Source organism: Elephas maximus, chromosome 13 (assembly GCF_024166365.1).
Source record: "Elephas maximus indicus isolate mEleMax1 chromosome 13, mEleMax1 primary haplotype, whole genome shotgun sequence".
Lineage (NCBI taxonomy): Eukaryota > Metazoa > Chordata > Mammalia > Proboscidea > Elephantidae > Elephas > Elephas maximus.
In genome coordinates this window covers 74735634-75023991 of record NC_064831.1, presented here as the reverse complement: position 1 = coordinate 75023991, position 288358 = coordinate 74735634, and the positions used below count along the sequence as shown (strand labels likewise).

The following is a 288358-nucleotide window of genomic DNA, read 5'->3' as shown; positions in this document are numbered from 1 at the left end:
TTACAGAAAGTCTGTTTCATTTTTAACATGTTGGAGTATAAAGCTTAATCCTTTGATGGGAAGAGGCTCTTTGTATTTTAGGGTATGGAGGTGGGAGACCGGGGTTTGATTCCCAGCCAAGGGAACTCATGTGCAGCCACCTCCTGTCTGTCAGTGGAGGCTTGCGTGTTGCTATGATGCTGAACAGGTTTCAGTGCAGCTTCCAACCAAGACAAACTAGGAAGAAAGGCCTGGTGATCCAGTTCCAAAATCAGCCCATGAAAACCCTATGGATCACAATACCCTGATCCTCCAGTGATCGTGGGGCTAGCATAGGACCTTCTGTTGTGCATGGGGTCGCCTTGAGTCAGGGACCAACTCAACGACAGCTAACAACGACAGCAATCCATTGATATGAAAAGGCTTTTTGTATTTTGGATGCCAATTGCTTTATTATGTATTTTGCCTATATTGTCCATCATTTGTCTTTTTGTTTTTTGGTCTCTAGCTGTATAATGCATTGCCATCCAGTCAATTCCGACTCATAGCAACCCTATAGGACAGAGTAGAGCTGCCTCATTGAGTTTCCAAGGAGCACCTGGTGAATTTGAACTGCCGACCTTTTGGTTAGCAGCCGTAGATCTTAACCACCACGCCACCAAGTTTTCCCTCTAGGTCTTTAGAAGTTTTAAATTTTTATGAGGTCAGACCTGTCAGTTTTTTTTTTTTAGGGCTTCTGGATTTTGTGTCTTACTCAGGAAGGTTTTTCTCACTCTGAGATTATGAAAATATTTCATCATATTTTCTTCTGTACTTAAATAATTCTGATTGGTAGCCGATGCCAAAGTGTACTCAGAAAGGTTGTACATTTACACCCCATCTGCAGTGTGCAGAGCCCTATATCTCCATCCTCACTAGCCCTGAGCATCACCAGTCTTTTAAATTTTTGTTAATGGTGAACAATATGTATGTCATTGTTGTTTTAATTAGTGCTTCTTTTATTACGGAAACCCTGGTTAAGTGGTATGGCTGATAACCAAAAGGTCAGCAGCTCAAATCCACCAAGAGTTCCTTGGAAACTCTATGGGGGCAGTTCTACTCTGTCCTGTAGGGTTGCTGTGAGATCCACTGGACCAGCAGTGGGTTCTTTTGAGTGAGCTTGAGCATCTTTTCGTATGGTTATTAGTTATTTGCATTTTTCTTAGTGAACTGCTTGTTCAAATCCTTGCCCTGTTTTTTTCTGGTGGGCTGTTGGTCTTTATCTTATCTCATTGTTTATGAAGGAAATGAGCCCTGTGGCTGTCACCTGTGTGTAAATAATTCCCTCCAGGGTGTCCTTATCTCTGCTGTCTGCTAGCAGGATCTTTTGCCAGCTGCTAGGCTCATTGAGATGGGAGGTGGGGCTGGGGGACAAGCACTGGCCACACCCCACCTGTTACCTGTCAGCTGCCCAGGGCCTGCTCCCTGGGCCCACTCCCCTCAACCTACAAATATCCGCTTCTGGGTACATTAAGGAAACCCTGGTGGCATAGTAGTTAAGAGCTACCACTGCTAATCAAAAGGTTGGCAGTTCGAATCCACTAGGCGCTCCTTGGAAACCATATGGGGCAGTTCTAGTCTGTCCAATAGGGTCGCTATGAGTTGGAATTGACTCAGTGGTAATGGGTTTGGGTACATTAATGTCTGGGTTTTCACCTTCAATTCAATCTCATCTGCCTTTTGCTTTCCAAGACCCTTTCCCTTATTCCTCATGATTTCTGATAATGAGATTTTTTTTTTTTTTTTACATTTCTAGCCCTATTATAGATTATTTAAAATATATATTTTTAGTCATGTGTAGGGATTTGGGTTGGGAGGGGAGTTGAAGTGAGTGGTCAAGTTGACATCTTGATTCAATCTCTCCACCATTGATAAAAAAATTAAAAAAAAAAAAAATCAACCACCAAAAAAAGAAAAAAAAAGGCCAGGCTTTGAATATCATCAGTAGTTAGTCCTGAGGCTCCTGAGAAGGAAAGCTGGTGCTTTGAGAAGGACCCAGGATGGCTGCTGGTGCAGTGGCCACACCAGCACCTGAGACAGGAGGGGTGGCGGCTCTGATGGGAGCTCCTGTGTGCTCAACTATGTGCAGTGCTCTGTTCAGAGTGGGTGCTCGGTCCTTCTCAGCAAACCCTTTGGAGGCATTTATGATGTCCCGCAATGAAGGACTCATTCAATAAAAAAGAATAATAGCAAAAACAATATTAATGTTTATGAGGTAGATATCAGTATCCCCATTTTATAAGGAAACTGGAGCACTGATACATGGCCAAGAAGGGTAGAGACAAGACTTGAACCCGAGTCTAACTTCAGAACCCATACACCTGGCCCCTGAGCAATACTGCCTCTATCTAGGTCAACATAGGTTGACCATGCATCCTTGTTTGCCCTGGGTGGCTCATGACAGTCCCTATTCATGCCTTATCCCATCTTCAACTGGAACAATTCAACTTCTCCTTCAAGGCTCAGCTCAAATGACACCTGTTGTCCTGGCACAACTATTAGGGGTGCCTCCTTTCACTCTTAAAAGTATTCTAGTTTGGGTGCTGTCTTAGTCTGGGTTCTCTAGAGGAGCATACATAAATACATACAGAGAAATTTACTTCAGGGAAACGGCTCATGCAATTGTGGGGACTGGCAAGTCCCAAATCTGTGGGTCAGGTGACAGGCTGAAGACCTCTGCTGGCTTACTTCTTTGTAGGGGATGAGGGACCCAAAATCTTCAGGCCAGGTGGCAGGCTGGAGGCCTTTGCTGGCTCAGGTGGTTGCAGGGGCTGGTGAACCTAATACTCGGAGGTCAGGCAGCAGGCTGAAGACTTTTGCAGGCTTATGTCCCAAGGACTGGAGGTCAGGCGATGAGAAGATTGCAGGGTAGAGAAAGAGAGTGAGCTTTGCCAGAACATCCATTTATAGACTGCAGGCAGGCCACACTCCCAAAGAAACTCCCCTTTCAACTGATTGGCTGCTCACATCAGATCACTAAATGGCAGGTGATTGCATAGTGCGTATCAAAACACTGAGATTCATAACCTAGCCAAGTTGACACATAATGTTAACCATCAGAGATGCTAAATGTTAAAGTACCTGGGCTAGGTGGAACCTAGATTATCAGCAAGATGCTAGTGGGCAGAGTTTGGAAAACTGAGTCTGCACCCCCTTCACTGCCCCAAAGTTCTGGATCCCAGGGCCCATTCTTCTGGTAGCTCTATATGAATGAGTGAGGTGGCCTTCGTTGCCCTGGGATACTTAGGCACTTTGCAAAGCAGCCCTTCCCAAGGCGCTCTGATAACATTTTGCACAAAGGTCTCAGTTCCCTCCCTGCTCCCGCCCCTTATACAAGCTTGCAAGGCCCTTTTTCCTGTTTGCCCGCACATGTGATCTTGGCCAGGAACGTGGCCACTCTGGTCCCTGATGCTCCCAGGTAAGGGCTGCCATGCTCTGAGTGTTGTCCCCAGGGGTGGGTGCTGAATCTCAGGGCTTTGAACCTTCCTGTCCAAGTTTTCTGGGGAACCCTGGAACAGAGGCCTTGGGCTCTCCATTCACATGGGGCTGTCTTGAGGAGGGTTCAGCGCAGATGGAAAGGACCCCAGTAGTTGGACTCTCCAGACAGTCAGAACAGAATCAGACATAGTCCCCGCCTCCAGCTGCCCCTAGACCAGTGAGAAAGCAGACCTACAAGATCAGCCCTGAGATAACAAAGTAAAGCTGTGGGAATAAAGTGCAACTCAGGAAACAAGAACAAAAATGGTGTATCAGTCAATGATGGCCACAAAAAGGCTGCATAACAAATGATCCCATCAGTCACTGCTTACAACCATAAGTGTTTACTTCTGGCTCATGTGTCTGCAGATTGGCTGGGGTAGCCTTGCTGGTTTCATCTGTGTCTGGTTCACTGGATCCCTAGGAATGGGTCTGCCCTTGTGTCTCATTCTTCTGGGACCAGTGGGCTCCCCAGGGGACGCTCTGCTCATGGTGATGGCAGAAGGGCAACAGGGTGTGCCCCATCACCAAGCCCATGTCAAGGCTTTGTTTCAGGTGACATCTCCAAACATCCCCTTGGCCAAAGCAAGAGCCCAACAGCCGAGGGGACTGGACTGACACTCCTCCTACAGAGGGAAGGGAAGGAAGTCACTTTGCCAATCGATTATCCTCACGGAAGGCTTCACAGAGGAGGTAGCATTTGAGCTAGGCCTTGAAGGGGAGGCTGGATTTTTCCAGGTGACGAGATAGGGCATTGCTGTCAAAGGTTTGAAATTGTGTGTGTGTGTGTGTGTGGCGGAGGAAGGAGGAGGTACAGACAGGGTAGTGACTGAGGTGTCACAGCCTGACCACAGCAGGTCCCTGAGCCAGAAGCCTGTGTGTCCTTTCTTTGAACATAGCATCTCCAGGCTCCTCACCCCCAGTCATTTTCTTTCCAAATTCTACAACTCCAACTATGTGTCACAAAATACAAGTTGGAGACTTTAGTCTTTAGCAAGGAATTATAGTGGAAAGTGCACCGCTCGTCTCTTTTATAGAAGTTTTACTGGGCACAAATCAGCCAGTTTCGTAGGCTCGTCCTCCAAACTTGGGGTTCAGGTCTCTGATCTTGCAGTCCAGCAGTTGCACCCTGGCAGCTGTGTCCAATACAACCCTTCTTGAAAAGACTCAGAGGTGACAAAGTCAAGGCAGCCGGGGGTGGGGGGGCGGGGTAGGGGGGTGGGCGGTGAATCAAAATAAAGCACCCAGGGATGGAAAATGTCTGTGAGCATGGTCTCCACACGCAGAGCTGAGGCTGAACAATTGTGGGAACAATGGTTACAGGACAGGATGCAGAGTGTGAACCCTGACAATGTCCCAATAAGAATTCACAAATTTGGGAGGAGGGGAAGGAGACAGGAAGTGGTAATGAGCTCATTTCCTCGTCCTTGTCAAGAGATGTCATCTACAGTTGAACCGTGTTTAAAGAATGAGTCCGACGGCTCACTATTTTTCTTTCCCTTAGAGAAGTAATTTGGAAGCATGGAAAAAGCGTAACTAGGAGCAGCTCAGCGATTTCTTCAGTTACATTTACGTTTCCTTTAGTTCCATTTAATTTAAATACTTTTTCTCAAGAGAGCGTGTATTGTATGAGCTCAGTTTTGTACAAATTTCTATCCAGCTCCATCCTCTTCTCTGAACCTGTGCGTGGAGAGATGTTTCAATTTTCCTCCAGGCGTCAACTCCAATTATTTCTTGGTGTGTTGGGTTTCCAGACCACTTTAAAATTTTCTTCCGTGTTATTGAATTTCTTATGATAAGCACACATGATTTTTATAAAAGTTTTTTTTTTTCTTTTTTTAACTAAAATGTATTTCCGAAGGAGGGAAAAATCCACTCTTCTGCCGGACACTCTTGTGGAGAGTGCAGCTATCTGGCCCCAGGGCAGCTGGCACCTGGGCAGAGGGGCAGAGACTTGGGCCTGTTCTACCAGGATCGTTCCCAGGACCCTCTCCCTGAGGGATGAGGGGTGGAGCTCACTCTATTGGTGGTTCAGCAGCTTAGGGGCTGGAGGGGAAGGCAGGAAAAGGATGAGTGCTGACCCAGACGCAGGAAAAGGATGAGTGCTGACCCAGACACCCAGGACCCCAGTGGGTGCAGTGATCTGCACTGGAGGGATCTGCATTAGAGGGACAGAAGGAGGGATGGTGCCCAGGGTACACTTTGAGCCTGGGAATCAGACGCTTGGCTGGTGGGGAGGCACCAAGGGGCCTTAAGTCAGGATGATCTGGGTTCAGGTTCTCAGGCTTTTGCAGCTTAGCTGTGTTCTTTGAGCCTTTCTGGGCCTGTTTTATCATTTGGAAAGCCCAGGAAGGCAACCTGCCTCACCTTAACTTTCAGGTTGGTGTGAGGAACATGCAATGTGTAGTGTCTGGTATTCCCTAGTTGAGTGGTCACTAAGGACACTCGTTACTACATTCTAGCATCATAGGATTAAATTCTAACCAGAACAGCCGTGAACCCAGTCTAGATGCTAAATGTGAGAGGGCCAAGAGGCTCAGTCTGGCAGTATCTGTGTCTAAAACCCACTCTTACGTTCCTTGCTCCATCTAGTGTCCATGTTGGGGCACAGCCATGTATAACAGGCTCATTGTAAAACCGTAGTTCCCATACTTGCATATGGTATAACACTCATTAAGCAAAAATGGACCTAGATAAGATCAACTTATTACATTTCTCATGGTACTAAGATCCAACATTTCAGAACAAGGGCAGTAGACCCTGACCAGACTGTAAATTCAGTATTTTTAAAGACTTATGCATCCTGCCATTGAAAGGTGACAGATTTATGCAGAAAATAAGTTAATTACATACAATAATTGACACTTATTGAGTGTTTACTATGTACTGGGGACAATTACTATGTGCTTCAATTCTATGAATTCATTTCGCCTTCCACAACACTATGAGATGGGGATGCTTGTGGTCCCACCTGATAGATGAGGGAACTGAGGTACAGAGAGATTAAGTAAATCTTGTCACTCCACTAATTGCTGAAGGAGGAAGAGGCTGCCCAGTGGGGCAGATGATGAAGAGGGAGCCAGATATCGCCTGGATGTTAGGAGGGAGGAGGCCTCTGCCGAGGTCAGGTGAGGGCCTTAAGGAGAACAGAGAAGGCCTGGAACATCCTAGGGAGGCAGGAGAGGGTTGGGGTTATTCATTTTCTCCGGCAGTGGAAAAGCAGAGGCTTATCTTGGGTTGTGGGGCTCAGAGCGTTGTGGAGGGCTGGGGGTTTGAGCTGAGGGCTGGAAGGTATCATGAGGTCACTAACCCAGTACAGTAGCCCAAGAAGGAAGGAAGTGTGGCCAGGAGAGATGGGATTTCTGAGTAAGATTTCACGAGTAGTCACCTTTCTGACAAGTGCTGGGTGTGGCTGAGGAAGTGGTTTCTGAAGGAGGTGGGAGGCTGTGCTGTTGGATAGGCTGTGTGAGTCCTGCTAGGGCCATGGGAGGAGGGGGTGTAGAAAACAGAGCCCAAGCGAAAGCCCTGAGGAAGGTGGGCAGAGGCCTGCAGGTCAGTACACGACAGTGGAGTAGCTGGGGGCTGGAAGTGGTATCAGTGGTCTAACTTCCTTTCCAAGAAGGGCTTAAAGTGAGGACAGGAGCAAGGGTCTGGAAGGGGTGCTGGCCACAGGATGCAGAACAGAGCCAGCTCCAGAAAGCCCCCTGTCCTTGGTACCTATAATTTCAAAGGAACTGTGTGCCCCTATTTCTTTCTGAACTTCTCTAAGGGGTGGAGTGTGTCATAAGAACTCCTTACCTGCCCAACACAGGGCCAGAAACCCAGAAGGGCAGGCAGAGCCATGCAGGAAGCAAGAGGAAGGCTTCCCCCAATTCAGCTCACCCATGGGGGCTGAAGAATACACCAGATGCAGATACAACCTTATTGTGCGGTTTTTAATTACGAAAGATGTAAAATGATGCATTATAAAACTTGGAAGCTACTTTATACAAATTCTGATCTTTAAATATTGTTTACAAGGGGACCTGGGAGTTAGGACACTGGCGGAAGTCTGATTAGTTGCTGCAATGGTCTCGTCCGCGAAGCCAGGGAAATGGACTTGGAACCATCAGTGTATAAATCAGAAGAGCCAACTAGAGGCAGAACCGGAAAGGTCTTCAAACATGTAGATGAACTTGAATACTCAACATTTCAGCTCAGGTGATATACAGTACTTAGAAGAAACGAAACAGGATAAAAGAGAACGCATGTCGATTTTGACATGATCAAGAAAATTTTCTAACACCGTATGTCCTAAACACCACACCCATACGAAAAGAAACAAGTGGAAAAACAGGTAAGTTTTTAGTTCCACACTGTAACTGCTAATAAATGAGAGTAGTACAACACTTGATTTCACGTGACAGGACTAAATATTGAAAAATGGTTTCTTTTGAAGTAGCTACTTCAAGCGCCGAGGCCCATGATGGTTTGCTTCTTCAGCTTCCTGCTGAGGGACAAGTGTGGCACCTGTCTGTGGGTGTGACCCGAACCATCTATGCAAAGTGGGTGGTATAATGCCCAAAACCTTCCAAGAAAAAAGATCTGACTGATGGACCTAAGGACTAAGCGCACTGTCATCGTTACACTCCCCCGAACACATTGCTTCTCCTGGGAGCCTGGCTGCTGTGAGTTTCCTGGAGTTTCCCTCGGGGCCACATGATCCTCGCTGTACGGAGTGAGGGTCTGCAGTTGTAAGGCAGGGCTGCTGTGCAGACAAAGAAAGCTGGGACCCGACACTAAGGCTGTGGCGCTCAAAGGTGATGGCACTGTGCAGAGGGCAGATCTGCTGGGACCTCCTTTTTCAAACCACAACACTTTTACAGTCTCAGCACCACCCCCACCCCACCTGAAAGGCCAGGTCAGGTTTCAGGGCCTTTGACACAGGACAGGCAGCAAGGGAGGCTTCTTTCACACACTGGTGTGCTGGTTACTGAATTACAAGGGAAGGCCCTTTTTTTTTTTTTTTTTTTAAAGTAACCCTGCCCTGAGAGCTGAGTATGAAGGGTTCACTGGAAATAAAGACTGGGAAGGGGAGGCCACAGCCTCTTCCTGAGCTGGAGCCCAGGCAAGGGGGAGTCTGGTTTGGTTTCCCGATCCAGTGGCCGGGACTTGGGCTAATGTGAACCAGGGATACCTGGGTTCCTAAGCAAGTTGGAGCAGCCCACCACCAGGGTTATTTTAAAGATCAGGTGGTCCTCTCTGAAGACAGGAGAGAAACAGGATGAGGTCTGGGGAGCTAACTAGCCGAGGGTGTCCTGAGACTCTTCTGGCCCTGAAGGACAGACGTGTTCAGTTCAGGCCCTTCTGGTGCAGCCTTGCTTCTTTGGGTGGGAGCAGCCCAGCCACCTTCGGTCACAGTCCTGGCATCTCCTGCCAGGGCAGTGCTGCCCAGACAGGCAAAGCTGGCATCTTTCATCTCTCCTTCAGGGTTCCTCCCCGACACACCCATCTTCCCAAGCCTTCTTCCCACCCCCATTGCCCAGACCTCTTCACTGTGGTGAGCTGTAGGCTTGTTTCCCTTTGTTCCCTTCAAACCCACCTGTCAGGTTTCCTGGTGGGACTGGTCTAGCCTATGTTAGCTGAGACAGTGTCCAGGGTAGGCAAGCAGTGGTGGAAATCTGGTAAAACTATTTTAGGATAAGGTATTAATGGCTAGGGGTGGTTTCATGAATTAGGCCTTCATTTTACTATTGACCATTTCTTAAACCTCAAAGAATGGATCTCGAGTTAAGCAATTTAGAGTGAAACATGGATCTGAGAGGGAAGATCTTTTGAGGTGGGGGCCTGGATCCCTCAGGTCCTAGCACCTGGGCAGCATCAGTGTGCCCAGCCATTCTGGAGGCACTCAAAGTTTCTACCTTGAGGAGAATGGGGTGCCCAGTCTAGCTGTGGATTTGGTCACCCAGTGTTTTGAAAGCATATTAAAGTGCATGCTTAAACATAGGCTCAAGTGTTAGAAAAGCTAGAGCTCTGAGAAGATTTGGCAGGAAATGGGGGTGTCTAAAGATTTGACTGCCTTACAGCAAGGCAGATTCACTCATTCATTCATTCACTCATTCATTCATGCATTCAATAGGCATCGATGCAGCACCTATTCCATGCCAGGCACTTGTTAGGTTCTATGGATTCGATGATGGTAAGGCACAGTCCTGCCCTCAAGGAGCTGACGGTCTAGTGGGTTACATTAACACTCCCAATCCACAGAGAAACAGCTCTGGGAGTGAATGGAAAGCTCAGGTGCTGGGTGGGTCTGATTCAACCCTGCAGCCTTTTTCCCTCCAGCTGGTCTGTAGGAAGGAGGCCAGAGCTTGTCCAGAGGATGTGTGTGTCTGTGAGACTCCTAAGCCTTATCTCTCTTTCTTCCCCAGCCACAAGGAAGAGTGCTTATCCATTGCTGGAGGACTTTTCAGTGACTGAATAGAATAGTTTTTCTTTTCCTCCTGTCCATAAGGAAAAGGTAAACAGAAGCAGCAGGAAAGAGATTACGAACTTGGAGAAAACAAATCAGCATTCGGTTTGCCTAATAGGGTCGCTATGAGTCTGAATCAACTCGACAGCAACAGGTTTTTCTTTTTTTAACTCAAGCCTATTCTAGGACTCATGGTAAAAATTCTTCTTCATATTGGAATTAAGGCATCTGAGCGAGCCATGGCTCCTCACTCTGCCCTAGAATGCCCCGGCTCCAGCCAGTAACGGTTGAGTCAGGGAAGGCATTGTGGGGCTGTGGTACCGTGTGTGATGCTGAGCCAAAGCCCTCAGGTCCAGGCCCCTCACCGGCTCCACCTCCAAGTCCTTCCTTCGGTTGAGATCAGTGGTTCTTAGCACTGCACAGTGCAGCCAAGTCCTCTGTTACATGATGTTTCCTACTTTTACACATCAACGGGCTAAAGGTGAAATGGTCACGGAGATGAACTGTCAGGTTCACCAGAAGCCCCCAAGCAGCCTGCACTGTGGGCCTGAGAAACAGCGCGTAGTCCTGGAGGTCTAGAATCAGTCATGGGAACTCATCTGGAAGCTTGGAGCACTGGAATTGGTTTGTTCCACGTCAAAAGCCCGAGATAACTACAGCCCAGGCGTATCGCTGGCTCCATTCTATTCTGTTCTATTTTGGCTGTTTTGGAAATAAATTCTCCTGTTCTGCTCCATTCTGTTCACAGTCGGTCAGCTCGAAACGTCTCTTCAACAGAGGGGTCCAGCAGGCCCATGCTGGAGTCACTTAGCATGTTGAGTCCGTCCAGGGTCAAGGGTTCAATTTGGAGCTCATCTTCCAACGGGAATGGATTGTCCACGTTCAGGCTGACCTCAGGCATGCCTGCCAGTGCATTGCTGAGGTCTTTGAATAGGCTGGTGCTTGAGTCTTCTGAAAGGAGGAGTGAGAGGGAAAACAATATGGATTAGGAAAACTGAGGGTCCCAGGCTACAGGAACCAGGGCAGACCCTCTGCTAAGAGAACACAACTGATGACAACCCCAAGAAATGCTATCCCTGTCCTCTTCCCTGACAGGACAGGGATCACCTGTGTACGGACCACTCCCCAGAGTCTACATGCTTTCTGTCCGTTCCACAACTCTTGATTTTTATAGGTTCCCTGTCTTTGAACAGTCGTCAATTGCCTAAAACTGAAAATTTCAGCAAAGGCTTTTATCATCAGGCCCTTTCCTCACCACCTCACTGTCTCTGGGGCTAGATAGCTGCATGTCAAAGGGTAAGGCTGAACCAGGGAATTTTCACTTTTGGCTTTATATAACATTACACTGTGCGAAGCTATTGTACAATAGCATTTATAAAAACACAGCAAAAATAAAAACAGTAAAGCAGCTGAGGGGTCTGTCATTGTTTGAATTGTATCCCCCCAAAACAGGTTTATCAGTTTGGCTATGCCATGAATCCCAGTATTGTGTGGTTGTTCATCATTTTGTCATCTGATGTGATTTCTCTATGTGTCGTAAATGCTATCACTATGATGTTAATGACATGGATTAGGAACAGTTATATTAATGAGATCTACAAGATTTGATAGTGTCTTAAGCCAATCTGTTTTGAGATATAAAAGAAGGGAGCAAAGAGACAGGGGGATCTCGTACTGCCAATAAAGCAGCACCAGAAGCAGAGTCCGCCCTTTGAAACCGGGGTCCCTATGCCCGAGAACCTCATTGACCAGGGGAAGATTGACGACAAGGACCTTCCTCCAGAGCCAAGAGAGACAGAAAGCCTTCCACTGGAACTGATGCTAGGAATTTGGACTTGTAGCCTCCTAGACTGTGAGAGACTAAAGTTCTTTTTGTTAAAGCCATCCACTTGTGATATTTCTGTTATTAGCACCACTAGATGACTAAGACAGGGGCCAAGGCACAATAGTTGGTCTCTATATGCCTTTTTTTTTTTTTTTTTTTTATATATGCCTAGAGCAACAGAGGAAAGAGTCAGGAATAGGAGGAGGAAATGGAATGTGTGGCTAACTGCCTCCTCTGCCATAAGACCAGAAGAACTGGATGGTACCCGGCTACCATTACTGAACATTTTGATCAAAGATTCTATAGAAGAATTCTGCTCAAAAGGGGGAAAATATGGAATGGAATTTCAAATTTTCATGGACTTCAGACTTCCTGGTACCATGGAAGCTAGACGAACCCCTGAAACTATTGCCCTGAGATAAGCTTTAAACCTTAAACCAAAAATATCCCCTGAAGTCTTCTTAAAACCAAACATTAGCATAACTAGTGAAAAATGACTGCCTTGAACATTATGCTCTTTTAAGAACTATCTATATGGGATCAAAGTGACAACAGCAATTCGAAAGATTAGGTAGGAACCTCAGGGGGCAGTGAGTTTATGTTAATGGAGAGGAACAACTCAGAAAAGGAGGCTGAGAATGGTTGCACAACTCAGAGAATGTAATCAATGTCAATGAATTGTACATGTAGAAACAGTTGAATTGGTGTATGTTTTACTGTGTATACCCACAATGACAACAAAAAAAGAAAATTAAAAAAAAAAAAAAAAGAAGAAGAAGAAGCTGAGGGCCCCCACTCACCTGTCAGGATGGTGTTTGGGAAGCTCCCGCAGTTGGGATACAGGTTTGGTCTTAAGTGAAGTGAGTCTTGCAGTTCTCGGTGACCTTGTTGCAACAGGGGCACCTGGAAACATCAAAGGTCACTGGGTGAGGAACCAACTCTGCTTCTGAGAAGTGAGTGATTTGAGTCATGCAATGTGCTCCCAGAACAAAAGCAAGACACTAGAAATGTCTTCTACCCTCTTCTTTCCAGGACCCACAGTGCTCTGCTGTCATGATAATGTATGCAGGATCTTCTCCTCAGCAGGCAGGTGCTGGGTGGGGAGGGGTTCCTCAAGTCCACAGTGCAGGTGGCTTGTGCAGCTCACACCACTGCCTGGCCTAGTGAGCCATTCTGGGAGGAGCCAGCGGCTTCAATGGGCCCTCTATGGGTCTCACACACCCTTCCTCCTTATCCACACAGAGCATTTTTGGAATCTACCATCTGTGGAAACCCTTGAAAGGCTTTATCTGTAACCAAGGAAGTGATGGGCTCTTCTTCTGTTTGGCTTCTAGAAAAACAAGAAAGTGGAACCCCTTCCTCCTTGCACTCAGGGGGAGGAACCTCAGATTCTGTCACTGGGCGGTCCCCTCTTGAGGACACGGCCTCTATGATGGTCAGTTAGAACTGCAGCCTACTATAGGTGCCCTTCCTGAAATTAAGTTTCCAAACATTTGAAAAATGTCTGAGAAGAAGGAGTTTCCATCATTCTCCGGGGAGACACTGACTCTCACCTAGGCTAAAATGGCCCTTCCAGAAAATGAGAAGGCAAAGACTATTGGTTCTGGGTCATGAGGTTTCACTTAGGAAATCTCTGCCTTTATTAGTATTATTAGGTTCTGGGAAGTGTACAACCCTCCCTTCTCTCCTTTATTCATCTTGCAGTCCAATCCATACTTACTGAACACTACAAAACACTATAAAATCTAGGGATACTGAAATGGTTAGTGACAGGGAAAAACTCAGAAGCAAAAGAAAATGGCTAAGTGAGAATATCTTATAGAGTGACCTCCCCCACATTACACCCCCTCAGGAGCCAGCTCTCCTAGGAGGCCCCACACCATGGTGGGTGCACCTACTTGGCCTGCAGGCAAAACCCCATGCTACTTTCTAACTCAGCTACTGGGATAAGACACTGTCCCTCCCTGTGCCTCAGTTTCCTCAACATGAGGTGATGGATTAATTGATGGCTATGGTCCTTTCCAGTACTGATGATTCTACAACTCTATGACTGGAGTGTCAGCAACAAGTCTCCTACCACTTGTTCAAACAGTTCCTGGGCTGAGGCTTGACAAGAAATAAGGCAGCCAGCACCTGCCTTTAGGGATAGGGAAGATTCCAGGCATTCCCTGCCACAGAACACACCTGAAATCAGGGAACTGAAGCATCGAGTCTATTTATTTGTGGACTCTACCCAGTGAACAGCCTAAATGGTGCTGCTTATGCACCAAAGAAGAAGAAGGCATAAGGCCAAGACACACTTCTGTGCCCTGAGACCACATACCTGCTGAGGAAAAGCCAGGCCTGTCCTCATGGACTGCTGGTCAAAGCCCACATCTGAGAAGAAGTTGGTCAAAGACGAGCCCTTCAGGGAATAAGGAGGTGACCATTTAGCTTGGGACTCAGCAAAATAAGGGCACCTCCTCACCAATGCTCCTGCTAGAGCTTACCTGGGGCGCAAGGAGCTGGAAGTCTGACTGGGGCAGTGCTGAGGCTGCCTGGGGCAGCTGAGCAGGGGGGTCCTGGGCTCGGGGCTGCTGGAGGAGAGGCTGGGGGAGGTCCTGGGTCGTGGGGTAAGGGGGCGGTGGGGATAATTGGGCTTGAGCGTCTGTGGGCAGGAAGGAAAGCGGGCTTCGATCTGAGGGCACCATCTGTAAGCAAATGAACAAAGGCACTAATTAGCTTATCTTCTGAGTTTCCAGGGACAAGTCCTTTAGGATTAGGAAATATCAAAAGTGAGGGAAAAGTCCATGTTTTTTACACTGTGCTATTTTATGCTGTGCCCTGAGAAGCCTATTTCTGCTCCTTCAAAGTATATCTCATATCCTGAAGTTCACCCTTCAGCCAAAGATTAGACAGGTCTATAAAATAAACAATAACACATGTGAGGAACATGCCTCTAAGTTCAGTCATGTATATGAGACCAAAAGGGCAACACCTGTCCAAAAGCAATGATGAGAAGGCAGGAAAGGCCAGGAATAATGGATGGATGGAAACGGGGAATTGGGGTATTGAAGGGGAGAGTGTTGACACATGGCGGGGATTGCAACCAATGTCAGAAAACAATTGGTGTATAAAGTGTTGAATGAGAAACTAATTTGCTCTGTGAAGTTTCAACTAAAGCACAATAAAAGAAAAAAAAAAAGTGTATCTGAAATCTCACTTCCCCACAAAGCATTTTCCATTCAAGGACAATTTCTGTTGTCTTAAAAAACAAAACAAAAAACAACCAATTTAGCCAGTTTCCTCTGTGAAAATCATGTTTGTTTTCTTTTAAAACCATAACTTCTGGTTAAAGATGGCAGACTGAAAAGGGTATTTAGCCCTGCTCTTTCCCGAAACCCTGCTAAAACACTAAGAACAGACATTAAAGAACAATAAACATTAATAAACAACACTAAAATAATACACAGCACTAAAATCATAATAAACAACATGACGACAAAGATAGTAGGAGAAAATGGCAACACAATTTGGAAAATGAAAAGTAGATGGACAAATGGTAACTGGCTTAGCAGAGCCAAGAGAGCTGAATACTAAACTGGCAGTGGGGAAAACCAAGGGGTAATCTGATTTACATTACAGGATCCCTCAGGTCTCTGGAACTGGGGACAGCAGGGAGCAGGGCATGATGATAGAGCAAAAGTCAGGAGGATCTCCTGAAAGTTTATTTAAGCAGTTAGGTCTCGCTTCCCAGGTGCTGCTGTGCAACTGCCCCTCCCTCCCCAACACCTGGCCAGAAACTGGAAAGTTATACTCTGAGGAGAGTAAAACTAAAACTAAAAACAGGGAACACCAGACCAGACCCCTGAGGGCGAGGGCACTCTACAGAATCTATAAGAAAGCTCACTTAGCAAATCTTGAGGTTCCCCTTCCCTCCTTTTTTCCCAACTCAGCTCCCAGAATGCTGGTACCCAGGCACATACCCAGGCACAAGATTGGAATAGTGTCTTTTGGGAAATCTGACCCATCTGAGAGAAAGCCCTAAAATTTGTGATAGCAGAGGTTTCCTTGCTGGGTCACTCTTCAGTGAAAATCACCCTCGACAAGCCCACCCATATATGCAAAGCTTCCAATCAGCTTTTTAGTATCTTATTTTTAAGGATGAGCAGAGTGCCAAGGATCAGCAGACTGTGAGGAAAGCATCTGGCAAGAAAGTCAGAGATTGAAGCAGACATATGGAGAAAGGGAACTTGGAGAAATCTATACAGGAAGAAGTAGTCGTCAAAAAAGCAAAACCAAAACTATCATTATAATATTTAGGTTATTTTTTAAAATTCTTATCTGTTAGAGATACATATTTAAATATTTGCAATATGCATCTCTATATTTTTTAAAAGTATGGATATAGATTAAATGAGATTATAAAAATATCAATAATTATTGAGGCTGGATGATGGGTATAGGATGATTCATTCTACTCTTTTTCTAGTTTTATACAATTTGAAAATTTCTATTATGAAAAATAAAAATTACTACTAAAAATCTCAGAGAGGTAAAGGATGACACTGCATCCACGAAACAAGTGTGATGCTATAAAAAAGGAACATTAAGAGAACAAAAAAGAACTCTTAGAAATCTAAAAGCACAAGAGTAGAAACAAAAACAAAAACAAAAAACTCAGTAGACAAGCTGGAAGATAAAGTTGAGAAATTCTTCCAGAAAGTAGAGCAAAAAGACAGATGGAAAGGAGGAGTGAAAAAAAGAAAGGAAGTTAGAGGATCAGTCCAGGACATGTAATATCCACACAACAGGAGTTCCAAAAAGAAAGAGCAGAAAAATTGAAGAGAAGAAATCACTGAAGAAATAAAGAAAATTTCCCAGAACTGAAGGATATGTGTTTTCAGACTAAGGAACCCACCAAATATCCAGGTCAATAGAAGAAAACTGATTCATACATACCAAGCCATATTATCCTGAAGTTTCAGAACACTGGAGACCAAAAGAAGATTCTATAAGCTTCCAGAAGAAAAAAGGATACTTCATACAAAGTATCAAGAATCAGTATGGCACTGGATTTCTCAGTAGCAACTCTAGAAACTAAAAGCCAATGGATCGATACCTTCAAAATTCCAAGGGAAAATTATTTTAAACTTAGAATTCTATACCCTGTCATATTATCGATTAAATGGAGAGCTGAATAAAGACCCACTACCCATCAGTCAGTTTGTCATACTGTGGTGGCTTGTGTGTTGCTGTGATGCTGGAAACTATGCCACCAGTATTTCAAATACCAACAGGGTCATCATGGTGGGCAAGTTTCAATGCAGCTTCCAGACTAAGACAGACTGGGAAGAAAGGCCTGGAGAGCTACTTCCAAAAATTAGCCAAGGAAAACCTTATGTATCACAACAGAACACTGTCTGACTTGCTTGCTGTTGATATGTCATCAGGAGGGATCAATCACTAGAGGAGAACATCATATCTGATGAAGTAGGGTGCCAATGAAGGTGAGGGAGAGCCTCAGTGAGATGGATTGGCAAGTAACTGCAATGAGGGACTCAAACATGCCAGCAATCGTAAGGATGACATAGCTCTAGGCAATGAGTTATTCTGTTGTACATAAGGTTGCCATGAGTTGGAGGCAAATTGATGGCATCCATCCATCCATCCATCCATCCATCCACCCATCCACCCACCCACCCATCCATCCATCTTTCTAGACATTTTTCAGTCATACAGGATCACATGTACTCTTTCTTGTAAAGCGACTGAGGACTTGTAATTAAATGTTTTGATGGAAGATCTACCCAACTCTCTTCAAGGGTTTGGGGTTGAATTAGTAATATACACATAGAAAACCAGGCTAACCAAAACAGCAAGATATTTTTAACTCCCAGGAGAAAAAAAGAGAAGTTCATTTTGTTATTTCATGTGGTTCAACTTTGAGTACATTATTGTTACTATGGAAACAGTCAACATTGAGTATCACTCTAATCAAAAAGATGGACAGAGAAGGAAGTATGTGTGTGTGATGGGACTCAGGGAAAAGGTGAAAGAGAATTAAATCTTAGCCTTCCACAGTAAGATGTCATTAGATAATGCCTAACACTGAAAAATCCAGAACCGCCAAAATAAGCTTGAAATAACATGAAGGTTATACCGAAGGGATGAGCTAAGATGGTTGAAAGCAGCCATCCCTAAGCAGTGAGAAATATAGTTAGTGAGGCAAGGGAAGACAGCTGTTATTTCATAACAAGTTTTTTAGAAAAACTATATGAGCCTTTAAACTATGTGCATGTGTAACATTTTTTTAAAAATTAAATACTGTATTAAAAAAATTATAAAAATGAAAACATCTAAAAGAGAGGATATAGTCCCTTTAAAATGAAGCTAGAAGGCAAGAATAACAGTTTTTATATCCTGTAAAACAATCTTGCAAAATAAAATTAAAGGCAAAATAAAATAAAATAAAAGGCAATCCAATAAAGTAAAAAGAACCATGAAAAAACAAATTATGAAATGCCTTCTCACACTCCCCCTGAAGAGATGACTCATATAACTAAGGTCTTGAGCTAGTAAGAGGTAAAGAGTGACTAATAACTAGGTCTCCTAACTCCTTCCGTTGTGCTCTGTCAACTCCACCTTGCTAAGTCATTACTCATTTATGGAGAAGTGTTGAGTAGTTAATGATGTTATAATCCATCTCAGGAGTGACCAATAGGTTAAAAATATATCCACTGATGATTACGGTAAGGAGAACCACCCAAAGAGTTTAAAGTTTAAAAAAAAAAAAGTCTACAAGTCAAAATATGAAGTTTCAACCCCTGCATTTCTGTAACAGGCCTGTGACTCCAAAATGTGCCTCTTCCTAAATGGACTTTTTTTTTTTTGGTACGGTCCTTTCCTTTTTTAAAAAATTTTTTTATTGTGCTTTAAGTGAAAGTTTATAATTCACATCAGTTTCTCATACAAAAACTCATACACACATTGTTATGTGACCCTAGCTGCTCTCCCTATAACGTGACAGCACATTCCTCCTTTCCACCCTGTATTTCCCGTGTCCATTCTACCAACTCATCTGCCTCTGCCTTCTCATCTCACCTCTGGACAGGAGCTGTCCACCTAGTCTCATATGTCTACTTGAGCTAAGAAACACACTCCTCACCAGTATCCTTTTATGTCTTATAGTCCAGTCTAATATGAGTCGGAATCAACTCAACAGCACTGGGTTTGGTTTTTGGTTTTTAATCTTTGAAGAGTTGGCTTCGGGAATGGTTTCAGTTTTGGGCCAACAGAGAGACTGGGGGCCATGTAAATGGACTTTTATAGAGACACAATCCTTATTAATACCTAATATTTGATGGTCAATAAAGGTACTGTTTCTAAGGAAGAGGGTTAATCAATTTCAAAACTTCAGGAAGATATTAAATGTCTTCCTTAGCTTTCTCCTGTGGCTTAAAGTACTGATAAAGCCAATTACTGATTTTCCATTCCGATTTTAAAATCTTCACCTGGTTTCCCTTAGCCGTCTTGGACGTATCTGGATTGGTTCCTCTATACCCTACCCTTTTCCCCACCCCAAGTTCATGAGGTACAGTGACTGCAAACTGTTCAATATTTGTTTAAGAGTAACCAACACAGCAAATCTGCTATTAGGAAATCATTAATGCATTCTGAACTATTCACACTTCCGTTTTCCCTGATTCCACATGTGAGAACCAACTGCATTTGAGACCTCATGGGTGCTTAAGTGCAATGGACCTAATCCAGAATAACCCAGAGAGAAGGAAAGCAATTCCTCTAAGCTTCAGTCTGTTTAACCGTAGTTTAGTTGTTTACCTGGGAGGCAGGATATGGGTTCAGTGGGCTGGTTGAAGAGAGCTGTCTGTTGAAACCTTGATGTGCTTCATGGCCAGGTGAAAGCGTGAGAGGGCTGACGGGAGGCTGCCTCCTCCGAGAGGGGCCACTTGGGTCTGTGGTGGAAAGAGATGGGTTGCTACGGGAAAAAGAACGGAACGAAGGGTGAAGAGCAGAGGCTTTGGGGGCAGAGGTCTGCAGGTGGCTATTTAGGGAGGAGGTAGGCACTGTTAGATTGAGCGTGGCTTGGATGGAGGGGTTACTCCGAGAACTCTGGAGACCTAGAAGACAACAAATTCACAAGACATTTGTCATAATTTCAGAACAAATCTTTTGTTTTCCAAAGATTAGAGAAAACTTCTTACTATCCATATTAGAGCGCTATCCTACATGTAAAGGGGCTCCAGGGCAACTCTCCTACAGAAAATGTATCAGGTGGGCCAATAGCAAGGAAAAGGTGCACCCATACTAAGAGAGATGGTGCCATAGAGATAAGAATCATTTTCTCCCAAGAGGAATGCCATCATGTAAACAACCACTGGGAGAGCAGGACTGGGTAACAGGGACACTGTGTGCTCAGCTCTACTCCAGGGAAAGGACCCCAGGGCTGTACACAATTCTGTTTGGAGCTACGGAACACCTCTGTCCCAAGCGCACTGCCCAGTCCTCTGCTGCCTTTGGAGAACAACCTTTCACTGAGAGCTGTGGCTTTCAGGAAGCTGCCTCAATGGACCCTTTGCACACTATGGAGCCATAGGAAGGGACATGCCCTGTATCTCCTGCCCCAGTGTTCCCCTCTCTTTGTTTTCCTGGCTGCTGGGAAATTCTTCATCACAGTCTATTCTAACTCGAGGAAAAGGGGGTTTTTGCTGCTGTTTTGTTTAATTTGGGGCAGGGGGTGAATTTTAGCATGAGCCTCCGTGGCGAAAGTTGCTAGTGCGCCAGCTCCCTGAGCTAAGGACCATGCCCCAGGCCAGTGGCATCCCTGGCACCTGGCAGAGGGCCTGGCACAGAGCAGCTGCTGCTGCTGTGCATTTTATGGGCAATGCCTGTGTTTAAAGTTCAGCCCACCATTCTTGTACCAGCAGGTGAAATGAACAGAACTGTGCGTTGTTTTATGTCAATAAGAACTAAAGTGTTCAATCATTAACTAGAGCCAAAAACATCTGAGGCTTAAACCACATTTTTAAGTATGAAAAATGTTAAAGTTATGGTAAATGAAGTCATGACAAAATTCATTTTCGTGGGCAAAATTATTTTTAAAATGTAGAAAAAGATGTCTATGATAAAACCCTATGCAGGTATCCTGTCACTCAACATGGAAACGCCAGAGCTTTGAGTGATTCAAATGAGAATTCTAGCTAAAGATCTGAATTTACATTAAAAAATTTTATTCATAAAGAAAGCTCACATATCTAAAAAAAAAAAAAGGGTGAAACCTTGAGTCCCACGAATTTTAAGGCATACATAGAAGCTATAAACACTTGACAATTGTTCTGACATATTCTAGATAAAATAATGCTTTGGGGGAAAATAACTGCCAGTGACCAAACGCAGGGTTTTCAGCTGAAATGGACTGTCAAAGGCTGTTCTAGAAAATGCCAGCTTCTCCAAGACCTAATGTAGCTGCTTTACTTCTGTGACATGTCCATGTTCATAGAGAATTCACTCTAGAAGGTGGATTGCCCAGGTTCTGAATCTAGAAACTCTAAAGGCTTTGAGAGCTTCTACTTTGAAGCCACCCCAGTAAGCTCAGGGCTGAGTGGTGTCTGCGCCACCAAGAGCATTCTGGGCCACAGAGCACATTCTCTGCAACACACTGGATCCAGACAGCATCATCTTGCCTGATCACTCATTTTGTCATTAGACTTGGCCACACATGACTTGATTGCTAAAAACCAAAACCCACATTCAGTAGATGAAGACTTGCTACTGTTACGAATAATACAATGACAAACAAAACAAAAACAAAGGTGGTCCCTGAAATCAACTGCTCAAACCAAGACCTGTGCTGCACAATGGCAGCTTCACTGCAACTCTCAGAAAATCTTCCAGTGACCCCCCTCCCCCCACTACAGTGACCACTCTCATTTGGGGGGTGAGTTCTGATGCTCATGGACAAATCTCACTGTTTCATATCACATTTCACAGAACTGAGTGGAAACCAGCAAGCCATCCTCCACTATCACTGAGAATCCCTTCCAAAGGCAACATTTCACACCACAATGCTTCACAGGAACCTGTGATAGCCAGGGGCTGTGCCACCCCACTGGGAGTGAATGCAATTAAAGGCTGCCCCAGACACTGACCAGAGCATGGGTCAGGGTTCAAGCAGATGTAGTCATCTTTCAACATGGGGTCTGAGCTGTAGGCAATCAAACCCATCTAGTAACACCCAAATCACATTATGGGTAGCATTTCAATATAGCTACATGCCACGTTTTAAAGTACTTCTGAAAGTTTGAACCCATAATTTTGAACTGTAATAGATCACTACTTAACACATATATAGGTAGTCTCTGACTTACGATGTATTTGAGTTACAACGAACCGTGCTTAGAGCTGTTCTTTTCTTTTTTTCTTATTATTAGTAATATACACTACATACAAGGTTGCCATGCGTAATTTGCTATCATTTTCAGATGTAATATTTCCAACTCCCAAAGACAAATAAAGATTGGATTTATAAAGATACTGATAATAAAAGGCAATCATAACGAAAAATTTAAAAAATGAGGTATTTGACTTACATCAGAACAATCTTAACGATAGTCATCAAAACAGAACCCCATTGTAAGCTGGGGACTACCTGTATATTAAGTATAAATATTTTCCTTGTATCTACTGTAAATTTTCTAAAATTTGCACTATTCTCTTTTGAAATCCAATAGATAATTGGAAGGATCTAGAGAGAGCTCTATAGAAGCCCTGGTGGCAAAGTGGTTAAGCAGTAGTAGTGCAGTGGTTAATCGAAAGGTTGGGAGTTTGAACCCACCAGCTGCTCCATGAAAGAAAGATGTGGCAGTCTGTTTCTATAAGGCTTGTTGTTAGGTGTTGTTGAGTCGGTTCTAACTCAGCAACCCTATGTACAACAAAACAAAGCACTGCCCAGTCCTGCACCATCCTCACAATCGTTGTTATGCTTGAGCCCATTGTTGCAGCCACTGTGTCATGACATATTATGGAGGGTCTTCCTCTTTTTCACTGACCCTCTACTTTACCAAGCATGATGTCCTTCTCCAGGGACTGGTCCCTCCTGAAAACATGTCCAAACTAAATGAGACGAAGTCTTGCCATCCTTGCTTCTAAGGAGTATTCCAAGACAGATTTTTCTTTCTTCTGGCAGTCTATGGTATATTCAATATTCTTTGCCAGCACCATAATTAAAGGCATCAATTCTTCTTCCATCTTCCTTATTCATTGTCCAGTTTCACATGCATAGGAAGTGACTGAAAACACCATGGCTTGGGTCAGGCACACCTTAGCCCTGAAAATGACATCTTTGTTTTTTAACACTTTAAAGAGGTCTTTTACAGCAGATCTGCCCAATGCAATACGTCATTTGATTTCTTGACTGCTGTTTCGATGAGTGTTGCTTGTGGATCCAGGTAAAATGAAATCCTTGATGACTTTGATCTTTTCTCAGCTTATCATGGTGTTGCTTACTGGTCCAATTGTGAGGATTTTTGTTTTCTTTATGTTGAGGTGTAATCCATACAGAAGGCTATGGTCTTTGATTTTCATCAGTAAGTCCTTCAAGTCCTCTTCACTTTCAGCAAGCAAGGTTGTGTCATCTGCATATGGAAGGCTGTTAATGGGTCTTCCTCCAATCCTGAAGGCATGTTCTTCTTCATACAGTCCAGTTTCTCATACTATTTGCTCAGCATACAGACTGAATAAATATGGTGAAAAGATACAGCCCTGAAGCAAACCTTTCTTAACTTTAAACCATGCAGTATCCCCTTGTTCTGTTTGAATGACTGCCTCTTGGTCTAAGTACAGGTTCTTCATAAGCTCAATTAAATGTTCTGGAATTTCCATTCTTCGCAGCATTATCCATAATATGTCATGATCCACACAGTCAAATGCCTTTGCGTAGTCAATAAAACACATGTAAACATCTTTCTGGTATTCTCTACTTTCAGCCAAGATCTACCTGAGATCAACAGTGATATCCCTGTTCCATGCCCTCTTCTGAATCTGGCTTGAATTTCTGGCAGTTTCCTGTCGATGTACAACCACTTTTGAATGATCTTCAGCAATATTTTACTTGTGTGTGATATTAATTATATGTTCAATCATTTCCACATTCTGTTGGATCACCTTTCTTTGGAACGGGTACAAACATGGATCTCTTCCAGTTAGTTGGCCAGGGAGCTAGGTGCCTTCCAAATTTCTTGGCATAGATGCATGAGTGCTTCCCGTGCTGCATCCATTTGCTGAAACATCTCAGTTAGTATTCTGTCAGCTCCTGGACCCTTGTTTTTCACCAATGCCTTCAGTGCAGCTTGGACCTCTTCCTTCAGTACTATTGGTTCTTGATCACATGCTACTGCTGAAATGGCTCAATGTTGACCAATTCTTTTTTTTTTTTTTGAACATCTTGTTAATTTGTGTTGGTAAAATAAGTCGTACATGATAGCATATCAATTTTTTTAAAATAATTTTTATTGAGCTTTAAGTGAACGTTTACAAATCAAGTCAGTCTGTCACATATAAGCTTATATACACCTTACTCCATACTCCCACTTGCTCTCCCCCTAATGAGTCAGCCCGCTCCCTCCTTCCAGTCTCTCCTTTCGTGACAATTTTTCCAGTTTCTAACCTTTTCTACCCTCCTATCTCCCCTCCAGACAGGAGATGCCAACACAGTCTCAAGTGTCCACCTGATACAAGTAGCTCACTCTTCGTCAGCATCTCTCTCCAACCCATTGTCCAGTCCCTTCCATGTCTGATGAGTTGTCTTCGGGAATGGTTCCTGTCCTGGGCCACAGAAGGTTTGGAGACCATGACCGCCGAGATTCCTCTAGTCTCAATTAGACCATTAAGTCTGGTCTTATTTATTTATTTATTTAAAGTCTGGTCTTTTTATGAGAATTTGACCAATTCTTTTTGGCACAGTGACTCTGTGTGTTCCTTTCATCTTATTTTGACCCTTCCTGTGTTGCTTAATAAAGATTACAGCCTTGGAAACCCTATGGGGCAGCTCTACTCTGTCCTAAGGGGTCGGTATGAGTCAGAATCAACTTGACGGCAAGAGTTTTGTTTTGTTTTTTAGAGAAAGCTCTAATTGTAAAATAGCCACATATGCTGTTAAGTCACTAACATTGTTCAGCTGACACAGAATGAACCCTTACTTCCTAAGTCCTAAATCTGATTCCCCAAGCCCCCTGGACACATGGGCTGTAGAAGAGAATAAAGAGCGAGGTTCAGCAGAGCTGCTTCGGAGCTCATCAGATCCACAGAAATAGAACCACGAAAGCAAATGTCATCTCCAGCTCAGGTGCAGTCACTTTCACTCAGTGATCCACTGAATAGGCCACATGGCTGGGGACTACCTATGATTAAGCCACTGGGGGACATGGCCAAGGTCCTTACCGAGCAGAGCATACGTACCAGAGGAGTTTATCTCCAAGTGAGTCATAGCAGCTGGGAGGTTGCCCACACTATTCCCCATACTCATACTCCCAAAGAGGTGGTTGCCAGTGTCCAGGGAGGCTGGCAGGGGCGCTGAGTAACGGAGGTTGGTTAGATCTGGCAATGACCCCCCAGTGTTCAGGGTTCCCAGAAAGGATGAGAGGCCTATGTTTTGACCGTTATGTGGAAAGGCACTGAAAAAAGAAAGATAAGAATGACTTTCTAAAATGTATTTGGTTGTTGGGAAATACGACATGTAATACATTGTTTAAAAAAACCCAAAACAGTGAGTATCTAAGATCTAAGTTCTAGTGTAGGCTCTGCCTCTCCCTTGCTCTGAGAACTTGTGTCCTTGACTTAACTCCTCTGAAGTACAATTTCCTTACCTGTTCACTTGGGCTAATGACGTTATCTATGCCCATTTTACAGGAATGTTTTCAAGACCAGGTTAGATCATGGATGCAAAAGTACTTTGAAAATTATAAAGCACTATATAAAATGTGGAAGGAGCCCTAGTGGCACAGTAGTTAAAGCACTCAGCTGCTAATCAAAGGTCGGTGGTTTGAACCCACCAGCTGCTCCTCAGGAGAAATATGTGGGCATTCTGCTTCTGTAAAGATGATAGCCTTGGAAACCCTATGGGGCAGTTCTATTTTGCCCTATAGGGTTGCTATGAGTAGGCAATGGGTTTGGGTTTTTTTTAATATAAAATGTAAGCCACTGCTTTATATTTACAAGTTTCTTTTTGCTGGATTTCTAAATTATCTTTTTCTCCTCACATCCTCCTCCCCCCCCCCCAAAAAAAAGTATCTCGTGGCAACAACTCTTCCAAGATGTATTTTTTCAATTATAGTCTTCACAAACTTTCAAGTGAGAAAAATGCTGCCATTCATTTATCACATTCTGCTGGCTGCTCACCGCATGCCCGGCACTAGGCTAAGAGCTGGAGGGATGGTGATGAATGAACAAGGTGTGTATACCCACGGCCAGGCCCACTCTGTCATTTGCAGGCCTGGGGCAAGAGTACAAATGGAGGCCCACAAACCATCTGTTGAAATTTTTTAAAGTTATAAATCGAATGTATCAACTCTTAAATGACATATGTTCTAGTTTTCAATCTTGACAAATTATACCTTTACAGGAGCCTGGAAAGCCCAGATTCAAATTGAGAATTCTCAGACTCCTTGGGGTTCTGTGGCAGAATGTACAGGCAAGGCAGCCCCAGTCCCAGTCCACCCCCTTCTCTTTCCATCCGAAGCTCTGTTCTGCTCTGCGGTGCATGCATGTGGTGATCCCAGCCTACATGGCCAAGCTCTGTCACAGCCCCACACGCCCCCAGGCCACCCATCAGACCGATGGTGTGTATATTGGTGGTGTGTCTCCTTTGGCCACTAGTCCAGTTCTGAGGGGGTAGTTTCTGGAGTTTACAGAAAAGCGGAAGAAACAGCCTGGTAAAGCAAGCAGCTGCAATATGGTCGGATGCACGCTGCACCAGGCCTGAGAACAGTGGGTATAACCAGTAGGTACCAGTGACACTGGGGTCACAAAAGTAGGAGTTGTCAGTGTTGGGATGGGCTGGGGAGGGGAAGACTTTACTAAGGACATGACACAGTGTTCGTGGAACTGCAAGTAGTTTGGCAAGACTGAGGTGTCAGGTGTAGGGGCCACGTTAGGGCAAGTGAGGTAGCAAAAGATGAGGTGGGTAAGGCAGGTGAGACAGAAAACAAGAGGGTGAGACAACACACTGCTCTAGAGTCTGGACTTGAGACTGTGGGAATCAGGGAGCCAGGTGTAAGTTAGAGGATGACGTTTTAGAAATTCCACTGTCGGAGCAGTGCGGAGGATGTCTTAAGGGAGCAAGAAGTAGAGGCAGAGAGAAGCAATTAGAAGGCTACTGCCGTGGTCCTGGTCTGAACAAGGAAACAAGCAGCGAGGCTGAAAGAGGAGAATGGTTGGAGGCTGGTGCCATCCACCAGGACCCGGGTAAGGCAGTTTCAGTGCAGGACGCAATTCAGTAACAGCACTTACCAGACAAGGTAAAGAGGAAGAGCCATAAACAGAACAACCTGCAACATCATACAACTTAATAGTGCAATGACAGAGCCTGGCAGTAGAAGCTGTGGAGGGAAATGGCTAGAAACTGGGAGGAGGCTTCCCAAGGAAGTGACATCTGAGCTGGGCGTGCAGGTTAAAGAACTCCAGTGATACGCAGGAAAATCACTTCAGGCGGAGCTCACAGCATGGGCAAAAGTAGAGAGGCATGTGCTCTAGAAACTGTGAGGACTTAAAACCCCACAGGAGGGCCAAGTTTAGGAGATGGGTGGGTACTGATGGGAGATGAGACTGGAGAAGCAGGCAGAGAGCACATAAGGCTCAGAACGATGCACTGAGGAAAAGAAACCAGTGGAAGGCTTACAGCAGGGAAAAGACATACTCAGCTGTTCTTAGGACAGCAGGGCTAAGACTTGGGGTGGGGGGTGGGGCTTGGGCTGCAAGATAGAAAAGCCTAGAGGCAGAGAGGTGAGTTACGATGTTGCTGAATAGTTCAATGTAATAACGAGGGCAGACAGGTGGAAAGTTAAGCGAGTATTTAAGAATGTCTCTTGGTTTTCTGGCATGGGGACTCACAGAGCAACCCACAAAGATAGAGGACACTGGAGGTAGACTGGGGACAAGGGATAAATGGGAAAGATAATGAATTCTATTTTAGACACTGAGTTTTGTAATACAGAAAGACATGTAGTACAGGTGTCTCAGTTGGATTTGGAGGTAATGACATTCTTGAGGGCAGGGCCACCAAACAGTGGGGGTAGAAGCCAGGTCACAGTGGAAAGAAGAGTGCACAAGCAGTAAGGAAGACTCAAGAGTAAATATTCTTTCAAGAAGTGTGGCTGAAAATTCTAGAAATGAGAGGGAACGAAGTAACTAAAAGAGAATGCAGAGTGAAGGAGAGAATTTTTTAGGGTGGAATACTTCAGCATATTTAAACACAGAGAGAAAATCTAGTAGAGAGGGAGAGGCTGAAAATACAGGTGAGGGGAGGATAAGCAGTAGGGAGGACTCAGAAAGGCCAGTGGGGACAAAGGCCAGAAAATGAGTACGCAATCAGTCTTGAATAGGAGAGTCAACTGTGTGTTTATCTGAGAAAATGAGGAAAGGATGGAGAGGGGAATGAGAGGCAGGAGGAAGCAAGCATTCATCCTGATGACCTCTCTTTTCTTGGTTAACATACGGCTCGGATACCTGGAGGTTTGCAAGGAAATGGGGAAGTAGGAAAGGCCCTCAGTTTGGTGGGTGAGGAAGATGGATAATTGTGGTTAAAGAAAAACTGAATGGGATATCTTCTCTTTCAGATGGCTGGGTGTATGGAACTGGTGATAGGGTTAAAACTCAAGGATTAGAAAAATAAATTTGAGAACCCAGAGCTGCTTGCGGTGAGAGCAGAAGGGCTCTCTGACCGACAGAAGAAAGGCCAGAGGGTGTGGAGGTGGTACCGAAGGAGAGGGAGAGAGGGAGGGGAGATGGCAGTAAACAAGGTCCAGTGCACAGATCAGGATCCAGAAAAAAAAAAAAAGTAGCCAATGTGAACAAGGTCATTAGTACAATGAAAATAACAATTTCTCTCCAGGTGAGAGAAATAAAAGTGGCACTTCCCAAATATAGTTACTACCTACTGGCATCATACATTGGATGTGCTGTAAGGTAGGTAATGTTCTCCCCAGTTCCTGTCTTACTCAGAGTGAAATCCAAGCTCCTCACCAGGGCTGTGAGGCTGGTGTGACCGGGCCCCAGCCACCTCTCTGACTGCCTGTCTGGTTGCTTTCGCCCTTGTTCACTCGACCAGCCCATTGCTCTCCAGGCATATTGCTGCCTCAGGATCTTTGCCCTTGCCTGGAACCCTTCTCCTTCTCACTTCATTCTGGCTTCTGGTTGCATATCACCTTATCAGAAAGGCCTTCCCAGTGCCCGCTCATTGCCTATGTCCTTACTTTGCTTTCATTTTCTTCTTTGCACTTACCAGCACATGGCATGTGTCATATTTATTTGCTCACTTGTTTTTTTGCCGCTCTCTCCTCACTAAAGCATCAGCTCCTGAAGCCAAAATTGGTTCTTGAAGAAAATCCTGGTCCTCTCTGGGCTTGTCCTGCACCAGCAGGTGGGATGATCATCTCCCCAGGCGTGTATTCTGGCAGGCTCTACGACTTTCTAATCTCAGCTCAGTGGAGTGTTAACTGCATGATTTACATTTAACCCAAAAAGAATGTCTGTACCCTAGGTACTCATAGGGAGTGCCCTGCTGTTAATTATTTACTGAATGCTTTGTGGAGGGAAGTAATATTTAAGGATTGCCTAAGAAAGGCCTGGTGATCTGCTTCTGTAAAGATTACAGCCAAGAAAACCTTAAGGAGCACAGTTCTACTCTGTGACACACGGGGTCACTGTGAGTCAGAATCTATGGCAACAGGTTTGGCTTTGGCTAAAGGATACTTAGTTCACCACAGAGCCTCTAAAATGGGTCCCTGTACTAAACCAGATCACCCAAGGAGCCCGTTTTCAAACCACGTTTCTTTGGTCCCTGGAAGCCTGTTTCCGGATTTGCTTTGATTCAAAGCTGAGGGACTACACTGAGGGACACTCAGTGATGAACAGCCTCGAGAAGGTTACTTGGCGTCCTATCAGGACACTGCCCGTTGAGTCCCAAGGGGGCTTCTCTGTGACAACCCGTGGGAGAGAGCTAGCTGTGCCTCTCCCCATAAAAACTGTTCTCACTGATGGCATCCCTCTTGGGGCTGCCTGTTGAAGTTTGAGCTCCGTCATCTCTTTCATGTCCTTATTTTCCCTTAGTCCCAACATCCTCACTAACTTAGTTCTTAATCTTTTGTACTGTATGTATTTTTATAAGCTGTCTAAAATCTCTTAACAAGTAAAATTAAGTATTACTAAATAGACTAATTAATTAATGGTTTTGTAGAAACTCTCTTAACTTACTTCTAGTAACCAGGTGGCCAGATTCACTGATGCTGTCCTTCTCTGGCAAACATACCAACCAGTGCCCACGGCCTGCCAAACATGCAGGCTGGTGGGCTTGTCTCTAGGACACCTCCATGCTTCTGCTTCTAAACCAGTCGAGTTGTACGTTTACCAAAAGCCAGTTGTGTTATTCTGAAACATATTTATGGCAGCTTTCTTTGTTATTGCAGCTATGTAATTTAATTACTTTAAATCACCGAAATATGAGTACAAAAAGAAAGCTGTTGTTTTCTTGAAAATTACGTTGACTTTCAAAGTATAAATAATAGGGTAACTTTCTTAGAGTTCTATGACAAAGTAGCAAGGCTCTCCTCTAGGGAAAGCCTTCAGGACAGTCTCTGAGACAGGAACAGAGAGATGTTACTTACTTGCCACCTCCAACATCACAGGACCGAGTGCGCCCTGGCAGGGACTGTATCTGGGAAGAGACATAGAAAGCTGGCCTTATACACTGTGAAACCAAATGAAAGTTTTTAAAAAGTGTCTTGGGGCTCCAGTCAGCATGAGTGAGGGCCAGCACATATAAACGGCATCCTGACATGATAGCCATTTAAGTTTTGATTAGACATTTAAAACTCTTAAACTTCCAGGCATGAGGGAGGTATATTAACTCATTTTCTTAATACAATGCTTTATTCATTTATCTTCTACATGAATATTATTTCCTTCCAAAAAGTCAATGTTTTACATATTTGAGCTTTCAAACAAACATTTCTTTCCCAACTGGGAAGACAAGGAAAGTGAGAAGAAGCCTAACCCAAAGGTGGCCTGAGAAGAAAGGGAAATAGAGAAACAAAACAGGGTGACGAAAGAGGAAAAGAATAGCAGAGAAAAGAAAGGCTTCAATTAGAATAAAAGCTCCAGGAGAGCAGGAATTTTTATTTTGTTTACTACAGTATCCTGCACCTAGAACCATTTGGCAACAGGTGCTCAATAAATATTTTTAATTAATGAACTATCGGTCTAACTCCTCTGCTAGAAATTACTAACGGAGCACTACAAATCTGAAGAACCAAGGAAGATGAGCACCTCTCCCAGGAAGACCGTCCCTGGTACTACAGGGGAAGAGCAGGGGCCACCACCCTCTCTGATGGAGAAGACGCAGTGTCATCTAAGAAAGCCCCTAAAACCACCAGTGCCCCCATAACCAAAAAGCAGCAGCGGCATGGCTGCTTCTCCTATACTACCCAAATCTTTGAATTTTAAATCATACCTTTTTTCCTCCAAAGATTAAACCTCAACTACATATTCCTTCTACAACAAAAACTTTATAAGACCACCCTCATGCTAATGATGACTTTGGTAGATTTGGCAGAAGAAAATGGGACCAAAGGGATGCAAACCAAGCAGGACGGTGAAGTACAGATACAATGCAAGCCACTGCAAGGGAGCTTCATTAAGGGCTGGAACTGGCTGTTTTCCTTCAAAGTCAACAGGTTTCAGTGTGGGAAGAAAGGCCAAGTCAAGTGCTGTGGTACCTCTCTCTCTTCTACATTGGGTAGAGTTTATAGAGAGGGCCAAGGCGGAAGCTGGCTAATACAATTTTAGATATAAATACTCCAGATGATTTTTAGTGGCCACAAGCTCTGGCATGACTGTCACAACTGTCCCATCCTAGCCCCACACAAGATGGCCTTGTTACCCAAGGATAACAGTTCCAGAAGACTCATTCAAATGCCCTTGATTAAGGAACAGGGTATCTTGGGAATTAGCAATTCTGGACAGAAACTGGCGGCTGGTAGAAGGTATTGGCTACAAAACAGGAAAATCTGCCTATGGCCTATAAGCAGGTTTCAGAGTGTTTAATAATATGGATAAGATATGGGGAACTAGTAGGTTTTTCTGAATGGGTAAACTCACATGAGGATTAGGAAGTCAAGAGAACACTTTACTACTGATTCACACAACTGCTGATAATTTTTTTTTGAAACATCTGTCCCTGCTATATTCTTCCCATCTCTGCCCCTGGACAAGTCCTCTCTGCCTTTTTGTTCAATTCCTCTTGTTTTCTCCTCTGCAGGATTTACAATGACCTCTGAAGTGCAAACATTCAGTGACAACACACTTGGCTGAGAACTGCTCACCCACCTCCTTGGTCTCCCACAGCTGTTTTGGCAGCGGCTTGGGAACATTTGACAGAGTCTCTTCTTTCAATGGGCCAGAGAAAGATACCACTAAAGGGGGGGAAAAGCACATTCATTGCATTAGACGGCAGCCATTCCATCTCTGGCCAAACAAATTATCTTTGTAAAAACTGATTTATTTAACAAATATTTATTGACTGTCTACCAGGGAAGGCATTTTGAACATCACCGTGGGGGCTGCAGACATAAGTGAGACATGGATTTAGCCCTTAAGGAATTTGCAATCTAGTCTGGAGATAAGGGAGCCATATAAATAATCATGACAGAAAAAAGAAACCAGTGGAAGCCCAAGAGAGCTAAGGATACAGCGCTGTTGAAAGGCAGAGGAGGAGATGAAGGAAGGCCTCTGGAGCTTTGCACCAAGAACAGCCCTTCAAAGACACAGGAAAAGGGCATTCCAAGAAAGGGAAAAATAAGAAAAAAAGCCAAGAGAGGGAAGGCAAATGGTAGACAAATGCAGAGTAGCTCCTTCAACTGGAAAGTAGAATAAGTTACAGGGAGTGGTAGGAAAGTTGAGTGGTGGAAGGTGGAGGCCAGATCAGGGAGGGCCCTGCAAACTTAGCAAATGAGAATGGAGAATGGAGGAAGAGGGATGAGGAGCGGCCCACAATAATCTAGGAAAGAGGAAATGAGAAACATCAACAAACAGAGAAGAGAGTACTATCTGGCGATGACCCGATGATCCGAGAGTGGAGGATAGAGGAATCGAATATAACTGAGAGGATTTGAGCCTGAGCAGCTGAAGGGGCAGCTATTGGCTCTTCAGTGCTATAGAACAATCTAGCTCTGTGCAAGGGAACCATTCAGGGCTTTCTGCTTTAACATTAGATACGCCAGGTAGAACAGAGTGCTCAGCCATATAACAAGTGAAAACTTTTTTTCTCAGACAGAGACCAGGAGACAAGGGCCAATCCTCAGGAATGCAGAGATGTGACATCAGGAGAGGAGCCCATGTCAGAGACACTAGTCAGAGGTCAGAACAACGAACGATGTTAGAGTTTAGTGGTCACAAGCTCTAGTATGAGTATCATAACTGCCCCATTCTAGCCCCATACAGGATGGCTTTGTTACCCAAGGCTAACAGACTTCAGAAAGAAATCACTTAAAATGGGGCCAACATTTCTGAGAAGGTTTTAAAAAAACAAAAACAAAAGCTCTAAAATGGATTTTATGTTACTTATATTTTTTATATTTAATATAACATAGGATATAATCGCAATGGTGGACTCTTACAATGAGTCAAGTATTGATGTGGCATACAATTTTCCTGACAAAACTGTAAATGATCCTCCCAGCATCACTGTAACAATGGTCACTTCTGCTAAAATATTCCAAGCTTTATCAGTTTTCATAGGACTTCTTTTAATCTTGCTATTCATATTACTCTTTTGAAGAGCTTTTTTTGCCAACATTCTTGTTGATTTTATTTTCTTCAAAAGCTACCTGGTCTAATTATTAATATAAATTGCTTCAAGAATTTAAGCTCCATGAAGCTTGTTTTACTCATTGCTGGGGAGTCCCTGGGTGGTGCAAAAGGTTAATGCTCCACTGCTAACCAAAAGGATGGAGGTCTGAATCCACCTAGAAGTGCCGCAGAAGAAAGGTCTGGGGATACGCCTCTGAAAAGTCAGCCATTGACAACCTTATGGTTCTATGCTGATAACACATGGAGTCGCCATGAGTTGGAGGTGACTTGACGGCAACCAGGAAAGAGGAGTGCTTACAACAGTCAACCACTGGCCCTAAGAAAGGCTCTCAACAATTTGGAGGAGAGAAGTAAGAGTCTTTGAGAGCCTTGGTAAATTAATACAATGGGAGACTCAAAAATAAAAAAATTGCCCTGAAAGGTATGGTTGGATGCTAGGAAGAGTTTCAAGGGGTGAGTGAGGAGGCTTCCCAACTCAAGGCTACTTCTCATATGAGATTGGTTACATGAATACAGTTGGGGCAGACTCCAATGCCTTAAAGGTGATTGTTTTCTGGAGACATTAATTGTTTTCAGTCTCTTTTCAAATCCAAGAGTTGTTGGGAATTCTTCAAAGAACTTATTGGGGGAATGCAAACAACCTTGAAACCATTTCTTTTATTTCTGTACTACTGGATTAGATGTTTATTGATATTTTAACTTTTTACAGTTTCATTCATGGCCTAAAATGGCTTGCCCAGAAAAGGAATAGGTAGGACAATGATAGAGAATTATGTCTCTAATGCAGGATGCTTCTCATGTATTATATTCCCCATGAGTCCTTATATGTAACATATGAACCTAATTTAGTTGTCCATTTATTTTCAGATTATGAAAAATTGTATTTCAGATTATAAAAATTTAGGAAAAAGAACATAGTGCCTGGTACTGAATGAATAAATGAACTGTGTCAGATCCTCATTTGTCAATGGCTTTGAGTGTCACTTCAGCTAATCTCCAATGTTACTTTACTGGCTTTATGAAACTCAGCATCTTTTGTAAGATTTGCAACTTCATTTTACAATCAATTTGGATTTTCCTTGCATTGTTTATTTCTAACATCTGTGAGTTTTTGATTCGAAGACTTTCTAGATGGGCAGAGACAGACATTAGAGCTAAGGAGGAAGGATGTTTGAAAAACTAATTGTTTAAGAGACTCAGTTCATTAATATTTTCATGTGATTACAATTTTTGCTGTGGGACTGTGGGGGACATGGATAACAACGAGCCTTTGTAAACTAATTACAGATTTTATTTCTTGTGGCTTTGATCATGGCTGGCCTTAATTTCACAGAATACCTCAGAAAAGTAAGCCAGTTGGCAGTTGTCAGCATTTTGAGACGTCCTGAAAACATAAGTCTTAGTTTAAGATGTTGAAAGAAAGGTTAAGTTGAAAGCTTGGTATCCCGCTGGAACACAGGCAGATAAAACCAATCATACCTTCCCCATGTCCGTCATTCTCGCCATCACAGAAACCTAGCGGGGAAGAAAAGAAACGCTTTTATGTGGTGCTTTGATTTTATTTATTCATGAATTAGTAACTCTTTCTGATCTGAAACAGAATTTTGAACATTCTAAACCAATTTTGGTGCATTGATGTTCACTCAAGGTGCATTAGTATTCATATTAATTAAAATAGATATGGCTACTTAGAGTCCTTTAAAACTGTCTCAGTCTGAAATTTTCTTAGTGCCTATGTCCTGAGGGAAGAATGATTTTTACAATGCCGGGGAATCTCTATTCCAATCATAAAGTAAAGAAGTACAGATTCAAACTCTTTTCCCAAATGTTTCATCATAGGAGGAAGGGCAGATAACTCAAAAAACCTACAATACTGCTTCAGACTTACCATGAGTGTCTATGGGAACAAAGTGGAGGTTCCATGCTATATGCTGTTTTCTATACAGTAAACAGTCAAGCTATTTTAAGAAGAAAATATATCTGAAGTCTAAATCAATTTAAAGGGTAGATGTGACAGCTATTCACAAAGTTTAAAAAATGTGACTTGGAATAAGTTCTGACTGAATAAAGTATTTTAATCCATAAAATATACTACAGATGACAAAGTATAGTATTGTCTATGGCTCTAAGCTAAAGCCAAAGAATTGTACCAAGAATGTAATATATTATCATTCCCCTTGGAGAAAATACACCAAATGACTTTTTAGTATAGAATCAGGACAAATTTTTAAGTTCTAAATCTCTAAACATAGCTTACTTAAAGTTAGATAAGTTTCTGGATAAGCTTAATTTATAGATTGACCTGATTAGTCTGTAAAACTTAAACTGAGTGTCTAATAATCATCCATTCGACATCTATTTATTAAGTTTCTGCACTAAGTGCTAAGTACAGCTGGGTGATACAGTGTAAGTAAGAAGGTAGAACATGGAACCAAACTCCCTAACACAGGCAGAACATATAAAATTTTACTGGTGCCTAGGGGCAGGGCAATACTGGGAGTTCCCAGGAACACTAAGACAAATTAAGCACACTCATGAATACAGAATTTCCCTCAGCTCCATGTAAACAGAATTTAAGTTAGCGGTTCTCAAACTTTATTTTAGTGCACATAAAGGCCACTTGGGCAAAGCTTGTAAAATTCAGATTCTTGGGCCTAACCCTCAAAGATTTTGATTCAGAAGGTGTGAGAATGGGTCCAGCAACCTACATTTTAAATAATTACCTCAGCAAATTCTACAGCAAATAGTTCTTGGCCCACTCATTAAGAGACTTGGACTAGGTTTAGCTTAATCCAACTTCTGTTAGTATTAAAAAAATTAAAAAAAATTTTTTTTTTTTTAATATTAACAGTAGTAGTAGCTGGGTGCAAATCATTTGCACCACCCGGGGAATTGATCAGCGACTTAATCCATCTAAATAAAGGCCATGCTAACAGGAAAACATTAGGAAATGAGGTGCAGAGAGGCGAGGCGAGGCTCTCCATAGAGCACTACCAGAGGGAGATGAGATAAGCTTCTGACTCATGCTGTGGCTTCCCCAGGACTTTCGTACTGGGAAAGGGCAGGGAATTGGACCATTTTGATCACAAAAGAGTGGTTATCCTTATGACAAATAAAAAACTAAGTTTTATACAGCAGTCTGGTATAGCATATTGAAGTATTTTTTCATTATCAAGGCACTAGTCACTCTCGCTTTAATGAGTAAGGTCAGTTTTCAGGCCTGTAAGGCTGACCTGTTCCTAAAACACAGGGACTCAGCTGACGGCTGCCAGGTGAAGCTGCCTGAGTAACTAGCAGACACCCCATATGCTAACCATTACTGCAACGTTCTCTATCCAATTGGAACAGAAGGAAGGCTTCACGGAAGAGATGGCATCTGAGTTAGGCACTGAAGGATAACAATGAAGATGATAATAATAAGATAGCCAGCATTACTGTTTGATTTTACTAGTGCCAACCACTGTGCTTTACACAGATGATCTCATTTAATCCTCACAGTTTAACTCTGAAGCAGGAGTTATTTTCATCCCCAACATCACGTTGCTAGTAAGCTCCGGGAGTACAACTCTAGCCTGCATGCCTTCAGAGCCCATGCCCCTAACCAACTTGCCCCTAACCTCCTGGAGGGTCTTAGACACTTGGAAGGGAGGGTGAAGGAGATGCCCTGGTGCAAAGATGGGAGGAGAAGGAGGAGGAAGGTGTGTGCACCAGGGGCAGGGAACATTGCCCCAGGTGGGTGAGGGAGGAAGGGGAGATAAGGCTGGGCTGGAGGATTCTGCCTGTAATTTGGCATGATGTAGAAGAATGGAAGGTTTTGGCTAGAGAAGTAACATGATTAGAGCTAAGCTTTAGAGAGACCATTCTTGCAGCAGAGAGTGAGATAGAGTGAAAGGAGAAAACCAGACCTGGTGAAAAACCAATACATCAGTGTAGGTGAAAAGGGAAGAAGTACGGTATCAACACTGGGTGGAAAAGAAGGGGCAGATCGGAGGCACCCTCCAGGGATGAACGGACAGGACAGTGAATGTGAGGAGTGAGGGGACATGAGTAATTAAATACAACTCCCAGGTTTGGAGTCTGGGTGACCATGAGGATGCTGGTGGCAATAACTGGTATGTCAGCACTGAGGTAACATATCACCAAAATATCCAAGGCTGGATTTTCACTACTGGATAAAAAATATTATAGGATATAATTATAAATAAAGGGCTAAAAATAAAAAAGGAATGAGTTATGACTGGTTATCTGTAAACAAACCCCACCAGAGATCAGTCCCTGCATCTGTATTCCAAGAAACCTCAGAGCCACTGAACCACCGGGGCTGACCTGTCCTAATAAGCATAACTGAGGCCATGCTCCCTCTGTGTGCTCCCAGGCCTGATGGATCCAAAATAACTCCTAGCACCATCTTGATTTGCTGAGTAGAGGGGAAGGCAAGTGGTAGAGCGCTTAACCAGAGTGTGTCCTAGAAGAAGCCTCTGATTTTCAGCCTCCTCATTCTGGGCCCTTCTGCCATTTGGGTGACACTCCTTTTGCTCCCCTTTAGACATGAAGGGTTGTGCCCCCACCGCTCTCTCCCTCCTATCAGTGCAATCAAGTGTCATTTAACAGGCTTACTGCTTTCAGGGTTATTTGCAGTTATCCTCCTTAACTGTGTAAGTGAATGAGTACTGCCTGTTAAAAGGTCACTGAGGTCAAAGGCATGTTCTGTTCCCAGAGGAGGAGCTGAGGACTGTGGTCTCCATAGATAGCAACACTCAGCATCTATAGCTCTGGGTGCCCATATGCATGTGTGTGAAACGATAATTAAACTGTACATGCTTCCAAGGAAATGATCAACATTACTCTTTCTAGATTCTGGATAATTAAAACGTGGTAAAAATCTTGCTTGTTGTATAAAAGTTTATTTCTGTCATTTACAGCAACTGCTTACCATTTATACCTAATTGTCATGCAACCCAATAACCATTATGAAAATTACAAAACATGTACCAGACTAATGGCATTATTTTCTTGGGACACAAAGCTCTACCCATGAATGTATCATAGTTCATTGCTCGTGTAGTTAAGCTATGAACAAATGCTCCACAAGCATCTGCTTACAACCAAAGGGGGGAAAAAATAGCAGGGACATTAATCGACGCTACATCACTATGCTCAGGAAAGATTCCCAGGGAAAGAACAGTTATTACTGTTTCTACTACAGAGCCTAATTCTGGGCTTCAATTACATTTTCCCATCACTTTTTTAATCTTTACTTTATTTGGTTGGTCCTATAATAAGAAACAACTTTTTGTAAAGCTGGTTAGATATTTTTAAAATCCAAAAGGAAAGAAAATGAAAAACTTTAATGAGGTACAGGAGGAAAATACATGAAACTATTTAAAATAGCTCCCACCAACAAATTCTCCAGAAATAATTCCCATCCTTGGAGACTTGAATAATATTTTAAACACAACTGGCTTTCCCCTGTAAACACGTCCATATTTGGATGCGTTTCTGAGTTCTGCTATACTTGCGATGCCCCTGTGCAGAAGCCAGGCCCACAGCTCACCCATTCAAGCTGGAGGTCATCCCACCTTCCATTGTTGTCAGATATCGTGGCCCAACAATTTTTAACTGCTGATTTACAGAGGAGAGACCACCCCGATTCTCGCCCAGGAGTCCTGTTCTAGCTACTTTTTCTTACTGCTCAGTGTACCTGGTCAACACTTACATTCTTCAGCCTTTCTTATTCATCCTCACTTATACCTTCTGACATTTCTCACCTCTTTCCTCCGAGTCCACTCACTCTTAGCATGCTGTTGTTAGTTGCCATCTAGTGGACTCTGAATCATGCTTCCAATTCAGTTAATCACTTTCTTTTCTCTTTGCATCCAAGCCTCAAAAACTCCTTACTTAAATTACCTATGATTCCTTTGTTTTCTCTACGCTGTTGACCCTTTCTAGAAACATCTAAACTTTACACAGAAGGCAATGCAAAGGAAGGAAAGGCAGAGGCAGAAATGCAGCTCTTCATTTGGGGCTCTGGGGTCAAATGTATCAATCTGGTTTCCTTCCAGTCCAGGGAGACTAAGATTTTGCTGTACTCATGGGCGCCCCCACTGATTACAGTCTCTGCTTTTCTTAGGCTTTGGTTATTATTCCCTTATCTACCTATCCTAAAGCTAAACGATTCCATCTTCCCATATATCTCAGTGCTCTTCTCTAAGCAGTGAACAGTTGGTCAACATCAAATTCCAACATAACCAAGCCAACTACACTGTCATATTCCCATGTGTGGAAACACGGCTAGACGTCCCTGAACAATTCTGAAAGCTCATATTTTACAAGCAAGCGATCGTTTAGGAAATGTAGTCATCTCTGAATTGCACCAAGGGAACAAATATAGTCAATGATTATTACTAAATCCCTACTCTAAGCAAGGAAATAAAACCATGAACATTCTCCTTGGAACACAGACTATTTAAGCTTTAAATAGTCTAAAAATAAAGAAAACCAAAGAGCTGGTATTATCTCAGCCCAAGATTTATTTATTACCCTATTTCAAGACCAAACACATAGCCCTAAAAGTTTGTGGACAAGGGTCAGTCTGCATATGAAATGGATAATTCAAGACCACTGTTTCTTCCAGATTATAACTCTGAAAGGCAGTCTTGGGATTTGTCTTGAATGATTTGGCCTCATTTCAGGTACAGTTAGATGTCAGCACCTACAGTATGTTTTAGCAAGTGCTGTGTACACATGAGCCAATGTTTAATTTCACTACACTTCTCCATCACGGAGGGCTCCTCTGTGCCAGACACTATGTTAGATGCTGGAGATAATGAGACTGTTAAGATGCTCTCTGCAAGAAACCTACAGCCAAACAGAAGGAGAGAAGCATGTCCATGTAAAAGGGCAGCCAAGTGGCACAGGTGCTAAGATAGCCGTCTGCAGGCGGGAGCTTGGGGCTAGAAGAAGGACATGGGTAGTTTGGTCTGGCAGACGGATGAAGGTCAAGGATGGCTCCACAGAAATAGTGACACAAACTGAGGCTTACAGATTGAGGTGATGCTGCTCAGGTAGGCCTGGAGAGAGTTAGGAGAGGAAGAGATGGGAATGGGATGAAACATTAGTACAACCCAAAGTGGATCACGTGGCTGACTTGGAGAGTGAGGCTGGTGAGTGGAGAAAGCAGAGAGAGGGGTGGGCAGGGCCAAACACTGGAGCTCCATGTCATTCCAAACTGAAGGATTTGGACTTTCTCCTTGAGGAGAGGGGGCAACGCTGAGGGTTGTAAGCAGGAGAGTAATATGGTCAGGTGTGGGTTCACTCGAGAAGCAGAATGGCGTGAATATGCAATTTCCCCACTGCTAGTCATCTGGTTACTCCTGGCCTCTCTCAACCCTTTTACTCACTCTGCTCCAAGCGATCAGTAAAAGGGGGAAGAACAACAGAGCAGGCGATGCTCAACTCTAGTTCAGCTCCCTCTTCTGCTCAGGCCCGTGCCTACCCTCAGAGGCTACACCTTCTCCTCTGCTCTTCACTGCCCTCCAACCTTAGCTGAGTATCCTTCCATGGGGAAGGCCCACCCTGGGCCAGTGCTGCTGACCACTGGAGGAGTCTGCCTCATTCTGGGGTTCAGTCATAATCAGCCCACAGCCCCACAGAGAGAAGTCACTTCCTTTAACTTGGTCTTGTCACTAATAAAGGTAGTATCTAGTCCCATCTGTCACTTTTTATTTCTATTTGATCAGATCCTGGTTAGGAAAAGGGGACCCTCAGAGAACCCAACATATAATTGGGTTGGAGGGATGTAAGACTGGAAATAAGGAGACCCAGTAGGAAGCTATTATAAGAGTCCGTGTAAAAGACGATGAGGGCCTACAAAAGGAACATGTGGTGGGGAGGAGAGGAAGCTTGAGGGCCAGCGATGCCTACAAGGTAGACTTTACAGTGGAAGAAGCAGGACGGAGTACCCAACACCATGAGCTCCATTCTAATTTCATCATGAATACCAAACATTTCCCCTGCCATGAACTTTTTCTCTGAAGACTACCAAATCAGGGAAATGCATATACCATTCAAGCCTTCCTCTCCCCCAGTTCCTGTCGGACAGGTTGAGATAGCACAGACACTGTTAGCAGTGGGCCTATGTGTCTTACCCATGTATGGGGCAGGCCAGGCTGATTGGCTCCCTCCTCCATAGGGGTCCTGGGGCTTGGTGCTCAGAGCACTTGTGTGAAGAGCAGAATCAGAATTGGTCCTAAGGAGGGGAGGAGAGAGGCTGGCTGAATATCCATATTTCCTTAGTGAAAATGACATATTCTTTGCTGAACATTAGCAACAGAAGAGAAGGCAAGAAAAACCAATTTACAATCATCCACAAAATGAGAGGTTTAGACCTACCTGAAGTCCCTTACATGAATAACGGCCTTTGAGGATCACCTACCCCCAACAGCCTTTAATTTGTACTCATATGGCCTTATGCTTTGTGGCTAATGGCATAATGATCTACTTGGACAAGGCAGGCCTCAGAGTCATGGCTGCCCTCTAAGACCTTCCTATTCTTTCTTGCCACTCAGAAGATCACTGTGACCAGTATCATTTTCTGCAGCTGTACTAGACTTTCTTCATCTGAGAAAAACTGTTCTTATGTGAAGGATCACCTATACAATGGTTCTCAAACCATTTCAGAGGGAATGCAAGGTCAAAAGCATTTTCAACATAATACTAAGATGTTACTTGTCCTTTTACTCTCATTCTCTCATGCGTGTACAGTGGAGTTTTCTAGCAGCTGTAAAATGTGTGCTGTCACTACAAACTGAATACATAAGCAGAGAATCCAGCTGCCTTAGAGAAATTTGTAAAATATACAGTGCTACTCTTCTCAGTAAAAAATTTTTTTAATAACACTGTTTCTTAAAAAAAATTACTGATGTTAACATGTAATAGGTTTATTATTATTTTTAAATGTATTAGTATTTTTTAATTCTCTCCATTTAATTTCTAATATCTATGGATAAATAATGATAGATATACTCACATAAACAAAAGGTCTTTGAGGACCTCAATGGTTTTTAAGAGTGTAAAGGGGTCCTAAGACAAAAAGTTTGGGAACTGCTTGGACTGGAGGGATATAAGACTGAGAATAGGAGGCTAGTTGGGAAGTTATTATAACTTCCTATATTATAATAGGGTCCCTGATGGCACAGTGGTTAAGCGTTTGGCTGCTAACAAAAAGGCTGGCAGTTCAAATCCACCAGCTGCTCCTTGGAAACCCTATGGGGCAGTTCTACTCTGTCCTATAGGGTCACTATGAGTCGGAATCAATTTGTGGGTTTGGGTTTTTTTATAATAGCAAATTTCTGAAATTCTTCCAGACAGCTCCAATTTATACATAACGGTGACTCCAAGGAATGATTATTTACTTAGTCAAGGGTCAAACTTTCTGCCACAAACAGCACTTGTGAGCTACTTGATAAGTTCAAATCGGCCTAAAATGCCTCTTTGTGATCCATTCCAGGTGCCAGCCTCGTGTGACACTAAGCCATGAAGCTTGACTCCATCATGGCTGTGTTGTGTTCAGACAGACAGAAGTAGCAGTTCAGACCCCTGGGGTGTAACAGAAAGATTACGGGCTCTGGGGTGGGAGAGACCCGGTTTAGATTCCTTCTCCTTTACTGCTTCAAAAAGACTCAAGGGTCTAGCAATCAAACAGAGAGAGACAACTGGGAAAACCTAATTATAGACTGGGTATTAGATAATATTAAGGAATTATTGTAAATTTTGTTAAGTATAACATGGTAGTTTTTTTTTGTTTTTAAGGTTCTTATCAGCCTTATATTATTGAAATATTTACATAGGTGAAATACTACATCCAATCAGTTTTAGGGTGGGGGTGGGCAGTGGGATGTTGATAAGGACTGAGCTGAGGGATGGACACAAGAGGCCTCATTATAACTCTTCTCTCGATTTTATGTTTGAAATTTTCTACTATAAAAAGTCTTTTTTTTTTTAAATGACAGTTTTTTATGTTAGGTAAGTGGCCTTGGGCAAGTCACTTAACCTCTCAGAACAGAATATAATACCCATCTTTGTAAGGTGTTAGGATTGAAAAAAAGGACCCAGGTAAAACACATAACACTAGAGTCAGGTCCCAAGTGATCATAATAATAGCTAACAATTGAACACATACATTTCCCATGTATTACCTTATTTAATAATCCTCATAACCATCCCATGATATAGGTACTATTATCTCCATTTTTCAGAGAAGTAAACTGAGGCATACAGAAGTTAAATAACTTGCTCAAGGTCACAGAGTAAGAGGCAAACCTTGGTAGTTCTACTCCAGATCTCACGTTCTTACACTGTTATAACCCAGAACCAACCCTATGCTGCCCCCTTAAACATTAAGTAAATGCTAAGGGATTTTTTTTTTTTAACATTTCATATAAACACAACTGACATAAACATACTCTGACTATCAGATGATAGTATGTAAAGAACATTAGGTCAATCAAATTGACTGCCCTTCTCCTTTAGTATCTACTTGAACCAGGAAACAGCCCACATACCTGTTAAGTGCAGATGTTAGCCTGAACCCAGGATGCTTTTCTTCTTTCCAAGGAGGCTGCTGCCTTTAAAAACCAGCACAACATGAAAGAAAAAGAATTCAATCTACAGGGAGCAAAGGAGAGCATCACCAGACCTGGGTTTGAGAATTGGCTCTTCTACTCATTCACTCAGCTGTACAACTTGAGGAAAGTCACTGAAAAATGCTCCAGGCCTTGCTCGTTTTGCTCATCCCTGTTAAAAGGTCAGGCTGAATGATCTCCCAGTTCCTACCATCTCTGATTTCCATGATAAAAACTACTGCAAATCCATGAGTCTAGGATGAGCTTGATGAGCATTTTGTTGTTGCTGTGTGCTGTGGATTCCGACTCATAGCAACGCTGTATGACAGAGTAGAACTGCCCTATAGGGTTTCCCAGGCTGTAGTCTTTACAGGAGCAGACTACCAGGTCTTTTCTCTTGTGGAGCCCCTGGTGGGTCTTTTGGTTAGCAGCCAAGTGTTTAACCACTGGACCACCAGGGCTCCTTTTGTTTAGTGTATGAGGAGTTTTTTTTTTCTTTTAAAAAAAGGCGAACAAGGACCTTTGAAAGCCTTTTAAAGAGTTCAAATCTACGACTGACTCCTCTCCAGGGGATGTGGGGCCTCACTCCAGACAACTACCCCTCATCACACACTCTCAGCGTGATGTGAGTAGGGAGCGCCTAGGCAAAATCAATCCTGGATGCAAAAATTTACATTCCCATATAGATGGCCACAAAGAGGAATTTGACCGTTACCCAGTTTATGAAAATATTAGTTTGATTAATGCTGGTGCTTTGGAAAGCACAAATGAGGAGAGTATCTGTTTGGGGATGCTCTTTTCTGTATTAAAATAAAATATTGTATCTATTTTACCATCCTGCATCCCACATTAGTTCTTGCAGGGAGTTAAACACCTTCTTGAGGTAGAGGCCAGATGTCATACATCTTTATATCCTTTCCTAGGTTCAGAATATATTACCCATAGTAGGTATTTGCCTGGAGAATGGATAGGGAGTAGACCTCAATCCAGAGAGCTAAATTTTTTCAGTGTCTACATTTCAAATGCCTCCTAAATCTGACTTACCAACCACCAAACTTGTTGTTGTCAAGTCGATTCCGACTCGCAGCAACCCTATAGGACTGAGTGTAACTGCCCCATAGGATTTCCAAGGCTGTAATCTTTAGGGAAGATTGCCACATCTTTCTCCCAACGAGCAGCTGGTGGGTTCAAACTGCCGACCTTTCAGTGAGCAGCCAAGCGTTTAACCACTGTGCCACCATAGCTCCTTAAATCTGACTTAGTGATCTGAAAATGATACCACTCAGTGGTGCAGCAGTCTGATTAACTAATTTTATATTCTGTCTTTGTCTATATTGGGTAAAAAAATATTCAAAGAGACCCTTAAATCAAATCCACTGCACAAATAACTGTTCTAGTGGAGTCTTTTGTTCCTTTCAGTAGCTAATATACCCTGAGAAAAATCTTTTTATTTTTCCATGTCTCAAACACAAAAATATCAAACCAGAATATTCTGTTGGCAAATATATTCCAAATATGTTTCTATTTGGTTTCAACTTTGAAGATCTAGATTTATTTAAATAACTTTTCATCTCAGACTTTCATATAAGCCTATACATGGAAAGACTGATGTTTTATAAGAGGAAAAAAAAAAACCCTCTATGCTTTGTATTAGAAATTTGTAAAACAACATTCATGATGGATAAAATGGAGTGAAATCATCCAATAGTAATACATGCCCATACTGTTTAAATTGTGGCTCGCTTACCTTGGCCAACTCTCATCCAGAGGCTGTGAGGAATAATTGGCTCCAAAAGTACTACCATCAAGGTAGAATTTTTAATAAAGGAAAAATAAAATTAATGGAAAGCTGAAACAGAATGAAGACGTTAGAATCATGGAGAGTTAAACCACTGAGTTTTTGACTCTTATCTTTACCTCTACGGGCGGCAGCTCTTCCTCTGTGCTTTCTCTTATCAACTTCCTCTAGGACGGTCTATCCTTCTATCTTCTAGCCAGTCTCATCTTTGCATGATTCACATGGGGTGCTACTTTTTTTTTCTTTGCCTGCCCAGCATCTTTTGCGTTGGCTCCCACTCTGCCCCAAAACTGGCAAAGCTGTCATTCTGTCCCACACGATAGACCCAGGCTCAGAATTTCCCATCATTGTACCTCATCTCCCTGGAAACAGGGAGGGTTCATAACCCATGCAGGACTAAGAAGAGTACTATGGAGAGAGAAAAAATGGGCTACCCCCAATTGAGGTGGTAAGCCCGAGGATCATGTGAGCCTGGGGTTCTCCTCTTTGAGGAAGCCTGTTTAAGCATGAAATCAACACAAAGGAAATTTATCATAGACATATTGAGTCTCAATGACATTGTATGAATCCCTGGGTCTAGCCCTTGGGCTTCCAGGGACATAAGCTAATATATTTCTTTACTTGAAGTTAAGGAGAGTTATTGTCACTTACAACCAAAAGAGTGCTACATTAGATTTGTGGAAAACGGTTAACTTCCTGGTGTTAACAGGGCTCTGTTTTATAAATTCTGTACCCTTCACTGGCTCTAGCCTGCCTTAGAACATCTTCCAGACGCATGGAGATACAAATGGGATGCTGCACTTTACACACCAGGTGTAGCAGAGCTGTTTTGGTTTAGTTTTTAGGGTAGTTTTCTTAAAACACTTTTTATCATGTTATTCTCCTGTTCAAAAATCTTCAATGATTTTCTTCAGCCCAAAAGGCAAAGTCAAACGTTTTCTGGCATTGCATTTAAGAGGCTCTGCAATTTGCCTTTCTGTTCTTCTCTCCACTCTAGCTGACTGGGTTCCACAAAAACATATTGTATTTTCCTGTCTCCCTGCCTTTGCTAATGCCATTTTCCTTCCCTGGAGGTCTTGTTCCCCCCTCTCCACCTATGTGGAGCATGGCTTACTTCAAGGCCCAGCTCATCTCCTTATCACCCTCCCTCAAATCAACTGCATTCTTTTTTGCTTCGTCTTTACCAATCAGCTGAAATAAAAAATCTGGCAATTACCAATAATACTTTTGATCCAAAACCTTAATTTCTTAAGGGATGAATAATAAGATACAAGATATACATTAGGACATCAGAAATTTGAAAAATGGATATCAAAGCACCTACTGTGCGCCAAGCTCATGCTGAGTAGGTTCACATTCTCATTTAATCCTAACAATTCTGGGAGGTAGATGGTACCATTTTCATTTTTACAGCTGAAGAAACTGAAGCTTAATTCTAGAAGAAGAGCTGAGAAATCCAAGATCAGACAGCTCGGGTAGCAAAGCAGGAGTCAGACCCACAGCTCACTGACTGCAATGACTGTTAAGTATCCACTATACTGCCTCTGAGGAACCAGCGAAGGAATGCCAAGTGCACTAGAAAATATAAGCTACGTATCTGAGAGTTTTCTGGGAAGGAGGACGGAGGCTATAAAAGAAGGCATCATCTGCTTGGGCTCAGGAGGAAACGGAAGCTGTGGTGGAGCGGGGTCCTCTCACCCAGGCCTGGGCTGGGCTCTCAGATGAACACAAAACCTGGAACCTGTAAAACGTGGGTACTAACGAGTTCTTAACGATTTAGTGTAAAACGTTTCCTTTGTCAGGAGAAGCATTAAGATGACAAATTTAATTTCTATTTATTAATTTTCTTTACCATGTTTAATTTTATTTCTTAGTCCAAACCTGTGTCAATACAATAAAATAGAAATATTCTCAAAAGACAGATATTTCTTAAACATTAACTCTTAGACGAAATGTATGTGAAATACAGATTAGGATACACCACACAGTAGGAGACGGAAGAGGAAAAGATGATAAAGAAAAAAGAAGAACCTCTGAGAGCTGAAGAGTAGCAGTATTTCCATTGGCAAAGACACTAGGGAGGAGGCTTTGAGCCTTGCCACCTGCGGTTATCTACCTTTCTCTTTTCTGTGAGGCCTGATGAACCTCCATCCAGAAAAGTTTCATTCCGTGAAGCAGCAGTTTACTACTTTTCTCAGCACACTGCCATCTTTGCATAAACATCCTTAAGTCCAATTATATAGGGCTGGTAAAATAAATTAGAACGCAGTGGTGTAAAATGAACAATGATCAGATATTTTAATGCTGAGGTATAAGCTAGCATTTTAACCTTTCTGATGTATATTAATCATATGAAAATGTAATAAATTTCTGCAAATTTTAATATGATTAGGCTGGGGCATCAAACATGAAAAGATGTGACCTCTGAGCTCTACATAAGGTCACCGTGAGTGGGAGCGGACTAAACAGCAACTAATAACAACATCTAATTTAATGGCTATTTTAAAACCCAAGAACAACAGGCAACAAGAGAACCATGATTGTTTTAAGGTTACTGTTAAACTCAACAGAAGAAAAATCTTGGATTTTTTGTTGTTCTTTTGAAGACTTCAGACAACTTCATTTGGGTAGCTTTAATTACTTCTTAACACTAATATGTTCTAAAGAACCACCTAAAGAGCAGGGAACACCTTTATTTGTAAACTTGGTTTTACCAATTTCATTCAACAGGCATTTTTGGAGTGCCTGCCGGGTGGCATCCTACAAACATAAAAGAAGTCCACGCTACAGGGTTTCTAGCAAGCCAGGCCAGATCCTCTTCCGTTAACTCCTTTAGTCAGTTTGAAGCCCTGGTGGCACAGTGTTTAAGAGCTTGGCTGCTAACCAAAAGGTCAGCAGTTCAAACCCACCAGCCACTCCTTGGAAACCCTATGTGGTGGTTCTGCTATGTTCTATAACGTTGCTATGAATCGGAATTGACTCAATGGCAATGGGTTTTAGTCAGTTAAGCTTAGGTTTTTGCTCAAGGAACATTCCCACGCTAGAACAGAAGAGAGAATGACAAAGATAAATGAAGTGGTTGCTGCAACGATAGAAATAAAAATTAAAGTTTAAAAAATACACCTCTCCTCCTAACCTTGTGCACTCCCTTTCAGGCGCCTTTGCTAGCTCTTTCTCCTTTCCCTTCAAATCCTGTGGCCTCATAGCCTCTCAGCCCTCAGCTGCTCATTGCAGAGAGGTGATTCTCAAAGGGACAGGAGACAGAAGAGACGCAGAATCACCGGGGACCAGGAAGACAGGGTACAGGGCAGGAGGACAAGACTCTGTCATGGACACTTTGGGAAGGTTCCCCAGGGCACTTTAAGCCCCAGTGTGATCTTGAAGGTTGAGAACCCCTGACCTCCATGCTCTCATTGAGCAACTTTACCCATGCCTATGGCTCCAACTACCACCCACAGTCCAGTAACTCACAAATCCATACCTCCAGCTCCCAACAGTTCTTATGCCAGTCCACATTTCCAACAACCTACTCCACTTACCAAGTAATATCCCCCAAACCAAACCAAACCCACTGCCATCAAGTTGATTCCAACTCACAGAGCCCTATAGGACAGAGTAGAACTGCCCCATAGGATTTCCAAGGCTGCAATCTTTACAGAAGCAGACTGCCACATCTTTCTCCACAGAGCAGCTAGTTGAGTTCCAATGGCCAACCTTTTTGGTTAGCAGCTGAATGATTAACCATTGTGCCACCAGGGCTCCTTAAATAATACTCCAAACAGACCCCAAATGAAACCCACTGCCATCAAGTCCATTCCAACTCATAGCAACCCTATAGGACAGAGTAGAACTGCTACATAGAGTTCCAAAGAGCACCTGATGGATTTGAACTGCCAACCTTTGGGTTAGCAGCCATAGCCTACAGACACCTAAAATTCCACCTAAAATCCAAGTAAGTACACATACTACCTGGCCACCTGCTCATCTTCTTGGAGGCCACATGACACCATGCACCTCAGCACTCAAGTTAGAAATCTCAGTCATCCCAGGTTGGCCCCTTTCTTCCCAGCCCCCTGCAGTTCTGCAGAAGAAAATCCTTCTCTTCTCCTCATGCTCCTGGCTCAGTCCATTGACAAGGAGGCTCCTATTCCTTCTCAACTCGGGAAGTATTAGAGGATACAGTTCTCACTCACTCTTCCCCTAGAGGAAGGGGAGTACCTCTTCTGTTGATAAGAGAGGCCATCTGTTGGCCTATTTACCAGTGGGTGGGGTTACTGAGCCATAGAAGCTAAAAACAAGTTCCACCCTGCCTCCTTCTGTGCTGCCTGATTTGTAGCTGGGTGAGCAGCACTGGGGTTCTTCTTTTGGCTTCCTGTACCCATGTGGTAAGCGCACCTGGGGCAGGGCTCAGGAACTGCCTTCTAGAGGCAGTCTAGACATGGCCATTTTCTCTCCTACTGTTTGGAACTCCGTGTTCTGCCAGGGACAGAGTTTGCAGGGCACAGGGCAGGCCTGTGACCTTCCATTGTTGGCAGGCAAGTGGACTCTGAATCCACCTACCAAGACAAGTAACGAGATCAGATTTAATATATAAAACTGGTCACAATTTGGTCCGTTTCTAATTTCTCAGCTACATCTTAACCGTCAAGTCTACTTTCTCCTGTTCCTTTACCTCCAACTATGTCCTGCTAGAATACATCTTAAAGTCAAATTTTAAGGGAGGTGGGATCTTTCTGAATCCTTGCATAGATGAGGACATCTTCTTGTTTGCCTCAGCACACAAGTGGCAAATAGGTTGCATGTTGTATGTTGAAGTCATAATATTTTTCCTTTGAAACTCCCAAGATCAGTATTTCCTAGTCCTTCAAGGTGGTAATGGATGTTAGGTAAAAATTTGGCTTTGTGATCAAATAAGTTTTGGAAACCCTGGGTTGTGGATAAGAAGTTGTTGTTGTTGTTGTTTACCTCCAGGACATCTCAGAGCCCCAGTATATACTGTGAAGCTCCAAGAAGGGGACAGAAACTGCAGTGCTTCTCAAATTTAATAGGCCATGGGATCATTTTCAGCAAAGCATTTCAAGGAAACAGTATCCTGTAAACCAATATCCTAAAATTTTCATTTCATTGTGATACAAAAGATCAAAGCAAGGCATGTTTCAATAGCTTTGGAGGGTCTTAAAGGATCTCTTCCTAACTGGTCACCCTAGTTTCCTAGATGCAGTATTCCCAAACCTTGTTGGGAATACAAATCGGAAATTTTCTATACTTCTTTTTCTCTTTCTAAAACCACATCTCTTTTAGAGGAAGATTCCTCTATGATTCCTCACTGGGTCCCCTTCTTTTTCAATGTCTTACCCATAGGTCTTGGAAAATACTGCATTTGCTGTAAATTTATGCTAATAGTTCAGAAATTCAACAAGATGATGTTTGGGATACAACATATTTTCTGCCCTCCAGGAGTGAGAAGGGCCACAGAAGACAAAGGCAGTTGTAGAAGGGAGCGTTGTTTCTTCTAGCACAAGAGCTTCTTCTCTGAGTTCTTAACCTCAGGCCACAAGCCAGGAACAAGCCCTGGCAGTGCCTCTCCTCTGCCTGGAGTGGGGGACCAGGCCAGGGCCTAGCTGAGGCACTGCCTTGGTCTTTGCATGTGGCCGCCACCCACACCAAGAGCAAAGCTCACGTACCAGCCTTCTCTGCAGTCATGGCCGCCTACCGCAAAAGGCGTTGCCCTGTGCCAGAGCTCTGCTTGTAGTGGCTGCCCACTCTGGGAGGAAGCCGGAATATTTGCTCAACAATGTTCATTTTATTTGAGCTCACCACACCATAGGACTGAACCCTTGTCTATGATAGTTTTCCCAAGACTAACACCCAAGCCAAGAAATAGCTGGAATAAGAGGATTCTGAATACCACTTTTCCTTTTTTGTTCTAACAAAGATTCAAATCAGTTTTAATACTTTCAAATAATGGAACTTCATTAAGAGGGTAACAGACGAGTATGAAAGGCAAGAATTTAAAGCTAAGTGTTTCACCACCAACAGAATGCAGGCTGCAAAAGGAAAGATGGAATCACAGCCCTCTTCCGAGTTCTCCTAAATATATTAATACCTTTAATATAAAATCATCCCACTTTTATATTTTGCACTAGCTCATGGCCCCTCGGTTCCTCAAAAGAGATTTTAGCTAACAAACTTGCTGCTTCATGAACAGACTAGCTTAAGAACTTTCTTTGCATTGGCAGATGTCCAGGTCCTAGAGCCCCAATTAGGAGCTTAGGAGGAGACCAGAGAGATATCTCATGATCAGCAAATCACACTCATACTTTCTGATGAACAACTTTAGCTATATATTAATTGGGTTTCTGCTTCTCCTCCCCTTCTGAACTGATCTGTTTTGCTGTTGCTCTCACAAGCTGACCCTATGTAGGGTCAATTATACCCTATGATATTGTTAGGGACTGAATTGTGTCCCCAAAAAATATGTTGTAAATACTAACCCCTGTACCTGTGGATGTAATCCCATTTGGAGAATAGGGTTTTCTTTGTTATGTTAACTAGGCCATCAGTATAGGGTGTGTTTTAAGCTAGATCACTTTTGAGATATAAAAGAGCAGGTTAGGCACAGAAACAAGCAAGCACAAATGGGGTGGAAGAGAGATATCACATGGACATCTCCAAGGAATGCCAAGAAGAACCCTAGAGAAGCTGAGACAAGGATTTTCCCCCAGAACAGAGAAAACCTTCCTCTAGAGCCAGCTCCCTGAATTCAGACTTCTAACCTCCTAAACCATGAGAAAATAAATTTTTGTTCTTTAAAGCCACCCACTTGTGGTATTTCTGTTATAGCAGCACTAGATAACTAAGACAGATATATCACCTGAAAAGAGATAAGAGTCTACTGAACATGCGACGTAGACTCTCCCTCTGTGACATGCTGCTTCCTCTGCCTGGAACATTCCCTCCCTAACGTTTTACTCTCTATACAGCACTACGGCCATGGGAAATGTCTCCCCTAACTTTTTAACCTGTTTGCTGTCTGTCATCTCCCACAGGACTGTAAAATTCCAAGAAGGCAAAGACTATGTCTGTCTTATTCACCACTGAGTAGCTGGCACAGAAAACGGACTCAAAAATATCTCTTAAATACAGAATTTCAAATTCTCATGGAATCCAGACCTTCTGGAGCTATTGAGGCTAGATGAACCCTTGAAACTATTACCCTGAGGAAATCTTTAAACTTTGAGCTGAAACTATTCCCTGAAGTCATCTTTGAACCAAATAATAGTTTAGCCTAATTAGAAAGCATGTCTGCATTAAGCATTATATTCTTTTAAAGATAATGTTTATATGTGATCAAAATGACAACAGCAACTCGAAAGGCCAGATGAGAAGTTTAGGGTGGCAGTGAGTTTGTGTTAATGATGGTGAATTAGTTTGGAAAAGGTTGTCGACAAAGATGACACAACTTGAAGAATGTAATCAATGTCACTGAATTATACATGTGGAAATTGTTGACGTGGTGTATGTTTTGTTGTGTATATTCTCACACACACAAAATAATAATAAAGAAAAAAAATCTGTTGAATAAATGAACAAGTTATTGCCTTACTTCTTACTTATCCTTCAAGAGTAAGTAGATTTTGCTCCAAGAAGCCATTTCTGATATCCCCACCAAGACGGGTTCAGGCTGCCCCGTCCATGAGCTTACACAGCCACATCCCACTGTGCTGTGACCACTCGTTTGCTGAGTTGCCGCCTCCACTAGACTATAAGCAACTCGAGGACAGGGACTATACTATGTTCACTGGTGTATCTACAATGTCTAAAACAAATTCTTTTCCAACGAACTTTGTCCTCTTTTCTTCAAGTCCCTCCTTTTCTAAACTGTATTCCTTTGGTTAATAAAGCCATGTGTATATATATGCATTTAGACTATATTAGAATATATTACATATAACACGTAACATCATATTTATAAACAGAGCATCTCAGGAGAAAGAAGGAATTAGAAAAAAGACAAATTGTTAAATAAAGCAAAGAAACACTTTTAAGTCTTCTGCTGGAAAATTCCAAGCAATGCAGACAATGGTTTGATGTACTTCTCCACCCCACAGTTTCCCTTTTCCTTTTGCATCCGTGTAAAAATTATCACACATTCCAGTAAGGACTTCTCAAAATCACTTATCATCTTCACCTTCCCTGATAATGGCCACATAATTAATATACAAAACTGAAGTTAGGGTAGCTCTGTGGGAGGTTGGGGGAGAAAAGAGGGGAGAAATAAACATTCCCTGAGGTCACCATCTCTGCCTCCAAAGAGAAGATTATAAAATATAAGATGCTTTAGGGCAAGAAAATTAGTGATTTTCTTTGTGCTCCCATTCTCCGTCCCCTCACACAGGGTCTCCCCTTCTCCAGTCCCTGACACAGGGTGCCCCCCTCTAGCCCCTCACAGGGGGGTCTCTCTTTGCACATGGTCTGAATCACCACTGACTGAACATGTGTGGGGTGGGGAAGGAGGATAGGTTTGAGAGTCAGCATGACCTGGGCTGAATCTGGGCTCCTCCATCCTTAGCATTGGAATTTTGGGCAAGTTAGTCTGACGCTCAGTTTCCTCAATGGAAAATGGGGCTTAAAAAACTAAACTCAGTGCATGCTGAGGACTAAATGGCATGAATGACCCAGCACAGAGCCTGGCATGGGTAGGTGCTTAGAAACATGAGTATCCTCCCCCACTTCCTGGTTGCTGGGCTTCTGAAGCCAACTCTAACCTCACTGCCAGGAATTCAGATCTCTGCATCAAGACTCACCCTGCCTTTCTTCTTCCTCTACTCCTGAGTCTTGGCACTGGGAAGAGTGAAGCGAGAGCACAGGACCTGCTGGTCCACTTCTTGTATGTCCTCTCCCGCAAATTCCAGCTCAGTTCTGCAGCCCCAAAGCCCTCGGCTCAATGCTGGTCAGGCAGAAGCCCCTACCCCCTAGTAAGTCCTGGGTAAATAAAACTGGGATATGAATTCACAACCTCCTTTTCTTTATTTCTACTTAACAGTATAGAGTTCAGTGTGAGTGAACATCACTGTATAAGAATTTTCCTAAATATCAAGGTCATGTTTCAGTTACCATGCATTTGAGTTTGAATAGAAAAGTATGTGAAATTTCTTCTGTAAGTTCTAACAGCAGATCAAGAGAAATACAAATAAATCAAATATCTGTATCTGTCGTAGTTAGAAAGTTTAATCTCCCTAAGCTGATTCAAGGTCAGGTTTAACGCTGACTTGGCTGATTTCTGAAGACAATGCCAAGAACGCCATGCAATGGGCTGCATTACATGTCGTTTACGTTCAGTTATTTCATTAAACCCAACTTCATCGATGCTTTCATAAACACCTACAATGATCCTTCCAAATTTTGGCTGCAGAGATGTTTCTAGTTTCCACCTCATTTACTTTTATTGCTTCCTATTCATCAGATAAAATGAAGATTTTGAGGCCAAAGGGGAATTCCAGAGAAGGGAAGTCCTGAAAAGCTTTCAAACATTTCAAAACGAACTCTCCTCTCAGACTGGGAAAAAGGATATCTGTCGTCCCGGCTTGTCCCCAGACCTTCGATGAAGGGGGTGGAAGCGGTTCCTGCTGTGCCTCTCCACCAGCCCGTGATGTCGGGTTCCCCGAACATTATCAGCTTGATGAAATGACGGCTGCAGAGAGAAAGGAAGAAGAGTTGGCCTGGGACCATTCACCATCTTGGAAATTGCCACCCACTCTCAAGAACAATTGATAATAACTAATGAAAAGGCTGATTATATAATTCTACTATTATGTATGAGCTCGTCTTGCGTTGGGGTAAAGAAACTAATGTTGAGCATGGAGCTAGTTCTATACAATCACAGAATTTAGTGTGTTAAAAATAGTTTTAAGAATGCTATCATAAATGGTGTCGAAATGAGGAGATGGGGAATCAGGGGACTATGGATTCATATACCACGCCCCAGAAGCTAGGAAGTGCGTTTGGAATGCAAAAGACAGAAAGAAACTGACAAGGCATGGGACACATACAGACGGCAGACTATTTGCTCTGCACACTGTCTTTTTAAATTTTTTGATTGAATTGACAGTATTTAAAAAGTCAGATTTGAGGCTTCTAATGAAAAATCAGAACACCTTGGCCATAGTCGCCCCACATTTCCACACAGCAACAACAGGCTGAAGCTGAGAGTGTTAGTATCTCTAAATAGGAGGTCCACTCTCGTGTTTTTAATCCTTACACCTGGACCACTTCATGGACTCATGAAGTGAGACGTGAGTTTGCAACCTTCGACTTAAGGAAAAAAGGAGAAAAAGGAATAATACCTACAAGTGGAAAATATGCAACTCATTATCCTTAAAACAGCACAAATGAAAGTATGAACAGATTCTGGATAAATTTATGGTCAATAAATCCAAAATTCTTTGTTAAGAGACGCTTAGGGTATATTCTTAACATTTTTTAGATAGGCATCATATAAAAGGCAACATTTTTGTTTGTCAAAGACCAAATCCTAGGCTGCGCCATTAAGTGTCACATGAGGGGCCCATGTGGATGCAACATATGCAATAGATGTGTTTGTGAAATATATGAAAACAGATTTTTTGTTTGTTTAGATAAATTGAATCATATAGAAGATAGCTAGCTTACTATGAAAGGAATCCTATGATGGAATATGTTTTTATAGGGGAAATTCCTTTAGCTTAGAACTGAACCCTAATTTTTCTTTGTTAAATATACAGATTTTCACATACTGCATTTACGAATTACTCATGTTTCTCCTGAATGGACTGATAAAAAAAAATGTCTAGGCTAATTTCGCTTAATGATCCCAATCTATTTAACAATTCAAATGTATTAACTCCTAAAAAAGTAGTTCTCTGTGAGGAACAAACTCCTGGGCCTGAAAGAAAAATATTCATTGTTATAGGTAAGCTGGATGTTGATCTCAGATAATATAGCATACTATTCTAGGCATACAACAAATTGAAATACCTTTGTTAATCTAGAAGATGCATCCCTGCAACATATTTTATTATCAGAAACCTATCTACTATCCAAAACAGAAATAAGAGACAGATGGCTTCATTCCAGGATAATAGAAAAGGGAGGAATCTCTGTTAATATAATTATATATTCACTGCCAAAAAAAAACTCAGTTGCCGTCGAGTTGACTTCGACTCATGGCAACCCCAACTCATGGTAACGCCAACGCGTGGTGCCTCCGTGTGTGCCCCATGAGTAGGACTGTGTTCCATTAGGTTTTCAATGACTGAGTTTTTGGAAGTAGATTGCCAGGCCTTTCTTCTGAGGCACCTCTGAGTGGACCTGAACCTTCAACCTTTCGGTGAGCAGCTGAGCATATTAACTGTTTGCAACACCCACATTCACTACAGTAGAGTTAAAGGTACTTGAAAACATGAAATTTTCATCCAGTCTTACAGCACAGCTAATGCCAAACTGGGATCCCAGAGGCCAGTCTGAGGGTCTTTAGAAGGAATTCCAAAAAGCAGAAAACCCTTGAAATGTCTTTTAGGCCTCCAATTATACATATGTTGAGTCCTTACACTTCCCTCCTTTGCATTAACCCCTGCTGGCCAATGATCCTATATTACCACTTGTACTATGTTTTTTAGGGGATAGTCTCTGTTTAAATATGATATTTTCTTCTCCTCCTCACTATGGCCCAACCTCAACTCTCTGTCCCCGTTACATGTCATCTTAATCCAAACTATATTTAGCTATTACCTTCTCAGTTCACATGGGTCTGTCTTGCTTATCAAATGAAATTAGAACAGTTGCTCAATTCAGAAGCTGGGTTTTGAAAGAAGTTTAAGAGCAAAGAGGCCTGTCAAACACTATGGTACTTAATTCTTGACTTAAGTCTCTGGGTCCCAAAAAGTACTGGTGGCAAATGGACACATGATTCTCCTGTTCCCACCAATTCAAATCTCTTACGTGCTAAGAGCTAAAATTCTATTATTTAAAAATGTATTTATTAAGTTAGCTTTAAAACTTAAAAAGAAATAAAACTCTGCCACCCAGAAGACCAAGTGCATCATTTTTTTTTCTTCAAGTTTTATCCATATGTAGTTTTTACATGGTTGTACCCCAAGTACATATATTTTTGTGATCTATTCTCCGTACTTAACATTCCTTCTAAACAATTTTCTATATGCTACATAATCCTCGTATTTATCAATTCGGTAAGTATACATATTTCATTTCCAATGTTCATAAGGCCGCCATTCCATGTTGAATTTCAAAGAACATATGACTTGGAGTCAGAGTCACAGTTCAAGCCCAGGATCCTCCACTTATTAACAAGTTACTTCATCTTCCTGGGGCTCGATTTCTTTATCTGTGAAGTGGAAATGATGATGATGACAATGTTCTCATAGGCTTGGTGAAAAAATGAAATTGGATTACGTACATGAAAGCTGCCCTGTCCCAGGGATATCTGAGTCTTAAAAGGAGGATGTGTGTGCAGGTCTGCACTTGCAGAGTCCTTTGCGGCCAGAACGAACAGCATCATTGTTAGGGGCTTCCCCAGACTCTGAGCCTCCGGAAGCCTCCCCCAAGGGACCAAGATCTCAGTTTGGCACCCATATGCTGGCCATGCCACCTCAACTCTGAAAACTACAGCCTTTCAGATAAACGACTCAAAGAATGTTGGCTGGGCCATGTGATTTGCTTTGTCCAGTGGCTTATGAGCAGACATGATGAACATCTTGTCCTAGCAGGAACTCACATTATTTTGCTTCTGCCATGAGAATACTATGTCCCAAATAGGGAATGCTCCTTCAGCCTAGGTCACAGAAGGAGAAGATAAATGGAGGAGAGCCACTGCAGATACCCTGCGGCCACCAATATACGAGTAAAAACTAGATGCTTGCTGAAAGTCTCAGAGCTTTTGGATTGGTTCTGACTGCAGCAAAGCTGACTAATATAGTAGTGATGGTAGAGAGAGAATGCATTAACACGGAGAATTCCATTTTTTTCTTGAAGAGCAGCAAGGAGGCATAAAATTAAAAGAAACTACAAATTGGCACCTACAAATTTTGAGGAGGGCCTCAAACTTAGGTAGGCTCTGTGAGGCACCACTCTAGTTTCAGAAAAGCATGGGACCCAGACACCAAATGGAGAAAGGAGGGCTTCTGTGCCTCTACATACCAAAGCTCCTCCCCATAGATGTCTGGACCCAGTGCTGGATTAGCCAAGGGTAGACTATGCACAGGCTCAGGATACCAGTCAGGCAGGGGCAACACAAGTGAGGAAAACTATTTGAAGGAATTTCCAATGAGGTTCAAAGCATTCATTATGGGAAATATCAGAATTTAGGTGGGTTTCCTTACCTTTACTTTCCTTCATTTTTTGTAGCTTTGTAGTTTTGATTCTGAAATACATATGGCAATGGAGACCTACAATCTCTTCAGGGCCTGGGGCCTGTATAGGTCTTAATGTGGCGCCTGGGCACTGGAAAGCAGACAGGATATGCTGCATTGGGAATATGGGACTATTAGTGGCTCAGTGAGGTAACACAGAGATGCCAGTGTCAACAGCCTGGGAGTGAGGTTTAACATGAGGAGGCTCAAACAGCAACAGTAGTGAAGGGGCGGGCTACCAAAATCTGTTTCACTTGTAACTTAATTGTAAGGCTCACTAACTAGTAACCCAAGGCAGGGCAAAGGTGGGTTCTGGGCACCTTTTACTAATAGCTATGACATAAATCATCAAATGTGAAGGATAGTGAAGTGAAAATGGAGCACACTCCAAACGCCAAGGTTCCATGGCTGTCAACAATGAAGGGCAATGAGGCAAGGGTGAGAGAGCTGGGGGTGATGCTCCATTGGCAAGTAGACAGCTACAGCTATTATTTAGTTCCTGTGGTTGGGCTTGGGGAGGAGGGATATGTGGATACGTGGTTCAAGGTACTCCTGGGAATTGGATATCCACTTGCAGAGAGCCCCAGTCATAGGTTCCCCTTACTCTGCAGGCTTGCAGGCTCCTGACTGTTTCTGAAAGTATCTCTATGTGGATGGCAAATTGGCCCAGATTTGCAGGTACTGAGTGACTAATAGGGTGGTGATAACATGACAAATGATGATGGCAGAACTCTTTCTGAGATGAAGCAGGACATGGTGATCTTCCAAAAGAAGCAGAGCTGTGGATTTCCAGGAAGAAATGTAGAGCTAATGGTAGACAATGCCATACTCTCCGAGTGCCCTGCAGGGGTGGAGATCTCAGGTAGGCATCTTTATGTGTGGGTACCCAACTGCTGCCCTTGTCACGTCATCTTTGGCAGCTGCAGCCTGGGATAAATGGCTGAAAACCTGCAGTTGGAAATGTTACCTTTCCTAGGAGCAAAATTACTTCCTCTAATCTAGGCACCATTGATCTATCGATGTGGCCTATATTTGCATTAACTCTTTTAATAGGTATACCACACTGCTGGCATATCATCAAGCCTGTGGTTAATTAAAAGCCCCAGATCTTTCTCACATGACTAGTAAACCACAAGCAGGTTCCTACTAAGCCTAAGCTTAGTCACGAAGTGAGCTGAAGTCTGAAAGCTGGACAGCTGTCTGTTGTCACCTGGAGAAGATTATCATCATCAAAGGCATACATGCTACACTATATTCTTTATGTGTGAACAACCAAGCCACGCTCTTCTTCTGCAGCAAAATAGAGAAATAAATTCTAGTTTAGGGTTGTGTTTCTATACAGAGTTATTAAATGCAGGAGAAATATAATTTTCAAATACCTCCAAGTGAAATATGGATTTCTAAATACTAATAGAATGACCAAACACATCCTTGCATGTAAGGAGTCCTACTGAGTTTTTAAAAAATATATGAGAACTTTGTGGAAGACCAGGATTAAGCATTAAGTGGTTCCTTTATACAGTCTTGATCCAGAACACCTTTTGCTGCTGCTTCCATAACTTCAGCATCTTTACAAAGGGATGCCCAATCAACATTCTCAAACAACAGAAGTAATTCTACATAGCTTTCAATAGCGTCATTTGTAGACATTATAATCACTAGAGATCAAAGGAATAAAACGATGATGAGACTCCTGGAAGAACAACAAATACTTTTATGGAATACTACTGTCAATCCTGGAAATATGTACCGGCAGGAAGCTTTCAGAAGCATTACAATGGAACTGCACTAGCATATGATGTCACTATTATTTTATGACATGAGAACAGTGTGTTAGTCTGAACCAGAAGTCATTTATGTGGCAACTTTGACCATCTCAGTGGCAAATAAGAAAAGCCTCTAAACAGTAAAAACAGAACCCCAGAAGAAAGCACTTAGAAGGGGGGCCCCTCAAGCTACCAGTTACACTTAACCTAAGCCTAATAAAATGAGCCATTTCATTTTCCAGCCCGCAGTAGGTGAGAATAAAGTGGGAAGGGCAAAGGAAGGAAAGCCGGAGGGCACTGCTGGCTTGTCAGAGTGAGGTACGCAAATAAAGTAAGAACTGTTGATCAAAACAGGACCCAGGGATCCTTCTATAGATGAGAAACCGAGATCCAGAGAGGTTAAGTGACTTCTCAAAGTCACACAGTTAGTTTGTAAGAGCCTCGAAGCTTGAATTCAGGATTCTGAGCCTCGTTCAGCATTCTCTTCACATTGCCGTTTTGCCTCCTTTGCTAAATAAAACAACAACAATAAAAAGTTGTCACTGGGTTATCACTGACTTATGGTGACCCCATGTGTGTCAGAGGAAACCCTGGTGGTGGTGTAGTGGTTAAGAGCTACAGCTGCTAACCAAAAGGTTGGTAGCTCGAATCCACCAGATGCTCCACATGGAAACCCTATGGGGCACTTCCACTCTGTCCTGTAGGGTCGCTATGAGTCACACTCAACTCGACAGCAATGGATGCATATCAGAATAGAACTGTGCTCTATAGAGCTTTCAATCACTGATTTTTCAGAAGCAGATTGCCAGGCCTTTCTTCCGAGGTGCCTCTAGGTGGACTTGAATTGCCAACCTTTCAGTTAGTTGCTAAGCATGTTAACTGTCTGTACTACTTTTGCTAAGTAACTTATGTAAAATCAATTATTTTTGTGATTTTAGGTGGGTTTTTAATGACATATACAGAAGAAAGCAAAAAAAGATTTTACTAAGATATTTTCCAGATAGAATTGTATTGTATTATTCCAAGTCTACTGAAGATCTAAGATACAGTTAAAGGGCAATAGCCCTGCTAAGATATCTGACCACATTGTAATGTATAAACAGCATACCTAAGATCACATATTGGATTCAGCAGTCTCATTTGGGGTAGGCATCAAACTTGATAGTCAATCCTCATTATTTGCAGAATCTGTATTTGTGAATTTACCTAAACCAACAAAACCTGTTGCCAGCGAGTCAATTCTGACTCATAGTGACCCTATGGGACAAAGCAGGGTTTCCAAGGAGCAGCTGGTGGATTCAAACTGCCGAACTTTTGGTTAGCAGCCGAGCTCTTAACCACTGCTCCACCAGGGCTCCATGAATTTACACTCAGTAAAAATTTATTTGTAACCCCCAGGTCCATACTTGCACACTTTCATGGTTATTCACAGACGTGCACAGAGCACTGAAATGTTTGAGCCATCCAGCATGCATGTCCCCAGCTGAGGTCAAGCAAAGCAGTGCTTCTTTCATCTCTCACACAGTAAACAAATGTCCTTTTCAGTCTATTTCCTGCCACATTTTTTGTATTTTTGTGCTTTTTGTTGATAATTTTGCACTTAAAATGACCCTGAAGCATAGTGCTAAAGTGCTGCCTAGTGTCCCTAAGCGCAAGAAGACTGTGATGTGTCTTACGGAGAAAATACATGTGTTAAATGGGCTTTGTTCAGGCAGGAGTTATAGTGTCATCTGCCTTGAGTTCAACTTTAATGAATCAACAATACATATAAACAAGGTGTCTTCAAACAGAAATACACATAAAATAAGGTTATGTACTGGTTGGTTGATGAAAATTGTATGACCAGGACTTGCAGGAACCTAACCCTCTATTTCCCCTGGGAGCAATGGCCAGTATTCACTAATTCAGAGTTCAAAGCAACTTCATAGAACATAACTACTGCAAGTAAGGAGAGCTGACTGTATTTTATAATTGGTTAGCTAAAACCCCCCAGGCTATTTATTGACCAAGCCATACTTCCTCCTATGGAATTAAAAAGCTACCTCAATCATCGAAAATTCCTATACATACTTGGGTTCACATCTGCTTCCCACCTTCCCAGTAAAGGGAGGATAGGAGAATGGTTGGAAGTTTAGTTGGTAGAGAAAGTACTCAATACAGTGAGTTAGAAGAGCTGGGGGGTGCAAATGGTTTGTGATTGGTTGCCGACCTAAAGGTTGATGGTTCAAACCCACCCCCCCAGCTCCACAGAAGAAAAGCCTGGCAAACTGCTTCTGTAAAGATTACAGCCAAAAAAACCCTATCTTCAACACATGGGGTCGCCATGAGTCAGGGGCCGACCCGATGGCAGCTAACAACAAGGGCAAGCTAGTGCTTGGCCCTAAGCTCACCCTTATGCTCATTTTGCTCTACAGGACCTCTGGCTTGCCTATAGTGGTGCTTAGTTCTTCAGTTTACTCCTTTACTTCTTGGTAAATGCGTAAAAAACTGGCTCCTAGTACTACTCGACGGCAACGGGTTAATACTAAGTAGAAGCCCTGGTGGTACAGTGGTTAAGCATCCAGCTGCTAACCAAAAGGTCGGCAGTTTGAATCCACCAGCTGCTCCTTGGATGCTCTATGGGGCATTTCTACTCTGTCCTATAGAGTTGCTATGAGTCAACTCAGTGGCAACGGGTTTGGTTTTTGATTTAATAATGAGTAGATCTTTCTTGGGGAAGAGTGAAGACTGAATAAGCTTAGGAAGTAAGGCAGGTTTTTAGAGCTTGCAGGGCTTTTTATGTATATTCAAGTTCTAGCTAATGAAAGTTGTTACAGGCCCCTCTTTTAAAAGGAGCAAGTCTAACAAAGGAACAACTGTTCCTCTCTTGAAAACCCAGTTGGAGATCACTCCAGCCACAGCCAGCATCTCCTTTCATTCTCACGATGAGGGAAGGGAGTCGGTGGAGACATCCACAACAAAGAGAGTGCTATTAATTCACCGCCTTGGGGTTAAATGGATCATCTAAATTTTACTTTATAAACTGAGCAGAATAAAAAGGGTTTCAAGCTTAAACCACCAAAGCCACTGCCATTAAGTTGATTCTGACTTATACCACCCTATAGGTCAGAGTAGGACTTCCCCATAGGGTTTCCCAGGCTGTAAATCCTCAAGGAAGCACACTGCCTAGCCGGTGGGTTAGAACCGCTGACCTTTCGGTTAGCAGCTGAGCCCTTAACCACTGCACCACCACAATGCCTTTAGTTTGATTAGGGACTCTATTATATCACCATAAAAAACAAACAAACAAAAAACTTAAGAGCAGCTCAGAATACTTTACAAATCTTCAGGGTCAGATCTGATGGCTTCCTGTAAGCCCTCCCTACCTGCAGCTCCCCAGCCTCTTTCTTCTCCCTCTGGGGTGTCAGTCAGTACCGGGCAGTAGCTAGTGTTGTGTATGCCAGAGAGTAGGGTCTTTAGTTCCCAAACCTCCAGTAAGGCTCCTAACTGTTCTGGAAGCAATGGAATGTTTTTCTCCCAGCAGTCTGCCAATATCATACTATCTTCGGGGCTGTCCCTGCAGGGGTCATTTGACCTTCAAGCCTGGAATCACCTGGACAGGGTAGTTCTGGACATGGGGGCTATGTCTTTTTTGGCCAACTAAATCTGGGATCCAATCTTCCCCAAGGGACCAAATGAGTCCTGCTCTGAGGTATGAAAAGAAGCTACGAAGGGCAGAAAAGGCCAGAGAAGGTGCTGGCACCCAATCTCCCAATTTGGGACCTGGTCTGTCACCATCCGTGCCACTTGTGTTGCCACTTCCTAGTCCTTATTTTTAAATGAAAGATAAAAGGGATACAAAGTTATTAAGATAAACGATCAGAAAATGACAGAGAAAATAGTTGTTTTTAAAGGCAGCTAAGGTTAAAGCCCAAGAAATCAACCCTTCAAAATGATCACAGAAGGCCTCACGTACACACGTCTCACCTGGAGTGGTAGGTGGAACTTTCTCCTGACCTGGCAGGCTACACACAGTGGGATCTCTGACCCTGCCCCCAGCATTTTCCCTCTGCGCCCGCAAACAGTGTCTGTAACATAGTGGGTTCTAGTGAATGCCTGGTGAGTTATGATACTTCTAAATAATTGGGCTCCAAAGTGAACTACGAGTACCACAGGGGATATACAGAATGTGAACAAGGTCTGGGAAAAGCTTGAGACTTCTGTTTCCATTTAGTTTTCTATTTTTGACATAAATAACAGTAGAGTGGGATATGTATGTAATTTATAAACAAACAAATAATATTCACATTGGGGACATAAAACTCTTTTTTACTATTAGGATGTACCATCAAAAAGTTTAAATGGCAAAATGATGATAATTATTGAAACTGGGGATGGGTATATTCTCTACTTTTGTGCATATCTAAAATTTTCTATAATAAAAAGAATTTCAGCTTCAAGTCCTCAGTAATGGACACGGCCACTGGAAGTGTTAATGTGGACTCCAAGCCTCTAAAAGCATAGTACTGTCTTTCCAGGAAACGCCACCCAAACCCCCACAGAAGGAGAAGTTTAAATTGCCTGTTCCCAACCCCACCTCTCTACCTGGCATGATATGTCTGGTAGTGAAGGATGCCTGAGGTTGAGTGTAGTTACCTTTTAACTTTTATGTCAATATGATAATGACTAGAGAAATCGGTTCTAGGTAAATTGGGTTTTCCCATTTATTTCCCCCAGGAGAAGCTGATTTGCTTTTTAGGGGAATGGCAGTGTGATGGAAGGGAAGAACTGGTTTTGGCATACTAAGGCTTGAGTGGTGACAGGCCAGGGCAGGGCAGAATGAGCCTGGCCAAGAGGCTGGTTAAACAGGAAGGCAACTGGCAAACACAGCAAGTCCAAAGGTATCAGTGGAGGCCAGAAGGGTCAGGTAGGGACTTCAGGTCAAGTTGAAGCTCCTGACCCCTAGCTTCATTCCATTGCCTTATGAAATGATGAAATGCATATGAGAGCCAGTCCCCTGCTGGCACTGACTGCCTCCTCCCCTCTCCTTTCGGCCTGAATCACACCAGGTACACCACTGTGATTAAACATGGTGAGATGCTTCCCTGAATTTAGGAGAGATCTGTAATTCAGAAATAAACAAACAAGAAAGGTAAGAGAGGAGAGAGGAAATAAGACTGGAGAAATGTTGAAAAATATTAAAACCGGTACTAAGTATAGAGGAATCTTTTCCCTTCTACTTTTGGGTATATTTAAAATTTTCCAAATAAAAAGTTAAAAAAATTTTTTGGTACTTAAGTTTTCATTTATTACATTTTAAGCATTTGTTCATGCTATTACATTAACCTCTGCAACTATCAAATTTCAGTCACAGTCCAGTTCTCCACACAGTGGAAGGATCACAGTCCCCCCCTATGGTGGGGCATTTTAGTTGCTGTTTCCCGATTATAAAGGAAAGAGTTCTATAGGTTGATAACATCTGAGAGAATTTGTTCATAGCACAAAAAGCTTCATTCAGAAAGATGCCCATGTTTCTCTTCGTTATTTCCTTCTTGTGATTCAGTGTGTTTAATCTGACTACAGGAGGAGAAAAAAAATCTCAATTAGGTATTCCAAAAACCCACTGCCGTTGAGTTGATGCCGACTCATAACAACCCTATAGGACAGAGTAGAACTGCCCCATAGAGTTTCCAAGGAGGGCCTGGTGGTTTCAAACTGCCAGCCTCTTGGTAAGCAGCCCTAGGACTTAACCACTACACCACCAGGGTTTCCCAATTAGGTACTAAACTGCCTTTAATATCTTCCATTATTTGTCACATCTGATGGTCTCCAAAAAAAAAGAAGGAGTACCCCATTTTTACGGGTCTATTGGAGCTCTGATGGCACAGTTTTAGAGCTTGGCTGCTCCTTGGAAACCCTATGGGGCAGTTCTCCTCTGTCCTACAGGGCCACTGTGAGTCGGAATTGACTCGGTGGCAACGGATTTGGTTGGTTTGTTTTAGGCTGCCACTCTAGCTGCCAAGGAGAAACAAGAGCCAACACCGATTTGCTATCAAAGCAGACAGGATGCTGCAATTCAGGGTGTCATCCAGAACGTTGGTGTCAAGTGGATGATGGGTTCTCAGGGCACAGAGTCAATATTCGAGACTATGAATCAAATCTGAGCTGCCAGAGATTCCTAACAACATTAAAAGTTTAAAATTTTTTATTGAAATTGTGACACTAATAAATTAAGAATGCCCTTTCAGTTTTGACCCAATTACCTCCAAAAAAAAAAAAAACCTTGCTGACAGTCAATTCCGATTCATAGCAACCCTATGGGACAGAGAACTGCCCCATAGGGTTTCCAAGGCTGTAATCTTTACGGAAGCAGGCTATCACATCTTTCTCCCACAGAGCGGCTGGTAGGTTCGAACCACTGACTTCTCAGTTAGCAACTGGGTGCTTAACTACTGCACCACCAGGGCTCCTTATTACCTCATAAACATGAAAAAAAAAAGAGATGAGAGCTAAGTTTTCTACCGTATAGCTGACAAAAAATATTACTGAAATACTTTTTTTCACACTGTCAATGGCTTCAAAGGACAAAATAAGCGTATAGTTTCACAAAGGAAGAAGGAAAGTCTCATAAAAGAGAATATATTTGGAATGAAGAAAATAATTTGGAATATCAAGTTAGATATAACAGCACAAGATAATTCTAAATAAAGCGTATTGAGTTTTAAAAAAAAAAATTTCCTGTTTTTGATTTAAAAGAACTTAGGGTACTTTTCCTCTTTTGGCTATTTGCTCATGAAGAGGCACACACAGTGTCCTATTCTGCTGAGAATCACACAGTCACAAGCATTAGGAATGACCTCACAGGTCAGCCAATCCAACTGCACAGCAACCTCACCAATGGCCAGCCACCCTCTACAAGACCCTTCCAAGATGAGGAATGGACTACTTTCCCAAGCAGGCCACTTCTTTTTCATGTAGCCGTTCTTCTGAAATGTTTCCCTAAGGCAAAGATATAGTTTCCTTAAAACATTCACCATCTCTTGCAGGGATCTGCCCAGATGAGAGGTTTCCAAAAATTTCACCACTGTAAGATCATTCTTCTCCACAAAGGTCAAAGAGCTCAAGCTACCAAAGGTGAAAGAATAGGTCTGTAGAACCAGATTCTCCACTGAATTTTGAGTTAAAAATGCAGAGTCTGGTTGCTTGATTCGGGACTCTGAGTTACTTTGATTTGGCATTCCTTTTGTCAATCAAATAGGTGGAACTCCTAACGGGGAAGTCTTTCCTTCTAGTCTGCAAGTTCCCACCTCTGCCATTCAGACTGGTGAGCAGGTGAGAGCGCCCTATTCTGAGCCAGACCTCTCTTTGGATGGGCTAATGTTATACAGGCCTGGAGCAGCACCGACAGCTTTGGCTTGTTGTTCCCACTGCTCACTCCAGGGTCTCTCCCTTGAGGAAAGTGGACCTTTCTCCAGCATCTCTGCTGGGACTGGATGGGGATCGATGTTGGCTCTGCCCCTGTAGGATTAGCTGGCTACACTTCAGGGAGGAGGGAGATCTCATTTTGATCCTGGATCCCAGCCCCATTGGGCCTTAGGAGTTACTGGGCCACCAGGAATAAAGCTAATGATTTGATCCTCCACTGGTTCTCATGTCTGTTTCCTACCAGTAAGAACCCAGAGGGGGTTAACCAGCTTCCTCAATCTCCACTAGATTGATACAGCTCAGCTGAGGATTTTAATCCGTGAAATTTGGTCTTAGATTAGGCATCATTTACACAGTCCTAACTGAATGGATTCATTGGTCTGATCCACAAGGGATCATGGGGATGTGGAGGGACCAGGCAGCATTTCCTTCCATTGTGTGTGGCGTCACCATGAGTCAGACAGCAACTCGACAGCAGCTCAAACAACAACAACTAAATATAATCCTTGATTTATAGGATTTATTTTACCTGGTACCCTAAAAAATGGTAAGGAGAAATGACCATTAGTGAATTTAGTTATTTTTGTGGGATTTCAAGGTTTTGAGGTGACTTTTTAATTTCATCTGATGCTCCACAGTACAAAACTAAAACCAAACCCACTCCCATCAAGTTGATTCAGACTCATAGTGACCCTACAGGACCCTATAGGACCGAGTAGAACTACCCCTTACGGAAGCAGACTGCTGTGTCTTTCTCCTGTGGGGCGGGTGGCTGGTAGGTTCAAACCACTGACCTTTTGGTTAGCAGCAGGGCACTTAACTACTGCACCACCAGGGCTCCTTTGATGTGCAATTAGCATGGAAGATAAAACTAGAGATTCAGGGATATGTAACTAGCATGGAAGATAAAACTAGAGATTAAGAGTACCACATGTTTAATCAATGTAATAATTCAGATATTTGCTGTAAAACACAATGAAACTTACTGAGAAATGCTAAAGATTTTTTTGGGTCCATCATTTTCTGTGTATTTTGCTTCTGTTGGTTCTTGGGAAGGGGTCTCGGGTTTTGCAAAAGGCTTCTGGGAATAGTTTATAATGGTAATGCGGAGACTGAAAGTCACAGGATTAGCTGTCACTGGGATGTGCCATAGTCAAGGAGGGGGAACCTTGGTACAAGGCTCTTATCTGTGTCAGAATAATGACTGTCCCCTTTTCCTTTCCTTTCCATAGACCAGTCTTGTATCCCACTGGGTGAAGCTGTAGCTAATAGCTCCAGGACATTCCAGGACACAGTCCTCTTCCCTGACCGAAGATGCAGTACTGTCCACTCTCCTAGGGTTGCTGATCCCCAGTGGGGAAGAGTGGAGCAAAGGCAAAGATCCACACATCACAGGCACAAAGCAAAAGTTTCCACCTTTGTGGTTCTTAGATCAGAAGATCAGATGGATCACAGATAACTTAGAGCCGTTAGTAACTAAGACAACCCAGATCTTGCTGGAACCACTGCTTTTTAGAGATAATCAACATAGATCAAATTATTTCAATAAGTAATACATTTACATTGTTAACAGCTAAAAACATAAAGATGGATAGTGATGCAGCGCCCTCCAATTCTGTTTTTCTTTTACCAGTTCCCATCTCCCAATGGGTAACTAGATTATTAGTTTCTTGTGAATCCATCCAAATACTGCTTATGCATGTACAGCAAATATGACTATATATCTGCTGCCCCCTTTTTAACAATTGGTAGCATACTAACACACTGTCCTGTTCCTTGTTTTTTAAACTTAATCTCTAATTGAATTTCTAAACCTGACTCCAATTTCTTAGAGATTCTTTCTCTAAATTCTCAAAATCTAAAAATAGCCAAAAAAAGTATTGAAAACAAAATTCCAAAGTCCAAACTGTCAGGGAACACACACCAACACTGTAATTGGATTACTCTCTTCCATATTGTTCATGTTGGACAATGCCTATAAGCCTTCTCAGTACTACCTGGACCTCAAAGACCTCCTCCTCTCTATTGGCTCCTGCACATCTGCCTTTGAACTCGGCCAATTCTCTCCCATGTGACATATGATGGGGAGGGATGGGTGGAGAGAGGTAGAAAGAAAAAGTAGAAATACAACTTGAGACATCATTTTTCTCCTCACCCCGTCTCTCCTTTTCTTCTCACAGCTTCAACTCCACTTGGGCAATGTCTACTCACTCTCAACTCCCTGCCCCTCTACACCACTGAAATTTCTCTTGCCAAGATAACCACGGCCTCTCCTTATTACAAATGGACTTTTTCAGCTCTTAAATTACATGCCTCAGAAGCATTTGAAGTTTTTGATACCTTACTCACTCTTGAAAAGCTTTCTTCCGGCTCCTGGCTTCTGTGACACCATACCCTCCTGGTTTTCTTCCTACCTCTCTGGTTGCTTCTTTCCAGGCTCCTTTGCAGATTCCTGAACTTCCTGGCCATCCTTTAAATGCTAGGGCTTGTCAGGGCTCTGCCATACAGCTCTCTATCTTGAGCTCAGATCTCTCTCCAAAGCTTCAGACTTGTACAGTCAACCGCCTACTGGACAACTCTGCAAGAGGTTGCCTGTGGGCATTTCAAGCTCAGTATGTTTAGAAGTGAATTTGTCATCTTATCTCCTGTGTCCTCAGTCTTTAGGAATGGCACCACCCAACTGCCTAACCCAAAAAGTTTAGGGTCATCCTTGATGCCTCCTCCCCCTCGCACCCCATTCGTTACTGGTCATTTTGACCACCTAAGCACCTCTCATACCTGCTAGTATTCTCAGTTCTCCATCTAGCCACTCTCCCCTGGTTTACTGCAACAACCTTCAGTTGACCTTTTTGCCTCTAATTTTGTTTCCTCTGATCTATTTTCCACATTGCAGTCAGAGCAGTCTTCCTAAAACACACATTTGATCACATCACTCAGCCACATAAACCTATTAACAACAGGATTTTTTTTTTAAGATCCTAACAAGCAGATCTGGAGGTTTATCTGCAAAAACAAACATGCAAAAGTCACCTGGAAAATCACTGAAATACAGTCACAAGATTTAGCCCTACTAGATTTTAGAAATGTACTATAAAGCTACAATAATTAATTAAAATAGTGTGATACAGATGCATGAATAGACATACAAACCAATAAAAGGGAATAAAAAGTCCCAAAGTCAAGCAAATACATGTACGATTTAGTAGATGATAAAGATGACATTTTACATTAGTGGGAAAAATATTATTATTCAGTAAACACTGTTGGGACAACTGGCTGGCTAACAGAAAAAAAAGTGTTAAGTCTGTACACCTTACATCAGTATTAACTCTTTTTTTTTTTTTTTAATATTTTATTGTGTTTAGGGGAAAGTTTACAGAGCAAATTAGTTTCCACTCAACAAAGTGTACCCAAAGTGTCCCATGAGATTGGTTGCAGTCCCCACACTGTGTCAACATTCTCCCCATTTCCCCCCGGGTTCCCCGTTTCCTTTCAAATGGTTTTCCTACCCCTTCCTCTCTGCTCATTTTTACTTTTGGGCAAATGCTGCCCTTTTGCAGCATTAACTCTTGATGGATCACAGATTTTAAATTTAAAATGATGTCGTAAGTATTACAATAAACAAAGAGAAGAAGTTTTTCTAAGTATGACACAAAACCTAGAAGCCATAAAAAACTGAATTTTGATACATAAAGTTTTTACACGTCTTCATGGAAAACAAATGCCATCATAGAAAAGTAAAGAGAATGGCAAACTGGGAAAAATATTTGTAACTCATACCAAAGAAAAATGGCTCCTTTTTCTAATATATAAAGAGCTTCCAAAAATCAATAAGAAAAAGATTAACCACACAAAAGAAGTAAGGACAAAGGCTATAAACAGATTGTTCACAGTAAAGATAGCACAAATGGCTCATAAACATAGGGAAAAGTACACCTCACTCATAACAAGAGAAATGCAAAATAAAACTACACAGAGATATCATTTTTCATCTATTAAGATTGACAAAGATTAAGAAGTTTGATGAAACATTGGGCTGGGGAGGATGTGGGTAAACAGGCACTCTCATACATGACAGGTAAAGATACAAATTGGTATAACTTCTACAGAAGGCAAACTGACAATATCCATCAAAATTATAAATGTACATACTCTTTGCCCTAGCAATTCTACTTCTAGAATTTATTCTGCCAATATACCTGTAGGTTTTGAAATTATATGTGGATAAGGTTGTCCACCTTAGGCACATATAATTTGTATTAGTTTGTATTTGCAGCATAGTTTCTATTTTAAAAGTGTGTAAATAAATGCTCATTGATAGAAAACTGGTTAAATAATTATGGTAAATCTATAGTATCCAATACAGCTCTGTGCACTTATTAAAAAAAAAAAAAAAAGTATAAGGGTGCTCTTTGCTAAGTGAAATAGCAGGGTACAGATATGTGTTTGGTTTGCTACTTTTCATGTAGAAGGGTGAGATGAGGACAGTGGACTAACACATTTTACACACATTGTAAAATACCTCTGAAGGAATAAACAAACATGACAACATTGGTTATCTGTGGAGAATGAACCGAGCAGCTAGGGCAAAGAGGTGGAAGGGATACTTTTCATTGCACACTCTCTTTTGCGTATCTTCAAATTTGAACCAGTGAATATACACACACACATATGCATACACACATAATTAAAAAATAAAGAAAATTAAAGTAAAAAACATTATAAAGCTACTGTAACTAAACTGGTAACAGAAGAATATACAATCATATCAACGGAACAAAACAGAAAATACAGAAATAGCCATACAAAGAAATACATATTCAAGAACTGAGACAACAGGTTGACTATAGAGGAAAAAAGTGAGATCTCCATCACAATTCTCACATCAAAATCAATTTCAACTTAATAATAAAAGTGTTAGAATAAAATATGGGTTAAAATGGGTAAATGTTTAAGAAATCTTGGCATGATGAAGGCCATCCTAAACATACCACAAATTGTAACATGAAAACCACAAAAAGATGAAATTTGCCTCATGAAAATTAAAGCAGAAAATTCTCAAAAAATAAAATTACTAAATGGAGAAAATATTTGGAACATATATGGCAGATTGTGGTGGACAGACTCTAACATATCCAACGATTCCTGCACGTCATGGTGTTCATGGCTTTGTGTAACCCCTCAACTTGAGTGTGGGCAGGGCCTGTGACAGTCACTGCTGTGATTAAGTTACGTTATAAGACAACAGTGATGGGATGTCATTCCCATGATTATGTTCTGATATTTATTAAACTCTTACTAGCAGAGGCACTAGAGAGACCCCCCCCCCTCCCCGCCAACAGGCTATGAAGAAGTAAGCTCCCATGAGTGTAAGCTAGAAACAACCCTGTCAAGGAACTTCAGGTGGCCTCTAGGAGCTGAAGGTGGCCTCCAGCAAGAAACCGATGCCTCAGTCCTGCAAGAGCCTGGAAATAAATCCTGCCGACAATCTGAGGGACCACGAAAGCACACCCCCAGTCGAGCCTGTGATGAGACCACAGTCCTAGCTGCCAGGTCGACTGCAACCTGGTGATACTCTGAAGTAGAGAATCCAGTTAAGCCGTGCCCAGACTTCCCACCTACAGAAATTGTGAGATAACAAACTGTGTGTTTTAGAACAGTGCCAGGCATGTAGAGGTCACTCAATATTTATTTGTTAAATGAATGAATTTCACTCATAATTAAATAAATTCCAATTAAAACAACAAGATGCCATTTTTTACTCATTAGAAACAGACACTCATAATGCTGGTGGAAGTAGAAATTGGTACTACTCTTCAGGGAATAATTAGGTAACACCTACCTTAATTTTATTTTTATTTTTTAATTTTTATTGTGCTTTAAGTGAAAGTTTACAAATTAAGTCAGTCTCTCATACAAAATTTTATATACCCCTTGCTATATACTCTGCCTTCATTTTAAATGCACAAACACTTTTACTTAGGTATTTTACTTCCAGGAATGTATCCTACAGATACCTTTACATAAATACCCAAAGATAAACATAACGAGGATGTTCACTGCAGTTTTGCTTTGTAATAATGAAAAACTAGCCATACTCTACATGTCCCTCAGTAAGAGACTGGTCAAATAAATGATGGCACAGCTACACAAAGGTATGTAGCTTATATACTTTATGTATGGATATGAAAAGATGTTCAAAATGTATCAAGCTTTGTTTTATTTTTAAGGTGGAAGCTATAAAGTATGGTATGATCCCATCTACATATAAATAAAGTATGTATATACCCATTTATTCTTGAATATACATAGAAATTCAAGAATATACATAGAAAACTTCTGAAAGGGTGCAAAAGAAACTTTGGGCATTGGGATTGGGAGAGAGTGTGAAGAAGAGAAGAAGTGACTTACTTACACTCCCATATTCTTTGAAGGAGTCCATGGGTGGCGGAAATGGTTAAGCGCTTGGCTACTAACTGAAAGGCTGGTGGTCAGAATTCACCTAGAGGCGCCTTGGATGGGTCGAAAGGCTTGGCAACCTACTTCCAAGAGATCACAGCCATTGGAAACTCTAAGGAGTATGGCTCTACTTTGACACACATGGGGCAGCCATGAGTCAGAACCGACTCGATGGGAACTGGTTTTTGGTTTGTCTTAATGTTTGCAATGAACAAGTATTACTTTTATATAAAGATTAATTTGAAAGAATAAATAGTAAGCAGTAGGCAAGCAAACATATAAATATTCTTCCAATAGCTTCCCAGTGACATTAGGACAAAACCCAAACTCCTTAATCAGAAAGTAAAGTCCTTTATGATCTGGTTCCTGCTTCACCCTCCAGCCTCATCTCTCACCACTCCCCACCTCAGACTCAGTCTACATTTCAGTCTCACCAAACTTTCAGTTCCTCAAACCGGACACGCTTTCGCTTGCCTCCAAGCTTTGCCAAATGCTGCTTCTTTTGTTTGGAACACTCCTCACCCCAGCCTTCAGTTACATAGTTATATACCCCTTAAGGCCCCCTCTTCCTCAAGAGATTCCCCTGAAGCCACCGCCCACCCCCATCTGGGTGAGGCCCCACTCCTACTTGCTCCAGCCACTCTCTGGGCTCTTCTGTCTTGGATTGACCAAACAGTCTCACAAGGACTTGTAAAATCTCATCCTCCTCCCCTACGCAACCGAAATTCTGCCAAGCAGTGCCTACGCTTGTCTGAGCCATTGCTGTATCATCTAGCATCATGTCTGGCACATAGACAGCGTTCAGTAAGTATTTACTAAAGTGAACTTTTACTACAAAGGAAATATAACCACACTTTTGGGTATAGATAATTTAGCAGCATAGAGAAGCAGCTGGAATTATAATCCTACCATCTAAACACAACCACTATTTTCATTCAGTTTTTCTGTTCCCTGTGCATGTTTTTTCATAGCTGTATTCCCAAATTGGACATTTTGACAAGACCTTTCTGACACAGTCATTTGGGATAGGGAACATTTTGCTGCACTCTGTCAAAACATGAGGCTTTTATAAGCCAAAGTACAACACCATTGTTTTTATAATCAAGTAATGTGCACAACAGACCACAGACATCCCAGACCCCTTCTCATCTCTAACCCACCTCTCATTTCTGGAAGGTTTCACTTCGTACTTCATTAATTACTAGACGGCTTGAATTCTTATGAGGACGCATTGGTATTATAATCAGGGAAGCCATGATTTACAGCCTGCTGGGTAGCTTCTAAAGAACTATTATTCCTTCCCCAAAACCACCGTTTTAAGGGAGTCTTAGAATGTTAATATAACGTGTGTGTTATTGAAGAAACTATCAGGAATTTAATTGAGGATGTCCCTAACAGTTGTGAAATCAAGAGTAAGAGATCATACTGAAGCCCACGCATCCTCCCTACGTCCTCACTGAGGGTCCACAAAGAAATGTCTGAGAATTTAAGAAGAAACCCATATAAGATACAAGTGTATCATAGCTTGGAGCATCTCTGAGTCCTACCCTGTCCTATACTACCCCTCTCCCCTTAACACACCCCCTCTCCAAACATTAGAGGTTGGCAACAGGGGTGAGACTTGGGCATAGGATTAGGTTCTGTTTTGCTTATTACTTGATTAATTTTTTTTAGCCATGTTAAAAAAAAATTGTACCATTCATATACTTATAATCATTACCATATACAATTTTGTACCTCCCTTAAAATTTTTTGCTTAACATAATAATTCAAGTATTTTTCCATGTAGCTGCAGAATCTTTACAATCATAATTTTAAACTTCACTGAGCAGATGTATCATATTTTACATAAATCAATTATTCACTATGATAAATAATACTGCAACACTATCAAGCCTAAATTTTTTTTTTTTCCATACCTCGGATTACTTTCGTAGGCTACAGTACCAAAAGCAGAATTCATCAAAGAGTATAAATATTCTTAATGCTCTCATACATATTCCCAAGCCGTTTTCAAAAAGACATATGTCAATTTATAACGTCTAATAACATATGTGGAGGAGCCCTGGTAGCACAGTGGTTAAAGCATTAGGCTGCTAACCAAAAGGTCGACGGTTTGAACCCACCAGCTGCTCCACAGTAGAAAGCTATGGCAGTCTGCTTCCGTAAAGATTTCAGCCTTGGAAACCCTATGTGAGCAGCTCTACTCTGTCCTACAGGGTTCCTACGAATCGAAATCGACTCAGTGGCAATGGGTTTGGTTTTTGGTTAATATATGCAAGAACAGATTTTATTACCTCTTCATCAACACTGAGTACCAACTTATTTTTTTTTTCCTATTTTAAAGGGCAAAAAGACTAAATTATTTCTTTGATAAATAACCTTTACTGGCATTTACAATGTTCCAGACTCAGTGCCAGATGCTTCACACACATCATCACATTTAATCCTCACAACAACCCTATAAAGTAGGTACTATTATTCTCCCCATTTTATAGATAAGGAAACTGAGGCTTAGAAAGCTTAAGTTCTTGAACTCCAAGCTCACACAGGGTGGACACAGGATTTGAGCCCAAGCTGGCTAACTCCTAAGTCCACACTCTAACCACCCTGCCAGTGGTATCCTACTATTGTTTTAATCTACACGCCACTGCCTATAGTGACAACAAACATTCTCTCAAGTGTTTCTTTGCTGGTTGAGTTTCCTATTTCCTGATTTTTCTATTCATGGCAAATATGAACAAGTCCAAAGGGTCAGAGGTAACTTGAAAGTTGGAGTTTCAGAGCCAAGGTTTTGGCAATGGGCAAAGACAGGGTTTGAAATAAGAGCAGATCAGACACAAGATAAGAACTCTACAGTAGCTGCAGAGGCTAGTCTTGTGGCCTTTGTGGCCTGCCTTTACGACTGGGATGTTGAGTTCCATGGATTTAAAGGACCAGATGTAGGACAGAAAGAATCAACGAGGTAGGTCAAGCTCCTGGCCAACCAAAGAGCTTTAGAAGTTCCTGAAGAACTACCTTCACTTCATTCTTAATCCTTGGCTGTGTGTGAAGAAGAGACAGCAGCTAATGATGTCATACGGTTAACAAATGAAGAAATCAGGAAATGTTTTTTTTTTTTCCTTCAAGAAATACTCTGGTTGAATTTCCTCAACAGGTTTCAACTTCTGCATTCAGAGAAAATAGTTCTGTTTTATTAATCCATCAAAAGAACAAAAAACTGCCAGAAACAAGACTCAGTAGTTAAAACCTAAACTCTAAAATTAAAGAGCCCTGAATTCAAATCTGGCTCTGCCATGTATGAGAAGCTGCTTAATCCTTCTTAGTCCCTGTTGTCCTCTCTGTAAATAGGGACAGTAACAGTACCTATCTCACGGGGTCACTGGGAAGATTAAATAAGTATGTAAAGCACTTAGCAACAGTGCCTGACACGTAGTAAAAATTGAGTACATTTTAGCCAGTTGTAGTAGTAGCAGGAATGCTAATGGTAATAATCTCATTTAAAAAAAAAGAAAGAATTTCCTATTGTATTACATTAAAAAAAAAAGCAGAAATGATAAGGAGTGGTTGAAAAACTCCAGACTAAGTAAACAGAACTCAATTTTAGCGCCAGCCACTGAATGGGTAACATTAAGCTAATCACCTAATTTCTCTTACTCTCAGTTTTCTGACCTGTAAAATGGAATTGTTGCATCAAAAGAGCTACAAGGTCCATTTTAGTTCTAAGACTTCTGATTCATCTACCAGGACAAAAGGTCAATATGGAAAAATGCCTGTGCCAATTAGAAAAAAAGTCATCCATTATTGGCAGAAGCCCAGCTGAGGCTATGCTTTGTTTCCCATGTTTCCCTTTTAATACTTTCTCTGCTTTGTTTTGAGTTACCTTTAACTTATAAACTGCTTCACAGCTTTTTAATGAGAGTGTGTGTATCCTAAATTAACCTCCAAAATTACTTAGAGGCAGAACAGGCATAGACTGGTAGGAAGTGTCTCTTGAGCAATTTCATGAATGACAAGATGGCGGGTGAGAGATAGTAAGAAGAGATAAGCACAGACTCTAATTCAAGAGCAGGTCCCTGAGTACTTTCAGGCCGCAAACATCCTGGGAACTCAGTCATCCCTAGTCAGCAACCACAGAAATGATGAGTCACAATCTGTGTGGCATATCTGCTCTTGATCTGCCCAGTCCTCACTGGCCTTCTGATCTTTTGGACCCTGGCTTGCCTTCCTGGTCTTGCCTGCTCCTTCCTTTGTTCACTGACACCCATCCTTCATCATGGTTTTAGCTTCCCAGTTCTGGCTTTCCTGACCAAGTTCCAGAGTAAAAATCTCAATTCAGAAAAGAGTTAAGACTAACCCAAGGACAGGTTTCTTAGTCAAGGGAAAGAAAGTTTGGTTTGGACTGAAAGTAGGATTGAAACTAGCAAAAAGACTTCTCAGGTGGCTGAGGGAGCAAATAAACAGAACACAGTCTAAAAGCAGAAACCAAGCAAAAGCCACATCGATACTGAACTGGATATCTGATGGCCCCAGGGGACTAGAAAGAGACATCTATCCAGACGGAGAAAAAGAAAGAAAAAAACCCTTTTCCCTACCTACAAACAAATCTAGTTTGTGTGCCTTAGTTGTTTAACATGCAAACCTAAGAGCAAAGGCCTAAGGGAGAGAAACCTGGGTTTGAATTCTGATTCTGCCACTCCCCGCTTGTGTGACCTTGGGCAAGTTACTATTTCAGCATTAGTGAAAGGGGGACAATCGTGGGCTGATGTGAGCATCGAATGATACATGGTACACAAAGCACAACTCAGGAGCTCATTAGCTGTTTGTACTCTTCACCATTGTTCAAGATTTAATGCCTTTGGGAAGTGTTTTCTCTTACACTCAAGAAAACTAGCATAAAAGGTGGTTACTGTGATGGCTGCCTCCAAATAGCTTACAGGAGAAAATGGGGGGAGGAGAGCTTTCTGAAGTCACATCCCCAGGGGTAAAGGCAGAAAAGAACCAAGACGTTAGTCAACTGTTGCCGAGGCAGCCAATTTCTACACCCAGGAGTTCCCTGAGGCACAGACTATTGCCTTTGAACTGGGGGCCACTACAGTGTCTGGCTTCAAGGCCTGTATAGAATCTTCCACAGATGTTATTCTGACTCTTGGAAAACGTCCAAAGTAACAATGAACAACTAAAGCGTCATTCTAAAGCTTAAAGTATAAAAACTAGCTGTTTCATAACCCAGGGACCAATTACGACTCCTGACTATTACGAAATTTTATAGAGAATTGGAACAGTACTTTCGGAGGTTCTACTGCCAAAAAACTGTGGGGATTTCAAGTTTCGTTAGAGATAATCACTGCTTTAAATGTAGACTCTTCTCCTTCTCTTTTGTGACTTGGCAGAGGGTGAATTCAAGAAGAGAGGTAAGAAGATTGTTTCATATTATTGTGGTTTGAATTTAACATAGAATCAAGATGACAGGGAATCTGGAGATCTGGGGTCTGTTCTGGTCCTATCTCTGCAAGCACCCAGGCATGTCTCTTCCCTCTGGGTATTCCTTTCCTCTCCTGGAAGTGGACTCGGTCAGGACACTGCTATACTGCCTGGCTGACCTCAGGACAGCCCAATTAAGACTTTCAGCAAAATACATCTTTACCTAATCAGCTAGGGGTTAGTAGGATGCAATTAGCTTGTATGGAATTCAAGAAGCTTTACATCAACATCAAAAGCTCAGTTCTCTAGTCTCAGACAGGTACCTGCAATGACAGAGGAGGAAAATGGTACTAACAACTTATTTAAGGCAAATTAGAAGGCTGGTATGCCCAGCTTCCAGTGCGTCATTCAAGAGGAGTTTGTACCAGAAACTTGCAACATTTATTGAGCAATAACTGTGTGTGGTGCATTGTTCTAAGCGACTTACATGTACTGTGTTAACTAACCTAAAAAAAATCCTCATAGCAGCTCCATATTAGGTACTACTAGTAGCCACGTCTTACAGATGAGTGAACTGAAATTAAGGACCTTGTCTAAATCCCAGTGCTAGTCAGTGGTGAAACTGGTAATCAGATTCAGTAAACCATGTCTTACAGATGAATGAACGGAGCGACAGAGAGTTTAAGGATCTTGTCTAAGTTCCAGTACTAGTTAGTGGTGAAACTGGTAATCAGATCTACACTCTGACTCCAGGGACTACACTCTTAACCACCATGTTAAGAAACCAAAATGAAGCATGAAAATTTTGTTTACTGTGATGCAACGGATGGCAGGTTGTAGAGATTTAAGGAAGAGACTTACTGATGCTGCTTTATCAAAACAAGGACTTTTGTGGTATTAGAGGTGTCTGAGGGACCTATTATGTAGAACCCCCAAGCAGCTTTTAAGATAGTTCTTGTGTGAGACACCTCCACAAACTGAACCTGAAACTGGACAGTCAAGAGAGGAGCATTAGCGAACCATTCAAGGGAGTTTCATTATTCAGACTAAAAGTAGACCTGTAATTCACACAGGTGGTGTCTTGATGCTGCTTTCATTCCCCACTGCTGTAACACACAGATTTCTGAGGACCTGCAGAGCTGGTGGCCTGATATGAGGTCACACAATCTCAGGAGGGAGCCTCCCAGATTTTGACCATATGAATGCTGGGTCTAGCTTCCGTGGCTGCCTTTGGAGTTCACCCCACAGGGGATGTCTGAAATATTCATCATCTGCCTGATCCACGCCTCAGAGCTGCAGGGAGGGTGGAATATGCTGAAAGCAAACTCTGCCCACAGAGGACGACGTATGCTTGCCTGATCATTTGGAGCCAAGCCTATGAATTCCAGAACTCTTTTGAAATTTATGATTATGTAGCTAAAATCTGGGAAATGTTTGGGTCTACTTGCCTCTGAGGAAACACATTCCCTTTCAAGAATCTCCTGAAACCAAAGCTGAAAGCCACCATCAGTGACATAAGCTGGAAGTCAGAATTTAGATTCGTTTTAATGGAATGAATAGCCCACAAAGTTCTGGCGCTCAACAAATATTTATTGACTGAATGAATCGGTATCCTCATTAACATGATCAACTGCTAACACTGGACCTCTAACTAGATGAATAAAAGATTCCAAAAACATCATCAAAAGACAAATGATAATATGGAAAAAGCCATCTGTAGCACACAGGAAAACATGCACCTCTAAGATTCAATGAATTCCTACAACTTGACAAGATAAGACAAAAACAAAACCAAAAAAAATGGGTAAAGAATAAAGGATATGAACAGGAAATTCCCAGAAGAGGAAACCTGAATAGCCAATAAATACATGAAAAAACTTTCAACCTCACCAGCAATAAGGAAAATGCATATGAAAATAACATATTCATGATCTCACGTAATTCCTCCAACAAGCCTGAGAGATAGAAATCATTGCCCCTATTTTATAACTGAGGTAACTAAAGCTTGGAGAGGTTTTAACTCAACCAATAATTGGCAGAGGTGGGGCTTAAATGCAGATTTGTCTGATAACAAAATCTGTATTCTTTTTCACATGACACCTTATGTTTGAATATTTGTAGACACAATTGTGTGGTGCCTCAGATCCTTTTGGACAAGTCACTTAACCTCTTTAATTAGACTCAGTTTTCTCATCTGCAAAATAGGAATCACAGAAGTACCATCACATAAGGTTATTGTGAGAAATGGGTAAAATAATGCACATAAAATGCTTGTAACAGTGCTGACCCATGATAAGTACTCGACTATCAGATTCATTCATACAACAAATATTTACTGAACCCCTACCTTGGCTAGTTGCTGTTCTCGACTTTGGAAACACAGCAGTGAACCAAAGCACCCTTGCTCTCATGGGGTTATACTTTAATGGAACAAACAGAACACAAGTAAGATAAGGAAGTAAAAACATATAGTATGTTCGACAGCGTTAAGTGCTAAGGAGAAAAATAAAGCAGAAAAGTAGGAGGATGGATAGAGAAGTAATCTGAGAGGGGGAAGGCCTCATGGATAGGCGACATTTGAATAAAGAGCTAGGGAAGTAAGGGAGTAAGGCACTGATATACTCGGGGAAGAACGTTCCTGGCAGAGGGATGCCAAGGAAGGTTTAAGAAACAGAGAGAAGGCCAGTGTGGCTGGAGTAGAGTGAGGGAGGGAAGAGCAGAGAGGTAATGGGCGGCCCATTTGGGGCACTGAGTGCACCTGGCTTTACAGAATGAGATGAGAAGCCATAGAGGATTTTGAAAGGGGAAGTGATATAACCTGGTTCATCTTTTTAAAAGGATCCCTCGATGGCAGTGTTGAGAATACACTGAAAGAGGAAAGGCCAGAAGCTAGGAGACCAGTCAGAGGACCACTGCAAGAATCCCGGCTTAGACCAGGGTAGTCAGATTCTGGATATATTTTAAAAGAAAAGCTAAAGAATTTGCTGAATGATTAGATGTGGGGGGTGAGAGAACGGGAGGAGTTAAGGATGACTCCAAGGTTTTGGTCTGAGCAACTGGAAGAACGGAGTTGCCACTTACTGAGATAAGTGTCCAGAACAGAGGCTTCCTGACTGCAGGCACTGAGAACAATGAGAAATTTAGGGAACTCGAAATCTAAATCAGAAAAGCAAGTGGCTGACATCAGGAAAATGCATTGGTCATTGTATTTCAGGGCAGGACTTCAGTTGTGGGGAGGGAGGCTGATAAAAACAAGGCGTAGTCCCAGATGCAGAGGCCCTGGGATATGAAGAAGGTTGCCATGGGATCCTGGCACCCAGGAACCATACCAGGGTCCAGTTATCAGAGCTGAGGCACACCGCCAGCAATGGTGGCTTGAAGCCAAATCACAGAGTGTGAGATGGCCTCAGTCCTCTGCCTCAGACCAGGCTGGGTCTCAGAGACTGGCGAGAGGTGGGCTAGTCAGCAATTCAGGCAGCCCCAGGAGCCAGAAACCAGACAAATCTGATTCCATCTGCACCAAAGCCGTATCATCAGGACGACAGTGGCATATTACTGATAGGTTCTAAGGCTGCAATAGGCTTCGGAGGGCCTCAAGGCTAGGTCACCACGTGAAAGGTCCAGGCACGTATGAGCCCCTTCAAGATGGGGCACCATTTTATATGTGTCTAAGACCTTTGGGTAGAGTCCCTGGGTGGCGCAAATGCTTAAGCACTCAACTACTAACCAAGAGGTTGGCAATTTGAACCTACCTAGAGGCATCTCTGGAGAAAGGCCTGATGATCTAGTTTCAAAAGGTCACAGCTTTGAAAACTCTGTGCAGTTCTACCCTGCACACTTGGTGGCACCATGAGTCAGAATCGACTGACAGCAACAGGTTTTTTTTTTTTTTTTTGAGACTTCTGGGAAAACAGCAGGTCCTGGGAAAGGGATGTTGAGGGTGGTAGTTGCCAGAGGAAATAAAAGCAAGGAACAGTATGGGCACCAGAGGGGAGGCAACAGTAGCTACCACCACCACCCCACCCCACTTCAGCAGAGGGAAAGAAAGCAACATCAAGAGGAATAGTTCTAACAGAGGGGAGAGGAGGTGCTGCCCTTAGAATATGATATTGGGGCTGGTAGTTCTACTTAAAAGTACAAGGTTAAGCAGAGATACCAAAGTAAACTTGTGACTGGTCTAAGCAATGTTAAGTGTGTTCTTAAACTCTCAGGCACTGATTAAATTGTTTTCCACACACTTTCTTTTCTAGTTGGAGTATAAGATATTCCATCAAAGTACAAAGAATTTCCTTTAAAAACTGATACAGGTAAGGGGCAAAACATCTGTTAACAGCTCATTGTTGGATGATTTCATTAATGTATTTATCTCCATATTTTATTACTTTTGTATTTTATTTTATTTTATTTACATAATGTAAATATCTCCATATTTATAAGGATATATAATCATTTCATGGTTTATTAAAGAGAGACTAATTCCTTCAGTTGACACTAAAAAAAATATTCAAATCATTTTCTAGAAATGACAGGTTAACACATACCAAAAACAAAAAACCAAGCCCACTGCCGTCAAGTTGATTCCGACTCACAGTGACCCTATACTATAGAAGAGAGTAGAACTGCCCCATAGGTTTCCAAGGCTATAAATCTTTAGGGAAACAGACCACATCTTTCTCCTATGGAGCACCTGATGGGTCCGAACCTCCAAACTTTTGGTTTGCAGCTGCGCATTTTAACCACTGCAACACCAGGGCTCCCTGATTAACACATACTACCAAACACTTAGAAAGTAGTAAACCTTTGCAAAGGAGCCCTGGTGGTGTAGTGGTTAAACACTTGGCTGCTAACTGAAAGCTTGGTGGTTTGAGCCCACCAGCCACCCTTAGGAGAAAGGTGTTGCAGTCCGCTTCCGTAAAGATTTCAGCCTTAGAAACCCTATGGAGTAGTTCTAGTCTGTCCTATAGGGTCATTACGAGTCGGAATCAACTTGACAGCAATAGGTTTGGTATTTTTTTTGTTTGTTTGCTTTAGACCTTTGCAAATCAGCAATACTGTTAATATGGATATATTTGTAAAAATTCTCGGGTTTTTTTCTTCTGAGAATCAGACTCTCTGTGCATAGTTGCACACCATAAATTAACTGCTTTTTCCATTTTCATGAAAGTTCTCTATAGTCAAAGAAATAAAGTTTTAAAAATCAGTAGGTATATAAGAGGTATATATAGAGAATCACAAAGCCCCAATAGGACATTTGCTAGGTAGCCTTGGTCATTCACTGGCCAAGGGACTCAACCTTGCATGTTAGCCTCTAGGTCTGTGTGATTAAATTTTGTGCTTCAGTAAATATGCAAACTACTTTCTGTACATCGACAGGAAATGGCGAGAAATATAAGCCAAATTCAGAAAAGAATGTAGAACAAGGGATATCATTGCAGATGTCAAACCAATCTTAGCTGAAAGCAGAGAAAACTGGAAAGACGTTTACCTGTGTTTTATTGCCTACACAAAGGCACTCAACTGTGCGGATCACAACAAATTATGGATAACATTGTGAAGAATGGGAATTCCAGAACACTTAATTGTACTCATGCAGAACCAGTAGGTAGACCAAGAGGCAGTTGTTTGAACAGAACAAGGGGATACTGCGTGGTCTAAAATCAAGAAAGGTATGCATCTGGGTTGTATCGTTTCACCGTATTTATTCAATCTGTATGCTGAGCAAATAATCCGAGAAGCTGGACTATGTGAAGGAGAACGTGGCATCAGGATTAGAGGAAAACAGTAACAGCCTGCAATATGCAGATGACACAACCTTGTTTGCTGAAAGTGAAGAGTACTTGAAGCACTTGTTGATGAAGATCAAAGACTACAGCCTTCAGTATGGATTACACATCAACATAAAGAAAACAAAAATCCTCACAACTGGACCAATAAGCAACATCATGATAAATGGAGAAAAGACTGACGTTGTCAAGGATTTCATTTCCCTTGGATCCACAATCAACACCCATGGAAGCAGCAGTCAAGAAATCAAAGGACACAATGCATTGGGCAAATCTACTGCAAAAGACCTCTTTAAAGTGTTAAAAAGCAAACATGTCACTTTGAGAACTAAGGTGCACCTGACCGGAGCCATGGTGTTTACAATCGCCTCAAATGCATGTGAAAGCTAGACAACGAATAAGGAAAACCAAAGAAGCATTGATGCTTTTGAATTACGATGTTGGTAAAGAATATTGGAATATGGACTGCCAGAAGAACGAACAAGTCTGTCTTGGAAGAAATACAGCCAGAATGCTCCTTGGAAACAAGGATGGCGAGACTTCATCTCACATACTTCGGACATGTTTTCGGGAGGGACCAGTCCCTGGAGAAGGACATCATGCTTGGTAAAGTAGAGGGTCAGTGAAAAAGAGAAAGACCCTTGATGAGATGGATTGACACAGTGGCTGTAACAACGGACTCAAGCATAACAGCAATTGTGAGGGTGGTGCAGGACTGGGCAGTGTTTTGTTTTGTTGTACGTAGGATCGCTATCAATCAGAACTGACTCGATGGCACCTATCAACAACGACGACTTTCTGTCATGAACTTTGGAGCCATTCTTTAGTCAAAACATGGAATGTTAAATTGGCAAAGGCTAAGGATCTCCTGTAGTCAAGACAATTAATATCCAAATCAGTGTTAAAATTTTCTTAGGTTAAATATCTTTGTCAAAAAGCAATGAAGTCCTATGTATTAGTTCCTTTGCAAATATTTCTACCCTTTGAATAATTCTAATTGTAGAAATCTAGGTTCGGAAACACAGATAACTCATACACAAAGGTGTTTGTTACTATATTATTTGTAATAAAGAAAAATTGGGTTCAACCAAAATGTCCAACAATAGGGAAGTGGTTGTGCATTATAAGAATATTTAATGAAATACTATTTAGCTATTAAAATTATACTTATAAAGCAACTCAGCTTCTAAAATTATACTTATAAAGTAAAAATATGGGGAAATAATTATAATGGCTTACATGGAAAAAATAAACAGGATATAAATGTGGAGAATACTCCTCCCCTGGATAAAAGATGAAAAATAACTAAAATGAAACATTAAACAGGCAATTTCTAGGTGATGAAATACAGCTAATTTTTTTCTGTTCCTTTTTAACTCTTACATATTTTCCAAATTTTATACAATGAGCATGTATTACTTTTATTAAAAAAAGAATTAAGAATCAAGCTATAAACAGATGCAATATATTACTTTTCCTGAATGTAAACTTTAAAAATGGAAACTAAAAAAGAAAAAGAATACTAAAGTCAATCTTTTCCTACTACAGGTACTGGTACTCACCCTATCATACTTGATTGATTATAAGCTTCTTAAATGGGCCTCTCTCAACTATATTTATAAACCAAATAATACCTTACTCGTAACAGGTGCTCAATAAATATTTAGTGAATAAATTCAGGGCAAGTTACAGTAGCTGTTTAATGTAATAGAAAAGTGATTTTAACAAATGCTTTCCTGATATCTATCTGTGTTTGGTCAGGATAAGAATGGCTGGGCCCTGGGCACTATGGAGCTTTGGTCTGGCAATCAGTAGGAAGAGAGGTTTGCCACATGGCAGAGTGTGAATAGTACCCTCTGTAGCAGAAACGACAGCACCCTGAGGCCGGCAATTCTCAAACTGGTTTCCTGCTCCCTAGCAAAACCCTGGACTTTCACACGTGGGACCTGTGTTCCAACAGGTGTACCGGGGGATGCCCATCCTGGGAGCACAGGACTGTCTCCTCCAGGTACGCTTCTACTTCTCAAAACGCAAGTGGAGAGTAATAGTGTTATGGTGGGGATAAACTTGATTTCACTATTATTTTTTAAAAAACAATTCTCAAGCATTGGCACCTTATTAATAAGAATAAATTACTTGTGACATAACTCACAGCCAAGATCAACACTCCAATGTGGGCAAGATCTTCTGAGAGCTGCTATAGTAATAACAACACAGCAACAAGTATTTGCTGTACCAGACACTGTGCTCAGCGCTTCACATGTATTATCCCATTTCATCTTCACAATAACTCTGTGAAGTAAGTATTATTGTTACTGTTAGATGTCATCAAGTCACTTCCCACTCATAGCAACCCTATGTACAACAGAACAAAACACTACCTGGTCCTGTGTCATCCTCACAATCGTTGCTATGTTTAAGCCCACTGTTGTAGCCACTGTGTCAATCCATCTCATCAAGGGTCTTCCTCTTTTTCACTGACCCTCTACTAAGCATGATGTCCTTCTCCAGGGACCAGTCCCTCCTGAAAACATGTCCAAAGTACATGAGATAAAGTGTCACCATCCTCACTTCCAAGGAGCACTTTGGCTGTATTTCTTCCAAGACAGACTTGTTCGTTCTTCTGGCAGTCCATATTCCAATATTCTTCACCAACATCATAATTCAAAGCCATCAATACTTCTTTGGTCTTCTTTATTCATTGTCCAGCTTTTGCATGCATATGAGGTGACTGTAAACACCACGGCTCAGGTCAGGTGCACCTTAGTTCTCAAAGTGACATCTTTGCTTTTTAATGCTTTAAAGAGGTCTTTTGCAGTAGATTTGCCCAGTGCAATGTGCCCTTTGCTTTCCTGACTGCAGCTTCCATGGGCATTGATTGTGGATCCAAGTCAAACGAAATCCTTGATAACTTCAACCTTTTCTCTATCCATCATAATGTTGCTTACTGGCCCAGTTGTGAGGATTTTTTATATATATATATATATATATATATATATATATATATATATATATATATATATATATTGAGGTATAATCCCTACTAACGGCTGTGGTCTTTGATCTTCATCAGTAAGTGCTTCAAGTCCTCTTCCTTTCAGCAAGCAAGGCTGTGTCATCTGTATATCGCAGGTTGTTAATAAGTTTTCCTCCAATCCTGGTGCCACATTCTTCTTCATATAGTCCAGCTTCTCAGATTATTTGCTGAGCATACAAGGTACAATTTTCTATTAACACCTCTATTTTACAAATGCAGAAACAGTCTTAGATAGGACACCCAGCTGGTAAGCAGCAGAGACAGAACTCAAACCCAGGCTGACACCAAAGACTGTGCTTAGTGGTGGTGGTGGTGGTAAAAGTAATAATAGTGATGGTAGCGGGGGTAGTAGTAACAATAATAAGAGCAAACACCTATAAAGTGCTTATCCTGGACACTATTCTAAAGGTACGATATACAATAACTCATTTATTCCTCCCAACAAAACCCTGATATTGGCATTACTAATATCCTCATTTTACAGGTAAAGAAACTGAGGTGCAGAGATGTTAAGTCATTTGCCCAAAGTCACACAGCTAGAAAGTGGCAGAGGCTAGATTTGAATTCAGAGTCTGAGCTTTTAGCCAGCATACTACGTAGCCTCTGTACTGCCCTAAAACTTTAAAGTTAAATTGTATGTTTTCACCTTAGTCCTTGTGGTATTTCTTTTTCAATAGTCCACTGGTTTTATCCAATGGATAGACTTCTCAGGAGAAGTTCCCATCTCTTCCAACTTTTCTGGCATAAGTGTTCTAAATTAATGGAATCCAGTTCAGTCTTTAAAGAACTTCTGTGGAGTTATATTTTAGAGACCTCAACTATCCATGCTATCCCAGACTCTCCACTGCATGAACAACTGGGAGCACGTGAAAGGCAGAATGAAAGTGGCAATATTCCAGTTCTCTTGCTCAAGTTCTCATGGATACAGATGTTCCTAATTCAGTGTGTGGGCCCAGTCTTTCCTTACCCTTTCTATAATTTCAAACAAAGATCTTTACTCCTGACTACTAGAATTCACAAGTTGTCTACTACCTTCTCTCATTCTATAAGTCTTCTTTTGAACATGTATAGTCAGATAAAAAAGAAAGGCAAAAAGTATTATCGAATCTGTATTTAAAAACATGACAACCATATTCTTGGTCACAATTCCTATTTGGGGACAGATGCACATTCCAAAGCTATTAAGTAACTCCCTAACTTTCCGTGCTTCTCACTATTTCCTTAGGCAGAAGAACATGCTGCTGGAAGTCAAAATCAAAGGGACACCAGCAAGCAAACCAAACACAGAGATGGTAAGAAAACCCAGTTGCACAGTGTGTATGTAGTTTGGGAGTTATGGATTCCTAAACAGAATTCAGGGAGCAAGAAACTCTCATTCTCCGAGCAAGAAGCTAAGACACAATGTAAAAATGATGGTATTAGTAATCAGTGAAAATCTTTCCTGGAAATAACTCATGCTAAAATAATTTGTAAATGTGGTCTCCTAAATATCATGCAGAAACTGAAGGCCACTGCCCTATCTCATTATATCTAATAGTATTTGGAGAAAACGGTATTGTTTCAGGGCTGGCAGAGAGCATACTGTACCCAAGAACAAGGCTGCCTAAGGTTTATGGCCTTGGGAACAAAATTCCCTCTTACTTTTAAGTTATGAGTAGATGACTCTGCCACAAAAGCCACAGGCTATGACGAATGAGCACACATAAACAGAATTTAGTTAGTGGCTTGGGAAGGAATCAGTTATCTTTACACCATACTTCCCTTAACTCACTCCAGCTCCCAAATCCCTTGGTCAACACTCCATTCTCCCATTCTCTCCATGACTCCCTTTCTCTCAGTTTAACCTATGGGTGATTATTATCATCCCTATTTAACATACAAAAAACTGGCTTAGAGAGGTTCAGCAATTCCCAAGGTCACAGAACAAAAGAGTGGCAGAGCCAGGACTCAAACTTGGGTCTATGTGACTCCCGGCCCAGACTCTTCCTCCTACCATAACCTCACCCTGGGCAGTATTTAGAGGAAGAGAGACTTAGGGCAAGTTCACCCAGCTAGTCACTGCCAAAACTCCAGGACCCAAAAAACAAGATGAGCAGTGGGTCAGGAAATAGGCGGGAGCTGGGAGCTGAAGACAGAACAATGGGAATAATTCCTAAAGACTGTTAGGTGGCACAAGAAGCTACTGTGAGGTTGCCATGGAGATTCTCTGATCTGTTACTCAAGACATAGCCATCCTGGAATAGTTCCTAAGATTCCAAGGCCATTTGTGGCTTGAGGCAGAGCAGGTCTTCTTCAGTGAGGGGCAGGGGTTGGATGCAGGCTGCCCAGGCCTCAGATTCTGGACATGAAGCTGATAATGTTAAACAAGGATTAACTGGGCCACGATCTTCTTGCCATGTAGGCGATGACTTATTCATTTCTACATCTCCTGTGCCTACCACAGCATCTGCCACCATAGTAGATACTCAAAAAATATTTGCTGAATTAACTAGTTTATTTATTAATCAATTAATGAGAAGGGAAGAAACGCAGCAAACCTCTCGTGAGTGAGGAAGGACGCAGGAGAACATAAAGCCCTCAGAGTCCATCAGCTGGTTTAGATGGCTACCTAATTTGTGCATGTGCCCTAATTCAAGGACGAGGCCTGCCACACAGCTTTGCAGAGTGACTGCCACCTTTTGCTGTCTGAAATTCCACTGACTAGAGATTTGATTTAGCAAGTATCCTCTTTTAAAACCTATGTAACCCCAGAATAGTTAAATAGAGGCTAAAAGTTTTCGATATGAAATTTAATCAGGTCGCTTTCCTTATAACTCAAATAAGCACTTAGCTGAGAGGTAGAAGTTTGATTGGCTGATGAAGGAAAGGAGGGAAGGAAAGGGCATCTGAAAACCCTGGGCTTTGAGGGGAAGCTGAGGACTTAATGTAGCGCCGTGATGGGGCGCTTGAGTGTAGCATTGTAGTGCGGACTGTCTGGGACAGGGCTGTCCAATATGGCAGCCCCCAGACACACCCTAACATTATTTGTACTAATAACTGACGTTTGCTTAGTATTTTGCAGCTTCCAAAGATCTTCTGCATTTACTAGGTCTTATAACAACCCTATCAAATAATCGGAAACCCCAGTTGCATAGTAGTTAAGTGCTACCTACAGCTGCTAACCAAAACGTCGCAGTTTGAATTCACCAGGTGTTCCTTGGAAACTCTACGGGGCAGTTCTACCCTGTCCTATAGGGTTGCTATCAGTCGGAATCAACTCAAGGCAACGGATTTGGTCGGTTTTGGTTTATCAAGTAATTACTGCTATTACCATTTACAGATGAAGTTCAGAGTTCTGAGGTTTGCCTAAGGAGGCTCAATGGGAAAGTGGTCTGTAGCCACTCAGGTGGTTTAACTCCAAAGCTGCCCACAAGGCATGTAGAAACCTCAGCTCTTGTTTTTGGAAAAAGGACATACAAGATGGAAGGGTGCCTTATTCATCTCATCATTCTGCCCTACACAATCTCTGAGAATACTCAATGAGAATCAGTCTCTCTAGGTTCATTACATACACTTTTCACCTACTTGGAATTTAGCTCCTTGACAGTAGGCGTCTTTCCTGTACTGGGGGGCAGGCAGGTCTCAGTCCAACGAAACCTGCTTCTGCTTCCCGATCCCCCTCTCTGGCCCTCACATGAAGAGGACAGGGACCTGGGGTAGCTCTGAGGAGTGAGCGACAGTGGGAAGTGAAAGTGCTTTATATTCTGCATGGTGGTACCTAGGTGCTTATGATATCGCTTTAAGATTCTGAAGTGTGGTTCTCGAGATTCAGCCCACAAACAGACGTACATGACTGTATTTTCTGCTTGAGGACAGAAAGGATCTCAAAGGCTGCTAAAAGGCTGCTTGAGGATTAAGGGAGCAATAGCAAGCCTATCGAACCTTGTGCCAAGTTACTCAAACATTCTACAATCTTCCTAGCAATATGTATATTTAACAGATTCAGAAAACCAGGTAGAGGGTTATAAGAGAAATGATTTATTGATACTTAATACACTTACAAATGTAAACCATCTTAGACCAAGAGTTTTTAACATGAGATCAAATACATGCAAAAATGGGCACAATGTGTTTGAAATTTTTCCTAATAAAAAACATTCTTTTAAAGAAGTGAATGAGTGTGTGTGTACATATTTTTCTCGACAGGGATTCATAGCTTCCATCAGATTTTCAAAGCGAAGGCCATCAATCATCTATCTTTTTATTATCGCTCATTTTTTATACAGTTATAAATTTCTTAAGTAAACAAATACTTTATATACTGATATATACATACATATATACACTTAACTAAGCTTAACCTGTTGCAACTGAGTTGATGCTGACTCACGGCAACCCTGCAGGACAGAAGGAAATGCCCCATAGGGTTTCCAAGGATCAGCTGGTGGATTCCAACAGTTGACCTTTTGGTTAGCAACTGTAGCTTGCCATAGCTTTTGACCACTGTGCCACCAGGGCTCCCACATATATACAAAATGTGATTTTTGTCCCCCTTTTAGGTATTCTAAATGGCCAATGATCGTATCTAATAGTTTTTGAAAAGGATTAAAAATTGTTTTTCAAGTGGTTGGATTTTTTTTATTTAAATTGATAGATGATCACAATTTTATCACATTATATTTAGGTTTAATTTCTCCCTTTTTAATTTACTGAGAATTTCTTTGGCCTAGTATATGATTGGAGCCGTGGTGGCATAGGGGTTAAGAGCTCCTTGGAAACCTTATGGGGCAGTTCTACTCTTTCCTATAGGGTTGCTATGAGTTGGAACTGACTCAACGGCAGCAGGTTTTAGCTTAGTATATGATTAGTACACTATATACACATACACACTATAGATACAAAAGATTTGATATATGTGTGTGTATATATATATCAACAATAACGAAGCAATTAAATAAACTGCAAAATACCCATGTGATAGAATATCATGTAGTCACTAGAAATGCTTTTGAAGACTACTTAAAAAAGATACAAAACTATACATGCAGTATAATGTTGGTTTTGTTAAAAATATTGTTTTATGTATTTTTGTATAATAAGCATGCGTCGCTTTTATAATCAGGAAAAAAAATTTTCTACAAATAGTTAAAAAGGTATTTTACATTTGTTGAGAATAAATTTTGGTACATAGTAATTCTAATTTGTTACTGGCATCACTCTCCCTTATCTGTATTTGGAATATTGGATCAGTTACCACCGTGAACTAAAAATCTCCTATGGTTGTGCTATTGTCACATTCTCCTCATTTTCCGATGAGTGTTTGCTTTTTTGCAATTTGTTGCCATGTTGTTTTATCACAAAGATGTCAAAGTATGCTACGGCAATTATCAAATACATCTACCAACCCCAAACAGCTTTTGTGAAGGTTAAATAATCTAGGTAGAGAATTTAACATGGTGTCTTGCACACAGCAAGCACTCAGTGTGGGCTATCATTAGCTGTAGTATTTTGAGATTAATATTGCTACTTACATTTTGTTTGAATTTACCTGATGTATCTTTTGCTGACCATTTTGCTTTGTTTTGTTTTAAGAACCTTATGAAAATTTGAAAGGAAAGACAACAAAGGAAAGCACTGACATTGAGGTAGGAATCAAAGACTTGGTTTTACGTTCTGATTCTCTTAAATACTTGCTATGCAAAGTCTGGCCTCATACCTACTCATACTAGTAGCGGGACTCAGAAAATCACCCTTGTGGATCTAGTGCTATAAGCCTTCGCTACCTTGAGACAAAACTTTCTCCCTTTGGTCACCAGACTGGCCCCTACATTAGTTAAAATTTTTAGACCCTCAGGTATAAACAAGATGATGTAATTTTATTAAAATGCAGTAGTCAGAAATGCAAAAAGTGTGATTAGTTTTTAGAGACATAATGTGAAAGGACTAGGTGGGTTATATGAATGCTATGAAAGGCTACAACAAAACCCAGATAGCCCTAAACAGAGAGAAACTCTCTGCCTGACAATCAGGCCACACCGCCAGTTGGTGCTCAGCTGTTACGCAGGCTGGAACATGCTAGCACAAGAGTTATCCTCAGAGGAGAGGATAATGTCCACTTCCTCCTCTCTGCCTTCACTGCACATGTGCCAGGCCCTGCCTAAAGATATGAGGGCTCTAACCCTAACCAAGGAGCCCTGGTGGCACAGTGGTTACAGCCCTCAGTTGCTAACCGAAAGGTAGGCAGTTCGAACCCACCAGCCCCTCAGCAGAAGAAAGATGTGGCAGTCTGCTTCTGTAAAGATTTATAGCCTTGGAAACCCTATGGGGAAGTTCTGTTCTGTTCCATAGGGTCTCTATGAGTCAGAATTGACTCAATGCCAGTGAGTTTCGTTTGGATTTTTAACCCTAACCACCCCTTGACTAATGATCCACTCCCTACTAAGGATTATCAGAAGGCAGCCTGAAAACCTTGCTTTTGTTTACTCATCTGATAAGTTTGTGTTCTCTGTACAAGGGCCCATTAGGTTAAAGGAAAAGAATGTGCTTTTAAATCCTCCGTTAGAATAGAAAATTGGTCTTTAACCGTATTAAAACGTACTATGCTTTACCACCAATGTTATGGTAAGGATCAAGTAAAATAAAAGATGTGAAAGCATTTTGTAAATTCCAAACCAATTTGTAAACACAAAAGGAAGATTGTGTATAAACAAGTAATTATAAGCAACTTGAGTAATAATCTGTGCTTCTGTACCACACACATGCACGGGTTGAAATACTCAATGTTATTCGCTTGTCAACTCTCCCCAGGCTGATCTACAGATTCAGTGCAATCCCAGTAGGCTTTTTTTTTGTGGAAATGGACACAAACTGGAACTAGAATAAGCAAAACAGCTTTGCAAAAGAATAAAATTGGAGGACTCTTCCTACCTGATTCCAAGCCTTCCTATAAAGGTACAGTAATAAAGACAGTGTGGTATTGGCAAAATGACAAACACATGGACCAGTGGAACAGAAAAGTCAGTCCAGAAACAGACCCACATACATAGTAAAACCTGCGAAAGCCGGAAACTGTGTAAGGCAGGAACCTGTCAGAGAAGGAAAACCCAAATATTTTCCACTAAAACAAGCAATAGAAAAGTGGTAATGCTGCACCCTGTCAAAGGCAGAAAACTTGAGAGACCCAGAAAAACAAGGCAGTCCCATCAAGTTCCAGCTCTCACAGGTTTCAGTGTATATGGTCAGTTTATTTTCAACAAAGGTGCCAAGGCAATTCAATTGGGAAAGTCTTTTCAGCAAGTGGTGCTGAGGCAACTAGGCATCTATCTGCAAAAAAAAAAAAAAGTAAGCCTTTGCACAAGTAAAAAAATTAATTCAAACTTACCTAAGAACAAAACCTACAAAACTATAAAATTTCTACAAGGGTGTATAGAAGAAAAATCTTTGATACATTGAGTGAGGCAAGAGTTAGTTCTTAGGTGAGACACAAAAAGCACAAATTATAAAATAAAAAATTGATAAATTGAACTTCATCAAAATTAAAAATCTCTGCTCTTCAAAAGACTGTTAATAAAAAGACAAGTCACAGACCAGGAAAAAAACACCTGCAAAGTACATATCTAATAAAGATCTGGTATCTAAAATATATAAAGAACTCTCACAACTCAGAAAATGAAACTTTAAAACTGGGCAAAAGTCTGAACAGGTGCTTCACCAAAGAAGATACAATGTTAGCAAATAAACATAAAAGAGATGTTGAACATTGTTAGTCATTAGGAAAATGCAAATTAAAACTACAGTGAGATACCACTACACCCGCACTAGAATGATCGAAATTTTTACAACTGAAATACCAAGTGGTAGTGAGAATGCAGAACCACTTGAACTCTTGTACCTTGTTGCCAGGAATGTGAAATAGTACAGCCACATTGGAAAACAATTTGGCGGTTTCCTATAAAGTTAAACATATACTTATTACATGATTCAGCAATTCTGCTTCTAGGTGTTTACATAAAAGCTGCATACGAGTGTTTTTAATGGCTTTATTCATAACTGCCAAAAACTGGAAACAACCCAAATGTCCATCAGTTGATGAACGGATAAATAAATTTTAGCATATAATACAATGAAATGCTACTCAGCAACAAAAAAGAATGAGCTACTGATATTTGCAACGTTGTGGGTTGAATTGTGTTCCCCAAAAAGATATGTTCAGATCCCAACCCTAGGCACCTGTGAATGTGACCTTATTTGGAAACAGGGTCTTTGCAGATGTAATCAAGTTAAGGTGAGGTCACAGTGTTAGGGTAGGCCCTAAATCTAACAACTGGTGTCTTTATGAGAGAACAGGGAGGGAGTTTTAGACACACAGACACGCAGGGAAGAAGGCAACATGACAAGGGAGGGAAAGACTGGAGTGATGCAGCCAAGGAATGCCAAGAATTGCTGGCAACCACTAGAAGCTAGGAGGAGGCAAGGAAGGATTCTTCCCCAGAGCTTTCAGAGGGAGCATGGCTCTGCTGACACCTGGACTTTGGACTTCCAGCCTCCAGAACTGTGAGAGAACAAATTTCTGTTGTTTTAAGCCGCCTAGTTTTTGGTGCTTTGTAATGGTGGTCCTAGGAGGCCAAGACATGCAACAACATGGCTGAGTCTCAAATGCATGATGCTGAATGAAAGCAGGACCCAAAAGACTACATACTATATGATCCCACTGACAGGACACTCTGGAGAAGGCAAAACTCAGATTAGTGGCTTCCAGAGGCTGGAGACTGATTACAGAGGGAATAGGAAAGCTTTTGAGGTGACAGAGCTGTTTGATATCTTGACTGTGGTGGTGATTTTAGTCCACAGATCTGTATATCTAAAAAAAGGTGAATTGTACTGTATGTAAATTACACCTCAATAAAATTCACTTAAAAAAATAACCTGTGCTTTTGGGCTTCTCTTTTTTTTCTTCAGTTTGTTAAGAATCCTGGGAAGAGGCTCCTGCTTGCCTAATCAGGGACAATGTGAGCAACAAAATAATAATTGATGGTTACGGATTATAAGTCGCTGAATGAAATGGGAAACCATAAAACCATACATGCAGAAATAAATGAATAAATGCATAAATTGAAGCGTGATGAAGAACCAAATTAAAGTACCTCCTCATAAAATACTTAGTCGTTATAAAGGGGAAAAGAGTAACTTCAGAGTGGAAAAGCCTGGCAGACACCATCTTAATTGAGTGACCAAAGTGAACATCATCAATAACAGGAGAAATCAAAATCACGCATATAATAGGATACAGTGACAGCATGGCTTCTGTCCTATTCCTGCCAAAGATGTATAATCTGAGTCTAATCACTACGACACATCAGGTGAGCCCCTACTGAGCTTGTCTACAAAATAACTGGTAATCTTCAAAACTAGCAAGGTTGTGAAAGTAAAAAATACTTTTTGATGTTTTAAAAAGACTGAAAAAGACTGTTCTAGACTGAAGGAGGCTTAAGAGAATGACAACTAAATAAATGTGATTCTGAACTGGATCCTTTTGCTATACAATTTTGGGACACTTGGTAAAACTAAATGGGGTCTGAAGACTGGATGGTGATAATGTATCACTGTTAATTTCCTGATCTTGATGGCTGTATCTTGGTTATATAGGACAGTGCCTTTGCTTATAGGAAGAACACCAAAAAAAAAAAAAACCCAAACCCATTGCCATCGAGTTAATTCTGACTCATAGCGACCCCATAGGGCAGAGTAGAACTGTCCCAGAGAGCTTCCAAAGAGCCCCTGGTGGATTCAAACTGCCAACCTTTTGGTTAGCAACAGTAGCACTTAAATCACCATACCACCAGGGTTTCCACAGGAAGTACACAGCAAAATAGTTTGGGGTAATAGGACATCCAGAAAAAAAAAATAGGACATCAGGCAAGCAATTTATTCTAAAGGAAATAAAAGCTATTTGTACTGTACTTTCAACTTTTCTGTAAGTTTATGATTGTTCCAAAGTAAAAACTATTATTAAAAACATATATATATATATAGTCCTCCCCCCCCCAAAAAAAAAAAAATCCTGGGAAGGGTAAGGATTGTCATCTTATCCCATTCCCCAATGACAGACTTTAGTCAATAAACTATCACATTAAAAAGAAACAAACTATCACATTTACTTGCCAAGAGGGAAGCTTTACCACAATCTGGCAACAGGAAATGGGAGGGGCATCATAATAAACTCTGTATTCCTCTAAAGATGACAGACAGCAAAGTGCGACAAAATCAGGATTTCAAACACAGCAAACCTTGACACCACTCTATTTTCTGAAGCATAAAACAGAGATCTTCTTTATTTGGATAACAAATGATCCAAACGGCCAAAGTGTTAGATAGCTTATAAAGACAGGCCTTTAATATAGACAGTATCATGGTGCCATTCCTATGTCTTTACATTAAGGACAACATTGCAGTGTAATAGGGTACGAACAGGTTGATACTGTACTTTTTCTAATCACCATTATATTTAAGCTTTTTTTTTTTATGAGCACTCTCAAATGGCACTCTCCAATTAAAATAATACTCTTGCTTTGTTTGACATCATCAAACAAATGAACCCAGTTTTCGCTACAAAAAAAAGACGACAGTACTTTTAAAATGGAGAAGCATTCAAATGAGTCATGTTACACTTCAAGTTTCTATCTCGACTTTAACACTAAATCTTAAATTAGAATGACAAGCTCCTATGACAAGCTCCTAATTTTTCAGAGACTAGGCTCCCTGAGAAGGTCTAATTCAGATCATAACAATTATACCATATACCATTATCTGAGACACCAGTTCCACACTACTTTGAGCAAGGGTTTTCGCTGATATGAACAATTCAAGCACCTCTGGCACTCTACTAACCTGAATGCCACCAAAAACCAGTTCTGTACACCTTAGGCCTGAGCTGTCCAATACGGTGGCCACTAGCCACATGAGGCTACTGACTGCTTGAAACGTGGCAGGTCCAAATTGAGATGTGCTTTAAGTATAAAATACACACTGGATTTCAAAGACTTACTACCAAAAAAAAAGGGGGGGGGGGGGTAATGAAATAGCTCATTAATTTTTTGTATTCATTTCATGTTGAAATAATAATATTTTAGATATATATTGGGTTAAATAAAGTGCATTATTAAAATTAATTCCACCTGTTGCTTTTTACTTTGTTTAAAGTGGCTACTAGAAAACTTTTAATTACATCAGTGGCTCACATTATATTTCTACTGGGCAGTGCTTCCTTAGATCATTTCTGAAAATAACATTATCTTATGTCACAGAAACTATGAAAGCAAATATTGACAGCCAATTAATCTGAGATCTAATCTATAAAAGTCAATTTCTTTTTGCTATCTGGGTTTTATGCATGCCTATCTTTGTACATGCCGTTCAGCTTGAAGAAAGTGATTATCTGGGGGTACCTGAAACTCTGATGCACTGCTACGCAGCTGGTTCACATTTGGCAAGGATCCTCCGTGGTACTGGGTAAGGCGCAGTTGCTGAAGCTTCTGAAATTGAACCTGGAAGCAAAGCCATTTCAAAAATGTTAAGAGATGTCACCAGAGATCTGAAGGAAGCATCAAAGTATAGTATTTTGTGCTGAAAATGGTTCAAGAATGAAAGCCTTGGTTTCAATTTCTTTTCTACTTAAATGATCACAATCTTCAGGTTTCCGGTGCTTTCTGGGTTTTGACAACTCTATTTTTGGAAAGAATTTACCCGTGTTCCAAATGTCCCATGTGATGACAGCAAGGTACACTTGCAAGCTTTTCACTGTGGATGTGTAGGCAAGCAGACACATCTTTAACAGCAATAAAAGAATTGCTTAAAGAAAAACTAAGCTACTACCTATAACCCTAATACATTTACTGTTCCTTTCTCCATTTACATTTCTGTATAACAACTGTATTGTTGTGATCATAACATAGATACAATCTTGCATGCTTACATCACAAGTCTTTTCCATGTTGTTACACAATCATTTCTAATGGCTACATTTCTTCCTCTAAATTATTTGCTTAGAACACACTCCAAAGAGTGATTACTAAGTCACTGGATATGGCCTTTGGATGGCTCTCGGTATACACTGCCAGAACACTTTCCTAAAGGTTTATCGATTTATATATCAGAAAAGTTTCACCAAAAACTCACTAATACCGAATATTATCATTAATTGGGGTAAGAAAGGAGGCCAGATTAACAGGTATAAAATCCATTCCACTGTTTTAATATGCCTTTCTTCTGCAATTTCTTCCTTGCTTCATTTTTAAAAGGCAGTAAAATAGTTACAGTTCTTGTAAACCTCAAAGTGGTCTGATCTGATCTTTAAGAGTTATTTCTAAAATAATAAATTGGTTTGTGGTTATATAACCCTTGGCACTTATAATTCACACAGGGAAGAAGGAAGCTCTCGATGGGTGCCCTGAGGCACACTGGTGTCCTTTTATTACTCTCCAACTATCATTGTCTAATAATACAAAAAATGACCAGATTTGAGCCTCTGGCATGGGCCAGGTGCTGTTCTAAGATGCTTTGCATACTTTATCCCTAACCCTCTCCACAACCATGCAAGGGAGACTACGGTATTCTGCTTCTACAGACCTGGAGACTCAGACTCAAGGAAGTTCAGTGTCTTGTCCAAGATCATAGCTGGAGCCTGAGCCACGGCTGTCAGGCTCAGAGCTCATACTCCAACTCTGCCGTGCTCTTTTCCTTTGCTGATTCTCCCTCAGTGATTACACTATTACAGGCTCAGAGAAAGTGAACTTTGGTTGGCCAATAGCACTGTTGAGCCTGTGAAACTCTGATTTTGTTCTATATTTACTTTTTATTCTGAAAAATTTTAAATACGTACAAAAGAGAGACTAGCATAATAAAATCCCACCTACCCATCATTCACCTTCAACAATTACCAATGTATGCTCAATCTTATTTTACCTTTTAACCCCCTCCACTATCCCATACAGTCTGCTCAGTGAAATCCCAGACATGATATTTCATATTTCAATATATGCATCTCCAAAAGATAAAGACTTGTATCTGGAAGTTTTAAAGAAATAAAAAATCTTTTGACTGCTTTAACTTTCTTATACCCATGGTGTTTGATTTCTCAAACATACTGCACTGGGATATGGTTATAATGTATTAATCAAAACCCAGATCTGAGAGTCAAATATGAGAAGGCGGGCATGGTGAGCTTTTTCCATTCATGAGCTGAGTTACAAAAATAGTCTCCAGTTTTCCATCTTAACATTCTAAAAGCAATTCACAGAAGCATTTGATTCTTTATCTCTGAAATTCTCTAAACAAAATTATTGGCCACCTTGATCTAAAACCTTTTATTCCTTTTCCTATCAATCCACCCATTTATTCACTTACACAAAAACTTTTAACTCTGTGTCAAGTACTGCACCAGGCACTAGCTTACTAAGATGAACGTGTGCCAAACTTCCTGCCTTCAGAAAAATCTCACAAGCTCTTACCCATAAGCCTTGATATGTCAACCAAGCTAAATTCTAAATCTAGCTAGAGACCTGCCTTCAACAGAGTTGAAAGTCCTCACAGTCCTCCATATCTGCTTTCCCTCCCAAAGTCCTTTCTACCAGAGCTTTCAGAGACTAATTGTGCTGTCATAAAAAGAGCACTGGATTTGGAATCAGAAGACCTGGCTTTGCAACCTGGGGCTCCTATGTGGTTGAGCAAAGTATTCTGATGTCCACTTCACAAAGACGATGTAAGGATTAAAAGAGATAACAGACATGACAGTGGTGTACAAAATGTAAAGGACTTGAAAATTTCTCAAAATATTATTGTTGAGATTCTCAGTTACTTTTTAAAACCTTGGGTTATTTTCATCTTTTCCTCTTTTGAAATTCGGAATGATTTGCTAGACAGCACCTTAGAGACTGCCTTCAACACCTTCAAGTTTAGAGTTGATAAAAATGAACACCAAAGACTGATTAGCCAAAGGAAGAGGTCACAAACTGGCAGCCCACAGGCCACATTTAACCTAGAGTATTCTGTCTGACCCGCATGATGTTAAATCACTTGATGTTTTAAATTCTAATTTTCAAACTGAGAGACTGCATAAAATTTGGATTCCCAACTTCTCTTGATTTAAAGATCAAGCAACATTGAACCCATATTCTTGCATGGCAACAATGGATAGGGCTGAGAAGTGGCTACACCTCCTTAGACAGGGCTTAGGCTCTTCTGTTTACCCAAGTCCTCACCATATCCTATCACTCCCCGACTACTGCTCAGAATCAGCTACCATTTATCATCTCACTCCTGGCCCCCCAACTCATTTTTTTTACCTGCTTGACCCTGTAATTTCAGTTAGCAACCTTTGGCCTATGGTCACACACTTTAGTGGAATTTCCTTCAATGCTCACGTGAAATGAGAGCCAAGTCTCACTAATTCCTTTTTTTTATTATTATTAACTTTTATTAAGCTTCAAGTGAACGTTTACAAATCCAATCACTCTGTCACATATAAGTTTACATACATCTTACTCCATACTCCCATCTGCTCTTACCCTATTGAGTCAGCCCTTTCAGTCTCTCCTTTCGTGACAATTTTGCCAGCTTCCCTCTCTCTCTATCCTCCCATGCCCCCTCCAGACGAGAGCTGCCAACACACTCTCAAGTGTCCACCTGATATAATTAGCTCACTCTTCATCAGCATCTCTCTCCCACCCGATGACCAGTCCCTTTCATGTCTGATGAGTTGTCTTCGGGGATGGTTCCCGTCCTGTGCCGACAGAAGGTCTGGGGAGCATGGCCGCCGGGATTCCTCTAGTCTCAGTCAGACCATTAAGTATGGTCTTTTTATGAGAATTTGGGGTCTGCATCCCACTGATCTCCTGTTCCCTCAGGAGTTCTCTGTTGTGCTCCCTGTCAGGGCAGTCATCGATTGTGGCCGGGCACCAACTAGTTCTTCTGGTCTCAGGATGATGTAGGTCTCTGGTTCATGTGGCCCTTTCTGTCTCTTGGGCTCTTAGTTGTTGTGTGACCTTGGTGTTCTTCACTTTCCTTTGATCCAGGTGGGTTGAGACCAATTGATGCATCTTAGATGGCCGCTTGTTAGCATTTAAGACCCCAGACGCCACATTTCAAAGTGGGATGCAGAATGTTTTCATAATAGAATTATTTTGCCCATTGACTTAGAAGTCCCCTCAAACCATGTTCCCCAGACCCCCGCCCCTGCTCCGCTGACCTTTGAAGCATTCATTTTATCCCGGAAACTTCTTTGCTTTCAGTCCAGTCCAATTGAGCTGACCTTCCATGTATTGAGTGTTGTCTTTCCCTTCACCCAAAGCAGTTCTTATCTACTGATTAATCAATAAAAAACCCTCTCCCTCCCTCCCTCCCCCCTTCGTAACCACAAAAGTATGTGTTCTTCTCAGTTTTTACTATTTCTCAAGATCTTATAATAGTGGTCTTATACAATATTTGTCCTTTTGCCTCTGACTCATTTCGCTCAGCATAATGCCTTCCAGGTTCCTCCATGTTATGAAATGTCTCACAGATTCGTCACTGTTCTTTATCGATGCGTAGTATTCCATTGTGTGAATATACCACAATTTATTTACCCATTCATCCGTTGATGGACACCTTGGTTGCTTCCAGCTTTTTGCTATTGTAAACAGAGCTGCAGTAAACATGGGTGTGCATATATCTGTTTGTGTGAAGGCTCTTGTATCTCTAGGGTATATTCCGAGGAGTGGGATTTCTGGGTTGTATGGTAGTTCTATTTCTAACTGTTTAAGATAACGCCAGATAGATTTCCAAAAGTGGTTGTACCATTTTACATTCCCACCAGCAGTGTATAAGAGTTCCAATCTCTCCGCAGCCTCTCCAACATTTATTATTTTGTGTTTTTTGGATTAATGCCAGCCTTGTTGGTGTGAGATGGAATCTCATCGTAGTTTTAATTTGCATTTCTCTAATGGCTAATGATCGAGAGCATTTTCTCACGTATCTGTTGGCTGCCTGAATATCTTCTTTAGTGAAATGTGTGTTCATATCCTTTGCCCACTTCTTGATTGGGTTGTTTGTCTTTTTGTGGTTGAGTTTTGACAGAACCATGTAGATTTTAGAGATCAGGCGCTGGTCTGAGATGTCATAGCTGAAAATTCTTTCCCAGTCTGTAGGTGGTCTTTTTACTCTTTTGATGAAGTCTTTAGATGAGCATAGATGTTTGATTTTTAGGAGCTCCCAGTTATCGGGTTTCTCTTCATCATTTTTGGTAATGTTTTGTATTCTGTTTATGCCTTGTATCACTAATTCCTTTTTATAAAAAAGTCTCTCAAGATTCAACACAACCCCAATCAAAATCCCAGCAGGCTTTTAAAATAAAAATTGACAAGATAGTCCTAAAACTCATATATATGGGCAAATGACCCAGAATAGGCAAAGCAATTTTAAAAAAAAGAGCAAAGTTGGACTTAAATGTTACCTGATTTGGTGACTTACCATGAAGCCTGAGTAATCAAGACAGTATTGGCAAAAAGAGAGACATATAGATTAATAGGACAGAAGAAAGAGTCCAAAAATAGACACACACATATACGGTCACTTGATTTTTGACAAAGGTGCAACAGCAATACAATAGGAAAAGGAAAGTCTTTTCACAAATGTTACTGGTACTATTGGATATCCATATGGAAAATAAAAAGTGATTGAGTATATAGACACTTAATGTTAACAGCCAGATTCAAGCCCCAGCTCTGCCACTTACCAGCCATTCCTTCAAAATTACGAACACACTAGATACCTCAGGGGGTCACTGAGAGGACTACAGGAGATAATGCATACAAAGGGCTTTGCACAGTGCCTGGTGAAGAGACAGCCCTCAATACTTAGCCCCAACCTAATCTTTCTCATCTTCTCTCTCTATTCCTTTGTCAAAGGCCTTACTACTCCATAACGTTATCTATTGCTTGTTTGTTTCAATATGGAAATAGTGGTTCTTTCCAAATATTCAAGACAAATTAATGCTCCAGGCTGCTGTGAAAAGTTTATCCCATGGTTTCTCAATTCCACAAGTTGTCCTTCATAGCTGAACTTCTTGAACTTGCTCCATTTCCTCCCATTCACTCCTCAATGCTTTGCAACCTACCTTCTACCCAGCACCTTCTGAATGCAACTACTTCACTATGGTTACTGATTCCCTCCACGTGACTAGACAAAAGGACATGGTCTTATGCTAGACCAAGCCAGCAGCACCAGATTCAGCTGGTCAATATTCCCTCCTCTTCACAATAACTCTCTGGGCTTTTCTCCTAACTTTCTGATTATTCTTTAGTCCTCTTTGTTGGCTTCTCCTCCTCTACTTCCCCTTTAATTGATGGAGCAACCTGGGCTTATCCTAGGCCCTCTTCACTTTTCATTCTATAACAGTGGTAATAAACTCAAATGCCTACAGGTGCCAAGTAGGGAAGACAAGTGAAATGAGGTGGACTCACTGTGAAGACCACAGGGAGGGGGGATGGTGGGGATTGTGGCATATTGAAGAGTACATACATGCCCTATCTAATGGGACCAGTCACTAACTACTTACCTCCAGGCAATTGCTGCCATGCAGAAATGTGGGGTCACTGCTGCCAGGTGATCTCACTTCTCAAAAGAAATGAAAGTCTAGATTTCAATGTTAAATTCAAATATTCATTCAGCCCTCAGTGTTTTTAAAACACATTTTGGGCCCAAAGAAAACATTTCAGAGGGCCAATATCTGTTCTATAAATTCTTCCTAGGCAGCTGAATCTTCTCTGATGGGTATACAACAAAGATTCTCAAATTCATATCACTAGCCCAGCCTTCCCTCCAGAGCTCCAAGACCATATAAACAACTGCTGCTGGACCATCTTTAATTAAATGCCTCACAGGCATCTCAACATCGCCTCACTGACAAACCCTGCTCCTCCTGCCAGTGTTCCCTCCCTTGATTGAGGATATTCCTGAAGTGGCTTTAGCCTAAAAGCTGGAGGTCATCCTCGAGCCATCCCTTTCATCCATTCACAAATCTGGTCCTTTCTATCTCCTAATGACCAATTTGTTTACCTCTCTGCCTCCTCATTGCTACCATGCTAGTCAGTGCCATCATCACCTTTCCTAGGTTACTATCACAGCCTCAGAACTGTTTCTCTGCTGCTCCTCCTCTATCCTAGCGACCAATGTGGAAGAAGAATCTTTTAAAATGCAAACCTCTCCTGGTTCAACCCTACAATGACTTTCCATTGTCCTTAGGATCAAGTCCCAAGTCTTGTCTCCACAATGTGACCACTGTGAACCTCTCCAGCTTCATCTCAAATCACCTTCCTTGTCCCCTTGCTGAACTCTGTTCTCTGTGCCTGAAACATTCTCCTTCCCTCAACATGCAAACATGTACCATCAAATAACCTCCCCAGTCCCACTCATCCTTTAGGTGCCTGAAGAAGTGAAGACTCCCTACCACAGACTCCTAGAGAGCCATCTACTTCCCCTTCTGTAACGTTCATCAAAATAGCATCCTCCTACTTGTTAAGTGAATGTCTTCCCCATTAAATCCCAAAACCCATGAGAAAAATATGTCTTGTTTGCTCACTACTGTATACCCAACGTCCATCCCAACTCTAGCATACACCATTGTTGTTGTTGGGTGCTGTCAAGTTGATTCCGACTCATAGCGACCCTATCACAACAGAATGAAACACTGCCTCGTCCTGTGCCATCCTCACAATCGTTGTTATGCTTGAGCCCACTGTTGCAGCCACCGTGTCAATCCATCTCATTGAGGGTCTTCCTCTTTTCACTGATCCTCTACCGTAGGGACTCAATAAATTTTGGTGAGTAAATTAAGATCCTTGAAGAAAGGCACCATGTCTTTACCCCCAACCCCTACAAATACACCATTAGCTACATAGTGGCCACCCAAATACTACGAAGTGAATATAGCCTCTTCCCAGGCATACCTGCCTCTACTTCCTTCCCTCTCCTTACTACCCCAGGCACCACCACTGAGCTAATCCTCCTAGTACTCCCTTCTCAAAAATTTCTCACTGCTTCTTGATAAGGCTGAACCCTCCATAAAAACTCTCCATAATCTAATTCACTCCACCCACTACACAAATATTTAACTCCAAATCTGAAGGACTGGCTGTGAGTACGTAGAGAAGGACTTGAGTCCAACACAGGTTCAGAGGGGAAGAGTGCAAGGATTGCTTAGTGATATGTGTCCCATCAATTAGCCAGTCTGCAATGGGAAGGCAATGCAGCTGCCATCCAGTTACCAATAACGAACAAGATGACTTCTTCTCTAACTGGGATCATTGGACCCTTGGAAATTCAGACATATGCTTGGGGATCTAAGAGTTCTCTCTGAGAAGTGTTTCAACTTTGTGGTTTCATTACGATAAAATTTTAACTAAGCAAATATTTCAAAACAAATTCAATGTTACCACCTATGTTTGTGTTTATGAACACAGTGGAGCCAAATAATATTATTTTACTTGCACCTGGCTGAGAGGAAAAGAACACTGGCAGGCCTAACATCTAAATAATGCCCTATACCAGGTGAAGGGCAAAGTGACATCATAATTTTGTAGTGATAGGATCAAGAGAAAAGTAGCCAAATTCAATTTTCACATGGTGAAAGTCTTGCTAAATTCAAGAGAACCTGTGCTACAACAGTTAAGTTAGCACCGTATTCACAATGAGAGCCTCAATTCAATTCAGCACCATTGCATCTACCACATTAAATTAATGTTGTTAATTTGAATTTACTGCATTTGTAATTTTGCTTGTATTTACTTTGTGCATGTTTTGGTTTATGGTTTTATCACAGCTATAAGCAAAGAACACCATGTGTTTATGTTTGAACATATCTGGGTAACATCAACTTATGTGAGCCTTGAGTATCTCTAACAAAAAACTTGCCATTAAAAGAGTCTACATTACTAATGGTCTCACTTGTCAGGATGTCTTAAGAGAGATTTATGAGTTGGGTGACAACTCTAGGTAAACAGATATGCATAGTGCATTATTTGTACGATGTATGTATTTAAACAGCACATGACAGCGCAGGCCCTAGAATTAATCCTCAGCTTTCACCCGGTCATTCTCTTCAATGTGCTCTGGGCTTGTCACGCTCGTCCCTCAATCTAACGAAGATCACAAGTATCAATGCCTGTGGACTCCAAGCAGGAAATAAAGGAGTGAAGCTGGTCAGGGCATGAGAAAAAAATTTTCTTGAAATTCCTCAGCCTTCTCTACATACTTTCTCTCAGTTTTGATAGAAATGTAACTTCAAGGAATATTTCCTTTTCCCTTATTCTTTTTCCTTAACGTCACTAAAATAAAATACCATCATGAATGTGATAAATGGCAACTGACGCCCAACCTCAGGGTGGGGGGTGACAGGGAGTGGTGTGGACTGCAGTAAACTAGGAAGCTCATGGTCCATTTGAGCGGAAACCACCACCCAGCTCCAACGGATGGTGTCTTACGAATTCAAGATTGTTACCCAGTCTCCCAATTTTAAACAAACAGACAAATAAGGAAATTAAGACTTTATGTGGAAATCTCCCAATTTAAAAATTCTGGCAACAGATTCAAAAAATTTTCCCAAACACTGTCCTGGCCAAAATAATACGTCTGCAGCTCAGTGAGCCCAGGACCAAGAGTTTGCAACTTTGCTCCCAGCTCTCCTTCAAGCCAGCCCTCCAGCGCACCCCCTCCCCGCCCCCAGTGTCTGCATAGCCTCCCCCATCCGCCTGATGGTCCTTCAAGGTCTGCCTTCACGATCTTCAAGGCCTGCCCGGCTCACGCTGACCCCCCTTCTCCGCAAGCCTGCGCGGACACTCCTGCTGGCGCTCCATCCTCCACTACTTAACTGTTACCTAACCTCGCTCAGCGTGTGTCTCCTCCGAGCTCGCGCCTTGCTCGTTCCTGCGGGACCCTCCACAGTCCCCGGCAACGCTGAGCATCGCCTCAGTTCTCCTTAAATGTTCGGGAGTGAGCGAAGTAGGCTGGACCTGATAAAGCACCTCGAGGAGCGAGAAGTAGGGAAGCCTCCTACTCAACCACGTCATGGTACCGAGACCCCGAGCCCCGCCGGGGACGCGCGCTGAGCTCTCCCGACGGAGCGGGGGCCCCTCGCGCCCCCGCGGCCTCCACGCCGCCCAGGCCAGTCGCTGGGGGTGGGTGTTCGCAGCCATGAGGAGCGGCGCTGCCCCAGCCGACGCGCAGCTGTTTGGCCTCCGAGCTGCTGGTGATTTCCTCTCGGGGCACCCGGTCATCCTCCCCTCCAGGCCTCCCTCACACCGCCGCCCGCCTTCCCGGCTCGGCCCCCGCCCAGCTCCCCGCATCGCCGACCCGCAAACGGCAGCGGGAGGCGGAGCGCAGAGACGCGCCGAGGCCGCGGCCACGCCGGCCCCGCTCTCGGGCGCCGGTTCCCGGGCGCGGCCCCGCCATCGCCTCGGCCCCGCCGCCTCCCGGCCGCCCCGCCCCGCCCCCGCCCGCCCGCCCGCCCCGCGCCGGCCGGGCCCTCACCCGCGACAGGGTGAGATCGGTCATGAGCTGCTCGAAGGCCCGCGTCTCCTCGGCCTGCCGCTGGGTGTGCAGCGCGATCTTCTCACTGAACTTCCGCGGGTTGGCGCCGCCCGAGCCCGGCGAGGCGGCCATGGCGCGGGCCCGGCGCTGGCGGACGCGGTAGGCGGCAGGCGTGGGGTCGGCGTCCCGCCCGCGCGTCGGCCCCCAGGCCGCCAAAGCCGCCGCCCGAAGCCGTCCCCCGGCGCGACCCGGCAGAGGAGCCGCCGCGGCCCCGGAGCCAGCGAGCGGCAGGGAGCGCGCCGAGCCCCGCCCCCGCGCGCCCGGCGCCGCCCTCGGCGTGACTGGCCCGGCCTCCCGCCGCCTCCCGCCCCAGCCGGGCTCTCGCCGCCTCCCGCCCCGAGCCGGCCGGCCGCCCGCCGCCCCCGCCCGGCCTCCCGCCCCGACCCCGCCGCCCGGCCCCGGCCCGCCCAGCCGTCCCGGCTCTAATCGCCGACTGAGGGGCTTACCCCGCTCTCTGGAGCGTGGCTCACGACCCCGCAGCCGGCAAAGGGGACACGTGAGCAAAGCTAAACAGATGCTGCGTGTGGGCGAAGCTGGATTGGTTTTACTGAAACCCCCCAATGTAGCGATGGCCTGGCCTTTGGCTTGACGTGACCCTTGGGGAGCAGAGTTCTGCCCATCTCCCCCTCCCCGCTCCTCAGTTGTGACGATTAACTTCTGGGGATGAGAATTAGGCGGCCTAACCTTGGCGGGTGGACTACAGCAGCCTGAATCCTAACATCTGCCACCACCAGTCCACTCCCCCAGTCCACCTATTCCCGGGGCCTTCCCTCACCCGAGTTAGTTCCCTGACAAAGAGTAACAACGTGTGGATCTTAATTTTTAAAACTAAAAATTTACCGTCCCGCCCTGGCGCAGCCTCTTCGCTCCGCAGCCCCAGCCCCTTTCCAGGTCTCCCTCTGGTCTCTCCAAACTCCAGCTTCCCCCAGGTGCCACGCTCACCGTTTTAAAGCCAGCCCTCAGCCTCAACAGTTTCCCTTCTTTTGCTGTCCAGAAGCAACTCTCAGCATAAATGTTGATGGGCCTAAAGATGTTCTGGATAGTTCCAAGTGTATGTGTTTTGTAAATTAGGAAATATTAAAGACATACAGAAAATAATATTAAAAACACGCCCCTCAGTATCAAGATTAAACACAGAACATTTTACTCCATTTACTTGTGATTTATTAAAGAGAGCTATAATTAGCCATAACTAAAGCCCCACCCCTTATTTTTCCCTCTTTCTCCCTGGAGATAGTTAACTGTGCTCAAGTTGGTGTATATCATTCCTGTTCATGTTTTTATACTTTCATTACATACCAAAAAAAAAAAAAAAAAAAACCAAACCCAGTGCCATTGAGTCGATTTCGACTCATAGTGACCCTGTAGGACAGAGTAGAACCGCCCCATAGAGTTTCCAAGGAGCGCCTGGCAGATTCGAACTGCCCACCCTTTGGTTAGCAGCCCTAGCACTTAACCACTACACCACCAGGGTTTCCAACTTACATAGGATGTGTTTATCCAGAAACTACATAGGGAATACCAAATTTTGTGTTTTTAAATTTTACAAAAAGGACATCATACCGAAGAATCTTTTTTGCAACATTTTCATTCACTGTTAGGTTTTTGGAAGCCCTGGAGGCCCAGTGGGTAAGAGCTATCGCTGCTAACCAAAAGGTGGTCTGTTAGAATCCACCAGCCTCCTTGGAAACGCTCTGGGACAGTTCTATTCTGAGGCAGAATCGACTTGATGGCAGTGGGTTTGGTTTTGGTATTATGTTTTTGAGGTTTATTCGTGTTGATTCATCTGTTTTAACTACTGTATAGTAATTTGCAATGTTTTGGGGTTTGTATTTGGCGTGTCACTTACATATAGCATATAGCTGCTTTTGTTAATTGTATTTATGACATGCAGTATTTGGATTTATTTCTTTCATTTTATTTTATGCTGTTTACCATGCTTTTTCTGTACATTTCCTACTTGTCTTGGTTCAGTTTCAAGGAATAAAATCCATTCTAGATAGTTTAAGACAAGGGGTTTATGACAGGGTATGACATGGCTTAAGGATTTGTTTAGAAGGCTGAAGAAGCAGACTCCAGGTTGAGCGTTCAGGAATGACTTTGAGAGCCATGTTACAGAACGGAGACGCCAAAGGAGCCACTGCCTTTTCTAAAATCAGCAAACCACTTACTGAATTGGAAAGTTGCTGCTATACTTGCCAGCTTCTGAACTACACAGCTGTTGTCATGATAAAGAAGCCGCAGCAGAAATATCAAACATCTGCACCATAGTACTCACAAGCAGAAACAGCACACACATAATCTCTGTTTCATTTCCACCATCCAAATCTCATAGGAAAGAAAACTTGATTGGAAGAACCAAAATCATATTCAGAAGCCTAGCTGCAAAGATGTCTGGGAAATGTAGTTTTAGCCTTCTGATTTTTGCAACATGTTTGTTGATTCTGACTCATGGTGATCCCATGGGTGCCAGAGTAGAACTGTGCTCCATAGGGTTTTCAAGGCTGTGAGCTTTTGAAAGTGGATTGCCAGGTGTGTCTTCTGAGGGGCCTCTGGGTGGGTTTGAACTGCCAAGCTTTTGGCTAGTAGTCGAGGGCTTAACCTTTTGTGTCACCCAGGGACTCCTCTGCATCTACGGAAAGCACAATGAAAGGACATTCATGTGGGTGTTGAGCTAAATCCACCATATCTACCCACCAATTCAGTTATCTGTTGCACCTGCATTCTATTGGATTGAATATTTTTTATTTCCTTTTTTTTTTTCTTAACTGATATGGAAGGTGTTCATTCTATCTCTTTTCTTTTCATGGCTAACTTAATTATTTTAAATGTGTGTGTGTGTGTATATACATATATGGAAACTGTGGTGACGTAGTGAGTGGTTAAGAGTTCAGCTGCTGACTAAAAGGTCAGCAGTTAGAATCTACCAGGCGCTCGTCGGAAACCTTATGAGGCAGTTCTACTCTGTCTTATGGGTGTCTTTGAGTCAGAATCGACTCGATGGCAACAGGTTTGGTTTTTTTGGTTTATTTTTTTATATATATATATATCTCCCTCCCCCACCCCCCCGGAATGCCAAATGATAGACACATTTGAAAAGTTTCAAAATTGTTTACCTGTTTAAAATACACTTATCATAAAAAAAAAAACACTTATCATATGACCCAGTAAATGCATTTTTTTTTTAATTGTGCTTTAGGTTAAAGTTTACAGAGCAAATTAGTTTCTCATTAAACGTATTGTTTGATGACATTGATTGCCAACCCTGTGACAGGTCAACACGTTCCCCCTTCTCGACCTCAGGCTCCCCATTTCCATTTGGCCAGTTTTCCCGTCCCCACCTGCCTTGTCATTCTTGCTCCTGGGCTGGTGCGCCCATTTAGTCTCTTACACATTGTTTGTTTTATAGGCCTGTCTAATCTTTGGCTAAAGGGTGAACCTCAAGACCAACTTCAGTACTGAGTTAAAAGGGTGTCCGGGGGTTATATTTTTTAATCATATTAATATATGTGAATTATTTAAGAAGCTAAACAGTTTTATAAGGCTTACCATTTTAAAATCTAGTCATTTCCAATTTCCACTATAAATAAGTTTATCCTGCTGTTTTGTGATTTTTTTTTTTTTCACTTTAGATGTTAAGTGTTGATTTCCTATTATGGAAGAGGAAGAATTGGCTATTTTTTACTCCAATAAAAACAATTTTCACTTGCCTCCATTCTTTCAATGTAGTTATATAATAATTTTCAGTTGTCAATATTGAGTGTTTCTATAGTGTACTATAGTTCCATTTTTGTACAAATTTTTCATTTTTCTTGGAGTTAAAATTTACATCATTTTTTTGTTTGCTTGCTTAGTTTTCTTTCTACAGATTCTTTGCCACACTCTGATAGAATGCATTACAGAATCTATCCATGATCAGTTGGAGGGGGGAATCTTCTTTCCTGGAACGCTTTGCCTTCTTGTTTGAACCCAGAGTGGTTGCTCTCCAGGTCTATTGTGCTATACTGCTGAGTTTCCCCTCACCATGATCCTGAGAAGAACTTTCATCCATTACATTCTGACCCCTGCATACCAGGTTGTCTCCCATCTTCCTGTACATCTTTATTTTGGTAGAGTACATTCTCCAATAGTTTCTTCAGGAGAAGGGCACGTAAAAGGTAAAATCTTTGAGAGAGTGTGTGTGTGAAGATGTCTTTATTTTATTTTACCCTTATACTTGATTGATAGTTTGGCCAAGAATAGTAAGCTTCATTGGCAATCCTTTCACTTAGAACTTTGAAGGCATTGCTTCCTTATTTCTCCCTTCTAGTGTTGCTCTTGGGAAGGCTACTCACATTCTTTCACATTCATTCCTTTCCTTTGTAGGTGACTTGTTCTTTTTTTTTTTTGAGGGTGATTGTTTATTTTTGTTTTTCTCTCCTATGAAGGCTTGGAGCCCTGGTGGTGCAGTGGTTAAGCCTTGGGCTGCTAACCAAAAAGGTTGGCAGTTCGAGTCCACCAGCTGCTTCTGGGAAATCAGTGGGGCAATTCTACTCTGTCCTATAGGGTTGCTAGGAGTCGGAATCAATTCGACGGCAATGGGTTTTCAGGTTTTTCATGAAGGCTTAGTGTTCTGATATTTTATGATGATGTGCCTTGGTGTGGGTCTTTCTTCCCCGTCCCCCCTTTGTTGTGCTGGGCAGTGGGTATGTGTATGGCATCTGGAAACTCATGTTTTTCATTTTTGGGAAATTGTCTTTTATCTTTTTGACAATTTTCTTCTCTTTCTTACTGAAACTTCTGTTAGTAAGTTAATGGGCCTCCTAGATTACTCTTCCAATTTTCTTATCTTTCTTTTTTTCTATTTCTTTGTCTTTTTAAATATTGTTCCATTTCCTGATACATTTTTTCAACTTTATCTTCCAATCCTTCTTTTGAACTTTTATTTCTGCTATGATATTTTTTATTTCTAAGAGCACTTTCCTGTTCTCTGTTTCTTCTTAAAATAGTATCCTGTGTTCATTTCACAGGTATACTTTATCTCTCTGAGGATATTAATTATAGATTGTTTCTGTTTTTGTATATTCTTCTACTCCTTGCATCGTATCTGTATTGTCTAAATTCTTTTTTTTTGTTGTTTATATGGGCCTCTATCTAGAGGCTTTCAAACATCTGGTGATCCTTGACTCGCCATACATAATTAAGACAGAGACACTAAATCTTTATAGATTTCTTGTTTCTGGGGGAAAAAACATATTTAAAAATCTATCTGTATGTATTTTGTAGCAAAGAGTGCTATTGTCTACCAATATTCATTCTCCTGTTTTTCCTTTATTAAAAGAAACCCTGAGCCCAACTGAAGCTGACTACAGACTACATTTCCCATTCTCTCTTGCAAATAGGTATGGCCATATGACTATGTTCCACCTAACAGGATATGAACAGAGGTGATATAGGCAATTTTGGGATCATACCCTTAGCCAAAAAGTAGAATGACCTTCTCTTCCTTCTTGTCTCCTTTTCACTAGCTGGAATGTGGATGCAGTGACGAAATCTGGAGCAGCCATCTTAGATCATTAGATGAAAACCACGCATGAAGGACGGCAGAACAATGCTAGCAAAGGGGCCTGGGTCCTAAGCCCTGTGAAACCACAATATTAGCTCAGCACTGCTACCTGAGAGAGAGATAACCATCAATTTTGTTATTACTGCTGTCATGGATTGAATTGTGTCTCCACAAAATGTGTGTCAACTTGACTAGGCCATGATTCCCAGTATTGTATGGTTCTCTACCATTTTGTGATCTGATGTGATTATCCTATGTGTTGTAAATCCTCATCTCTACGATGTTAATGAGAGAGGATTAGATGCAGTTATGTTAATGAGGCAGGACACAATCTACAGGATTAGGTTGTATCTTGAGTCAGTCTCTTTTGAGATGTAAAAGAGAGAATCCAGCAAAGAAGAGAGGGACTTTATACCATCAAGAAAGAAGAGCTAGGACAAGAATGTGTCCTTTGGACCCAGGGTTCCTGTGCTGAGAAACTCCTAGACCCAAGGGAAAAATGATGATAAGGACCTTCCCCCAGAACCAACAGAGAGAGAAAGCCTTCTCTACGAGCTAGCACCCTGAATTGGGACTTCTAGTCTCCTAGACTCTGAAAGAATGAATTTCTGTTTGTTAAAGCCATCCACTTGTGGTATTTCTTTTATAGCAGCTCTGGGTAAGTAAGACAATGGCTTTTATTACAGGAACTGAATCAGGAGCTGTTATATTTACACAGCTAAAATGTTATCAGAATATTAACATAGGTTAACAATAGTTGCCTTTGGGGGTGTGGGGATTACTGTGAAACTTTTATCTTTTACTTGTATATTTGTAATTTAATTGCATTTTTTAAATAATTATGTATCAGTGCTTAAAATCAGCGTACAGTCGGAAAAAAAGAATACTGTTTAGTTTTAAACAACTGACTGGAAGCTCTGTGTGCGGGGCTTGATAACTGGTGGGCCTCACTTTAGGGTGATTGAATGAAGACTCAGCTTTTTCAGTGCACGTCCTCCAAATGTCAGTATCTCTAGGGTTTTGTTTGTTTGTTTTACTCTTGGGCAGATGAACTTTTCCTGCCTGAAGATTCCATCTACTGTTCAGGACTGTAAGTCCGGCCACTGGCATTCTGGGAGTCAAGTGTAGACTTTCTCTTAATCCTTGTTTTCAGATAGTGCCTCACTCCTCATCCTAAGTCCAGAACACCTCTGATGCAATTTCTCCAGAATTAACATCCTGTCCACAGTCAGGGAGGAAAGGGGTAGCCACCTAGCTACTCCTCATACAGACTTTCTACCAATCTTTGTGTTTTCAACCCTGTCCCTTCCCTTCTCTCTTCTGGTGCCTCTGGTCCTCTGTCTACAGTTCTTTGGTATAAATCAGCTTGGTTATTATAGTTTCTTCCTTCCCCCTTCCCCACCCCCCACCCCCCCCCACCCCACCCCACCCCACCCCCGCTTCTCAGGCACTTTGATATCAGCTTTCCATTTTGTCTTAGTCATCTAGTGCTGCTCTAACAGAAATACCACAAGTGGATGGCTTTAACAAAGATAAATTTATTTTCTCACAGTCTAGTAGGCTGTAAGTCCAAATTCAAGGCATCAGCTTCAGGGGAAGGCTTTCTCTCTCTGTCGGTTCTGGAGGAAGGTTTTGTCATCAATCTTCCAGTGGTCTTGGAGGCTTTCCTCGCAGGAACCTTGGGTCCAAAGGACATGCTTTACTCCTGGCACTGCTTTCTTGGTGGTATAAGGTCCCCCATCCCTCTGCTTGTTTCTTTCTTATGTATCTCAAAAGAGATTGGCTTAAGACATTATCTAATCTTGTAGATTTCATCAATATAACTGCTACTAATCCTTTTTTTTAATCCATCTCATTACATCATAGTGATAGGATTTACAACAGATAGGGAAATCACATCACATGACAAAATGGTAGGCAATTATACGATATTGGGAATCATGACCTAGCCAAGTTGGCAGATATTCTGGGGGGACACAGTTCAATCCATGACATATTTTCTGCTATGTTGATTACCATTGGTCCATGTGTACTGGGCCATGGCTAGGCCTGACACTGGAAAGCCTTTACCTGGACAAAAGTTGAAAGCTGAGACAGGAGAAGGGAGGTTGTATAACTTAGATGCACCAAGAATTTCAAGACCCAGATACCAAGACCCAGGTGATCTGGCTTGCACAGTAGTGAACTTATTTTCCTACATGCTACCATAATATACCATCACGTGTCTGTCAGTTTGTTGTATTGTGGTGGCTTGCATGTTGCTGTGATACTGGAAGCTTTGCCACCGATACTTCAAATACTAGTAGGGTCACCCCTGGTAGACAGGTTTCAGCTGAGCTTCCAGACTAAGATAGACTAGGAGGAATGACCTAGAAGTCTACTTTTGAAAAAACTGGTTAGTGAAAACCTTATGAATAGCAGCAGAACATTGTCTAATACAGTGCCAGAAGATGAGCCTCTCAGGTTGGAAGGCACTCAAAATATGACTGGGAAGAACTGCCTCCTCAAAGTAGAGTTGACCTTCGTGATGTGAATGGAGTCAACTCTTGGGACCTTCATCTGCTTATGTGGCATGACTCAAAATGAGAAAAAACAGCTGCAAACATCCATTAATAATTGGATGTGGAATGTAGGAAGTATGAATCTAGGAAAATTGGAAGTCTTTAGAAATGAGATGGAACACATAAACATCGATATCCTAGGCATCAGTGAGCTGAAGTGGATTGGTATTGGCAATTTTTAATCAATCATATGGTCTACTATGCCAGGAATAACAAATTGAAGAGGAATAGTATCACGTTCATCGTCAAAAAGAACATTTCAGGATGTATCCTGAAGTACAACGCTGTCAGTGATAGGATAATATCCATATGTCTACGAGGAAGACCAGTTAATACCAGTTATGCACTAACCGCTAAGGTGAAAGATGAAGAAATTGAAGATTTTTACCAATTTCTGCAGTCTGAAATTGATCCAGCATGCAGTCAAGGTGCATTGATAATTACTGGTTATTGGAAAGCAAAAGTTGGAAACAAAGAAGGATTGGTAGTTGGAAAATATGGCCTTGGTGATAGAAATGACGCTGGAGATTGCATGATAGAATTTTGCAATACCAATGACTTCTTCTTTACAAATACCTTTTTTCAACAATGTCAATGGCAACTATACACGTGAACCTCACCAGATGGAATACACAGGAATCAAATCGATTATATCTGTGGAAACGGATGATGGAAAAGCTCAATATCATCAGTCAGAACAAGGCCAGGGGCCAACTGTGAAACAGACCATCAGTTGTTCATATGCAAGTTTGAGTTGAAGTTGAAGAAAATTAGAACAAGCCCACAAGAACCAAAACCCAACCTTGACTATATCCCACCTGAATTTAGAGACCATCTCAAGAATAGATTGGATGCACTGAGCACTAATGACTGAAGACCAGATGAGTTGTGGAATGACATCAAGGACATCATACATGAAAAAAGAAAGAAGTCATTAAAAAGACAGGGAAGAAAGAAAAGACCAAAATGGTTGTCAGAAGACACTGAAAGTTGCTCTTGAACATAGAGTAGTTAAAGCGAAAGTAAAAAAAACTAAGTAAAAGGGCGGCTCGAGAAGATAAAGTAAAGTATTACGATGACATATACAAAGACCTGGAGATACAAAGCCAAAAAGGAAAGAATACACTCAGCATTTCTCAAGCTCAAAGAACTGAAGAAAAAACTCAGGCCTGGAGTTGCAATACTGAAGGGAAAATATTAAATGACGCAGAAAGCATCAGAAAAAGATGGAAGGAAAACACAGAGTCACTGTACTGAAAAGAACTGGTCGATGTTCAACCATTTCAGGAGGTAGCATATGATCAAGAACCGATGGTACTGAAGGAAGAGGCCCAAGCTGCACTGAAGACATTGGCAAAAAACAAGGCTCTGGGAATTGGTGGAATACCAATGAGATGTTTCAACAAACGGATGCACTCATCTATGCCAAGAAATTTGGAAGACAGCTACCTAGCCAGCCAAATGAAAAAGATCCATATTATACCCATTCCAAAGAAAGGAATGTAGAATTTATCGAACAATACCATTAATATCACACACAAGTAAAATTTTGTTAAAGTTCATTCAAAACCATTTACAGCAGTACATTGGTCAACAGGAAGGTACGAGAAATTCAAGCCAGATTCAGAAGATGATATGGAACCAGGGATATCACAGCTGATGTTAGACAGGTCCTGGCTGAACGCAGAGAAAACCAGAAAGGTGTTTACTTGTGTTTTATTGACTATGCAAAGGCATTATGGATAATATTGTGAAGAATGGGAATTCTAGAACACTTAATTATGCTCATAAGGAACCTGTGCTTAGACCAAGAGGCAGTCGTTCGAGCGGAACAAGGGGATACTGTGTGGTTTAAAGTCAGGAAATGTGTGAGTCAGGGTTGTATCCTTTTACCATACCTACTCAATCTGTATGCTGAGCAAATAATCTGAGAAGCTGGACTATATGAAGAAGAACAGGGCATCAGGATCGGAGGAAGACCCATTAACAACCTGCCATATGCAGATGACACAACTTTGCTTGCTGAAAGTGAAGAGGACTCGAAGCACTTACTGATGAAGATCAAAGACCACAGCCTTCGGTAGTATGGATTACACCTCAACATAAAGAAAACAAAAATTCTCACAACTGGACTGGTAAGCAACATCATAATAAATGAAGAAAAGATTGAAGTTGTTAAGGATTTCATTTTACTTGGATCCACAGTCAGCGCCCAAGGAAACAGCAGTGGAGAAATCAAAAGATGCATTGCGTTGGGCAAATCTTCTGCAAAAGATCTCTTAGTGTTATAAAGCAAAGATGTCACTTCAAGAATTAAGGTGCCCTGACCCAAGCCATGGCATTTTCAGTCACCTCATATGCATGCGAAAGCTGGACAATGAATAAGGAAGACCAAAGAATTGATGCTTTTGAATTAAGGTTTTGGTGAAGAATAGTGAATATACCATGGACTGCCAGAAGAACAAACAAATCTGTCATGGAAGAAATACAGCCAGAATGAGTATTAGAAGCAAGGATGGCAAGACTTCATCTCACATACCTTGGACATGTTATCAGGAGGGACCAGACCCTGGAGAAGGACATCATGCTCGGTAAAATAGAGGGTCAATGAAAAAGAGGAAGACCCTCAATGAGATGGATTGACACAGTGGCTGCTTCAGCAGGCTCAAGCACAGCGATTGTGAGGATGGCGCAGGACTGGGCAGTGTTTCGTTGTGTTATTACATAGGGTCGCTGTGAGTTGGAATCGACTGTATGGCCCCTAACAACAACGACATCTATAACCTAAGTTGTTTCCAGATGTTGATGTGGCCCTTCTGGCAGAGGGTAGAATTAAAGACCTGGGAGCATTTTTTTGGATTGCCTCAGGCCTGCTGACCGTAGCCACCTCTGTCTTGGGCATATGAGGAATAGAACGGAAGCACTGTGAACTCAGTCAGATGTATCCTTTGTCTAAATCAGAATTTGGCAAACTTTTTCTGGAACGGGCCAGATAATAAACATTGTAGATTTTGTGGGCCATATGGTCTCATCTCCTTGTAACTGCTCATCTCTGCCATTGTAACAAGAAAGCATCCATATACAACATGTAAACAAATGGGTGTGGCTGTGTTTCAATAAAATTTTATTTGCTAAAGGAGACAGTATTCTGTCAGTTCCTGGAGCCGTGTTTTTTGCCAGTGTCTTCAGTGCAGCTTGGACTTCTTCCTTCTGTACCATTGGCTTTTGATCATATGCTACCTCCTGAAATGGTTGAATGTCAACCAATTTTTTTGGTACAGTGACTTCCATCTTCTCTTTATGCTTCCTGCATTGTTCAGTTTTTCCCATAGAAACCTTCAATATTGCACCTTGAGGCTTGAATTTTTTCTTCAATTCTTTCAGCTTGAGAAATGCAGAGTTTGTACTTCCCTTTTGGTTTTCTATCTCCAGGTCTTTGCACATTTCATTATAATACTTTGCCTTCTCGAGGTGCCCTTTGAAATCTTCTGTTCAGCTCTTTTACGTATTGCGTTGGGCAAATCTGCTGCTGCAAAGGACTCTTTAAAGTGTTAAAAAGCAAAAATGTCACCTTGAGGACTAAGGTGAGCCTGACAGAAGCCATGATATTTTCAGTTGCCTCATATCCGTGCAAAAGCTGGACAATGAATAAGGAAGACCAAAGAAGAATTGATGCCTTTGAATTATAATGTTGGGAAAGAATATTGAATATACCATATTTGTCTTAGAGGAAGTACAGCCAGAATGCTCCTTAGAAGTGAGGATAGTGAGACTTTGTCTTGCTTAATTGGACATACGATCAGGAGGGACCAGTCCCTGGAGAAGGACATCAGGCTTGGGAAAGTAGAGGGTCAGTAAAAAAGAGGAAGACCCTCGACAAGATAGATTGACACAGTGGCTGCAACAGTGGGCTTAAACAGCAATGATTGTGAGGTTGTGCGTGGGGTCGCTATGAGTCAGAATCGACTTGACAGCACCAAACAACAACAACAAATGAGACAGCGAACTGGATTTGGCCCATGGAACATATAGTTTGCTGACTCTTAGCCTAAGTTTTTCTCATATTGTTTTCACGATTGATAAAGCTTGTAAGAGAACTGCTTAGTATCTATGAGTGTCAGTTATTTTCAAATTGAACTCATGACTTTGAAGATATTTTTTCTCATCTGGCTTCTTTTGTTGCTGTTAGTTTAATTGTTGCTCCTTTATAGATAATCTGTCTCTTCTCTTTGGTTACTTTGCAGTTTCATTACGATGTGCCCTCAACTTTGTGGCATCTACATTCAAGGCGGCAAGATAAAGGAAGGTGTGAAGAAGAAAGGGAAAAAGACACAAGCACACTGTCTTTTAAGGAAGGCTCTCTGAAGTTGCCACACAGATTTCCCTTACGTCCCAATCACCAAATTGGTCACATGGCTAACTCCATCTGTGAGGGAGGCCTCCAACTTTCTGGTTTCTTCAGTGGAAGACTGGAGGGAGTGTTTGCCATACTAAGAAGTTGATTGCTTTCTATTTGGAAACTACGGACCATATTCATTCTTTGACAAATTCTATGACTCCATTTTTAGGAAAACTTCTGGTTTTCAGACAACATGTCCAGCTGCAGGTAGCCACTTTCTCCTTTATATTTTGAATACAGATGTGATGCCTGGAGCTGCAAGAGCCATCTCATAACCATGAAAAGAGGAAGCATAAAAACCAATTCAGTATTCAGGAAGGTAGGAAACAACTGTGATCAGTGTGATCATTGTTGAGTAGCTAAACCAACACTTGCAGCTGTTTTCCTCTGGACTTATTATGTGAACTAAAGATAATCCTATTTGTTTAAAATGCCAGAAGTCAGTTTTCTGTTTCTTACAGCCACAGTTATTCCTGATGCACTTAGGTAAAGATCTTTCTCATTTCTTTTAACTTTTTCTTTTTACACAAGTTCCGACTTACAGAAAAGTTGCAATGGTATAAAGAATTCCCCAAATGTCAACATTTTACTACATTTACTTTTTGTTTCTTTCTCTATATCTATGTTCATTTCTTCTAAACCATTTAAGTTGATGTGATGCCACTTTACCCCTAAATATTTCAGGTTTATTTCATAAAAACAAGGATATTTTCTTTCATAATTACACTATAATTATTAAAATCAGGAAATTAACATTGTTATAATATTATTATCTAAACTACTAGTGTTGTTAGTTGCTTTCAGGTCGGTTCTGACCCAGGTCCACCTCATGTGTTACAGAGTAGAACCGCTCCATAGGGTTTTCCTAGCTACAATCTTAACAAAAGCAGATCCCTAGGCCTTTTCTCCTACGGTGCCGTTGAGTGAGTTTGAACCACCAACATTTAGGTTAGCAGTCAGACGCGAACTGTTTGCAGCACCGAGGGGCCTTATCTAAAGGTATTCTTCAGAAGTTTTCCAGCTCTCTCAATAATATTTTCCGTGTTAAAAGAAAATCCAAGATCAGTCATTATATTCAGTTGTCGTGTCTCTTTTGCTGATGTTGTTGTTAGTTGCCGTCCAGTCTGTTCCAACTTATGGTGACCCCATGTGTGCAGAGTAGAACTTTGCTCCATAGGGTTTTCAATGCTGTGAACTTTTAGAAGTAGATCACCTTTTTAATCTGAATAGTGGCTCAGTCTTTGTCTTTCATGACTTTGAAAATGTTTGAAGTGACAGGCCAGTTATTTTGTAGAATGTTCCTTGATTGGGGTTTGTCTCATGTTTCCTCATGAGTAGTTTCAGATTATGCATTTTTGGTAGGAATAGCCAAAAGTGATATTGTGTTCTTCTCAGTTTTTCTTACCAGAAGGTTCAGGATGTTAGTCTTTTCTATTATTTGGTTAAGATGATGTCTGCCAGGTTTCTCCAATATAAAGTTTCAATTTTTTTCCCTTTGTAATCAGTAAGAATCTTGAAGGGAGATACTTCAAGACTATATAAATATCCTGTTACTCAATAAACTTGCAACCACTAGTGTTAGCATCCATTGATGCTTCTTGCCCTTTACACATTTATTTTATATCATAATGAGTTCATGGGGATTCTTGTTTCATCCAGTGGGCTACAATCCATTACTGTCGTTATTTGGGTGCTTAAATTATCCTAGATTTGACCTTAAAATGGCTCCCATGTCCTTTTGACATGCCCAATCCATTTATTAGTATTTCTTCCTTTCTGGGCACAAGATATTCCCGGCTTATCTTTTACTTTTTCTGCCCAGCCTGGAATCAGCCATTTCTCCACGGAGCCCTGGTTCCTTTGAGTGGAGAAAGGGATCTGGGTATTAGTTCTCTTTATTTCTGGGTACTAGTTCCTTATTTTGTAGTTGACTTTTTATGAGAGGAGTTATGTTTTCATTTCTATCATATCGTTCTTTCTATCAGGTGCATATTCAACCCTTACCTCCAGATTTTACATTCACCACCCAGATCTCTGTGCCACTATACCTATAGAAATTGGGAATGTGTTTCTCCAGAGAGAAAGGCCAGTGGCTATGAGCATGTACAATAAGTTTATCAAGTATATATTCTTACATATTTATATAAAAATAATTGTCTAGATAAGTAGAGGGGGAATTTAGACAGAACAACTATCTGCAATGTAAGACCAAAAGTTTTTAACAGATAATTTTACCATACTAGAATTGTAGAATGAAGTCCAATTTTTTTGGCAAATATAAGATACAAATGCACATTGTTTGGCTTTTTGTTTCCTAAGTAATATTTAAGGATCCCTGGTGGTGCAGTGGTTAAGTGCTTGGCTGCTAGCCGAAAGGTTGGCAGTTCAAACCTACCAGATCCTCCGAGGAAGAAAGATGTGGCAGTCTGTTTCCATGAAGATTATAGCCTTGGAAACCCTAGCGGGCAGTTCTACTCAGTCCTATAGGAACTTTAAGTGAAAGCTTATAAATCAAGTCAGTCTCTCACACAAAAATTTAAATATACCTTGCTACATACTCCCAATTGCTCTCCCCCTAATGAGACAGCCCACTCCCTCCCTCCACTCTCTTTTTGTGTCCATTTCGCCAGCTTCTAACCCCCTCTACCCTCTCATCTCCCCTCCAGGCAGGAGATGCCAACATTGTCTCAAGTGTCCACCTGATCCAAGAAGCACACTCCTCACCAGCATCCCTCTCTAACTCATTGTCCAGTCCAATCCTTGTCTGAAGAGTTGGCTTTGGGAATGGTTTCTGTCCTGGGCCAACAGAAGGTCTGGGGGGTCATGACCACTAGGGTCCTTCTAGTCTTAGCCAGACCATTAAGTCTGGTCTTTTTACGAGAATTTGGGGCCTGCATCCCACTGCTCTCTTGCTCCCTCAGGGGTTCTCTGTTGTGTTCCCTGTCAGGGCAGTCATGGGTTGTAGCCAGGCACCATCTAAGTCCTCTGGTCTCAGGCTGATGTAGTCTCTGGTTTATGTGGCCCTTTCTGTTTCTTGGGCTCATAATTACCTTGTGTCCCTGGTGTTCTTCATTCTCCTTTGATCCAGGTGGGTTGAGACCAATTGATGCATCTTAGATGGCCGCTTGCTAGCGTTTAAGACCCCAGACACCACTCTTCAAAGTGGGATGCAGAATGTTTTCTTAATATATTTTATTATGCCAATTAACTTATATGTCCCCTGAAACCATGGTCCCCAAACCCCCACCTCTGCTACACTGGCCTTTGAAGCATTCAGTTTATTCAATATTTACCATTTATTAAAAGCTTAAAGTCAGGTTCTGTTCTAGCATCCTCCTTCTCCAGCGTTTCACAGAGTGTGTTCCATGGAACATGAGTTTCCATAGATGGCTAACAGGAGCTTCCTGAAAAGTAAAAGGGGTGGGATTGCATGACCAAATAAATTTAGGAAAAGCTAGTTTACACGAAATTGAACAGGTTTCTTGACTAGAGGACTGCTCAGTTTTTTAATATGCTGATGTGTGTTGTGACTCCCACAAAATGATGGAGTACAGTATCTCCCAAACTTTATATATCATAGAGTACTTCCTGAGGAGCACTTGCTGGCCCAGTGTTCCACAGCATTCTACTGTTCTTCCCCCAACATTCAGTAAATCAATTCTACTGCTTAAATAGCCCTAGAATCCACCCACTTCTTTTCTTCCTGCCAACCATTATCCAATTCAGGCCACCAAATCTCTCACTAATTAAGACCTTAATCGGTCCACTTGTGTATCAGCCAGGGTCCCAGCAGGAAACAGATGGTACACTCAAACCAAGTAATTTGAAGAGAAGTTAATAAAGAGACAGGGCAGGGTTTAGGGATAACTGATGGGGCTAGTTACTGCAGGAATCATTAGCACTCTAGGCCTGAAGGGGCATGGGAGGGATCAATTATTCAAACTGGGAGGGTGTGGTCTAGACAGCATGGTTATACAGGCAGAATTGTCTGATAGGAGCTCTGGGCTTTGGTAAGGAGAGGGAGCCGCTCTCAGTGACCTGGAGGAATAAACCTTAACCTCACTTTTTTCCGGACCTCCAGTCCCCTAGTATTGGTTTTCTTTGAGGAAACCCAACCAGAAGCTGGAGGGAGACAATGATGCAGTTTATGTGGCAGCTTGTCAGAGCAGAGCTGGGTGAAGAGTGGATCTGGAGGGAGACATCCAGCACAACGTATCTTGAGTCTTGGCCCCACCTCATTCCTCCTCTGCATTGGAACAAGTGCTTTTTCTAAAGCCCAAATCTGATCATTCACATGCTTCTACTCAAAATCCATCAATGTTCCCCATTGTTCTTAGAATAAAATCAGTCCTTTAGTACTAGTTCATGAGAACTGATTGGTAACTTCCCTTCCCAACTCTACATTCAGTCACTAGTTAGGTCAAGTCAGTAGCTCGAAATCAGCTGTGGGGAGTATTTACATCAGAGTTGGCATATGCAACTAATTAGGGCATTTTTTTTTCTTCCAGAGAGCTATATATGTGTGTATATATATATATATAGGATTGCTCTGAGTCGGAATTGACTTGATGGCAGTGGTTTTTTTTTTTTTTTTTTTTGTATAAAGATAAAATGCATTTTATAAAAATTTTTTTTTATTTTGTTATAGATTCAGGAAGCATTAAAAAAATATATATCTCCTAGATCTTTTCACTGAAAAATCTTAGAAACAATAACCAACCTATTGGCAATAAGCACCCTTAGCACACAGACTGTATTTTCTAAATACCGTTTCTCACTACAAGTGAGAAGTGGCTCATTGCAAGGTGTGGGGTGAGGAATGTAACAAAATAAGGCTGAAACATTTTATGCCAGAAAGCAAGGAAGCTATCAAAGACAACTGAGGTCCTATCAAAGGGACTCAGGAGCCACCGTGAAAGTACTATTACTGGCCAAAGAGGAGAAAATTTGAGCATTTAAAAAAATCACTGTGGACTGAAACACATCAAATATATTAAAAATCTAGGAGTTCATAATGACTTTAAAAAAAAAATCATTGTCATCTTAGAAGATGCTGGGCACGCTAGGGAGCCAGCTCATTCTGAAACTGGTAAATAAGGGGAGAATATCAGGCATTCATCATCTTTTCCTGTATGAATGTTCAAGATAACCAAAGAGTTTATAAGACGAAATTTGTTTTTGAATTCTAAACAATAAATGAAAAAGAATTATCACTAGTTTGCAACTTCTAATAGGAAACCTAGGTAGTTGTCATCAATGACTCCTGCATCCATGTGATATGTGATGAGAAGCTGATAGATAACTTTATAATGAATGGGTCAAGCTGGCAACATCCGAACCCACTGATCAGTCTTCACAGAAAGAGAAACCCCTGGTGTGATGCAATAGAAAGTAATGCCTCCCTTCTGAGATACGCTTGCCAAAAAACGGAAACTGAATCTCAGCCTCAAGGATGCAATAAGAAACCTAGATTGTAGAAATTCTCCTGCAACAACATCAAATAAATGGCAAGGAAAACAAATCAAAACCAAGAGCAGGGGGAGGAGGAATTTGTCTTTATTTATTGTGCTTTAAGTGAAAGTTTACAAATCAAGTCAGTCTCTCATACAAAAACTTATACACACCTTGCTATGTACTCCTAGCTGCTCTCCCCCTAATGAGACAGCACACTCCTTCTCTCCACCCTGTATTTCCCACGTCCATTCAACCAGCTTGTCCCCCTCTGCCTTCTCTTCTCACCTCCATTCAGGAGTTGCCCACATAGTCTCATGTGTCTACTTGAGCCAAGAAGCTCACTCCTCACCAGTGTCATTTTCTGTCTTATAGTCAAGTCTAATCCCTGCCTGGAGAGTTGGCTTCGGGAATGTTTACAGTCTTGGGCTAACAGAGGGTCCAGGGACCATAACCTCCAGGGTCCCTCTTGTCTCAGACCATTGAGTCTAGTCCTTTTACGAGAATTTGAGATCTGCATGCCACTGTTCTGCTCCATCCATCAGGGATTCTCTGTTGTGCTCCGTCAGGGCAGTCATCGGTGGTAGCCGGGCACCATCTAGTTCTTCTGGTCTCAGGCTGATGTAGTCTCTGGTTTATGTGCCCTTTCTGTCTCTCGAGCTCATCTTTACCATATATCTTTGGTGTTCTTCACCCCGGAGGAGGAATTTATAGATTAAGAGATTTAAGAGACCTATCAATTAAATGTAATATGTGGACCTTGTTTGGCACCAGATTTAAACAAACTATTTAAAAAATTAGAAGGTGGTTGTAGAAATGTTTGGTATTCCGAAATTATTTTCTACATGCAATAATGGTATGGGAGCTCTTTTTTAAGTCTTTATCTGAAAAGCATGGTTCCTCATTCTGGACACTATTAACATTTTAAGCTGGATAATTCTTTGTTGTGGGAGGCTGTTCTGTGCATTGTAAGGTGTTTAGCAGCATCCTTGGCCTCTATCCACTAGATGCACACCCGCTTCCCAGTAGTGACAATAAAAAATATCTCCAGATATTGCCAAATGTCCCCAGGGGGAGGGGGAACTACTTATTTCCTGTTGAGACCACTACGTTAAAGATACATACGGAAGTAATTATGGTTGAAATACTATATCTGAGATTTGTGTCAAAAGAACCCAAGGGGGGGTGTGGGTGGAGGTATCAAACAAGTTTGACCTTATATGTATAGTCATTGAGGCTGGCCAAATAGGAGTTCATTATACTGTTCCCTCTGTATGTCAAAAATTTTCATAATAAAGAACTTTTCAAAATTGTAATGCCAAAGAAGTATTGAAAGTAATATTTCTATTTTTCCAAAGCATTCTTGGCATATTGGATTAACCAAGTTGTCTGTGAGTCAAAGGGTTACAAGTATAATTGATCTACTTCTTAGGTCCTGAGGAAGTGGATCATTTAATGACTGGATAGCAAGTTATTTTACAAAATCAGGTGATTTCCATGTTTTTGCTTTCAGTAAAATTGAAGGAGGACCTAATCATGTTATACTTTATTATAAATCATTGAGATATTTTGGATATAGCTAAGGAGTCCTAGGAAATGGGTGACATTGCTATAACAAAACATCTTCCATTTCCATATACTTATTATGACAGCAGTGTTTCTCAGAGCTTACATCTATGAAAATGAAAAATAAGAGAACTGGTGTTGAGCCCTCTTTATTCTATCAAGTAGTAGTATTCATCCATACATTCTGTTAACCTTCATTTAAAATTAAAAATCCTTCATTTATCTTGTTAAGAAATGCATTTCAAATTTTACTTTTAGAATTGTCATGACAGTATATTGTTACTTTGATCAGACATGCAGTAATAACTGTAATAATAAAAAAAAATTCTGGATTAACAGCCTTATGGTCACAGGAAAAACACCAAACCACAGCTATTGAGTCAATTCCGATTCATAGCTACCCCATAGGGTTTCTGAGGCTGTAAGCCTCTGTGGGAGCAGACTGCCACATCTTTCTCCCATGGAGCTGCTGGTGGTTTCAAACCACTGACCTTTTGGTTAGCAGTTGACCACTTAAACCACTGCGCCACGAGGGCTACATATATATATATATCGGGAATTGATAGCAATGGGTTTGTTTATATTTATATATACACACACTTATTTTTGTTAGATAATTATGACAGGCTGACCAAAAATAAGACTTATGCTTTAAAATATTACATTAGGGTAAAATTCCATGAGGGAAGTGGAATAGAAATACTAAAGAGAAAAAATATGTAAAATTTCCAGTTGACAGAGTTTTCTTTATGTACCTTTTAAAATGGATAATAGAGGGTTCCACTGGATACCTTTATAAAACCAAAAACCAAACCCATTGCCATTGAGTCGATTCCGACACACAGCGACCCTATAGGGCAGAGCAGAACTGCCCCATAGTTTCCAAGGAGCGCCTGGTGGATTCGAACGGCTGACTTTTTAGGTTAGCAGCCGTAGCACTTAACTGCTATGCTACCAGGGTTTCCATTTGGATACCTTTATAAGTGACATAATTATCTTGAAATCACAATATGTTGGTAGTTAGACACTTTACAACTTAGACATAAAAAATTTTAGATGTCAAATTTAAAATGTGTGAAAGGATGCATAATTTCCCCCAACTCCTTTCAAGGGTGTGTAAAGAGCCCCAGGATGGATTTCTGTAGGATGGCAGTGCCCTGGCAGGCCCTGTTGTCTACTAGTACCATCTTACCTTCCTATTCCAATTTTCCCTTTGCCTTGTCTTCCTTATTTAACATTATTACACTTTGATAAGCATCTTTCTAATTCTCTTGATTTCTTTGCAAGACAATGTAGAGCATTAATAAAATATATTTTAGCTTTGAAGAACAAACTTACCAGATAGTATCATCTCCACTTCTGAAGGAGAAAACTGAGGCTCAGAGAGGCACCTTTCACAAGGCCCCACTGCCTGGGCCAGGTTTGACCCCAAAGCCGTTGTTCTTATCACATCACTCCTCTGCACAAGTTTCTGGGGACATCCTCAGCTGCTCACACAAACATTGCCTCCAGTTTTTTACTTCTGTTTACTGTGGAGTTATTTTGTTTTCTTCCTTATTTCATGCTGTCACTAATTTTCCAGTAGAGACCGGCCACAGTTTACAAACACAACAGGATGCTTACATACATGTTTGTATTTTTCAGTAAAGCTGCCCTCTGATAAGGAAGCCACTTTTCTTTTGTTGTTGTTTACCTTGTCCATATCTAAATTCCTCTAGTTTCTTCTGGCAACTTGCATGTAACATAAAACATAAACCCACTAAGGGGCAGACTGTGACTGTATGTACATTCTGCTCAGCACCTGGTGTGCTGCTGCTCATAAAATACTGTGAACTGCTGGCACAATTTCAAACTTTCAGCCATTGGCTACTCAGAATTGAGTGACATTATGTCTTGCCTTCCCTCCTTCCCCCCTTCTTTTTTAGTTGAGACTACTTTAAATACATTAAATTAAAAAAAAGCTAAACTCACATCTTAAAAATTGCTTTGAGATACACAGTGATTTGATAGTTGATCTGTGTTTGCTCTGTCAAAAGGCTATAAAGGAAGGGACTGTTTTCTGTTACGGTTTTTAATTATTAAATCTCACTCTAGTCAACAGTCTGTTTAGCAGGAACTGTTAACAATGAAACTGAGAAAAACGCAAACATGAACAAATGACCTTTTATTTCTTAGGGATACAAAGGCAATTGTGTGCAGCAACCATCTGATGGGCAGTCCAAATTCTTGGGAGGAAGTAAATTCATGATAAATGTCATGATGGCTGGTCGAAGAGAAGGTCAAAGAAGGAGAGATGAGACAGAAGAATGATATGGCTAATAAATAAAAATAATACAAGCTAACTGGTTTCAATGCCACGACTTGAGAGTTTGTCAGGGCAATATCTATGCTATTAAAACCACAACTCTATATATTTATCATAAAAATTCTTGAAGTGCATTTTGCGCTATTTTGCATTAGAAGTTGTGCGAAGGAAACTTTAATCCTTACAAATAACTGACACATTTATTTATGAAGGAGTTGTAAACTCTGCTCATTATCATCTGTCTTGGATGTGGCCTTGAGGCCTGACAAGCATTTGGGAAGGGTATTTGCTTTTAGGGAGAAAGGAATGACACTTTGGTTGCTCCCACTTTTTGAGGTGATGCTAACTGTAATAGCATTTTTTTTTTCATCTGAGAAAAATGTTTACTAAAAATTGTCTTCCAAAATACAGCATAAAGCCAGGTCAGGGTAGTGGGACATTCTGACATGGCACCCCATGCTCACCTCTTCCTCATCTTCTGGGGCTCTCCTGAGTGTCTCAGGTGCCACCATGTGGACGGCCTGGAGTGGGGAAAGTGCCCCCCATCTGCACGCACAGGCCTGATGCAGTGAACAGTCCATTGAGAAAAACACTTCTCCACTATTCACACTTGTAATAGGGACACACCACTTAATTTGCTATTAATTAAAACAAGTTATTGGTTTTAAATATGTATCTGTGAATTTAAAAAAGTTTATTATGTTATGCTTACACTTTATGATAATAAGAGATTTTATACTGAACCAAAACATCAAAGAAAGTGGAGGCTCAGTAGCATGATTTCAATGTTTTCCTGGATAAACAAAATTTTTTTAAAAGTACATGACTTTTCATCTAAGAACAAAAGCTTCTTAATTCAATGTTTAGTATTGAATTTTTTTTTCCAACGAAACCCAGAAAACTGGGGATTATAACATAAAGGTACAAGGTGGGCAGCGAGGGAAAAGAGGAGAAAGAGATGAGAAAAAAAAGACTTGACTATCAGGTGTAACATGGGTTGGCTGGCTTTGTTTCAGACTACTCAATGCAGGATTAGCTCTGCAACTCTGCAGATAAATCCTAGTGTTTTAGCTATAAGAAAGTTCAGATATACAAATAAGCCAATTTATAAAAAATCCTTTTCTTACAGTGTTCTAAAGGCTTTTGAAGCATTATATAAATCTTTAAATTCCTATCACCCACATTTTAAGAAATAAATCTACAATTTAATAAGGTACTCTTAAGATAAAATCATTTAAGACAGTTACATTCTATGCTAGATCTAATCCATTCCATTGCAGTAGGGATGGAGTGGACTGTCTCCCTGAACCCAGTCAGTCTCTGTGCACCAACATAAACAAGCAGGTCACCAAGACGGGTACCTCAGATCATTCTGAATTGACCCAAACAGCTGAATGTTATCAGTGGGATTCTCCCCTCCACTGGCCAGGGAGTTACACTAACAGAATTGCCCAAAATTGATGGTAACATTTAAAAACTGTATCTCCTTTTTTCTAGAAATGCTTCCTCTGGATACAGAACAGTGACTTCTGTTAGCTCCTGCCCAAAAAGATAAAGAGAATGGAAGAGAACCAATGATCCCGCTATCCTTCAACTGTGCTGATGGGATAGAATTTCACAACCTACTAACTGTAGCTAATCTGACATTTTAATTGCATCTTATATGTCTGCATGTTACTGGTGCTAACAGATTCCACTTCTAAATAACAAGAATTCAAATCCCTCCATCCTTATTGCTAATTAAAACAAACACCAAAGCTCACGATACAGTAATGCAACCTCTAAGACAGTAACAATATAGACAGAAAGGTTTTCTAGGGGTTTCCACTTTTTTCTTAAGGGAGAGAAGAAAACGGAGGAACCAGAAGGGTCTAGGTAGGCCTGAGATACAATTTCACTATAGTAAAAAAAGGGCAGCAAACGCCCATCAGAGCAGGAGGAGTTAAAATGTGGCATTGGGAATGGATCAGATTGACGCATGGTCCTCGGCTGGGTCTTTGCTTCCAATGGGTAAAGAAGGATCCTAGAAGAGCCTAGAAGCGTAGAGGCACTTCCTCCCTTCATCTTTCCAGGCTGGCAGCAAACGATCAATTACTTCCCGTAGAACTTTTTGTTGAGAAGGAAGATCAGGAGGTTGACATTTACTTTAGCTCTATCGAATAATTTCATGACTGCGACTCCTTCATATTGTAGCTGCAGCAGGTCCTGTTTGAAAAAACATTTTGACAGTTAATCAAGTCTGTGGAACAAGAAAGAAAGGACACAAGGTAGGGAAGGATCCAGGAGGAATAAGGCACGCCTTGTATGTCAGAAGGTCCCTGGGTGGTCCAAACAGTGTGCACCTGGCTACTAACTGAAAGGTTGGTGACTCAAACCCACCCAGTAGTGCCATCAAAGAAAGGCCTGATGATCTGCTTCTATAAAGATTATAGTTAAGAAAACCCTATGGAGCTCAGTTCTACTCTGCAACACATGAGGTCTCTATGAGTGGGAATTGACTTGACAGCAATGGGTGTGGGTTTTTTGCAGGGTATGCGAGATGTGAAACGGGGTGAGGAAAAAAGAGAGCTTGAAGAATAGGGTACATTGGTCACTTGAGTTTTCTGGTTAATTTGAAGTTAAGAAGTCATGTTGTTTATATTAAAATGTACCAAACATGGAAAGAAAAAGAAGGATGTTGTTATACACATCCAAGCTTTGTATTTCAGAAGTTACAATAATATTTTCCCATTTTACCTAAGTAATGGATCACCAGTTTTCACTAGTCTGGAGAAGGTGAAGGCATTTCAATCCATGATGAAATATATTAATGACTGAAAATAAGATAAAGCCAGTAATCTTATCTCAACAGTATCACCTAGATTCCTAATTTCTATTTCATATGAGGAAGCTTTTATATTCTGAAGTAAAAAAGAGAGGACTACACTTCTTTTGGTGCCTTCTATGTGCTTGACAGACCGCTGGTGGTGCAGTGGTTAAGAGCCTGGCTGCTAACCAAAAGGTCGGCAGTTTGAATCTACCAGCCACTCCTTGGAAACCCTAGGAGGCAGTTCTATTTTGTCCTATACGGTCACTATGAGTCGGAATCGACTCAGTGGCAATGGGTTTAGTTCTTTTAATGTGCTTGACATTGTGTGAGCACATTATAAAGTATCCTTTTAAGTCCTTACAAAAATCCTGTAAGGTATGACTGTCCTATTTTAAGATGAGGCTATGGAGGCTCAGAGCTGTTGGCTGACTCACCCAAGGACACAGAGCTGGGTGTGGTGAATCCAGATCTGACTCAAAGCCACCACTTTTCCCACTACCTTCCACTGCCCAGAGCAAGTTCAGAAAATCTGAGTGGTCTCACGCTACACTTTAGAAGAGTGATAGTGAGAAAGCAGGAATCAAAAGGCTTCAAGCGTTCCTAAAAAGTTCAATCAGTTAATCTTTTGGAAAAATCATCGCAGCTCTATGAGGGTGGGAACCCTGGTGTTTCACCTGTGCCTAATACCTCACACCTGGCAGTCTCTCCATATTTCATGAGTTGGTGTGTGAAAGAATACCTTAGGCAGGCTGGTTAGCCTGTAAGAATTTGGTGAAACTGAGAGATTCATAGATCTTTATTGTATAAGTACTTTAGCTAGCTATGTACATCACAAAATCATTTCTTATTTATTCAGCTAACACTAGTCACTGAGAAGGAAACAAGGATGACTAAAAAATACTAAGGAGTTCACAGTTTTGGCAGGTGGGGAAGGGGAGAAGTCAAGATAGAATTTCACTATAATGTGAGGCCTGCTGTAAACAGAAGACAGCTCCAAAGGTTACAGAAGCAAAGGGGGAACCACCAACTGTGGCTTAGCTGGTAAGGGCGGCTGTAGAGGTGGTAACACACATGCAAAGGAATCTGGGTGGCACGAGAGGTCTGCAACTGACTCCTAACCCAAAGGTTGGCAGTTTGAACCCACCCAGCAACTCCACAGAAGAAAGGCCTGGCAAACTGCTTCTGTAAAGATAACAGCCAAGAAAGCCCTATGGAACAGTTCAACTCCATAACACATGGGGTTGTCGTGAGTCAGGGGCCGACTCGACAGAAGCTAACAACTAGAGACACGCAAGTACTCAATAAATGACAGAATAATAAAGAGGTGGGGGAGGAGGAAGCACACGCAATTCAGAGGGAACAGCATGTGCAAAAGCCCAAATCCATGTTCAGAGAAATGAACATACTATGAAATGCTATATACCCAAAGCTCAAGGGGTCTAGACGTTACCCAGGGATCCTCTCAATGTCCTGAAATATTTAAATGTGCAAAAATCAGAGATATTTCAAAATAAAAACAACAGATAATTATAATTATTTATGCTACAAAATGATTCACTGCAGAGTTCTTTTTTAATTGAAAGTGGGTTTCAGTTTACAAAGATGTAATTGATACCTTGTCAGGAACACATCTAACCTTGAAGTACTTACCTCAAATCAAAATGAGGAAAAAACAGAATTTTAAGCTACTTAAGTACAATAAGCATTTTGTACTTAAGCATTTTAAGTCCGATGTATCAGCTCAACTTAGTGGCAACACTAAGTGGAAACTTCAGCTACATGCTTTCAGAAGATTACCCAGAACCCAGCGCTGTTGAGTACACACCTGCAGAAGTTCTCCAGAGTACACAGAGCAAATCAGACACACCAAAACCCTCAGCTTCTTTTCCCCCCAGTGTGGAGCCTAAATGTGAGCAGCTTTCCCAAATGGGTCTCCTTTTTAGCTATTTCTCCTACCTATACGTACGCACACACAGTAAAACCTGTGAAAACCAGAACCTCTGTAAGGCAGACATCTGTCAGAGAAGGAAAACGCAAATATTTGCCACTGACAGCGATATAAAAGTGGTAAGCTAAACCCTGTCAAAGGTGGAAAACTTGTGAGACCCTGAAAAACAAGGCAATCCCACCGAGTTCCAGCTCTCACAGGTTTCCCTATGTGTTTATGTACATGTGCATACACACACATACACACACACGGAGAGAGCAAGCATGCATGGCCTTGAATTTCACCTGGTGCACACTCACCTGATAATGTAACATAAAAGTCTCCATTTGAACTCCCATGAATTTGGCTTTTACTTCAAAGTCTCCAACTTCTTCTGTTGGACTGATTTCAAAGATAACATTTTTAAACCTGTTGAAACATAACACATAATCATAAAGGCATGGTTTTTATGTTCTCAAATAAAAATAGTCTGTGATATGGGGACAGGAGAGAAACAAATTTTCAAGGATGAAAAGGGGTAGAAAATATAGGTCCATAGTAACTTCTGCAGGTGAAGCAGTGTGGGATTGCTATTCCTAAGTACCATCTGCTTTGGAACTTGGACAGAAGAACGACCACCTCTCCCTGTAGTGCCTGCATTCAACTAAAAAGGAACCATTGAGAAATGCCACAAAGGGCTTCTGAAGGGATGATGTCAGAGGAATCTGGTTGGCCTTCCAAGTGACTACTGCTGGAACCTAATGAAAAAAAATGAGAATCAGGGGAAAGTGGGCTGGATAGAGAGGCTACAGAGAGAGAGAAAGTGAATGTTTGCAAGCATGCATGTTTGAGGATTGGGAGAAGTGAACAAAATATATAAAACACACACAAAAAAGAGAGAAAGAAACAATAAGGTCCCTAATTGAAAAATGAACAGAAGACAAAATGGACAAGTGAAAACAGAGACAATAAATTATGTCCAAAAACACACACACACCCAAAATCCAACCATATATATACCTCAACCAGAATTCAAAGAAACACAAGTTTTAAAAGTGACATACTATTTTTTTAACAATGGAAATAAAAAACATCAAAAATTATTTTTTCTTATTCTACTTTAGATGAAGGTTTACAGAGCAAACTAGTTTCTCATTAAACAATTAATACACATATTGTTTTGTGACATTGGCAGCCAACCCGATGACATCAATATTCCCCTTCTCGACCTTGAGCTCCCCATTACCAGCTTTCCTGTCCCCTCCTGCCTTCTAGTCCTTACCCCTGGGTTGGTGTGCCCATTTAGTCTCATTTTGTTTTATGAGCCTAATCTTTGGCTGAAGGGTGAACCTCAGGAGTGACTTCATTACTGAGTTATATAAGGGTGTACAGGGGCCATACTCTCAGGGTTTCTCTAGTTTGTCAGACCACTAAGTCTGGTCTCTTTTTTTGTGTGTGTGGGAGTTAAATTTTTGTTCTACGTTTTTCTCCAGCTCAGTCTGGGACCCTCTACTGTGATCCCTGTCAGAGCAGTCAGTGGTGGTAGCCAGACACCATCTTGTTGTGCTGGACTCAGTCTGGTGGGGGCTGTGGTACTTGTGATCCATTAGTCCTTTGGACTAATCTTTTCCTTGTGTCTTTGGTTTTCTTCATTCTCCCTTGCTCCAGATGAGGTGATAGCCGTGGAGTAGCTTAGATGGCCACTCACAAGCTTTTAAGACCCCAGTTGCTACTCACCAAAGTAGAACGTAGAACATTTTCTTTATAGACTGTTACGCCAGTTGAGCTAGATAGTGCCTGAGACCATGGCCCCACGGTCCTCAGCCCAGTAATTTGGTCCCTCAGGGGAGTATGAGTATGTCTATAGAGCTTCCATGACCTTGCCTTGTACAACTTGTGCTGGCTTCCCCAGTATTGTGTATTGTCCTACTCTTTACTAAAGTTACCACTTCTCTATAGTCTATTTAGTGTTTTTCCTCCCACTCCTCCCCTCCCTCGTAACCATCAAAGATTTCTTTTTGTGTGCAAAACTTTTCATGAGTTTTCATAGTAGTGGTCTCATATATCTGTCCTTTTGTGATTGACTTATTTCACTCAGCATAATGCCCTTCAGATTCATCCATGTTATGAGATGCTTCGCAGATTCATCATTGTTTTTTATTGTTGCATAGTATTCCACTGTGTGTATGACCATAGTTTGTTTATCCACTCTTCTGTTGATGGGCACCTAGGTTGTTTCCATCTTTTTGCTATTGTGAATAATGCTGCAGTGAACATGGGTGTGCATACGTCTATTTGTATGACAGCTCTTATTTCTCTAGAATATATTCCTAGGAGTGATTTTGCTGGATCATATGGTATTTCTATTTCTAGCTTTTTTTTATTATCTTTTTTTTTATTGTGCTTTAAGTGAAAGTTTACAGTTCAAGTTTCTCATACAAAAATTTATACACGTATTGTTACGTGACTCTAGTTGCTTTCCCTATAATGTGACAGTGCACTCTTCCTCTCCACCATGTATTTCCCGTGTCCATTCAACCAGCTCCTGTCCCTTTCTGCCTTCTCATCTCACCTCTGGACAGGAGCTGCCCATTTAGTCTCATGTATCTACTTGAGCTAATATGCACACTCTTCACAAGTATCATTTAATGTCTCATAGTCCAGTCTAATCTTTGTCTGAAGAGTTGGCTTTGGGAATGGTTTTAATTTTGGGCTAACAGAGAGTCTGGGGGCCATGTCTCCTGGGGTCCCTCCAGTCCTAGTCAGACCATTAAGTCTGGTCTTTTTACTAGAATTTAAGTTCTGCATCCCACTTTTCTCCTGCTCCATCAGGGACTCTCTGTTGTGTTCCCTGTCAGAGCAGACATTGGTGGTAGCCAGGCACCATCTAGTTCTGTTGGTCTCAGGCTGATGAGGTCTCTGGTTTATGTGGCCTATTCTGTCTCTTGGGCTCATATTTTCCTTGTGTCTTTGGTGTTCTTCATTCTCTGTTGCTCCAGGTGGGTTGGGACCAATTGATGTATCTTAGATGCCGCTTGCTAGCTTTTAAGACCCCATATGCCACTCACCAAAGTGGGATGCAGAACACTTTCTTAATAAACTTTGTTATGCCAGTTGACCTAGATGTCCCCTGAAACCATGGTCCCCAGACCTCTGCCCCTGCTGCCCTGTGTCTCAAAGTGTTTGGTTGTATTCAGGGAACTTTTTAGCTTTTGGTTTAGTCCAGTTGTGCTGACTTCCCCTGTATTGTGTGTTATTCTTCCCTTCACCTAAGATAATTCTTGTTTACTCTCTAGTTAGTATATTTCTAGCTTTTTAAGGAAGTGCCATATCATCTTGCAAAATGTTTGTACCATTTTGCATTTTGACCAGCAGTACGTAAGAATTCCAATTTCCCTGCAGCCTCTCCAACATTTGTTATTTTGTTTTTTTCATTTGTGCCAGTAATGTCAGGGTGAGATGGTATCTCATTGTGGTTTTGATTTACATTTCCCTAATGGCTAGTAATCTCAAGCATTTCCCACGTATCTGTTAGCCGACTGAACGTCTTCTTTGGTGTCCTGTAGATTTTTGAGATTAGACCTTTGTCAGATTTGTCATAGTCAAAATTTTTCTTCCCAGTCTGTAAGCTCTTTTTTTACTCTTTTGGTGAGTGTGTTTAATTTTTAGAAGATCCCAGTTATCCACCTTCTGGTGTTTGAGTATTGTTAGTTATGGTTTGTATCCTGCTAATGCCATGATTTAGGGCCTCTAGCCCCTATTTTTTCTATGATCTTTATAGTTTTTGTTTTTTTATTTAGGTCTCTGATCCATTTTGAATTAGTTTTTGTGTATGGTGTGAGGTCTGGGTCTTGTTTCATTTTTTTGCAGATGCACATCCAGTTTTGCTAGTACCATTTGTTAAAAAAACTGTCTTTTCCCCGTTTGATGGACTTTGGGCCTTTGTCCACAATCAGGTGACTGTAGGTGGATGGATTTACATCTGGGTTCCCAATTCTGTTCCTTTGGGTAATTTGTCATTTTACCAGTACCAGGCTGTTTTGACTAATGTAGCTACATCGCAGGTTCTGAGGTCAGGTAGTGCAGGTCCTCCTACTTTATTTTCCTTCAATAGTAATTTACTTATCCAGGGCCTCTTCCTTTTCCACATAAAGTTAATGATTAGTTTTTTCCATCACTTTAAAGAATGCTGTTGGTATCTGGATCAAATTGCACTGTATTTGTAGATTGTTGCATCGTATTTGTAAGTTGTTTTGGGTAGAACTGACATTTTCACAATGTTGAGTCTACCTATCCATGAGCACGGTATGTTTTTCCATTTATGTAGGTCTCTTTCTTTAGGTTTCCTGCAAGTAGTGTTTTATAGTTTTCATTGTCTTTTACATCCCTGGTTAGATTTATTCCTAAGTATTTTATTATTTTAGGGGCTATTATAAATGGTATTGTTTTCTTGATTTCCTTTTCGTAGTTCTCTTTTCTGGTGTATAAGAATTCATCTTATTTTTATACGTTTATTTTGTATCCTGCTACTGTGCTGAACCTATTAGTTCCAGCAGATTTCTTGTGGAGTCTTTTGAGTATTCTACGTATAGTATCATATCATCCATAAATAAGGAAAGATTTACTTCTTCCTTACCAATTTGGATGCCCTTTATTTCTTTTTCTTGCCTTACTGCTCTAGCTAGGACTTCCAGCACAATGTTAAATACGAGTGGTGATAAAGGGCATCCTTGTCTTGTTCCTGTTCTCAAGGGGAATGTTTTTAGCCTCTCTCCATTAAGAACGATGTTGTTGGCTGTTGGTTTTGTATAGATGCCCTTTATTATGCTGAGGAATTTCCCTTCTATACCTATTTTATTGAGAGTTTTTATCATAAATGGGTGTTGGACTTTGTCAAATGCCTTTTCTGCATCAATTGAGAAGATCATGTGGTTCTTTTATTTATGTGGTGGATTATGTTGATCGATTTTCTAATATTGACCCATCCTTGCATACCTGGTATGAATCCTGCTTGGTCACGGTGTATTATTTTTTGGTATGACACTGAAGCTACTGGCTAAAATTTTGTTGAGAATTTTTCCATCTATATTCATGAGAGATATTAGTTTGTAATTTTCTTTTTTAGTGGCATCTTTGCTTGGTTTTGGTATCAGGGTTATGCTGGCTTAATAGAATGAATTTGGAAGTATCCCTTCCTTTTCTATGTTCTGAAATAGTTCCAGCAGTACTGGTCAAAGCTCTTCTCGGAATGTTTGGTAGAATTCTCCAGTAAAGCCATCTGGGTTAGGCTTTTTTTGTTGGGAGCTTTTTAAATTACCTTTTCAATCTCTTATTATGGGTTTGTTCAGACTTTCAACTTCAGTTTGTGTTAGTTTGGGAAAAATTAATATTCAGCGATGGCAAGGAAATAGTGAGATTGCTCTTGTTGTTGTTGTTAGATGCTGTTGAGTCAGTTCAGTCAGGCCACTCATAATGACCCTACGTACAACAGAACAAAACAATGCCCAGTCCTGCAACAGCCTGACAATCATTGCTGTGTTTGAGCCCACTGTTGCAGCTACTGGGTCAATCCATCTCGTTGAGGGTCTTCCTCTTTTTCACTGACCCTTTACCTTACCAAACATGATGTCATTTTCCAGGGACTGGTCCCTCCTGATAACATGTCCAAAGTACATGAGACAAAGTCGCACCATCCTCACTTCCAAGGAGCAAGGTTGTGTCATCTGCATATCAAAAGTTGTTAATGAGCCTTACTCCAATCCTGATGACCCATTCTTCTTCATGTAGTCCAGCTTCTCAGATTATTTGTTCAACATACAGATTGAATAAATATAGTGAAACAATACATACCAATGCACACCTTTCCTGTTTCAAACCACAAAGTATTCCCCAGCTCTGTTCGAATGACTGCCTCTTGGGCAAAGCACAGGTTCTGCGTGAGCACAATTACATGTTCTAGAATTCCCATGCTTGGTAATGTTATCCATAATTTGTTAGGATCCACACAGTTGAATGCCTTTGCATAGTCAATAAAACAGATAAACATCTTTCTGGTATTCTCTGTTTTCATCCAAGATCCATCTAACATCAGCAATGATATCCCTTGTTCCATGTCCTCTTCTGACTCCGGCTTGAATTTCTGGTAGTTCCCTATCAATGTACTGCTGCAACCGTTATTGAATGATCTTCAGCAAAATTCTACTCGCATGTGATAACAATGGTATTGTTTGACAATTTCCACCATGGATGACTGTGCTGGTATTTGAACTACTAGTGGAATTGCTTACAGTGTTATAGCAACATGCAAGCCACCACAGTATGACAGACTGACAGATGTGTGGGAGACAGTGAGGCTAGCAGGTATTATACACATGCAGACGCTACTGGAACATGTTTTGGCAATATGTATATATGAGTATAAAAGCTTTTTTAAACTTTTATACTTTTATCATTAAAAAAAATCAAGGATAAGATCAAAGATTTATATGTAAAAATGTGTCATCATATATTAGTATAATAATATAAAAAGTAAAATCCACTTAAATGTTTACAACAGGTAAATAGTTAAATAAACTTTCACTACAATATGGAATATAATGTAGTCATTAAAAAGAATGCTTTCAAAGAATGAAAAAAGCTTACAATATGTTTTAAGAAAAAAGTTGTACATATGTCTATATATAGTACAATCCCAATTTATGTTAAAAAATAGTAAATAGGCAGACAAGTGGGCAAGTGAGTGGGGTGGCGATCTTTATATGAATAAAGACAGAGAGGAAAATACACAAAAACAATTTCACTGCTTATCAATGTCTTATGGGATTATAGGTGCTTTTTTGCCTTTATGCTTAAATATATTTCAAAGTTCAATAATAAATATTATTTTAGAATCAGAAAAATATAAAAGTTTCTTCTTAAAGATTTTCTTTTTTTAACAGACGTGAGAAGAGAAGCTCGGCTGCCTGAGGTCACAAGGCTGACTGAGCAGGAGCCCAGTGAGTGCTGGCTAATGACAGCTGGGCCCAGGACCTGCGGGAGGACAGTAGGGTCAGACCCACGGACCATGTGCCAAGCAAGCTGGCTCCTCCCAGAACAGATAAATAAGGGCAACTCCCTGGTTCCTAGACTGAAGTGGAATAAAGTAAACATCCTGTTATTGTTACTCTTATTTATTCTTGGTTCATGCAGAGAAGAAATGGAAGGAACGACTTCCAGCTTTAAAGAGCAAATATTCAGATGGGACCCACACAAGCAGGTGTGGACACACCCTGAGACAAATTTTCCACAAACAAGGAAACGCAAGAAATACTTTTCATAAAAGTATTTTATGAAATTAGCTTTGAGTATGAGCCCTAAATCTGTACATAAAAATATAAAAGGAAAATGCAGACAATACAATGAAGGTGTGACAAATGAAGAAATTAAAAAAAAAAAAATCAAATTTATAAAACAGAAAATACTCACTGATTCTCTTGCAGGTCCTCAATTTCCAGAAGAACTCCCTTTTCATGGAGTCTTGCTGCTGTATATTTCAGGGAAATCTTTTTGCTTTTCTTTCCTTTCATTTCCCTTGGCTTTTTGGAAACCCTGTGAAAATCACATCGTATCACTTACTATAACTATCTACTCTGAATCTTTGTTAGCTCGGATACGAGGTCAGGAAACAAGCTTCCCATATACAACCATAAGTAATAAGCCAATCCCAAAACAAAAGTTAGGATTCACCTAAGCAGTATCTCTGCAAAACAGTGGAAACATTACCAAATTGCCTTTAAGTGATATTTAAGAATACTCCATGAATTTGACAGTGTCTTAATCCTATGACCCCGTCAGAACCTAAGCACATAGCAAGTAAGTGTGAGGACTTCTAATGCCAGCCTGAGAGAATTCTACTGAAACCAAGGGGTAAAGGAGACACTCTAATCCCCTCAACAGTGAAGGGAAAAAATAAAAAAAACTTAAATAATTTTTAAAAGAATTTAATCTAGCTTAGAAATTACAGAGGAATGGGAGCAAGGAAAAAGAAACAGATGTTAGGAGGTGTTACACACTGAATTGTGTCCCCTAAAAATATATGTTGTAAATTCTAACCTCTATGCCTGTGGTTATAATCCCATTTGGGAATGGGCTGTCTTTATTATGTTAATGAGAGGGATTAGTACACAGTATGTCTTAAATCAATCTCTTTTGAGATATAAAAGAGATTAAACAAGCAAGAGAAAGTAGAGATGGGGGAAGAGCGATGCCAAGCCACATGAAGATCGCCCAAGAGCAGAAGCTCAAAAGAGACCAAGGACCTTTCTCTAGAGCCAACAGAGACAGAAAGGCCTCCCCTAGAGCTGACACCCTGGATTTGAAGGTCTAGCCTCCTAAATTGAGAATATGAATTTCTGTTTGTTAAAGCCACCTAACTGTGGTATTTCTGTTATAGCAACATTAGATAACTAAGACAGGAGGCTACTGAGATAATCAAGGCAAGAAGTGGTAAGAAAAGGAAGGAATAAAAAGAAAATAGATGAATTAGAACCAGTGATTTAGGACTTCCAAGGGGAGGGTCTCAAGAAACGGGGCACTAATGCTCATCACTGCTGGTAGGGGTACAAATGGGAGTCCCTATGGAAGGCAACTGAAAATATCTATCAAAATTACAAATGCAAAAAACTTTTGACCCAACAATTCCACTTCTAGGAATTTATCTTTAAAAATATGTGCACATGTACAAAAGGTTATTTGTTACAGATTTTAATAATAACAAACACTTGTAAACAACTTAGAAGTCCATCAGTGGAGAACGGATTATATAAACTGTTTATCTATCTACACAATGCAATACTATGCAGCCATTTAACAAAATGAGGACCTAGCTCTGTCTGTTTAGAAGGTTGAGAAGTAATGATGACTGTATAGCAGTAAGCACAGCTATTGCCTAGATCTTGGTTTCTAAATACCATCCCTCACTAAAAGGAACCAGGGAGCCTTGGAGAAACAGTGAATTCCAGGAATGTATAAACTGAAACATCTTATACCAGTAAGGAAATTCTCAAAGAATGACGGGGACATGTCAAAAGGACACAGGAGCCAACTCTGGGAGCTGGGTTAGGAGGAGCTGCTTTCCATCTCTTCACATCAACCATGCCTCACTCCCTTCTTCCAGGGAGGGAGGGAGAGTGAGAGAGAGAGTGTGTGCATGAGAGAATGAGTGAGCCAGAGAGAGAGGAAGCAGATGTGGCAAAATATCAGAAATTGGTGAATCTAGATGAAGGGCATATGGGTGTTTGTTTTATTCATTCAACCTTTCCTGAGATTTGAAAATTTTGTAAATTAAAAGTTAGGAGTAAAAAATAAAATAACCCTACAATAGAACCTACACTTATCGTTTTTCACCTCTTGTGGGTTTTCAGTTTCCATCTCTGGGAAGTGGACATGCTGGCTGGCCTGTGGCCCGAGCCAGGGAGGCTGTAACAGACTTCCCTCAGTACCCAGAAAAAAGTCAGAGTCTAGGTCCTGTCCTCAGAAGGTATAGAGAAGGGCCTGGGAATCTAAATTTTGTATAATATTCCTTAAGCGACTTTAAGGCACATCCAGTTTTAGGACCACAACACAATCTCCTTCCAGAGTTCTATCATTTCTAGTGTCCTGACAGATACTTTGGAATAAGGGATGCTTAGAAATAAGCATCCTTGAAATCCTCCACACGCTGTTTATACCACACACAAACAAATGGAACTAGGCAATTATAAAAACTATTAGAAGCAAAATGAGAGACTAATGCAATAAACAGATCCAGTGTTTTTGAGGTAAAAATTCCCAATATCACTTCAGTTACAGCTACCTTTTTCCCCCTCCCAAATTCTTTCTTTAAAAAAATACTCACTTGCCCTTGCTGGCTAAGTTATCCAGGCAGGTTTTGATATAGCTCTTATAGTAATCCACCTGCTCCCCATAGAAGGTGGCCTTGGAGTTCAAGGCAGCATAAGTTTGTTGCAATTTCACCAGTTCAGCCTTTCTCCTCTGTCGGTATCTCCGCTGATTCCGAATATCCTGAGACATAATTATTAAAATTAGGAAAATAATGATAGCTATCATGTGCTTTTTGACTCATTAGCATTTAACATTAGAACCCAGCAATGCTTCACTTGAACATGACTACACATTCATTATAGGTAACAATTTATGTTCAGAAATTAATAAATTCAAATCTCATCCTTTTTTTTTTTTTTGCCACTTGTGTCTTCTAGAGGTAGGGAAATGTGTTACAAGACTGCCACATTCTTAGAACTTACTTGCAAAGCTACTTTAAAAAAACCAAACCAAACCCATTGCCGTTCAGTTGATTCTGACTCATAGCGACCCTACAGGACAGAGTAGAACTGCCCCATACAGTTTCCAAGGAGCACTTGGTGGATTTGAACTGCCGACATTTTGGTTAACAGCCGGAGCACTTTCCAAGCTAGTTTAGAGCTCTTATATTTCATCAGGAGAAACAGGAAAAGTGAATTCTCCTGCATCAAAGATCAAGCGCGCAGATGTACGAGGCATTATCTTAGTGCAGCAGTAGAGAACGCCTAAATGACCAGCCCTACCACACCAGGGCACCAGGGCGCCTCACTTGTGAAGACTCAACATATATCAAGGCTTTGGTGATCAACTTGATGTGAACTAAATTTCACAGTAATCATTAAATGACCTGGAAGAATAAGGGTGAAGATAAATTTAAAGACAGGAAGATTTAATTAGGGCCTTCTCCCTATTAACCTAGGGGGTAGGATAAGCCATTTCAGGGTGGGCAAGGTCCTCATGATAGAAGAGTCAGGAACCGTTCCCCAGGAGAAAAGACTAAGCCTCCCATGAACTGAAGGTATGTTGTTATCTGAACAGTTACTGTCACCTGTACAAGCCTCTAAAACAGATTTTAACCAAGCCAGGCCAGCACTGTCCCCCCAAATGAGTACCCTGGCAATGTCATTGATCAGTTCCTGGTATCTGTTCTTTGGGTCCACGGTCCCAAGCTCTGTTAGCTTCTTTAAGCCTGACTGGATCTTCTCCTTCTTCTCCTGAAGAGTGAGGTTGCTGTCTTCTTTTACAAATTGTGACTTTTTCATCTTGTCTGGAGTCTTGGCATCACGAATAGCACGTCTCTGCATTGCCCTCTGATGTTCTGCTTCCTACAAATGAGAAAAAGAAGCTCCTGACAAGTCCACCATACTAGTCCTAAACCTATACAGCATATCTACACCTGAATTTACTCTCAAACTTGTAGCTTGTAGTTCAAATTTGTAATTTCTCCCAAACTGGGGCAATCCTCTTTCTCAATATTCCCTTTTCTTTTAATGTCAAGATGACTCTGCTAGCATATGTAAAGAGCATAAGCTTTGGAGTCAGAAAAAACTGGATCCAAGTTAGTTCTAACACTACAAGCTGATGATCTTGAGCAAGTTATTTATCCTCTAAGGCGCTTAAGTTCCTCATCAGTAAAATGAGGATGCAAATACCTCATGAGGATACAACAAGGATTACGTGAAATAACACAGGTGAGGGCACCAAACATACATATAGTAGTTGCTCAATAAAGACTGGTTCTTCTTTCCCTACTTCAAACTTCCCGTCTAGGTTAAGTAAGTTGTAGTTGGTGATGCCTCTTCTATTGCCTCTCAATCACATCTAATCAGTAATCAATCAAGGCATCTAAAAGCTGAGAATTCATTTGAAACTGGTTTTCAAACAGCCCTCTGCACAGCCTTAGAGCTTTCCAGAGGACCAGAGTCCTAAAGGGCTGGGTTTCAGGTACCTGGTGCTTCCAGAGTAGCTCCGATTTCACCTGCTTCATATGTTGGCCTTCCAAGCAAGTTGTCATTTAATGAAAAGGATTTCCCACGCTCAAAACTTGAAAACAAATGATTTGATCTAATTTTCCCGTTTTATAAACGAGAAATAGGGTCTTATACATGAATTGACTCATCCATCCTTTCCCACTGCCATGCCACCCACCCCCACCTAGCCAGGTCTGGGACCTTACCACACATCTAGATGACTCACCTACACCATCCACCCTAACAGCACTGCTGAATTAACAAAGGCGTACAGAGGCTCTTTACTCCTTATCTCTTGGGTTCCAAACTGCTGTCTAGCTTTTAGATATTAAATAATCTGGTTTCATCTTTTACTTCTCGCTACTCACCTCCACCTATACCTTCACTCTGGACAGGTAGGTCTGGTCACATCATGCTCTTCCCCTTCTTTGTACCTTTGTTCACATGTACCCTCCTGCCTAGAATGCCCTCTCTGGCCTTATATGCCCACCAAATCCTATCCATCCTTTAGCTAAGCCTGGATCAAGTTCTACTTCCTTTATAATTCCTTCCTGATGACATTGCTCCTCACTGGTCTTTTTCCTGAACGTCTATTGTTTTTTTGTTTTTTAATGGTGTAGGTCAAAGTTTACAGAGCAATTTAGTTTCTCATTCAAAAATTTATACACAAATTGTTCTGTGGACATTGGTTGCAATCTCGCATTGTGTCAGCAATCTCCCCCTTTCACTGAACTTGTATTGTTTTTAACGTCAGTGCCACAGTTAATTTTTAATGGTCTTCTAATTGTTTCAGGCTTATGTGTCATATCTCCCCAAGCAGATCATGAGTTCACTGAGTTTAGGAACCACATTCTGTACTTTTTTTCTAACCATCAAGGCACTTAACAAAATTCTAACTACGTAATATTTAATAAATACCAGATGGACTCACCAATTTTGCCCACACACTTCATTGTATGTGTATGCACGTTCTCCCTCTCTCTCACACACACACTGCATGTAAGTACCAATGAGCTGAATTAGAAATCAACTACTTTCTGAGACAAGCCCTAGCCACCACCATACTCCAGTTGTAGCCACACCCACCCCTAGCTTACCACCTCTTGTTAGCTGTGTCCCCCCTCTTCAAGCCTGGCATGCGCCTCTCATGGAAGTGCCTATCCCCCTTACTAAGGTATACGTTAAACTCTAAATTTTACCTGTTCACTGGTGGCTGGTGTTTCTAGGATTTCAGTCAAGGTCTCTCCCGGCTGGAACCGGATGACATCCACAATTAAACGTTTTGTGCTGAAAACGAGAGGGAGAAAGTATTTAAACACTTCCGGTTGTTCTACTTCTCAAATGGACGTACACAGCGGCAGTACAACCACCACTTCACAGAGGTTCCGCTGGGCAGTTGCTTAGGTACTCAAGCCAAGATACTCAAGGCCCCAGGCTTACGTATGCAGCTTACAACAGAATGGGTACCAAGGTTAGGTTTCCAAGGTTTACGCTTCATTTTAGCATCTTATGAACAAAACAAGGCAGACAAGTCCTGCACCAAGAATAGTATACGAAGTGGCCAGAATTATGACAGGCTCGAAAGGCCAAGGCGACGACTTCAGCTATGACCAAGCGATGGGCTTGTTCACCAAGCCAAGGGATCCTCTGATTATTTACGTCACTCTTCCTACTTTGAACACTCACTTCAGCAAGATGGTCCGAGCATCCATTTCTGCATTCTCATCTCCAGGCACATCAAACTTGTTGGTCAGTGTGAGAGAGACTTCGGTCTTAGCCAGTGCCTCCTTATTTGGGTCATTTATATTGCCAGAGCTTTCCCCTGAAGTTTTGGGAAAGTAGAAAAAGTCAGTATAATAAAGAAAGGAGATACTGGAGAAAAAAGAATACAAATAAAAAATGATACAAATCTAGGATACTTGAATAAACCAACACATACACCATAGCAAGGACAGCATTTACTGAGAAATAATAAGGACTGTAAACATTACACCAACGAGAAAGGCAAAGGATCTAAAATGGAATAATTTCCTATGTTTGACAAATCATTCTAACACTGTAATATTACAATTCTCTCTTAAAATACTGTGTTCATTTCCTTTATAGGACTTACCATAATTTCTAATTATACGATTATTTGTGAATATTCATCTAAAATTGTATCTTCCACTGGACTTAAGCTCCTCATAGACAGGACTCACATCTGTGCTGTTCCCCAGTGTGTACCCAGCACTTCGTATAGTGTGGAAGCAGAGAAGGTGACGATTGCAACACTCCTCTGTTGTGCTCCTCTCCCCCAGCTTTAGAGCTGCTAAGCCCACTCCTCCGTTGTGCCCCCCTCCCCCAGCATTAGAGCCGCTAAGCCAATGTTACCTATCAAGGACTCAATGGTGGGCACCTCCCCAAGGTCATCCAGCAGCTCATGGATCGGATCATTGTGCTCTGGAGCAATGGCGTCCTGGTGATCTAGCAGGAGCTGAATCAAGAAGCCAATCATCAATTCCATTACACACTCAACCTTCTAGCCCCCACCCTGGCCCGTGATGCCTGACAGTGATCTGCACAAGAGGTTACATAACAAAGCTCTTACATTCAAAGAACTGACAATCCAATCCTTTGCAAACTAACCTAAGTAAAGGATTATAAATATATAAAGCACTGCCACAATGGTCTCTATCGGATGACGTAAGTTATGAGAGTGGAAAGGAAACACACTCTCTTAACCTCAAGGTCATAAGGAAATTTATATATATAAATTTCTTACATACAAACGTATCCTATTTAAGAAAGAACAATGAAACCCACAGACTTCAATATCAAAAGTTGTCCATTACACTACTCTCAGTTCAAGTAACTGCCATTCAAACTTTCGTTTAATGCCTTCAGTGTATATCTTTTAACTCAGAGAAAAGTACGCCGGATCAATGTTACCACCTTTGGGGCACGCAACAAAGCCTTCAGGATGCTATTATCTCAGGCAATGCCCTAAGAAATGATAATACCTGAAATTTCATTTATATTTTACATATGTCCTTTCCTGTTTTTCATGCCCCCAAAGGGGAAAGGAATGAATTAAAAGGATTTAAGGAAAAAGAAACACCCAAGGGAACAATCACTCTAAGGCAACACAGAGGAAGAAGCTGGTACTATAGACCATGTATTTAAAAAAAAAAAGAAAAAAGGCAGAGGGCTGGGGTAAAAAGAAGGAACAGTAAAAACAGTGTGTTATCAAGCCACTAGATCAGTGCTTGCAATGTAGATTCTAGATTTTGATTCAGTAGGCCTGTGGTGGTTCTAGGAAACTTCGTTTTAATAATCAGCTCAGATGATTCTGATGTAGGTGGCCTGGGGATCACTTTGGGAAAAACTTAGCAGTAAATACTGTTAAAAATAATAAGCAAAGGAAGAGACATAACATGGCAGATATAGTGTCAGTAAGATCAAAGGAAGGTAAGATACCTGGCTTCCAGAAATGGTAAGCAGTAGCCAAGGAAGGCAACTAAGGGCAGAGCAATGCATTAAGTAGTTAAAGAAAAATACTTACAGTGTGGGTGTTAATGATTTCACCAATGGAAATGTAGATAACTGGTTTGGTGAGGGTCACTAAATCAGAGTACTCATCCACATTAAATTTATCCTGAAGCTCTGGGACATCACAAGCAGTTTGGAAAAATCGTCTGAAAATAAGCACAGGGTTCACCCCCAACAAATGATACATACAAGAGAAGTTGGTTAGAAGACATGCCACAAACCTCTCAAGCAATGAGTTCATGTAAAAACCTACTCAAGCCCGTTAATTCTAGTGAAACTGCTTCATGTTCACTATGCTTGACAGCCTTGGGCTCGCTCCACCTATTTTTTAGTTCTACCCACAAGAGCTATTCAACTGTAATTTAAAACAGTTCCCAGACACCTGTACAGTAAGGAGAATCAACTTTTTATCTCTAAGACAATTGTCTGAGGTACTGAACCGACTGTTAATTTATAAACATGAAAAGCACTCTTCAATTCTCTGACTACAAAATATGAAATGCCTAACACATAACCATAGATTCTATGGCAAGTAATGTATATATAATGTGAATACATTTAATAGCTCAAAAATCTTCAAAAGGAATTCATCACCTCCTGGAGCTGAGTACATCGAACACATATCTTACAACACGGCAGTCCAGGAAAAGCTACGTGTGGTATTTAATCTTTTATCTTTCCACCATCTGTCTTTTCCCTCAGAGATAGAAACAAATCCACAGAATCTTTCAGGTACCTTATACCCTTCCCCTTACCTGAATTTCTGGTAGGACTGGGAAAGATACTCATTAATGATGCTTAAGTGAGCATTATCTCCCAGAAACATCTTATTGGAAGCTGCATGCTGGAGCATCTTTGCAATGGAGCCAAGATTTCGGCGTTGGTCTGTGGTAAGCTGGCCTCCAGCTGACAGGTCAATGATGTCAAAGGCATCAGGGGCAACAATGGCTGGATTCATGTATCGATAGTAAAGCAAGTTACCAATAATCTGGGAACAAATGAAGCAGAAAGATGGTGTCAAAAACCACACTCACTACCAAGTAAGCCACAGATGACTTTGTTAGCAAAGAAAAACAGAAAATTCAGCTCTGTGAGAAAAAAAAAACCTACACACACACACACACGCCACAAAGTTTCTCTCAAGGGCTGGAACTAAAATCATCAAACATCCCTTTGTTAGAGGCAGAAAAAAAGAACAGAATTGAAAGTCACTAGCAATAACTTAATGAAAGAGCAGATCCAGAAGGTGTTTTAGGGCATCTTTTGTTCGTGTATCACGGCAGCAAAATAACACTGCTGTCATCCACATGCAATTTTTCTTTTCCTGTAGGTGGGCTTTCATTGTAAGAGGCTGACGAATACAGCTGAAGTAAGTCCTTAAACGTGACCTAATGAGCATAACGTAATCTGCCCAACCCCTACCATCCTCATGCCGCAGATGTCAAAGGCCAGATTTATGCCTCTGAAATTAAAGTCACTCAACACACATCGTTTTCACAGAAGAATTTATGGACAGTCACAGCATTTCCCCTAAGGATTCATTCAGAAAAAAAAAATTAATTCACCTGAACAGAAAGTCTAGAATCGAGGCCTCACTGTAGGAAAGCACAGAACTAGGAGAGAGAAGAAAAAAGCATTCAGATTAAAAAAAAAAAAAAAAAAAGGGAGGAGCACAGCAAAGTTAAGAAAGAGTTGCCAGAACAGCCTTAGCAGAAACAATTGTGTTTCCTGCTAATCATCTGGCCACCAGCAGAGGGAGCAATTCTTCAGTGAAAAGATAGGAAAAAACCATCTTCTTGTTTGATGCCACTCAAACTACATACTCAGAGAGACATCATTTACTATTTACAATTGCTTTCAAAAGCTCACAATCAATGGCTACCTCCTGCCAGAATCTATGCTTAGGTACTTACTAATAATGGTCTACAAGTCAAGCCTATGTTGTATTTTTTTCTTCAGCCCTAGATTCCTAACTTTCTCCTCAAAGGGTTGATTACTTGAAGGGCAGGTACCTGCTTTCAGATTCTTACCTTCAGCAGCTCATCCTCACCAGCATCAGGGAATTTTTCATGTAATGAGTCCTTCAGCACTTTGGCAATGAAGCGCATCCCATAACTGTGGAATGGACAACACTTAGTGAGAAGGGCTAGGGAGCAGAAGGGCACTGATGGCAGGCTCTATTTAGGGTCAGGAGGACTAAGCACTCACGGGATTTTGTCCACAGAGCTGATGATGGCGGAGAGGAACTTGTCGGTCACGGCCCGCATATTCCTGATGGAAGTGTCTAGCCGTGTCCTGACCTCCTCATGAGCCAGAGCCTGCTCAGGAGTCACATCATAGGGCAGTTTGCTGGGAAAGCAGAAATTATTCCCAACTATGTTAGACCAATGGCCAGGAACAGCTTAAGGCAGAGACATCTCTTTCAAAAACAGAAAAACTTAGAGAGAGAGCCATTAACTTGCTCATGACCACAGAGCTCATAAATGGAGAGGCCAGAATTTGAACTCAGGTTTTCAGCTGTGTATTGAACTAGATGCCAGGCACTATGATTGACACCTGGATATAACACATGGTATCTTGAGAAGCTTACAGTCTGGTAGGAGAGACATACAAACATACCTATCAACATATTGTGCTATAAATAAGTTGATCCGTTTCCTAAGAAGTCACAGGGAAGGGGATTCTACCCAGACTAGAGGAATCAAGGAAGGTTTCCAGAAGGAAGGGAAACCTGAACTTAGGAAAAAGGGAGAGGAAGGATCTTCTAGGCATGAAGAAGATCAAATGCAAAGAAAGGGAAATGAGAGGAGAGATGAGGCTGGAAACGTAAACAGGGCCAGGCCATGGAGAGCTCTGTAAACAATGCCAAGACACCTGGACTTTCCTAGAGGCTGGGATAGGATCATTAAAGGATTAGCGTTTTGAGGAAGACTGCTCTGGCCCACCACAGGGAATGCGCTAAAGGCGCACAGTTACAGACGAAAGAGATAAGAGGTTAGTGCCGCAGCCCGATTAAGAAATGATGAGGACGTGAACAAGGATGCAGTGGTGGAGACCAAGAAGAGGAGACATATCTGCTAGATATTAAGGAGATGCAATCAATGGGACTTGGTGACCCTTTAGATATTGGTGAGGAGGGTGACAGTTACATATAGGAAATGAAGGCATAAGGGCTGACAGGATCACTCAAGGGGAGGGCACTGAGCTAGTCAGGGGGTCCAAAGAGCACAAGAAAATCTCAAGGGGAAAGCAGAGAAGAGGCCCTAGGTGAAGTCTGAAAGAAAGGGCCAGCCACATGGCCCTGGGGATGGAGGAAATGACAGGCACTTGACTGATCTAAGGAGTTGTGCTAGGTGGACAAGAAAGTTGAAGAAACTTGCAAGGTAAGAGTAGATGTGCTAGAATATGGGGAATTAGAGTTAATGGGGAAGGAAATGAGGATAGATGGGAGCTGAAAGACAAACATGAAACATAGGGGTCAAGGTTTTGGTACTTGCTGCTACATCAAAAAGTAGCAATGAGGAAAGGGAATGAGTATACTAAAAACAGTGGTTATAGTCAGAGAACAGAATATTAAATGTCTAAGATTTTCAAGGTGAACACTCCCAAGAGGTGACAAAGTCCCAGTTTGCTATGTGATTGGTGGCTGAAGTAGGATAAAGGAAAGCTCTTGGGAATTCACAAGCCAAGGATAATCAAGTTTTACATGTTGGAAGGGTTCCCACACCACAAGATTACATCTCACTTTATCAGTAACAACATAATGTGTTACAACGAATTTCCACCTTATGAAAAGCAAAATAAGACACCAGTTTCTTACAGGTTCCCACAAGAAAAAAATTCTGAAATGCCCAGTGGAATTTTGATCTAAAAATTACTGACTCATGGATCATATAATAAGACACAGAGAGGGCACAGTTACAGATACTACTTAGACATAACCAAACACCTTGCAAGATTTGTCTTCTGGATTTGAAGGTTTAGGACCATAATTCCATGGGACAATTCAGTCAATTGACATAATATAGTTCATAAAGTTTATGTCCAACATCCTACTCTGATGAGGAGTGTCTGGGGTCTTAAAAGCTTGCAAGTGACCATGTAGGTGCAACTATTGGTCTCTACTTGTTCAGAACAAAAGAGATGGAAGGAAACCTAAGGTACAGAGAAGAAACCAGTCTACAGGACTACCTACATGAATCACAGCCTGAGACTAGAAGAACTAGATAATGTCCAGCTACCACTACCGATCATTCTGATCAGGGCCACTATTGTGGACGCTGCACACGTCTCTTGACGCTTCCAGAAGTGAATTTCAGTCTCATTCACTCATCTACCCATATTACAGGTAAATCATATGCTATTTCTTTCTTCTGTTCATTTTCTTTAATCTCCTGCTTATGTATATAAAAATAGTTTGAAAATGTTACTTTTCATCATAATTGTATAATAAAGGTATAAGCCATGGTCAACAAGTCACAGATCAAGTTTGATATAGTCCCCTGGTAACTGAAAAATAATCAAAACTGTGCTTTTCTTTCTTTAAGTTGATAATCATAGCACATTAGCTCACTAGTTGTATGCGAAAATCTTATCAGATCCTCTTAAGTGAACCATTAGGTTATGTTGGGGCTGCTTATTTCATAGTTTAATTCTGTTTTCTTAGTGTCAATTCAAAGAAGCCCTGGTGGTGGAGTGGTTAAGCACTTGGCTGCTAACCAAAAGGTCAGCAGTTCGAACCCATCAGCCGCTCCAAAGGAGAAAGATGTGGCAGTTTGTTTCTGTAAAGATTACAGCCTTGGCAACCCTACGGGGCAGTTCTACTCTGTCCTATAGGGTGGCTAAGAGTCGAATCAACTCAATGGCAATGGAATAATGTGGTAGTGTCAACTAACATCAGCAACATGTAAAAAAAAAAATTTTTAGCATAGTGTGCTTACGGAAATAATGTGTATGTGAGGGGTTGTGCAGCTAGCAAAAAGCCATTTAAGGTGCGCATTATTTGAGAAAAAATATACTACTGAAAAAGGAACATCCAGAACAGAAATGACAATGCTCATGCATTGTGAAGAACGTAACCAGTCACTCAACAATCTGTGCAGGAATTGCTGAACGGGAACCTAATCTGTTGTGTAAACTTTCGTTGAAAACACAATAAAATATTATCTTAAAAAAAATTCTTCAAACTTTGCTCAACTTGTAATTATACTGTTATTTTTATGTACCTATTGTTGTCTCTCCCAGCCAATAAACTATGAGCACAGGGCAAGGACCGTGTCTGGGTCATTCGTCATTATGTTCCAGCACCTAGCACAGTACCTGGCACATAATAAGTACTCAACAAATATTCACTGAATAAGTGAATACATTACTAGGTTAACATTTAAAAAACAGTTTTCTAAGGAAAAACTATTTGAACCATTACTAGTGTATAAATCAAAGATGAACTGCATAAAAAAAAGAAAATAATAAAAACACAAAAGAAAAAGGTGTTATGTTTTCATACCTTGCCTCTCCTGTCTGAGATTCCATCTGATTAACCCAAGATTTGTAAATATCCACAGGATCAGTTTTGATGTTGAGAGACTTGTCATCCATAATCTCCTTCACGACCGGGGCCAAGATCTGTCTCAGGGCATTCTGGCCCCGGGCACCACGGTTGAAACTTACAACCATCTTAATAACTGTAGGATTTCCTGTCACAATTTCTTGAATCTGATCTACTTTTGACCTATAAAACATCAGATACAAATTCAATTTAAACTAATCTTAGAATTTATCAACCCAAAGATTGTTCCTACTTAAAGATCTTGTCTCCTAAAAACATATATAAGTGGAAGGAGGTGGGGTGTGTGTGCTTTCTCTAAGAACACTTTTAACACTCATCTGAACACAGGACCTTCCTGCTGCTGCAAACTTAATCGCAGGAGTCACTATTAGGTCCTTTGTGAGATAAAAATCTGGTTCCTGTGTTTGGGCTGGCTTTTTAAAACTTGTAATACAGCATGTCCCTAAAATTAAATTAGCAAACTCCTTATTCTACCTTCTCCCTGGAAGCAGCAACACTTTCTATCAGTAATAATTAAAGAGGCTGCTTCTTTAGAGTAAGTATTTCACACAAACCACAGTATGAACTGAGATTATGAGAAGGTACAGGCAGGCCGGAACCTCAAACTCTGAGCACCTATAACAGTGTTAAGGACTGACAATACTCAATGAGACCCCACGCCCTACGGAAACGTTCATACTTAATTTCCTCCTGGAGCGCTGTCTTAAAGAGCCGTAGGAGCAGGTACTCCTCTCGCTGGTTGGACGCATAGTTGTAAAGTGTGAAGATGACAGAGTCCATGAACTTGGTGGACTTGTTCTGGGGCATCTGAAAAATCAGCTTGGCCAGATAGGTGGGGTTGGTCTGAAATGAAACCACAGGATAAGAAATTTCTAGGTAATATAAAGGCTGGTAAAACTATTCAAGTTTCTTAAATTTGGAGGACTAAAAAAATACATAAGAAAAATAAGATAGTCCTTCACGCATCCCTCAGTGGAAATCAGAAATTACTTCCAAATTACTTCCAAATCTATAGCTAAATTTTACTGTATTAATTCCAGGAGCCACTCACCTGCAATAAATAAAACAGATGCTGATAAGCTTCCAATTTCTCTCTCTTCTCCTTGCTCAAAGCCTTGAGACCTCCCTTCTGTTTATTTAGCATCATCATGTCAGACAACTGTTCCTTATTTTTCTTGGTAAGTTTTTTACTGTGGGAAACCACATCCTATAAATGAACACCAGTATATAAATTACAAACCCTTCAAGTGAAACTCTGGGCATTGTAGAAAGGTCCTTAATCACTTGTAAACTCGCACGAAGGTCTACTGCACTCTGGCAAATCCCTACTAAATAATTTAAAATCACTCTATTGTACCCTAACTTTAGGGCACCAATCAAATCCACTCCTACGTTCATCTTCTTATAAAGAAAGAACCTGAGTCATAAAAGCATCCACTGACCCAGGAAATCAACTTCTAGGAATCTAACTTAAAAGTCTTAAGTACAATAAAAGCTAAATATACACTGCGACATTAATTGCAATGTTACTTGAAATAAGGAAAACCTGGAAAACCACCTAAATGACAAGTAGTAGGAAAAAAGAGGTAAATCATAGTATACCTTCTAATGGATTACGCTGCCATTAAAAATAACATTTATGACTATTTGATTAAAGCATCTTCTCTCCCAACATTAAAATACAGAATGCAAAATGACTGTGGGGTGATGGAATTAGGGCAGAATTTTTATCTTCTTTTCTCATTTCAAAATTTTGTCTATTATATATCGTTTTATTTTTTACATAAATTTTAAAAATATACAGCATTAGCTAAGAAGAAATTCTGCCTCCAGCTTCCCAGAGAGTCAGCAAGTGTAAGGTAGAGTAACAAAGCAGGATGAGGTGCTCTGAGGCCTCACCTGGGCTGGACCATACCTGCAGTGTAATCTTATTTTTCACTAGCAGTCCAATTTTGATATCCATGAGATTGAGGTCATTCTCCAGCTGCTGGTTAGAACGAATGAGGGTGATAACCTCTTCCCGCATCTTCATAAGGTCAAGTTCCTCTTGAAAATCCTGGTCACTTTGATCCAGCAGGTGGACAAATTTTCGGACCACAATCATAGGAGGATCCTCAGCATTGACTGACAGAAAGAAAGTATGCGTCAGACAAAGAACGGAGTTACCAAGAAAGTCTGAAGTCTCAGAAAATACCAGCATTAACTTGAATGTGTAGCTCTATTCACACATAAGGTATTCGTCTCTTTTGAGATGAGCCAAGACAAGCACCAAGTGCAGTCTTCTTGATCATGCTATCGGCTACGACAAAGGCTAATATGGCAAGTAACAAGACATCTAGCCACAGGTGAGCAAAGGGCTTAAATCACAAGTAACACCCCACACCCCAAGCCTCGCCTTCAGGACAACAAAAGAGATCCGTGAGAATACCAGAACCTGGTGGATCTCCACCAGTGCCTCAACTCTTCACTGCTGAGCCAAAGTTACTCACTGAGAGTCTTGTAGTCATCACGAGCTTTGTTTGCCCGAATGAAAGCCTGGATTTTGATAATGTCATTTATCTAAGGAACAAAGAAAAAGAAGGAATTCTTTTAATCATTTGTCCATCAAAAATACAGCAAAGTTCATTCCAACAGCCCTAAAATCCCCAGGTGCTTACATGATCTCGGAAATATTGTAGACGATCTCTGTAGCGCTTTCTAGCTTGATGCATCCTGGCCAGTGACTGAATCTGTGGAAAAGGGATCCTGGAAATTAGAAGAGTCCTTCAACTCAACACACATCATACTTGCGCCCCACACTAAGAAACCCAGCTCAGGCTACCATACCTTTACAACTTCATCTTTATGGGAGCGCAGGTAAGCTAAACGATCTTGATATGCCTTCTTCTGCTTGTATCCCCTCCATTGAGACTGAAATCATCAAACGTTGCAGATGACGGGTTATTCCCCAACGATCAGAGAAAGTTTAAAAAATTTCATCTTGATATATTATGCTAGCATGATTCATGAAGAAGCTTTTAAAAAGACCACTGCCAACAGTGACAGAGGAATTGTGGGTGGGCTGTGCCTCCACCAGGAGAATATAAGCTAAAGTCTACTTCCCTGCTGTTGGCACAGCACCTCACACCTTTAAAAGGTTCTCTTATTTGCTCTTTACAACAGTCAAATGAGGAAGATAAGATAAATGCTAGTATCTCCATTTTACAGATGAGGAAACAGACTTAGAGAAGTTTGCCACTATCTGACAGCATGGGGCCATCATTCCCAACTCAGAAGTCTTTCTATGACACCATGTTACCCTGTCATTGAAGCAAATCCAACACTGTTTTCCCTCCAGGTTCAAATCTTACACACAGAAATAGTCTTCGAAACTAATGAAGTCTCCAAGAACAGCCACTGACAGTTTACTATGAAATACCACTAAACACGCTATCATTACAATAGTAGAAAAGAGGAGGTACTTGTCAAAAGAAGGATGAGACAAAGAGATCCGAAGTCAAAAAACACACTCAGACAGTAGATTTTAAGAGCTGACTGTTTATTACCCCTGTTCTAGAAGCCCACTTGCTGTCTGAATAACTGGCTCTGAAATACCTGAATGCAGGTGATGGCAGGGATTTGCTTCTTCAGGAAATTCATCCTGGATCGGAATTCCTGTCGAACTAAGTATCCACGGCAGCAAGCCTGCAGCTTGGTGATCAAACCTTCGTTGGCCAGCCAAAGCTGTTCACGGTTATACGCAGCAGTCACTCCAGAGATGGAACTCTGAACAAAGCATGTGGGGACGTTAGAAGACATACACAGGTGCAAACAGACACACATTTTAACCCTTGCTGCTTTCTATGTCTATACTAGATCTTTAGCTAAGCAGTGAGAATTAAGTCTTTAGGTCTGTTTTCCAGGGCCAGGCTGTTCTTTTCACATAAAAAAAAAAAAAAAAAGAACATTCATTAATAAAAACTTGATCTTCTTTTATCTCATATGTTATCTCACTTACTGACCCGCCTATTCAAAACTGAGTATGCCACGAACTGTGCTAGGTGATACGGGGTTACTGTGGACAAGAATCACCAAGGGATGTGTAGAAGCAAGTACCAGGGAGCCCCTAGAATGCACAGCATAGGACACCTGCAGGGGAGTGGCCAGAAGCAAGGCTTGAAAGCTACATCTCCAGGCAGACTGCAAATGGTCTTCAAATGTAGCCTTAAGGGCTACTATAGGCACTGGAGAACCAGCAAACTTCTATGCAGAGGAACAAAACAATCAGGTTGATTTTTAGAAAAATAGTACTGTTAGCAGAGTAGCTGACAGACTAACGTGAGAAGGGACTTGAAGCAAGTGGGTGAATAAGAATGTTATCATAATCCAAGTAAAAGATGACCTCGGCTTGAATGAGGGCGGCGGGGTGAGAATGGTTAGGTGAGAACATCTGGTTACTTCCCCAATATTTATGTTCCCCTTTTCCTTGTTATCAGAGCCTTGATTTTTTTCTGGACAATACTGTGCCCAGTTAAAAGACACCATTAGCTAGGGATAGCTCATGCGATGTGAGCAGAAGCAGTTTGGTAAGACCTACAGGAAAGTTCCTTAAGAAAGAGATAGATAGTTGGCACTGTGCCTTTTTTACTTTTCCTTCCTTTCTTCCTACTTCCTGCCTAGGCCGCTAACTCGATGGTTAGGCCTCCAAGTTGTTATTTAGGCTCACAAGATGACCTTAGGAATGGAAGCCACATGCTAAGAATAGCAGAGTAAAAAGACAGAAGGACCTTGGGACGAACAATATTATGGAGCCACCACACCTTCCTTGGATCACTGCTACAGAATTAGTTTACATGAGAAAAAAAGAAATACAGCCTTATATTTTAGTCTCTATTTTTTCTATCAGAGAGTCTGGGGTGCCTGCAGAACTTCTAGACTGTACATGGACAGGCAAGCCTGGTGGTCAGGAGAAAGGCTAGAGTATGGAGGTACAGGCTTGGGAGTCACAAGCACAAAGTTGACAGCTAGAACCAAAGGCTAGAATAAGATCATTCAAATGAACGTGCAGAGGAAAAGAGGGTCAACAATGGAATCCTGAAACAGTTCAGGCAGAGGTAGAGAAAAGCAGTTGGAAGAGAGATTAGGAAGAGACACTCAGAGAAGTAAGAGAACCAGAGAGAGCTGCACTAGAGAAGTCAAAAGAGTTGAGGGCTTAAGAAAGGTACTTCAGAGAGGTCAGATACGATGAGGCCTCCTAACTGAATCTGGCCATTAAAAGGGTATTGATAAAGTCTAAAATAAGAGTTTTACTAAAGGGAAAGCTGGACAGGAAATCATACTGTATGCTACTGTGAGCTAAGAAGTGAATGGTAGTGGAGAAATGAGATAGGGAGGGGCAAATTAATCTTTCAAGACATTTAGCAAGGACAAAGAAAGAAGATGAACTTGTATGCAAGGCCAAATTAGGGAAATTCTATGGGTTAAAAAAAAAAAAAAAAACTTCGAAAAGATGAGAGAGACATGATTATACATATAGGCTGCTATCTACAAGCAGAGTCCTTGGACCGGCAGCATCAGCATCACCTGGGGGCTTGTCAGGACTGTAGACTCTCAAGCCCTACTGCAGACCCACTGAATCAAAGTCTTCATTTTAATAAGACCCCCAGGTAATTCACATACACATTAAATTCTGAAAGTCACTAATCTAGGTCATATAGTACAAAAATCAAAAAAATGAGGAGAAGACAAGGTCTGCAAGGAACTGGGAGAGCATGGAACCAAGAGATAAGGTAAATCTCTTTCACCTTCGCTTTGCAAGCTTTGGACAGGAGGTATTTCCTCTGGGAAAGAAAATGATGAAGGATTTGGTGAAAATTCAGATAAATTGAAAGAGCAGAGAGTGGGAGGATACACACTTGATTGCCACTCTTTTTAATTAGGTAGGAGGCTGAACGGTGCTAAAGGCAAGGTAACATTGCTTAAAATCTACTTAGGTCCACATGTAAAACAAGTATGAGTGTTTCTGTAGAGCTTAGTAAGATACTCGAAGGTGTACATGACTCAAACTCTTTTTGAGTTGCAGCCTGGCTTCCTTACCTAGCATGTTAGGCCCTTCATGATTTGACCTGAGACTATCTTATTTGCCTCCTCTTCTGCCACACCCTCCACATTACAGTCAACAGGACCACTTGTCTTTCCTTAAATGGTTCCTGTTCTTTCCATCCTGTGAGCCTGTCCCCATACTGCCCTTTCTATCTAGAACAGACATTCCTCTTTTTCCCATCTGCTAAAATCATCATTATCTACGCTATCTTCCTCCAGGACAAAAATTGGTGGTGGTGTTGCCAGTTGCCACAGAGTTGATTCCGACTCATGATGATCCCATGTGTAGAGATTAGATCCGTGCTCCACAGGGTTTTCAGGGCTGTGACCTTTTGGAAGCAGATCACCAGGCCTGTCTTCCTAGGCACCTCTGAGTGCATTCAAACCACCAACCTTTCGGCTAGGAGTCAAGTACTTAACCGTCTGCACTGCCCAGGGACTCCAAAGGACAAAATTTATTGCTCCCTTAACCTTTCCTATGGAAACCCTGGTGGCACAGTGGTTAAGTGCTACGGCTGCTAACCAAAAGGTCAGCAGTTCAAATCTGCCAGGTGCTCCTTGGAAACTGTACAGGGCAGTTCTACTCTGTCCTATAAGGTCGCTATGAGCTGGAACTGACTCGACGGCAGTGGGTTTGGTTTGGTTTTGGTAACATTTCCTTTATTTTACTGCTATTAGAGCATCTAGTTTTCTCTTGCCCTATATCACAGTATTCAGTTCTATTTCTGTTGCTTTTGCCACATCATTATGAACAACTGCAAGGTAGAGACTCTATGACACATCTTTATACCCTCAATGCCCAACACAGAGTTCAATGAGTCTGGTTAAATTTAATCATCTGCGAAATCATTAGCAATGAAGTTAAAACACTGGCAAGGTGAGAGACTACAACTTTCCCTAAGTAGGAAACTTTAAACACAAAACAGATATTCATCTCTCTGATAGTTAAATTCTGAATAAATGGCTATTTCACTTCGTATGTATGTGTATATTTCACTTGTTCCTCACAGATTTAGGGAATACTGCCCAATGGAAGTAGATGATCTTTTAAAAGTCCTTTACTGTTCTTTCTCTCTAGAATTCTTTGTTGTCTATTAATTATGCATCTAATCGTGACCTAAAACAGCTTACTCAACATCTGCCCTCAATATATTTTCCTCTCCTTCAATGTTCATTAGACAATTCCATTTTAATGAACATGAGCTCAGCACCAGTAATGTTAGGGTTGCTCAACAGCCCATCGATGACAACAGAAGTGCCTGTTACGTACAAGCACTGCAAAGAAAGTTAGTGGCTCACCTTCAAATCTAACAGGGGGCATAAGACAAGTACATACGTGACTCAGATTCAAATGTGAACAGATTATGTCCTGAACCGAGTTCAAAGTTCTATGGGGGCTTCAAAGGAAGATGGAGGGGGGAAGTAAAACAAAGGAAAGGTTCACAGAGGAAATGACACTTGAGATGTATGTGCCCAAAAGAATAGAACTTTGACACATGTACATGGCAGGTTGGGACAGCTCATGACACAAGGAACTTTGTTTTGTTCATGGCTATATCTCCATTGCTTACGAGAGTGCCTGCTACATTTAAGGAAGTGCTCAATAAGTAACAGTGGAGTGAAAGCATAAATTCCAGTAAGAATGAACAGCATAAGCAAAGATGGAGGAGGGAAAAAAGCACTTTAAAAGCTGCTACAAATATGTTAACTTTATTTGAAAATGCAGGTTACAGTCTAACACAGTACAGTCTGACTGCAATTTGTGAAAGAGTCATAAAAGAGACTAAAAATGTAAACTGGGAGATGAACAGTAGTTCCATTTAACGGGGAATCGGAGCAACTTTTCATTCTTCTTTTCCGGATCATCCAAATTTTCTTTAATAAGTACACAAATAAAGTGACTTAATTCTACAACTCAAACATTGCTCTCCCCCTCCCCACATATTCCAAAATAGTTCATTTTAGTTCATTTCATTACACAGTCTAAATTTTAGCCTAGGTCTTGTGACCAAATGCCCTGTTCCTCCTAGTATGAGCTCTAAAACATTTTTCTCTCTCAGCTTCTTCTTACGTGAGGAAAGGTGGCCTACCTGGATCTCCTCCCGAGAAAGATGCGTGGAATTTTGCACGAAGTCTGGGGGTTCATCCCATCCTCCTTCCTGGGTCTCCAGATTGTGGTAATAGTGATAGCCACCTTTCACCCAGTGCTTCACCCACTTGCTGTTATTATCTCCTAGTAAAAAAAAGAAAATAAAGGAAAGATAAAAGAAACCCAGAGCCATAGTCCCCACATTTACCTAATACTACAGAGTTATTACAGTCAAGTTTAATAACCTCAATGAAGAACCTCCAAAAGCCTATTCCTTGGATCTGTGCAAGTAAAGGGCATGCTAAGTTTCCCTTTAGCTATGGCTCTGCAATATCTAATTCAGCTAATCTATATCTAGTAATAAAAATACCTATGAAGTCTAACTGTGGAATTAACCATGACTTTGTTCCTTCCTAAGCCTATGTCTAAGAACTTACATGCTAGAAAACTGCTCTGATAAAAGATCTTGTGACCATTCAGCCTCCATTTAATAATAATAATACAATGAGATGAGAACTCTTATTTTTATTCCCCTTTTTGTAGGTAAACTACATTCAACTGTGTATAGGCTTAGACAATCAGAGAGACTGATACTGTATACAGAGAAAAACATGTATTTTTATCCATCCCCCATTCTCTGAAAGTTGGCCTCATTAACACACCTGTCCACAAAGGGAAAAAAAACCCAGTAACAGGGATATTATTGCCTTAGAGCCTTTGAAATGTGCCTAAACGCTGCATTTCTACCCTAAAGTGTCTTTCCCTACAGCTTGCCCCTTTCTTCTGTATCTTTCCCCTCATACACTCAAGTTCTTAGCTTCAGAGCACATATTTATGTTCCCACGACTTACCCGCTGCCAGTTTCTTCTTCTTGGCTTCAGCAAGGTCACTTAGGTAAGTTTTACCACACTCAGGGATGACTCCATACAATCCAACATCAGGGGAACGAAGGGCGCTCAGTGTTTTGCCAACATCACCACTGTCCACTGCCTCATTAATTGCAAACACTCCTAAGGCAACTATACCATTAGAAGAGAATTGTTACAAGAACAGTTTAGAAAGCATCTAAATTCACACACTATTTCACCTAAGTATGACCAGGCCAGAACCATTGCCATCAAGTCAATTCTGACTCATAGTGACCACAGGACAGAGTAGAATTGCCCCACAGGGTTTCCAAGGAGTGCCTGGTGGATTCGAACTGCCAACCTTTCGGTTAGCAGCTGTACCTCTTAACTACTATGGCACCTAAGTATACGTATTGGCAAACTATTCCCCTCAGTCTCGCTATCCTGGTTAAGCTGAATACTGAGATACGGAACACGTCGCCTTCCTCACCCTCCACCAAAATAGAAATGAAACAGCTGATACATACACTTTTGTGCTTCTTGGGTATCTTTGTTGGATTGCCAGATTCCACCCTGAATTTCATCCAACCAAAGCACAGCTGACTCATCCTGGGTTTCCTACACACCAAGCAAAGCAGAATAGTATCAGAGGCAGGAATTCCAGGTACACGTGATGCACATGGGTGAAGAGGGCTTCTGAGACTCAACTAGATATGCAGAAAGAAGTTTCAAATACATGAGACAAACAGAATAGTCAAATGGGAGAAGCCAGGTATCAACAAACTTGGAAAAGGTTACAAGGGAGATGCCTCAATGTAAGTGAAAAATATGTTCAAGATGAATTCAAATTGTTCAAGACATCAAGAGCAACCAAAAGTGGCAAAAGGACCAGATAAACTGGGAAGGGGCCAGCGGCTTTAATAGTGTGACAAGGGCGGTTGGTTGTTGTTAGTTGCCAAAGAGTAGGTTCTGACTCGTGGTGACCCCATGTATGCAGGGTAGAACTGCTCCATAGGGTTTCTGAGGCTGTGACCTTTCAGAAGCAGGTCACCAGCCCAGTCTTCTGAGGCACCTCTGGGTGGATCTGAACTGCCAAACTTTTGGCTTGTAGTCGAGCACTCAACTGTCTGCACCACCCATGGAAACCTGGACAAGGGCTAGGGTATGTATATGAATCCACAGTACTTATTCTAGAAAGCCTCCTTTGCCAGTGATATTTAAAGGAGGTTTATATTCTCTATAACTATTATTGTTACTAAGACTACCAAGCCCTGCTCTTAACCAGAACTTTTTAAATTATCATATTTAAAGCCAGTTGTCACTAAAGGCAACCTAAACTTATCACCAGCTTATATTCTAAAACTTGATTTTTAAATCAGTTGTTGGGAACTTAAAAACAAATTTTTACATGGAAATATTACAGTAAATAGTGGCTACTTTCCTCAGAAGAAGCCCTGATGGTGCAGGGGTTAAGTGCTTGGCTGCCAACTGAAAGGTCAGCAGTTTGAACCCATCAGCCGCTCCACAGGAGAAAGATGTGCAGTCTGCTTCTGTAAAGATTACAGCCTTGGAAAACCCTCCGCCGCAGGCCTACTCTGTCCAATAGGGTCACTATGAATCAGAAACGAGTCGATGGCAATGAGTTTGGCCAACAGAGGCCTCGCTAGCCCATAGTGTAATCTGCACTGAATACTGTGGGCAGAGGTAAAATAGTAGAAAGAGCAGTAGCTTACTTCCCTCTTCCTAAATGTGGTTTTAGACAATTAAAAACATACAGAGTTTATTATTAGTGATCATTTCCTCTGGAAGTAATCTTGAATAGAACTGGATTAGCAAAAGGATCTTCATCCTCTGGTCTTCTGATTTTCAAGAATGTGGCTGCCATCCTCCGATTCAGGATTTTTCTCTAGTTGGTCAGCTGTTCTACTGTCCACCTACTCTCAGTGTCAGAGTGGGAAACGGAAACCACTGCCTGATGCCCAGTTAGATTTCAGTGGTTGTACTAAGGTTACAACAGCAGGTAAACCTCAACTGTCTCAAAGGGTGAGGTCCCTTTGTTTGCTAAGATGTCTCTAAGATCTGCATAGACAACATCATGCTCTTTAATTCAGCAGATTAGTAGGGTAGTCTTCTCCAGAAAGGGCAGGGCACCTCAGGTTTAAAAGTGGCCAGGTTGAGAGAAGTCATTTTTGAAGTGTCCTTGGCTGACCCAACTGTTCTGAGGCTCGAGCTAACAGCAATTGCCATAAACAGCAGTTTAAATATCCATTTAGACTGCCTGATGTGTTTTTTTTGATGTGAATATAACCTGACAAGGCACCAATGAGGCAGAATAAAGAATTGGCGCCGGCAACCATAACTGTGTTACGAGGCAGGCTCTGGGCTTTGGGATAAAGTGGGAAGTTTCAATGATTTCAGTAGGCCCAGCAGTTGAAGCCACAAAGCCTTCGAGGAGCCTTGGCTTTCTTCCAGGACTATTGTAGTGAGAGATGCATTTCACTCAGTGAAGCCAAGGAGCCACAAACCCCTGCAATTTATAAAGCGCCTTGGTGATGGCATAAGGGCAAAGGAAAGCATCTGACATTGAAAGCAGTGATTTCTCTCAAATGCAGCTTTTTTTAAAAAAAAAAAAGATCATTTCACCAAATTATGCTAGGTGTTGGGTTTACATAAGAGGCCTGTTTTCAATTTTAAAGCTCATAGTCTTGAGAAAGGAAAAGAGTAAACGGAAAGCTAGAACACAAGAATAAATAACATAATAGTACCTTCCCACAACGAGTCACTTTCTATTATTGAAAATAGAAAATGGCCACACACAAGCCCCTGGAGTCATATGAATAAATACTGGAAATACTAAGCAATAGCTTCAATGTGAGACAACACAATGAGTCAGCTATAGGCTTGTGTCAACTTAAACTGAGAAGTCATAAGCAAGGAGGCTGCAGGTCTCATCACCAAGAGAGGTAACATAGAAAAAGTTCCTACATCATCAAAACAGAAGCATTTTCCACAGAATCAGGCTATTTTTGGTTCACTTTTAGGCTAAGCACATATCGGGTATTTCTGAGCAGAATCTATTCTAAATAAATCTGGGACGTTTAGCACAACTTCCTTCACTGAGAGAATGGCATAGCTTATCAATAATTCTGACCATTCAAAGTTCTGTCTTCCCCACACCATAAGAAATAAAATAAAAGGATTAAAGCAAAACCTTTCAGATACTCTCCTATAAAATGTAAGTACCGGAGCTGTAGTATGAAAGGCAAGAAAAAGAATGAGCCAGGGTCTCATGCGTGTTAGGGAAACGTGATCTAGAAATACGCCTCACCTTACCGAAGGAGGGAAAAAAGATGGCGTATGCTAGTGGAAGGAAAGAACGTGTTCTCTCTGGTTCATTGAGATCAAACAGGGAAACAAAATCCAAATCCTATTAAAGTTTGTTCTAAAGAGATCACCTAAGGTTAACCCAAATCCCTGAGCAGAGAGTTAAAACTCTAGGCTAGATATGTTGGAGAATACATAGATCAAACAGATTTAACAATGTGGAAGTGTTATATAAAATATATTAAAGTACTGCCCCCAACAACTCTGACTGACACTTAGAAACATACAGACTGCACTGCCGAAGAGGCAAGGAGTTAGGGACCAGAAACAAAAATTAAAACCTGGAGGTAAAAGTGATAAAGGAGCCATAAAATACAGAAAAAGGGAGTGGAACAGAAGAACGGCTATTTTACATACATATTACATTGAAAACACAAACACATATACCTCTAAAGGCCACTTCTTTCCCCTTAAAAGTTCCTTTAAAGACTATGTTTTTATATGTGGCACAGTTTGCATGTGGTGATAGATAAAACATTTTATATATATCTACACACACACACCCACCACCACCTCCCCCCCGCCCCCGTAGTGTAATGGTTGAGAGCTCAGCTGCTAACCAAAAAGTCAGCAGTTCAAGTCTACCAGCCGCTCCTTGGAAACCCTACAGTACAGTTCTACTCTGTCCTATAGGGTCACTATGAGTCGGAACTGACTCAATAGTACCTAACCGCCATAACAACATACACACATAAAACTATATATATATACATACCATAACCGTTGCCGTCGAGTCGATTCCGACTCATAACAACCCTACAGGACAGAGTAGAACTGCCCCATAGAGTTTCCAAGGAGAGCCTGGTGGATTCGAACTGCTGACCTTTTGGTTAGCAGCTGTAGCTCTTAACCACTACACCACCAGGGTTTCCATATATATTTACACACACACACACACATATATATTGTTGGTTGCCGTCGAGTCAGCTCTGACTCATGGCAACCTTATATATAACATTTTATATGTGTGTGTGTGTGTGTGTGTGTGTATAAAACCACATACACACCATATACACATGTAAACCCACAAATATACACATTTTTCAGCTGTATAACACGAGCACTAACTGATCAGAATGGAGCAGAGTTCTTACAGCCCCAGCTGGTCTATGTACTAACCTTTAGTTTCTGCTTTATGGAAGTTCAGGGAAAGAGCTGGAAACGGGAGGCAGCAGCACAGACGTGGAAGGGTTGGAATAGCAGCAATATACCAAACAACTGGTACAGTTTTCTAACAACTGGTACAGCTGTGTTGGTGCATAACGGCTGATTAGCTACATGCATGTATGCACACCTGCAGGTATGTATACACACACACATACGCACAGTGGGGTGGGAGATGGGGGAGATTTAGTCCACTCACATTGTAAACTATAAAACAAGTTTCTTAAGAATCCCTGATATTCATGTCTTGGCATTCATACTTTACTACTCAATGACTAGTAATTCACTTAATTCAGCAAGTATTCCAAAAACACTAAATTTAAAGTAAGAGAAGTTACATCAGTGAAAATGGCAGAACAAGGACTTCTGAAAATGTTCTCTTCCCTAAAAACAACAACAAAAAAACTGACAAAAATAGTCACAATCAACTTTTTCAAAACTCTGCAAATTTAACCAAAGACTTGCAGCAATCTGGGGAGCATTTATTCAAGAAAAATAGCCAAATATCTCAGTAAGAAGAGTGAGTTTTGTGGCATTTCAGATTGTCCTATTCCTATCCCTGCCCTCTTCAGTTCCTTCAAAGCCTCAGAAAGCTGTCGTTATTTGACCTGTTTGGTGGTTCCCTGGAAGACCCCTCTTTCGAAACTGACTTCAAGTGACCTGACTTGCAGCTTGGTCAGCACAAACAGCTTTTTTCTCCAGGGGCATTTGTCAAAAACATTACGAGGTGATTTTCTAATATTGGGGATACCCAAGATGGTGGATAACAGCTAGGGCAAACGATAGGCTAACCAAAAGCTTAAAAAGACTTGAGAAAGCCCTAAGCTCTCACCTCTAGGTGGAAGCAGGAAGTAAAGACTAAGGCAGAGTTGTAAACTGCCTGGCTGAGTGTTGAAAGGGAGGAACGATTTGGAAAAGGATGATGAGAATGGTAGCACAACTCAAAGAATGTAATCAATGTCACTGAACTCTATACGTAGAGATTGTTGAATTGGTGTAATTCTGCTGTGTGTGTTTTCAACAATAAAATAAATTATTTTAAAAAACTGTCCCTCAGGAAGCCCAAACACTGAACTTATTAGACAAAGACTAAATTAGCTATTTTAAATATGTTCAAAAAGTGAAAGGAAGCCATGTCAGGACTAAAGAAATATATGAAAATGCTATCTCACCAAACAAAGAGTATTAATAAAAAGTAACTATAAACAAAGAATCAAATAGAAATTCTGAAGTTGAAAAGTATAATAACTGAAATGAAAAATTATCTAGAGGGAATAACAGAAAATTTGAACAGGGAAAAGAAAAAAATCAGTGAACTTAAAGACAAGCCAATTGAAATTATCTGGTTTGAGGCACAGTAAGAAAAAAGAATGAAGAAAATTAACAAAGCCTCAGAGACCTATGGGGCACCATCGAGGGTACTAATATACAATAATCGAAGTCCTAGAAGGCAAGGAGAGAAAGGGACAAAAAGAATACTTAAAGAAAATCTAAATTGGACCTATAACAAGTATAGACATTAAATTAGTAATTTAAAAACTTCCCACAAAGAAAAGCCCAGGACCAGACCACTTCATCAGTTAATTGTACCAAACATTTAAAGAAAAAATAATACCAATCCTTCCTTCACAAACTCTACTGAAAAACAGAAGAGAAGGGAATATTTCTCAACTCGTTCTATAAGGCCAATATTATCCTGATGTCAAAACCAGACACAAAGGCATCACAAGAAATGTAAACTACAGGCCAAATTGAATTTAAAATCTTTTGCTTGCTAAACTTGGAATGCAGATAATTATTTTTAAAACTATTCCCAAGATGGCTCAGAGGAACTTAGAAGCTAAGCTGATGCCTAAAAAAAGGCAATTCTACCTAATATGTAGTCCACTCCGCTGGGCCTGCCAGTGTCCAGCAAGCTTTCTTCTAGTGTCTCCACCCTCTTCCTCCGCCTTTGGTGAACTCTGAAAATTCATTCCACTGCAAAAGGAAATGCTTCAAACTCTAGTCACATCCTCTAAAAATTTAAACAACTCCCCACACACACCCACAAAGAAAGGGGCAAACAGCCTTATAGCTTGAGTGAGAGCAGGTACAAGTTATATCCTCAATCTACTTTCCTTTTTAAACACAGAACCTGACCCTAGCTTATTCTCCCAAGCCCCACTCCTCTGTCAGTCATATATAGACTCCCTCTGGACTTCCCTGGCAACAAAAACAAACCCTATCGCCAATGGCTTACGCACAACCACTGCAGCCAGGCCCTACCACAGGGGAATCAGCAGAATCAGAGATAAAGCTTAGGAATCGGTATTTTAAAAATGGCTCTCTCAGTGTCCTAATAATCAGTCAAGTTTGAGAAGCTCTGATCTGACAAAATGAATCAAAGATACAGATCTCCACTTACAGCTTCGCTGACACTCAATTGCTTCTCACCTGAGTAACTGTAATCAGTTGATCCATTGGTCTCAATTCCTGGTTACAAAATAGGAGTTGTGATTCAACCCTCCCCACGGATCAAGTGACATTCTGCATGGTAATGTGCCTCTTAAATGAGACACCACATTTACATGCTTAGGACATGTTAATGACAACCACTCTCACGGTGATGGAATCAAAGCAGATCTATCATTATATTACCCAGAACTCCTCCACCCCAACCCAAACTTAGCCCATATGGTGTCAGTGTACAAAAACCTCCAAAACACTAAAGCCCTGATCTCTTTTTCTTCCCTTGGCTTCCCAGAAAGCATCTGAACCCTTGAGTTAAGAATTTCTTTTAGCTCTTGCACTTGCTACAAGAACCTCACTTTAGGGATTTTCTAAGGCAGGAAAGAAAGCTATGGTCCTCTCTATATAATTGTTGCAACTTAGAAAGAATCCGAAGGAGATAAATCACAATTAAAAAACAGATGAAATTATGCTTTAATCATGCAACTAATATTTGAGGGCCTACTATGTACAAGGCAACTTCCTAGACAGCAACAGGATAACAAGAAGTATAAATCTTGTCAATTTCCTCATCTGGGAAGGCAAGGTGAATAAGCTTTTAAAAAGACAGGTGGTGTTACAATCACTTTGGAAAATTTTATGTTCATAGGATCGTTATTCCTAATAGCCAAAAAGTGGAAAAACCCAAATGTCCATCAATGAATGAATGGAAAACAAAGGAATTTTATTCAGCCAGAAAAAAAGGAATGAAATGTTACAACATAGATGAACCTTGAAAACGTTGTACCAAGTCAAAGTACCCAGTTACAAAAAAACACATATTGTATGACTGCACTTATATGAAATCACCAGAAGCAAATCCAAAGAGGCAGAAAAGAGATTTGTGGTTGCCTAGGGCTGGGGGTACTAGGGGAAAATGAGAAGTAACTGCTCATTTCTTTTGGGGGTAAAAAAAATATTCTAAAATTGAATGTGGTTATGGCTGTATAATTCTGAGAATATATGAGAAACCACTGAATTGTGTATTTTAAAATGGTGAATTGTATGATATGTGAATGATATCTCAATAAAGCTGTTACAAATAAAACTTCACGGCGGTGTCTACTGAAGTTGAACACATACGAGTTCCCTATGACCCAGTAATGCCACTCCTAGGTGTGTATCTAATAGAAACGCACAGATATAGTCACCAAAAGACATGTACTAGAATATTCATAGGAGCACTATTTGTAATAGCCCAGAAGTGAGAAACAACCAAAAATCTACCAACAGTAGACTATACAACCACACTATGGAATAATATCCAGCAATGAGAACAGAGAAACTATTACTACACACAATCACATGGCTAAATATTGCTAACATTATATCGGGCAAAAGAAGCCAGACACAAAAAGAGTACATAATGTATGCTCCCACTTAAACATAGTTCAAAAAACTGGCAACTATCAACTGTAGTGTTAGAAATGAGTCTAGTGCTACCAGAGATGGGGCATGGATAAGGATGCAGGATAAGGGACACGAGAAGGCTTCAGAGGTGTTGGAAATGCTTTTTTAAAGTCTGAGTACCAATTACATAAGTATGTTCACTTTTGAAAATTTACACAACTGTATACTTACATAATTTGTACACTTTTCTGGATCTTATAGTTCAATAAGAGACATGTCTACAACAATAAAAATAAAACAAAAAACTACAAAAGAATCAAACGTGTAAAATAGCATGAGCTCTTTGGAAAGTGGCATCTATGTCTCATACCTCTGTATCCCTCCAGTGCTCTGAATCTAGGGATGCCCAGGACACACTCATTGAGTGACTCAGGAGAGACATCCCCACATCTATGTTTGTTCTCTGAACAGAAAGAAACAATTCTGATGCTGCTCACCTGGGCCTTTTCTCTCTTTGCTCTGATCAATGTGTCTTGGTAGTGTTGGGCCACTTCTGCACGGACACCCTCAAGTTTGGCTGCAGGAATCTGTAAGGCCTGCAGGGTCTTCTGGGCATCACCTTCATCTAGGGCTTCATTAATTAAACCAATGGCTAAAATCCCTAAATATGAAGGGAGAAAAGTATTTTTTAATTAAGAAATTGTATAAATAAATCAATCTTTAAACACACTAACTAATCAAAAATCTACCTGAAGAGTTACCAGGATTCAAACTACAATTTGTCATCTATAATATTAAGTAGCACTGACTGCTATTTTGTTTTTTAGTTTTTGTTTCATCTAAAGTAAGCCCTTTTGTACATAAAAAAGGGTTACTCTTCAAAGCTTATGTCCTTTTGATTTTATTGCTTTAACTTAAAAAGGAGGAGAATTTTGATGAAACTGTCTTTACAGTATACATTCCAATGTACAATCAAAGCCATTCTCAATCACAGAAGAGTCAGAGTTCAGGAATCTTAAAAAGTCACCCAGTTCAACATTTTTTATAGAAGATGAGGCTTAAGGACCTCCTGTTCAAGAGCACAGAGCAAACAAATGGCAGACCCAGGATCTAAGCCCAGGGCTCTCTAGTCCAAGCCAGTACTTCTTGCACGAAATATAATGAAGGCTAGAAAAGCTCACTCCATAGATGTCTTGATGCTGTGCTACTTCATAAGAATTCCCTTGAATTTACCTGCAGGAATCTGGCCTGGGGACCAAGCAGTAAAGTCATTCTTGTTTTCTTATAGCACAAACTACCAGTTATAACAATAAGGGCAGCATTTAAAAATAACAAATGATGTTCAATTCACCTCAAGGAAAATTTAGTTCTTCTTAGATATATACTTAGTCACAGTAACTACCTGGTGTTTTAAAAACAATATCCAACCTTAGCTTTTTGACTTATACTTTTTCAGTCTCTCACCCAAAAATCTTACCAGAAATGGTATTTGGAATCAGTTCATGGAATTGCGCCATCTTTAATTCTGACATTATGGGGCAGGGATGGTCACGGGAAACAGAATACTCACTCTCATGCTCCTCTTGCACCACCAGATTCACATGGTCCACGCAAGCCTGGATGTCATTCCATGTAATGAATTCGTTATTCTCTGCACGGGCCTGAGCTTTCAGTTTCATCAATTCATCGAGATACCTGCCCCATTACCCCCAACAAAAAAGACAATGAAGCCCAGCATAAAAAAGGGCCTTCAGGATGAATATAGAAGACAGGAATGAGAAAACTAAGGAGCAAAGTATCCGAGGAACAAAGCCAGCTAAGGCACTCCAACAATTTGATACATTCTAGCTTTTTTAGAGGCTAGCTTTGAGATTGGGGAGTTACTTTAAACAATGTGTGAAAATCCAAGGAAAAATACTTATCGTCAACAGCCTGTTACACACTCTGAACTCCAGGTGAGACCAACTCTGGAATCAGAGGCAGCAGCTCAAGCAATTCCAGTAAAGACAAGAAAAGAAGGCCATAACACTAGCTAATAAAGGTAGAAGGAATGATAGATCAACAAGTCATCATTCTGCAACTCATACCTAAAGTACTGATCTAAGTAAGAATTATCAATTGGAGTTAAAAATACTAGGTAAATGGTTGATGGGAAATTGGACATTCTGATAGTGCAAAAAGGGATTATTTCCCGGTGATAACGGAAAAACAAAACTGTACATTGGAAGGACAGGCTCCCTCTCTAATCCAGGGATCAATCTTAGTGTCTCTAATGGTAGGACAACTAGATTTTATATGCCTCTTGATATGAGGCAATATGAAATACACTACACATCACCAAAAATACTGAAATGAATATTGACAAGTCTTTAGATCTAATTTCCAATTTATAAAAATAAACCAAATACGAAGAAGAAACCGCAACTATCCAGAAGATGGAACATTTTGTAGGACAATTGACCCTGTCTCTTTAACAAGTGAATGTCATGAGGAAAGGGCCTATTTAGATTAAAAGACACCTAAGGGACACAACCACCAGATGTAATGCATGGTCCTGAACTGGATCCTGGTTTGAAAAAATGAGCTGTAAAGAACAATTCTAGAACAACTGAGGACATATGAAAAGGGACTACATATTCGATGATATTAAAGAATTATTATTACATTAGGATATGAGATGGTGTTATTTTGCCCATATAACAAATGTTCTCTTTTTTTTAAGAGATGCATACTTATGCATATATTTTAGAATATAATGTCTGCAATTTACTTTAAATGCCCCAATTTAATAAACAATAATGAGTCAAAGTAGGGGGGGAAAAAGGATGACCAAACTAAAGTCACAATGTCAGTGAGGAAAACAGCAGTGCTGATATATGAAAGAGGTGACAGCTAGCTGATGGACTCCACCCACTCTGGGTACCCACCTCTGACAGTTTTCTTCCTCGATGTTGGTAAGGCCTGTGACTGAACTGCTCAACTGTTTCCACACTGTATTCATGTCTCCTGATTCCAACGCCCTATTGATTAGGGCCACCGATGACAACATCTCCACTGCAACAGAGAGCTCAGGATGGGTGAGGCTATGCTGTACAGACAGGGAAAGGGGGAGACAGTGAGGAAAGACATTCTCAAATACCAAGGGAGGCCAGAAGATCAATATACCCAAAAGGAGTCTAAGTTTCTGGTAAGAAATTCCACCTAGTCACCCTAAGAAGTGGGTATACTCAACAACGACAACAAAATAAAAAATAGTGGATATTAAATTCACTTCCACCCGATTTTGCTCACCAACAGGACAAGTGCCCTAACTTACTTCAGGACTCTGTTGCTGCAGGGTAGCCAGTTCTTTCTGATAAAGATCGGCAGCAAAGGGATACACCTGGGGCAGCTGGGCTTCAGGATTCATTAGCTCCAAAACAGTCTTCTCAGCAACACCATTTTGGATGGCAGCATTAATCGCAGCCACTGCTGCCAATCCTAGGTAGACAACAGGAGGTTAGATATGCAGTAGGCTTAGTCCTGAGCAGGGCTTCAAACTGGTTTGTTCTGGTTCAAACCCCTGCTGAGAGTGTGCGTTTCCACCCCAGATATATTGAATCAGCATCTACATTTTAACAAGATCCCCAGGTAACTGTCTAAAACCAAAAAACCAAGCCTACTGCTGAATTGATTTCCGACTCATAGTGACCCTGTAAGACAGAGTGATTCTTAAGTATAATAAATTCTGAGAACTACTGCTCTACTAGTGGTTCTCAGAACTGGTCCCTCACCAGCAGCATTGGCATTGCCTAGGAACTTGTCAGAAATGCGTATTCCTCAGCAGGGTTTGGATAGGAACAAACCAGTTCAAAGCCCTGGTCCTGAAGGGAAGGAGATGCCAAGTTTTGCAGAAGAAAATTATATTCTGTGGATAAACTAACAGCCATAAAGTTTGAGGAAGAACTTTTGTCTTTAATAAGAAGCCTCCTAACTGTTCTCATCCATATTTTCTGTCCACTCCAGCTCACCCTGTGTGCCAACACTACTCTCGACCTAAAACACTCTTCCTTCCCCTGGAGCCTAGCATCCCAGCTTCTTAGGCTATAATGCCAGGCAATGCATTTCTTTCCAACTTCTGTCTTACATAACTCAGCCCAAAACATCTACAAAATTTTTACCCTAACGACTGTTCCTTAAACATGGCTTTTCCCTTCTGTACTTCTTTCCCCCTTATTGCCTCTCATTAGGAACATCCTTCTCTCCTCTTTCACCGTTCAAATCCACCAGTCCCTACATCTCACCTCTTCCACATGTGGATACCACCCTAACTGAGCCTACACTCAATACTCCAGTTCTACTGTTAAAACCATAGGAAGTCTCAAGAACCCTACTGCCACCAAAGGTACCTAAGCAGTTGATTATGGTTTTTTGTTTTGTTTTGGGGAGAAGGTGACAGAAGCTAACATCAGACCCTGTGTTGACATCAGCCACAACTCTTCTCCCCTGCTGAATATATAACTGAACACCCAGCTGAGAGGACTCTTACTTCTCTGATATTGCTGGGCAGCATTGTTTGCATCGTCCACTCCAGACTGTAGCTCCTCCTTCTGCAGGGGACCAACCTGGCCACTCTGAGAAAAACAAAGAACACTTTGTAAAGCTTCCTCATGCCTATGCCTCCAGACCTTACAGCTCCATATCTCAACAGCAGTCACAAGGGACAGAGAGCCACGGACATAAATGACAGCTCCAGGCTGCATGTAGCCAAAGCGGCGGTCAGAGCTAGAGCCAAAAGTCCTTGCCAAATCTGGAATAGAGTAACTTTCCAGATATCAGTACATTTAAAAGAGTATTTCCTTGAAAAATGCCAAAATTCTGATATAAAATGTTTATACAACCAGTACCAAATTAATACTGCTTACTCTGGCCAACATATGCTGGAAATTTATAAAATGTATATTTGCCCTTATTTAGACAAAAAAGAAAGTCCCTCATATTTGTTCTAAAAAAAACCACGAAGGACAATCCCAGTCTACTCTTACTGCACATAAAGTACTTCCCACAGGAAACTGGCAAGGTGTGGGTTTTTTTGAAGAGGAAATTCCTAAACAAGGAATATAAAAAAATTAAAGTTTTCTCCATTGCCTTTTAGTGAGGGGGTGGGGGTGGGTGGGTGGTTGGAGTGAACGGATGGCTAGGTGAGGCCAAGGGTGCTTTTAAAGAGGATTCACAACTTTGTAACTAAATCAAGCTTAAGACGATGAACACTTTACCTGAGGATTTTTTAAAATCTGATTTATATGCAAAAGAAAGTTATACGAGGTTAAAAAAAAATGTCTCATTAATCTCTTCAAAATAACAACATGGGATTCATCAGACGGATGCATACAAACTCTGGCAGGTTCACCTCAGAGTATTTGTACCTGTCTCTTCTGCTGTTTATCACTCAGGAGCTGCTTTAAGTACCAGTCACTGTTCTGTTGCTGCAGTCCTCGAAGCCCCAGAGCTGGTGACTGCAGAGCCTTGAACAACACCAGTGCGTCTCCCTGCTCTAAAGCCAGGTCGATATTTGCTAATGCAGAATATGCTAAGGAGGAAAAAGACAAAAGCTTAAAAAAAAAAAAAAAACTATGTTAACGTAATAGCCTGGAATATCTTTCCCTCCCTAGAGCCAGTTCCAGGTTAGAGGAACATAATCCAGACAGTCTTTCTTCTGTAGTACCTCAGAAGCATAAAATCTTGGGAATGGAAGAGAACGTTAAAGTCATCAAGTCCAGGGGTTCCCAACCAAGCTGTTCATCAGATTTAAAATGCACATGACTGGGTCACGCCCTAGGCCTATGTAAAAACTTCCAGATGCAAATAGCTTGGCACCAGTATGAGCAACAATAGAAGAAAACCACCAATTTCGACCCATACATGCTTAAATTCCCTCTAAGATGCAAGTAGTTGCCCAGACTATGTTTACAGAGTACTAAATAAGAGAACCTATCTCACAGGCAATTTGCTATATCTGGACAACTTTGTTTCAAACATTTTTTTTTTTAAGTTCCCACCCCAGTGTTCACACTAAATACATTCAACCTCCTGCCTCTGTGACAGTCAGTTGTTGAGATGCCATAGAGTCAATTTCAACTCATAGCGGCCCCATGTGTTACAGAGTAGAACTGTCCCCGAGGGTTTTCTTGGCTGTAATCTTTACAGGAGCAATCACCAGGCCTTTCTCCCAAGGAACTGCTGGGTGAATTCAAGCTGCCAACTTTTCGGTTAGCAGCCTAGTGCTTAACCATTGTGGCACTAGAGCTTCTTGCTAAATGGCCTTAGCTCCTTCAACCACTTCTTACATAGCAGCATTTCGAATCCCTTCATTATCCTTGTATCTCCTCAATATACTCCTCCCACTGTGGTCAGTGTCCATAAGTCAAGGGCAGTCTGACCCATGCTGAGCAGAACAGGGGGGCAGCCTCCCCCTCTGGAGATTCTCTACTTCTAATCATAGAACCTGGGATCACAAGTGCACTTTAATATCATATCTGACAGTGAGAACCCAGAAATTGCTTCATCTGTAAATGATAATAAACACACTTTCCCTACAGGGTTATCTTTAAGATTAACTGAAATCATATAAACGAAAACCCCTTGCATATTGTAAAATAAATAAGGTATTATTAGGTTGAAAGTCAGAATAAGGTAATTTCTTGTTTCAGATATGATAGCCTCTGTTGTTATTATTGTTACGTGAGTCAGTCCCCAACTCACGGCAACCCCATGCACAAAAGAATGAAGGGCTTCCCGGTTCTGCGCCATCCCCATGATCGGTTATAGACCATGTCATTGTAATCTAAAAGGTTTTCACTGGCTGATTTTTGGAAATAGACAGCCAGGGCTTTCTTCCTAGTCTGTCTTAGTCTGGCAGCTCCGCTGAAACCTGTTCAGCATCACAGCAACAAGTAAGCCTCCGCTGACGCTGGCCAGGAATCAAACCCAGGTCTCCGGCATGAAAGGTGAGAAATTCTATGGAGACACCACTGCCTCATCATGATAGTCTTGATTTTCAGCTTCCTTTTGTTAGGAGAGGAAATAGGGTTTCCCCTCCCTCAGGGACGAATATCTGAGTCCACCACCAAAGTACCAAAATATCAACAGTAAAACACACACACACACACACAAAAATCAAAATATTTGGGGCATGGGTGTACTTACCTATTTTAAATGTTTTTATTAGTAAAAATCAAAAAGAAAATTACTATATACTGTTAGAAAGAAAAAACAGCCCAAGGGAAAATAAAGTCTCAAACTATAAAGTTGGAGACGGGGTTAGTGGAGAAGAGCACAACTAATAAATAAAACTAAGAGGTGAAAGGAAAAAGAGGTCTAAAAAACTGCTATGGATGTGTGGTCTATAAAACCAAACCATACCCACTGCCCTTGAGTCGATTCCAACTCACAGTGACCCTATCAGACAGAGTAGAACTGTCCCATTGGGTTTCCAAGGCTGTAAATCTTTATGCGAGCAGACTGCCACATCTTTCTCCCATGGAGTGGCTGGTGGGTTTCAACAACCAACCTTTTAGTTAGCAGCCAAGCACTTAACCACTGCACCACCAGGGCTCCTTGTGTGGTCTATAGACTACTAGTAATGATGCCTTCAATTCAACTGATAACCATACCCACCATAGGGTTCCCTGAGTCATTGCTGCAGGTCTAAGTATCTATTAGCCACATTAACCATCTACATTTTCAACCATAGGAGCCTTGGTGCTGCAGTGGTTAAAGAGCTCAGCTGGCTAACCGAAAGGTCAGCGGTTTGAACCTACTAGCCGCTCCATGGGAGAAAGATGTGGGCCTGCTTCCATAAAGATTTATAGCCTTGGAAACGCTATGCGGCAGTTCTACTCTGTCTATAGGGTCGCAATGAGTCGGAATCGACTTGATGGCAGTGGGTTTGGTTTGGTTTGGTTTTGGTCCTTCAACAATACTTACTGAGCACCTGCTATACGCTGCGAATATAGCAGAAAACAAAACAGACATACGGTGCTTTCTTAGTAAAGGAGAGACAGAGAATGAACAAATACAGCTAACAACCAGGCTTTCTCAAGGTATGCAAAGCAGAATCAGAGTATCTACAAAAGCACCCTGTCAACCGTGCTTTTTCTAGAAGCATAAACTTACACTTAAACAAAGGAAAAAAAAAACAACCAAACCAAACTCAGCATTGTCGAGTCGATTCTGACTCATAGCAATCCTATATGACAGAGTAGAACTGCCCCATAAGGTTTCCAAGGCTGTAATCTTTACAGAGGCAGACTGGTACATCTTCGCCCGTGGAGTGGCTTGTGGGCTCAAACTGCCGATCTTTTGGTTAGGAGCCGACCACTTAACCATTGAGCCACCAGGGCTCCTTTCACTAGTTCAAGTATATAAATATTTAAATAAGCATTTATTAGCATTTATGCTATGCAGATGACAAAGTTTAAAACATGATGTAAATATTCTCACTAAATTTTAATCATTTAACTCTAATTTTCCTTATTCTATTTAACAACAATAAAAAAGCTTTTCTCATTTTTAACTATTTGGCCTGCAGCTTTCTTCTGGGGCAGTGTTAATGGCTTAACTGCTGGTTCCCATGCCCTGGAGAAAGAATCTTATCTATAATTACATTAAGATAATTCCTGGGACCTCAAGTCCCCATATCTTCCTAGCATACAACTTCCCCTTGCCTCAGACTTTCTCCACAATGAGGAAAAGACTGCCCCTCTACAGGGAATTCGGCCTTGTCCTCAACCCTCTTGTCCAACTGAGAACACCGGTGAAAGTTCACATACTCTCAAACATACCTAAAAGCTTCAAGAAGTCAGCATTATTTACTTTATTCTTCGACTGCACCTCATACACCTTGGCTACCTTGTTGTAACCACGCTGCCCTGAAATCCATCTGAACTGTCTACCTTCCCACTTCATTTATTTTATTACTTTGCTCCTCTGACCACATGAGAACAACATGAAAGAACACTTCCAAAGCATGTACATATGGTCCTTTCCTCATGTGTTTATAATGGACTCACATATAATTAGCCAGGTAAAGCTACCACGGTTATAAAATCCCAAGTAACATAGTAGGAAAAATCCCTAAGCAAAACCAAAGGAGTATTTCATGCATTCTGTACAGAGGAAATGTGCTTGACTCTTCTCACACAGAGAACCAAATATCAGCACACTCTGGTTTATACTTGCTGACTTATATATCCACCCAGGTACAGCACTCCAAATCACCCATATCTGAAGGGAACTAGTATTATTGCTCTAACCAGAAGGCCATTGCTATAACCTAAATGAAACAGAACATAACGAAATATAAAGGATCCTGGTCAGGATGCAGAACTTCACTTCATATGCAGTCGGTAAAATCTTGTAAGAGGAGCCCTAGGGGTGCAGTGGTTAAAGCGCTCCACTGCAAACTGAAAGGTCAGCAGTTCAGACCCACCAGACCACCATGGGAGAAAAGACCTGGCAATCTGCTCCAATAAAGATTACAGCCTAGGAACCCTATGGGGCAGTTCTGTCATATAGGGTCACTATGAGTTGGAATCGACTCAATGAAACCTAACAACAACAACAGCTCTCTTATATTCCAAGTATTAGTTCAGTTCAGAAGTTAAGAGCTTCAAATGAACAATGAAGGATACTGATTACTATTATTAACTTGAGCAAAACAAGAGCAAGCCTGGCCCAACTGGTTAAAATCAAATAAGCTTTTCAGTTCTTTTCAGTGAGTCTAATCCTATGCTAGGAATTATGAAGATTTCAAAAGAAGCAGAAGGAATAAATAATCTCTAAGGAATTTATAATGAAATCAGAAACAGAGCAAGCAACACAAGACAATGCACAATTAGGCGCAAATTGTGTGGCTTCACCTATAAATGCTGTGGGAGATTTTAAAGAGAAGTATGTTGTAAGCTAGGACAGGCAATGAGGTGAGAACTGAGCTGGAACTTGAGTGATGGGTACCACCTCACTAGGTAAGAGAGGGCCCTGTAGCCAGGGCATCACTGTGTGGAGATTATATGGTAACACAGAGATAATAAGATAATAATACCAGTTATTGAGTACTTACTAAATACTAGGCAACTTACACACATGACCTCATAACCTCCTCATAATTCTATGGTGGAGATGTCCAATGTCATACAGCTCTTCATAGCAGGACAAGAGATTAAAACTCAAGTCTGTACCACTCCAGAGCCAGACTTTTCATGAGTCATGAAATGAATAGAATGAATATGGGAGATAATAAGGCTAATGAGTTTTAATGGAGGGTTGTATACTAAAATATTGCACAAAGAACTCCAATAGGCTATTGTTGCTGTTGTTGTGCACCATCAAGTCGATTCCAACTCACAGTGACCCTACAGGACGGCGTAGAACTGGCCCAGAGTTTCCTAGGCTGTAATCTTCACGGAAGCAGAGTACCACATCTTTCTACCACGGAGCAGTTGGTGGGTTTGAACTGCCTACCTTTTGGTTAACAGCCAAGTACTTAACCACTGCGCCACCAGGGCTCCTTTCCACTAGGCTAGGAATCTACCCTTGATAGATGCAACCGACTATTCTAACAGGGATCATGAGAGAGGGTCCTGGAGAGAGTCAGAGAAAAATGTCAGACTTACTCGTCTGACTGAGACTGGAGTAACCCCTGAGACTATAGCCCCCAGACACCCTGCTAACTCAGAACTGAAGCCACTCCCAACATTTACCTTTCAGCCATAGATTAGACAGGCCTATAAAACAATAACATACATAATGAACATGTTCCTTAGGTCAATCAAGTATATGAGACCAAATGAGCAACACCTGCCCAAAAGCAAAGATAAGGCAGGAAGGGACAGGAAAACTGGACAAATTGAAATGGGGAGAATGTTGACACACCAATGTCACGAAACCATTTGTGTATAAATTTTTGAATGAGAGACTAATTTGCTCTGTAAACTTTCACCTAAAGCACAACTAAAAAAAAAAAGAGCCAATGCAGGTTCTTTAGCAGAGGAGTGACAAGATGAAAATTTCTCAGAAGCATGTGACACAGGGTGAAAGAGTGAAACCGTAGCCAAAAAGACTAGTCAGGAATCTACTGCAAGATTCGGGAGTGAGGTGAGGGTCTGTGGAGGACAGGGCAGCTGAAACAGGACATATGAGCACAACACACTGTAAGAAGAAACAGCTCCTAAACAAACCCACTAATGACAAAAAATAAATAAACTTAAACCATGTAATTAGTCTAAGAATAGATCAACACTCATGTTATCCTGCAATATCCCCTGAGGAGCCTGACTCAGGAGTATACTTACCATTGACTTTGTTTATATTGCCTTGAATTTCAGCCTGAGTGAGCAACTCCTCATAAACATCCCTTTCTCTCTCTGAGTTCTCCGTCTGAGGATGAGTAAAAAGAGTAATTAGCTCAGGTGCCTAAGAAGATCACAGAAACCATTTATGCTCCTCCCTCACCCTAACGGAACCAAAAACAAATACAAGTGTGCCTTAAACACCTTTATAAAGAACAAAAAAGGAAAACTAAAAAAAAAAACTATCACTTTAATTAAAAAATGAGAAGCAGATCCGCTTGTTCAAGCACAGGGATTCTCACAGAGCTGGGCAAGAGACGCTGTGTTAGATAGGCACTGGCCTGCTCACCTGTGAGGCAGCAGGCACCAAGGGCCTACATCCTGGCCTCACACTGAGCAGGAGAGGGCACCAGATCACCACTCTCACAGCCTCCCACTGGTGGTGCGGGCAGGGGCATGGCGGCAGCTCCTTGCCTGCAGGCGAGTTTGGCACCTATCTTAGGGTTTGTAATGCCTGCTCTATAATAAGAGATATGAAGAATATTCTGAGTGGGGCTGTCTTTGTTTTGTCAGAATCTAGACGTGTACTCAAAGAATTGAGATATTTTAATCACTAGTTTCAACAAGGGATAAGTAAGTTCATATGAAGTCTTAAATGGGACCCTTGGCTCCGGTTTTTTCAAGTCAGAACCATTCAACTAACTTCCACATAAGCAAATGATAGTAAGAGTACACAAGAACATCTCAGCCAGAGAAGCTAGGAACGGAGACGGGCTATAATAATATTTACAGACCATCCTCCAAAAGGTCAATCTTAATTTTTTTAATAATTTATTTTTGTTGTTGCTGTTGAAAATATACACAGCAGAACATACACCAATTCAGTAATTTCTGCCTATACGATTCAGCGACATTGATTACGTTCTTTGAGCTGTACAACCGTTCTTGCCCTCCTCTTCTGAATGTTCCCGCTCCATTAACATAAACTTACTGCCCCCTCCCCAAGCTCCCTATCTACCCTTTTGATTTTCTGTTGTCAGTTTGATCCCATATAGTTCTTTAAAAGAGCACAATGCTAAAGGCAGATGTTCTTTACTAATTAAGCTAAACTATTATTTGGTTTAAAGAAGATTTCAGGGGATATTTTTGCTTTAAGGTTTAAAGATTATCTCAGCAATAGTTTCAGGGGTTCATCCATCCTCAATGGCTCCAGAAAGTTGTCCGTCTTAATTTTTAATGTCATTATCTAGAGTTTTATTTGCACAAAATTCAAGAAGAAAGTGAAGTCAAAACGGAGTCTAATACCAAAAGACTTCATACTGTCTAATTCCATTTATGTGAAATTTTAGAAAAAGTAAACAATACTGACAGAAAGTGGAATGGTAGATGCTTGGGGCCAGGGACAGGGGGTTAGTAGGAGGCAAAGCTAAATCACCCAAGGGCACCAGGGAACTTTTTGGGGTGATGGTTATATGACTACATCCATTTGTCAAAACTCATCAAGCTGTACACTTAAAATGGGTGATTTTATTGCATGTAAATTATACATCAATAAAACTGATTTGTAAAATGGAGACATATCAAATGACGAAAGAATATAATTCAGTCAGAAAACACAAATATCTCGTCTTTACCCTGTTTTTGGCATTTGTCATTTTGTCCTGCTTGGCCTGGTAAAGTATATCCTGGTAAGTGGAAGCCAAGGGTTCTTCAAGATTTACAAGCATGGCATTGGGGTTCTTCAAAGCTGTAAAGGTGTCCGCTGGAATTCTATGGTCAATAGCTTCATTAATAGCAATAACGGCAGCATGTACTAAAAAAAGGCAAAGTAGAGAACATCAAGGTTATACAGAGGATGCATGTTACATGTACGAGCCAACACTGTAGCTTCTCTATTATGGAGCAACGCTCCTTTTCAAGACAGAGAAATAAAGATTGAGGTTGGAGGACTGGCTCCCTGGTTCCTACTGAGCCTAGTCTATTCTTTATGATGCACAAAGCCACAGCTCTACCTGTGATCCATGTTTGGGATGCTGAATTTAGAATCTCATAGGGATATATTCAAAAGAAACTCTTGCAAGGAGCACCTGCTATGGAAATTTACATAATTATCAATCAACATAAAATATCAACTCAAAAAGGCACTGAAGTAATACAGGACTCTCCCGATACTTTTATTTTAATAAAGTCAATCATTTCCAAATAACAATAGCATAGAAGACTACAGCAATGTCTGAAACTACATCTACTGACTTAAACGTGCTGGCAAAATTCCTAATGTCCAAGAACATCATTATAGTATTAATTACTGGAAGTAGAAGCAACAATCCCATTTGAACCCACAAAATTTTTCTTTTCTTACATGCAGCTTCATCCACTGACAGTTCGTTAGCCAGAATGCCTCCAATCTTGCTGAAGGCAGGCATCTGGATCCCATACTTCTCCAGCTCAATCTTCATGTTGTTAATTTCTTCTTCTACAAGAAAGAATTATGACCTAGTTAAGCAAGTTAAGCATCTTTCCATAACTCAGAGAAGGAAACAGTTCCTCAACCATAAAATGGGATAAAATGGCATCTACTTCCTGGGTTGTTATAAGGATTTAATGAGGTAATATATGATAAGCACCTACCCCAGTACCTGGTATATACCACGTACTAAATTAACTATTATTACTATTATCAAAAAAATTATCAAGGACACCAAAAATCACTATAACATGAGAATGGCCCCAAAGGAAACAGTTTTTCAAAACCACTACTTATGGCATTTCCTACAAAGAGTTGATGAATAGAACAGCTTTAAAGGGAGCTCAACAACAAGCAAATCACAAACTAGTCAGCTATCTTAGTCTTTACAATCAAATCGCTAGCTGCTATGAAACAATTCATTTCTAAGGCAGAATGCCAAATGATAAAGAAAGCAACACATAAGGTTTGGCCCTTGCCCTAAGTCCAGTGGATGACCTCCTTGGGAGGAAAAATATCATAATTAAAAGCTTTACACAGACGAGAGTTTAGTGGGTAGTGAGTAAGTCAATGGTGGTGAAATAATATAGGTAGAGATAGCAATGATGCTGACACAACGTGAAAAATGTAACCAATGTTACTGAATTGTACATGTAAAAACTGATGAATGGGTGTGTGTTCTGCTGTGTATATTTTCCCCAAAAAATAAAAAAAAATAAAAGCTTCATTACCAATATCTAAAACTCCCAGCCATACAAAACACCAACAAGCTCAAAAGATTTTAATCTATCTTACCCCTAACTAGTATTACCACGGCCCTTTATCTCCCCAAGCCCCTGTGTCTCTTCCTCCTTTAACATTATAAGATCAGAGAAACATAAGCATCCAACTAGAGCAAATACACACAGAAACACCAACTCAAATAAACTAAACTTTTAAAATTGTCATCTTTGCATCTCAGTGCCCCACTCTTGCTCTCCCCTTTGCTTTGTCCACAATAGGGGCTCATCAACTGTTCGGTGGAAGCAAGAAGGAAAGGCTGCTCATTAAGTGTTTTCACTGTATTTGTTGTTGTTCTCAGCTGCCATCGAGTCGATTCTGACTGACAGCAACCCCTATGCACAACAGAACAAAACACTGCCCAGTCCTGCACCACCCTCGCTATATGAACATTTAATGTTAGATGTTAATATTACAGCCAATTTACATATGAGAAAACTGAGCCTGAGATTCTAAGTTCAGTGTTCTTTCCACCACATTAGGAGAAGCAAGGTATTTCATACTTCTTTCATCTCTGTTCCAGAGTATTTTTAAGATCTTTAAATTGGTACTGTTGCTTCTCCAGGCTATTTCCACATAAATCGAGCGTTTCCTGCCAAGTTTATAACTCCTTACCTGTGAAGTCAACCTTTCCGTATAGGTCTTGGATCTGAGGAGCCAGGCCTAGTTTGAACAGGTACAAACTAGAAGACACAACATGCAAAACAGTCAGGCTTCCCAGCTGTACCTAGCTAGTGCTCTTAGATTAAAAGGGGAAATTACTATAAAAAAGAACAGAAACATTCTAAACACGGAAAATGCCAGCAACCTACATTATTTCCCTTTACAGTTATAATACTTTACCTCAGACGCTTTTTTAGTTTTACATAATAACATTGTCCTAAAAAATCATAAAATGTAATGCAAAAAGCACTGGACTGGGATTAGACACAGATCCAAATCACAGTTCCGGCACAAATCCAACGTGTAATTAGATGTTAATAATTAATATTAATATAATATTGGTGCAGTCTCTTCATTTCTCTGTTTGCCTTGCCACGATCAGTAAGTTTTAAATAACAAGACATTTTAGAAAAGTCTCATGAAAATGATTCAGATAGCAAATCTTATTTAAACTGAATTCACATAACTCATAGAAAAGTTTAATCCAGGTAATTTAGGAGTTTTAAATAAAGTACAAATTATGTATTTTTACTCTTTAAATAAAAAAAGAAAACTGCTAAGCTCTAAAGTTTCCTTAAGGCAGGGGCAACATAGGTCTTGGTGATCAATGTCTACCCAGAGCCTAGCATATATTAATCAATATTTCAAGGAACCCTGGTGGCACAATGGTTAAGTGCTTAGCTGCTAACGGAAAGTTTGGCAGTTCGAACCCACCAGCCATTCCATGAGGGAAAGACCTGGCAATCTGCTCCCATAAAGATGACAGCCTAGGAAACCCTATGGGGCGGTTTTACTCTGTCTTATAGAGTTTCTCTGAGTCGGAACTGACTCAGTTGCTCAAAACACCAACAATCTGTATTTCACAGATGAATGGAGAGACAAACAAATGTTTGTAAGTCTGAGTTAGGTTAACGGGATTCTAAGGTCCTTCGCAGATTAGAATCAACATAAATTAGAAAGGATCACAAGGGCACTTTACAGTCACCGACATTAGCAAGACGCTGATGGCCTAATAACAAGAAAGGAGATAAAAAATTTATATTAGAAAGAAATGACAGAAACTCAGTAAATGGTCTACAGTCTTTACAAATAACCTATAAACCTCACTATCATCTAAATACGAATATGCACCAGATGTATTACATTCACAGAACTGAAATGAACTTAAATTTCATACAATAAACCCCAAAATTTATACATCCATGGCAGCTACTTAACTACTTGCCAAGAGAAATACAGATATAAATCCTAAGTATATGACTATGTGCTTCTCTTTAGAGTAAAACACTCAAGACAGAGCTACATCAAGTTCTCCTCTCAGAAGATTTTAAACCTACTCAATAAATATTCCAAAGCAAAATAGCTAATAACCTCCTATAAATGTAATGGGTCCCCTTATATATTTATTTTCACTAATACACCTAACTTGCATTCTCATCAATAAGAATATTCTTCTTCCAGACTTTCCTCCTCTTTTATCCTTATTTTTACATAGGAAAGTGGATGCTATACTTTCAGACAGTCCCAGAATGTGAGTTTCACAGCCCCAAGAAAAGTGAGTTAGCTTTTAATTTCTTTCGATGGTAAATTAAAGGTGATATAAGGATATCACTGTCTGCTGAAAAAGGTAGAGGAAGGTAATACACGGGCACCGTCTTTTCTCTCTCTTTAATTATTAGATAGTTATTAGGAGTATTTTAAGGAAATAATGGAGCTATGTATGGAATCATAATGGCTACTTAGATCCTTTTACCCCAAATCAAAAGTACTTAATCTCAAACCTGAGACTTGAAAATCCTGATATCACTTTCCAATCTTTTTGCTCCTGCTCTCCCGTGCCTACTTAAATGCTGTTACGTGCCTATACTGAGCTCAGATTTCTTTTTATTTTCTTTTCTCCTGTTTAAGCTGTACTCTGTAGCAATGAGAGGAAGGAAGCTGGTTTAGCCTATTTGGATTCCAGTGATCTTTGCTGATTGCTGAGTAACATAGAGGAAGTCATAGGCTAATCTCAAAGATTAGTAGTAAAAGTTCTTAAACACAGCAGTTAATTAGAATGCAGAACCTAGCACTGGTCCATAGTCCCCTATTTAAATTCTTTAGACCAGACAGGTTTGAATTCAGAATTCTCAGATTTTACAAAGGTTTTATAGTACATACAGTATTATAAAACAACCCCAGCAAACCCTGGGGCAGCACCTCTAATCAAATACGTTACTTTTCTCCAGAGAAACATAAATAATCACACTAAGTAGATAAATAAAGATTACAATAACCTCATTAATTCTAATCAGATTTTGCCAGCAAATGAGTTTACGCCAAACTTAAACTCAATTTTCAGAGCTTTTAGGCTTTCTGAATTAAGGATAAGGGATTATGGACCTATTAATCCCAAAATCTATTCTCAGGAAGATAAAACATCAAGGGAAATGAAAAGAGTATGTAAATACATTCAGACTAATGGAGAATTGGTGTCTTATCTGTGGGATGCAATCCACAAGAGCAATTCAGTATGACTGAAGTACAGTGACAATCTTTGGAATAATGCCGGTCAAGACTTAAAAAAGGGAAGAAGGGGCAAGGAGGGAGAAAACAGGGAGATAATGCTTTTCTGTCACTGTTGAACTAAAAGGGTGATGGTGCTTCATCTTACAAAGAAAGAACCTGCCTTGAACACTGCTGTGCTTCTTAGTAAAAGAAGAGGTTCTGAGAACAGTTACAAGCACTTTGTACATATTATCAGGTGTTGCTAACCCATTCTTTAGGAAATACACTACATCCGAATAAAAAACCCTAAATCACCAAACAGAACACACTGTTCTGTATAATATTTTCTAAGCATAGACTGTGTACTTAAAAGAAATGGACAACAATAGCAGACTTCCTCCCTTTCTCTTCTAACTCCATCATTACACAGGCACGGTTAATTCTTCACCTCTGTTTTAGAGAATTTGAGGGCCTGGGACCCAGGTTACATTTTAGAAAGTGGTGGCTACAGAACTAGTAGAGGAATTCTGCCAGCTTAGCCACTGTACCTACCAAGTTGAGATATCCATTGCAGGTACAGTCTTCACAGGTTATCAACATAGGCAGACCTCATGTAACACTAAGCCAATCACAATAACCAGAATCAATCTATTTGGCTCAGATACATATACTTGAAATTGCTACATTCTGAAAATTTCCCTAGATTATCAGCCATTCCTAATATTTATTTTTAATTTCTCATGTTACCATTGTTTGTCCAATTAGAGAGGAAAGATTAAATGCATAAAAGAAACAATATATAACTAAAAGATAAAAAGGAGTTTAGACAAGGGAATGAGCTGGAGTCACTGGAGAAAACTTCACCAAGAAGGTGCGAAATGAGCTAACATGAAGAGTCCTTTGATACAGAGAAAAAAACTTTTTTTTTTTTCCCACTTAAAGGACAGACAAACATACCCATGACCTGGGAGGAGGAGGGTGTCACAATAATTTTAACAAAAACATTTACTGATTCTCTACTACGTGCTAGGCATCTAAGAACTAAGATACAAAGAAAGTATTAAAAAAATAGTTCTTGCCCCTAAGAAATCCAGGTTAAGAACTGTGTACAAAACTGCTAGGGAAGTACAAAGACTAAATTCTGCCCGACTAGAAAAGAGAAAGAGAAGCTATCAGTGAACAGAACGCATTCTGAGATGTCACCCAAAGAAGAGCATGAGTTAAACTAGGAAGAAAAGAGCATTTCAGGCAAAGGAAACAGCAAACTGAAGACCAACAGCACAAGAATATTTGGCATGTTTGGTGAAAATAGCGGAGTATAAGTACTTAGGCTGGAGATGAGACTGGAAACTGAAAGGAGCAGGAAAGGAGCCATCAAAATATTTTACGGAGGGTCTGATATGATCAAGGCTGTTTTGGAAAGTAGCTCTGGCAGCAGCATGGCAGGAAGCTTCTTAGGAGGTTAACAGACAAGAAGTCCATTAATCCTCAGCTAGTCCTTATTCTTTAGTATGCTTCACACTGATTCCAGTGACGCCAAGGATCTGGCACATGTTTGATAAAGAAATTGGAGACAATAGGTTTTTTACAGGTTGATACACAACATTATGTTAATATGTAACATTTATTAAACACACATACGGGAAAAAAAACAAAAATTTCTTTTTTTTTACAGAATGTTACATAAAAAGGGCGGCCCAAGCAAAGAAATCTCGTATTCATATCTCCTTTACCGTCTTCTATCATTACTCACGTCTACCGTCTTCTTCTCTGGTCCTATGGTCATCAAGTAAACTTGTACCACTCTGGAACACTACACTACCATACTATACGATAGGCACCTACTCCTATCCTCCCTCCAAACGTATCACCTCTTCTTTCCAATTTAGTACCTTGTTGATTATAAGAGCCAAAGACGTGGACTGAGTCATCTTTCAGATTTATTATGAAATTGTGAATGAATTACACTCCGTTTCTGTGCCTGTTTATCATATTTGTGTTGATATAAAAATTATGTAATGAATAAATGAATGGCTTAAAAACAGCAAGGACCTAGATGATTAAATAAACTGTAAAGATCAACCTTTTGGTATTTGCTGGTATTATTTGAAGACAATGACAAAATTTGGTTGAACTATTAAAGAATATCAAGAAATGACTTAAGTTTATTTTGTAATTCAGCTTCTCAGCTTCAAACAAAATGGTAAATAATAAAAGTTTTCAAATATATATAGTTTTATCACTTTTAAGAGATTTCAATTAAAGAGACGAAACTTCTCTTTCATTCACTGCCCTCAGTGAAATGCATAACTCCAAGTAACACTAGATCAATAATGAAAGATTACATTATATTTTTATAAACAAAATTATCTGTTATTACCGGAATAAATAAATTTCTCCTCCCTCCTTCCTAGAAAGACACAGCTATTTCTCATCATTTTGTTAATATAACAATATCTTATCCTATTTGAAAATTCTGAAGCTAGGAGAAAAACTTTTTCATTCTTATACTCATGAATAAAAAGCCATACACTCAATTTAAATGCTATTTCTAAGCTGCTTATTTTACCAAGAAAATCTGGTTACCTGAGTGCATGGATACAGTAGATACATCTTGGCATGTTCTTTCGATCATAAATATCTGTAGTTTCTGGATAAAAAATCTAGAGAGAAATAAGGGATGCAGAATAAGTTATCTATCCTTGGGGTTCATTTGATCATTCACCAATCATCAATAACACAAAAAAAGCTTTGGAGAATTAAAAAATATTATTGGCATTCACCAAATAACTTCATTAGGTGAACAGACATTTTATGATAAGTACTTGAAGGAATAAAATGTTACAGACTGAAAAGCAGTACTCGGAAAAGCACTATTTGGTCAACCCACTGGCTTTCATTAGGTGTGTGAAGGTGATTTAGTTACTTCAGACCCAGACACAGACAAATGAAAACCAAGCAACAGTCCAGTTTAAATCACTGGCAAGTGTATAAGACCTTGAAGAACTACAATTTTCCTAGCTACTATCTATCATGTTTAGGTTGAGTAGTAACTCAACAACAAACATTTACTAAGTACTTTATGCAAATCACTTGATCTATACACTTAAAAAAGTATAAAGTATTAAAATGTATTCTACTGCTTAGAGGAAACAGGAAGATAAATGGATGAAGTAGCTAGAACAGAGCAAGTATGAGGCAAGTGGGAGACAGGTACTTTTCCTTGGTAGCACTCCCATAATTAATTACTTGCATTATTATGGGTGACTACTCCATTAGACTATAAGCCACATGAAGGCAGAGACCAGGTCTATCTTGTTCATTGCTGTATCCTCAATGCCAAGACCAGAGCATGGAAGGAGCTCTATAATTGATGAATGAGATAGGATAGGAACAGAGTAGATTTAGATTGCAAATAGCCTTGAATTTCAAAACCTAGTCTCACAGTAACATGGCACCATACAACTCAATCCGTAATTTAGGGAAATAAGGGGTAATAGTGGACTACAGAAGTGGAACACTGAATTGCCAGGTGATTAGAAGAATCGGGATGAACAATAAAGGCCATGAGAAGAGTCTTGCCTTGCTCTGTATCTAACTCTACTAAAGCACTTATCCCACTGTGTTTAATTGTTTATATGCTTGTTTTTCCCACAATATCTATTGCTCTCTACTAGGAAGAATTGTCTTGCCCCTCCCCCACCCCCGGAATGGAATGCATCAGAATCATCTTTTTCTGATACTTTTTCAAACTCTATATGCCCATCACCAGAGATTAAAATGTCTTCTGCTAAAAGATAAAAATCCTGGTTACAGCAAGCCACCCTTCTCCAAAAAGAGTATCAGATTTTAAGGTCTACTGGGTTTAAAGAAGAAAAAAAAAAAAAAAAGCTGGGAACCTAGGCTGTGAAATCCTAAATAAAAGAAATGAGAAAGCCATGATAAAGAGCAAGAAAAAAGGTCTCCCAAACCAGAGAAATAGCAAGAATAAATAAAGCTGGAATAATCATGATGCATTTGTAACATACTAGGGAGACAAGCCTTATAAAAGTATAGAATATATTTTAGGAAAGTAATTAAAAAACAAGGTAGGAAACAGGACCCATACCTCACACCATGCACAAAAACTAACTCCAAGTGGATCAAATACCTAAACATAAAGACTAAAACGATAAAGATCATGGAAGAAAAAATAGGGACAACCCTAGGAGCCCTAATACAAGGCATAAACAGAATACAAAACATTACCAAAAATGATGAAGAGAAACCCGATAACTGGGAGCTCCTAAAAATCAAACACCTATGCTCATCTAAAGACTTCACCAAAAGAGTAAAAAGACCACCTACAGACTGGGAAAGAATTTTCAGCTATGACATCTCAGGCCAGCGCCTGATCTCTAAAATCTACATGATTCTGTCAAAACTCAACCACAAAAAGACAAACAACCCAATCAAGAAGTGGGCAAAGGATATGAACACACATTTCACTAAAGAAGATATTCAGGCAACCAACAGATACATGAGAAAATGCTCTCGATCATTAGCCATTAGAGAAATGCAAATTAAAACTACTACGATGAGACTCCATCTCACACCAACAAGGCTGGCATTAATCCAAAAAACACAAAATAATAAATGTTGGAGAGGCTGCGGAGAGATTGGAACTCTTATACACTGCTGGTGGGAATGTAAAATGGTACAACCACTTTTGGAAATCTATCTGGCGTTATCTTAAACAGTTAGAAATAGAACTACCATACAACCCAGAAATCCCACTCCTTGGAATATACCCTAGAGATACAAGAGCCTTCACACAAACAGATATATGCACACCCATGTTTACTGCAGCTCTGTTTACAATAGCAAAAAGCTGGAAGCAACCAAGGTGTCCATCAACGGATGAATGGGTAAATAAATTGTGGTATATTCACACAATGGAATACTACGCATCGATAAAGAACAGTGACGAATTTGTGAAACATTTCATAACATGGAGGAACCTGGAAGGCATTATGCTGAGCGAAATGAGTCAGAGGCAAAAGGACAAATATTGTATAAGACCACTATTATAAGATCTTGAGAAATAGTAAAAACTGAGAAGAACACATACTTTTGTGGTTACGAAGGGGGGAGGGAGGGAGGGAGGGAGGGAGGGAGGGAGAGGGTTTTTTATTGATTAATCAGTAGATAAGAACTGCTTTGGGTGAAGGGAAAGACAACACTCAATACATGGAAGGTCAGCTCAATTGGACTGGACTGAAAGCAAAGAAGTTTCCGGGATAAAATGAATGCTTCAAAGGTCAGCGGAGCAGGGGCGGGGGTCTGGGGAACATGGTTTGAGGGGACTTCTAAGTCAATGGGCAAAATAATTCTATTATGAAAATATTCTGCATCCCACTTTGAAATGTGGCGCCTGGGGTCTTAAAGGCTGACAAGCGGCCATCTAAGATGCAGCAATTGGTCTCAACCCACCTGGAGCAAAGGAAAATGAAGAACACCAAGGTCACACGACAACTAAGAGCCCAAGAGACAGAAAGGGCCACATGAACCAGAGACCTACATCATCCTGAGACCAGAAGAACTAGTTGGTGCCCGGCCACAATCGATGACTGCCCTGACAGGGAGCACAACAGACAACTCCTGAGGGAGCAGGAGATCAGTGGGATGCAGACCCCAAATTCTCATAAAAAGACCATACTTAATGGTCTGACTCAGACTAGAGGAATCCCGGCGGCCATGCTCCCCAGACCTTCTGTTGGCACAGGACGGGAACCATCCCGGAAGACAACTCATCAGACATCAAAGGGACTGGTCAGCGGGTGGGAGAGAGATGCTGATGAAGAGTGAGCTAATTATATCAGGTGGTCACTTGAGAGTGTGTTGGCGACTCTTGTCTGGAGGGGGGATGGGAGGATAGAGAGAGAGGGAAGCCGGCAAAATTGTCACGAAAGGAGAGACTGAAAGGGCTGACTCAATAGGGGGAGAGCAAGTGGGAGTACGGAGTAAGATGTATGTAAACTTATATGTGACAGACTGACTGGATTTGTAAATGTTCACCTGAAGCTTAATAAAAGTTAATAAAATAAAATAAAAAACAAGGTAGGGTAAGTAAGATAGAATCAGATCATGCCAACTGTGACAGTCAAACAAGTTTGAGCTTGATATGCAGGCCACAGAGAAGTATCCTAGCTTTAGAGCCAAGCATAAAAACAGCATTAGGAATATCTGACTGAGGCAGGACACAGGGGTATATTGGATAATGAAGAAATTGGAACTGGGAAGGCAGGCTGGACGGCTGTTTCAGCAGTGGAAGGATAAGAGAGAGATTTCAAATAAATGGAGAAGGCTTGGGAATGACTCCACTTAGCAGTCCAAGGTAACTCCAAGTTTTGAGACCAGATGACTGGGGAAATGGCAACATGGTACCATTTATTACAGAAGAGGGCAAGTTCACTTAGGGGAAAAGGTAGGTCTAGTTTTATATATGAAAAATTCTAGATGATAACAAGCTATCCAAGAAGAAATGTCCAGCGGCCAAATGAAGGTACTGTGTTTATCTTATAACAGAACATCTTCAGAATAGCTGAATGAGAATGGGGAGAAGCAGTTAAAACTAGGGATTACATTTTAGGAAATGCCCACCACACAGGGTAGCTATGAGTTGGAACCCACTCCACGGCCCCTAACAATAACAGGGTATGAAAAGTAGAACAGTTGAAGAAAACAAAGAACTAGTTGAACAGGTTAAAATCAATTAAAAAAAAGAAAATATGTCAAGGAAGAGGTGGCCCAAGAGAACCAATTATTATAGCCAAAAAAAGATAAGAACCAAAAAAATTATTGCATTAAGTTTCTACAATTAGCCTATATGTACCATATAAAGAGATTAGGGAGACAACCCAATAAACAGCACATAAGTATTGTCAATTACATATCTTATATCATAGGGCAACAATCTTAGGCTAAGTGTCTTTAGTCCACATAACTCAGAAGTTTTCTAGACCTAAATCATGTAGGGTGGCCATTTCGAGGTTGATATCCACATTGTCCCTCCCTGAAAGTTGTCGAGGAATTTTATGTATGCTGCAATTGTGGTTCAGCTCAATGAACTACTGTTCGTAAACAAAAAAAGGTAATAAAATTAAATCATTTAAAAAAGCATTTTGTAGTAATAACACTACTAGCAATGACAAAGATTAGCAAAGCTCTTAGTATTCAAAAGAGGTTAAACTGTCATTGCCCACTGGGCATACTGTATAAAAAAAACAGGTACAGGAAATCGCAGGTACACAGAAAGGCCAAGTAGCTGTAAGAACTTGATGTACTGCATTTCAGGACGTTTGTAGGGCCTGATTCTCAAACAAACCAGGACAAAGAAGAGAACTTCAGCACTTTGCTCTGAAAAAAAGAGGACATGAGCCAGTCTTCTGCCAAGACTTGGCTTTGGATTTAACTCAGTTCAACATATATTTATGAAAGAATGAGTTCAGCACTATGCTCAACACCAAATAAATTCATTTCCAAGTAGTTTTAGCCTCTTTCTGATAATCCACACTTTTTTTTTATATAGATCTTTCTTTGGTTATAAAAATTTAGTATAAATTTATACAGGAAAGTATAAAGAAAATAAAAATCACCTCTTAATCCCATCGCACAGAAATGAAAACTTTATCTCCTTACAGATTTTCCCAAGAACACTCATTTTATTTTTAGTGATCTCACCTTAGTCAGATCACAAACTCTTATAATCTTAATCTGCTTTTTTCATTTAATACCTCACAACTGCCTTTGTCAATATACATTGTCATCATCCTTTTTAATGGCTGCTTTTGTGTTTATAATACAATTACTGGCCCTACTGAAGAATAAACTAGCTGGCTATCAATTTTCTCCATCATAAGCAATGCTGAAAAATCTTTACCTATGTATCTTTTTATGTTTGTCTTAATATTTCTTTTGGACAAATTCCTAAAAGTAGAATTCCTAGGTCAAAGGAAATGACTTTAAAAAAAAAAAAAAAAGATGTCCATGTCTCTAAGAGTGACAATAAAGTATGGCCTTTATAGAGTCCAGGCAGGGATGGGCAGCTAGAGAGCAATTTCACTAAAAGCAGCTAAATTCCTGAGCAAAACTCTCAGAGATGCACATCCCCATATTAAAACTATAGCCATCACCAAAACCATACATAGGAAGCAAGTGTCATTACATTGCTCCTATAATCTGAAATATGAAATGAATGATCCTCGGTACTCCCTATAGGTTTGCTATTCTGAAGCTGGGAGAGGGTATTTCTGAAAGAGTTCCTTACATTTTCTAAAGCCAAACTTCAATGTAACAACTTTGTGAATAAATAAAAAACACCAAATTATATTCTTTAAAAGAGTGAATTTTGTGGCATGTGAATTGTATCTAAAAGAGAAAAAAAACTTCAATGTAAGTCTATCATTTGATGTAGTAAAAGTAAATGATATCACAGAGAAATTATCTAGGGTGAGGTGAAGCAGGGATAAGGACTATAAAAGAAAAAGAACAAAATGATTTCTTAAATCATGCAGAAGAAAGAGATCATTTAGTATTTAAGAAAAAAAAAAAAATCACCAAAGATTCCAACTGAGAATAATTTGACAAGTAGAATGGGGTTATTTTGCCAAAACAGCAAGAATTAAGCCAGAACTATGAATATCGCATAAATTACCTTCGGCAATCCAATCTCACCCATGGCGTTCAGCCACTGAATCACGTTATCAGTGTGTCTAAAGTGGAGGCCAGTTGCCTAAAACAAACAAAAGGACATTAGGCATTTTTGGCTACAGTACAGCAAATAACTAAATAAAAACTCTCTCTAAAAGTTCCCTAGACCTTAAATTTAAGGTCGCTCTATATCATTTTATGTTCACCTTCCAATCCCAAGAAGCCAAACTCACATCTCAGCTCCTTAGGAACCATCTGGTGAAATCTTCCTGTGTGTGATATGCTTGAGAGAGCATGGTCTTTGGAATTAAATTGACTTGGACACAGCTCCTGGCTCAGCCATTCACTGGTAACACTGGGAAAGTCACTTCACTCTTCTGAGTTTCCTCACCTGTAACACCTGTTGTGTTAAGTGCCGTCAAGTAGGTTCCAACTCAAAGCAACCCTTTGTACAACAGAACAAAACACTGCCCAGTCCTTGCAATCATTGCTATGCTTGAGCCCATTTGTTGCAGCCACTGCATCACTCCATCTCAGTGAGGGCCTTCCTCTTTTTCACTGATCCTTTACCAAGCATGATGTCCTTCTCCAGGGACTAGTCCCTCCTGATAACATGTCCAAAGTATATGAGACAAAGTCTCCCCATCCTCGCTTCTAACAAGACAAATTTGTTCATTCTTTTGGCAGTCCATCGCGTAGTCAATATTCTTCACTAACAACACAATTCAAATGCATCAATTCTTCTTTGGTTTTCCTTATTCATTGTTCAGCTTTCACATGCATATGAGGCAACTGAAAATACCATGGTTTGGGGCATCTCTGAAGAAGCCCTGATGGTGCAGTGGTTAAAGTGCTCAGCTGCCAACCTAAAGGTCAGCAGTTCAAACCCACCAGCTGCTCCTTGGGAGAAAGATGTGGCAGTCTGCTTCCATAAAGATTTACAGCCTTGGAAACCCTATGGAGCAGTTCTCTATGTCTAATAGAGTCACTATGAGTCGAAATCAAATTGACAGCAGTAGTTTTTGGTTCTGGGTCAGGCATACTTTAGTCCTCGAGGTGACATCTTTGCCTTTTAACAGTTTAAAGAGGTCTTTTGCGGCACATCTGCCCAATCATTACATCATTTAATTTCTTGACTGCTGCCTCCATGGGGGTTGATTGTGGATCCATGTAAAATGAAACCCTTGACAACGTCAACCTTTTCTCCATTTATCACGACGTTGCTTATCGGTCCAGTTGTGAGGTTTTTGTTTTCTTTATGTTGAGGTATAATCCATACTGAAGGCTATAGTCTTTGATCTTCATCAGTAAATGATTAAGTCCTCTTCACTTTCAGCAATCAAGGTTGCATCATCTGCGTATCACAGGTTAATGAGTCTTCCTCTAATCCTAATGCCCCGTTCTTCCTCATATAGTCCAGCTTCTCAAGTTACTTGCTCAGCATACAGATTGCATAAGCACAAAGGATACAACCCTGACACACCTTTTCTGATTTTAAACCACGCAGTATCCCTTTGTTCTGTTTGAATGACTCCCTATTTGTCCTGGTACAGGTTCCTCAAGAGCATAATTGAATAGTAACACCTACTTCGTACGTTTGTTGTGAGGATTAAATAAACTAATATACATAAAGTTCTCAGTGTAGTACCTAGCAGGTAGAAGATGCTCACGACGATAGATATTATTAAATACATGCCTCAGGGCTCTCATACATCACACACTGAGTCAGAATCAACTTGAAGACAAAAGGGGTTTTTTAAACTTCTATGTCTACTATTTTTGAGCAAGATTTATTCTCAAGAGGGTTAGGATTTCTTTTTTCTTTGTTGTTCACGGCAAAGTCTCTATTCTAGATTGTCACACATTTTGTAAACTCTCCACAGAAAAACTCAAAAGTTGTCTTCAGAATAATCTCTAAGAGCTGAAGAAAAATGTAGAACAAAATTCTAACTCACAAAAAAAAAAAAAGACAAGACTTACTGGTCTGACAGAGACTGGAGAAACCCTGAGGGTATGGCCCCCAGACATCATTTTAACTCAGTACTGGTCACTCCTGAGATTCACCCTTCAGTCTAAGATTAGACAGACCCATAAAACAAAATGAGACTAAACAGGCACACCAGCCCAGGGGCAAGGACAAGAAGGCAGAAGAGGACAGGAAAGCTGGTGATGGGAAACTCGAGGTCGAGAAGGGGAGAGTATTGGCATGTTATGGAGTTGGCAACCAATGTCACAAAACAACATGTGTATTAATTGTTTAATAAGAAACTAATTTGCTCTGTAAACCTTCATCTAAAGCACAATAAAAAATATACATAAATTTAAAAAAAAAAAAAAGGAATAGGCTCTTAGTCATCTAGTGCTGCTGTAACAGAAAAGCCACAAGCAGATGGCTTTAACAAAGAAAAATTTGTTCTCTCGCAGTCCAGTAGGCTAGAAGTCCAAATACACGGTGTCAGCTCCAGAAGACTTTCTGTCAGCCCTGGAGGAAGGTCCTTGACATCAATCTTGCCCTGATCCAGGAGCTTCCCAGGGCAGGAACCCAGCATCCAAAGGATGTGCTCTTCTCCTAGCTCTCATTTCTTGGTGGCATGAGGTCCCCATGTCTCTCTGGCTTAAAACCAACCTGATCTTGTAGATTGAGTCCTGCCTCATAACATAACTCCCACTAATTCCATTATGGAGATAAGATTTACAACACACAGGAAAATCACATTAGATAACAAAATGGTGAACAATCATACAATCATGGACTAGCCAAGTTAACACACATTTTTGGAGAGCACAATTCAATCCATACCAACCTCTTATTTAAAACTCGACATATAAGTCTTTGCTTCTTAATTATAAAATTATTCTATTTAGAATGTTAATTTTGGCTTAGGATCTTCCATGTTCTTCCCCGAATTTAAACAGAAAGCGTAAAAATTTCTTTTGACCCTGACTTCAGCCTTAACTCATTCCGAGCTTTGGCCCGATTCTTACAGGTGACCACTCTTCCATTTGCTCTTGGTTACAGAGTCCTCTATTATCTTTTATACTCATCTTTTTTCAAATCAGAGTTCATTGAAAAAAAAAGCTCTCTAGGGGGGCTCTGTAGACAACAGAATTTAGTCATTGTCAACATCCCAATCAGTTAAGTGGCCTTCTTTTCAAGGGCCTTGGGCCACAAGAATCAAACTCTTTCACTTATCTCAATTTTCTGAAATTGGATAGCTTTCCCCATTTTACCTTGAATTCTAATCTCACAGAGTGGTCTTTTCTCCAAAAGTTTCTACTGCCTCCAATTTGCCAACAAATCTCGGTTCTTGGTTAAAATTAGATTTAAAGTAGTAATTCCTCTGGTTACCTCCTCTGCCTTCTAAGAAATTCATCAAAAACCATAAAAATTTCTAGATACATTGTCATAAGAATTCTACCAGAAATACAGACAGCTGAAGTTCTTTTCCTGCTATATCTTGTCTTTACACTATTTTCTCCACGCTATCTTTTTTATCAGGCATTATAAAGGCTATTGTTTTGTTAGAATAAACACACCTCACAAGTGTTTCTCAATAGCTGTTATACAGAATAAAGTATGCCAACCTCTCTCAAGTTTACAGAAATCTCAGCATAAGAAAGGGCTCACCTTGTATCTGGTCTGCTCTCGGTCGTAGATTTTCTTCAGGGACACCACTTTGGGAGAAAAGAAGTTTCCTAGTTTGGCAAGGTAGACCCCATTCCTAAGCCCCTCCTCCAGTTCTGTGGTGGGAGGCAGGTCTTCCCCTAGGCACGCTTCCATCCACCTGCACAAAAGGAGATCAGACTTGAGAAAGACGGGGGAAATCTGAACTCTTTCTTAGAGATTTTAAGCTTAACTGCCATATTCCTTGGGGAAGTTTAAGTTGAACATAAGCAACACTCTTTCAGGATCCAACTGTACACGTGTCCTTGCTCTGGCCCAGTCAGCTCTCAGACTGGGAAGGTTACTAAGCATGTATTCTACATTCTTCTCTACCCCACTTTCCTCTGTGCAGCCACAGGGCCAGCTGGCTCCACAGATCCTGGCTGTCCCAGGAATCTCAGAATCTTCTCCTCAGTCCTTAAGCTGCTCCTTAAGAACTCAAAGAAAACCCTTTTGTAACTGAACCCACCATTTCGACTGCTCAGAAGTTTCAATCTTTTGTGAAGTTATCTTCCACTTTCAGACTTGAGAACACACACTAAATTTCTAGGCTCAGGTTTTAAGATTGTTTGGGGCAAAAAAAAAAAAAAAAAAAAAGACTGTCTTGGGTTACTAAAACAAAGTCAATTATCCCAGGCAAAATAGTGAAGTCAATGCCGATGGAAGCAGTAAATGAGTTAAGTGTTTTGGGTTTTCTTTTTTTTTAGAAGTGGGAAAGGCGGTTGTAAAGGGGTAAGAAAGTAAAAACTGTATTTCTTCCCTCAAGTACTGCTCATGAGATTTCAGAGATGTCTAAGATAAAACAAAGAAAAGTTTAGTTGCATATCTTTTCCACCAACAGAAATGTAGATTACTAAAAATCATTTAAGCCAATGGTTTTTAACCATTTTTTGAGACATAAAAACGTCCGAAAATCTGAGGAAAGCTATATAGGCCCTTCCCTAGAAAAATGTACATATTCTTAAATTTTACATATAATTTCAGAGATTTCATTCTTTCCTGATTTAAACTCAGGTTATGAATCCCTGAATTAAAATTATCCTGTTCAAATTTTAAAGGCTGATGTAATTCCCACATTCTTTACCTTAACGGAAAAAAAATTCCCAAAACACTAAATGTTGCCTAAAACACTATGTTTCCCCAAAGTGATCAATCTTTGAAAGGCCAAACGAAAAAACTTTAAAGATGCAACAGACTAAAGTAAAAACTGGGTCTACTGGCCAAACAGATCCACGTAAGAATGAAACATTTATAATGCTTACTGATACAAAGGAGGCACCAGAGTAGCACCTCCCACAATCCCTTATCTTTGCCTTCCCTTGTCCAATTATTATAAAACATTCCTGATTAATTACTAGACTTAGAAGCTTCTATACCTGTTGCCATCGAATCAATTCCTACTCACAGCTACCTATAAGACAGAGTAGAACCACCTGTTTTTTCAAGTTCTATAGATTGGTCAATCTCATCTTCAAATCTATTCCATGTTTAAAGCAGTTAGCACACTCTCTGACACATAATAGGTACTTAAATAAATGCTGGATGGATGTATGGAAGGGCCAGATAACTTCCTGGTTGTTTCCTATACGCAGTAATAACAAGCTTTTCCTCTGGCTTTTCTTTCAGGCAGTAGAACTTACATGTCAGAGAAGGAAAAAAGAGAGAGAAACAAATAGTTTTCCAGAAGAGTTGCTATAGTAACCGAATTAGACACTAATTTATGACAGACACAAAATTCAAACTGTAAGCTCTGCAAGAGCCCAAAGACCAGAAGGGCATCGTGGAAAAGAAAGGTGGTGGTTCTTATGGAATATAAGCTGTAGTCCAGGAACACAGCTCATATCATCATCCCTCCACTACTTTACTGATAAAAAGGGATATGGATAAACTCTTTCAGGCAAACAACTCCTGGCAACCCAAAGTCTCAGGAGACAGTCTGACTTGGGTTCTCATTAACAGGGACAAACCTAGAGCAACTCTAGCCTAAGTCAAAAACAGCCCTCCAGCGATGGCAGTGGTTTGGGGTAGCAGGTAACAGTATGAAGAAAAAAAATTTCTTCTCAAAACAAAGTGAACACAAAGGGGAACACTACATAGGTAAAGAACACAGTGGATGCTTCTGCCTTGAATCAGAGCCAGTAACAAGGTGTTTGGGCCCTCCTCTTTTCTGAGATTACGATATCAAAATCAAAGGAGTGACCAGAGTGGCACCTCCCACAATCCCTTATTTTTGCCTTCCCTTGTCCAATTATTATAAAACATTCCTGATTAATGACTAGACTTAGAAGTTTCTATACCTGTTGCCATTGAGTCGATTCCAACTCATAGTGACCCCCTATAGGACAGAGCAGAACTACCCCCATAGGGTTTCCAAGGAGCGGCTGGTGGATTCCAACAGCCAACTGTTTGGTTTGCAGCCCAGCTCTTAATCAGTGCGCCACCAGGGCTCCAAGTTTCTACAGTGGGGTAAAATCCTTTGCACATCACACAAGTGTCAGCCCAGAAGAAATGCCAACTGTGATATGGTGAAGGCAAAACACAGAACTGTGTTTCTAAACAACTGCCCAAAACCCAAAGCTGCCCTTCCATTCTAAGCTCTGTTACACAATAGAGTATCACCTGGTTCGTTGGTAAGAACAAATAAATTAAATAAAGACTTTGAAACTTTAGGCGAGTTAAGGAGGGTGGTATGTTACTATAATTTTTAATGTTAAAAGTTTAGACTTTAATTCCAAGAAGACGTAACAAACCCTCCTTTCTGCCCTCTTCTTCTACAGTCCATCTGAGATTCCCTCCCACCACTAAATCACAGAATCACAAATGCAAAAGTCAAGAACCCAATGATCTTTTAGGAAAATTCCCTTTGTTTTTGTTTGTTTGTTTTTTAATATAACATATATCCATTAAAGCAAATTTAAACTAAAACTAAAGAGAAAGAAAAGTTATTTAACCCTCCCCCCACTATTATCTCATAGTTTAAATTAATTAACAAGTTCATTCCTTTTCTTTTCATCCTGTTTCTATGCATGGTTGGTCTTATACTGACTTTTCATAATTATTACGTATATATACACACACACAGTTTTGCATCTTGTAACTATCTTTTTCCCAACATTTTATGAATATTTTCCATGTGATTATATTGTTTCAGAAAACTTCAAGTTACATAAAAATCCTATCAAATGATTAATCAGTCATCTGTGTTTGACATTTGTGTCATTTCTGTTTTCAACCATTAAACAATACTGCAAGAAACATCTTTGTATACAATGTTCATCTGTGTTTAAATTTATTTTCTAAGGAGAGGTCCTTAGAAGTACAATTTCAAAATTAAAAGTCCTAAGCATTTTAGGGTTTTGTTTTTTTTTTAACTGCCCAGTAGCTTCCTTAAAGGCTGTACCTATTTGCACAATCCCCTCATTTTGCAAATGAAAAATGAGGCTTAGTCAAGGTCACCTGCTAGCTAGCAGCAAAGGGTGACTAATAGGACCTGGAATCCTAGTTTAGGATCTTCTCTCCCCCTGCTCCCCACCTTGCCCTCTCACCACTATACCACTGTGGTTGCTTCTTACCACCCCACCCCAGCCTATCAGGACTGAACTCCTCAAGGCTATCTAAACAAGGCAAAACTTCATATATTCATTGCAGGGAGAAGGCTAGTATCTTTCCATGTTCTGTCCATTTAATAGGGTTTTAAGTACTTGACGTTAACTGTAAGTCCACCACTGATTCTCAGCTCACACACAAAGCTTTCTTATAAAACTTAATCTTTAATTTAGCTTTAAAAATACCTTTTACAATAAATCTATGCCCAAAAGAAAAATTACTGGCCAACACAATTTTTACCAATTCTTTTCATGTTTAACAATGTTATAGCAATATTCACAGAATGTCAAGGTTGGAAGGTTCATTAAAGATCTAGTTCACTCCAACTCCTCCACTCCCCTTCCACCTCATACTCACTCGCTACTTAAATGCCTGAATGCTCCCAAAACATCTAAGTCACATCATGACACAGGCTGAGCTTGAACACTGCCACCTACAAGGAATCAAACATTCGAGGTAACCTGTCTTAGTCATCTAGTGCTGCTGTAACAGAAATACCACAAGTGAACGGCTTTAGCAAACAGAAGTTTATTCTCTCACAGACTAGTAGACTAGAAGTCAGGGCATCAACTCCAGGGAAAGGTTTTCTCTGTCAGTTCTGAAGGAAGGTCCCTGTCATCAATCTTCCCCTGGACTAGGAACTTCTCCACACAAGAACCCCAGGTCCAAAAGACACATTCTGCTTCCGTTACTGCTTTCTTGGTAGTATGTGGTCCCCCTGTCTCTCTGCTCCCTTCTGTCTTTTATATCTCAAAAGAAATTGGCTCCTGTAGATTGAGTCCTGCCTCATTAACACAACTGCTGCCTATTCCACCTCATTAACTTCATAGAGGTAGGATTTACAACACACAGGAAAATCACATCAGATGACAAAATGGTGGACAATCACACAATACTGGGAATCATGGCCTCGCCAAATTGATACACATGAATTTTGGGGGGACACAATTCAATCCATGACATAACCCATTTCATTTCTGGATTCTACTGGCCAGAAAGTTTTTACTGGGCCGGCATCAGTTCCCCATTAGCACTCTGAGGAGACTTGTGGAGCAAGAGAACAGCATTGTTTAAAGTATTAATTATGCGGGAAAAAAAACGTATAATGTGAACAGCACTGGCTATGGACCTGAATTTATATCCTGTCTCTGGCACTTATTGTGACAGCAAATCACTTAACCAGTTTTTCATTTGTTAAAAGGGGGTAATAATACCTTGAGAATAAGACTGTAGGTGAAGTACCTAGCACTGTGCTTGGCTGGCTGGTTATTCAAAAAATATTTGTGCCTTTCTGCCTCTCACCTCATCTGATAAGTCACACGCTGATACTTCTATAGGTAAAATGATTCCAGTTCCTTCAAGTACTCTTCATAAAATGAAAGAACAGAATCTACCTCACAGGATGGTTGTGAGGATTAAAAGAGGTAATACACGTGATGTTCGAAGAAGAGCGCCTGGCACAGAGGAAGCACTCAAAACGTGAACTAGTATTACTGGTAGCTCAGACATGATTCCCAGCCCCTCATATTTTGGCTGTTCATGTCTGGTCATTCTCCAACCGAACACTATGTTCCAGGTATGGTCTGACTAACCTGAAATAGAACAGGACTAGCACTTTTTTCCTTCTGAACACTCTGTAACCACAAAGCCCTTATTACATATTTTATAAGACATATTACACTTTCCAATCAACAGAAACCCTTAATATTTTCCAAATATGCAGCTGCTAGACCATATCTCTAGGAGCCCTGCTGGTGCAGTGGTTAAAGCACTTGGCTGCTAACCAAAAGGATAGCAGTTCAAATCCACCAGCTGCTCCGTGGGAGAAAGATGTGGCAGTCAGCTTCTGTAAAGATTTACAGCCTTAGGAACCTTATGGGACAGTTCTACTCTGTCCTACAGATGAGTCGGAATCCACTTGACAGCAGTAGGTTTGGGTTTGGTTTAGGCCATATCTCTACAATCCCACATTAAAACCATTATTTGCATGCATTCCTATTACATTTCTGAATGTTAGATTCAGCCTACTGTTCCTAAAGTCCACATCTTTTGGGATCCTAATTCTGTTTACCCAAAATATTAACATCTCTTCCAGCTTCACATCATCTACATATACTAATGGGTTTTGAAGAATGAAAAGCAATTTACCAAATGACTAAGGCAGGGGTCTCCCAGAAGAAACGTCATGTAAAAAGGCAGGGAGGCATGAGAAAACAGGCGTGTTAGGGAGTAGCTCAGTGATGCCACTGCTGGAAGGTAAAGTACAAGGGGAACATTGGGAGGTGAAGATGGAAAAGTCAGGCTGGATCAAGCAAGGCCTTGTTTGTCACGCTAAGAAATCTTTATCCTAGTTATGAGGAACACTAAGGAGCCCTATTGGAACCTGTAAATCCTTAACCCGGGTTAATCCTTGCCCTCGAGTGGGTTCCAACTCATAGCAACCCTAGAGAACTACCCAGGTACTTCTACTCTGCCCTATAGGGTAACCATGAGTCAGAATCAAATCCACGGCAAGGGATAATCTTTAGGGAAGAAGACTGCCAGGTCTTTCCTCCTGGGGAGCAAATGGTGGATTTGAATCATTGACCTTTTGGTTAGCAGCCAAGCATTTAACCACTGCTCTCCCAGGGCTCCTTGACACAACAGAAGGGTTGGCAGTTTAAACTCACCCAGCCACTCTGTGTGAGAAAGACCTGGAAATCTGCTACTGTAAAAATTACAGCCTAGGAAACCCTATGGGGGCAGTTCTACTCTGTCACATGGGATAACTAAGAGTCAAAAATCCACTCAACAGCATACGACAACAACATGAAGAACACTGAAGGATTTTAAGAGGGGGTGACCTGGTCAGGTCTATGCTTCAGAAAATCACGTGGTAACAATATGGTTTTTTTCTTCATTAGCAAACAAATACAAATGTTTAACTTGCAACATTTTTTTAAAAGTTCTAAGAACATCACATCAAGTGGTGACATCAGCACGCCTTGCATGTGATCAGGACTCCCAGCCCCAACCACAAACCGCATAGTAGCGAAGCTTTGTCTTATATTTCTTACGAGAGCTGAAGAAAGCAGAGAGTGGACTTCTTAGTCCTACCTCTCACAAGAAGGGATGTTAACTTTTAAGTTCCTCCTCCCCAATTAACCCCAGAAAAGCTTGAGCAAACCTAACTCAAAAATAATACCTAACACCAGGTGGGAAATACTAAGCTAAATATTTTACATACATTATCTCTCTAGATGCTTGTAACAAACCCATAAGGTAAGTACTATAATTGTTTCTATTTTACAGATGAGGAAACCATGGGCCCAAAAAGCAAAGTAACCTGCCCAAGATTACACAGCTAGTAAGTGGATAAGCTAAGTCTTCACCCAAGTTGATGGTGATTCTAAAGCCCATACTCTTAATTGCTACATTATGCTGCCTCCTTCAAAAAGAACTACCACCTACTGAACACTCACTCACAAAAGCTGGACTTCGAAACCATCCCACACCACAGTACCTCACTATCAACCCTTATTCTATCAAGCACCAAGAGAGGGGGTGTATTAAGTACTAAACACTAGTAAAGTCAACCCTTTCAAATAGTGTGAAAAAAGAGTGCTTATACAAAAGCCTGTCTGTTATATAATTTTATAATAATTTTTATAATATTATGTAAATAACTCTTACATACCTTTCAGATTTAGTCTACTTTTTAACATAAAGTTTTGTACATATTTCAAATCAATTTTCAAAAACTTACATATTCACCCTAACAGCCACATTCTCATTCCAGAAACATTTCTGACTGACTACTCTCTGTAACACTTTCAACAGCACAATATCTGCTGAATAGCAGTCCCTACCTTCAAGGAAATCACTCCCTAGAAACAGATGCTTAAACAACTAGCTCCAGTTGGAGATGATATTTGAACTAGGCTTTTTGTTACATGTACTGTATTTGGAAGGGTGAAAAATGGCGAAATAGCATAAAGGGCAAAAAAGCATGAAAACAAACAACAAATTCAGAGAATGACATAATACTGTGGTGGAGGGGTAGCTGGAGATGTATCTAGAAAAAGGCCAGGCTACAAAAGGCCATATATGTCCTGCTAAAGGTGTTGGCGTTTTAGTCTGCAGGCAATGGGAATCACGGGGGGCTTTCAAATACTAGAGTGGCCTGGTCAGATCTGAGACTTAGAAGGGGAACGAAGACTGCAGCATGGGGGACGGATTCAAGGAAGAAATATTAGGCAACTATTTCCAAAATCCAGGGCAGAGATAACAATGTCTTTAACTAGGACAATGGCACGGAATGGAAGGAGAAATGATGAGAGATTAGGAAGGTGAAATTGACTGGATTTGACAATCTATTAGATGGGTGGGAGACAGGAGTCAAAGCACTGGGAGGGAAATGAAGGTTCCACAGACAACTGAGGGCAGGGGAGAGAGGACAAAGCTGGCTCCTGATCTCACATTTTATAACTAACATTAGCCACCAAATGGATTAGAGATTTTTTTTTTTAAGATAGGAAAAATATAGATGAATAGCTGTATAATCTTGGAATGGAAAAGGCCTCTCCGAACATGACTACAGACACAGAAACCACAAGAGAAAAGATAAACTGGCTACATAAAAAGTATTTAATATTTTATGTATTTTATACATGTGTGTATATATGTTTCCCCTGCTGTCCGAAAGTAGAGCATTCCTGTGAAAGCTCAAACTTTCTAAAAGCCAAAGTGGCATAAAGTGAAAAAGTAATTACCATTAATTTATAAAGAAAAATTGTTTTGAGCATTCCCAGACCAAAAGAATAACCTAGCAAACAACACATAAAACCTGGGTGAGAGCTGTGGAGGATGGTCCCGGCAGGGTGGGACACCCAAACCAGTGGAATGTACCCAGGGCCACAGGGCAAGGAGGCAGCAGCCACTGCCACCTTCCCCTCGGAGGATGAGGAGCCAAATAAGAGGAGGAGAAGGGGATGGCAATAAGGAAGGCAAGGGGGAGAGAGTGGTGTTGAGGGAGGAGCTCCTTGGGTTTCTGACCAGGCTTCCCTTAGCCCCGCTGGCTGGACTGCAGCGCCCTGGACCTTGACCCAGACCTGCCACCCCCTTCGGGCACTTCACACTTCTAGTTCTGGACAACTGCACCTCTGGGGTTACCAAGATGATTACGGGGGACTGGCTCTCACCTAGCATCACCAATCTGGTTTTCGCCTACTGAGTCCACCGTCAGCTGGGCACACATGCCCCCAAACCAGCTGTTTACATACAGGAATGCTATTTTCGCAAAAGCAAAAATCTCTTCAGATTTCTTTCAGTTAGCAAAACAGGCACTAATGTAGGTCTTTCATAAAAGCAAACTGGCAGAAGGCAAACGTTTGAAGAGCGGGGGAACCTGTATATATTCAACAAAATGACAAACACCCCAGGAGAAAAATGGGCTAGAAACAAATAATTCACAAATGAATATAAATGGCCAGTAATTACATGAAAAATTCTTAGCCTCATTGCTAATCAAAGAAATGCAAATTAAAGTAACAATATCATCCCATTTTTATCTATCAGACAGGCAAAGATCAAAAAGAACGATAGCAACTTCTTACTGCCCAGTGTCGGGGAGAATGGCACGTTCTCACACACTGCTACAGAAGAATATAGCAACATGGACCATCTACAGTAAACTTACAGAAACTTCTACAACATGAAAAAGGAAAAACTTTTGTTTTATTTTTTGAAAGATGATTTGGTGAGTACTGGCACGGATGGCTGAATATAAAAGATGATGCCATAAATAAGACTGGGGACACCAGGAGGAGAAGCAGGAGAGGATGATAAATTCATGCTTGAAACATGTTCTGCTTGAAATGTCAGTGAGACATCCAGGTAGTGAAATCCTGCAGGCAGTTGGAAATTCAAGTCTGAAACTCATGAGAAAGGTTCAGGTTAGAGACGCAGATTTGAAAAATGGCACCATGGGATTGAATGAACTCACCAGAGAAACAGATTATGGAGAAAAACACAAAGAAGTCGACTGTGCCTCAGAGGACACCAACATTTTTAGGAGGTGAATATTACAGAGAAAGACAGTCACTGGCAGAATGAGAACCAGCAGAGACTCACATAATGGCTATTAAGGAGAGAAACGATTTCAGGAAGCTGGCCACCAACTTCAGTGCTGTAAAGAGATGGGTGGAAATGAAAAGGATGTGGCAAATAATGAAGGTGGGCACCTGCAACCCCTACAAGAGAAGTCTCAGTGGAGTGGTGAGGCAGGGGTCACGTTACAATAACTAGAAAAGTAACTGACATGGGGAAGTAGAGACCGCAAATGTAGATTTGTTTTTCAAGAAGTTTAAGAAGGGAAGAGGAGAAATTGGGAGACTAGGACAAAGAGTTAGCCTGAGATAGTGGCAGGTTGGGGGAAGGTGTCTTTTTTTTTTTAAGATTGAGGAAGAAACTCGTTTGCAATCTGCAAGAAAAGAATGAGCAAAGGTGGAACTAAAGATGTAAGAAAGAAAGAACAACAAAAGAAAGCAAGGTTCTGAAGAGTATTGGTGGCAGCGAGCCATGGAAAGGAACATACCCACTTCTTCCTTGAGAAGAGGGAAGGAAGTAAGAATGAGCAAGAATGACATGCTATTTAACCTCCCTGAACTTCTGTTTCCTGTCTGTAAAACAGGATTAAGAACAGTATCTATCCTCGTAAGGTTCTGTGAGGATTAACTGAGACAATGTATACCAAGCACTAACCAGTAACCAGTTGCCATGGAGCCAATTCCAACTCACGGTGACCCCACGTACATCAGGGTAGAACTATCAGAGTAGAACTGTGCTCCATAGAGTTTTCAACAGCCAATTTATCAGAAGTAGATCTCCAGGCCTTTCTTCCAAGGACTCCCAAAAACCCAGTGCCGTCGATTCCAATTCATAGCGACCCTACAGGACAGAGTAGAACTTCCCCATAGTTTCCAAGGAGCACCTGGCGGATTTGAACTGCTGACCATTTGGTTAGCAGCCGTACCACTTAACCACTACACCACCAGGGTTTCCATTCAAGGACTAGTAGACTCTAAATAATGGTAGCAATATAGCTGTGTATGTATCTATGTAATATGTGTGAGACATATAAAACCAAACCCGTTAACATCGAGTTGATTCCGACTCATAGCGACCCTATAGGATACAGTAGAACTGCCTCATAGGGTTTCCAAGGAGCAGCTCATGGATTCGAACTGCAGACCTTTTGATTAGAGCCAAGTTCTTAACCATTGTACCACCCGGGCTCCTACCAGGGCCAGGGCATATAGATTCCCAGAAATAAACCTACTTCTAGAGTCTGACGCTCAGTACTTGCTTAGTAACTTGCATAACACCAGTCTACCTTGTTCCTACTGATAACATTTTTCAAAGGGAGTAAATACTTGGCCCTACACACTCCACCACTCAGCAAGACAAAGAAATGACTATACCAGAACTCTACTGTGGTAAGCCTTAAAACAAGCCCAGACCAAGAACATATGTAGAAAAAAATCAGGGTTGGAATCTGAATTAGGGGTCTGTGAAGAAGAAACCAGTTGAACAAGTTCTGCAGAGCACATGACTTCAGTGGTTTCCCAGCTCTGTGCAATACAGAAGGGGAACATACCAATGCCGGAACTGACTACTCCAAAGCATTGAGATTCGGTTCCTCCAAGAACAACTCCTCTGGTACCACACCCTCCTTGCACAGCAAAGGGCCCCACACGCTAGGATTACTCTCCACTAAAAAGCTTCCAAGTTTGGCTGTTCTTCCCACAATTAGGATTCTGCTAAACCACTAAACATATATCTGAGCACCATCTGCTGTTATTAGGTGCCGTCAAGTCGATTTTCAATTCACAGTGACCCCATGTGATAGAGTAGAACTGCCCCATAGGGTTTTCTAGGCAGTAATCTTTACGGAAAAATTGCTAGGTCCTTCTCCCATGGAGCCGCTGGGTGCATCTGAACCACCAACTTTTTGGTTAACAGCCAAACACTTAACCATTGCACCGCCAGGGCTCCTTGGTAAACTTACCAAATAGGATTAACTACTTACGCCCCCACCAGGTCTTCATATCCAGAGCCAGGTGAAACATTACCATGTTCTAGCCATCTGTCTGGAGCCCTGGTGGTACAGTGGTTAAGAACTCCACTGCTAACCGAAAGGTCACCAGTTCAGATCTAGCAGCTGCTGTTTGGAAATCCTATGGGGCAGTTCAAATCTGTGCTACAGAGTTGCTGTTAGTTGGAATGGGTTTGGGTTTTTTTGTTTGTTTAGCCATCTATCTAGCCACCCTTCTACGCTAAACGAAAAAAATCTTGAAACTGAGTGAAACCTAGACGATAGCTAAGTTTCAGCAGCTACAACTTAGTCAAGAGCTCTTGAGGAAAGACACTGCTAAGAGCCCTCTCCAAGGCAGATGACAGGTACATATTTCTTTGCAAAACGAATTCCGTGAGTCATTGCCTCCTATGGCACCTGCTAGATTCCCAGTGAAACAGGGAGAGTCTGAACGGCAGGTATATGCCAAAAATTTAATTTTCAAATCTAATACTTAGTGAACACATTAGGAGAAGGAGCTAACTATGATACTCATTAAGGACACAGTCCTTGACCTCACAGTGAGTATAAGGCTCACAGTATAGTACGCAAGAGAAAAGTATATAAGACGCTTACAACGCATTGAGGAAAACTATACTGAAGATACACAGAAGGAACCATGGAAACACAAGAAAGGAACATCTAACTCAGACCTGGGTAAGAGTTGGTGTCTAGGTAAGGTTCTTAGAGGAGGCACAACTTGAATTTTCCCCCCTTGAACAAGCAATATATTTACACAGGTCAAAATTCAAAAATTAAATATACATGTACCCAGTTAAGAGGAAGAAAAGTTCACAAAGTGAATGGCCTAGAGCATCCTATGCTGCCGTGATTAAGTACTGAAAATTCTCCACTGGACATAGCAATTAGGACAATGGTGACCTGAGCTAGAGAAATTTCAGTGGGGAGAAGGAGGGCACATAGTTACAACCACGTAAGTTAAGATAAAGAAGTGGATATAGGGAGTAAAGACACGCTTTCCCTGAAGGAAAAAAGAGGGGCAATAATCAGAGGAGGGAACAGGCTTGAGGGAGTGTATCTTGAATGGGTGAGGATATTTATGTGCTAAGTAGAAAGAGCTCATAGAAAAAGTGCAAATTATAATTAGAAGAAAAACATTGGAATAAGGACCTGAGAAAACAAGGAGTAGCATCCAGAGTACAGATAGATAGGGGTGATCTTTAGGAGGAAATTTTTTTCTCCCATTGTTACAAAGGGAAGAGATCAAGATGGACATGTGAAATAGGGTGAACTGAATTTGTCAGGGCCAAAAAAATCTCAAGCCACTATATCGGAAGCTAGACATGCAGATGCCTGCTAAGAAAAAAAAAAAAAATGGTTTGGAGAAACTTTTGATCAGCTTCACCTATCTCTGCCAGTTCGAATGCTACCTTCAAAACTCACCTCCTCCATGAACTCTTCCATGATTTACCACAGGAGATAATCTCTTCTTCCTCCAAACTTCCTCTAAGCATTCCTAGGGCACTTTGTATCTCTTTACCTCATAATACAATTATCTATATACCTGAGGGGGGAATCTTTTTCTGATTTATCTTTATATCCCCCATAGCAGTCGCTGAGATGATTCCCAAGGGGGGCCTGGTAGCTCTGAACTGCCAGCTTTTTGGTTAGCAGCCATAGCACTTAACCACTATACCACCAGGGTTTCCTATAACTGATACAAATTTGTGCTGAACTGTTTCTTCTGCTTGCTTTAAGACCACAGTCCTGGCCTCAATTACAACAAAATAGTGAAAGAAAAAAAAATTTTTTTTTTTTATTACTCCAAGCTTTTATCTCCACAATACTGAAATTCTCCTAACTACCACAACCCTGTACAAATTTGCACAAATTCATCTGAACTAATCCTGAAAATCTACTCTATGAAAAATACTGTGGTAAAAGGTGCTGTTGGATATCCAGCAGTAAAAAAGACAGTCCCAACTCTAAAGAAGCACAACGTAATTAGACAAGTACGTGTATATATAAAGCTATGCTTTTCCATCTCTCCCATAAAATTCCAGCTTATCTTGCAAAACCCAGCCATAAAACAATCTTCCCCTCATTTAAACTCTCACACGTTAACTGTTCACATCATTTTCTTGGCAATCACATATTGCCTGTGACATTGGATCTTTCATTCTCTGGTGTTATACAATTTTTCATATGTTTATGGCCTGTCTATCCAATGAATCTGTAAGCACTCTGGCTGGGTTATATTTTCGCATCTTTTCTAGTTCTATCTACCAGAGGGTCCCGAAGAATGGAGGACCTCAAAAAAGTTTTTTACTTGCTTTCAAATCATGATTTATTTTACTGGAGTTTTTTCCTCCAACTTCTTTATCCATGTCAGAAAAAATAAATAATGGAATATTACCAGGTCATTCAAAATAAAAATAGCATTTAATAACATAAGAAATGAAAATAAAAATTGTTTTTAAATAACTTGAGAAAATATTTAGCTTAGACCATAATCTTCCATTAAACTGTTATGAAAGTTTATGCTTGAAAGCTTCCGCAACGTGGTTTTCCCAAAGCAGGATATTTTTTAGAAATTTTTCATTGTTATAAAATTCTTCCTCATATTAAGCAGATATCCACTGCCTAGTTCAGCTCTCCTGGTGCCAAACAGGGTAAACTGAATCCCTCTTGCACTTTTCAGGAATTTTTTTTTTTTAATAATGCAGACAAAATGTTCATCAGACAAAAAAAAAAACCCAAGTCTGTTGCCATCAGGTCAACTCCGACTCATAGCCACCCTATAGGACAGAGTAAAACTGCCTCATAGGGTTTCCATGGAGTGGCTGGTAGATTCGAACTGCTGACCTTTTGGTTAACAGCCAAGTTCTTAACCACTGTACCCAGGTCCCTCCGTTAATAGAACACGTGAATGAATTTCTACACTGGATGAGAGGTTGAGCTTCTGAGAGTCTACAATTCTGTCTGTGTTCTCTCTAAATTTTGTTTCGACATTAAATAACCTCAGTCCTTTCAATTATTCCTCATACATTATCATTTGTAGACCCTTTATCATCCTGGTCAGGCTCATCCAACATGCTCTAGCCCTGGAGCAATAACCAAGTCTCAACTAATGGACCAACACCCGTTAATCAGGAGTGGCTCTTGGTCCTACCTTAAGAAGAATTCTGAGGCTGACAGGAAAGAGTGTCTTGATCTATCAGCAGTGGCTGCTGTGGGTGTGAAAGTTCTTACCACATATCTATCATCCCCATTTTAGACTATCAAGGTTCCTCTGAAAGTATGACCTCCAGAATTGAACACCAACTTCAGCTAGGATCTGATCAGGGCAGAGGATGATGGAACCATCTCTTCCTTTGTACCACAGTTCTATTAATGAACTGGAAATCCCAGGTTTGTACTTAGGCACTCCATTTTTTTGAACCCCAATGCAGGATGTCACCTTTATCACTATTATATTTCATCAGTAGACTAAGGGCATTTTGAAACCAGAATCTGTCACGCAGTATATTAACTATTCTTCTGGCAACAAGTCAAACCCAGATTTGATCAACATGTCACTGATGCCCTCATAAGTCTCACTAAAAATGTTTTACATATAACATGCTCTACAGATCCCTTTTTAAGTTAAAATCTAACAGACATTTTTTTAGATAAAATTCACGTAAGACAAAATTCACCATTTTAACCATTTTAAAGTGCACGGTTCAGTGGTTTTTAGCATATTCATGACGCTGTACAACCATTACCACTACCTAATTCCAGGACATTTTCATCACCCAAAGAGAAACCCCATTCTCATTAAGCAGTCACTCCCTAACTAGCAGCTATTTTTAAAGATGCTTTATTCAACCAGTTACAAATCTTAATTACTCTGCCTACATTTATACTACATTTAGTCTACATTTATGTAACCCACCTGCAAAAGTATCACAAAACACACTTTCAAATGTTCTGCAGTAATCTAGACATACTTTTTTTCTCTGCCCCACCAATCTGGTGACCCTGTGCAACAGGAAATGATGTTAACGTGACTGGGCTTTTATTAGGGAGTTCAAGTCAGCTCCTAAGCATCACCTCTTTTCTCCTCTGTTGGTGTTGGAAGGCTATGAGTCGTTTTCACATAACGACCCCATGTGACAGAGTAGAATTGCCCCATATGGTCTTCTTGGCTATAATCTGTACAGAAGCAGATTGCCAGGTCTTTCTCCCTTGGAGCCGCTAGGTGGGTTCAAATCACCAAACTTTTAGTTAGCAACCGAGCACGTAACCATTTAGGCCACCAGGGCTCCTTTCTTTTCTTGCTTTAGTGCTCATAAACTGTCTAACAATCTGCTGTGGAATTTTGCCAGAGTCGAATGTTTTGCCGGGGACTCATTCATTAGATTAGAATATGTGATATCTATCTTCTGGTTCTTTTTAATAATTAGTAGGTCTGCACTCGTCTATTTTAAAAACTACACTCGTTTTCCACAATGCCTTAAAAATCACTAACCACACAGTTCAGCAATTATACCTACCCAATTAGTACAATTCTGGCTTTACTTTAAAGGCTCTATAAGCCAAGAGCTTAAGAACTCAACAGAGAAAAGAAACTATAGATAAACCATAAAATAATTAAGAACTGACCATGAATAAATTTTTATTTAAAATAGTTCCCCAAAGCCATTATTCTGGTAGAGAATAGCATTTCCCAAACTTCTATACCCTAGAACATTAGTTGTAAGAAAGACGATCTGTGAGAAGAGTATAATGGTGAACTGGGCATAAGAATATTGCACATACTATCTCTCCCATTTGGGAGATTCAGAAATTTAAAACCCCATGATAAAGATTCTAAGTAATTATCCAATTAAAAAATCTGTTTAGCTTGGTTAACTCATATTTCTTATTTGACCATTGTCTTAGTTATCTACGGCTGCTGTAACAGAAATACCACAAGTGGATGGCTTTAACAAACAGAAGTTTATTCTCTCAGTCTAGTAAGCTAGAAGCCCAATTTCAGGGGGCATCAGCTCCAGGGGAAGGCCTTTTCTCTCTTTTGGCTCTGGAGGAAGGTTCTTGTCATCAATCTTCCCCTGGTCTAGGAGCTTCTCTGCACAGGGATCCCAGGTCCAAAGGATGCACTCTGCTCCTGGCACTACTTTCTTAGTCGTATGAGATCCTCCTGTCTCTGCTCACTTCTCTATTTCATATCTCAAAAGAGACTGATTTAAGACACAACTTAATCTTGTAGATTGAGTCCTGCCTCATATCATAACTGTCTCTAATCCTACCTCATTAACATCACAGAGATAGGATTTACAACACACAGGAAAATCACATCAGATGACAAAATGGTGGACAATCACACAACACTGGGAATCATGGCCTAGCGAAGTTGACACACATTTTGGGAGGACACAATTGAATCCATAACAACCACTAAACCTTTTCTTCCTTAGTGTTGCAGCACTCATTCAAAGAATACACCTCAAAAAATATTAATATAGGAAGTCAGCCACATAGTTTTCAAATCCCAAATTTATATTCTCCTTTAACACAAATTATGTTACTTTGGCAAGTCTATTCATCTCTTCACTGCATACATGTCAAAAGCCGTTAATCCAAAACCTGTTTGCTTAATGCCAACTGTATTACATGCTATTCATCTGTTTAACATCACAATATAACTTGCTTGAAAGCACCCTGGAAAATTCTAGCCAATTTTCCTAAAAGGATACTTTAAGTCATGTGTTTTAAAAATCTCAACATCTGAAGCAGCCTTGGTTCTGAAGAAAATTAAGATCTCAGTTCACAAACTAGAGAGTACGGCAAACTCCTGAGAACATTTCTAAAAACTGCCATTGCCGAAGTTCGGAACTTAAGATGCTACCCAAATACCACCTGAAGAAAAAGCAGGATTTCTACCTCACTCCTCACACCAAAATTATTTCCAAATGACTCATAGGGTTAAATGTCAAAATTATTTATACCCTAAAAACATTAGAAGAAAACATGGGGGAATGTTTTTGTATAACCCTTTGGGGCAGTTCTACTCTGTCCTATAGGGTCACTACGAGTCAGAATCGATTCGAAGGCACAGAACCACCACCACCATGTATTACCTGTTTTTTAAAAAGTGATTAAGACCAAATCTGCCTAAAAAACATTTCTATGGGGATTCTGAGTCAAATCATTGTCAAACACTAACTATTCAAACTATCAATGATCAACAAGCACCACCCAAACTCAATGATATAGCAATATGCCCTCAGGCCAGAAAAAGCATTTTGTTATACAATAGACTGTAAGTAGAAGGTAATTTTTGTTTCCTTTTAGCAGTCTGAAAAGTCATCTGAAATGTATATGCTATTTATAATAAAATGCCGTGTTAAAGACAATTGCAAAACTGTGAGACTTTTTCTATTTCAATTTTATTTCTTTTTGATATTTTTCTATCTTTAATGGTCATAGGTTTTCTTTCTCTCCTTTTCAATATTTCCTTTTCTAATTTTGTCCCATTCCCTCTTTTTATTCCTCAGTTCCTTCTGCCATTGTAGTTAGGGTAGTTAGGTGCCATCGAGTCCATTCTGACTCATAGCGACCCTATAGACAGAGTAGAACTGCCCCACAGTGTTTCCAAGGAGCCTCTGGTGGATTTAACTTCTGACCTTTTGGTTAGAAGCCAAGCTTTTACTGCGTCACCAGGGCTCCACTTCAGTATTTAAGAACACCAATTAATGGTATTCAAGAAAATATTTTTACTTTCTTATGTTGCTGATTAAAAAGCAACATACTGATACTTTCAACCTCATGGATAAACACCTATCACAACATCTCCTTCTACTACAAAAATCTGACAATGCTGCACAGCCAGCGTTCTCTCAGTCCCCAAACATCTGCCCCAACAGAAGCCAAGCCCTGGCTGGCAGCTGTCTCTCCACTGCTCCTTCTGCTTTTCGTTATGATTTCCAATGAGTCAACAGGAAGGTATTCTGAGAAAAGAAGAAATAGAGGCCTTTGGACAGGCCTGTCCTCCACCCACAGCCCAGCAAAAAAAAAAAATAGGGATCTTGCCAAACCATCCAAGGCAATTTCCAATCCAATTCGCCACTCCTGTCTGCCTGAGGTCACTATTTAACAAACAAGAAGGTGGCAAGAAGGAACGCCTTTCTCAGTTGAGTCCCAAGCAGATACCAGGTTTTGAAGAACAAATGCATTTGGGGAGTCTCTAGCTTCCTTACTAACTACATCACTTTCAGGGAGACCACCTTAGTGAGCAGGAGTTAAGTCAGACAAGAAGTTAAATATAACATTCATCACTGATAAGCTTAAACACCCAGGGAATGACTTCATTTAGATTCTATTTGCTGCAGTGCCTTGTAACTATGTACGCACATGTCTTTCACCAATCAACAAACATTTAACACCTACCTAATTTCTTTATGCCTATCACTGACAACAAGAAGTTTGGGTTTTTTGTTTGTTTTTAATCTTTAGCTCCAACATGAATAAAGAAGTATAATACAGAAGTTTAGCCCTATTAATAATGCTTACCCGAAGCATAGTGCTCTTATAAAGAATTATCTACATGAATTTAAACAACAGTTAATCTAAAGCACAGGTGAGAACTTTAAGAAGAAGAGAGTCTAAACTAACAGTGATGAAACAACATGGGTGGAGACTGTGAGAATGGTGACACCATGTGAAATACATAGCCAATGTTACTGAACTGTTCATGTAGAAATGGACTTTTGTTTGGTTGTATATACTGCCACCAAAAATAAAGAACCTTTGAAACTGCCACAAAAAAAAAGTGTACGACCGAGTCCAACAATCTAGTTAGACACAAACATACATACAACAAATCAGAGAATTGCCCTCATACAGTCAGAGGCAGGTGGAAGAGACTGCAACAACAGGCCAGAAACAGCTTTAATCCCCTCTGCCGCTTAACAGCTAGGCAAATTATTTAATGTCTCTGGGCATCTGCTGACTAACTGGTGGACTTAAATGTCACCCCTTCAGTGCCTGTAGGAGCTCAGAGCACCAGTGCTGGTGTCACACAGACCTCAGCTTGAATTCCACAGATAGTCATATAGTTACAGGATCTTGGGCAAGTGATACTGACTCAGTTTTCCCTCTTTAAAGTAAAAATAATGCCTACCTCACAGCAATGTTGTATGCAAAGCTGGTCATCATTATGCTCAATTAATGCCAGTTATTACTGTTATCATTATCTTTAAAGTAGTAGCTGGCAGGCTGGCATAGTGGTCAAGAGCAAGGGCTATGGCATCCTTGGTAAGTCTAAATCCACTTACTAGATAGGGACATTAACCTCTCTGAGCTTTGCTTTCTGAACTGTTCAATGTAAGTAAGAATAAGCACCTCATGAGACTTTGCTAATAGCTAATTAGATAATGCATAAAAAGTGCTTAGCATAGTGCCTAGCACATAGTAAGCGCTCAAAAAATTGTACTGATGATGTCAGCAAGAGGACCTTCAGTCAGACAGGAAACATTTTAGATCATAATAGCCTCGTAAATTGCAGAGGTTTTTTGGTTTGTTTTGTTTTACTTCCTTTTAGCTGCCTCAAAAGCTATTTAAAGTATTAATGTTTCTACAATAAAATGCCTTATTGTAAAACAACAGATCAATTTAACCCAATAGACAATCAGAAGAAAAAAATATTTTAAACTTAAGCAAAAAAACCCTTTCACTTCAAAATAAACTATTAACCAAATCTTCCATTAATATGTTTAAGATTTTTTTTATTCACACACTGTCAAACTACAAGGATCAATCAGATTACTAGGACTCCCTCCTCCAAGAGAAATATGAAGCAGCACAGTCCTGATGTGATCAGGTAGGCCGCGGGCCCTCTCCATTCAACTAGCACTTCACTCAGCTTGCTCAAAGATATGGTCTCTAGGCAACCAAGGCCCGATTTAAACAAACAGCCCCAGTCATACGAATCATTTCCGGATGGTCTCACTTTGCCGACCAGCACTTTCTTACACAAATACTTTCTGTCAAGGGGTTTATTTAGCAGCTCCAAATGGAAGCAACCAAGAGTTCATCAAATACCACATGGCTTAAAAATGTTTAAAACCAGTCCTACTACCAACAGGTACCCCCAATTTGCTACACTGTGAAGCAGAAGGAATTATACAATGACATGTCACCATACAAGGTAAGTAAATGAAATTTCTAGAACATGCCAAGTCAGGCCCTCGAATTATTTTTATTATTTTGTCAGTAGGGCATTAAAATATATAAACATAATTATTGCTCTGGCCTCTAAAGCCAGGAAAAAAAGTTAACTACCATTAACAGCACCACGGAAAAAAATCAAGACTGTAGAAAATCAACTCAGTGAAACAAGACATACATGAGACACATATCTAGACTGAAGAGTTAACATAAACAAAAATGAAGAACAGTCATAAAACCAGGCTGTGTATATACAATCTCTGAATAGGCATCCCCAAAGACAGAGCGAATGAATCAGAACCAGTTATTAAAGGTATAATAGTTAATTTCCTAGAGCTAACATAAATGAACAAAATGGTGTCATATAAATCAAGGAAAACCTTCACATTACAGTCAAAATCAACTCTAATATGAAACTTGGAAAAATGTGGCTTCAAGGAATAAGAATTTTACAAGTTTCAAGTCATAAAATAGTTTTGTTTTTTTTTAATCAAGTTAATTGTCATGGTTAGCTTGTTTCTCTTTAATAATTGCAAGAAAATGTGGCCAAGTACATTTTCTCAAGAAAAATGAAATACAGTTCATTATACCAGAATAACAGGGGCCCTGGAAGGAGCCTGGTGGCTCAGTGGTTAAGCGCTTGGCTGCTAACCGAAAGGTCGGAAGTTTTAACCCACCAGCCGCTCTGAGGGAGACAGATGTGGCAGTCTGACTCCCTAGAGATTTACAGCCTTGAAAACCTTAAGGGGCAGTTCTACCATGTCATATAGAGTCACTGTGAGTTGGAATCAACTTGACAGTAACATGTTTGTTTTTTTTGTTTATACCAGAATAAAAAGTCCAGCAATAAAACTATATATAATTTAATATTTGACAAGGTAGACATCAATTGATTATAGTGTATAAAAGAACTGCTTTTTAAATGGAATTAAAACTATCCCCCAAAGACAACCTTAAATTAAGTTTAGCCCAAACAGTAAAGACTGTCACCCTTAAGTATTGTGTTTAAAAAAAAAAATACTGAGTATACACACATACATACACACACACAAACACACATCCAAAGGGTCAACAGCAATTCTGAAGCACAGATGAGAAGGTTGAGGAGCAGGGAGTTTAAGTAAATGGAAGTGAAACACCTAGAGCAGAAATGATGAGAATGTTGACACAATGTGAAGAATGTAACCAAGTCACTGATCATTATGTCTAGAAACTGGAATGGGAGCAGGTCTCGCTGTGTGTATTTTCAACAAAAATAGTTTTTTTGTAAAAAATGGAAAATCAAGGAAAGATATTTGTAGCAAATATGACAAAGGTAAATGTTCTTCTATAAAAGAGCTCATGACCATTAAGAACATGACCCTAGAAGACAGACAAAGGTGTCAATAGACAATTCACGTAAGAAAACAAAATTGGTAAACAAATATATGGGAAAATGTTTAACCTCTAGCAATCAAAGCAATGTAACTTTAAACTGGAATAAACCTAAATAAATTAGGAACATTATGTAGCCATTGAAAATGGTAATTAAGAAGACACGCAGCAATGCAAAAATCTAAATTTGTGATCACACCTATCTAAAAATTATGTATGCATACAGCTTTTCCTTTTTTATCATAAAATTCATGACTATCATAAAAAGTATTTTAAGTGTATAAAAAACCAATTACTGTCGAGTTGATTCCGACTCATAGCAACCCTGGAGGACAAAGTAGAACTGCTCCATAGTGTTTCTAAGGAGCGGCCGGGGGATTCAAACTGCTGATCTTTTGGCTAGCAGCCAAGCTCTTAACCACTGTGCCACGAGGGTTCTAGTAAAAATGAGAAGTCTTCTCATATCCTCCGCCCCTATTCCACTCCCTAGAGGTATCCTCTGGTTTCTAGTGTTCTCTTTCAGACAGAACCTTAAAAAAAATTAGGACTACCAACCTTTAGGGCTTTGAAAGCACCCAGAAAAATCCTCAGAAAAGTTCATCTATTAACACCTTATCATCTTCACACTAAATGTGCTCTTGCCCAAAGATGAGGAAAAAGAATGCATTTGAGTGCCTACTGTATTTCAGACACTGTGCTCAGGCACTTAACACAGCAACTGTGTCAGATACATAGTATCCTTGTTCTGCACAGTGCAAACTTAGGCTCCCTCCCTGAGCTTAAGCAACTTGCAAAACCAGAATCAGGACTCACACCTGCCAAAACCGAAAGTCTTCATTCTTTTCACTTCACCAAGATACGCCAATAGTCAAGATTTTCAAAGATGTTTTATTTAAAATTATTGAATTTCTGTTTTACTTAATTGTAAGTATTATGAGACCGTAGTCATATGACTTTTCTTAGTACACTAATAACAACAATAGCTACATATTGACTACCTAATATGTATACTAAAAGCTGTACTCTCCACAGTTCGTAGTTGTAAATTTTGCTATGTGTTTCAGCTACATAAAAAGGTTTTGGTGGCCAAAAAACCTAATCTTCCCACTTATAACACTGTTACCATGCAAAGAGTACTCTTAGTCTCAATCATTTTAACAAATACTTTTAAATGCAACCCACTTCTTAATGTGGAGTTTCTATGTCACCATTTTAAGAGCTAAGAATAAATCCCATTCCATACCTGCCCTTGATAATTACCTGCATAAATTCATCCAGCTCCCAAGGCCATTAAGTAGCTACATGCCATGGTCCTTTAACCACACACACTGGGTGTCTGCCTGAGGTGATTAAACTAGTTTTCTCATCTGTAAAAGGAGCGCTTGGAACAACTTCCCCAAAATGATCCCCCTCGACCTTTAAGTGATGCAGCTCAGTCTGAGTATTCTAAAAGCTGGTGGGCAAGCTTGTCTTCCTAGTCAGCTATATAAATGCACAGTTAACTTATGCTGAGTTAACTCACTGATCCATTCTATTTTCTTGCATCTCAAATGTCTTAACTCCCGTTTATATGGTCATCACAGTGCACCGGCCTGGACATATCTAGATGTTACTAGAATTTGATCCCATTTAGGGGCCAGGAGATCTTAAGAGCCCACTCCAGAAAATGTTCTACACCGATGATAACGACATATCCACAAAAGAGGATTTGTTCTCATGAAATGATTTCTTTCCAAGATATTCTTTCAATCCCCCTAAATTACAGAAGGTGAAGTGCTTCTACTCAGTACTAAGCTCTTATTAATGCTGTGTAGTTTCTGACTATCTCCAACCAGCCACAGCTCTTCAACAAGGCATGTGCACCCTGCCCCTTGAGCTGGCATCTGGGCACTGAGCAGGAGAAAGGTGGCCCACAACAGGCTCAAAAAGTGTGTAGTAGGTAACCTCTGTAAGAAGAAACTCTAAAACGCCAAACTCAGAGTGTAAAGGAATTTATCTGCCCGTGACCTTTAATCTAACTGAATTTTCTTCCATTTCCACTACTACTCATAAATTCTCACCTGCAGACTTCCCTGTTCCTTTGTTTCCTACCTGATAAATTCTATTCTTGGTTCTTTTCACCTGAACCGACTTCTGATCTTACTTCCTTCTGTCCAAAACGTGGGCACTTACCACACCTCATACACATAAATCTCACCTCCTTCAGTTGAGTAAAAATGGTATTCGTTTCTACTGTGCAATCACTCCTTCACCAGAACAAATGTTAAGCTCAATCAGAACAGAGGGTAAAAATAAACCAACTTTGAGCATAAAAATGGTAATTTAATACACCTACTTCTCTAAAGTCCTTGATCTACTGTGCAGCCCTTGGCAAAAAACTATGAAATCCTTAGATAGTATTTCATTAGAACAATAATTAAATTTCCATATTGAAGCTATTCTCCAAACAATAAGGAAAAGCAGAATCTTGATTATTTTCTATTCCCCAGCTACTCTCGGTACACACTTTTAGGCAATCACCCCTAATTTTTCCACATAACCTTTTGGGGAAGCACCAACCCACACTCAACACATTCCTGTCTCTCTCCACACACTCCCATACACTCCCCTACTTACACTCACTTTCTCACACATTCACATTCACTCTCATACTCACAGACTTCTCCCTTCCTCTCTCCACACACTCCTCTCTTTTCCCAAAACAGAGCTCTGTTACAGGTACAGCAGAAAACAGAGTGCCCCAAGACACACAATGGGGCCACTGTACTATAAGGTGGAGCTCTTCGTGGGACGAGTAGAAGTATTATAAATAGAATTGGAGAGGGGAACCTTTTCTCCCTTGGATCTCTCTGATCTCTCTTCCTGGCCTTGGAGCCAGTGTAAATCTCAGAAGTTGGGGCTCTTCCAACTTGGGAGGGGCAAGGTTATGAAGGAAATAGGACAGAGCCAACCCAATAAGGCAAAATCAGCCTGGTGCTAGAGGAAAGAGAAGCCCTAGGAGCAAACAAGGTACAGCCCATTCTCCAGGGAAGGAAACAGAAACTGGGAACTGGAGCCCTAGCTGGTAATGAAGAGCATGCAATTGTCTGCAGTGTACCCTGGACATTACTTAAGGGTAGCAGCGGCTAGCAGGGATCCTAGCCCACTTTTCTAAGCATGTCATTTCCCAGGCTTCATTTCCTATTCTTGTTGTAAAGTCTAAATAGGTACTTCCAAAGTTGATTTCTTAATCAAAGCTTTAAACAAAAAAACCCACTGCATCCAGACTATATATGATTGCCTTCATAAAATAAACCAGACACATTTCCACAATGTCAGAGCCATATGCCACTATTACGCCCTCCCTCATAACCCAAAGCATAAAAAATAGAGGCTATCACAAATGTTTCACTGCCTTAGTTACTTCCTAAGTATGCTAAAGCATCCAATTAAAAAATACCCCTTTAGTTCATGGTCCCCTAGCTGTTTTTAAAGGAAATGGGTTACTTTTCTATACTGGAAAAAACACCTCACAGAAAAGAACATGCTCTAGAGTAGACGCAAATGAAATGCCTTGCTAGTATGGCACTTTTGGAAGGAAATGTGAGGAAGAGCACTGTTCTATGTGGGCTGTTATATCCTAGCATAAGGCAGAGTTGTAATCTGGGTATCAGGTAACTGAACGTTTTAAATCCTGTTTCTCAACTAGGGGGAGCCATCAGAAACACTAATCCATTGCCATCGAGTCATTTCCGATTCATAGCAACCCTACAGGACAGAGCAAAACTGCCCCATAGGGTTTCCAAGGAGTAGCTGGTGGATTTGAACCGCCAACCTTTTGGTTAGCAGCTGAGCTCTTAACCACTATGCCACCAGGGATCCATCAGAAACACTAGAGGCATTTAAAAAATATGTAAGTGTCCAGACCTTCCAGCTCAGACCTACTGAATCAGAATCTCTGTAGTGATGCCCAGATATCCATGGTTTTTTAAAGTTCTCCAGGTGATTCTAATGCGCACTTGGTTAACAACCACAGTACAAAATAATGCAAACTATCCTTCAATTAAGAAAACTACAAGCAGACCAAGAAATCTCAGGTCCTGGTTTCCTCACTGCAATGAGACAGTCTAACCAGACTAATGGTGGCATTGGGGGAAGAGGGGGTTAGCCAAAACACTCTCTGTAAAAAGGAAATCTGACTGTGGAAACCCAATTTGAAAACAAAAGCAGAACTACTTTGGATAAGGGGAAGAAAGGTGTGCTGGGGCTCTTCCCTCTCACCCCAGGTCACCTCAACAGAGCCACCAAGGCTCCTCCACAGAGTACAAGATGGTGTCTCAGACCAGCTGCAGCTTTAAAATTCTCTGACCTTGCAAAACTAGATCTCCACAATTCAAGCAGCAGAGGACTTAGTATTTGTTTGTGAGGCCCTTACAAACTTTGTATGAAAAAAATGTCCCCTCTTCTAATATTGTACTCACCTCCCACTGTCTAAAAGTCCATTTAGAAAAACAATTATCATCCTCCCCACCTAAGTCATCACTAATTTGCCCTCCCATCTGAGTCTACCGGAAGGACCTTAAGCTCAAAAAAGCCTCGGTTCAAGAAGGCACACCAAACACATATTCTTAGTTGCCCCGGGAAAAAGAAGGAAATGGGACCAGTGAGGGGTACAAAGCGGACTCCAACTGTGCTGTTAGGCTTTTTTCTTTCTCGAAGAAAGGGAAAACATCTATGGTCAATTGATGCTAAGTCCATTCAATGGGGGAGGAATAGTCTCTTTAATAAATGATGCTGGAACCACTGGATTTCCACATGCAAAAGAATGAAGCTGGACTCACAGAGAACACCTTATGTAAAAATTAACCCAAAACAGATCAACAACCTAGATGTGAGAACTAAAACCATAAAACTCTTAGATGAAAACACAGGTGGAATGCTTCGAGGTCTAGTTTTTGACAATGGATTCTCAGATATGACACCAAAAGCACAAGCAACACAGACAAAATAAATAAACTAGACTTCATCAAAATTAAAAATTCTTCCCTCCTCCACCCTGAGACCAGAAGAACTGCATGGTGTCTGGCCACCACTACTGAACATTCCAATCAGGAACACAAGAGACGAATCCTGAAAAAAAAGGAAGAAAAATGCAGAACAGAAAGAACTTCAAATTCTTAAAGAATCCAGTCACACTGGACCTACTGAGGATGGAGGAGTCCCTGAGGCTATAGCCCTGAGTTGCTCTTCTAACCTGAACTGAAAATATTCCCTGAAGTCATCTTTAAACTAAGTAACAGTTTAGCCCATGAGTAAAGATTGTCACCCATATTGCATTTTTTTTTTTTTTTAATTATCTATCTAAAAGGAGCCCTGGTGGCTCAGTGGTTAATGTGCTGACTGCTAACCGAAAGGCTGCCGGTTAGAAACCACCAGCAACTCCACAGGAGAAAGATAAGGCAGTCTGCTTCTGTAAAGATTTACAGCCTTGGAAACCCTATGGGGTCCCTATGAGTCAGAATGGACTCAATGGCAGTAGGTTTGGCTTTTTTTGGTTTTATATAAGACCAAAGGGTCAACAGCTATTTTAAAGCATAGATGAAGAGGCTGGGGCCAGGGAGTTTAATAGAAGTGAAACAACTAAAACAAAAATAAGGAGAATGTTGGCACAATGTGAAGAATGTAACCAATGTCACTGATCATTATGTCTAGAAACTGTGAGATGGGAGCAGGTATTGCTGTATATATTTTCACCAAAAATAAAATTAAATTTAAGGACTTTATCAACAGACTGAAGAGACAACCTACATATTGGGATAAAATTTGGGGGAACAATATATCACATAAAGGTTTAATATCAAGCATACACAAAGAACTACAACTTAGCAACAAAAAGACAAACAACCCAATCAAAAAAATGGGCAAAGTCCTTGAATAGACCTTTCACCAAAGAAGATATACAAATATCCAACAAGTCCACGATGCTCAATGCCATTAGTCATCAGTGAAATAAAAATTAAAACCATAATGAGATACTATTTCACCCCCACTAGGATGGCTACTGGAAACTCTGGTGGCGTAGTGATTAAGAACTATGGCAGCCAACCAAAAGGCTGGCAGTTTGAATCCACCAGGCACTCCTTGGAAACCCTATGGGGCAGTTCTACTCTGTCCCATAGGGTCGCTATGAGTCAGAATCGACTCAACAGGAATGGGTTTGGTTTTTAGTTCAGGATGGCTATGATTGGAAAAACAGAAAATAAGTGTGATGAGGATGTGGAGAAATTGGAACCCTCATCCACTGGTGGTGGGACTGCAAAATGGTGCAGCCACTGTGGAAAACTGTTTGGCGGTTCTTCAAATTACCATATGACCTGACAATTCCACTCCTAGGTATATACCCAAAAGACCTGAAAGCAAGGACTCAAACAGATACTTGGTAAATACCATGTTCATTGCAGCACTATTCACAACACCCAAAAGGTGAAAAGATAAACAAATGTTTAAACTCAGTCATAAAGAAAAATGAAGCCCTGATAATATGCTATAATATGAACCTCGAAAACATTAAGCTAAGTGAAATTAAGTCAGTAACAAAATGACAAATACTGTAAAGATTCCACTCGTATGAAATATCTAGAATTTGTCAAATGTATTTTATAGAGGCCAAAGTTTACTAGTAGCTACCAAGGATAGGAGGTAGGGGAAAAGAGGGAATCACTGCTTAGGGGTACTGAGTTTCTGCTAAAGGTGATGAAAAAATTTGGAAGCACATACTGGCGATGTTGCATAACACGACGTAATTAACATCAATGAATTATACATGTAAAAAGTGTTGAAATGGCAAATGTTTTGTTTACATACATTTACAATAAAGAAAACCATAATGAAACACCATTTTCCCCTTTAAAAAAAAAAAAAAGAAGAAAGGGAAATATCTAGAATGTTAACAGTTGTTAGTTCTGGGCAGTGAATACATGGATGTTTGTTGCATTGTTCTCCGAACTTTACTATAGTGTTTTAAAGTTCTCAAAATCAAAGAAGAAGCTCTTTGTTTACTAGACCGTTTGAAATATCCTTGATTTTCATTAAATTTTGATTGCAAATACCTTTCTTTATCCCTCTCTAGCCTTTTCCACCTAATCACTGATTTACAGAACATACGACCTGTAATTACATTTATCTGCCCTGGGACTTTACAAAGGAACACAAACACTAGACTGAAAGAAATGGGACCACCGATAGCAAAATAAATCAACACTCTAAGACCACAAGATTCTGAAGCATCTGAAAAAAGGAAAATAGCAGCTATAAATCCACTTCATAAAGAAAGCAAAGGACGCTGTCTCTGGTTAACTGTTTTTGAAAACTGGCAAGTGGATGAATTTATACCCACAGCACTCTGCGCCTCCCAAACCACACACCCACTCCACAAGCCAGTGAAGAATGAATGAGACATTAAAGGCAAGAACTTCAAACCCTAAAAATGCTGTTTTGCCCCCATAGCAGAGCATCCAAAACGTGTACCATAACCATATAAATCAGCATCAATCTGGAGATTTTTCAGTATACATAAATACCCATCAGTGTTTCATGATAAACTGCCATCAAGTCTACTTGCTCCCATGAATAAACACCCTACCTATACTTATTCCCTCAACTACCAGCCTCCCACAGTTACACCTACAACACACTCAAAGAGATCTTTATCTGCATCCACAACGTATCAGCTCCCTTCTCCCCACTGTCTCTCCAGCCAGCCAATCTTTACCTCTTTGCTTCTTCCAAATGACAAAGGTACTCATAAGCCACATTCTGGCGTCGCCTTTCATCCATCTCCTCTGCAGTAAGTCTCTCATTATCCAGGACAGCTAAAACATGAAAGACAGAATGTAAACACAGAGATCTGTAACCCTCCTGAGAGATAACAGAACGTCACAGCATCAAATTCCTGCTAGTCACCTAGAAGGCCAGGGCAACCGGCGGATGTGTGGATAATGAGGTACTACAATGACTTTCATAAAACAAGAACTTTGGGGTTTCGATTATACCAATCTTACTCTTTCTCACAAAGTACAATAATATCAGCATGTACTAAATTTTACTGTGACCTTGAAAAATACTGGTGCTTGAGATTTGGGCCCAAGTTTGCCCAGATCTGGTTTTCTAAATGCAGATGTGATCATGTTCTTCTATTTCATTAATAACCAAAGCCAGTAGTTATTGAAAACTAAGTGGCAGCGGTATACTAAGCTTTTTACATGCATTTGTTCACTGAAGACACACAATAATCCTATGGTTATCACTCTTATTTTACAGTCGAGGAAACTGGGGCTGGGTGAGTTCAGCTCAGGGCTAGTAAGTGGTGGGGCCTGGAATGAAACTCAGAAATTCTGCCTCCAAAGCCTATGAGCATAACCTGGAAGCAATCTGCCTCCTGCATGGGCACCCCGGGTATAGAATGAATTCCTAACTCCTCGGCATGGCATTCAAGGCCTTTCCCAATCTGGCCCAACTACTTCTGGAAACTCATCTCCTTCCTCTCCCTGCCCTTCCTCCCACCACTGTGCACTCCACACCACTGAGTTCTCAACACGGCCTTCTATCTTCAACACCTTAGTTCCCGCTCTTCCTTCTTCATGTCATGTCTCTTGCCCCACTCTATCCTGTCAAACTTCTTCTCTACACAGTATACTTCAAGGCTCTGTTCAAATGTCACCACCTGTGTTCACACAGTTCCTAACCAAGTCTCTTCTCCTCACCCACATTACTGTTTATGCCCAGTTGACCTATCTCTTATCTTTATTACACCTTATCTTCATTAGGTTGTACACCTGTCTGATTAAAATGTTGTTGAAGGAAGGACCTGGTCTTACTCATCTTTAATTTCCATGTTTTAATTAACATGGTACAGTACCTCACACATAACTGATGAGTGAAATTATCCTTAAAAAAGAACATCATCCCCAGAATACAAAATAAAATTGAAAACCTCAAGAGCTCTAAAAGGATCCCTCCTTTGGCCAGGGGTAACTATCCCATCTGCAGTTCAACGATGTCCCAAAAACAGACACAAAAAAGGAGATTCAGAAAATGAGGAAGTCGGAAGGCTTTTTTTTATTTTACTTTTGAAATCCTGACGAGGGAACTAAGCCCGAAGAACTGAAGTGACTCGTCCAAAGCTGCACCTCACAGCGGGCAGGCCTGAACCCCGGGTCTACCCCGCAGCCTCTCGGGGAACGCGTCCAACGGGGAGGCACCTTCCCACGAGGCCCGAGCGGAGCCCGCGTCGCCGGTGCCCGGGACACGCCCTGCATCGTCCTCCTGCCACCTCACCCTAGGCCGTCTCCCCAATCTCGGCCGCGGCGGGCGGCGGAGGCGATGGGTGCGGCCCCTCGGACCGCAGAGCCCGGGCTAAGGAGGGGAGGCCTCCGGGGTCTTCCCTGCCGCCTCCGAGCCCGAGCGGGACCCGGGCCGGGGGCCTCGCCGCCCCGCCCGCCCGCCCGCAGCCCCACCGGACCAGCTCTTCCGGGTCCGCGCGGCCCGCACCGCCCTGCCCCACCCTCCCCGCCGAGCCCCCGGGAACACTGCGCCTCGGAGGCAGCGAGCCCGGTCTTGGTGTTCCCGCACCGCGGAGCCCCACACTCACAGCCATAGTGCGGCCGGGCCACGCCCAGCCCGTCAACTTCGTCCGTGGCGGACATGGCGACCGAGCCCGGGTCTCTGCTGAGGAAGCGGTGAGACCTTCGAGGCGCGGCAGCGGCAGCTGTGAAGCCTGCAGTGCGCGGGCTGCCCGGGCTCTGTAGGCCCCGCCCACGCCTCTGGCCCCGCCCCCAGGCCGCGCCCTAGCGGCCCCGCCCTGCGGCGCGGACCCGAGCGGGAGAAAGAGGGCGGGGCCCGAGCAGCCCAGCCCCAGCCTCGTGCCCCGCCTCGTTCTTCCGGCCCCGCCCCGTGCCTCGCTCAGGCTGGAACCGGCGGAAGGAAGGAGGCGGAGTTGCTGGCCCAGTTCGCGCTCCTCACCCAGTGCCGCGGCCGCCGTTTGCTACGTCCGCAACTCTGACAAAAAGGCCGTGTTTGTCGGTGGCTAGAAATCTGGGTTTTTTTTTTTTTTAGAAATCAAAACGATGGGCTACCTTGCTTCCCCTCCCGGGTGAGCCACGCTCGTCTGCACAAAGGGCTTAATGAAGGCATGCTTTGAGGGGGCCCAAGGGGTTGTTGGAGCCTCTCCGCACAATCTGGCAATCTGGCCTCAAGCCTCTTCCAGATTCACCAGCGGTCATCGTATTAGAACAGCTCAGCCCTCCAAGTGTTTGAGATGTAGATGCTAAAGCAGAAGAACATATCTGCCCAAACACCTTTCCCCTGTAGTCCCTGGCAGTGTTCTTCCCTATTCTCTTTAATCCAAGGATTCTTTGCCCCTTTTAAGAGTGCCTCTTCCCCTGCCTGTTTCAAAAAGACACCTACTCCTCTTCAACATGGTTGGGTTCCAAAGACCAGGTCAGTATGTGAAAATCAGCATTATGCAAAAATAGAGGATGACTGCGTCATTACATAACTGCCAAATTACATCATTACATAACTTTCAAACCACAGAGAATCATGGCACAGCAAAGTTGACACAACCTTAACCATGAAAGCTAGCATCACTCGCGCCTCTCATCTCAGTTCATTACCACCAGGCTTCCTCTAACTTCAGAGGGACGAGGGGGATCATTATATGCAACAGCCCAAAGCTGATACCTATGAGGCAGAGGTCAAACATACTTTCACTCTCTCCAACCTTTTTACCAATTCTGACACCATCTGTACCTCCCACGGCACTCTACTTCCCTAAAAAATGGGTTCAATAATTAGTTGCAATGGCCACACAGAACTCACAGACCATACACAGTTATGGGGCTTATTAGGGAAGTAACAGGTACAATTCAGAATCAGGAAATAGGCAAGATACAGTTCTTCTATTGGGACAGCAGGTTCTCATTGGCACTCACATTCAGGCCTTTCCCTGGTCCTTGGCCCTTCAGGGCCTCTGCCCTACTCAGGCAAGTGTTACAAAGCTCTTTAGCTTTGTAATAAGTGCCTGGGGGTGGGGGGCAACCCCCTCTGAAAGGAAGCCTCAGCCCCGAAGGCACACAGCTCTGGCACTCCATGGGCATTGATTGTGTACCCAAGTAAAATGAAATCCTTGACAACTTCAAACTTTTCTCCATTTATCATGATGTTGCTTATTGATCCAGTTGTGAGGATTTTTGTTTTCTTTATACTGAAGGCTGTAGTCTTTGATCTTCATCAGCAAGCACTCCACGTTCTTTTCGCCTTCCGCAAGCAATAATGTGTCATCTGTATATTGCAGGTTATTTATGAGTCTTGCTCTAATCCTGAAGCCCAGCGTCTCAGATTATCTGCTCAACATACAGATTGAATAAGCATGGTGAAAGGATACAACCCTGATGCACATCTTACCTGACTTTTTAAACCACATAGTATCCCCTTGTTCTGTTCTCACTACTGCCTCTTGGTCTATGTAATGGTTTCACATAAACACAATTAAGAGTTCTGGAATTCCTATTCTTCTCAACTTTATCCATAATTTGTTATGATCCACACAGTCAAATGTCTTTGTATGATCAATAAAAACACAGGTAAATATCTTTCTGGTATTCTCCGCTTTCAGCCAAGACTGTCTGACATCAGAATGATATCCCTCATTCCACATCCTCTTCTGAATCCAGTTTGAATTTCTGGCAGTTCTTTGTTTATGTACTGCTACAACTGCTTTTGAATTATCTTCAGCAAAATTTTACTTTCCTATGATATTAGTGACATTGTCCAATAATTTCCACACTCTGTTACATCACCTTTTTTGGAATGGGCACAAATATGGATCTTTTCCAGCCGGTTCACCAGGTAGATGTCTTTCAAATTTTTTGGCATAGACAAATGAGCTCCTCTAGCACTGCCTCTGTTTGTTGAAACATCTCAGTTGGTATTCTGTCAATTCCTACAACCTTGTTTTTCAACAATGCCTTCAGTGCAGCTTGGGCTTCTTTCAATACCATCAGTTCTTAATCTTATGCTACCTCCTGAAAGGGCTGAATGTCGACCAATTCTTTTTGGTACAGTGATTCTGTGTATTCCTTCCATCTTCTTTTGATGCTTCCTGTGTCATTTAATATTTTGCCCATAAAATCCTTCAATACTGTAACTCGAGGCTCAAATTTTTTCTTCAGTTCTTTCAGCTTGAGAAATGCCAAGTGTATTCTTCCCTTTTGCTTTTCAAACTCCAGGTCTTCACATGTTATTACAATACTTTACTTTGTCTTCTCAAGCCGCCCTTTGAAATCTTCTATTCAGCTCTTTTACTTCATCATTTCTTTCATTTGCTTTAGCTGCTCTATGTTCAAGAGCAAATTCAGAGTCTTTTTTGATATCCATTTTGGTCTTTTCTTTCTTATCTTTTTAATGACCTTTTGCTTTCTTCATGTATGATGGCCTTGATGTCATCCCACAACTCGTCTGGTCTTCATTCATTAATTTTCAACGTGCGAAATCTATTCTTGAGATGGTCTCTAAATTCAGCCAGGACATACTCAAAGTCGTATTTTGGTTCTTGTGAACTTGTTTTAATTTTCTTCAGCTTCAACTTGAACTTGCATTTTAGAAATTGATGGTCTGTTCCACAGTCGGCCCCTGGCCTTATTCTGACTGATGATATTGAGCTTCTCCCTTGTCTATTTTCACAGGTATAGTCAATTTGATTCCTGTGTATTCCATCTGGAGAAGTCCACGTGTATATCCGCCATTTATGTTGGTGAAAAAAGTTATTTGCAATGAATAAGCAGTTGGTCTTGCAAAATTCTATCATGGGATCTCCAGTGTCATTTCTATCACCAAGACCATATTTTCCAACTTCTTTGTTTCCAACTTTCACATTCCAATCACCAATAACTATGTATGCATCTTGATTGCAGAAGTTGGTAAAAATCTTCATCTTTGGCCTTAGCGTTTGGTGTGTAAATTTGAATAGTAGTCATATTAACTGATCTTCCTTGTAGGCATATGAATATTATTCTATCACTGTGTTGTACTTCAGGATAGATCTTGAAATGTTCTTTCTGATGATGAATGTGACACCGTTCCTCTTCAAGCTGTCATTCCCAGCATAGTAGGCCATATGCTTGTCCAATTCAAAATGGCCCATACCAGTCCATTTCATTTCACTAATGCCTAAGGTATCTTTAAGCTTCCCATTTCAATTTTGATGATTTCCAATTTTCCTACATCAATAATTTGTACATTCCATGTTCCAATTATTAATGGGTGTTTGCAGTTTTTCTTCTCGTTTTGAGTCGTGCCACATCAGCAAATGAAGGTCCTGAAAGCTTTACTCTATCCATGTCATTAAGGTCAACTCCACTTTGAGACGGCAACTCTTCCCAAGTTGTATTTTGAGTGTCTTCCAACCTGAAAGGGCTCATCTTCCAGCACTATATTCAGACAATGTTCTGCCACTATTCAAATGGTTTTCAGTGGTCAATTTTTTCAGAAGTAGACCTCCAGGCCCTTCTTCCTAGCCTGTCTTAGTCTGGAAGCTCTGCTGAAACCTGTCCACCTTTGAGGTTCTGGCTTTTGGTCATCAGAGGCTTCTTTAGTCTGTGAAATACCAGTGGCATAGCTTCCAACATTACAGTAATATGCAAGCCACCGCAGTATGACAAACTGAAGACCAGAGGCAGACTTTCATTATTGGAGTGAATATTTAGGGGAACTCCTAAAATCCCTAAAGGACATTGACCCCACATTCTCCAACCAACTAAGCAGAGCAATGTCTGAGCATATAGCTCATCACTAGGGTTAGGCTTTCTCTCATGGTGCTGTAATTGGATCCTCCACATAAAAATACATATCCATGGGGACCACAGATCATCCCATTTTCAGTATAATTATCTGGGGAAGGAATAGTTCTCTTAGCCAGCTCAAATCAACTTTCAGTAAGACAATTTTCACAAATGAATAACTGTCCTAATTTCACTGTGCTCCAGAACTTAATACAAAGAGGGGACAGATTATTAGGATCTGTCTGGCTTCCATTTAGACAATATGGCAACTGATTCACATGCAGAGGCAATGTATTGAAATAACTAGGGAAATTAGCAGTTTGGCAGTACTGTAGTAATCTCCTAAAACTGTGATAGAGACCAGATAAATATTTCTGTCTAGAACAATTCAGTCTCCATCCTACAGCATGGGTTAGATTGAAACATGCTGCCTGAGGTTGAGCCAACAATCCAAGGAGATACCATAATCTGACATGTATGACTCGTTTAAAGGTAACACTAAGATTAATAACTGTTTCAGGTGCAAGACTAAAATTTGATATTGGAGACACTACTGGATCTGAATTTTCACATCCTGATCATGGATTGGGATGACAGATCCAACATTCAGTCAAATCACTGGGACTTACTACTGATTGGGCCAACTTAACAGAAGTATTTTCATCCCAACCCTCAGATGGAATTACTATGAAGAAAAGAACAAAGCTTAAACAGCAAAGTCCACAAAATTCAGCAACGTGCATGTCATCTTGTTTCGTGATCTTGGGACTAGCTGTCTACATCAGATGTCATCTGCTTCTAGCCATCAGAGCATCTCAAGGTAATCTTGAGTTCTCCAGAGGGCTGGCTAATCCACTGAGGTGTTTTGACTTTCTTTAATTGTGACAAATGGATCCAAAGTTTGACTCTCTCTGGTTTGGCAGCACACAATTTGGTGAGGAGAACCAGATATGGCCCCTTCCAAAGGGGCTCCAAGGAGTCCTTCAGTTGATGTCTCTTCCAATATACATACTCTCCTGGAGCAATATTGGGAAGGTTTTGAGGTTCTGGCTTTTGGTCATCAAAGGCTTCTTTAATCTGTGAAAAATAAAGTATTTGATTAAAGACTGGCAATATTTTAGTAATTTGAGTTGCACAATATTAGGGTCAGCGTGAGCAATATAAGTAAGAGTAACCCAAAATTGGCAGGTCAGATAGCAGGCTGCTGGCTCATGTCATCAGATCACAAAATGGATGGTGATTACATAATATCTGCTAAACTACTGAGAATCAAGGCCTAGCCAAGTTGACACACAACCTTAACCATCACAGGTGTCTCTTTGTGCAGTAGTAAGGATGTTGAGAGCCATTCAGTTTTGAAGAACAACTTCTCTCAGCATAGTCATTTCAGTATTCATTTCTTGGAGTCCATGGCAGAATCATTTAAAGCACTCTGAACACATCCAGTCAGAATTTTGACATGAGCCATAATATCTTCTAATCCTATTTGAAGCACAAAAATAGAAGCCAAATTATTATACCATTGAAATACAGATCTGGACTAACAAGGTCTTAAAAAAGGGAATGTCAGCTGGAAGAGGTAAGCCAGTAAACATTCAACCTTGAGTCCAGGTCACTCCCATAGTACATCTGTTAATGCATCCAGGTGGGCGCCAAGACCAAAGGTTACAGCCACGTAACCAAGATGTGGCATCTGGGCTAGTCAAATAGCAAGAATCAGAAAATGAGGAAAAAACCCTTACCATAGTATATTCTGTAGCCAGCATAGTGTTATTAGTTACCAGAATAGCTGATTCTTACATTAAAAAAGAAAAGAAATAAATGGATTCTTATATCCAAAAAATGTAACATTAAAACATCAGCAACATTCCCATATAAAACCCTTTAGTCTACTCAGTCTTTTGTAGTTAACTTCTGTTCTACATGATTCTGGATCAGCGCAGTCTGTGATCCCATCAGCTTCTCCATAAGAGTGCTGGAAATCTTGATTCAGTCTACTGTATCCATGTTCAAAATATCACTGTTGTTTTTCAAGGTCCAATATAGTCCAATTTTTTCTTGAAGTATTTTCCTCAAGCATTTCCAGCACGTCAGCAAAGTAAAAACTTATCTGCAGTTGACAAAACTTAATATGGCACTGATTAATTTATAATACTTCTTAAAAGTGAAAGACCTGAGAGAGTTAATTACAAAAGTAATGTAAAGCCAAATAAAGTCAATTCAAAAAAAAAAACTTTATACAAAAATATCTCTAAACATAATGATTAACTTTATTTTCAAAGAGTTTCAGATATAATAATCTTGAAACATAATATTAAATAGTCAGGACATACCAAAAATTTACTAAGACTATCAAGTCTCTAAGCCTCTGAAGAGTAATAAAAACTCCATGGCTAAATGGTGTGAATATCCCAGTTAAAAATACTGGGTTTGTTGGTGCTAGGAATCAAAGTTGCAACCAAGTTAACAATTGAAATAATAATAAAATTATGACATAATGTTATGTGCTTGTCATTTAATATCAGGCAAACATTACTAACACAAATTTAAAACACAAAGAAAATTTAATACTTCTGATTAGACAACATGTTTCAAGTAACTCATAACACATTAAATAAACTTTTTTTTAGCACTTTTCTTTTTATAAAACAGAAACAAATCTTTTGTGTCTTTCCATGAAGTTTCAAAGTTGTCAGGAGTTTATCATAAGTTACCGAGAAACAATACTTAAGTTATTTAACTGAAGTTGTTAAAGGTAAACACCTTAAATTTTTTCAAAGCCATGATGCTTGCTTTTTGAATCTGGAATTCATTCTAATGAGACGCTGAACCCTTGCCTTTGAGGCAGATAGCACAAAGAATAAATTGACTCTTCAGCCCTGTAATTAAACAAATTTTTGTTATTTGAACAGCAAGAAACCCAGTCTGCTCCCATAAAGATTACAGTGTTGTAAACTGTATGGGGCAGTTCTATGCTGTCCTATAGGGTCACTATGAGTTGGAATCAACTCAACAGCACTGGGTATTGGTTATATGCTGTTTTACACTCAAGCTCTTAAAAATCTTTAATAACCCATCAAACTTTAGCCAAAACAGATAAAAACTTTGAACATATCAAATAAATTCCCTTTCAATAAACATTTTAAACATTGTCTTTGTTGCATGTCTCTTATAGTACAACCCTTTAATTAGCAAAAATGAACACACTCATTAGCAGACTCAAATATATATACATATACCCTTTCTCAGTAACATAAGAAGCAAAAGTATATAAACTTAAATTATAATGAATATCTATTAACTCAATTTAATATCAGTAAGTTACCTTAAGATCGTGGAAATTATTTTAATCCTATATGCCACAAAATATAATTACTGTTGAAATAAAGTTTGTTTAAATAGGCTACATTTTCATTCAAACCTTTACCATTTACTACTTTTTTCAATCTAATTTTAGATTTTTATCAACTGTTCTTTTGGAATCAAAATGTCTCCATTCCACCCTATCATTTCCTTTCAGATCTGTCTAATTGTGATTTCTATCTTTTGGCTTGCTAGAATTCCCCTACAATAGAGAGAACTTTTTTACAGTTGTTTCATGATAGGGATCCACTCAATCTCTGATAACTGAAGTAAGACAGCATTTTTTTTTTTTTTTAATGTTTTCTTGTTTTAAATGGTCTTCATCTAATGGGAAGGGGTCCTTCAGAAAAAGCCCTGGAGATGCACGGCCTCAGAGGCTAAGGTCCAGGGAGGCCTGATCCTATACCACCTTCCTTCTCTTTTGGCTCATGTTCAAAGACAAGAATCTGTCATCCTTATTCATTTACATATGTTTAACTCAGCCTAGGTATTTTGAAAGACAAAAGATAACCAAACTTTTTCCCTTTTACTATTCTCTTGGTAAGCAGTTTTGACTTCTCTTTATCACAATGGTTTATCTATCCAGCGAATACCAAATCTCTTTCACAATTTTATAAATAAACCCATCAATTCGTGGGTAGTCATTTTTTCCCCTAGGTTTGTTTCATGCCTCCTTTTTTCTATTCTGGAACTACTAGTTTTACTTTAAGACAAAATTACCCCTTTCCCTTTAAACACATTTCATATAATATCTATCTATAACATCTATCTTAAGGTTTTGCTTTTAAGATTTTGCTTTCAAGGTTGAATAAACATAAAGAACTCTGTCAGAACAAATTTATTTTCATTAATTCCTGGGAATATTTAGACTATCTAATTGATATAAATACTTATTTATCATTAAACTAATCAAAGTAAGTTTTTTGAATAAATATACTAATCTAATTTAATAATACAATCCAGAGGCAGGAAATTATTATATTTTCATAACTCCGTCTTTCGTATGCTTTATAGGATTCTTTAGACAAGCAATTTAGAATAATTTGTCCTTTTTAAGGCCTTGTTATACCAATCAAATAAACAATCTATCTTTTTCTGTGGACTTTTCAAATAGACTGATTTATATCAAAGTTTCTCAGAGCAGCTAGTAAACACCCACGTACAAGAAGCAGTTTTTTCTCAGAAGAGAAAAGAACTGAGATTTTAGACAGCCCCATGAAAAACACCAATAATGGCCTTCACCTTGATACAAGACAGAAACTCAGACACAACACTCTAGACTAGAGGCAAGCTCTCAGGCAAAATGAAACAGAAAAACCACATAAACTCACCTGTCTGTGAGGCCAGCTCAAAAACTAGGCTTACATAATACCACACAACACATGCAACCCAGTTTCTTAAAATGTACACAGCAATTCTTTGGTAAGATCAAGCCAATTCAACAGAAAAACATGTTCTATATAAAATTTATTAATTTGCCAGAGTCTCAGATGGAGAGATATCAGACCTTCTGACAAAATCTTAGAATCAGACGAAAACTCCCCAGAGGAAAGAAAAGACAACACAAACAGAAATTCATTTTCCCAAAATGGAAGGAAAAAAGAGCAGATGGAAACTCATTTTCCCAAAGTGATCACTGAAATTCTAAATCTAGTATATTCCGCTATAGCATTTTTTTATAATTTCATTGTGCTTTAAGTGAAAGTTCACAAGTCAGTCTCTCATACAAAAATTTATATACGCATTGCTATATACCCCTAGTTGCTCTCCCCCTAATGAGACAGCACACTCCTTCTCTCCACCCTCTATTTTTTGTGTCCATTTAGCCAGCTTCTGACCCCTTCTGCCCTCTCATCTCCTCTCTAAACAGGAGCTGCCCACAAACTCTCATGTGTCTACTTGATCCAAGAAGCTCACTCTTCACCGGTATCCCATAGTCCAGTCCAATTCCTGCCTGAAGAGTTGGCTTTGGCGATGTTTCCTGTCTTGGTCTAACAGAAGGTCTGGGGACCATGACCACAGCGTTCCTTCTAATATCAGTCAGACCATTAAGTCTGGTCTTTTTACAAGAATTTGGGGTCTGCACCGCACTGCTCTCCTGCTCCCTCAGGGGTTCTCTATTTTGTTCCCTGTCAGGGCAATTATCAGTTGTAGCCGGGCACCGTCTAGTTCTTCTGGTCTCAGGCTAATGTAGTCTCTGGTTTATATGGCCCTTTCTGTCTCTTGGGCTCATAATTACATTGTGTTTTTGGTGTTCTTCATTCTCCTTTGCTCAAGGTGGGTTGAGACCAATTGATACTCCAGGTGGGTTGAGACCAATTGATGCTCCAGGTGGGTCGAGACCAATTGGCCACCTGCTAGCATTTAAGACCATAGATGACACACTCCAAAGTGGGATGCAGAATGTTTTCTTAATAGACTTTATTATGCCAATTGACTTAGATGTCCCCTGAAGCCGTGGTCCCCAAACCCCTGCCCCTGCTACACTGGCCTTTGAAGCATTCAGTTTATTCAGGAAACTTCTCTGTTTATGGTTTAGTCCAGTTATACTGACCTCTCCTGTATTGTCTGTTGCCTTTCCCTTCACCTAAAATAGTTCTTATCTACTATCTAATTAGTGAAAACCCCTCTCCCTCTCTCCCTCCCTGCTCTTGTAACCATCAAAGAATATTTTCTTCTCTGCCTTAACTATTTTTTGAGTTCCTATAATGGTGGTCTTATACAATATTCATCCTTTTGCAACTGACTAATTTCACTCAGCATAATACCTTCCAGATTCCTCCATGTTATGAAATGCTTCATGGATTCGTCATTGTTCTTCATCGAAGCATAGTATTCCATTGTGTGAATATACTGTAATTTATTTATCCATTCATCCATTGATGAGAACCTTGGTTCCTTCCATCTTTTTGCTATTGTAAACAAGGCTACAGTGAACATGGGTGTGCATATATCTGTTCGTGTAAAGGCTCTTATTTCTCTAGGATATATTCCAAGGAGTGGGGTTGCTGGATCCTATGGTAGTTCTATTTCTAGTTTTTTAAGGAAGCAGCAAATCGATTTCCAAAGTGGTTGTACCATTTTACATTCCCACCAGCAGCATATAAATGTTCCAGTCTCTCCACAACCTCTCCAACATATTTTATTTTGTGTTTTTTGGATTAATGCCAGCCTTGTTGGAGTGAGATGGAATCTCGTTGTAGTTTTGATTTGCATTTCTCTAGTGGCTAATGATCTTGAGCATTTCCTCATGTATCTGTTAGCTACCTGAATGTCTTCTTCAGTGAAGTGTCTGTTCATATCCTTTTCCCATTTTTTAACTGGGTTATTTGTCTTTTTGTAGTTGAGTTTTTGCAGTATCATGTAGATTTTAGAGATCAGATGCTGATTGGAAATTATAGCATTTTTTTAACATGAACCCCAAAGCAGCATCTCTTTATGGGGGGAAATCCAGGCTTGTTTATTAAGTATGTTAAGAATATTTTGAAACTCTGGAGTCCCAGAGCCAAATAAAATCCTAGCAGGGAATCTGCTGTGAAGTTTGGTCAGTGTTTTGCTTCACAGTGTGCCTTTTTTGCATGAGAGTTTTCTTGTGACTAATGGGCAGCCTAGTGCTCTGGCCCATCTCATGACCCAGCTTATCCTTTCATGGGTGGCTTTCTGTTATGGGGAGGGCTCTAGAGGCTTTTAAAATGCTTGACTCGTGCCCACATATTTTTGTGACTTAAAGGCTGTGGGATTCCTTCTCGACAACTATACAAAGTCTGGTTTCATTTCTTCTGAACCTAATTCATTCTAAGAGACCTAGTCTTTTATTTTAGACCTTAAACATACTAGTCTCTCCAATTGGAAATATCTATCTTAGGCTGGATTCTCTAGACAAGCAAAACCAGTAAAGCATTTAAATATATACTGAGAGAGATTTATATTAAGGAAATTGTCCATGAGGTTGTAGAGGCTGAAAAGTTCCAAATCCATGGGTCAGGCTAGAAGCTTCTCCTGGTTCATGTAGCTGCAGGGGTCAGCAAACCCAAGGTAGGAGGTCAGACAGCAGGACTCCGGCTCACAGGCTGCAGAGACCAATGAATCCCAAGACTGGCAGGCAAGTTGGCAGGCAAGCTGCTAGCTCAGGTTTCAAGAGCTGGGGATCAGATGGACAGGACCTAACTGCAGGATCCAGAATGAGCAAAAGCCTATGAGCCTTCCTAGAAAGTCCCCCTGTACTGGATGTAGGCCACACCCCCAAGGAAACTCCCTTTCAACTGATTGGACTACTCACAGCAGATCCCATCATCAAGGTGATCACATTATATCACATCTCTTCATAAAAGTGATTACATCATTATGTAACTGCCAAACTACATCATAACTGCCAAACCACTGAGAGTCATAGCCCAGCCATGTTGACAAACAACCTTAAAGATCACAGTACTCAGAAGTGGCCACTGATTTTCCAAACTGTCCCAAATGAGATTATGCCAGCCAAACAAGAACAGCATGTTAAGAAATTAAAATCCTTGTTTACATTGTAAACAGGAGTCCCAGAAGATGGCTCCTAATCTCCTTTAGATATGGCATTCCCCATTTTATAACGACAATAAACCAAACTTTTTCTTGTAAGAACCAAGTTAAATTCACAATAAAATTCGAAGAGCTATCAACGCGAGACAGCAGAGCTCAGATTCTAGAGGTTTTTTTACTTTACATGATTCCCAAGAATTCACAGGGGCAGAGAGCCCAAAGAGGCTCAATAGTACCATGCCCACATCCAAACAATGCCTCAGGAATGTCAAAGTGTCGATTAAGCACGAACTCTGTAAATAGAGAACAACAGAGTTTTATTGAGGAACAGAACAGTTTGAATCGGGCAGCACAAAGCATTAAGTGCAAAGTGCTCCAAAAGGGTTAGGTAGAGAGGGATTTTTATATTCAGTTTAGAGGAACAAACCTTTCTTCACGTTAGCTTATTTTAACATTTTTTCTGAGAACAATCTACCCAAGAATCTTTCAATGTTGAGTCACAAGACCCCCTCCTTAGGTAACATTTTGTCATATGTTTAACCGCATTCTTGCCCCCTCCTTGGTGGGTCAAGGGGAGTAGTTAAAACTTTACTAGAATGGAAAATTCCATGTACAGTCTAAAAGCAGAAGTGGAGGTTAGGAGTAAAATGGAGCCTGATTCAAACAAGTGTCAGCCAACTTAGTTACGCCAAGTGCCTCAGTTTTTAGGGTGCTCTCATACAGTACCAAGACCTTACTGTACTAAGTGCTTTGTATTTATTTTCTCATCTGATCCTCATGATAATCCTGTGGTAAGGACTATTATTATCTCCATTTTACAGATGAGAAAACGGAGGCTTAGAAAACTAAGTAATTTGCCTGAATCCACGTGGGAAAAGGCAGAGCTGGAACTCAAATCCAGGTCTGTCTAATGACAAGGACCATGTTCCTGGTCAATAAACACAAGATTCAGAGAAATATAAATTAAAATAATAACAGACCACTGACCACTTTTTGCCTATAGAGTAGTAAAGTTTTGTTCTGTTAATTGATGCTACTGACAAAGTGGTGAAAAAGCAACTACTCTCGTGCATTGCTGTTTGGTCTGTAAATGGATACAATATTTCTAAAGAGCAATTTGAGATTACGTATCCATCCTTCAACCAAAAAGTTCTACTTCTTGGAATTTATCCTAAGGAAATTGTTTAAAAAATGTGCAAAAATTAGCAACAAAGACACTCATTGGAAATGACTAGTGATTAAATCAGTGATGGTACCGCCGCCACACAATGGAGTGGTGTGCAACCGTTAACAGTGATGATTTATGGTACTGGTCAAGCTTGTTTGGATATGGAGAATACAGACCCACCCATTTTACCTCAAGGGAAGAGAGGCATTTATTATAAAGATCTATCTGGGCTGGAACTGGAACAAGAAAAAGCAGGACTAATGGAAGCTTGGAGGGATGGCTCTGGTCCTCTGGGCATCGTTGCCTCTCCTCAGGTCTGCTCCATCCTCTCTCTGTGATAACCAGCTTCCTCCACTCTAATGCTTTCTGCTCCACATTTTTTGTTCAGTCAGCTGTGGTCAAGAGATATACCCAGCTAAGGAGACCCTGGTGGAGTAGTGGTTAGGTGCTATGGCTGCTGACCAAAGGCTTGGCAGCTTGAATCCGCCAGGCAGTCCTTGGAGACTCTGTGCGGCAGTTCTACTTTGTCCTATAGGGAAGCGATGAGTTGGAATTGACTTGATGGCAAGGGTTTGGTTTGGCTTAAGGAGCTAGAGCTATGGGCTGGGGTGGTTAACAGAAAAGAGCAAATTATGAACCAATAAATATAATGATACCATTTCTGCTTAAAAAGTAGGCAGATATATTCAAATGAATTTTTTAAAACCTTGAATCGTATACATCAAAATGTTAAGTTGTTTCTCTAGGCAGTGAAATTACAGTGAATTTGTGTGGAGTTTTTTCTTTGTTTCCTTGCTTCTCTGCATTTGCCAAGTTTTCTACAATGAGCTGCTAGGAACACTATTTTGTCACTAAATATAAATATGAGTAAAATTAGAAGATATGAAATGAACAAATAAAAATAAACTGGTAAAATAATGAGCTAAATGGTCATTTTGGGAGATAGAATTGTTTCAGGATCTCAGGGAACTTACGGGCTAGTGGGAACAGATCAACACAGGATAGCTTGATGTAAAGCACCATAATAGAGGTTTCCCTTTGCCTGGAAGGCATTTTAGCCCCTTACCTGCCTGGAAAACTCCCACTCAACTTTCCAGACCCAGCTCAAACATCACCTCCTCCCCCAGGCAAAATTAATCATTTCCTCCTTTGTTTTCCAGCCAGCAAGAGAAAAAACCTGACTATCTGCTCCCTTAAAGGTTGCAGCCTAGGAAACCCTATGGGGCAGTTCTGCTCTGTCATACAGGGTCAATATGAGTCAGAATCATGGATTCAGTGGCACCTAATGACAACAGCAATAGCACTTTAGAAACCATGTTTTCAAAAATGAGTCCCAAGTGTTTCATATTTTAGAGCTTCTGAAATCAGGAGAGGTCTTATATCAATACTAAAAGTGAGAAACAGAGCTTTCAATTCTCATGGAATCCAAATTCCTGGGCTCCAATGTAGATTGGGGTGACCCACCCAGGCCATTGCCCTCAGATAATCTTTTGAACTTTGAGCCTTGAAAAAACTGGCCTCGTAAAAGTCACCTTTAAATCAAACAATAAATTGTAAAGAGTGTTTGCCTTAGGGATCACGCTATTTTTTTAATATTATTTTTATTGTGCTTTAAGTGAAAGTTTACAAATCAAGTCAGTCTGTCACATATAAGCTTATATACACCTTACTCCATACTCCCACTTACTCTCCCCCTAATGAGTCAGCCTTCCAGTCTATCCTTTCGTGACAATTTTGCCACTTTCTAACCCTCTCTACCCTCCCATCTCCCCTCCAGACAGGACATGCCAACACAGTCTCAAGTGTCCACCTGATACAAGTAGCTCACTCTTCATCAGAATCTCTCTCCAACCCATTGTCCAGTCCCTTCCATGTCTGATGAGTTGTCTTCCGGAATGGTTCCTGTCCTGGGTCAACAGAAGGTTTGGGGACCATGACTGCCGGGATTCCTCTAGTCTCAGTCAGACCATTAAGTCTGGTCTTTTTATGAGAAATTTGGGGTCTGCATCCCACTGATCTTCTGCTCCCTCAGGGGTTCTCAGCATCATGCTATTTTGAAGAATTATCTATGTGCAATCAGTTTTAAGAAAGGGACACTCCAAGGTCAGACTAAAAGCTGTATTTAGGGTAATTGTTATGTTCCCTGGCTCTTTTCCATGGCATTGTCCGTAAGATGGGATATAGGCTCTTTGGAAGTTCTTTTCTCTTTGGGCCACTTTGACTCTTTAGTTAGAAGTGTTGCCTGATTTTCAAATTATGTATTAAATAAACCTCAAATCAATTTCTATTATTGGTTTAATATAATTTTTGTTTTAACAAAAGAAACTAGCCAGCTACCAGTTAGAGAAATTGATCGTAACATAATTGCTATTGCTTACATATGTGTGAACTTAATACTTTTTCAAAAAAGATCAGAGTTTTTTTTTTTTTTTTACATATGTGTGAACTTAATACTTTTTCAAAAAAGATCAGAGAACTTTCACAGCTAGAACTGATAACAGATTCACACTTCTGGAATGATTTGGTGGGTCCATATAAAGTCAGATCTTCACAAAAAGCTTAGCTCCAACTTTGATTTAGAGAAGAAGCTGGTTAGAAATTCCAGGGGTAAATGTATGCTATTGTCAATCAGGTTTTTCAGACAAATACATTTGATAGGATGTTTCTTATTGAAATTTGATGGTGCATCCTCAAATCAAAGGTATGTTTGATTCCAGAAAGTGTAGAGCTTTACATGGCTCTATTATACTACCTAGCCCATTTAATTGTTTGCCTGTTCATCTTACCAGACAAACTATTAATTCCTGAAAGACAGAAATTTGGGTAAATAAAGCTCAGTATTAATAATTACATGACACATGAGTAGGAATCAACAGCAAAAGGTGTGTTTTTATTTGTTTTTGGATTTGTTTTGTTTTGTATTAATAGTTAACAAATGTAGCAGTCTTAATGTTGAAATTTTAAGATATGATTTTTATATAGCTTATATAGAAATTTCCTAAAAGGATGAATTCCCTTGGACAGATAGTAACACCATCAACTGATTTGGTCCCACGTCTTGTATGAAAACATATTAGGCTTTGGAAACCAGCTTCTTGTGAAGAGACTGGAAAATCTTAGCCTACAGCTTCTCAACACTTTTAAAGATCAAGTGTCAAAGATCACGTGGGCTAGCTTTTCAGGGCATTGTAGCTATGCTGTGGAAATGAAGGCAGAATTCTAAGAGTCCCAGGACTTCCAGTCTGTGGTTATTCAATCAAACGCTAATCTAGGTACAGTTCTGAAGGGATTTTACAGAAGTAATTAAAGTTCCTAATCAGTTGATCTTAAAATTATTCTAGAAAGGCTAATGTAATCATCCGAACCCTTTCAAAGTAGAGTTTTCTCCACCTGGTAACAGAAAAAGAAGCCAGAGAGAAAGCACAAGAAGGATTTTACAGGTTTTGAAGATGGAGGAAGCCATGTGGAAAGGATCTGAGAGCACCCTAAAGGAGATAAAAGCAACCCTTAGTTGACAGCCAGCAAGGAAACAGGGTTCTCAGAACTACAACAGCAAGGAACTTGATTCCATCAATAATCTGAGTGAGCTTGAAAGAAGATCCTTCCCCATAGCCTCAAGACAAGAGCCCAGCATGGTAGATATTTTGATTGTGACCTTGTGAGAGAGACCCTGAGCAAAGAACCCAGTCGAAGCTGGCAGGACTTCAATAGAAAATTAATAATATCCCTAAGGGCATTTGGGTGTGTGGGGAAGGGAGCAGGGTAGGACGCAAATTGTTATCATTGTTGCTATCAGGTGACCTGGAGTAGACTACCACTCCTAGCCACCTTACCTATAACAGAATGAAATGCCAGATCCTGTACCAGCCTCACAATCATTACGTTTCAGCCCATTTTTGAAGCCACCGTGTCAATCCAACCCATCAAGGGTCTCCCTCTTTTTCACTGATCCTCTGCTTTACCAAGGATAATGTCTTTCTCCAGCAATTGGTCCCCTTTCGATAATGTGTCCAAAGTAAGCAGAATGAACTCTCGCCATCCTTGCTTCTAAGGAGTGTGCTGGCTGTACTTCCTCGAACACAGATTTGTTCATCCTCCTGGTGTCCATGGTATATTCAATATTCTTCGCCAACACCACAATTTGAACGTGCCAATTTTTTTCAGTCTTCCTTTTTCATTGTCCAGCTTTTGCATGCATATGAGGCAATTGAAAATACCATGGCTTGGGTCAGGCACACCTTAGTCATCAAAGTGATGTCTTTGTTTTTGAACGCTTTAAAAAAGTCTTTTGCAGATTTGCCCCATGCAATTCGTTGTTTGATTTCTTAACGACTGCTTCCATGAGCATTGATTGTTGAGCCAAGAAGGATGAACAAGTAGTACACAAGTAGTGTTGCTAAACATGCTGGTGATATAATATTGTATAAAAGGACTATGAGCTAGCCAGGCACCCTGCTCCTCTCTGACAGGATTCAGTATAGTCATTGAGCTTTTTGAGCAAATGTAGCCAGTAATAACCTGGATCCTCTGATTTATATAATCTCTGATCTTCTGATCTTATTTCTTTGGCTTCATATAGACTGAATACCTTAGGTAAACCAAGGCTAGAGATAGAGCAAAGGTGGCAACCTATGGCAAATTAACAAATACCATCAAGTGGTTGGAAACTCTGGTGATATAGTGGTTAAGAGCTACAGCTGCTAACCAAAAGGTCAGCAGTTTGAATCCACAAGATAGTACTTAGAAACCCTATGCGGTAGGTCTACTGTGTCCTATAGGGTCACTATGAGTCGGAATCGACTCGACGGCAATGGGTTTTTTTTTTTTTTTTTGGTTTATCAAGTGAGTCTCTGTTAAGTGCCAGTTTCATCCTTATTAACCTTTCTTATCCATCACTGCTTAACTCTCCTTTTCCTCTTCATTTGAAGAAAATCTATTTTGCTCTGTACTTCAGGTATGAAGATATTTTGAACCCATTTCTGAGTACAGCTCCTGTCAGATAGCCCTACTTTAGACCCTTCTTCAACCTCTTGGTTACTCAGGGAAAAGCAAAAATCTTATATCTACTTGTTTATAATTGCAGTCATTACTGACCACTTACCATATTCTAGACTGTGCTATGTGCTTTATATGTCTCATTTAATCCTCACAATAACCTCATGAGTAAGGTGTAATTATCCCCATCTTACAAATGAAGAAACAGATACAGAGAGGCCATAGGATTCAGAAGTAGGAATCAAGCCTGGGTCTTTCTGATTCTAATCTCTGATAAATCACCATTCAACATTGCCTCCCAGTTTATAGACAGCATATCAATGAGAAGGTGTTCATTCACTTCCTGTACATGCCTAACTGCCTCTGTAAACCTTTCAACAAATATTTATGAACATCCATGTCCTGATTTAGGGACAATTTATAACAACAAAGACGTGGAAGTCGTGCAAAGAAGCCAAGAAGTCAGCCCAGAATGGAGTTGGCTTATTGATTTCTGGGCTGGGGTTAGAATAGACTATAAGGCACTATTGGCAGTCTGAATGCTAAAGACAAGGGACAAATCTAAAGATCCATCAAGAGCCATGAGCTCAGGGGCATAGCCAGACCAAAGTATAGGAAAAAGTAAGATGGAAAGGGCGAGAAATATTGGATTCCTTCACAGGATTGGATATTGAGACAAAGCTTGCATGGGCAGGGTTCCCCACAGCATGCCTTTCAAACATCTACTAGGAATGACAAACGAGTTATAGTAATAATAGCTAACTTGTAACAAGTGCCCACCAGGACACTTCTAAGTGTTTGATATGTATCATCTCATTTGGCTTTCACAACAACCCTGTGAGCTAGGAACTAAAAAAAAAAAAAAAAAAACCTGTTGCCTTCAAGATGATTTTGACTCACAGCGACCTTATAGGACAGAGTAGAACTGCCCCATAGTGTTTCCAAGGAGTGGCTGGTGGATTCAAACTGCTGACCTTTTGATTAGCAACCAAGCTCTTCACCACTGCACCACCAGGGCTAGTAGGAATTACTAGAAGTCTCCAATTTAAGTATGAGGAAACTGAGACTCAAAGAGGTTAACTAACTTTCCACAGCTTACACAACTAGTTAGTGGCACAGTCAGGGTTCAGTTGACCCAAAGTTTATGTATTTCAACACTATTCCCCACTGATATGCGAACCCTTTGTTCAGGATGAAAACAAACACAAAAAAAACCATTGCTGTTGAGTCAATTCCAACTCATAGTGCACGATAGTGACTGCCTAAGGAGATGAGTTGAAAAATTTATGCAGCCATATCCACCAAGGAATGTGATGGGCACAGACATGACAAAGCACTGTTAAGGAGCTTTCAGGCATGAAGTCAGAGATGTGGGAACACAAATAAGGGACTTTTACTAAATGATATAAGAAGGTTCCCTAGAAGTGGTGTTATTTGAGCAGGGGTTTCCAGGAAGACCAGAGGGAAACATGAGAAAGGACACATGTAGGAGAAACAGCGTAAGTAAAGCCAGGCAGTTGTGAAGACGTACGGTGTGTGTGTTTGTGTACATGCACACGTGTGTATGTGCTCCACTTACTTCCTAGCTCACTCTAGCCTTCTGAAAGAGCAGGAGCCACATGATTTTTCAAGAGATTCAAGTGGAATTTCTTTGGAAAGACACCCCTCCCTTAGCAGAGGGTGTGACCTCCTCTTTCCTCAGGTGCCATGGATATCAGGATGGAGGGTAACCCAAAACCAAAGCCATTGCTGAGGAGTCGATTTCAACTCATAGCAAACCTCTGTGTTACACAGTAAAACTGCTCCATAGGGTTTTCTTGGCTATAATCTTTACAAAATCAGGTTGCTAGTCCTTTCTACTGTAGTACCACCGTGTGGGTTCGAATGGCAAACCTCTAGGTAAAGAGTTCAGTGTAAACTGTTTGTTTTACCCAGGGACATTTAGGATGGAGGGTAGGTGGAGACTTTTGGAAAGAAGGGTTATAAATGCCCTCTGTCTTTGTCACTTCTCCTTCCATTTAAGACTTATATTTGGGTGGCAGATAGCTCACTTTCTTTGTGGAATGCCACTCTCCTAAGGGCTCCTCCAGGAGAGGAGTGCAGGAAATCTTACTGGGCCTCTCATGAAATTACAGGCAAAATGGGGACAAATTCCAGCACTTGTATTGCCAGAACAGTCTGAGGGAGCAATATAGAATACTGCGAGACTTTAATCTCCATTAAGTTATGTATAAAGACTAAAACAGAAAAAAGGTAGCAGTGTTCCTAAGACTTCAATCAGTTTATTGACCCATGTCCAGTCTGGTGGGAAAAAGGCCAGCTCTAACTACCTCCTCATAGTACAGAGATGGGATCTCTGGACAATAAGGATCAAGCATGTTGTTCAGTGCAGTGGAGAAACTGGCAACATGTCCATGTATCGTAGTGCCTTATGTCTTCTGTGGCAGAGTTCACATATCAACTTCAGCAATCCTTTATTTAAAGATCATGCCTTGCATTCATCCATTCATTCATACACCAACTGCCCTAAGTGACACCTCCTCCAGGGAGTCTTCCTTGACCCTTAAGATAGCCCTTTGCTGGCTCCCACATACTACTCTGTATTGAAACTATGTGTCTATGTGTCTGTCTCCCTTAACTACCTTATGTGCTACTCAAGAGAATTATCATATTTATAACTGCATCCCCAGCACCTTGGTCTTTATTGAATTAAATTGAATACATTGGAGAGATACGATGTGGGACTGGGCATATACTCAAATACTCTGTTTGTGATATGCCTCAGACTCTGAAAGGATAGGACAGGCTATACCGGGGCCTAAACTCGAGGCTTAAGTGCTATGGTTTAAGTGCTTCAGGTTTCTTTCAGTTGAGCCCAAGTCACCAAGGTAGAGAAATTCAGGTACTCTACTACACAAATGGGAGTCCCTGGGTTGTATGAATGGTTTGTTAATGCACTTGGCTGCTAACCAAAAGGTTGGAGATTTGAGTCCACCAGAGGTGCATTGGAAGAAAGGCCTGGAGATCTACTTCCAAAAAACTATCCATTGAAAACCCTGTGGAGCGCTGTTGTACTCTGACACACATGGGTCACATGAGTCATAGTCAATTCAGTGGCAACTTTTTTTTTTTTTTTTAATACGCAAATGACATTCGGGGCAAAGGCCCAAGCATCTGGCTTCATATTCCCTAGATTGTCTCTTAAAGAATCTAATATGCAACTAAAATGGGCGAGACTGACCAACCACCCTGGCCACAGAAAGAGGGGCCAAACATTGGAGGACTGGGGCCTCACTGTGCTTGAAGAATCCAGTACCTAGGGCAGAGCGCAGGGTCACACCAGGAGAAGAGGCAGAAAAGGAAGGTTAATGCCAGAGCCCATGAGGGGGTCTTAAATTCTATAGCAAAGGAGATTCAAGTATTTTCTGTGGACAATAAGAAACCAATTAAGATTTTATAAGCAGGGGAGGAGCATGATTTGATTCAACAAAGATTTATGAAATGTTTACTTTGTACTAGGTACTAACAAGGGCGTAAAGTTGAATTAAACATAATTCCTGCCCTTTAGACAAGTACACAAATGGCTGTAATACAAGATGAAATAAAAAAGTAAGTGAAACACAAAGAAAGTGTTAGAGAAATCCAAAGGAGATCCCACCTGCTTGAGGGAGGAGATTTGGAAATATTTCACGGGAAGGGAGGTATTTTAAAGGAGCCTTGAAGAATGGGTACTTTATAAACACAAAATTCACTGAAAAGGAAACATGATCAGTGGGTAAAATTATAAAAGTTTTTCAACTTCACTACTAATCAAGAACATGCATATTAAAATAACAATAAGATGCCATTTCATATCTATCAGACTGGAAAAATTTAAAAGTCTGACAAAACTAAGAGTTGACAAGGAAGAATAGAGATGGGAATATTTATATACTGCTGTTAAGTAAGAAAGTTTTTTCTTACTTTCTTAAGAATAGAAATTGGTACAATCACTTTGGAGGACAATTTGGGAATATTTTAGTTAAAGAAATACTTATCCTATGACCTTAAAGTTCCACTCCTAGGTATACATTCCCAGAGAAACTCCTGCACATGTACACAAGGAGATGTAACAAAATGTTCGTAGCAGAAATGTCCGTGATAGCAAAAACACCAGAAATGATCTACATGACCATCAACAGGAAAATAGATTGTGGTGTGATTACATACTAAATATTACAGCAAGGAAATGAATGAAGTACAACAGCATATACCAACATGGATGAATCTCACAAACATAATATTGAGGGAAAAAAGCAGGTTACAGAATACTTACCTTCATACCCATTCGTACAAATTTTAAACAAGTTTAGGCAAATCAATATTTTTAGGGATATATAGAGAGAGTGAGAGCCCTGGTGGTGCAGCAGTTAGGTGCTCTCCTGCTACTTGAAAGGTTGGTGGTTTGAACCCACTCAGAGGGTCTGCAAGAAAAAGGCCTGGCGATCTGCTCCTGTAAAGACTAAAAAAACAAAAACAAACAAACCCACTGCCATCTAGTTGATTTTGATACATAACAACCCTATAAGACAGAGTAGAGCTGCCCCACAGGGTTTCCAAGGAGTGGCTGGTGGATTTGAACTGATGATCTTTTGACTAGCAACCAAGCTTTTAACCACTGCACCACCAGGGCTACCCCACAAAGATTACAGCTTAGAAAATCTTATGGGGACAGTCAAGGGCAGTTCTACTCTGTTATCTAGGGTCGCTATGAGTCAAAATCAACTTGACAGTACCTAACAACAACATGGGCTCAAATATAGCATTGATTGTGAGGATGGTGCAGGACCAGGTCATGTTTTGTTCTGTTGCATACTGGGTAGGTAGGAGTTGGAACTGACTCAATGGCACCTAACAACAACAAATATATATACATAATACACACACACACACATATATATATACATACATGTGTGTGGGATGTCCCTGGGTAGTGCAAATGGTTAAGTGCTCAACTAGTAGCTGAAAGATGGGCATTTCAAACCCTCCCAGAGGCATTCAAGAAAGCAAGCTTGGCCATCTACTTCTGAAAGTCCAAAAGGTCACAGCCTTGAAAACCCTGTGGAGAAATTTTACTCTGCACACCATGGGGTCACCATGAGTTGGCATTGACTTGATAACAACAACATACATATATATGCATAGGAATGAGAAATATCAAATAAATTTAGGAAAGTGGGATCTGGGTTGCAGATGGGGCTGTGATTAGGAAGGGATTCACAAAAAGCTTTAGTGTATCAGTAAAATTGTATTTCTTAAGCTGAGTGGTAGGTATATGGCTGTTTTTAGCATTATTCTTTACATTTTTTGTGTATCTTACATATGGGATTTAAAAAAAAAAAAAAAAGAGTGGATACTAGTTAGTATCAGGAATTGAGGCAGGAGGGCATTCTAGAGAGAATAAACTGTACCAAGGTGAGAGAAGGCAGGCTGTGTTCAGGGAATAAATTGTCATCATTCTGTTTGGTAGAATAAAGGGTATTTTTTGTCATAACAGCAGCATCTTGCATTTGTATATCATTCTGCACTATGCACTTTTTTAAAGTACCTTCACATACGCTATCTCATTTCATTATCATCTTGACAGACAAATATTTTATAAATGACGAAACAGGCTCAGAAAAGTTATGCGACGTATTTGTGAATATTTTTGGCAAGGAAAAAGTTTAAAAGAATATACAACAAATGGTAGTGGTTGTCTCTGGAAGATGGGATAGCTTGTGATTTCATCCTTTTTTGTTTGTTTAATTGTACTTTCTGATATTTCTACAAGCAAACATGTAAAACTTACGAAATAACAATAAAGGAGGCCGGGTAACAAGAGGGAGCAGGAAGAAAAGTGACTTCCTCAAAATCTAATGGTTACATTTTTTGATTCTCAGTCCTACACTCTAAGCATACAAGTGCCTAACAATAGAAGAAATAAGAAAAAATAAAAAGAAGCTAACATAAAAAAATGTTCAAGCTCAATGGTAATCCAAGAAATTAAAACTGAAGTAATATCTAAGACTTGTATCTACTAAATTAGCAAAACTCTTTTTCAAAGATGAGGGAGGGTGTGGTGAAATTTGTAGTGATTTATTGCTGGGAGCATTGTAAACTGGTACAGTTCACTAGAAAACGATTTGGCAGCAAGTAACAAGAGCTGTAAAAATGTCCACACCCTGTGGAAATAATCTAAAATGTGGAAACATTTTTTCTGGGGAAAAAAAAGACATTTGCAAGGGCATTATGGGGGGGTCAGAGCATGGCTGTTTACAGAAAGATGGGCCTGTAATCTTCTGGACATTCATTTGCATTAATTGATATGCATAAGGAATTTATTTAACTTATGTAAAAAGGAGAAAATGTGAGTGTGTGTGTGCGCATGTGTGAGACTGAGAGACAGAATGGAGGGAATTGCCCTGGGGGTCTGTTTCCAACCCAGGTACTTGAATTGTCTTTTTTTTTCTTTTAGTATAACTCAACTTTATGAAACTTACATGGAAAAGGTCAGTCACTAGAAGAGTATTCTGTTTTCCTTTTTTTTTTCTGTCCTGTCTTGTGAAATATATCGTAAATTAAAACTGTATAAATAATACACTTAGACATTAAATTATGATTTTTTTTTTTTAAATCTGTGTACTCAGCTTAAGAAATAGAAACTTAATATTCTCCTCCCTCACTCTAGTTAACCACGGTCCTGAATTTTGTATGATAAATTCTTTGCTTTTCATTACAGTACATATGTATAGTGTGTTCTTCTTCCTTAAACAATATATTGTTGTCTTACCTATTTTTTACCTGTATTGTATTTTTATACCTATTATATATATATTTTCTGTATCTTGCTTTTTGGACTTAATTTTGAGTTTTTAAGGCTTATACATGTTGATACATACAACTGTAGCTTGTTTATTTTCCCTGATGTATAACATTTCACTGTGTGAATTTACCAACCTGGTCAGAGATGGAGCCACTAAATCTACATTTTGAACAAGCACCCAGGTAAGACTGATGCATGTGGTTCTTGGCTCACACTTTGAGAAACACTGTATCAGAGAATAAAACCCAAGCTCCTACCTCTTTCGTCTCCCAACTCTGAACCTCAGTCTTTTTATTTTAGTCAAACTGCTTGTCTCCCCTTTTCCAAAAAATATTTTCCCATCTTTCTTCACTTAGATAATTCTTATTCTTTGAGTCTCCCAATTAAATTATAAATTCCTCTAAGGCAAAGATTATTATCATTATCATTGTTGTCATTGACATTTATGGACCAGTTACAATGTACTCAGTACTACAGACAGTTTTATACATATGATCACATTTAACTCTCACCTAAACTCATGAAGAAGGTACTGGGGTTATCTTCATTTTATAGATAAGAAAATGAGGGTCAAAGAGACTAAGTGATTTGTCCAAGGTCACACAGCTGTTAAATGTGGACCTCTTTAATCTCCTGTCTTATACCTTTGTATCTCCGGAGTCTAGCATAGAACTTGGTGTATAGTAGTCACTCAATACATGTTTGTTGAACAGACATGAAAGGAAGAGTCAAAGACAGCAGATGGAAGACCATCCTTTCAGCTCTGACGGTGGCAGCAGAGATGCAGAAGAGGATCTGGGGACAAGACTGGGCATGCAAGGCTATTACAGAGCTGACCTCTCTGGAGTGAGACTCAGGGAGAGAATGAGGAAGGGAAAAGGAATTTTCATTTTTTTTTTTTTACTTTGGTCACTTCTGTATTTTTGGAAAATTTTCTAACAAGCACGTGGTGCTTTTGTAATTTTTTAGAAAGAGACAGTGTAGAGGCAGACACTACGTGACTTGGCACCAGTAGAATACATGAAACAAGAGGAAAAGTGAAATTCAAGCTCACCAAAAGGTTTCTGGCAAGGGTGAAGGAGAATGCTAGAGTCATTTGCGGAAAGAGGAAGATCAGGAGAAATACTTTGAGAGGAGCTGTTAAATGTAATTTGGGGATTCAGGGTTTGGGAAGTAGGAAACCATCCTTAGGAAGTATCCTTCAAGCAGCTGGAGTTGTAGATCTGAAGTTCAAAAGAGAAGTCAGGTTCTACTAATGTTCTGAGAGATGATGATTGGAGTTGTAAGATGAGTGTGTAGAACAGAAAAGAAAGAGGAAAGAAGAGGACCAAGGGACAGAATGTTGAGCAGGTAAGGCACATCTAAAGGGACCAAGAAGAGGAGCCATGCAGCACTGTTTACAATAGCAAAAAGATGGAAGCAACCAAAGTGCCCATCAACGGATGAATGGATAAATAAATTATGGTATATTCACACAATGGAATACTATGCATCGATAAGGAACAATGAGGAATCTGTGAAACATTTCATAACGTGGAGGAACCTGGAAGGCATTATGCTGAGTGAAATTAGTCAGTTGCAAAAGGACAAATATTGTATAAGACCACTGTTATAAGAACTTGAGAAATAGTTTAAACTGAGAAGAAAACATTCTTTTGTGGTTACTAGAGGGGGGAGGGAGGGAGGGTGGGAGAGGGGCATTCACTAATTAGACAGTAGATAAGAACTACTTTAGGTGAAGGGAAAGACAGCACACAGTACAGGGGAGGTCAGCACGACTGGATGAAACCAAAGGCAAAGAAGTTTCCTGAGTAAACTGAATGCTTCGAAGGCCAGCATAGCAGGGGCAGGGGTCTGGGGACCATGGTTTCAGGGGACATCTAAGTCAATTGGCATAATAAAATCTATTAAGAAAACATTCTGCATCCCACTTTGAAGAGTGGCGTCTGGGGTCTTAAATGCTAGCAAGCAGCCATCTAAGATGCATCAATTGGTCTCAACCCACCTGGATCAAAGGAGAATGAAGAACACCAAGGTCACAAGGCGATTATGAGCCCAAGAGACAGAAAGGGCCACATGAACCAGCAACTACATCATCCTGAGCCCAGAAGAACTAGATGGTGCCCGGCTACAACCAATGACTGCCCTGACAGGGAACACAACAGAGAACCCCTGAGGGAGCAGGAGAGCAGTGGGATAAAAATGCAGACCCCATATTCTCATAAGACCAGACTTAATGGTCTGACTGAGACTGGAAGGACCCTGGTGGTCATGGCCCCCAGACCTTCTGTTGGCCCAGGACAGGAACCATTCCCGAAGCCAACTCTTCAGACATGGATTGGACTGGACAATGGGTTGGAGAGGGATGCTGGTGAGGAGTGAGCTTCTTGGTTCAGGTGGACACTTGAGACTATGTTGGCATCTCCTACCTGGAGGGGAGATGAGAGGGTGGAGGGGGTTAGAAGCTGGCGAAATGGACACGAAAAGAGAGAGCGGAGGGAGAGAACGGGCTGTCTTATTAGGGGGAGAGCAATTGGGAGTGTGTAGCAAGGTGTATATGGGTTTTTGTGTGACAGACTGACTTGATTTGTAAACTTTCACTTAAAGCACAATAAAAATTATTAAAAAAAAAGAAATTATCGGGCAGATAGAAGGCGTCTGATGAAAATAAAAGAGGATAATGTGACAGACAGTGGCTGCTGAGGGAGGGGAATTAATTCAGATGGGATAGTGAGGAGGTAAATAAAGAGGTGAGTTTTAGGGGAAACCTGATTGACAAATACGAGTCTAAACAAAGATCAGGGCAAGGAACACTCTGGGCAGGGAGCAGTTAGTACAAAGGCCCAAAGGTGCATATAACCTTGGCATAATCAAGGAACAGAGAGATTGCAAGTAGGCTGAAGTGAGTGAGAGGAAGGTGACATTTGAAGAGGCTGGAGGCAGAATAGAGTCAAACTACAAGGACCTTGTAGGCCAGATTAAGGATTTGAGTCTCTATCCTAAAAGCAACAGGAAGCTGCTGGTTGTCGGCAGAAGGGTGGTGTGATAAGATTTAGGATTTTAAAAGATCACTTTGGCTTCTGTGAAAAGAAATTAGAGAAAGGCAAGACTAAAATCTGTGACACCTGTTAGGAGGTCACTGCAGCAATTTAGGAGGCAGTTGTTTTGGAATGGAGGGTGGCAGTGGAGATGGAGAAACATAGATAGGAATCTGAGAGGTAAAATTGGTAGGGCTGGATCAGGGAGAGAGATGTAGAAGCTAATGGTCCAGTCATAGGGTGGAAACAAAGAGAAAAACTATGGAAAGTCAGTTACCTTCACTGTCACCGATAGCATTTAAGTATTCCCTGCTTATGGCTCTGTGGATCAGAGCGGGTAAGGCACACAAAACAAGTCCACATTGCACTTCAGGAGCTCACATCTTTCAGGATGGACACACACATCTGTAGATGTACAACATGGGAAACAAGGTGGTAGGAGAAAACCCAGTATGCGTTACAGTGAAACCTATGAGAGACCAAACTCGATGAGACTGCCTTGTTTTTCTCCACACCCCCAAGTTTTCCGCCTTTGAGAGGGTGCAGTCTTACTACTTTTCTATTGCTCCTTTTTGTGGAAAATATTTGAGTTTTTCTTCTCTGACAAGTCTCTGCCTTACAGTTTCTGGCTTTTGCAGGTTTTTATTGCTAAGGCAGTGACCCCTGTCTATAAAATGCTGTTAGGAGGAAGGAATAGGCAAGGCTGGAGCCCAGGGAGGTCTTCAGTTTGGAGGTAATGTGCCTACTCTAGCAGCAGCTATGAGGTTCCACCCTGCTCCAAGCACCGGGGGAAGGGTGAGTGGGAGACGGACCTGGGCTATAGATTACATGCTTTTATCCTCTCAGATCTTGAAGGTATACCTTTGGAAGAGTCTACTCATATCTGATAGACCTAGGGTCTATGAAAGTCCCAGATTTGTAAATGGTTAGAGGCAGAAAGGATCTTTATCTAGTTTAACAGACTGAGACTTAGCTTGATTGACCAGCCCAAGGACAGCTGGCTAGTAAATAGCTTCCACACTAGAAGCTGGGTCTTCTGACCTCTAGTTGTGTGCCACTTCCACATCCTGCCTCCTAAGTCTAGGTTGAGTCACAGTCAGACAGTGAGCACAGATGACATGAAGTCTAGGACTTATTTGTGTCAGTCCTAGCTTGGTTTGGAGTTACGCCTGCTTGCACGAATAATGTAGCTTTTGTTTCCCTCACTGTCCTCTAACTGGCTCCCTCTTGTGGGAGGACACCCTTCCAGAACATCTTAAATTAACTGCAGTATTCTTCCCAGAATGTCACTTCTGAGGGATATCATACTCAACTCTCTGTATTTTCTCATTCCCATCTTACCCCTAGCCCAAAGCACTTCCGCCCCAAGACTGAACTGGATTTCACATAAATTACCCAACTCTTCCCTTTCCTTCTCATCTGATTTTTACAAATCATTGTTGTTGTTTATGTATTCATTTGTTTTAGAACAACGCTTGGGTAGATTTTTAAAAATGGTGATGGTATACTCTCATATTACCACAAAAGAGATATAAAATGATTCCCAGCTAATGCAGATGTAGTTTCCTCTCCTGTTTCAGGCAGGATAGTATTGGGAAATAATAATTCACAATCAGAGATTCCATCCCTGACTAAGGAATCATTCAAGTATTTATTAAGCACATGCCTTTATGTGGAACTCAGTAAAACCAGAGGGCTGTAAGGAGGGGAAAAGAAAAGCAACAGGGTCATTAGAAAAATTATGAGATTTACCCATTCAAAAATGTCCTGTAAGAAAAGAATCTCTAACTGGAAGGGCTTAGAGGTCCATCTAGGTCATGAGGCCAAGGTTAGCAGCATTAAAAAAAAAAAGTTCTAATCAAGCAATTATTATGCTGTTTCTACACAAACTGTACCTCAGGTAAACAAAAATAGTCGATGAAGGGAAGTTCTCCTTATAGAAGTTTTCCAGCTAATAATTGAAGAGGGAATGATAGAAATAAAATATCACCTTTCAGCAACCCCAGATAAAATAATTGACTATTAATGGCTGCTAACATTAAGAGGGAGCCCTGCAGTGGTTAAGAGCTCAGCTGCCAACCAAAAGGTCGGCAGTTTGAACCCACCAGCCACTCCTTGGAAACTCTATGGGGCAATTCTACTCAGTCCCTGTGAATCAAAATCGGCTTAATGGCAACGGGTTTGCTTTTTGGGTTTAACGTTTAGAGAGACAAGATAACACTATGTACCTACTGATGAAATTAGGTAAGATCACTATCGAGTATTCTTGCCAAAAATCTATTAATCTGGTCATGCTAAATAGATCCAGCTACCAATATAAAGAAAGCAGGAGGAACCTGCTAAAAGACGCCATTGTATGAAATTAACAAATACAAATGTGTGGGAGAATCAACAAGGTTCCCTCAACTAATAAGTTACAAGAAAAGAGTAAGGGGGGAGGACTTTAGATCAAGACTTGTAAAGAATACTGCATATTAACCAGTTGCAAAATAGAGGGGTCACCATGAGTCAGAATCAACTCCATGACAACTGGGGGGAAATTTGAGCAGAATATTAGATATTAAAAATCACTGAATTTTTTTTTTAGGAGTTATACTGGAATTGTGCCTATATGTTTAGTAGAACGGAAATTTTAAGGCTGTAGTTTTCAAACTTCAGCGTGCATCAGAATCACTTGAAGGGCTTATTAAAACAAACAGTGCTGAGCCCCACCCTCATGCAGTTTCTGATTCAGCAAGTCTGGGATGCCAGGCTGAGAGTTTGCATTTCTAAGGAGTCCCCAGGTGATGCTGATGCTGCTGGTCTGGGCCCACATTTTGAAAACCACTGCACTGGATTAACCACATTTCTTTTTCTGGTCAATTATCTTAATTAACCTTTCAAAAAAAGGAGCTAAGGTAGCTGAGTTCTATCCCCCATGAATTATAGCACTCAAATGGCATTCCATGTAAGAGAAAAAAATGAACTAGTGTTCCAAGGCTGATGTAATCATTCAGTCTGTGTTGATGCAGGAAGACTTGAAAGAAAAAACCGTCATGTCCGCCACTTTTCTCTTTAAAGAGTGGTAACCACTGAACTCCCTCCTTAACCTCTTGTACCTGCCCTTACCTCTCCGCTCTCACTCCACGAGGATCAAAGACCACCAGCACGGGATTCTAATAAAGCTCCCTAGGACTTAGGCTAAATCCCTCCGTCATTTCCAAGCTCACACTGGTTTAAGACTGTAATACAGGTCCCTCAATCCTGTAGTCTCAGAGATACTCTAGTAAATCCCAAAGTTGGTCTGTTTCATGTTGTTGAGGAGAAGAACTGCAGAATGGAAATCTAGATACCCGCAGCCAAAGTCTGGCTCTTCTGTTAACTATGTGACCCATAACAAGTCATTTAGCATTTTCAGGCCTTAGTTTTTCAACCTGTAAAAAAAAAAAAGAATTCCTTCATTGTGAGAGAAAATGGGATACCTGGAAAAATATTAACCAGCACTCCTTGGGAAAAAAACATTAGCAATAATACTGTACATTAACTTTAAGCAATATCATACGTTACAGTTTAACAACAAAGTGCTTTTATATAGATGTGTATGTGTGTGTACATATATACACGTAAGTATTAGATCCTCACAACAACCTTGTGAGGTAGGTAAGGCAGATATACCTTGGGGCTGAGAGAAAGTGAGAGTCTGTCCAAATTAAAGTGCCAGGGCCATGACTCAAAAACTTCGCCTTCTCAATAAAGTCAGTGTTCTTTACAACACACTGCCTTCTCTCAATTTATTTCAATTAAATATACTAGCGCATAAGATCAATGACCCTTAAAGGATCAGAGAAGTGCATTAACCTAAAACTAAAGGGCCAATGACCCAGCAAATTAAAAAACAAGAATTGCCTCCTTTAGCTAAATGCCAGGAAGAATCCCTGTAATATTTAATGTTCTCAGCAATTTCATTTCCACAATTTTATAGTCCTTTTCCAGTTCCCTCTGGCTTGTACATCATAGGATATTTTTCAAGAATCCAGGGGAGAAAAAAGCATATGCCTCAGATGACAGCAAACCTCCATCTGATAAACGGCTGTACAAAGAGCTTCTGAAATTCTCTCTCTGTTGCAAGACCACAAACATCCTCTACAGTAATTCTGCCTTGTCACAGCAATGAGACATCTAGTGACTAATGCCTGACTAGCATTAGACTGGAAAAGGGTTTTTCATTTTATTAAATCCCTTTGCTAACACTCCAAACCTTCTAGTTTCAATCTAGCTTCTGCAAGTTTTGGCTTTGAGGGTCTGCACTAATTCCTTATTCAGTAATAAGGCTGATAAAAGCAACCAATCATGTACTGAGTGCCTTTTAAGGGGCAAGCACTATATTAAGGGCTTTGTAAAAGATCTCAAGTACTGAATCATTTACTGAGCACCTACTTTGTGCCAGCCACTGCAGATGTGGTTTACATGTGATCTCTAGGCCACATTTATCTCACCTTTCTTTCGACAACCAGGCATCAGCTATTAAATTCACATCTCCCTAAAAGCCAGTCAAAAACTCTAGAGGAATGCCCACTGTGTTCAGAACATATATAAACACTATAGGTATATCCTCTCCATTATAACATGGAAAAACAGTGAGAATAGACCAAGGTCCAGCTTGAGCCTGATGCCCTGGCTCAGGTTTTCTCTGCTTGAGGTACATAAACACAGTAGCAATGGAAATTTGGAAGGGGATAGCAGACTCACTGTCTATTTTCTAAATTAAATGGGTGTTTTGATGGCATAAAAGATGTGCTTTCTGACGGAAGTTCTTGTCACATTTACTACAACGAAAGGGTTTTTCTCCGGTATGTGTTCTCTGGTGTGTGAGAAAATGGGAGCGCTGATTAAAGGTTTTGCCACATTCAGGACATTGATAAGGTCTGTCTCCTAAGTGGATTCGTTGGTGAGTAATGAAGTGGGAACTCTGGTTGAAGCTCTTCCCACACTCACCACATTTATAGGGTCTCTCTCCTGTGTGGATTCGTTGGTGCTTAATGAGGGCAGAGCTGTCCGTGAATCCTTTCCCACAGTCTTTGCATTTAAAAGGTCGCTCACCTGTGTGTGTTCTCTGGTGTGTGACCAGATGTGAGCTCTGACTGAAACTTTTGTGGCAGTCAGGACAACTGAAAGGCCTTTCTCCTGAGTGAGTACTCATATGAGCCACAAAATGAGAACTATCTCTAAAGCCCTTCCCGCACTCTGGGCATTTAAAGGGCCGTTCTCCTGTGTGGGTTCGTTGATGCTTAATCAGATCTGAGCTCTGGCTAAAACTCTCCCCGCAGTCATTACACCTGTAAGGCTTCACTCCTGTGTGGGTCCTCTGGTGGGTGATGAAATTTGAGCTCCTACTAAAGCTCTTATGACATTCAAGGCATGTGTAGGGCTTCTCTCCTGTGTGAGTTCTTTGGTGCATTATGAGGTGTGGCTTCCGTCCAAAAGTCTTTCCACACTCTGGGCACTCATAAGGTCTCTCACCTGTATGGGTTCTCTGATGCTTGATGAGTGTTGAGCTGTCACTGAATTTTTTCTCACACCCATTGCATTTGTAAGGTTTCTCCCCTGTGTGTGTTCTGCGGTGGGTGACAAGGTCTGAACTCTGTTTGAAGCCTTTCCCACATTCGATGCATTTATAAGGCCTCTCGCCAGTATGGGTTCTTAGGTGTCTTATGAGATAGGAACTCTGGTTAAAGCTTTTTCCACATTCTGCACACACAGGCTTCTTTCCTACATATTCATCCATGAGCTTATTTAAAACCCTCTCCTGTGAAAAGGGTTCCTGCTGGCCCTCTCCTGGAAGGGTTCCATGTTGTCCTTCTAATTCAAGGCCCCTCTCCCAGTTTCTTCCCCAACTAAGAGTATGAGAAATATTTTTATTGGCCCATTCTGAGGATGTTCCACATTGTTCTGCTGTTTTGGAAATGTTCTGATTGAGTTTTGTCACCTGATTCTCGAAGTCTGAAAAGTTAACAGAAAATAAAATTATCAGTCACCAGGAAAGAACATCAGAAAGCAGTAAGAAAGATTAAAATTACCATTTCAGCATCAGACCATATATGTTTTGTGAAAAGTTTATAAAGTTCATTAAGCTTACAGAAAACATGAATTTTTAAAACTTTTTTTATTTTTAGATGGCCAAATGAATCTTGAAGTGCACCCTGATATCCTTCAAGCACATACCATATATTGTCAGAATTGGGCAACTCCTTTCAAAGATGTAGTCTAGACAAAAGTGAAATGCTTACTTAAAATGGAGATTTTACTTGGTCAATCACTGACTGTCAGACAAGTCAAATTCAAACTTCTAGTAGCGAGAAAAAAAGTTTGGAGCAGCTTTCCAAATCCTCATCTAAACAAGGGCTGAAATGGTAGGTTTCCTCCCCCAGGTAGTACCCACATCTCACCTGTGTGACTTTCCCTTAGGATCTCCCTCTCCTCAAAATTTTGGAGTTGTAGGACCCATGACTCTTCTTTCTGCTCCAGCTGAGAGATTATACTTGGTCTAGAAACTCTACACAGAAAATGGACATAGGGCGTTAATCTGAGCCAATTACACAAGGCCGGGCCAAAATCCAGTCCCTCCTTCTTCCCTAGGTAGAAGGGGAAACCCAGGGAAAATCTAATGGGTGTTTGGTCTCATCAAAAGGGCAACCATGGTGAAGTGATAAAACAGGGGGATCTCCCCGAGAGGCTGAGAAAAAGTCCTTTTCCTCTCATTAAGGAAAAAAAAAGTCAGACTTGGGTGACAGAAACCCTAGAGTAGCACAATAACCCATCTCTGATGATTCAAGGCCAAACTCATCTGGAGAGATAATTTTATCAGGAGCAAAGCTGCCACAGCCTCACCCTTAGAAAGAATCAAGGAAGTTAACCATAATGTTGGGCTTTAAAATTTTCCCAGAAGGCCAACAGTCGATATAGCCATGAGAAAAAAGACAAACACTTGTAAGGAAAAAAATGGACAAAGACAGGTAATTCACACACACACACACACAAAATTCAAGCAGCCTATAAATACATGAAAAATCTTTTACCCTCACCAGTAACCAAAGAAATTCAAATCAAAATAATGATGTTGTTGTTGTGTTCCATTAAGTCTATTCCAACTTATAGCAACCCTTATAGGACAGAGTAGAACTGCCCCATAGGATTTCCTAGGCTGTGTTTTAATATTTACCGGAGCAGATTGTCAGGTCTTTTCTCCTTCAGAGCAGCTGGTGGGTTCGAACAGCTGACCTTTCAGTTAGCAACTGAGCACTTAACCACTGCACTACCAGGACTCCTATAAAACAGTGATACACCTAGCAATATATTGTAGAGGTAAAAAGTGCAAACTTAAGAGTCATGCCTGGGTTTGAATCCTAATCCTGGCTTACTAGCTGTGTGGCCTTAAGCAAGTTACTTAAGTTCTCTGTGCCTCAGTGTTTCCATCAATAAAATAGAGATAATAATAAGACCTACCTCATAGGGTTATTGTGAGGATTAAATTGGTAAGTTTCCAATAAATGTAAGTTCTCAATAAATATACACTTCCACATAATGCTTGTGGGAATAAATAAATTGATTCAATCTTTTTGGAAGGCATTTGGAAAAAGTATCAAATACCTTAGAAATGTATATTTCCTTTGACCCAGCAATTCTACTTCTGGAAATTCTAAGGAAATGATAAAAGTTGTACAAAAGACTAATTATTAGCTAATCATACTTCAGGAAACAAGGCTTAAAAAAAAAAATTAGCTGAGAGATGCTCATCACAACTTTAGTGAAAATTTGGAAATTACCTAAATGTCTCACCATGAAGGAATAATTATATTTGATTGAACCCTATGAAATAGCCATTTTTACAGGTCATAATAATCAAAAAAATGGGCAAATATACAATTTAATCTAGTATAAATTATTGGCGTAGAGGTTAAGTGCTACGGCTGCTAACCAAAAGGTCGGCAGTTCGAATCCACCAGGCGCTCCTTGGAAGCTCTATGGGGCAGCTCTACTCTGTCATATAGGGTCGCTATGAGTTGGATTTGACTCAATGGCAACAGGTTTAGGTTTTACACAACAAAATAGTAAGTGGCTATTTTAAATGATGTACAGAAAGATATTTATTGTTTTATTAATATGTTCATGATACAATGAGTGAGAAAGTAGAATATACAGTATGATCCCAGTTTTTGTGTTTTGTTTTAATTATATATCTGCTAAGAAAAAAAAAAAAACTAGAAGAATAGTAACTCTTCAATGGTGGGATTAGGGATGACTTTTGTTTTCATTTTATCTATCTTTTTCTTCAATAAGCATGTATCCCTTGTGTCATTGATCTAAAGTAAAGCAGGAGAAGAGGTAGGTACCCACGGTATTTTAGAAAGAGCACTAGAAAATGTTTTTTTACATGACAGGAGAAAACACCACCATCAGGAGAGTTCCCCCTTTTCTACAAACACCTGGGTTTGACTCCCACCTCTGCCACTTAACTTTTCTGAGTCTCAATCTCCTTAACTGAAAAAGGGATGATAATACATATATGAAAGGGTTGTGGTAGATATTAACAAGACAATAAACAGGGCAGTCATCTGCAAACCACAAAATGCCATCAGAAGGCAAGTTATTCTTCTTTTCTGATCTGACAGGGAGGCAACAATCTCACAGAGATCCGCAGCTCTAAGAAACCAGCATCCCCAAAGACCACTCACTTCTGGGCTCTATCAAAATATCTAAGTCTTACACCTAAAGGAGAGTAGCATTCTTACCCTTGGAGAGCCCATTCTTCTAAATGTGTTGGGTGGCATCCCTGGAGAGGATTCTCTAAGCAGCATCCAGGTAACCCATTCTTCCCTGAAGTCCCCAGCCACATCATCTAGAGTCATCAGTTCCTAAAGCAAGAGACCTCGATACACATCAATAACTCCCAGGATATTCTTAACCAAAAAAAACCAAACCCACCGCCGTTGAGTCAATTCTAACTCATAGCAACCCTTTAGGACAGAGTAGAACTGCCCCATAGAGTTTCCAAGGAGCGCCTGGTGGATTTGAACTGCCGACCTTTGAGTTAGCAGTCGTACCACTTAACCAGTACGCCACAAGGGTTTCTGCCAGGATATTCTTTTGTGGTCTGAAAACCAAAAGATAGCCACCAGTATCCCCAAGCAAAAAGCCTCCTGATTAGAATAGCTCTGAGGTAAATTCCATCAACCACAGAAAGCTTGCTTTTCTTATTCTGTTTTTACATAATTCTTCCTTTGGCCAACTTTCCCACCATTAAGAGAGGCCTGGAACTCCCACACAGATCTTTAGAACCCTTAGTCTTTTGAATACATTACATTTTTAACAGGGTAAGAAAAACAAAGGACAGTATGCAGGTATAACTTGATTTTTGGGAAGTCTTGGGTTCTCTCCAACTACATTTTCCTCAGCAAGCTAGGAAATTGTGGATTTAATTATGCTCATATTAGTTGTGAAAACAGCTGACTCTTCCTGGCTTGTAGCCCAGTGATTTGGTATCAACCTTACAGGACAGACCATGCAGAGCCTTAAAGGGAACTGTCCTGAGTACCATTCTATTTCAAGGTTCAATGGAGTCAGAAATGAGACTTTAAAAGACAAGAGTTAAAAAAAAAAAAAAAAAAGACAATAGTAAGCTGCAAAACTAAGCGAAATGCAACTGGGTAAGCACAAAACAGAATGCTTGGGGACACAAAACAATCATTATTAATATATTAACACACCAGACAGCAGTATTATGAAAAAATTATCTTTTGAGGGGATGGTCCAGAGTGGCTTACTGGAGATGGATCAGTAATTCAATCAATAATTAATATGTCGCAAGGCATTAGCAGTCACAAAGAAACGTAAAGATTTCTCCCTTAAAGAGTTTCCAGTAGAAACAGGAAAAAAAAGTCAATTGGCTGAATGACCACTGCTAGAAAGAATTCTGCATTTTCAAGGGAGGATGGACCAGGTTGGGGTGAGGAGGTTTTACTCTTTCACATCTTCTGTCTCACTAATCAAAGCACCTGCTTACTACTAGAATACACACACAAACACTTTTTGTGAAAATACTTCGGCATTTACAGACATTGCTACTGGTCATTTATAAAGTACCAAGTTTTTAAGGACCTAAAAACCCCAGGAATATCCCTGGTTTAAAACCTTACCAAAAATAATGTCATTAGGAATGAACACTGGAATAAGAATTTTGAGTTTAAATTTTATTTCTACAATAATTACAAAACACAGCTGCAGAACCCTCTTGCAGGAGACCGCGAGATGGAGAGGGAGAGAATTCTTGGCAAGGTAACAGAAAACCTGTTTCTCACCCAAGTCTCCTGCCAGCGGTGCGGGTGACCCCAAAGGCCCCAGTGCGCTGAGGTGCTGTGACTAAGTGCCACCGTGAGAAGCACCAGTATGTTCACTGGGTTTATTAATAGGAACATGACCGCACGAGTGACCCGTTCTCCTTCCCCCCGCCGTGCCGCAGGCCCTTAGCAGGGTGCAGCAGTCAGCGGGTCACGAAAATACGCTGAAACCCGAGGACCACCACGGAGGAGCAAGAACACTGGTTAAGAGAAGGAGCTATCCCGACGACGGTCTGGGAAGCCGCAGCTACCTGTCTCCACACCTCAGCAAGCCCCGCGGGCTCCGGAACGCGAGCGCCCCACCCGGCAGAGACAGTGTCGGGGCGGCGGGAGAGCCCCCTCAACGCCCCTCAGCAGCGCCGGGACCGCCGCCGCCGTCTCCCTCCCTGGAGCACTCACCGCCCCAGGGCCCAGCTGGGGATGGAGCAGGAAGTGAGAATCTTCCACCGCCGACCTGCAGCCGGAGGGCAACGCCGAAGCGGTCCCTCACACAACCCGAGCGGGATTCGTGACAGGGCTGTGGGACACAGGTGGGACTCTGGGCTAGTCAACCAGCAGCCGGAAAACACAGCCTTCGTGCTCTTGCCATTGGCCAATCAGTTTCTACGACGAGAAGTCTTCCCCGTCCATAGGTTGATCAAGCTTTCAATCACCGCAGAGCCTTCTGGGGAATGTAGTCTGGTCGAGACCTCCTCAAAGGACTCGGAGTCCCGGGACACCCCGTTCTGCAGTGGTGATAAGTGCTAGCCCCAACCTTCTAGCTACCAGGACCGTAGGAGTCGCGGAGGATCCAAAGGTTGTACCCCCAGAGCGGATCTGCAGATGTTAACCTCTCTGGACTCGCCCGACTACCGCGGAGCAGCTATGGACCAACGGCGGCATCTCCCGCGCTCTGGCACCCCGCCCCCTCCCGAGCGCGGAGTAATCTTCTCTCCGGCCTTGCTGCGGGTTCTGCTCCACCCGGCCTTCTGACCTACACTGGGCGGCCAGAGGCTGGACCGTATCTCTCGCAGGCGGCTCCAGGTCAACTGGGCATGAGAAACCACAAGCAGAAGCCATCAGCAGAAAACTGACGTTCTGCTTCCTTTCATTAACATCACAGCCCCCAGGTATAGCCCCTTTCTATTGGTTAATACACTGTCAGTAGCCGTGGAGGCAGACCAGGGCGTCCAGTGTTTTGGAAAACGAGATATTGGGCTCAAAAGGAGAGGTGCATGGATCTCAAGTGAGAGCCAGTGTTCACTTTGGTCAGGTTCCTACCCTAAAACAAAAAAGCATCCTTTTCCATACAGTGAAGGAAATGCTTCCTGTCTACGCTGTTTGTTGATTCAGTGGAATTAAAAAAAAAAAAAAGAACATTTTGTGATGGGCTGTAAAGTGCTTAGAATTACTAGCCTATGCAGAAGTAAGTCAATTCTTATCAGTAATAACAGTGAATGTAAATGGACTAAATGCTCCAATCAAAAGGCAGAGTGGCATCATGGATAAAAAAAAAAAATATGATCCAATTATGTGTTGTTTACAAAAGACACACTTTAAACCCAAGGACAAAAAAAAAGGTTGAAAGGGAAAGGATGGAAAAAATATTCAATGCAAATAATAACCAAAAGAGAGCTTGGGTAGCAATCCTAATATCAGACAAAGTATACTTTAAGACAAAATCTGTTAGCAGAGATAAAGACGGACATTATATAGTGCTAAAAGGATCAATTGAGAAGATTTAACAATCATAACTATATATGTACCCAACATGGGGGCATCTAAATATGTAAAACAAACATTGATAGAATTGAGGGGAGAAATAGATAGTACTACAGCAATAGTTGGAGACTTCAATACGCCACTCTCAATATTAGACAGAACATCTAGAAAGAAGATCAACGAGGAAACAGGACCTGAAAGACACTATAAAGAAATTAGACTTGCTTACATCATCCTGAGACCAGAAGAACTAGTTGGTGCCCGGCCACAATCGATGACTGCCCTGACAGGGAGCATGACAGAGAACCCCTGAGGGAGCAGGAGATCAGTGGGATGCAGACCCCAAATTCTCACAAAAAGACCATACTTAATGGTCTGACTGAGACTAGAGGAATCCCAGCAGTCATGGTCCCCAAACCTTCTGTTGGCCCAGGACAGGAACCATGCCCGAAGACAACTCATCAGACATGAAAGGGACTGGTCAGTCGGTAGGAGAGAGATGCTGATGAAGAGTGAGCTATTTGTATCAGGGGGACACTTGAGACTGTGTTGGCATATCCTGTCTGGAGGGGAGATAGGTGGGTAGAGAGGGTTGGAAGCTGGCAAAATTGTCATGAAAGGAGAGACTGGAAGGGCTGACTCATTAGGGAGAGAGCAAGTGGGAGTATGAAGTAAGGTGTATATAGACTTGTATGTGACAGACTGACTTGATTTGTAAACGTTCACTTGAAGCTCAATAAAAATTAAAAAAAAAAAAAAAGAAATTAGATTTGACAGACATGTATAGAACACTCCACCCCAAAACAGCACAGCATATATCCAACTCCAGTGCACATGGATCATTCTCCAGGATAGACCACATGTTAGGTTACAAAGCAAGTCTAGATAAAGGTATAAAGATTGAAATCATACAAAATGTGTTCTCTGGCCCCAGTGGAGTGAAGCTAGACATCAATAACAGGAAAAAAACCCTGGAAAATACATAAACATATGGAAAGTAAGCAACATGCTATTAAACTACTGATGAGTCAAGGAAGAAATCAAAAGAGAAATCACACATTTCTTAGATTCAAATGAAAATGAAAGCACAACATACCAAAACTCGTGGGATGTAATGAAGGCAATACTCAGAGGGATAAAAGTAGCCTACATGATGCCTACATGAAAAAAGAAGAAAGGTCTCAAATTAATAGCCTAACTCAACAGCTCCAGGATCTAGAAAGAGAAAACTCAGCCTAAACCTACAAGAAGAAAGGAAATAACAAATATAAGAGCATACATAAATAAAATCAAAACAGAAAAATAAAACCAGAAGTTGGTTCTTTGAAAAGATCAATAAAATTGACAAACCTTTAGGTAGATTGACAAAGAGAAAACATGAAATAACCAAAATAAGAAATCAAAGAGGGGACATTATAACTGACCCAAAAGAAATAAAGAGAATTATGACACAGTATTATGAATAACTGCATGGCAACAAACTGGATAACCTAGATGAAATGGACAAGTTCTCAGAAACACACTACCTACCCAAACTGACTCAAGAGGAAGTAGAAAGTCTCAACAGACCTATAACAAGTGCAGAGATCAAATCAGTGATCAAAAACCTCCCACCAAAAAAAAAGTCCTGGACCAGATGGCTTCACTGGGGAGTTCTACCAAACGTTTAGAGAAGAATTGACAGTAATACTGTTTAAACTCCTCCAAAAGATACAGAAGGAAGGAATACTCCTTAATTCATTCTATGAAGAAAACATAACCCTGATATCAAAACCAGACAAAGACAGCACAACAACAACAACAAAAAACTATAGGCCAATATTTCATAGGAATATAGATATAAAAATTCTCTACAAAATACTAGTGAACAGAATCCAACAACATATTGAAAGTCATACACCATGACCAAGGGGGATGTATTCCAGGAATGTAGGGATGGTTCAACATTAGAAAATCAATCAACATAATTCACCACATCAATAGAACAAAGGAAAAGAACCACAGGATCGGCTGGATGGCACCTAACAACAACAATAGCATCTTGATGAAAACCCTAAAGAGGTTTGGAATAGAAGGGAAATTCCTCAGTGTGATTCAGGGCATATGTGAAAAGCCAATAGCCAACCTTACACTTAGTGGAGAAAGACCAAGAACTTTCCCCTTGAAATTAGGAATGAGACAAGGGTACCTACTCTCACCACTTCTATTCAATATTGTATTAGAAGCCCTAGCCAGAGCAATGAGAAGAAAAAGAAATAAGTAGTATCCAGACTGGAAAAGAAGAAATAAAAATATCTCTATTTGCAAATGATATGATCCTATGCATATAAATTCCCAGAGTCCATAAGAAAATTTCTAACACGAATAGAGAAATTTAGCAAAGTTGCAGGGTATGAGATCAACAAACAAAAATTGGTCGAGTTTCTATACACCAGAATGAGAAATCTGGAACGGAAATTTGGGAAACAATTCCATTTACAATAGCAGCTAAGAGAATAAAATACCTAGAGATAAATCTAACCAGGAATGTAAAGGACTTACACAATGAAAACTATAATACACTGCTGAAAGAGATTTAAAAAAGATTTAAATAAATGGAAAGATGTTTCACGTTCATGGATTGGAAGACTTAATACTCTTAAGATGTCAATACTACCCAAAGCGATCTATAGATTCAACACAATCTTGATCAAAATTCCAACAGCCTTCTTTACAGAAATAGAAAAACCAATCTTCAACTTTATATGGAATGGCAAGAGGCCCCAATACCTAAAACAATGTTGGAAGAGAAGAACAAAATAGGACTCACACTTCCTGATTTTACAACATGCTATACAGATCAGATACAGGCAATGGGTTATACAGATACAGTAATCAAAACAGCCTGGTACTGGTATAACAATAGACACACAGAACAATGGAATCGAATTGAGAGTCCAGGAATAAACTCAAACGTCTATGGTTAACTGATTTTTGACAAGGGTGCTAAGTCCATTCGATGTGGAAAGAAAAGTCTGTCCAATTAATGGTGATGGAAAAATTGGTTTTTCAGAAAAATGAAATAGGATCTATGCCTCACCAAAATCCAAAAGCCAAACCCACTGCCGTCGAGTCGATTCCGACTCATAGCGACCCTATAGGATGGAGTAGAACTGCCCCGTAGAATTTCCAAGGAGTGCCTGGTGGACTATGAACTGCCGACCTCTTGGTTAGCAGCTGTAGCGCTTAACCACTACACCACCAGGGTTTCCCTGTGCATCACACCATACACAAAAACAAATTCAAAACGGACTAAGAACCCAAATGTGCACACTAAAACCATAATATTCTTAAGAGAAAAAGCAGGGGCAATGCTGTCATGCCTAGCTTTTAGCAATGAATTATCTAATATAATAACAAAATCACAAACAAAATAAACAAAACAAAGACAAAATAAATAATTGAGACGTCATAAAAATTAAAAATTTTGTTCATTAAAAGACTTTACAAAAAAAAGTGAGAAAACAAGCTACCAACTGGGATAATATCCTTGGAGACCATATATCCTATAAGACTCTAATAACCAATATATATATAAAACTTCAACAGCTTAGCAACAAAAAGACAAATAACCCAATCATAAAACGGGCAAAAACTTGAACAGAAGAGGACATTCAAACGGCCATCAAACACATGGAAAGATGCTCAGCATCAGTAGCTGTCAGTGAGATGAAAATTAGAACTACAATGAGATATCATTTCCTTCCCACTAGGATGGCTAAGATAAAAAATAAAAATAAAAAAACCAGAAAATAACAAATGTTGGTAAGGATGTGAGGGAAATTGGAACCTCTACCTATTGCTGGTGGAAATGCAAAATGGTACAGCTGTTGTGGAAAACAGTGTGGTGGTTCTTCAAAAAACTAAAAATAGAACTACCATATGATCCAGCAATTCCACTTTTAGGTATATACCCAACAGATTTGAAAGCAGAGACTCAAACAGAGACTTGTACACCAATGTTCATTGCAGCAATATTCACAATAACCAAAAAGTGGAAACAACCTAAATGCCCATCAGTAGATGAATGGATAAACAAAATATGGTACAATGGAATACTACTCAGTCAGTAGGAGAAATGAAGTCTTGAAACATGCTACAATATGCGTGGAACTGGAAGACATTATGCTAAGTGAAATAAATTAATCACAAAAGGACAGATGTTGTATGACCTCACTTATATAAGGAACTATGGTGGCGCAGTGGTTAAGAGCTCAGGGTGCTAACCAAAAGCTCAGCAGTTTGAATCTGCTAGCTGCTTCCCGTAAACCCTATGGGGCAGTTCCACTGTGACTTACAGGGTTGCTCTGAGTTGGAATTGCCAGCAACCGGTTTGGTTTGGTTTGTTCACTTATGTAAAAAGACAAAAAAAAGGCAAATACATAGAGAACGAAGTTAATTAGTGGTTACCAGGGGTAGGAGGGAGGGGGAAATGCATGCTGATTAAGGGTAGGGTTGCGCAGCCAACTGCTCTAATTGCTGTCAATAAATGCTATTCCTTTAAAAAGTTGAATTTGCAAAAGTTGTATGATAGATACATTTACAACAATGACAAAAATAGAAAAGAATAGTTGCTGAGGCTGCTTATGTACAACCAAAAACCTCATGGGATTTGGTTTCTTGGTTTGGAGTTTTAGGATCATAGTTTTGTGAGACATCCCAGTTTACTGGCCTAATACCATGTTTAGTGCTTCTGTTCTACCTCCTACTGTGTTGCGTAGTGCCTGGGGTCTCAAAAGCTTGCAAGCTGCCATCAAGGCACAACAATTTGGTCTCTATTGACCTGGAGCAACAAAGGAAGAGGATGAGTCAGAGATAGGAGGAGAATGTGGAATGTGTGGCTAATTGTCTCCATGAACATCTGCCTCCTCTGCCATGAGACCAGAAGAACTGGATGGTGCCCGACTACCATTACTGAACATTTTGATCAAAGATTCTATAGAAGAATCCTGATCATAAGGGGCAAAATGCAGAAGAAAATTTCAAATTCTCATGGACTTCCTGGAGCCATAATGGTTGGATGAACCCCTGAAACTATCGCCCTGAGATAATCTTAGAACCTTAAACCAAAAATATCCCTGAAGTCTTAAAATCAAAGAATAGTTTAGGCTAACTAGTAAAAAATGTCTGCCTTGAGCATTACACTCTTTTAAAAACTATCTATGTGAGATCAAATTGATAACAGCAACTCCAAAGATTAGACAGGAACCTTAGGGGGCAGTGAGTTTATGTTAATGGGGGAGGAACAATTCATAAAAGGAGGGTGAGAGTGGTTGCACAGCTTGAAGAATGTAATCAGCGTCACTAAATGGTACATGTAGAAACTGTGAAATTGGGGTATGTTTTGCTGTGTATATTCTCAGCAATAAATAAAGAATTACCAGCCAATGGACTAATATGGAGGACCCCCTCTGAGGCTAGCTCAACTATTTCTTCAGAAATGTATGGTGAGTGTTTCAGCGAATATTCATCCTGGGCACTGTGGTTACCCATGGTAACCACACATGGCCCTTGCTTTCATGAAGCTCACAGCCCAACATGAGAGATAAACCATAAAAAATAGTAAAATACTAGTAACTTTTTGTCTTTTCTTCTTCTTTTTTAATACATAGCCAGTGGTATCTCAGTTATTTTCTACACAGTTGCAGTCATCAGCAAGATACCACATATCGTTTTGGAAAATTGTGTCAAATATAAACAAATGTCTGGTTCCAGTCAACAGATGTATTTTAGTTAGATGGGAATGAGGAAAATGGAAATCTCATGGGAACCCAGGGACAAGAAAGGACACTCAAGAAACCTAAAGATTGCCAGGCCTCATATGACTGGAACATGGTTCAGGACCTAGAGATCCAAGGCATCTTCAGACCCCTCGGTGGTCTTTCTTGGTTTTCTGCCATCAACAGGATTCTGTGGCTCTTCTTTCATCAGCCCTCCCCACACCCTCCTGAGTAATTCATCTTTCCCAAAATCCTCTGTATTTCCTTTTCCTCACAGCTTCTCACTCCTCGTCCTCATTTTCCTCAGTTTCTACTCCCCTATCACTTCTCTTGCATGAGGAGCACTGTGACTGTCCCCTGCCTCTCTTTCCAGCTTCAGTTCCTTCTGTACCTAGCTTGTTCTCTCATCATTTAGTCACCACAATCAGGTGTGTGGAGAGGGGTAGGAAGAAGGGAAGCTTGGTCTCATGACAGGAACAATCATTAGAGGAAACTAGATCATGTGCCCCAGGTGGCCACTTGAAGAAGGGACCGTGTGTTGGGAGTAGGGTGCTTTAGGGTGTGGCAGGGAGAAGGAGGAAGTGGGGGAGGGGAGGGAAACTGTGAGGGAACTTCCTTGAAGAATGAAAAGTAAGACATTTAGCAGGTGCTCTAACGGAAATTTTAGCGAAAGGAAGTATATTAGGTACCTACTGCAATGTAACAAACTACCTCAAAATTTAGGGGTTTACACTCCTCGGAATATACCCTAGAGAAATAAGAGCCTTCACTCAAACAGATATATGCACACCCATGTTTATTGCAGCTTTGTTTACAATAGCAAAAAGCTGGAAGCAACCAAGGTGCCCATCAACGGATGAATGGTTAAATAAATTGTGGTATATTCACACAATGGAATACTACACATTGATAAAGAACAGTGACAAACCTGTGAAACATTTCATAACATGGAGGAACCTGGAAGGCATTATGCTGAGTGAAATTAGTCAGATGCAAAAGGACAAATATTGTATAAGACCACTATTATAAGATCTTGAGAAATAGTATAAACTGAGAAGAACACATACTTTTGTGGTTACGAGGGGGGGAGGGAGGGAGGGAGGGAGAGGGTTATTTACTGATTAATTAGTAGATAAGAACTACTTTAGGTGAAGGGAAGGACAATACTCAATACAGGGAAGGTCAGCTCAACTGGACTGGACCAAAAGCAAAGTCTCCGGGATAAACTGAATGCTTCAAAGGTCAGCGGAGCAAGGGTGGGGGTTTGGGGACTATGGCTTAAGGGGACTTCTAAGTCAATTGGCAAAATAATTCTATTATGAAAATATTCTGCATCCCACTTTGAAATGTGGCGTCTGGGGTCTTAAATGCTAACAAGCGGCCCTCTAAGATGCATCAATTGGTCTCAACCCACCTGGATCAAAGGAGAATGAAGAACACCAAGGTCACACGATAACTATGAGCCCAAGAGACAGAAAGGGCCACATGAACCAGAGACTTACATCATCCTGAGACCAGAAGAACTAGATGGTGCCCAGCCATAACCGATGACTGCCCTGACAGGAGCACAACAGGGAACCCCTGAGGGAGCAGGAGATCAGTGGGTTGCAGACCCCAAATTCTCATAAAAAGACCATACTTAATGGTCTGACTGAGACTAGAGGAATCCCGGCGGTCATGGTCCCCAAACCTTCTGTTGGCCCAGGACAGGAACCATTCCCTAAGACAACTCATCAGACATAGAAGGGACTGGACAATGGGTTGGAGAGAGATGCTGATGAAGAGTGAGCTACTTGTATCAGGTGGACACTTGAGACTGTGTTGGCATCTCCTGTCTGGAGGGGAGATGGGAGGGTAGAGAGGGTTAGAAACCAGCAAAATTGTCACGAAAGGAGAGACTGGAAGGAGGGAGTGGGCTGACTCATTAGCGGGAGAGTAAGTGGGAGTATGGAGTAAGGTGTATGTAAGCTTATATGTGACAGACTGACTTGATTTGTAAACTTTCACTTAAAGCTCAATAAAAATTATTTAAAAAAATTTAGTGGGTTTAAAACAACAAACATTTATTATTTTATAGTTTCTGTGGGTCAGGAATCTGGGAGCAGCTTAGCTGAGTGTATGATTCAGGGTTTCTCATGAGGTTGCACTATAGATGTTGGTCAGGGCAGCAATTATCTGAAGGCTTGATGGAGCTGGAGGATCTGCTTCCAAGCTCACTCCCATGGCTGTTTCCCCATGTGTGGTCATTTCCTCACAACATGGTGGCTAGTTTCCCCCAGAGCAAGTGATCTAAGACAGAAAGAAGCAGAAACATCAATGTCTTTTATAATCTAATCTCAGATAATATGCCCTTACTTCTGCCATATGCTATTGGTCACATAGAACAACCCTGGTACGGTGTTGGAGGGGACTACACAAGGGCATGAATAGCAGGAGGTGGGGATCATTGCAGGGATCATCTCCTTGTGGCAGAGTTGTCTAAAGAGGATTTTAGGACATTTTCCTTTTGACTTACTCCGTCCAGTTACTGTGACATCTCTTTAAGGAAATTTATAGTAAAGATCTATACGTATGGGAAGCCAGGCGGACAGTCAGAATGTTCACCCTATAACTCAGATATATACATTTTCTAAAAGTCTCTCTGTAACTTAACTAAGATTCTTCAGGAGATTCTCACCGCTGGGCCGTTCTTCAGTTTACCAATTGTTATGGATTGAATTGTGTCCCGAAAATATCCGTCAACTTGACTAGGCCATGGTTCCCAGTGTTGTGTGATTCTTGATCATTTTGTCATCTGATGCAATTTTCTTTTGTGTTGTAAATTCCATCTCTATGATATTAATGAGGTGGAATCACCAACAGTTATGTTAATAAGGCATGACTCAATCTATAAGACTAGCTTGTGTCTTAAATCAATTTCTTTTGAGATGTAAAAGAGAGAAGTGAATAGAGAGACAAGGGAACCTCATACCACAAGAAAACAGCACCTGAGACCAGGACCCTTTGGACCCAGAGTTCTTGCGCTGAAAAGCTCCTTGACCAGAGGAAGATTGATGACAAGGACCTTTCCCCAGAACCAGCAGAGAGAGAAAGCCTTCCCCTGATTCGGACTTCTAGCCAACTAGACTGTGAGAGAATAAACTTCTGTTTGTTAAAACCATCCACTTGTGGTATTCCTATTACAGCAGCACTAGATAACTAAAACACCAGTTAAAAATAATAGTCTTGTCTGAGTTTAAAACAGTCCGATTTGGGGTAAACATTAGTCAATTTAAGTTCAAACTCCCTGTGAGAGCTGTCTCTCTCCTCCAAAGTTCTCTCCTCTACTTCCCTCCCAAGGTGTTATCTAGGTACAAGAGGACCCACCAGGGAAAGGGACTCTGGTCTGCCATCTGGCCTTCTCCACGGCTACTGCTCACTCCACTTGAAGTGCACATCACCTCACCAGGTCTTTGCATTGGCCTCTGCACTCATTGCATCCTTTGCTGACCCATTCAAGCCTGCTATTCTCTCTGGTGCCTGTTTTAAGCTATCTACCCTGCAGCCTCAGCCACAGGGATCTTGGGAGGATCTGGGCTATATGGTGACTCTTTGGGAGGCTTTCTGGCTCTCAACTTGAGCTACTCCCATTGCGCTCACTGGGAGCACTTAGGGATTTCTGGATTCCTTCCTGCCACATGGGACAAAAGGATTTTTGGATACTTCCTCTGGTCTTCCTTCTGCTCAAATCAGTTATGACTGCCATTTCAACTCTGTTGAAACCACCTCAACTTCACTTAGGGACACTCTATGGGTCAGTTTTCTTCAACAGTTCAAAGAAGATACCTTTGCCTTTAGCTCCTCTTCAACCTCTTTAGGGGCTCTGATGGTGCAGTGGTTAAGCCCTCAGCTGCTAACTGAAAAGTTAGCGGTTTAAACCCACCAGCTGCTCCACAGGAGAAAGACGTGGCCATCTACTTCTGTAGATTTACAGCTTTGGAAACCCTATGGGGCAGTTCTATCCTGTCCTATATGGTTGCTATGAGTCAGAATTGACTCACTGGCAGTGAGTTTCTTTTGGGTCAACCTCTTTGGGCTCCTATCACCATCCCCTACCCCTTTCCATGGATGATAACTCTCCTGGCCTACCTTTAACAGTGGAATGCTGCCTGGAAGTGTATCTGTAAGGAATTGCACTTGGCTATATGGGAAACTTGATTATTTTGGTTTAGCCAAATCAGATTAATTCTGTCTTGAATTAAGAAGTCTGGAGATTGGCAATACAGGCCTGGCACAGTGATTCCAAGGTACCATCAAGGACCCAGCATCTTCTTTCTTCTTGTTCTGTCAACCTTAGTGTGTTGCTGTTGTCCTTATGGTCACTTCCAGGCATCATGTATACACTCCAGAATAAAATATTGTGCTGCCACTAGATGT

General features: G+C 40.8%; 3 protein-coding genes and 1 long non-coding RNA gene across 10 annotated transcripts; 1 reads left to right on the top strand and 3 right to left on the bottom strand.

The window, feature by feature from the left end:
- Positions 1 to 7410: 7410 nt before the first annotated feature.
- Positions 7411 to 111382, bottom strand: CRTC3 (CREB regulated transcription coactivator 3). 3 transcript variants are annotated; one of them, XM_049905619.1, is made up of 15 exons: positions 111082 to 111382; positions 100971 to 101069; positions 55843 to 55962; positions 46218 to 46279; positions 44411 to 44473; positions 41996 to 42096; positions 35328 to 35363; positions 32367 to 32452; positions 30647 to 30696; positions 25227 to 25441; positions 19593 to 19891; positions 14261 to 14461; positions 14095 to 14175; positions 12572 to 12674; positions 7411 to 10897 (listed from the first exon to the last, which is right to left on the bottom strand). In XM_049905619.1, exons 1-15 carry the CDS (start codon positions 111211 to 111213, stop codon positions 10689 to 10691), a joined length of 1857 nt encoding a protein of 618 aa, XP_049761576.1. In that variant the 5' UTR covers positions 111214 to 111382; the 3' UTR covers positions 7411 to 10688. The 3 variants fall into 3 exon arrangements, with proteins under 3 accessions (XP_049761576.1, XP_049761577.1, XP_049761578.1); XM_049905620.1 differs by having other exon boundaries at positions 7411 to 10894; XM_049905621.1 differs by having other exon boundaries at positions 19593 to 19726.
- Positions 111383 to 116392: 5010 nt separating this feature from the next.
- On the top strand, positions 116393 to 124230 carry LOC126087813 (uncharacterized). The gene is made up of 3 exons (XR_007519879.1): positions 116393 to 116522; positions 116649 to 117344; positions 123492 to 124230. It is a non-coding gene; the product is annotated as an uncharacterized LOC126087813 (long non-coding RNA).
- An 8582-nt stretch (positions 124231 to 132812) lies between these two features.
- Positions 132813 to 238146, bottom strand: IQGAP1 (IQ motif containing GTPase activating protein 1). 3 transcript variants are annotated; one of them, XM_049905599.1, is made up of 38 exons: positions 237992 to 238146; positions 236114 to 236213; positions 206061 to 206217; positions 202437 to 202514; positions 196328 to 196404; positions 191207 to 191274; positions 189707 to 189820; positions 188979 to 189157; positions 187348 to 187432; positions 181423 to 181586; positions 180546 to 180630; positions 179334 to 179497; positions 178945 to 179105; positions 177588 to 177712; positions 176515 to 176678; positions 168160 to 168250; positions 167636 to 167803; positions 166786 to 166928; positions 162209 to 162379; positions 161441 to 161524; positions 161272 to 161343; positions 161104 to 161173; positions 160530 to 160738; positions 159666 to 159821; positions 159294 to 159457; positions 158552 to 158776; positions 155254 to 155394; positions 155076 to 155160; positions 153801 to 154033; positions 153059 to 153191; positions 151888 to 151990; positions 151201 to 151336; positions 150714 to 150801; positions 148657 to 148869; positions 147579 to 147745; positions 145169 to 145291; positions 138025 to 138133; positions 132813 to 135173 (listed from the first exon to the last, which is right to left on the bottom strand). In XM_049905599.1, the coding sequence occupies exons 1-38, from the start codon at positions 238044 to 238046 to the stop codon at positions 135060 to 135062; spliced, it is 4974 nt and encodes a 1657-aa protein (XP_049761556.1). In that variant the 5' UTR covers positions 238047 to 238146; the 3' UTR covers positions 132813 to 135059. The 3 variants fall into 3 exon arrangements, with proteins under 3 accessions (XP_049761556.1, XP_049761557.1, XP_049761558.1); XM_049905600.1 differs by lacking the exons at positions 236114 to 236213; positions 237992 to 238146 and adding an exon at positions 231020 to 232232; XM_049905601.1 differs by lacking the exons at positions 206061 to 206217; positions 236114 to 236213; positions 237992 to 238146 and adding an exon at positions 202666 to 204712.
- Positions 238147 to 267426: 29280 nt separating this feature from the next.
- Positions 267427 to 277032, bottom strand: ZNF774 (zinc finger protein 774). 3 transcript variants are annotated; one of them, XM_049905626.1, is made up of 5 exons: positions 276882 to 277032; positions 274878 to 275000; positions 272535 to 272641; positions 271189 to 272088; positions 267427 to 269522 (listed from the first exon to the last, which is right to left on the bottom strand). In XM_049905626.1, exons 2-5 carry the CDS (start codon positions 274982 to 274984, stop codon positions 269518 to 269520), a joined length of 1119 nt encoding a protein of 372 aa, XP_049761583.1. In that variant the 5' UTR covers positions 274985 to 275000; positions 276882 to 277032; the 3' UTR covers positions 267427 to 269517. The 3 variants fall into 3 exon arrangements, with proteins under 3 accessions (XP_049761583.1, XP_049761582.1, XP_049761581.1); XM_049905625.1 differs by lacking the exon at positions 267427 to 269522 and having other exon boundaries at positions 269534 to 272088; positions 276746 to 277032; XM_049905624.1 differs by lacking the exon at positions 267427 to 269522 and having other exon boundaries at positions 269534 to 272088.
- Positions 277033 to 288358: the final 11326 nt, after the last annotated feature.

What these genes read in the sequence shown, in the direction of transcription:
- ZNF774 (XM_049905625.1), bottom strand. Translation starts at nt 274,984, where the DNA reads ATGATGTGGCTGGGGACTTCAGGGAAGAATGGGTTACCTGGATGCTGC. An exon ending in GAAGAATGGGCTCTCCAAGG is followed by an intron (nt 272,642 to 274,877) that starts GTAAGAATGCTA and finishes TTTTCTGTGTAG; the next exon opens with AGTTTCTAGACCAAGTATAA. An exon ending in CCTAAGGGAAAGTCACACAG is followed by an intron (nt 272,089 to 272,534) that starts GTGAGATGTGGG and finishes TTAACTTTTCAG; the next exon opens with ACTTCGAGAATCAGGTGACA.
- IQGAP1 (XM_049905599.1), bottom strand. Translation starts at nt 238,046, where the DNA reads ATGTCCGCCACGGACGAAGTTGACGGGCTGGGCGTGGCCCGGCCGCAC. An exon ending in CGGAAAGGTTGACTTCACAG is followed by an intron (nt 189,821 to 191,206) that starts GTAAGGAGTTAT and finishes TCTTTCTTGTAG; the next exon opens with AAGAAGAAATTAACAACATG. An exon ending in GAAGAAGAAACTGGCAGCGG is followed by an intron (nt 166,929 to 167,635) that starts GTAAGTCGTGGG and finishes TTTTTTTACTAG; the next exon opens with GAGATAATAACAGCAAGTGG.
- CRTC3 (XM_049905619.1), bottom strand. Translation starts at nt 111,213, where the DNA reads ATGGCCGCCTCGCCGGGCTCGGGCGGCGCCAACCCGCGGAAGTTCAGT. An exon ending in CTGGATGAGAGTTGGCCAAG is followed by an intron (nt 44,474 to 46,217) that starts GTAAGCGAGCCA and finishes TGGTTTTTAAAG; the next exon opens with GCAGCAGCCTCCTTGGAAAG. An exon ending in AGCTGTGGGAGACCAAGGAG is followed by an intron (nt 30,697 to 32,366) that starts GTGGGTGAGCAG and finishes GTCTCTTCCCAG; the next exon opens with ATACAGTCCCTGCCAGGGCG.